This window comes from Salvelinus alpinus, chromosome 2 (genome assembly GCF_045679555.1).
Source record: "Salvelinus alpinus chromosome 2, SLU_Salpinus.1, whole genome shotgun sequence".
NCBI classification, from domain to species: Eukaryota; Metazoa; Chordata; class Actinopteri; order Salmoniformes; family Salmonidae; genus Salvelinus; species Salvelinus alpinus.
The window spans coordinates 38,076,220-38,278,926 of NC_092087.1; the positions used below are offsets into that span (position 1 = coordinate 38,076,220).

Below are 202,707 nucleotides of genomic sequence, written 5' to 3' on the forward strand. Positions count from 1 at the left end.
CTGTGGCTCTACAGTTTCCATGCCCTAATATGAAACAAAACTAAAATTAGTGCAAGGCAATAAGATAACGGTGTCTAAATGCCAGAGGGGATGAGTCATAAAGAGGAGTTACTGTGTGTGACGTGAGGAGAAAACATTTATAAGAAGTGTGTGCCAAAACTGGAAAGTTAGTTGTTTTCATGAACCAGCTCGACTTTTATTATGTCTTAATAAAAGTCTATTTGAACTCCGGCTCCGGTATTTGTGAAATATTATTGACTGAATATTTCCACGACATTATTCATGTCGTCGTTCAGCCACGACTCTGTGAAACACAAGATATTTCAGTTTTTAATGTCCCGTTGGTAGGATATACAGTGGGGAGAACAAGTATTTGATACACTGCCAATTTTGCAGGTTTTCCTACTTACAAAACATGTAGAGGTCTGTAATTTTTATCATAGGTACACTTCAACTGTGAGAGACGGAATCTAAAACAAAAATCCAGAAAATCACATTGTATGATTTTTAAGTAATTAATTTGCATTTTATTGCATGACATAAGTATTTGATCACCTACCAACCAGTAAGAATTCCGGCTCTCACAGACCTGTTAGTTTTTCTTTAAGAAGCCCTCCTGTTCTCCACTCATTACCTGTATTAACTGCACCTGTTTGAACTCGTTACCTGTATAAAAGACACCTGTCCACACACTCAATCAAACAGACTCCAACCTCTCCACAATGGCCAAGACCAGAGAGCTGTGTAAGGACATCAGGGATAAAATTGTAGACCTGCACAAGGCTGGGATGGGCTACAGGACAATAGGCAAGCAGCTTGGTGAGAAGGCAACAACTGTTGGCGCAATTATTAGAAAATGGAAGAAGTTCAAGATGACGGTCAATCACCCTCGGTCTGGGGCTCCATGCAAGATCTCACCTCGTGGGGCATCAATGATCATGAGGAAGGTGAGTTATCAGCCCAGAACTACACGGCAGGACCTGGTCAATGACCTGAAGAGAGCTGGGACCACAGTCTCAAAGAAAACCATTAGTAACACACTACACCGTCATGGATTAAAATCCTGCAGCGCACGCAAGGTCCACCTGCTCAAGCCAGCGCATGTCCAGGCCCGTCTGAAGTTTGCCAATGACCATCTGGATGATCCAGAGGAGGAATGGGAGGAGGTCATGTGGTCTGATGAGACAAAAATAGAGCTTTTTGGTCTAAACTCCACTCGCCGTGTTTGGAGGAAGAAGAAGGATGAGTACAACCCCAAGAACACCATCCCAACCGTGAAGCATGGAGGTGGAAACATCATTCTTTGGGGATGCTTTTCTGCAAAGGGTACAGGATGACTGCACCGTATTGAGGGGAGGATGGATGGGGCCATGTATCGCGAGATCTTGGCCAACAACCTCCTTCCCTCAGTAAGAGCATTGAAGATGGGTCGTGGCTGGGTCTTCCAGCATGACAACGACCCGAAACACACAGCCAGGGCAACTAAGGAGTGGCACCGTAAGAAGCATCTCAAGGTCCTGGAGTGGCCTAGCCAGTCTCCAGACCTGAACCCAATAGAAAATCTTTGGAGGGAGCTGAAAGTCCGTATTGCCCAGCGACAGCCCCGAAACCTGAAGGATCTGGAGAAGATCTGTATGGAGGAGTGGGCCAAAATCCCTGCTGCAGTGTGTGCAAACCTGGTCAAGAACTACAGGAAACGTATGATCTCTGTAATTGCAAACAAAGGTTTCTGTACCAAATATTAAGATCTGCTTTTCTGATGTATCAAATACTTATGTCATGCAATAAAATGCAAATGAATTACTTAAAAATCATACAATGTGATTTTCTGGATTTTTGTTTTAGATTCCGTCTCTCACAGTTGAAGTATACCTATGATAAAAATTACAGACCTCTACATGCTTTGTAAGTAGGAAAACCTGCAAAATCGGCAGTGTATCAAATACTTGTTCTCCCCACTGTACGTGCTTGTAGTTCGTCCACTTTATTATCCAGCGATTGTACATTGGCCAATTCTACCGATGGCAAAGGCAGATTAGCAACTCATCACCAGATCCTTACAAGGCACCCCAATCGCCTTCCGCAATATCGCTGTCTTTTTCTCCTGCGAATGACGGGGATGAGGGCCTCATCGGTTGTCTGGAGTAAATCCCTCTCGTCCGACTCATTAAAGAAATATTATTCGTCCAGTTCAAGGTGAGTAATCACTGTTCTGATATCCAGAAGCTCTTTTCGGTCATAAGAGACGGTAGCAGCAACATTATGTACAAAGTAAGTTACAAACAATGTGAAAAAACGAACAAAATAGCATGATTTGTTAAGAGCCCATAAAACGACAGCCATCCCCTCCTGCGCCATTAAATTCGTTCTGTTTAATTGTTATGCAATCAACGACATGATTACACAGGTGACAGGATCTGCTATTAGAAGCTCTGTCAGTTCATTGTTCAATGTATACATTTTTTTATTCTTCTGTTTTGCTTTGTAGTGTGTTAACCAATAAATTAAATTCATGTTTTTATTTAAGCTGCATTGGCCAAAACATATTGATAATCATCTATTCAGAGAGAAACATAGCAAACCCAATGTAGTGCTCATTGCTATGGCAACCCCCCTCCAGCTGTGCTAACTCACATTACTTCCATGGCTGTGGCCCTTATATAGGCATATGTAATACCAACAGCACTAAGTTCCTCCATTGTGGTGAGGGATAACCTCTGCTGTCATCGGAATCTCACGTTAATGTGTGCAGACATCACACACTGTTATATCACACACACTTGATATTTATTTATTTTTATTTCACCTTTATTTAACCAGGTAGGCCAGTTGAGAACAAGTTCTCTTTTACAACTGCGACCTGGCCAAGATAAAGCAAAGCAGTGCGACAAAAACAACAACACAGTTACACATAAACAAATGTACATTGTGTGCAAATGTAGAAGGTTAGGGAGGTATGGCAATAAATATACCTGTGTACAGGTACAGTGATCGGTAAGCTGCTCTGACAGCTGATGCTTAAAGTTAGAGAGGGAGATATGTCTCCAGCTTCAGTGATTTTTAAAAATCGTTCCAGTCATTGGCAGCAGAGAACTGAAAGGAAAGGCGGCCAAAGAAAGTGTTGGCTTTGGGGATGACAAGTGAAATATACCTGCTGGAGCGCGTGCTATGGGTGGGTGTTTCTATGGTGACCAGTGAGCTGAGATAAGGTGGGGCTTTACCTAGCAAAGACTTATAGATGACCTGGTCAAGGGAAGTCAAGTCTGGGGTGAACTGTTGTTAGTTGTACATTTTTTGAACGGGGCATGCTTATTTAAGATGGTGAGGAAAGCACTTTTAAAGAGCAACCAGGCATCCTCTACTGACAGATGAGGTCTATATCCTTCCAGGATACCCGGGCCAGGTCGATTTAGAAATGCCTGCTATCTGAATTGCGTTAGGGAGCGTTTGACAGTGATGAGAGGTGGTAGTTTGACCGCGGACCCATTACGGACGCAGGCAATGAGGCAGTGATCGCTGACATCCTGGTTGAAGATGGCAGAGGTGTATTTAGAGGGCAAGTTGGTCAGGATGATATCTAAGAGGGTGCCCATGGTTACGGATTTAGGGTTGTACCTGGTAGGTTCCTTGATAATTTGTGTGAGATTGAGGGCATCTAGCTTAGATTGTAGGACGGCCGGGGTGTTAAGCATATCCCAGTTTACGTCACCTAACAGTGTGAACTCTGAAGATAGATGGGGGGCAATCAATTCACATATGGTGTCCAGGGCACAGCTGGGGAGTGGGGGGTCTATAACAAGTGGCAACGGTGAGAGACTTGTTTCTGGAAAGGTGGATTTTTAAAAGTAGAAGCAGACTGTTTGTGCACAGACCTGGATAGTATGACAGAACTCTGCAGGCTATCTCTGCAGTAGATTGCAACTCCGCCCCCTTTGGCAGTTCAAATCAAATTTATTTATATAGCCCTTCTTACATCAGCTGATATCTCAAAGTGCTGTACAGAAACCCAGCCTAAAACCCCAAACAGCAAGCAATGCAGGTGTAGAAGCACGGTGGCTAGGAAAAACTCCCTAGAAAGACCAAAACCTAGGAAGAAACCTAGAGAGGAACCAAGCTATGAGGGGTGGCTAGTCCTCTTCTGGCTGTGCCGGGTGGAGATTATAACAGAACATGGCCAAGATGTTCAAATGTTCATAAATGACCAGCATGGTCAAATAATAATAATCACAGTAGTTGTCGAGGGTGCAACAAGTCAGCACCTCAGGAGTAAATGTCAGTTGGCTTTTCATAGCCGATCATTAAGAGTATCTCTACCGCTCCTGCTGTCTCTAAAGAGTTGAAAACAGCAGGTCTGGGACAGGTAGCACGTCCGGTGAACAGGTCAGGGTTCCATAGCCGCAGGCAGAACAGTTGAAACTGGAGCAGCAGCACGGCCAGGTGGGGAGGTAGGGACAGCAAGGAGTCGTCATGCCAGATAGTCCTGAGGCATGGGCCTAGGGAGAAAGAAAGAGAGAAAGAGATAATTAGAGAGAGCATACTTAAATTCACACAGGACACCGGATAAGACAGGAGAAGTACTCCAGATATAACAGACTGACCCTAGCCCCCCGACACATAAACTACTGCAGCATAAATACTGGAGGCTGAGACAGGAGGGGTCAGGAGACACTGTGGCCCCATCCGATGATACCCCCGGACAGGGCGAAACAGGCAGGATATAACCTCACCCACTTTGCCAAAACACAGCCCCCACACCACTAGAGGGATATCTTCAACCACCAACTTACCATCCTGAGACAAGGCCGAGTATAGCCCACAAAGATCTCAGCCACGGCACAACTCAAGGGGGGCCGCCAACCCAGACAGGAAGATCACGTCAGTGACTCAACCCACTCAAGTGACGCACACCTCCTAGGGACGGCATGGAAGAGCACCAGTAAGCCAGTGACTCAGCCCCTGTAATAGGGTTAGAGGCAGAGAATCCCAGTGGAGAGAGGGGAACCGGCCAGGCAGAGACAGCAAGGGCGGTTCGTTGCTCCAGAGCCTTTCCGTTCACCTTCACACTCCTGGGCCAGACTACACTCAATCATATGACCCACTGAAGAGATGAGTCTTCAGTAAAGACTTAAAGGTTGAGACCGAGTCTGCGTCTCTCACATGGGTAGGCAGACCATTCCATAAAAATGGAGCTCTATAGGAGAAAGCCCTGCCTCCAGCTGTTTGCTTAGAAATTCTAGGGACAATTAGGAGGCCTGCGTCTTGTGACCGTAGCGTACGTGTAGGTATGTACGGCAGGACCAAATCGGGAAAGATAGGTAGGAGCAAGCCCATGTAATGCTTTGTAGGTTAGCAGTAAAACCTTGAAATCAGCCCTTGCCTTAACAGGAAGCCAGTGTAGGGAGGCTAGCACTGGAGTAATATGATCACATTTTTTGGTTCTAGTCAGGATTCTATCAGCCGTATTTAGCACTAACTGAAGTTTATTTAGTGCTTTATCCGGGTAGCCGGAAAGTAGAGCATTGCAGTAGTATAACCTAGAAGTAACAAAAGATTGGATGAATTGTTCTGCATCATTTTTGGACAGAAAGTTTCTGATTTTTGCAATGTTACGTAGATGGAAAAAAGCTGTCCTTAAAACAGTCTTGATATGTTCGTCAAAAGAGAGATCAGGGTCCAGAGTAACGCCGAGGTCCTTCACAGTTTTATTTGAGATGACTGTACAACCATCAAGATTAATTGTCAGATTCAACAGAAGATCTCTTTGTTTCTTGGGACCTAGAACAAGCATCTCTGTTTTGTCCGAGTTTAAAAGTAGAAAGTTTGCAGCCATCCACTTCCTTATGTCTGAAACACAGGCTTCTAGCGAGGGCAATTTTGGGGCTTCACCATGTTTCATTGAAATGTACAGCGGTGTGTCATCCGCATAGCAGTGAAAGTTAACATTATGTTTTTGAATGACATCCCCAAGAGGTAAAATATATAGTGAAAACAATAGTGGTCCTAAAACAGAACCTTGAGGAACACCGAAATTTACAGTTGATTTGTCAGAGGACAAACCATTCACAGAGACAAACTGATATCTTTCCGACAGATAAGATCTAAACCAGGCCAGAACTTGTCCGTGTAGACCAATTTGGGTTTCCAATCTCTCCAGAAGAATGTGGTGATCGATGGTATCAAAAGCAGCACTAAGGTCTAGGAGCACGAGGACAGATGCAGAGCCTCGGTCTGACGCCATTAAAAGGTAATTTACCACCTTCACAAGTGCAGTCTCAGTGCTATGATGGGGTCTAAAACCAGACTGAAGCATTTTGTATACATTGTTTGTCTTCAGGAAGGCAGTGAGTTCCTGCGCAACAGCTTTTTAATTTTTTTTTGAGAGGAATGGAAGATTCGATATAGGCCGATAGTTTTTTATATTTTCTGGGTCAAGGTTCGGCTTTTTCAAGAGAGGCTTTATTACTGCCACTTTTAGTGAGTATGGTAGTGAGTATGGTACACATCCGGTGGATAGAGAGCCGTTTATTATGTTCAACATAGGAGGACCAAGCAGAGGAAGCAGCTCTTTCAGTAGTTTAGTTGGAATAGGGTCCAGTATGCAGCTTGAAGGTTTAGAGGCCATGATTATTTTCATCATTGTGTCAAGAGATATAGTACTAAAACACTTAAGTGTCTGGCTTCCAGTTGAAGCTCGCATCCGCTACAAGACCATGGTGCTTGCCTACGGAGCTGTGAGGGGAACGGCACCTCCGTACCTTCAGGCTCTGATCAGGCCCTACACCCAAACAAGGGCACTGCGTTCATCCACCTCTGGCCTGCTCGCCTCCCTACCTCTGAGGAAGTACAGTTCCCGCTCAGCCCAGTCAAAACTGTTCGCTGCTCTGGCACCCCAATGGTGGAACAAACTCCCTCACGACGCCAGGTCAGCGGAGTCAATCACCACCTTCCGGAGACACCTGAAACCCCACCTCTTTAAGGAATACCTAGGATAGGATAAAGTAATCCTTCTAACCCCCCCCCCCCCCCCTTAAAAGAGTTAGATGCACTATTGTAAAGTGGTTGTTCTACTGGATATCATAAGGTGAATGCACCAATTTGTAAGTCGCTCTGGATAAGAGCGTCTGCTAAATGACTTAAATGTAAAATGTAAATGTAAGTGTCTCTCTTGATTCTAGGTCCTGGCAGAGTTGTGCAGACTCAGGATAACTGAGTTTTGGAGGAATACGCAGATTTAAAGAGGAGTCCGTAATTTGCTTTCTAATGATCATGATCTTTTCCTCAAAGAAGTTCATGAATTTATTACTGATGAAGTGAAAGCCATCCTCTCTTGGGGAATGCTGCTTTTTAGTAAGCTTTGCGACAGTATCAAAAATAAATTTCGGATTGTTCTTATTTTCCTCAATTAAGTTGGAAAAATAGGATGATCGAGCAGCAGTGAGGGCTCTTCGATACTGCACGGTACTGTCTTTCCAAGCTAGTCGGAAGACTTCCAGTTTGGTGTGGCGCCATTTCCGTTCCAATTTTCTGGAAGCTTGCTTCAGAGCTCGGGTATTTTCTGTATACCAGGAAGCTAGTTTCTTATGACAAATGTTTTTAGTTTTTAGGGGTGCAACTGCATCTAGGGTATTGCGCAAGGTTAAATTGAGTTCCTCAGTTAGGTGGTTAACTGATTTTTGTCCTCTGACGTCCTTGGGTAGGCAGATGGAGTCTGGAAGGGCATCAAGGAATCTTTGGGTTGTCTGAGAATTTATAGCACGACTTTTGATGCTCCTTGGTTGGGGTCTGAGCAGATTATTTGTTGCGATTGCAAACATAATAAAATGGTGGTCCGATAGTCCAGGATTATGAGGAAAAACATTCAGATCCACAACATTTATTCCATGGGACAAAACTAGGTCCAGAGTATGACTGTGACAGTGAGTAGGTCCAGAGACATGTTGGACAAAACCCACTGAGTCGATGATGGCTCCGAAAGCCTTTTGGAGTGGGTCTGTGGACTTTTCCATGTGAATATTAAAATCACAAAAAATTTGAATATGATCTGCTATGACTACAAGGTCCGATAGGAATTCAGGGAACTCAGTGAGGAACGCTGTATATGGCCCAGGAGGCCTTTAAACAGTTGCTATAAAAAGTGATTGAGTAGGCTGCATAGATTTCATGACTAGAAGCTCAAAAGATGAAAACGTCATTTTTGGGGGGGTAAATTGACATTTGCATCGTAAATGTTAGCAACACCTCCGCCTTTGCGGGTTGCACAGGGGATATGGTCACTAGTGTAACCAGGGGGTGAGGCCTCATTTAACACAGTAAATTCATCAGGCTTAAGCCATGTTTCAGTCAGGCCAATCACATCAAGATTATGATCAGTGATAAGTTCATTGACTATAACTGCATTTGAAGTGAGGGATCTAACATTAAGTAGCCCTATTTTGAGATGTGAGGTATCACGAGCTCTTTCAATAATGGCAGGAATGGAGGAGGTCTTTATTCTAGTGAGATTGCTAAGGCGAACACCACCATGTTTAGTTTTGCCCAACCTAGGTCGAGGCACAGACACGGTCTCAATGGGGATAGCTGAGCTGACTACACTGACTGTGCTAGTGGCAGACTCCACTAAGCTGGCAGGCTGGCTAACAGTCTGCTGCCTGGCCTGCACCCTATTTCATTGTGGAGCTAGAGGAGTTAGAGCCCTGTCTATGTTGGTAGATAAGATGAGAGCACCCCTCCAGCTAGGATGGAGTCCGTCACTCCTCAGCAGGCCAGGCTTGGTCCTGTTTGTGGGTGAGTCCCAGAAAGAGGGCCAATTATCTACAAATTCTATCTTTTGGGAGGGGCAGAAAACAGTTTTCAACCAGCGATTGAGTTGTGAGACTCTGCTGTAGAGCTCATCACTCCCCCTAACTGGGAGGGGGCCAGAGACAATTACTCGATGCCGACACATCTTTCTAGCTGATTTACATGCTGAAGCTATGTTGCGCTTGGTGACCTCTGACTGTTTCATCCTAACATCGTTGAGGGATCTAATATTAAGTAGCCCTATTTTGAGATGTGAGGTATCACGATCTCTTTCCATAATGGCAGTTCTATCTTGTCGGAAAATGTAGTAATTGGGGATGGAAATTTCTGGATTTTTGGTGGCCTTCCTAAGCCAGGATTCAGACACGGCTAGGACATCTGGGTTGGCGTAGGATAAGGGTACGACTAAAGGCTATAAGAACTGGTTGTCTTGTGCGTTCAGAACAGAACAGAAAGTAAAAGGAGCAGATTTCTGGGCGTGGAAGAATAGATTCAAGGCATAATGTACAGACAATGGTATGGTAGGATGTGAGTACAGTGTAGGTAAACCTAGGCATTGAGTGACGATGAGAGAGGTTTTGTCTCTAGAGTCAGCAGTTAAGCCAGGTGAGGTCACCGCATGTGTGGGGGGTGGGACAAAAGGGCTGTCTAAGGCACAGGTGTCAAACTCATTCCACGGGGGGCCGAGTGTCTGCGGGTTTTTGCTCCTACCTTGTACTTGATTGATGAATTAACATCACTAATTAGTTAGGAACTCCCCACACCTGGTTGTCTAGGGCTTTATTGAAAGGAAAAACCAAAAACCTGCAGACACTAGGCCCTCCGTGGAATGAGTTTGACACCCCTGGTCTAAGGCATATTGTGCAGGGCTGGGGGCCCTACAGTGAAGTACGACAATCACTAACCAAAACAGCAATAGACAAGGCATATTGACATTAGGGAGAGGTATGTGTAGCCGAGTGATCATGGGGTCCAATGAGTAGCAATATGTGAGTCAGGGAGCCGATTCAGTAATCGCTACTACGCTAGGCGAGCTGGAGACACGGTGATTCAGACAGCTAGCGGGCTGGAGCTAGCAGATGGGCCCTCGGCGATGTTGCAAGGGAAGAGCCTGTTGAAACCACCTCGGACGATTACGTCGGCTGACCAGTCGTGATGGATCGGCGGGGCTCTGTGTCGGCAGTAAAGGGTCCAGGCCAATTGGCAAAAGAGGTATTGTACCCAAGAATTAGCTGGTGGACCTCTTTGGCAAGCCGGGAGATGGGCCTAGCTCGAGGCTAGCTCAAGGCTAACTGGTGCTTGCTTCGGGACAGAGACGTTAGCTAGGAGCAGCCACTCGGATTGCAGCGATGATCCGGTGTAAAGGTTCAGAGCTTGCAGTAGAAATCCAGAGATGTGGTAGAGAAAAAGCTGTCCGATATGCTCTGGGACGATATCGCGCTATGCAGTCTGGCAGGTATTGACCGAGCTGAGGCTGGCTGGTGTCATAGTTAACGGTGAAGACCCCTAGCAGTGGCTAACTGACTACTAGCTAGTAGCTAGTTAGCTGGCTAGCTTCTGATGGGGGTTCCGGTTCTAAAGTATAAAGATAGCAGATCCGTACCACATTGGGTGAGGTGGGTTGCAGGAGAGTATATTCCGTCAGTAGATGGAAAGTGAGATTAAAATATATACGAAAAAATTTGGAAAAATATAAATAAAACGATATTTACACGGGACGGGACAAGACAAAACACACGTCCGACTACTACGCCATCTTGGATGCTAATAGGTCCTGTAGTGGGGTGGCAGGGCAGCAGTCATGTATCGGTGGGGGGATGTGAGGAGAAAAGATCTGGGGGTATGTAAGTCTGTGTGGGAAATGTACATGACTGCATGTTGCTTTAATATGCGGCTCTGATCTCTGATATGCAAGTAGAAAGCCAATGTGTGTGTGTAAGGGTACATAGGTGTGCAAGGCCAGTGTAGTGTTGATAGCTATAGGTAGGCTTGTGCTGTTTGTTCCAGGGATAAGTGCCTTGCTCAAGGGCACATCTACAGATTATTCACCTAGTCGGCTTGGGGATTCACATCAGCGACCAGTTGGTTACTGGGGCAACACTCTTAACCGCTAGGCTACCTGCCACCCTACATGAATCCTAGCCCAGTCACTGTGACTGGGATTATACATCAACACCTTCGGCACCTCTTTAATATCATTGAAACTCAATTCCAAGTCTCTGTTGGAAATCATTTTTGTCTTCATGGTACTTCCTGCTTTAAATAAAGATTAATAATTGACTTATTTAGGCCCATCGCCTCATGAACAACATACAGTAGGCCGTCAACGATGCTTCTCCAGCAAACTTGGCTTTGAGCAGTCTTCTCCATCTCATTCCAGGAGTTGACAATCTTTCTGTGCTCTGGTTAGATGTAATAATAAATAAATAAATAAAATAAAGGTTAGATGAAAAGCAATCCTCACATGAAGGATTGCACACAAACACTCACTCAATGTATGTTGGATCTGTAGGTTGTTTTGCTAAATGGAGGCGTCATAGATGCAAGTACTGCAATGTGTTACACATGCAGAAGATGATGATTATAGGCATGGCAGCAAAGATGTGAATGTTTTGCTGGCTGTGCCAATGTTATTGAAACTGAGTCCTAAACATTGTGTTGGCTCTGGAGCTGAGCTGAGTGTGAAAAATGGTCTAGCACACATTAGAAGCAAAGGAATATACTGTAGGATTGATGAAACTCAAAACTCTGATTGGAGACGGCTATAAAGATAAAGTACTATTACGTTATTATAAACAACACAATGAAAAATAGCAGTGCTCCATTCTAAATCATTCACACACATCTGATTCTCACTTTTGGTTCAAGTGTTCAGTCGATTAAACCTATACCACATATGCACTTGATGTTTTACAGTAGTGTCAAAATGTGTCATGTTTGTTTGTTAGGCTGGCTCTTCCTTCCTGTACATCTGTCTGCTATGTTAAATGGGGGATGGCAGTCATGTATGCGCATAACTTGACTCGCCTGACTCGTTATTTTCAGCTCCTAGTGGAGCAAAGGGCCTCAATGGTGCATCTTCAGCGAATTCTGTTCTGGGCGGTTTTCTTGACTTCAATCCAGGTGGTTCCTGCATGCCTTTTTCATCTCAGTCTCCACAGTCCTTAGTTTATTATATATTTTTCTTCTTTTTGTGGATCCATTTGTAAATATCCAAGTATTCTGCTGAACACTGCACATTGCTGTATAAGAAACGCCTGACTTCACCTGAAAGACTTCCTGCCATCTCCCTTGGCCGTGAGACATCTTACTGTCTCACATCTTTATATACATTAGATTTCATGTACAAATTGTTCCAGATATAGACTCTGCAGACCAATGTAAGGAAGAGTAAAACAAAAAAAATGTAATGATTCAAGACCCTCCTCTCTTGACACTTTTAATTGGAAAATAATGTCCATCAAATGCATTAACACCCTACAAGATGAGTCAGAGGTTGTCTTAGCATATGCACAAACTGTTTACGTATCACCCTCCATTAATTCTTGGAAGATAGGTAGATAATGGCTTTTAAATTACCGTGATGGCACTCAAGTGTAAAGCTCATTGTGCCTGAGCCTTGTCAGTGGGAGTGGGTTGCGACATGAGCTCAGCACAGTGCTTCCTCCTATGAAGACATGCTAGTACATAAATTAGATGTGGAGATGAAACAGTCTGTCTGGAGAGTCTAATTTATCTGAGAGAGTGACTCTCTAAGCCCCCAGAACGTAAATTCCCACTTATCTGGGCAAACTCTGAACATGCCCCTCATGCCTCAGGAATAAAGATGCCAAAAATAGGATGTGGTTTCTCCCCCCACCCTGCTTACCAGCCCAGTGCTGTCTGAAGATATTTTCTGGCTGATGAACACCTGCCTAAGGAGAATACACAGCCCGGTAAGTAATAGTAGCTGTATGAGCTGATGCATGAACATCATTGTGACCTTTGACCTTTTACCATAGTGTCTGAATGAAAAATACATGAATGAAAATACAGATATACTTACCTGGCAGGGCAAACACCTTGATCATGAAGGAGGTTCACCCAGGGAGAGGCTCAGCTGCTGCACTCCGGCTGTGCTGACCATTGCAAATTCTCCAAATGTGGCAATCTCCACTGCATCATTTGTGTTAGTCAGAGCACAAAAAGAGATTTCAGGAGTGCGCTTAGCTACTCAAGTTACTGCTAGTGTTGATACGTTTGTATGAAGTGAGGTTGTTCTCTAAAAACAGCTTCTAAACTGAACTAGTCGCTGGTCAGTGAGGAAAAGAGGAGGGGGACACCCATTATTCACCTGTGATGCTGACCAGCTGTGTTGAAGCGCTAAGAGACTTGGATAAGAAGACCCCTAGACCAGAGTGACACCCCGATGGATTCTGCTCCTTTGTTTACTACAAAAGTCTGAGCCTCTCCCCCCTCCCTTCTCCCCCTTATTGCTAGGCATCTCAGGGGGGAGGAAGCCTGGGAAACTATGACTTCACTGTTTTTCAGGCACAAAGATCCATTGTGAAGCACGTTCAGTATTTCATTCTAAAGAGCCAGAGTGGGAGCCACTGCTAGTCTCCACACCAAACTGAGGCACAAGGGAAACAATGTCCACACCCAGGGATTCTGTCTGGGCCTTGTCAGAGAAACATAATTAGAATCATACTGTAAGAGAGAGAAATAATGAATATAATATAACACTTTGGTATTTGAAACCCTACATTGAGGTTAATTTCTGTGGTGCTGTGGTGTTTCTCTGTAGATACTTTCTATAATATGCTACATAATTTGCTTTTCCTACGAAAAACAACTATTAGAATTAACTTTATACAAACTGGATACGAAAAAGTGGTGTCTCTTTACAAATGCAGCAAATTATCTCTGCTTGGGAATATTCCCCCCCAAAATTATAAGTGATATATCCAAATAGTGTAAAATCCAGCAATATTACACCTTGGGATCAGTAGCTAAATGAATAATACATTTCTGACATATTACACCACTGGGAGAAAGGAGAGTAATAATCTGTTGACGTAAAGCAGTAGGAGTGAGAGAGTGTGAATACCCAACTTGACCTTTGACTGCTGGAGGTCAGAAGTCAGGGCTCATCAGAGGTATGAGATTGCAAAGAGGGGGATAAGCTTCCAGGAGAGATCCATCATTTTCCTCTCATCTCTTCTCCTCTCGCTCGCTCACTTAATCCATCCAGGGATGGCTTTGCATTGACATTATAGCCTTTCATATCACCAATAATCCCTGAGAAATGGCTAAGGCGCTGTACACTCCCAGGCTCAGAGGAATCCCTAATGGGAGCTATATACAGTACTTTCTCCAGTGTAGGATTGGTTTCCTCACAGTCCATACTGGGTATGTAAACATTGTTACTCACAATAGACATGTCATACCCGAATGGAAAATAAAATGAGTCATGTCACTTTCTGTCTATTGATTCGATGCGGTGGGTGCCAGCGTTGGGTTGCATTCGCTTCATATTGATTAAGTTTAGATTCTCTCTCAGTTCACCAAAATGACATTTTCTTGAAGGTCTGCCCTTTACAGTGACAAGAAATATGCATGAGATGACTGCTGACATAGCTGATATCTTTGGTGAAAAATGAAAAATCCATGTCAAATAATTACTATAAAATAACAATATTCACTGGAACAGAAGAAAAAAAATGATACCTGAAAGAGATCGACCCTGCTCGCCGTATTTGCTGGTTTGTGACCCGCTAGCATCGCAGGAATAAGGCAACCTCAAAGTTACACACAGGCAGGGGAATTCCATAACAATACTTATTTGTTGGCATTGTTAGTGACCCATTCTATTCCACATTATGAATACACATAAAAGAAACATGTCTTGTTATGGTCCCATTAATTGTCATTACCCAAGACATACGTGCCCCTGTACACTCATTAGAAAACTTCATTATTTCCTGCATCATAAACTGGCCTCAAAGTTTTTATTTTATGGTCCACATCTGGACCTCAGCTGCACTGGGCTCTGTATTGTTCTTTGTCACTGTTAAGTGAATTCAGTTTGAGTCACTGATTTTCATTTGTTCAACTAAGTGAGAGAGGCTCGAGACTCTGGCTAGTGTACTCTAAGGCCTTGACTGAAATCCAAGGGGGAGGAGTGGCGGTCTAATACTATGGTCAATCATTTTCAGGAGTTCTCTGATAATGTTCCTGATGCCAGGTTTCTGCAAATGCTTAGTACAATATAACACAATTAGGGCTGTCAAAGTTAATCAGTTAACTTTTTGTAATTTTAGTGCACCATTCTTCATGATTCTTGTAATGCTTTATATAGAGAAATATTTTTTTTTAAATATTGAATTTGGCCTTTACTACTATAGCCCATAGGGAGCGATGTCTGCATAGGGGTGCAGATTGTAAACATGCACAGAAGCTCTGGCTAGGGCCTTGGGGCCAATACGTAACGCTTAATAAAGAGCAGTGATACTAGCAAGATCAGTGTGCGGGTTTCTTCTTTTTTCTCTACTATAGCCCATAGAAACACATTGAATAACAAATTCATGAATGAAAAAAAGTCAGTTAAAAAGACAGTCAAAAAATAAATAATAAGGTTTTGAAGTGCCTGTCCTATATCTAGGAGATCTAAAGAAAGCTCAGGAAATATTGTAGTTTTTTTGGACACATATTTAACCCCTTATTTTTGTTGCCACAAAACTACCTCCATACTTCCATTAATTTATATGGGTTACCTTCAGATGAGTCCCGTGACACTTGTGGGGGTCGTAGATCAAAACGAAGAACACCATCGTGTTCTGTTTCCACAGAGTGGTCATATTAATTTGCAGACCAAACCATTCGGATGCTACAGACGTGAGAAGACCAATTCTTTTATTTATTTTTTATTTTTTCAGGATGTCTCACGGTCTGACAAACACCACTGTAGTTCGGCCACCTTCCACCGCAGATGGCCGAAGACCAACATAGGCAGATTCGGTGGATTGAGACGCAGAGATCTGTAGCTTAAATTGACAGATTTTGATGGGGATTTTTTTATGTTACTTGGATTATAGACTCTTAATCATGGTTAATCACAGCAAATCCTTCAATTAACTCGATAAAAACAATTATATCGTTTCACAGCCCAGAATAGAGTACATCTTTATTTTCCATGGTACAGTGAATAAAATAAATGTCTTCTGCTCTCATTACTTAACTTCCCCAGATGGCACACAACACACACAAAGTTGTGAGGAGCCCTGTGTATAAAAACGAAGAGCTAGTGCGTTTGTACATGAAGTACAAGTAAATACAGTAATATGACAAAACATCCATTGGGACCCTTTGAATTACCTGATTCATATGCAACTAGAATCCTCAGTATTCCTCCTCTGTATGTATAACAAAGATGTATACCTATTTAAACCATGCAGTGTTTGGTCAATGCTACAAACCAGAAACGAAGTGCATATGTGATCATATTGACTTCAAAGAGCCGGTAGGTATAGAATCTTATTAGCAGAGCTCGTCTAGCAGTCACTTATCCCCTTATGAGTAATACCACATTGAGAGAGACCCTGCGGAACACTCTCACCAAAGACCCTCTAAATCCCTAAGGATTTTTCCTTTATCATATGTGATTGCTTAGAGCTCCATTTCATGCTAGTGAATAAAGTCATGCCGGAGAGCCAGAGCCTGCATTCTCAGCTTCACTCAGTGGGAGATTATAGGCCCAACACTGAGAATAGAGGAGAAGTGTCAGAGGGTACCTCCCAAATGTTACCCTATTCCCTTTATAGTGCACTGCTTTTGACCAGGGCCCATTGGGAATAGGGTGCCATTTAGAACGTACATTGAGTGTGACTTTAGTTATCCAGACAGACACTCCGTGGCCATCTGACACTCAGCAGAAGTGGCAGGAGTGGAAGCTCTAATTGTGCTGATTGGACGGACCCTGGACCAGAGAGGAGGGGCAGACAAAAGGAGAGTGTCACTGTGGCCCCTTATGAGTGACCCCAGGGCTTTGGGATGCTGACAGAGGACTATAATAGGGATGGACAGGACTGTTTGGTACAAACACATAGAGGTACCTCATACTTAACCCTGAGATGAGTTACCAGATCTCACCCTGTGTTCTATTGGGTTTTTATATGCCTCTATCTATCCTCCTCTCATATCATTTATTTGGCTAATAACATTATTTCATATAATACTGATGGATTTTATCTAGAACTTACCTATATGTTTAAAGTTCCTGCAGTTTGAGATTGTTTTTGTATAGAATTCCTGAGAGAAGATTTCTCTGACCCTCTGTCTGCAGCACCATGTAGCCACCTGCTGTGTGGGAGTGTTCTTTCTTTGGCGTCAACAAACACCCACGGTCATCTCAGACTCTACACAGACTAATCTATGTGTAACTTTTAACATGGAGGAGTACAAAACTGTATTAGCTTAATTAGCAAACTCAAATTATGTTTGATTGTTATGGCTTCACATGTACAGTATTAAGAATAGCACAGGATGGTGTGCTTTTTGCAAACTTAGTTACAATTAGAGCCCTGAGTTTTTCCTGACCATGACCAGGAAAAACTCTGAGCCCTTATTATACCTGGCTAGTTGTAACATGTAGTTGCAATACCACTATCTGTTCACCACTTTTCACACAGAAAGAAAGGCTGTTCCCCAATATACAGTATAGCTGGTCTGGTGTTTGATGATAGATGAGTTATCTCAAGCACAGAACTAGACTTCCAGCCGATGACAAGCGCTGCTGCTCGTCTCGTCACACTTTCACAGGGGACAATTAATCAAAGATGGAGATGTGACATACAGGAACAGTTATTCTACTCCCCATTTACTGGATAAGCATGGATAAGTGCTAAGGATGGGTGGTGAAGGGAAAGTGATGATTGATTTTCAAAACCCCAGATGTGTAGGACTGACCAGACTACAACTATGGTCTGAACAAACAAATAAAGGGGTGTATGCAATATATCCTAAGCATGAAAAAGACGAATGCATGATTCTTCAAGAGAGCAGAGGTGACACTGTTTAAACATTATAGGCTTTCATCCCTCCCTCTTGGATATGGCATGTCTTATACAGCATAATAATAAGCCATTTTATCGAACATAAATATTGTTTATATCAGTTAGACCTACTTTTTCATTCCTTTTCTGAAAAACAGTGGATAGACTGAGAGGAAATACAGTTCTCATGGCCACCCTTCCATTGAGAGCTCATTTTTCTGGGCAAGCTGTCAGGTTCCCCTAATAATAAACAGAACGTACGCTATGAAATGTACATTGGCCTGGGAGAGAGATGTCAAACAAATACAGCAGTTTTGATAAGCTACCCACTTTAAAAAAAATATTTTTCTTATTTTTCTTTTGTTCTTGTTATCTCTCATTCTTTCTATATTTTACCCCCTTTCTTTTCTTGTTTGGGGTTGGGGGTGAGAGTGAGAGCGTGTGTGTGTGTGTGTGTGTGTGTGTGTGTGTGTGTGTGTGTGTGTGTGTGTGTGTGTGTGTGTGTGTGTGTGTGTGTGTGTGTGTGTGTGTGTGTGTGTGTGTGTGTAGAATGGCTGACAAAGTGGCGTGTGTGAGGGTAAACAGAGGATCATGTTTGGTGGAGGGATCTTTCAGGTGGGCAGGCAGCTACAGCCCCTCCAGCCCCCTTGCAGCAGGGAGCAACAAACAATCCCATCTGGACGACACAAACCCAGTCCTGTGATACAGGCTGCCATGGTGTTGTTTCTATTCTTTCTCTCTCTTTTCTCTTTTTAGAATTTCAACTCATGTATTCATTTTCACCCTCTCAGTGTTCAGTTAGGGTGATCAAATCCAATCTTATTTCTCACATGCGCCGAATGCAACAGGCGTAGTAGACGCCTTATTTCATCACATTACCAGTGGGTCAGAAGTTTACATACACTCAATTAGTATTTGGTAGCATTGCCTTTAAATGGTTTAACTTGGGTCAAACGTTTCGGGTAGCCTTCCACAAGCTTCCCACCTGGTGTAACTGGGTCAGGTTTGTAGGCCTCCTTGCTCGCACACGCCTTTTCAGATCTGCCCACACATTTTCTATAGGATTGAGGTCAGGGCTTTGTGATGGCCACTCCAATACCTTGACTTTGTTGTCCTTAAGCCATTTTGCCACAACTTTGGAAGTATGCTTGGGATCACTGTCCATTTGGAAGGCCCATTTGCAACCAAGCTTAAGCTTCCTGACTGATGTCTTGAGATGTTGCTTCAAATATATCCATATAATTTTCCTCCCTCATTATGCCATCTATTTTGGGAAGTGCACCAGTCCCTCCTGCAGCAAAGCATCCCCACAACATGATGCTGCTACCCCTGTGCTTCACGGTTGGGATAGTGTTCCCTCGGCTTGCAAGCCTCCCCCTTTTTCCTCCAAACATAAAGATGGTCATTATGGCCAAACAGTTCTATTTTTGTTTTATCAGACCAGAGGACATTTCTCCAAAAAGTACGATCTTTGTCCCCATGTGCAGTTGCAAACCGTAGATGGCTTTTTTTATGGTGGTTTTTGGAGCAGTGGCTTCTTCCTTGCTGGGCGGCCTTTAAGGTTGTAGATATAGGACTCATTTTACTGTGGATATAGAGACTTTTGTACCTGTTTCCTCCAGCATCTTCCCAAGGTCCTTTGCTGTTGTTCTGGGATTGATTTGCACTTTTCGCACCAAAGTACGCGTCTCCTTCCTGAGTGGCATGACGGCTGCGTGGTCCCATGGTGTTTATACTTGCGTACTATTGTTTGTACAGATGGACGTGGTTCCTTCAGGCATTTGGAAATTGCTCTCAAGGATGTACCAGATTTGTGGTCTACAATTGTTTTTCTGAGGTCTTGGCTGATTTCTTATCTGTCTGTAAACAATTGTTGGAAAAATTACTTGTGTCATGTACAATATCTAACTGACTTGCCAAAACTATAGTTTGTTAACAAGACATTTGTGGAGTGGTTGAAAAACGAGTTTTAATTACTCCAACCTAAGTGTATGTAAACTCCCGACTTAAACTGTAGGTCCTGGATTTCAGGAAGCTTGGCCCCAGTGTTGCACTGGGCCTTACACACTACCCTCTGTAGTGCCTTACAGTCAGATGCCGAGCAGTTGCCATACCAGGCGGTGATGCAACCGGTCAGGACGCTCTCGATGGTGCAGCTGTATAACTTTTTGAGGATCTGGGGACCCATGCCAAATCTTTTCAGTCTCCTGAGGGGGAAAGGGAGTTGTCGTGCCCTCTTCACAGCTGTTTTGGTGTGTTTGGACCATGATAGTCTGTTGGTGATGTGGACACCAAGGAACATGAAACTCTCGACCCGCTCCACTTCAGTCCCGTCGATGTTCATGGGGGCCTGTTCAGCCCTCTTTTTCTAGGAAGGCTAGAAAATGTTTATAGTACAAAACTGCTTTTAATGAAGTATAGCAAAATAATTTCCTTAGATTGGGTTTAGCCAATAATCTCTTTGGTGGGCTTGGCAAGGGCCAGGTGTGGTATTCTTAATGTAACTTTAAGTTATTGCTCACATCCAGATAGATTGCAAATAACTTTAGGCCTATAGCATGTAAAGCTATTTGTGGTATAATCCCATTCTTATCACTGTAACATGTGAAATCCTTTGTTGGAGTTTTCTTCAAATCAGACAACCAACAAATCAATATTTTAATTTCCAGTCGACTGTTTATCTGCTTGCCAGTTCTGCAGGCCTATATCTAGGCTATTCACCTGTGGTTCACTACCACCCTCTTCTGGTGATTTATTGTAAACTCATGGCATGCCTCCTATAATCTTTTCCCAGGGTTGTGAAATCCTGGGAAATCTCCAAATGGGAAAAATACCATGGGACTTTTTGTGGGGATTTTTGCACACTGATTTACTCTTTTGTTCTCTTTGTCATCAAATAAGACTTACTCTTCCATACAAATAACAGGATTTATTTAGGTTTTGAACTTCAATTAAGTAGTGCTAGGTTCTGAACAGAGTAAAAACTCAAACGAACAACTAGGAAAAGCTCAAACCAAGTTTATTCACCCACTGGGTCATACAGCTGCAAAGACAACATACAAGTCACACAAGCCCATCTTTATACCTTCCAACTAGGCAGAGTCATCTCCTTGCATGTCTAAGATAGAAAAGTAGTGTATGTTGTTAGGCAGAAACATAGTAGGTTCCTCTTACTGGTATTGTCATGGCCCTGCCTAAGTCTAGGACCCTCATGGGTGTGGAAATATGTGTGCGTGAGATAGGACTGTGTTCAGATGGCCTTCATGGTGGGCCTCTGTGGCCCCCCTCCCAGCAGTGTCTTTTCTCTTCAACTGTTGACCTTATCGCAAGTTGAGTTCCACATCCCTCATGGTCCTGGTTCCGCAGCAACTGGCCTGCCTTATCAGGTACTAAAACTAGACTACTGTTGCCCTTTGCCTCCCTCCTTAGGAACAATAACATATTTGAACAGAATATCAACTTTCTGCACTTCCCCTTTTCTCACTCAGTAACTTTCCATATCACTCAGTAACTTTCCACACACAAAGTTCCTCTGTACCCTTCATTGACCCTAACATATACATTCCTTATACATGTAAAGTAATCAATAAGTTCTGGTATGGTAACATGAATAAGTATATTTCAAGCTAGAATCCAACACTAGCCTAACATTGTACTTGTAGCCTACTTTGTAACATTGCTCAAATTATCCATCTCAAAAACATTATTTTAACAAAACTATAAACTTCAAATTATTTCTCATGTGCACCTAACCCCCCCCCCCCCAAAAAAAGGCATAAAAAAAATATTAAAAAAAAACTGTCCACTTATTAAGCTCGTTGTTCATATTTTGCCCCTTTTTCATCCTTAGTTGTTCACTCAGACTCTGATTTAATGTCCATTTCCTCCTTTGTGTCACTCTGAAGCTGTGTGCTGGACCCTAGTTCTGTTCCTGGCTCAAAAAGGTTAAGGTTCGCCCTAATAGCCACCAATTTCTCCACTCTGTTGTTTGTTAGACTGTTGCCCACCTTTCTTTTGGTTTTCCCAAAGAATGCTCTGAGGCGCAAAGAAGCTGCTGATGTTGGTGGGATCTGAAGGATCACAGAGGCGATGGGTGACAGGGCCTCAGATGCACAGAGACCCTTCCACCAGGTGTAGGGAGAAATGTGCTGGCATGATTGCCATATCCCATCCCCATTCCAAAGGCCTTGCTTGGTAGAAAACTTTGCCAGACTTGCCAGAACCTTGCCCTCATCAAGATTGAGGTGGTGTGAGAGAGTAGAAATCACATAGTATGCGCTGTTGATCTGTTCTCCAGAAAGTATTTGTTTCCCAATATGCTTTGGATCCAGCATGTATGCTGCTGCGTGAATTGGCTTGATACAAAACTCTCCACACAGCTCCAGAAATCGAACAACTGCCGTCTCCTCTGTGTTGAGTAGCAAGGCTGAAGGGAGGGCTGTGCTGATTTTGTCTTTTAAATCAGCAAAAAGCCTGAGAACATCTGACAAGACAGCATCCTCTCCTTCAATCTGATCAATGGCAAATGCGATTGGTGAGAGTAGCGTAAGATTGCGAACCACTCTCTCCCAAAACACATCATCAAGCAGTATTTTCCTGATGGAGATTTCAATTTCCACAGACTGTGATCTTGCCATTTCTTGCAGAGACTCCTTCTCTTTCAGAAGGCTGCTGTACATGGTGACAACCCCAGCCCATCTAATGTTGCAGGTCAGCTTCAGTGTGGAGTTATTTTTCTTTGTATTTTTATTGCTGTATGTTGCTGACACTTCCTCTTTGCTCCTGACATCCTGTACAACTTGCTTGGCTGTCTTGTATAGCGTTTCCATTGTTTGCAAACTCATGATGTCCTTGATGAGTAGGTTAAGCCCATGAACCATGCACCCAATAGGTGTAATGTGAGGGTAGGCCTCCTCCACTTGTGCCCAGGCAGCCTTCATGTTTGCGGCACTATCAGTAACAACAGCAAACACCTTCTGTGGTCCAACGTCATTGATTACAGCCTTCAGCTCATCAGCAATGTGCGTGCTTGTGTGTGTGTTGTCCTTTTTGTCTGTTGTCTTGAGAACCAATGGTAGAGGAGTAGAGACTATGTAGTTTATGATGCCATCACCTTGTACATTTGACCACCCTTCGGATACAACAGCAACACTGTCTGCCTTCTCTATTGTTTCCTTCACCTTTCCTTGCACTCTGTTGAACTCAGCTTCCAGTAAATGAGTAGACAGAGCATCTCTGTTCGGAGGAGAGTATCCAGGGCAAATAACATTGAAACATCTCTTCCAGTACACATTCTCACTGAGCATGAGGGGTGAGCCTGTGGCATATACAGCTCGAGCCAGGCACTCATCAGCATTTTTCTGGCTATGGTCTTCCATTGTATGGCAGAACAATGGTTCTTGTGCGCTTTGATATAATGTTGCATTTTTGCATTTGGTTAAATGCACCTGCAACTTTGTGGCATTCTTTACATACTGCTTTGTACAGTAGTTGCACATGTACATAGTCTTCCCATCGTCGTTAATGGCTGGGGTGAAATGCTTCCACACATCTGATACTAAACGTGGCATTCTTCCCCCTATAGAAATAAAGTGGGAATGTTTAAATTAGCCAACACATAACAGCATGAAACAACATTAAATGTTAAAGGTAGCCTACAGTATGCACTGGGAAATAAATAAAACAATAAGTTGGAAGTATGATTAGCCTATTGGGCTTTAAATGTTTTTATATACATATGTTTTAGCTTGTGTGGAAATAGGTAAGTGTGTAGTTATTTAAAGAACAAGATGATCAATCAAACCCATAATTAACTTACCTTACTCACTAGGGAGGATATCGTTAACAATGGTATCCTGTCTTGATGTAGCAAATATAATATATGTATTGCTGAAGTATAAAGAATGGCTCCTTTCAAAAAGAGGACCGTGTTTCTCCACATTAAAAATACAGAAGTGCTTTTAAAATTCCCAACATTACAAACAGTCCGTTGAAAATTTTCGTGGAAATTTACCGGAAATGTACCTTTTGCCACCAGCTGCTATACAAGCTATTAGATACAGCTATATAATGTTCGTTAAGCAACTTTATCCATGATAATATAATAATAACACGTCAACGAAAATACATTTATACTGACCTATTTGTATTAATCCACAACTAGTGATAAATCAGAAAGGAATATGAAACGCGGAACTTTTTATTTCGTTGCTGTAACCCGGAAGTACTTCTGTTACCCACATGGGTTTCCGTTTGCAGTTGTTTGAGGAAGCATGAGAGTGCAGTGAACAAGCCACGAACTGAGCTTTTAAACAGCAAAACACCGGTAGGTTTCATCAAACAACCATTTGATTAAAAGGAATGCTGATAGATGTTGGCCAAATGTTTTGACACAAGAGTAGCTTCGGCCAAGTAGCTGGCTAGCCATAATAGCAGATATTTGAAATGTGCTTGCTGAGAAAATATTTCAGTCAAGCTGTGAGAATAGAGTTCGCTTTTTTTATTGATTTGGCCTACAGTAACCCCGTGGTGATTTGCACTATTTGTGTACAATGGTGTTTCTATATATCTTCTCCAGGTACATTCCTGCTTCTTGTAGTCACTGGGAACATCAAAGTGCATTATTTATCCAGTGATTGGCAGCCATGTCCTCACAAGACAGTAGTGAGGGGCAGCAGTGCCCCCTGGCGGTGGGTGTGGAAACAAGCAGCCAGTCTGCCAGTGATGGGGAGACAGACTGTGAGGTCATTACGGTCACCATTGGCGCAACAGTCCCCACAGGGTTTGAAAACACTGCTGCAGAGGAAGTCCAGGAGAAGATTGGGGCTGATGCAACAATAAGCAAGGACCGCGGTCGAATATACTTCCAAATAACCACAGATAAGCTCTCACAGGTAAGATGCCATTTGCTTTGCCGACAGATAGGTTTCACACATTCCACTGTAAAATATCCCATGTCATTGGGATATGATGGCATTCCCAGTAAGTCTCTCTGTTAGATTTTATATGGAAACTTAAGCCACTTAACTGAGATTCACAATCACTTTGAAAATATTGGCCAAACTATTCTTTTACCACAAGAGAAGATAATAGGTGTAGATGTAACACAACCATTTCCTACTTGGGTTCCCAAGAAAAGGGGTTTGCCACCCAAACCTCAAGTTAAAGAAATGTCATTATGATTTTAATTAGTCATGGAAGGTATAGAGTACCACAGTATGAGTCATAATACCCATAAAACCCAGCGGTCATACAAGGAAATGGTTCCCATCATTTTTCCCCATTAGGGGTAAGCTTGTGTAAGCTTACCCTGTTGTGACGTGTTGTCACACCAGGGTATGCGTGGTGTCAAAACAACAAAGTCCGAAGCACAACCCAACCAAGCCGCACTGCTTCTTAACACAGCGCGCCTCCAAGCCGGAAGCCAGCCGCACCAATGTGTCGGAGGAAACACCGTGCACCCGCCCCCCTTGGTTAGCGCGCACTGCGCCCGGCCCGCCACAGGATTAGCTGGAGCGCGATGAGACACGGATATCCCTACCGGCCAAACCCTCCCTAACCCGGACGACGCTAGGCCAATTGTGCGTCGCCCCACGGACCTCCCGGTCGCGGCCGGCTGCGACAGAGCCTGGGCGCAAACCCAGAGACTCTGGTGGCGCAGCTAGCACTGCGATGCAGTGCCCTAGACCACTGCGCCACCCGGGAGGCCCAGTAAATACGTTTTAAGGTCAACCCTGTTACGTGAACTTAACTCTCGTTTTAATATGGTGAAACAAAATTTTTTATTTTTAAGAAACATGCAGGTGAGCTGGTTCTGCTCTTTTTGGCCATTTTGTGGAGGAAAACTGAGTGGGTTGAGCATAACACGTCAACCCTGTTACCCATAGATAGATAGGCTAGAAATGTAAAAAATATATATATAAAAAATGTGAAGCATGCATTCAATTGCCCCTCCCTGTTGCACACAACACGCTTCCATTTCCCCTGTCACAGGGGGAGTTATGATAATTTCAATCCTGTTATGTCAAATCTGTTACTTTAATTGGCACTAATTGTAATTTTTCTTAATTTAACCTCTTGAGATGGGAAAACATGTTTTATGTAAAGTTGAACATGTGTACTTTATGACAGAATGTTAAAATTAGGTGAAATAATTAGTTTTCTTTTACTAAATTACACTGCCCGAAAAGCACTCTATCGGTGGAACGACCCAGCCTACATTTCCTATTACTGTAACTGCAGAATTAGTCAATATCCTTTCATTTTGATTTACGAGTACCGTATTGCAAAACCAATTTTTTTTGGCTACTTTAATATGACTATTACACGAGTGTTGTGAATATGATGAAATACAGATGCTATTTAAGCCTAGTTTAAATGCTTGATAAAAAGCCTATTATTCTTTGTGTGGGCATCAAATCAAACTTTATTTTCCACATGCGCCGAATACAACAAGTGTAGACTTTACCGTGAAATGCTTACTTACAAGCCCTTAACCAACAGTGCAGTTCAAGAAGAAAATATTTCCTGTAGTCCACGATCAGCTCCTTTGTCTTGCTCACATTGAGGGAGAGGTTGTTGTACTGGCACCACACTGCCACTTCTCTGACCTCCTCCATATAGGCCATCTCATCGTTGTCGGTGATCAGGCCTACCACTGTTGTCGTCAGCAAAGTTATTGATGGTGTTGGAGTCGTATTTGGCCAAGCAGTCGTGGGTGGACAGGGAATGCAGGAGGGGACTAAGTACACACCCCTGAGGGGCCCCAGTGTTAAGGATCAGCATGGCAGACGTATTGTTGCCTACTCTTACCACCTGGGGGAGGCCCGTCAGGAAGTCTGCGATCCAGTTGCAGAGGGAGGTGTTTAGTCCCAAAGTCCTTAGCTTAGTGATGAGCTTCGTGGGAACTATGGTGTTGAACGCTGAGCTGTAGTCGATGAACAGCATTCTCACATAGGTGTTAATTTTGTCCAGGTGAGAAAGAGCGGTGTGGAGTGCGATTGAGATTGCGTCATCTGTGGATCTGTTGGGGCGGTATGCGAATTGGAGTGGGTCTAGGGTGTCCGGGAGGATGCTGTTGATGTGAGCCATGACCAGCCTTTCAAAGCACTTCATGGCTACTGACGTGAGTGCCACGGGGCGGTAATCATTTAGGCAGGTTACAGTCGCTTCCTTGGGCACAGGGACTATGGTGGTCTGCTTGAAACATGTAGGTATTACAGACTCGGTCAGGGAGAGGTTGAAAATGTAATTGAAGACACTTGACAGTTGGTCCACGCATGCTTTGAGTACACGCCCTGGTAATCCGTCTGACTCAGTGGCTTTGGGAATGTTGACCTGTTTAAAGGTTTTGTTTACATCGGCTACCGAGAGCGTTAGCACACAGTCACCCAGAACAGCTGGTGCTCTCGTGCATGCTTCAGTGTTGCTTGCCTCGAAGCGAGCAATAAAGGCATTTAGTTCATCTGGTAGGCTCGTGTCACTGGGCAGTTCTCGTCTGGGTCTCCCTTTCTAGTCTGTAATAGTTTTCAAGCCCTGCCACATCCGACGAGCGTCAGAGCCGGTGTAGTAGGATTCAATCTTAATCCTGTGTTGTCGCTTTGCTTGTTTGATGGTTCGTCTGAGGGCATAGCAGGATTTCTTATAAGCGTCCGGATTAGTCTCCTGCTCCTTGAAAGCGGCAGCTCTAGCCTTTAGCTCGATGCGGATGTTGCCTGTAATCCATGGTTTCTGTTTGGGATATGTACGTACAGTCACTGTGGGGACGACGTCATCGATGCACTTATTGATGATGCCGATGACTGATGTGGTGTATTAAAAAAAATATATATATTATCAGATAAGAACAAATTCTTATTTACAATGACGGCCTAGGAACAGTGGGTTAACTGCCTTGTTCAGGGGCAGAACAACATATTATTCCTCAATGCCATTGGATGAATCCCGGAACATATTCCAGTCTGTGCTAGCAAAATAGTCCTGTAGTGTAGCATCCGCATCATCTGACCACTTCCGTATTGAGCGAGTCACTGGTACTTCCTGCTTAAGTTTTTGCTTGTAAGCAGGAATCAGGAGGATCGAATTGTGGTCAGATTTGCCAAAATACAATGCATCAAACCTTTGATTAATTTTGCACACATTCATAATGGTTTGTTCACCTGGCTGTTACAGTACCATTGAGTAAATTCAAAATATAACCTAGCTTTTTTAACTGTGCCTCTTTCTAGGTCCATAATCTGAGGTCTGTGGACAACCTGTTTGTTGTGGTTGAAGAGTATGACAACTATCAGTTTAAAGACTCAAAGGTATGTCTCTTTTCATTACAGCACAGCCAACCTGAATTCATACAGCCCCTACACATTCATTTCAATTATAACATTCATGTTGGTAATAAAAGAAGTCCCCTACAATTTATACCATGCTTCTCCCTGTTAGGGTATTTGATAGAAACACTACCAATTCTGTCCAACAGGAGGAGACATTGGAGGACTTGCAGAAGCTGGCCTCCAAGCTGCCATGGACCAACGCACTAAAGGTCTGGAAACTGAACACCTCTCTGAAGAAGAAGAGGGGACCCCATAGACGGCCCCAAGGTCCCAAGGGGAAGGGACGGAGAGGCAGAGATTTCAGAGATAGAGGCAAAGCCAACAAAGACGTTGTGGAGAGGGACACCATGGAGACTGTCACCGCAGAGATAGAGAAGCTGCAGCTGGAGCCTCAGGCACCAACTACAGGCCAAGGGGGTGGGGTGGGGGAGACCGGGTCACCTGACCTGGAGAACAGCCCCCTGGGTGAGCAGCAGGAGGTGGAGGGACAGGAGCCCGGGTCAAAGGTCCTTAAGTTTCGTGTGACGTGCAGCCGAGCAGGAGACAAGCACAGCTTCTCCTCCAACGAGGCCGCCAGGGACTTTGGTGGTGCCGTGCAAGACTTCTTCCAGTGGAAAGCAGACATGACCAAGTTTGATATCGAGGTAAAAATAACATAACATTGCATCCTGTTCCAATGGGACTGGCACCCACTGAATTCCTCTGCCCTAGCCAGGCTTGTCAAGATAAGCCTGCGAGAGACAACTTAATTGATTACATTACAAAGAAAACAAACAGGGTAGGAATAACAGTTCTGAGAGTAAATATTTTCCCTTTAAATAAATAGGTGGGGTCACATAATGTGAAATGAAATAAGTGTTTCCATTATGATTTCACTGTGTGTGTGTTGGCAGGTCCTTCTGAACATACATAACGTTGAGGTGGTGATTGGCATTGCCCTGACAGAGGAGAGTCTCCACAGAAGAAACATCACCCATTTTGGACCCACCACGCTGCGCTCCACCCTGTGCTATGGCATGCTCAGGTCTCCTACTCTCCCTCCATTCACACTCAGTACAGTCAAGCTAAACGGAAAGCTCTCTCTACCTCATGCCTGCACTTTGATAATACATGGGTGCAATACGGATTGTGATAAAAGAACCCCGTTCTGTGATTTCTTGATGCAACCTATTTTGATATACACAACACATACAGCAATTGTAGTGCTTCATGTAAAGTATGCTGCCTCTAATTGATTCAAATTTGTGAAAATCAAATGACAACTGTGATATTTGTGTCTCTTTCATTGGACAGACTCTCTAAGCCTCAGGCATCTGATGTTATACTTGATCCCATGTGTGGAACTGGAGCAATACCTTTAGAGGTAAGAAGGAGAATCTAAATATACTTTTATTAAAAAGAGAAAATATGACTACGGTAACTGACTTTGCCTTCCATGAAGTAGTAATCAGAAAGTATAGCCTACTGAGTAATTGATTGTCTCGATCAGGGAGCCATTGAATGGCAGCAGGCATTCTACCTGGCCGGAGACAACAATGACATGGCAGTGAGCCGCACAGTCAACAACATCTGTCACATTCAGAAGAAGAGACTAGACAAGAGCAGGTGAGACACAACAAATCAAACCATACACAAGTTACTTTATGTGAATTAGTCACCCCTCAAAGTCAGACTTTGAAGAAGAAATGCAAGACAAAGTGATGAGACCCATTTGATCGTTAGTTGTGTTTACACAATTTACTCCCCAACCCTGCAGTACGCCAGGGTTGCCCATAGACACAGTGCAGTGGGACCTGTGCCATCTACCCATGAGAACCAACTCAGTGGACATCATCATCACTGACATGCCCTTTGGGAAGAGGTAGGAACCACAGTACTGTTTCAATTAGGACCTACACTCAACATTGACTAAACCTCCTAGATATTGCTCATTTCTGTATGGAATGTATTGTTTATGTGGCTGAGGTGTACATTCTGTGGTTTTGTTATAGAATGGGCTCCAGGAAGAACAACTGGGACCTGTACCCACCCTGTCTGAGAGAGATGGCCCGGGTGTCCAGACCAGGCTCAGGGAAGGCCGTCATCCTAACCCAGGATAAAAAATGCTTTCAAAAGGTAATGTATCACACATACATACAGTAAGACTGTGTAATCTGTGGTAGAGGGAGTGTCCTAACCTGCCTGTACCTGAAGGCTTGGTCATCAACAGGAAATTCCAGGATAACCAGAGAATGAGTAGAGGACGTTGTGGTGTCTTATTAAATTGGATTCGTCCACACCAATATCTGTGTGAACAAACAAACATCTATTGTTAGTGTTGTTAGTGTATGGTATGGACTGAGTCTACTCTGTTTCCATCGATAAAAGACAGTACTGTGCAGCCGTCTTCATCGACCTGGCCAAGGCTTCGGCGATGTCATTTACAAAATAGCCTCCCACACTCTACTCAGTAAATTGGATGCAGTCTATCACGGTGCCATCCGTTTTGTCACCAAAGTCCCATATACTACCCACCACTGTGACATACAGGTATGCTCCCATTGGCTGGTCCTCGCTACATATTCGTTGCCAAACCCACTGGCTCCAGGTCATCTATAAGTCTTTGCTAGGTAAAGCTCCGCTTTATGTCAGCTCTCTGGTCACCATAGCAACACCCACCCGTAGCACTTGCTCCAGCAGGTATATTTCCACTGGTCATCCCCAAAGCCAACATCGCCTTTGGCCGCCTTTCCTTCCAGTTCTCTGCTGCCAATGACTGGAACGAATTGAAAAAATCACTGAAGTTGGAGACTTATATCTCCCTCACTAACTTTAAGCATCAGCTGTCAGAGCAGCTTACCGATCGCTGCAGCTGTACACAGCCCATCTGTAAATATCCCATCCAACTACTTACCTCATCCCCATATTTGTTTTTGTTTTTCTGCTCTTTTGCACGCCAGTATTTCTACTTGCACATCCTCATCTGCACATCTATCACTCCAGTGTCAATTGCTAAATTGTAATTACTTCGCCACTATGGCCTATTTATTGCCTTACCTCCTTACTTCATTTGCACACGCTGTATACAGATTTTTGTATTGTGTTATTGACTGTACGTTTGTTTATTCCATGTGTAACTCTGTGTTGTTTTTGTAGCACTGCTTTGCTTTATCTTGGCCAGGTCGCAGTTGTAATTAAGAACTTGTTCTCAACTGGCCTACCTGGTTAAATAAAGGTGAAATAAATAAATAGGTGGTCCCTTGGCCAGATGGCGTTTCTTCAAGCAATACTGTGGTGTGTCAAATGTAATGATTTTGTGCCATGAGTGTCTTGTGACCGGGTGCATCTGTCTCCCTCAGGCCATATCGAGGATGGGAGGACTCTGGCGGAAGCACCACACTGTCTGGGTCAACGTAGGGGGCCTACACGCAGGGGTGTTCCTCCTCAAGCGCACAGCAGGGATCTTTGGCCAAACCCCAGAAGATGTCAGGGAACCCCTAGAAGAGCAACCAGGGAAGGAAAAAACAGCAGAGGAAAGGGAAAAGGAGGTTAAGTGACCGAGTTAAGCCCCACCTATACAGAATATACTTTAGAAATGGCATAGAAATGACCTTTTGCCATTATTTATTTGATTAATCTATTTTGCTGTATATTTGTTGAAGGTCCAAAAGTGAGTGTCTCATAGGGAAACCTTTCCTAAGTTTTACTGTGTTGTTATAGACAGACAAGGTTTCGGTTAAGTGAAAAAAAGTTGACTGCCTGCTTATTACAACCAGTTTCCTTTTCATGTTAAACACCCAGCTTTATAAAAAGTTGTCTAGCTACACCTGAGTGCCAGTTATATAAATGCAAGTCATTAATCATCCATGGTTCTTTTAGCTACTGTCGGTAAGCAAGACTATTGATTTATACACCTATTGTGTTGTTGAGGGAATCCATTCAAATGACCACACCTCTCCACTCCATTGCTGACTTGTTGGCAGGTTCTGTAACATGAGACTTTATGGTAAATAAAACTTGTTTCCAAATATGCGTTAAAGGGTGACTGCACTTCCTAATTCTGCCTCGTTTTATATTTGTTTCATTAAGAAATGTTAATGGCCATGACTGAAGTCAAATGTCAGTTGTTTTCACGTTGTGGTTTGCAAGTGGGAAGAGTTAGCCCAAAGAGATTCTTCAAGAATCTATGGGGACATTTATTTAATTCAGAAGTCCTCCTAAAATGGATGAAGCGACTGCAGATTGCCCCTTTAATGTTGATGTAATGGACTTTTTTCATGACACAAGTCTGCACACACTCATGCGTCACCCAGCTGCATAAACAATGACAACAGTGTATCATCCTTACATCAGAGGGGTTAGTCAGCCAATTTGCCTAATATTCTGAAATAACTTTAGATTTTTTTGAAAGATGAGCTTGGAATTGGCATGGTCTAATTGACTCAACAACACAGAATTTTAGCTTTCTTGTTGAATCAGGAAATCAACAGTTATTTCTGGTTGTTTATTGAAGTTAGCTGGCTAACTTATTGATCCTGCATTGTATAGTCGTGGCCAAAAGTTTTGAGAATGACACAAATATAAATTTTCAGTCTGCTGCCTCAGTTTGTATGATGGCAATTTGCATATACTCCAGAATGTTATGAATAGTGATCCGATGAATTGCCATGCAAATAAACTGAATCCTAAAAAAAAAAAAAAAATCCACTGCATTTCAGTCCTGCCACAAAAGGACCAGCTGACATTATGTCAGTGATTCTCTCGTTAACACAGGTATGAGTGTTGACGAGGACAAGGCTGGAGATCATTCTGTCATGCTGATTGAGTTTGAATAACAGACTGGAAGCTTCAAAAGGAGGGTGGTGCTTGGAATCATTGTTCTTCCTCTGTCAATCATGGTTACCTGCAAGGAAATATGTGCCGTCATCATTGCTTTGCACAAAAAGGCTTCACAGGCAAGGATAATGCTGCCAGTAAGATTGCACCTAAATCAACCATTTATCGGATTATCTAGAACTTCAAGGAGAGCGGTTCAATTGTTGTGAAGAAGGCTTCAGGGCGCCCAAGAAAGTCCAACAAGCGCCAGGACCGTCTCCTAAAGTTGATTCAGCTGCAGGATTGGGGCACCACCAGTACAGAGCTTGCTCAGGAATGGCAACAGGCAGGTGTGAGTGCATCTGCATGCACAGTGAGGCGAAGACTTTTGGAGGATGGCCTGGTGTCAAGAAGGGCATCAAAGAAGCCACTTCTCTTCAGGAAAAACATCAGGGACAGACTGATATTCTGCAAAAGGTACAGGGATTGGACTGTTGAGGACTGGGATAAAGTAATTTTCTCTGATGAATCCCCTTTCCGGTTGTTTGGGGCATCCGGAAAAAGCTTGTCCGGAGAAGACAATGTGAGCGCTACCATCAGTCCTGTGCCATGCCAACAGTAAAGCATCCTGAGACCATTCATGTGTGGGGTTGCTTCTCAGCCAAGGGAGTGGGCTCACTCACGATTTTGCCTAAGAACACAGCCGTGAATAAAGAATGGTACCAACACATCCTCCGAGAGCAACTTCTCCCAACCATCCAGGAACAGTTTGGTGACGAACAATGCCTTTTCCAGCATGATGGAGCACCTTGCCATAAGGCAAAGTGATAACTAAGTGGCTCGGGGAACAAAACATAGATATTTTGGGTCCATTGCCAGGAAACTCCCAAGACTTTAATCCCATTGAGAACTTGTGGTCAATCCTCAACAGGTGGGTGGACAAACAAAAATCCACAAATTCTGACAAACCAAGCATTGATTATGCAAAAATGGGCTGCCATCAGTCAGGATGTGCCCCAGAAGTTAATTGACAGCATGACAGCCGGCTGGTGTGAGACCGTGGCAAAGTTGGTTTAACTTTGGATAGCCTATCTCTGAGGATAGTTAGGGACCGTCAATAAATTGCACAATGTAAATTGGAGAAAATATTAGTATCGCATTCAACGCTTTAAATATTTTTGTATATACATTTCTAAAATGTATAGTTGGAGGTTTATAAGTCATTGAAATCTGGAACTATTGACCTTTTAAAATATTGTCCCATGTACATTGTGTAATTGCTGCCATTGACTGGAACGAATTGCAAAAATCGCTGAAGTTGGTGACCTATATCTCCCCACTAACTTTAAGCGTCAGCTATCTGAGCACCTTACCGATCGCTGCAGATGTACACAGCCCATCTGTAAATAGCCCATCCAACTACCTACCTCATCCCCATGTTGTTTTTATTAACTTTTTTTGTTGCTCTTTTGCACACCAGTATTTCTACTTGTACATCATCATCTGCACATCTATCACTCCGGTGTTAATTTGCTAAATTGTAATTACTTTGCTACTATGGCCTATTTATTGCCTTACCTCCTTACTCCATTTGCACACATTATATATAGATTTTTCTATTGTGTTATTGACTGTACTTTTGTTTATCCCACGTGTAACTCTGTGTTGTTGTTTATTGTCGCACTGCAGGTCGCAGTTGTAAATGAGAACTTGTTCAGCTGGCCTACCTGGTTAAATAAAGGTGAAATAAAAAATCCATAACTAGCCCCGTAGGGATATCAAATGTCAAACCAAATTGACGGAGGGCATTACGATTGGGGTCTGTGCAGCTGTTCTCTGAATTTATGATTACTTGGGTGCTGGGGGCATGAGGGCAGGATTAAAATAAATCCAACACATGGAAAACTGTTATGGTACGCATCATTCCATGATATACCATTGTTTCCTATCATCTCGCAAGTCTCAGTTTCGGATGAGACTGAATGACTCAAATGAGCCAAATTACACTTTGTAGTCAATTTTGACACTAGAATAAATGTTTCGGACACATATCAATGCCACATATGACATTTTCAAAACCAGAAGTTGCTTTTTAGAGGCAGTTTCTATTTAAAGCGACAATCATTATTTGAAACAATAATAAAGCATCCTCTCCGTCCCGGTTTCTGGACAAAGCTGAGGGGTAGTGCTGGAGACAGAGCTATAGATGCAAGGACTGACAATCCATGAAATACACATTATAGTTTTAACCATGTTTTTAGGCTATTGTGTTTGTTTACATTTACTCCAAGCTTATATTTTGGCTTCTGATGGGGTACGACAGTTGAACTAAGCTCTTGAGTCATAAGTTATATTCTTCAAGAATCAATGGGGACATTTATTTAATTCAGAAGTCCAAAAATGGATGAAGCGACTGCAGATTTCCCCTTTATTGTTGATATAATGGACTTTTTTCATGACACAGACTGCACACACTTATGTATCACCCAGCTGCATAAACAATGACAAAGGTGTCTCATCTTTACATCAGAGAGGTATACAAAGCAAGATCAAGGCGTTAGTCAGCCAACTTGCCTAAATATTCTGAAATTCTGAAAAGATAAGCTTGAAATTGGCATGGTCTAATTGACTCAATCAAAAACTCATAGAACTTTAGCTGTCTTGTTGAATCAGAAAATCAACAGTTATTTCTGGATGTTTACGAAGTTAGCTGGCTAACTCATTGATCCTGCTTTGTAGTAAACCCCTCTGTTATGTTTGCTGCTGTTGCAAAACAGATACACCATTGATAGTGTGACAAGTCTACCTTATTTTAAGTTTGGGAGTTTCACACATCACCATGATCGTATCATATCCGGAATTGAAATAGAAGTGACTATGTTCTCATGCAAGCTTTATCTAAATATGACTGACTAGGAACATTAATTATTACTTGATTGAAATATCAGTTTAATAATGTTGACTTGAATAACATGTTAGTAAACAGTGTAATTTATTGAGGCTATCCATGATGACACTTCATCAGTGGAATGTAATCATTCTGTATTGATTTTATTAAACCTAATCTGATACAATCAAACGTGGGTTTGTTGGTTGGTTTTGTTTAGGCATAGATGTATCTGAAAATAGATCTAGTCATAGTCCTACTAGTGATGGGAAGTTCCGCTCTTTTTACTGACTCTGATCTTTTCATTCATTTGAGTCAGTAATGCCCAGAGCACGCAGGACCCCCCTACTGGCAAACGATGAACTGAAAACTCAAGAGAGTAATGATTCTATGAGCCTCTCATTCACATGTCGTTCACCATAGGCCAGGGTTCCCCAACTGGTGGCCCGCAGGCCAACGGGGGTGGTTTTATTTGGCCCCCCAAGTTTTCTGAGCAAAAAAACAATGGGTCAAGCATAAATTGGCTTTAAGTCAGGACATTTATATTTATTGTGCTTCGCTGAGCAGAGCTGTTGTGAAGGAAGTTGTCAAGGAAGTGAGTTTGTGTCAATGCAGAGCTATACAGAGTCCTCGCCATTGTACAGAGCTCAATGTGGCCTATGCATGCCTCCGGAGGCTCCGCAATTGCTTCACACCATCCATATGGCGCCTGGCTTTAAAATGAAGGAGTCGTGACTCTCAGTCAGTAAAAAGAGTAATTCAAAAATAACCAAGCTTTAGTGAACTGCACACTAAAAGGCTCTGCATGGTCAATTGTCATCTTCAGTGGCCATACAGCATTTACTGCATGCGGCGTCCGCAGAAGTCAGAGCAAACATACTTTTGGCGCTTTGCAGAGCTATTGTCAAGGAAGTGAGTTTGTGTTTATACAGGACCTCCCGCCCACACCTACTGTCAACCAATAATCTCAATGTGGAGCTATACTGAGCCCTCCACATTGTTACATTTGAGAGGCGCGCAGCAATGCGCTACAGAGCTTGATTTGGCCTCTGCATGCCTCCAGAAACTCTGCAATTGCGTCACACCCTCCGTCCACAATTTCGGATCAAGCATAAATTGGCTTTTAAGGCGTCCTACGTGAGCTCTTGCGGATAGGAAGATGGATGAGGAAACATGCAGGGTGAGGTCGGGGAACACCCTGGAACGCCGTCATCGGATGACATAAAACAGCACTATATCAGGTGGACCCTGTCGTCTTAAATTATTCATACGTTTTCACTGCTGCGCACCAAAGTGCATGTAATTCTGTCAAGACTACGAGCTATGATTTGGACGATACTTTTGATTGTCCAGGGCATCCTGATCTTATTCATACTTGTTTCGAAACGCTCTAGGTGAGTACCCTTTTCTAAAATCACTGTTTTATTCGAGCTAATTTCTACTTTTGCAATGCATACATTGAACATAGCATGCATGCTTTTTGTATAAAACTGTATTGTAGCCTTTTCAAACTTGTTTTCACCTGTGCGCATATTTGCGTAGCCTACTTATTAATATATGTATTGCCTACCTATCATAAACTAACCCACCATAAAGTAGTATTTACCATAAACCTAAAATAATCTAAATAGATCTTGATAATATCATAGTTGTATTGAGCGATATATTTAAATGAGCTGTCGCCTGTCAATCATTTTTGAGAGGCACAATTTAGATAATTCTGAGTTTAACCAAAAACCAAGGGATTTACTATAAGAAGTAAACAACATTACTTAATCTGTTAGTTTAGTGGCCTGTTAAATAACAATTTATCCTCCCACTCAACGCTGTGTTTGGAGTTTGGTTAAACAGCCAGGCTTTGAAACTTCTGTCGATTTAAGGACTATTTCTGCTGGCCAGTTAAATGTAAACTTGCGTGTCTCAAAGATTTTGTATCAAAGGTTCATGAAGGCACATCTGTTTTCATCCCTGTTGCTGTATCCTTGGTTGTGAGGAACTGATGGCCTTGTTCTATTCTAAATGTTACTGGGAGAGTTCTGGTTTTAAAACTTCCTGGAAAAGCTGTATATATTTTACACACAGCTGTGTTACACAATGTACTGATAAGAGCCAGGCATGCAAATATTGATTCAATTGATGTATGGGTACAGTCACTATATTAAAATACAAAATATGTGCAATCAGTAATGTTGATATGAACAAATATAGGTATGAATATTAGCTGTTCAAAATTAATTGTATTCTGTTATTTTCTATACAGGTCAGAGAAAGAGCCACCTTTAGATAAAGGAGTTATTCCATGGTTAGGCCATGCCCTTGAGTTTGGAAGAGATGCTGCCAAGTTCCTAACCCGTATGAAGGTGAAGCATGGCGATATCTTCACGGTAAGAGTGGCGATATCCTCCGGACACCCAGCAATAAATGTTTGTTCTCTAGTGGACATCAATTCCTGTTGTCCCTTTGAGATGACATTCTGGGCTTTTCAATGATATCACATGGTTCCTAAAAAAATGGCTGCTGTCAAAATTAGAACATTTTATAGAAATTTGAAAAGAAGTGTGTAATTATTATTTTTGCGACTTTGATATTCAACTTGTTTTCTAGTAAGTGAATATCTCAGGAATAGTTAAGTGAGTTGTCAGTACTGTGTAATATTTTTTTTCACATTAAATAAGAGCTTATAAAGAAATATCCTCTGTAGTGGACAACCGGATGCCGCAACTATGTTTTTCACCTACTTTACCCATTGACTGTAATGTTAAATGTTTTCATATTTACGTCCTAATGACCGTTACAGATAACAATTTTGCACTTACAATAAAAGATAAATAACAATATTTTACAAAATCTCAATCTTAGTAATGTTTTCTTTTCACCCCAAACACTTTTTTGGGGTCTCAGGAGGATATAAAACACTATCCTCAATATCATCTACGTAAATGTACCTTAACCTGATCATCTGTTCTTGCCTTAATTCTCGAATACATCTACAGTAGATTCAATTCTTCACCATTCAGGGTGAGTGTTTGTTTGTGTCACCCTTATTAATTGTGTGTCTGTGTCTGTGTCTGTGTCTGTGTGTGTAGGTGCGTGTGGCTGGACGTTATGTGACAGTGCTGCTGGACCCCAGCTCTTATGATGCTGTGATAGAGGACTCTGTGTCCCTGGACTTCACACGCTATGCACAGGTTCTCATGGACAGGATCTTTAGCCTGCAGCTCCCCCATCACAACCCTGCTGTAGAGAAGGCCATGATGAAACAGTACGTCCCTATCGTTATCCCTAGCACAGTGTCACTCGCTCTTTTATGTGGGCCAGCCCAAAAACAGCTCCACATGCCTATTGATATGGTCAGAGTTCAAAATGACATGTTTTAAATAAGACAATTGAGGACAGCATTATCCAGCCAATAACTGGATCCTTACACAGGTATAATACACAACTGTGTGTGTGTAAAGTTGCTGCCTGGCTCCACCGTAGTCTAAATCAAAATGTTTCCCTCCCTGAGACAGAGAGGTGTCTGGGACCAGGGAATACTACATCAACCATCACAGATATCACTACCATCAGCATAAGTTGGTAAGCAAGATCGCGACAACAGGCATGGACGCTCTGTTCCTAGCTCCTAGTCAACTTTTCTTGTTGGTTATTACTGCACTGTTGGAGCTAGGAACATAAGCATTTCGTTACACCCGCGATAACATCTGCAACATATGTGTACACCAGATGGAGGCTCCTCAGAGGAAGAAGGGAAGGACCATTCTCCTCAGTGAATTTCATAAAAATAAAATAGTGAAATATTAAAAAAGTTATCCTTTTTTGATAAAACTGTACTAAATATATTCACGTCACCAAATAATTGATTAAAACACACTGTTTTGCAATGAAGGTCTACAGTAGCATCAGCAGCACTCTGTAGGGTAGCACAATGGTGTAGCCTGAGGACAGCTAGCTTTTGTCATTCTCTGGGTCCATTGACTTCAATACAAAACCTAGGAGGCATATGGTTCTCACCCCCTTCCATAGATTTGCACAGTAATTATGACAACTTCCGGAGAACGTCCTCCAACCTACAGTATCAGAGCTCTTGCAGCATGAACTGACATGTTATCCACCCAATCAGAAGATCAGAGAATGAATATAGTACTGAAAGCATAAGCTACAGCTAGCTAGCACTGCAGTGCATAACATGTTGTGAGTAGTTGACTCAAAGAGAGAGAGAAAGACAATAGTTGAACAGTTTTGAACAAATTAATCTCTTGCGAGAGAGATTTGGCTAGCTATATTTGGCCCTATTTTTTTTTAAACTTTCACTTATCTAGCGAATGCAGCTAGCTAGTTTAGCCTACTCAAACACCCGGCTCAAACAGAAAGGGATGCTATGTTAGCTAGCTGGCTTTAAGTTTTATTAATTTATTGCCATCGGGGCCCACCGGTGTAACTGCTTTCTGACTTTACACTGTAGTGCATGATTGTAGTGGGTTTACTAACGCGTTAGTTCTAGTAGCTATGTTGACTATGACGTGACAACGATGTAGGCTGTGTGTAGCAGTTAGCGGTCATGATATGAAGGTTTGGCTTGGAAAGGTTTTTTTGCCTGGTCAGACAGCTGATGTGTTGTGCACTGGAGTCCACAAGCGAAGGGAAAAGTTGAGAGGAGGAGAGCGTGTAGATAGTTGTGAGAAGCAAATATATATATATATATATATATATACAATGAGCAAAGTGATCATGCTGTTTTAATGTGGCTGCTATGAAAGTGAACTCTGTTTGCGTGTGATCAGAGGTGTATTCAATCAGCCAATTCTGTTGTAAAATGTTTCTTAAATGGAAGCAAAGGGAACAAAACGGGGATAAACATACATAAATTCGTCCAATAGAAAATCACATTTGCAACTGTTGGATTAATGATTACACCCTAGATCAGCTAGATGCAGGCAAGAGTGTACAAGGCAGTACTGAATGTGTCACTGTAACGGTTCTCGATGGCTGAAGGAAGAGTGGACCAAGGTGCAGCGTTTAAAGTGTTCATGATTTAATAAAAAAAAACATATCGAACAAAAACAACAAACAGGAGAACGAAAGCGAAACAGTTCTGTCTGGTGCAGACACAAAGTAGAAAACAACTACCCACAAAACACAGGTGGGAAAAGGCTACCTAAGTATGGTTCTCAATCAAAAACAACGATAGACAGCTGCCTCTGATTGAGAACCACACCCGGCCAAACACATAGAAATAGAAAACATAGAACAAAAACATAGAATGCCCACCCCAACTCACGCCCTGACCAAACCAAAATAGAGACCTAAAAAGGATCTCTAAGGTCAGGGCGTGACAGTCACTGTCTGTCACCTTGATTACAAAAAAATATTTTGACCTGTTCACCTACATTGTAAACTCGTTCATAGGCTATGGTTGTAGCAACCTCATGATGGATACATGGAAAATGTAAGTACCTACAGTGGCTTGCAAAACTATTCACCCCCCTTCCTATTTTGTTGCCTTACAACCTGGAATTAAAATGGACTTTTTGGGGGGTTTGTATCATTTAATTTACACAACATGCCTACCACTTTGAAGATGCAACAAACAAGAAATAAGACAAAAAAACTGAACTTGAGTGTGCATAACTATTCACCCCCCCAAAGTCAATACTTTGTAGAGCCACCTTTTGCAGCAAATACAGTTGCAAGTCTCTTGGGGTATGTCTCTATAAGCTTGGCACATCTAGCCACTGGGATTTTTGCAAATTCTCCAAGGCAAAACTGCTCCAGCTCCTTCAAGTTGGATGGGTTCCGCTAGTGTACAACAACCTTTAAGTCATACCACTTTGACTAGGCCATTCCAAGACATTTAAGTGTTTCCCCTTAAACCACTCAATTTTTGCTTTAGCAGTATGCTTAGGGTCATTGTCCTGCCGGAAGGTGAACCTCCGGCCCAGTCTCAAATCTCTGGATGACTGAAACAGGTTTCCCTCAAGAATTTCCCTGTATTTAGCGCCATTCATCATTCCTTCAATTCTGACCAGTTTCCCAAGCCCTGCTGATGAAAAACATCCCCACAGCATGATGCTGCCACCACCATGCTTCACTGTGGGTATGGTGTTGTCGGGGTGATGAGAGGTGCTGGGTTTGCGCCAGACATAGCGTTTTCCTTGATGGCCAAAAAAGCTGAATTTTAGTCTCATCTGACCAGAGTACCTCCTTCCATATGTTTGGGGACTCTCCCACATGCCAAACACCAAATGTGTTTGCTCATTTTTTTCTTTAACTTTTTGATATAGGGGGCAGCATTTTCACTTTTGGATGAATTGCGTGCCCATAGTGAACTGCCTTCTACTCTGTCCCAGATGCTAATATATGCATATTATTATTACTATTGGATAGAAAACACTCTGAAGTTTCTAAAACTGTTTGAATGATGTCTGTGAGTATACTAGTTCCCATGCTTTTAAAATAACGGTTCTGTTCTGGAATAGTATGGATCACTTTCATTCCAGGTTCAGTTTCTGTTCCTTGAAAAATTTCATTATTTTCCAGTTTTCTGTTCTGTTCCCTGAACCAGTTCCAACCCCTGGTGCATACAACAAATGTGCTCACCTCCCACCATGCTGTTGCTGGGCACTGTTTGTCACGCCCTGACCTTAGATATCTCTGTTTTCTATATATTTTGGTTAGGTCAGGGTGAGACTAGGGTGGGTACTCTAGTTTTTTGTATGTCTAGGGTTTTTGTATGTCTAGGGGTTTTGTAGGTCTAGGGGTTTTTGTATGTCTATGTTGGCCTGATATGGCTCCCAATCAGAGACAGCTGTTTATCGTTGTCTGTGATTGGGGATCATATTTAGGCAGCCCTTTTTCCCACTTTCTGGTGTGGGATCTTGTTTTTGTATAGTTGCCTTGTGCACTGCAATACTGCACGTTTGTTCGATTCTTTGTTGTTTTGTTGTAAGTTTCACTATTTAAACCTGTTTGGGATAGGGGGCAGCTTTTTCACTTTTGCATGAAATGTGTGCCCAGAGTAAACTGCCTGCTACTCTGTCCCAGATGCTAATATATGCATATTATTAGTAGTAGTAGTATTGGATAAAAAACACTCTGAAGTTTCTAAAACTGTTTGAATGATGTCTGTGAGTATAACAGAACTCATATGGCAGTCAAAAACCTGAGAAAAATCCAACCAGGAAGTGGGAAATCTGAGGTTTGTAGTTTTTCAAAGCTTGGCCTACCGAATACACAGTGTCTATGGGGTTGCACTTCCTAAGGCTTCCACTAGATGTCAACCGTCTTTAGAAACTTGTTTCAGGCTTCTGCTATAAAGGAGGGGGGAATGGGAGCTGAATGAGTCAGTGGTATGACAGAGTGTCTCAGGCTCGTGACGCGCGCTCCTGACAGAGTTAGCTCTCGTTCCAGTGCTTTGCTACAGACGATGGAATTCTCCGGTTGGAACATTATTGATGATTTATGTTAAGAACATCCTAAAGATTAATTCGATACATCGTTTGATATGTTTCTATGACCTGTAACGGAACTTTTCGAGTTTTTGTCTGGACCTAGTGCTCATGAAGATGGATTACTGGGCTGAACACGCTAACAACTAGTGGCTATTTGGACATAAATGATGGACTTTATGGAACAAATCAGTCATTTATTGTCGAACTGGGATTCCTGGGAGTGCATTCTGATGAAGATCATCAAAGGTAAGTGAATATTTATCATGTTATTTCTAACTTCTGTTGACTCCAACATGGCGGATATTTCTTTGGCTGGATTGGGCTCTGAGCACCGTACTCAGATGATGCTTTTTCCGTAAAGTTTTTTTGAAATCTGACACAGCGGTTACATTAAGGAGAAGTCTATCTTTAATTCTGTGAATAACACTTGTATCTTTTATCAATGTTTATTATGAGTATTTCTGGGATTTCTGTGGCTATCTGCAAGATCACCAGATGTTTTGGAATCAAAACGTTACTGCACGTAACGCGCCAATGTAAACTGAGATTTTTGGATATAAATATGCACATTATCGAGCAAAACATACATGTATTGTGTAACATGATGTCCTATGAGTGTCATCTGATGAAGATCATCAAAGGTTAGTGATCCATTTTATCTATATTTCTGCTTTTTGTGACTCCTATCTTTGGCTGGAAAATGGCTGTGTTTTTTTTTTACTTGGCTCTGAACTAACATAATCATATGTTGTGCTATCGCTGTAAAGCCTTTTTGAAATCAGACACGATGGGTAGATTAACAAGATGTTTATCTTTCATTTGCTGTATTGGACTTGTTAATGTGTGAAAGTTACATATTTCCCAAAAATATTTTTGAATTTCCCGCGCTGCCTTTTCAGCGGAATGTTGTCGAGGGGTTCTTTAAGTTCCTAGCACGCTGCGCCTTGGTCCGATCCTTTCAATGAACGTGACACTGTTGTGGAACTACCTCAGTCTATCTCAGCCATATCGTCATTGTGTTGGTTACAGTGCTATAGTGCTTACTTTCTGGCTATACTGTGCATAGACCACTGGCTCTGTGTAGTGGATTTTGAATCCACAGTATCAGTGTTTTGTACCCTGCCACACAGGTTTACTACACAGACATAGGATAGTGTTTCTTAATGCTAGGACCACAGGTGTTTTATGGTGTTTTTTCACATTATTTAGGTAGGAGTGAATTACAGGTTTAGTCTTGATGATGAACGTTCCTCTCTCTTGACCTTAATTTCTTGACTTAAACCTTTGTGTCCTCAGGCACTTTGAGGGGGAGAGCCTGTCCTGCCTGAGCAGCACTATGCACTGCCATCTCCAGTCCCTGCTGCTGCAAGCCCAGAGGCCCTGTCACAACCAGACTGACTGGAACACGGACGGGCTCTTCAGCTTCTGTTACAGTCTTCTCTTCAGGTATGTTTGGAGGGGTTCAAATTGTCATGGAAATTACCACTAAGGATTTAAAGTTAAATGAACAGGTCTTTAGTATCAAGGCTGGAGAGGTTACAACCAACTTAATACTCTAAGTACAAGTTTGTCAGAAGCTCTGAAGGGATGCTCTCCCTTTAGCACTCTTTATACTCATGCACAAACTAGGCGTCTCTGCTCTCAGGGTACAATAATCTGATAATGACCTTGCACACACAGTTTCTAGGCGTTGGGCCAAAGTAACAATGTGTCCCTTTCTGTTCTTCTATCAGTCCCTTCCCTGAGAGCAGTCACAGAACATCCTAACACAATAATCAGGACTCAATATGCTACATGCATTTGCAGAGACACAGAGGACACTAAAAATGTCCACTACACTCCCTCCTTTTATCACCATATGTGATAACAAAAATGTATTTTACTTCTTAACATACATTCAGTCTATCATCAGGAGTGCATTTAGTAAATACTGATTCTTACATACAATAGACAAAAATCCATCTTCATATTTAATACTTTTCCCATTACCCTTCACATTATAAGGTTGCTGTTGTTTAACAACCTAACTTAAAACCTTCAGGTATTTTATCAAACATGGATACTAACTCATTCTTGTATATTATCATCAATTGTAGGGGGAAAGGGGAGTTCCTGGAGAGACAGCAAGTTATCAGTATTACCTTCTTTAGTAGCATTGAACATGATAGTTGCTGAGATTCTAGTTGCCAGGGAAGTACAAAAGGCCTTACATCAAGAAAGCAAAATGATCAAACACTTCAAACAAAAGATTCCAGCTATTACCCACTGAGCTATCTGGGAGCCCCAAGCTCCAAAGAGGCCTTTCAGCCAACCAGTAAACACCCACTCTGATTTCCCAGAATGAGACTTTGTAACTGTGGCAATGTAGTTAGCAAGATCAGTCACATTTGGTGACACATCTGGGACAAAAGTGCAGTATTCGTCGCCAATCAGTGCACAAGTACCCCCTTGACCAGCCAATAAGTAGTTTTGCAGGGCCACCTTACGGGGTGCTTTTACTTCCTCATTCATTGGCCAATGACAATTTTGAGGACAGTTGAATAGTTACGTTTACCCCTGCAAGGAAACCCCTACATATGGGAGACCCTTACCAACTCCCACAGGACACAACCCACATACCCAACAAGAAGTCTTTTATGAGGTGACATTTGGAACAGATTCCCTCCCTCATCTTGACCTTTTACTTCAGTTTTCCTTTGGCTGACTTCTCCTTCTGGTCCACTACTCTGAGTCTGCGGTGGTCCCTTTGGCTCGGGACTTTCATCTTCACCTGAACGGTCAGTCACTGTAGGGCAATCAATGGTTCCAATCAGCACAATGGTGCAGATCCAGGGAGGCCACACAGCCTAAGGGATGGGACTCCCGCCATCCTCCTCAGGGGCAGGAACTTGTCTGCAGTGCGAGACATGAATCCAGGTGTCCCTCTCAGCTACCATTTTACCGCAGTTCGGGGTGGTCAGCAAAACCTGATATGGTCCTCTCCAACAAGGATCCTTACAGCTCTTTCTTCTGTAGTCTTTCAACACCATGAAGTCGTCAGGGCACTGACAATGCTCAGTTCCTCCTGATAGATTGGGCAGAGAAGCCTTCACCTGTGGGAAGAGTCTTAAGAACATTGTTAAGTGAGACTCAGTATGCTCCCAAGTCTTCTTTCATTCCCTGCAACGGCAACCTCTTTTGAGGAAATGGCGTGTTAGTCATTCTCATGGGTTCCCGTGTCAGCACCTCATGGGGAGAGAGACCAGTCACTGTGTGGGATCTGCCTCTCATGCTCATCGGTGCCAATGGAAGCACCTTCACCCATGTCAGGCTTGTTTCACCAATCAGTTTAATCAATAATTTTTTTAGGGTTTGGTTTTCCGTTCTACCGCATCCCCAGATTGAGGATGATAGGCACAATGGTTTCTCAAATCAATCTGTAAAGCCTATGACAGGGAGTGAACAATCTCATCCACAAAATGTCAACTATTGTCAAAGGAGACTTTTGACGGCAGACCCCACCTTGGTATGTATGATCTCTCTCAGAAGAGCCTTTGCCACAGCTGCTGCTGTAGCTCTCCTGAAAGGAAAAGCTTCAATCAATTTTGAAAATATGTCAACAATCACCAAACAATACTTGTTCCCCTCACAAGGGGTCAACTCAATGAAGTCCATCATCAAGTGCTCAAAGGGGCCCTCTGGCCAGGGATTGGACACGTAGGATACTGAAATGCTGCATCCAACATTATTAGTCATACAGATCACACATTTCTTACAAAATAATTCTCCAAACACCTTTTGACACATGGTCTTGACCATGACAATTTAACAAGGTATTGGAAAGTACAATGGGGCATGGCAGGTCTATTAGAATCATCAAGCCATACACCTGAGGTGTCCTTGTGGCAGTGTTCAGCCCACCGCCTTATCTCAGTCGCATCAGCTGCTGCCTGCAAAACAACAACATTATTAGGAGAGAAGAGGTTAATGGGAACAGGAACTGCTGCCATCTGTAGAAAGGGGAAACAGAATAGGAAGCAGCCAGCTTGGCTGCACAATCAGCTTTAACATACATGCTCTGGTTAAACCAAATAACTCTGCTGCATGAGCAGACAAGTGAGGGGGAAGTCTAGCACTTTCCACAGTTTGAACAGCGGTGACAACCGCATAGCCTACTAAAGGTTCACCCTTGTCGTTCCTGAATTCAAAAGAGGAACGTCTTTGTGCAGCCAAGCTGGCTGCTTCCTATTCTGCTTCCTACAGTCCATCTCAATGGTCAATGGGTTAAGCACAGTACATATTTTCATGCTTAGAGTAGTATCCCACATGCCTAAAGCCAACTCCCTGGTACTGTGTCAACACAGTAGACATAAACCCATGATTCTCAGAGACAAAAATATGGAATGGTTTGGTGTGGTCAGGCAAACCCTAAACAGGGGGTCAATAGTAGAGCCTGCTTTAACTTAATCAAGGCTAATTCAGTCTCAGGGGTCCATTCCACCACTTCAGACATTTACATCTTTCTGCCATGAATGTCTTGGCATGTGACAAATAAAGTTTGATTCGAAATACAATCCTGAGGAGGCTGTACTGTCTCCTCATAGTCTTTCAACCATGGGCGGCAGTATCCAGCCACTCCCAACAGAGACATCATGTGCTGCTTAGTAACAGGTTTAGGCAGGGACTTTAGGCTTGAGGCAATATCTTTAGAGAGGGCGTGACCATCAAAAATAATGTCATGACCCAAATATTTAACAGAACTTCTACATAACTTCATCTTAGAGGGGAAAACGTTGACCATTTTCAGCTAAGAAAATCAACAATTCCTTTAGTATCTTCGTGACATATTTCCTCAGATGGGGAACAGACCAACAGGTCATCAACGTATTCAACCACAGTACTACATCCAGAGGCAATACAACCTTCCAGGTTCCTCGCCATTTCCTGGGCAGAAACGGCAGGTGATTCAATGTAGCCCTGTGGCATCACTGTCCAAGTAATTGTTTCCCCAAGAAACGGAAAAGAGTACCAATACTGTGACCTAGGGTCAACAGGGATGCTGACAAATGCATTAGCCAAAACTATAACCGAAAAACAATAGCTGCCTGGGGGAACTTGGGGAATAATAGTAACTGTGTTCAACACCAAGGGTGCTCTTGCGTGAACAGCATCATTAACTGTTCTAAGATCTTGCACAAAATTATATTCACCAAATGGCTTCCTAACAGGTCGAATAGGGGTGTTACACAGATAATTTGGGCATGAGATCAAAGACCCATTTTCAACCAGGGTCTCATGGATGGGAATAATACCCATTTCTGCTTCTTTGCTGAGATGGTACTGATTTTTATATGGTCTGTGATTATTCTTCGGGACAACTTTCACTGGGGTGGCACCTCTCATCTTCCCAATATCAATCTTGGAGACAGCCCAGAGCTGTTCTGGCACTTCATCCAGCCAAAGTATGTGGGAGTTATCTTGAGACACAACCATCATATTCTCGGTAGGAATAGGTTATTTCTTTGGTATCGTTCGGGTGGTAGCCCAGAAAGGAGAAAAAGGTTGCTGTTGATGGTGACCACTTCCCATCACCTTCCCAGGCCACCCAATCAGTGGCTGTCATCACACTCTTCATCCAAGGGTCAACATCGCTACATTCTCCCCCCCCAATTTTTTTTTAATACTACAGTGTGGGACAGCACCTGTTACTTCATACAGTGCTCTCTGTACATCAGACAGCAAAACTCCGGCACCTGTAAATTCCTCACCGTAGTATATTCCATCAATTGTCACTTCCATTCTGCTTTTCTGCTTTGTCCATCTTTGTTGATATTCAGGGTCTTCTTCACACGAGCGGACCGCTGCTGTGCAGTGAACATGTTCTGGGACCTCCCATGCACAGTGGTGTGGAGAGGTAAGTGATCTCTCGTAGTTCACCTTCCACCTCAGGATCGTTCAAATGCCAGGCATAATAACACTGGGACATGCATGGGTATATCTCATTTGTAGGGGAACGGAGGGACAAGCCTTCAGCAGTGCATGCAGCAGTCAGATTTATCTTGCACATCAGATCTCTTCCCAGGAGGTTGACAGGGCAGTCGGAGGAGTACAGATTTTTTATTTAGAGGGGCAGATAGCAACCCCAGTGTCTACTAGGAATTGAATATTCTGGCCAAGTATTTCAATTTCTATCAGGGGATTTTCAGCAATGTGGTAAGTTTCAACATCTAGCATGTGGTTCTTCATCATCAGAGTGTTCTTCTGTTTCCACCTCATCCTATGTTTGTTCCCACCAAAGGGATTTCCAACCCTTACATCTTCAGGCAGTCCTGGCCATTCCCATTCACCCTGGTCATCTCCATCACCAGGACAGTCCCATTGAGATAATGGTGCTGGAGGGGATGGCTGCCGTTTTACGGTCTCATAACCAAATGTGCTTTTTTTTCACATTGTAACTTATTTTGTACATAATGTTGCTGCTACAGTCTCTTATGACCGAAAAGAGCTTCTGGACATCAGAACAGCAATTGCTCACCTCAAACTGGACAAAGATTTTCTCTTTAATGAGTCCGACGAGAAGGATATACTGCTTCCCCGAGACCAGGCCCAAATCCCTGTCATTTACATGAAGAAAAGACTGAGATACAGGGGGCGGAGATCGTGGTACCTTGTGAGAATTTGTCGGGAGTGGGTTAACTGCCACTACCATCCGTCCTATTGGCCAATGTGCAATCACTGGAAAATAAACTGGATGATCTACAATTAAGACAATCCTACCAATGGGACATTAAAAACTGTAATATCTTATGTTTCACAGTTGTGGATGAACGACAACATGGATAATATAGAGCTGGCTGGGTTTTTCATGCATCGGCAGGACAGAGCAGCTACGTCTGGTCAGACGAGGGGCGGGAGTGTGTGTCTATTTGTCAATAACAGCTGGTGTGCAATGTTTAATTTTAAAGAAGTCTTGAGGTATTGCTCGCCTGAGGTAGAGTACCCCATGATAAGCTGTAGACCACACTATCTACCAAGAGAGTTTTCATCTCTATTATTCGTAGCCATCTATTTACCACCACAAACCGATGCTGGCACTAAGACTGCACTCAACGAGCTGTATAAGGCCCTAAGAAAACAAGAAAATGCTCATCCAGAAGCGGCACTCCCAGTGGCAGGGACTTTAATGGAGGCAAACTTAAATCCGTTTTACATCCTTTCTACCAGCATGTCGCATGTGCAACCAGACGGTAAAAAAAAATATTTGGCAAATCTAACCATAATTATATCCTCCTGATTCTTGCTTACAAGCAAAAACTAAAGCAGGAAGTACCAGTGACTCGCTCAATACAGAACTGGTCAGATGACGCGGATGGTATGCTATAGGACTGTTTTGCTGGCACAGACTGGAATATGTTCCGGGATTCATCTAATGGCATTGAGGAGTATAACATTTCAGTCACCGGCTTCGTCAATAAGTGCATTTACGACGTCGTCCCCACAGTGACCTTACGTACATATCCCAACCAGAAGCCATGTACTACAGACAACATCCGCACCGAGCTAAAGACTCAGAGCATGCGTGGACCAATACTCAAGTGTCTTCATTGACATTTTCAACCTCTCCCTGACTGAGTGTGTAATACCTACATGTTTCAAGCAGACCACCATAGTCCCTGTGCCCAAGAAAGTGAAGGTAAACTGCCTAAATGACTACCACCTCGTAGCAGTCACATCGGTAACCATGAAATGCTTTGAAAGGCTGGTCATGACTCACATCAACGCCATCATCCCAAAAACCTTAGACCCACTCCAATTCGCATACCGCTCCAACAGATTCACAGATGATGCAATCTCAATCGCACTCCACACTGCCCTTTCCCACCTGGACAAAAGGAACACCTATGTGAGAATGCTATTCATTGACTACAGCTCAGCGTTCAACACCATAGTGCCCACAAAGCTCATCACGAAGCTAAGGACCCTGGGACTAAACACCTCCATCTACAACTGGATCGTGGACTTCCTGACGGGCCGCCCCCAGGTGGTAAGGATAGGCAACAACCCATCTTCCACGCTGATCCTCAACACGGGGGCCCCTCAGGGGTGCGTGCTTAGTCCCCTCTTGTACTCCCTGTTCACCTACGACTGCGTGGCCAAGCATGACTCCAACACCATCAATAAGTTTGCTGATGACACAACAGTAGTAGGCCTGATCACCGACAACGATGAGACAGCCTATAGGGAAAAGGTCAGAGACCTGGCAGTGTGGTGCCAGGACAACAACTTCTCCCTCAATATGAGCAAGACAAAGGAGCTGATCGTGGAGTACAGGAAAAGGAGGGCCGAACAGGCCCTCTCGAGTCAAGAGTTTCAAGTTTATTGGTGTCCACATCACCAACAAACTATCATGGTCTAAACACACCAAGACAGTTGTGAAGAGGGCATGACAACACATTTTCCCCCTCAGGAGAGGCATGGGTCTTCAGATCCTCAAAAAGTCCTACAACTGCATCATCGAGAGCATCCAGACCGGTTGAATTACCGCCTGGTATGGCAATTGCCCGGCATCCGAACGTAAGGCGCTACAGAGGGTAGTGCCCCCTTTGTTATTACACTGCTGCTATTCACTGTTTATTATGTACGCATAGTCACTTTACCCCTACCTGTATGTACAAATTACCTTGACTAACCTGTACCCCTGCACATTGACTCAGTACCGGTACACCCTGTATATAGCCTTGTTATTGTTATTTTGTGTTCCTTTTATTTAGTTAATATTTTCTTAACTCTATTTCTTGAACTGCATTGTTGGTTTAGGGCTTGTAAATAAGCATTTCACGGTTGTATACATTTAAATTTTATTTGCTAAATGTCCTGGCTTGCCACAGTTGTAGCAGCTCCAGTCTCTTCCTCCAGAGGCGCCTTGCACTCCTCGCCCTCTTCCCATTCCTCTCTCAGCATCATCCTTGACCTCCAACTCCACGGTATCCTCTTCCTCCAGCGAAAAACATAAACTGTGCAGCGTGTAGTTTAGCTCCAGTCTTGGAGTTCTTTCACTTAATCTGTCTTTCTGCATGGGTGATTTAAGGTTTGACATCAGCTAGGGTCTTTGTCTCCCAGCAAATGCATGTATGGGTCACAGCTGTCTTCAGGTCTTGTCGCAGGCTAGTAACCACGGCATGGCACAGCAGGCTGCCATATCATTCTTGGTCAGGTGTCAGATCAGAGTGGTGGAGGAAGATATTCTCCATTCGTTCCTGATATTCCTCAAAGCTCTCATCGGCCTTCATCATGGTGGAATGTATTTCTGCCAGTCTGTGTGCTTTTGGGTATGTTGTCTTTACATTATCAAACACAGCAATGAGTTGGTCAGCACGGTTGGCTCTGGTTGCATCACTGTTCCAACCTACCTTACACTGGTTCCTCTTGAACTTCAAACACCGACAGGGCATTTCCTCACTTTCACAGGTGGGGGGGTTATACATGGCAATGATTGCTCTCACCTCTTCTTCAAACTTCACAGCATCTTTCGCAGGGTCAGTCCATGCTGTCCAATCTTCTGTCTGACACAGTAGCCCCTTACCAAATTTCTTTGCCATCACTTTACTGGGTCTCTTTGGTGCCCAATCTGGGTCTTTATATATACTTTTACTGTTCCATTTTCCCATTACTACTTTTAATTTTACCTTATCAGTTTACATTACTCTAACAATTTACTCATACCTCAATCATTCTGCGAACTAATTTCCCTTTTTCAGTAAATTAGTCAATCATACAAAAATCATTCCACTCAATCACTTACTATTCTCTAAATCCTTAAATGGAGTTCCCAGAACTTCCATGTAGATCCCAGAACTAAGTAAGTACTAATTAAGCTGATAATGACCTTGCATACACAGTTTCTGGGCATTGGGCCAAAGTAACAATGTGTTCCCTTCTTTCTGTTCTTCTATCAGTCCCTTCCCTGAGAGCAGTCACAGAACATCCTAACACAATAATCAGGACTCAACACGTTACATGTAGTCACGCATTTGCAGAGACACCGAGGACACAAAAAATGTCCAACACTATTCTTCTCTCTTGACTCACTCACTCACTCACCCACACGTCCCCCAGGGCCTACGTCAAACACCTGGGATAAACAGTTTACGCACAAGCCCGTTCCACGAGCCACTTTGTTTGTAAATACACCAAGAAGAATGTTGAGTGGCACGTAAGAGGCATCTAATGAAAGAGCAGTGCCACCCATGCTTATTTGAGCCTCCCTCACACAAACACTATGCTTCTAGGCAGCCCTTCCTGTAGCACTCTCCACGCCTACACACTGTAGAAGGCTTTTTATTTATAGCGATGCCAGAGATGTTTGAGTTGGTCATTTAAACACTCAGCGTCCTAATGCGAAGCAGATAATGTAACCATTACTACTTTTCGCGTGAGAGAAGTTTATACTAGTAAAGGCCCACGCTGTGAACACTAATCAGGTGGGTGAGCAGTGGAACACAGGAAGAGTACCTGTTGACCTTAAGTGGGAGGACATCGATAGGAAATGAATCTTAACCATCACTTAAGGCAACTTCAATCAATGTAATGACTACTCTTTGACATGGTTTCCTATGCGTAATTGCTACCTAAACTAGCAAGCTCTGTTTGTTTGGCATACCACCTAGTCTTGTATATCTGAGACCTCAGGTAACATGCCGGAACATTGTTACATTGTGGGAGGCAACCTGTCTGACTAGGGAGACAACATTCTACCTTACACCCACAAACTCACCTACCCACTCTCTCTCCCTCAGGGCAGGGTACCTCACACATTTCGAAGGGGAGCAGAAAAGTAACAGAACAGACCCCATTGACGTTTACGCGGAGTACCGGACGTTTGACAACCTCCTGACCAAAATGGCGAGGACCACGCTAAAACCAGGTGACTAAATGAAGCATGGTCTCTGAAAGAAACATTATGAACCACAAGGTTTTAAATCTGTGTAAAAGTACAATGGCAGATGGATGTGGGAGTTGATAAAAATAAAGAGTAATTGTGTCCGATCTTAGGGCTCAAATAATTTTGAATGTGGTATTATAGATTTAATGTTTTACCCTAATTTTGAATGTATTATAAAGATTGAATAGAGGGAGAATTCAATCTGTATTATTATCACTTTATATGACTCAGCTTTTTGTATCATTGAGTCGTCTGGCTGTTTGTGATATGTCATTTGTCCATGGACTCACTGTGGTGACCTCATCAGTGAAAGGACTTTAGGTTTGTTTCTTGGTTGCCATGGTGCGATCGCTGCAGTGAATTATTTTATCTGAGCGGGTCATATGTTTGAATCCTATTTCCGATTCACACTGGCATATTACTCATGGTCGCTATGTCGTCTCCTCTCACTCTCACACCTGTTTCATACAGGCTCTATCTGATGTCACCTGACACACCTATGTCTTCTCTCACCATTTCACTGTCACCTGTCCCTTTCATCCGCTTATCTCTTATTTTACTCTTCTCTCACGATACATACTGTATATGTTTTTACCTCCAGACTTACTACCACATATCTCCTGTTTCTGATAGTATCTGCCCCACCCGTGTCACTACTGTCACCTCTTTCCATTCATATGGCATGTGGATATCATTGATGTTTCATGTCACATGACTCACTCATTGCTTCATCTTTATGTCATGCTCATTTACATTAGTAAAATACAGTGCATTCGGAAAGTATTCCGACCCCTTGACTTTTCCCACATTTTTTTAACGTTAGCCTTATTCTAAAATTGATTAAATCGTTTTTTTCCCCCTCATCAATTTACACACACTACCCGATAAAGACAATTAAAAATTTTAGCAAATGTATTAATTAAATACTGAAATATCACAATTACATAAGTATTCATACCCTATACTCAGTACTTTGTTGAAGCACCTTTTAGCAGCGATTACAGCCTCGAGTCTTCTTGGGTATGATGCTACAAGCTTGGCGCACCTGTATTTGGGGAGTTTCTCCCATTTTTTCTCTGCAGATCCTCTCAAGCTCTGCGAGGTTGGATGGGGAGTGTCGCTGCACAGCTATTTTCAGGTCTCTCCAAAGATGTTCGATCAGGATCAAATCTGGGCTCTGCCTGGGCCACTCAAGGACATTCAGAGACTTGTCCCGAAGCCACTCCTGCGTTGTCTTGGCTGTGTGCTTAGGGTCGTTGTCCTGTTGGAAGGTGAACCTTCGCACCAGTCTGAGGCCCTGAGCACTCTGGAGCAGGTTTTCATCAAGGATCTATCTCTGTACTTTGCTCCGTTCATCTTTTCCTCGATTCTGACTAGTCTCCCAGTCCCTGCTGCTGAAAAACATCCCCACAGCATGATGCTGCCACCACCATGCTTCACCGTAGGGATGGTGCCAGGTTTCCTCCTGCATAACTTTATTTATTAAATAAATGTAAAAAGTATCCAAATGTTGTGTTATATGTTCACTCAGGTTCCCTTTATTTAATATTTGGTTTTGGTTGATGATCTGATAACATTCAGTAAAACTATGTAAAAATAGAGAAAATCAGAAAGGGGGCAAATACTTTTTCACGGCACTAATCACATTAACTCTGTTTAACCTGTGTGTGTGTGTGTGTGTGTGTGTGTGTGTGTGTGTGTGTGTGTGTGTGTGTGTGTGTGTGTGTGTGTGTGTGTGTGTGTGTGTGTGTGTGTGTGTGTGTGTGTGTGTGTGTGTGTGTGTGTGTGTGTGTGTGTGTGTGTGTTTACTCTTGACTCACCTGTCTGTGCCTGTGTGTTTTTGTATGGGTGTCTGTCTGTCAGAGGAGAAGAGGACTGCCCAGAGTGTGCGGGTGCGTCTGTGGGAGCTGTTGGCCCCGGCGGGGCTGGGTGAGGGCTCGGGGTCCAGCACCTGGCTGAGATGCTACAGGCACCTCCTGCAGGAGGAGGGAGCTGACGAGGAGACGCAGAGGAGAGCCCTGCTGCTGCAGCTCTGGGCCACACAGGTCAGTCACATTCAATGCCCTAACTCACCTCCCTGTGAGTTCTGTCATTGTTACAAAGCAAGGGCTGCCCAGCTATTTAAAGCTGTTCTGAACAGGTCTCATGAATGATTGGTGAAAATCCCTGTTGTTCCATTACACACATAGATAGAAAAATTCCTTTCTATTCAATAGCTTTTTGGAGGTGGGCCAACAATGACACCAAGTTATTTAGCAGCACACCCTTCTGGCTAGCAGCCATCTTAAACATGACAATGTTCCAATACAAAGACGCTCACATGCCAACGTCAGATGCTAGTCTCGATTGGTTAGGGTTACCCTTTGTCAAATTCAGCTTTCAACACAGTGTGCCTCTCAAATTCTGATTCTACTGTGCCTGTTTGTCTGCCACACCTTTTACGCCTTGTCCAACCATTGTAGAATTGTTTTATAATAAGTGATTATTCTTGAAAGACTAGAAATAATTACGAGCCCGTGCAGTGCTTTAAGATGAATACTAATGCTGTATTCTCAACCACTGGAGTGTATGGAAAACCCCCAGAACAGTTAGACCTTATTTTAGTGTTGTTATCTCAGAGAGGGCAGATATATTATCTCTATGTTAGACTACTGCGAGTCCCAGTGGCCTTCAACTACACATGGCCTCAGTGGGATTGTCTCAAGCTGTGTTTCTCTTCCGTGCTAGAATTGTTGTCACAGGGTGACACTGCAGTCTGCTCCTCCTGCTCTAATAAGTATTTCACAACAGAAAGACAGACATGAGTTTAATACTCATCTTTACCACAAGAGTGCACTGGTAGCCTCTTTATGTAGAGAAAAGTGTATGATGTCAGCGAAATGAACCCTTGGAATCCCAAGATGGAAAAAGTAGGCTGTAAACACAAAGATGTCTTCAAGTACATTCTGAGTACACTCTGCTTAGCAGGGTTGGGGTCAATTCCATGAGCCCAACCCTGCTGCTTAGACATTACTTCACCCATTGAGAACTGATAACTGCCTCTAACATTTCCCACAGACACATGATCTACCATCATCATGTAACTCTTGATTGCCATCTTTCAGTTCCCTTTTTTTCAGTAACCCTAATAATTTAGTAAAGAACAAAAGGTGTTACCAACAATATCCTCACCAAACCCAGTCTCCTCCTTGTGGTATTATATTGCATACAACTCCTAGATTGTATATTGTGCAGTTTATTACATAGGAAACATTGTTTGGTCTGGAGGCAATGTAAATTCAGTGGTCTTTCCAGTCATGTACAAACACAGAGAGATGGCCATGGACAGGCCAGTGTGCCCTCAAACACTCCATATTGAGTATCTGTTTGGTGTCTAATGTATTTCCTTTTGAAGTAAGCCATTACAGCACTTACTTCCTGACAGGAAAGGATTTAACTGTACAGACAAGTGTTGGTTGCCCTTTGTGTGAACTACACGACTATGAGAGAAAATAATAAGAGCTGTCATGTAGTGTGTAATGTTCTCTTCTCCGATTACATAATTGCTACCTGTACAATCTCTCTGTGAACTACCAGAGAGGGAACTCACTGTCATTGCCTTCATATCAATCTTCATTTGTGGCCAGGGTAATGTTGGACCTGCTGCATTCTGGCTCTTGGGTTTCCTGTTGACCAATCCTGAGGCCATGAGGGCGGTGAAGAAGGAGTTCAGCAAGATCTCAGGGCAGGACTCAGTACAGTGTCCCCTACTGGACAGGCTACAGCACACACCTGTGTTTGGTGAGGGTTTCTTGTTTCATGGGTCATCTGCACAAAGACAAGGAGCTTCATCCCTATGGGCACATGTACCCTAATGAACAGGGTATTTCTGTTTAAAATCATGAAAGAGAGAGGGGAGGGGGAAAAAGAGATGGAGAGGTGCTGAGAGGGGGAGAGGAAAATTGAAAAGAGAGACACATACAACACACACACACATACAAACTGTTCCCAGGCGAGTGGCCACACAGTCTTTCCCTGAGACCCTAATGAGCTCAATGACTAAAAGACCAGGGCAGATCCACCTGCTCAGACTATGAAAGATGCTCTCAATTAGCTAATGGCTCCCATGTCACCATCAACAGGTGGTCTAACCTCTAGTGCAAATAATGACACTAACCTGAATATAGTAACCTGACTAGCCCTTTTTAATGTGTAACTCCTCTGCAGGGAGTCATCAAATAAGAATGACCTTGGTGAATCTATTATGAGGACATAACCCCTACAAAACCCCAAGCGTTTCGCTACACCCGCAATAACATCTGCTAAATATGTGTATGTGACCAATACAATTTGATTTGATATGCCTAATGAGTCTGTGTACATTAGTGTTCATCTTCTTCTTTTCTTTGCCCTCCCAATCCCAGACAGTGCCTTAGAGGAGACGCTGAGGCTCAGTGCTGCCCCCTTCATTACCAGAGAGGTAGTGCAGGCAAAGACCCTGCACATGGCCGATGGGCAGGAGTACAAACTCAGGAGTGGGGACAGAGTGTGCCTGTTCCCATTCATTAGCCCTCAGATGGACCCTGAGATCCACCAGGAACCACAGGTATGGATGTCACTTGTCCCTCCCACATTATCAAAGAATAGCTCCCTAATTAATGGACAATAAAGATTAGTTTCAAGTCCATCTGCGCATGTTGTCTATCCTATACAACACTAGTTGTATTAATTGTATAGCACAGGTTGAAGATAAGGTACAGTAATAATCATTGACATTTGTTTACATAAGGAGGAAGCACACCTACACAGTTTCTAAAGTGCCCCTCGATTACTGATGGAGAGGGAGAAAAGGTTAAACCCGTAACACTGGACCACTACAGGATTAGCCTGTATGGCACAGGAACACAAACAAACACGGCTAATAGGCGTGGGAAGGGATTTAGTTACACGGCTGTGTCATTCTGTTGTCCTTCTCCACCCTACAGTACCATCCAATTAGTGGAATATGCAGGGAAATTGAAATAATAGGCTAATATTGCCATGTGATATGATATGGTTGCGTGTTGCAGGAAGCGTGAGGGAACGGTCATGTTTGATCATCATTTGTCAGTATGAGCTGGATTCACTGCTTTACCTCCCTGTGTTTCGTGTCATAGAGATTCAAGTATGACCGCTTCCTCAACCAGGAAGGCTCTGTGAAGAAGGACTTCTTTAAAGGAGGGAGACGGCTCAAGTACTACACCATGCCATGGGGCGCGGGCACCAATGGCTGTGTGGGAAAACGCTTTGCTATCAGCTCAATCAGACAGTGAGTGTCTGAGTGTTCCCTGTGGGTGTTAGGGGAGGGCAGAGGAAGTCGGAGGGGGTCAGAGGTCCCCACCTCACCAGAGTCAGGGACAAACTAAATTCTGGGACAGACAATTGATTTGGGGAGATGGAAGGCTTAGCAGCTGTTTGTGACTACGCAGACTCCTCCAGGTGTCTATGCAAGATTGGGTTCCAGTGAGATGAATTTCACTGCTATGCAAATATCCCATTCCAAAGGAAAATACAAATGGGGTATGCAAAAACTGGTATATGCAAATAGAAAATGTTACAGTTTAGACACGTTTGTAATGTATTATGTCAACAACTTACCTATTGTGTCTCTCTCTGTGTGTTCAGGTTTGTGTACCTGGTGCTGTCTCATCTAGAACTGGAGCTGTGTGATCCAGAGGCTCAGATGCCAGAGGTGAACACCAGTCGCTATGGGTTTGGAATGTTGCAGCCTGAAGGAGACCTGGCCATCAGATATAAACCTAGACGGTCACATTGAAGACAGAGAGGGGTGCGGAGATCTCTCAAACCAGACATCAATTTATGCTCATATCAAAGTGTTTGACATATGTCAATATAAAGTCAATATATGTCAATATAAAGTATGTATTTTTGTAACAACACAAATGTACAGTGTAATGTTATTGTGCTATTTATCTTGAATTATAATTTATATATTTCACTTTAAAGTGTTTGTTTTTGTTCTTCACTATTTTGTTTATACAATATGCTGTATCAATGATTAGCTTGGCTCAATAAAACCAGCCCCAAGTGTTTAAAGTGCTTTCCATATAAACTCTTGCCCCACCTAATTACAATGATATATATTTTTAAATGTTCACAACAATTTGGAGCTTATCCCAGTGATTAAATGGTGTCATAAATCCCCTCCAGTCTCATGACAGTTGTGTCCATTGCATCAGAGAACTATTTGGTAGATGCTTTGAGAGTAATGGGGTGGCTGGCCACTCTCTAAACAGAGCTAACCACACATTCATTACACTGACATTGCCCTGCTGGTCGGGGGCAGAGTGAATGGAAAGTTTAGATTTATATGTCATTTGAAAATAAATTAATAGCCCAGTTGACCAATAAGAGCTGACCTACTTTTTAGTCACTCTACATTACTGAGTCCATATCCCTCTCACAGGTTTCTGGGGATCCCAGCAGCATAACATTGAGTGGTAAGCTTATGCATGTACAAAGAGGTTACAATTGTAAAGCATGTTGTAGCCAATGATGTATATAAACCCTGGCTTGCTGAAGCAATGTATTGCCCATTGAGAGGCTTTGGAAACCACCGGTCGGCCATATTGGCACTCCCTAGTAGGAGCAGTCCTCCATAGGAATTAATGGAATTCTACAGTATTTTAATTAAAAGGACAAAATGACATGTATTTAAGTATTTGTTGTTTGTAGTGGGGACAGTAACATTGGTACTCTCTAAAGAAAATACATTAAGGAAAATGTTTTAACATTTTTTTTCTTTTTTTAAATGTTTAGTTCACATAATATAATTTCAAAGTATGCGTTAAGGCGTCTGTAACAGAATAAAGGTGTCAAAAACGAATGTAGACATTAATAAATGCATTCCTATTGCTTCCTAAATATTTTGTACAATTGAGGAGTACCAAGATAACTGTGAGGTTTCTTCAATGACCCCCAATGACCCCCTGACTGACAGGGGGTCAGTCATCCTAGGTTTGTACTGTACACATCGTTGGTTGTACCAAGTGCAATGAGGGTTCCTCAAATGACAAACTTTGGAGACCCGCAAATGACCCTCATATCCAGATTGTATAACTTTGTTATAATAGCCTAATAGGGTATAAAATACAATAGAAGGCATATCATAGTAATGATGTAACATAGACACCTGCTCTCTCTTGTGCACGATGGTGCTGTTGAACCCCATGATTGCTGCTTGATTTGTTCTCTTATGTTTTTGTGTCATCATGTACATTGGCCATTGATCATGCCTACTGCAGGGGACACCAAAGCAGCTACCTTGCCAAGACTGTAAATCTTGTAAAATACCTTTAGCTTAGATCTTTTCCCACAAAATACTGGTTAATGATGATACTAATATTTAGTCTGGTTTGTGCAAATTATAGTCTAGTAAGCTACTGTACATAAAAGTTGCTTATTGCGCTAAATGGATACATTTCAAAACTTTGTTCTGATTTAAATGGTGTGATTTTTTAAAATATTTCCTAAATAATGTCTTATTTGATTATGAAAGCCTTCGTTGTTTGCTTAAATAGAGCACTTAGTGGTCAATATCATTATTTGCGGTTTCCAGAGTAGACCTGTCATCATTATGTACTAAATGTTGGCCGTTGATCATGCCTACTGCAGGGGACACCAAAGCAACTACCTTGCCAAGATTGTAAATCTTGTAAAATATATATGTATACACTAGTGTGCAAAGCTGTCATCAAGGCAAAGGGTGGCTATTTGAAGAATCTAAAATCTAAAATATATTTAACACTTTTGGTTACTACATGATTCCATGTGTTATTTCATAGTTTTGATGTCTTCACTATTATTCTACAATGTAGAAAATATAAAAAATTATTTGCTACGTCACTCCTCCACCGGGCTGACTCCCTTCCGGTGTGTTCTGGGTTATCAACCGGCCCTGGTTCCGTGGACCCAGGGCCAGACCAGCGCTCCTGCGGTGGATGAATGGTTCAGGTGCGCAGAAGTGTGGAGCGACGCTCACGTGAGACTCCAGCACACCATCCACTGTCAGAAGCAGGCAGACCGCCACCACAGTGAGACTCCAGTGTTCCATCCTGGTGATCGTGTATGGCTCTCTACCAAGAACCTCCCACTCCACCTGCTCTGCAAGAAGCTGAGCCCCCAGTTTGTGGGGCCGTTCAAGGTTCTCTGGAGGGTCAGTGATGTGACGTATAGATTACAGCTCCCCAGTGACTACCGCATCTCACCTTCGTTTCATGTCTCCCTATTCAAGCCGGTGGTTCCTGGTCCCCTGGCTGAGGCTGTCCCCCACGACACCCCTCCACCCCCCGTGGATGTCGAGGGAGGGCCCGCCTATGCCGCTAGATCCCTACTGGACTCCCGACGTCGTGGGGGTCGGCTACAGTACCTGGTGGACTGGGAGGGGTACAGTCCAGAGGAGCGGTTGGGTTCTGGTGGAGGACATCCGTGATTTCCATCTTTGCCACCCGGACCGGCCCGCTCCTCGTCCTTGGAGCCGTCACTCTGGCCGGCATTGTCCTGTGGCTGGAGCTGCGCATTATGGGAGAGTTACAAAGAAAAACCCATATCTCAGACCGGCCAATTAAAATAAAAGATTAAGATGGGCAAAGAACACAGACACTGGACAGAGGAACTCTGTTTCTCAAACTAGACACTCTAATGTACTTGTCCTCTTGCTCAGTTGTGCACCGGGGCCTCCCACTCTTTCTATTCTGGTTAGGGCCAGTTTGCGCTGTCCTGTGAAGGGAGTAATACACAGCGGTGTACGACATCTTCAGTTTCTTGACAATTTTTCGCATGAAATAGCCTTCATTTCTCAGAACAAGAATAGACTGACGAGTTTCAGCAGAAAGGTCTTTGTTTCTGGCCATTTTGAGCCTGTAATCGAACCCACAAATGCTGATGCTCCAGATACTGAACTAGTCTAAAGATGCCCAGTTTTATTGCTTTTTTAATCAGAACAACAGTTTTCAGCTGCGCTAACATAATTGCAAAAGGGTTTTCTTGTAAGAAACGATGCTGCAGAAGAGAAGCAGGTACCGGGAGTTGACATTTAATTAGGAACGGACATGCAACAGGACAGGAACAGCGTCAGAACTGGGAAACACAAAGACAGACGAAAATCAATGCAGCAGCGGGGAACAGAGCTGGGGAACTGACAAATATAGGGGAGTTAATAAACAAGTGATTGAGTCCAGGTCAGTCCAATAAATTGCTGATGCGCGTGACGAGGGAAGGCAGGTGTGCGTAATGATGGTGGCAGGAGTGCGTAATGCGGGGCAGCTTGGAGCCCTCGAGCGCCAGGGGGGAGGAGCGGGAGCAGGCGTGACAGTACCCCTTCCTTTAGGGGCAACAGCCGGCGTCCCACCTGGGCGAGCCTGACGGGACAGCCAAGGCACGGGCGAAGGACAAGCCGGCTAGGCGTAAAATCCCAACAAACTGGCAGAGGCGTAGGAGCCTGGCGAGCCGGCTGAGACATAGGAGCTTGACGATCCCGCTGAGGCGTGGGAGCCCGATGAGCCGGCTGAGGCGTAGCAGCCTGACGAGCCGGCTGGGTGTAAAAACCTGACGATCTAGCTGAGGCCTTACGTGGGATGGGCCCCTTCCGAGCCAACCGGGGCAAGGAAACCTCTCGAGCCGGCTAGGGCATGAAAGCACGACGATCTAGCTAAAGCACCCCTAGTTCCATCGGCGGCAGCGCCGGACCCAACATCACCACCAACAGATCCGCCAGCACTCCCCGATGCTTCATTTGATGGCTGCTGCATTCTGTAAGGGCCGACGTTGGAGTCGAGAAGCAGGTACGGGAAGTCAAACATTTAATAAGGAACAAGACAGGAATAGCGTCAGCCCACGGATAACAAAACGACATGCGAACGTTAATGCGGAAGAGGGAAACAGAGCTGGCGGACAGACAGATATAGGGGAAGTAATTAACAGTTGGTTGAGTCCATGTGAGTCCAGTAAATCGCTGATGCACGTGATGAGGGAAGGCAGGTGTGCATAAGGATGGTGGCAGGAGTGCGTAATGCAAGGCAGTCTGGCACCCTCAAGCACCAGAGGGGAAGAGCGGGAGCAGGCGTGACATGATCAACTAGCCTTTTAAAATGATAAACTTGGATTAGCTAACACAACGTGCCATTGGAACACAGGAGTGATGGTTGCTGATAATGGGCTTCTGTACACCTATGTAGATATTCCATTAAAAAATCTGCCGTTTCCAGCTACAATAGTCATTTACAACATTAACAATGTCTCACTGTATTTTTGATCAATTTTATGTTATTTTAATGGACAAAAAACAAGGACATTTCATTTTTGAACGGTAGTGTGTATGTATATATATATATACACAGAGTACAAGCCAAAAGTTTGGACACCTACTCATTCAAGGGTTTTTCTTTATTTTTACTATTTTCTACATTGTAGAATAAACTATGAACTAACACATATGGAATCATTTAGAAAACAGAAAAGTGTTAAACAAATCAAAATATATTTTAGATTCTTCAAAGTATCCACCCTTTGCCTTGATGACAGCTTTGCACACTCTTGGCATTCTCTCAACCAGCTTCACCTGGAATGCTTTTCCAACAGTCTTAAAGTTGTTCCCACATATGCTGAGCACTTGTTGGCTGCTTGTCCTTCACTGTGTGGTCCAACTCATCCCAAACCATCTCAATTGGGTTGAGGCCGGGTGATTGTGGAGGCCAGATCATCTGATGCAGCACTCCACTCTCCTTCTTGGTCAAATAGCCCTTACACAGCCTGGAGGTGTGTTGGGTCATTGTCCTGAAAAAACATTGTCCTGAAAAACAAATGATAGTCCCACTAAGCGCAAACCAGATGGGAGGGTGTATCGCTGCAGAATGTTGTGGTAGCCATGCTGGCTAAGTGTGCCTTGAATTCTAAATAAATCACAGACAATGTCACCAGCAAAGCACCATCACACCTCCTCCATGCTTCATGGTGGGAACCACACATGCAGAGATCATTCGTTCACCTACTCTGCATCTCACAGAGTGGTTGGAACGGTTGTTGGAACAGAAAATCTCAAATTTGGACTCATCAGACCAAAGGACAGATTTCCACCAGTCTAATGTCCATTGCTTGTCTTTCTTGGCCCAACCAAGTCTCTTCTTCGTATTGGTGTCCTTTAGTAGTGGTATCTTTGCAGCAATTCAACCACGAAGGCCTGATTCACGCAGTGTCCTCCGAACAGTTGAGATGTCTGTTACTTGAACTCTGTGAAGCATTTATTTGGGCTGCAATCTAAGGTGCAGTTAACTCTAATGAATGTATCCTCTGCAGCAGAGGTAACTCTGGGTCTTCCTTTCCTGTGGCAGTCCTCATGAAAGCCAGTTTCATCATAGCGCTTGATGGTTTTTGCGACTGCACTTGAAGAAACTTTCAAAGTTCTAGACATTTTTCGTATTGAGTGACCTTCATGTCTTAAAGTAATGATGGACTGTCATTTCTCTTTACTTATTTGAGTTGTTCTTGCCATAATATGGACTTGGTCTTTTACCAAATATGGCTATCTTCTGTATACCACCCCTATCTTGTCACAACACAACTGATTGGCTCAAACACATTAAGAAGGAAAGAAATTCCACAAATTACCTCTTAACAAGGCACACCTGTTAATTGAAATGCATTCCAGGTGACTACCTCATGAAGCTGGTTGAGAGAATGCCAAGAGTGGCGCACAAAGAGAAAGCAACTGCATAATTTCTCGTCACCCTTTAATGAACCATTGAGCTTTTTTTTACAACTACATGCACTTTTGGGAAGACTATTTCACCGAGTCTGGAGCCTCTTACTTATCGGTGTTAGGCTAAAATCTATTTAGGGTGATCAGTTCAAGAACACCTTCAAATGTCAGGCCGTGGCTGCCTCGCTCTTGTGAAACACTGCTCTTCTGTGTGGTGCTAAAGTTAAATGATTTCAGAGCCGAAGTATAGGGACAGCGCACAGCGGGGAAATGTGATGGTTTTCTATACTGACATATAGGCGTTTTCAGCACTGGACAGCGCTCGCGAGTGTTGTCGAGTTTATCATTGCGCACCCCCCCACCATGCTCACTCATCAACGAGGAAAGCGGCTGTGCGGATTAAATTATCTATTTGGTTCTCTAATGAGTGGATAAACCACCTGACATTGCGTTCTTTATCAGGCCCGTAGGTCATCGGGCTCGATGGCAATTTTATATAGTTACCCCTGATGTTTCTCTTTTCCCCTTTTGTAGCCATTGGAATAGGGGAGAACAGACCCTAATGTAGGACCGTGTCTTCTGGACCTGTCTGGCCATATAGTTTCGGACATTATTCATTCTCAAGTGACTGAACGTCTTGAGTGAGGATGAATAAAGGGGGCTCTCGGTCGACCACCTCGCTTCCACCGGAGCCGGTGGAAATAATCCGGAGCAAGGCGCACTACCGTCGGGTAAGACTTAATGTTGGGGGTCTCCTCCACGAAGTTCTATGGAGAACGCTGGACAGGTTGCCCCGAACAAGGCTGGGCAAACTACGAGACTGTAACACCCACGAGTCTCTCATGGAGATATGCGACGACTACAGTTTGGATGATAATGAGTACTTTTTCGACAGACACCCCGGGGCTTTCACGTCCATTCTGAATTTCTACCGCACGGGAAAACTGCACATGATGGAGGAGATGTGTGCCCTGTCGTTTAGTCAGGAGCTGGACTTCTGGGGTATAGATGAGATCTACCTGGAGTCCTGCTGTCAGGCCAGGTACCACCAGAAGAAGGAACAAATGAACGAGGAGCTCAAAAGAGAGGCCGAAACTATGAGGGGCAGGGAAGGCGAGGATTTTGATACCACATGTTGTTCCGAGAAACAAAAGAAACTGTGGGATCTCCTGGAGAAGCCGAGTTCCTCGTTAGCTGCTAAGGTAAGCAAAGTCAGGTATAGCTCTTCAAGTTTGTCTGAACTTTTCCTTGCATGGTCTTACTGCTCTGTCATGGGATTGCATGTCATCTTGCTTTAAGTGGATCGGCAGTTAATACGCGAATGTAACTTCACCTAGGTCCTCCTAGATAAACATTATTGGTGGCTTACCGCCACGTTGAAAAGTTCAATTTAGTCATTTGCATTATACTCAACAAATAATAAAAAGGTGCCACATTTTGTTTATGACATTTTGTTTATGACACGTCATTTGCTTAAATTGTTCATATTTAAACAATTACATGGCCTGTCCTTGAGGGTGGGAGTTGTTCTAAAGAGGTAAGTCATAACTAAAGATAAGCATAACTTTAAGTTTCTAGACTTGTAAGTGCTATGACTCTCAGTTTGAGTGTGTTTGTGACAAAGTATGTCATTGTAGGTTGACTTCACTAAAGTTGACATAAACCATTGTGTGGCCTCTGATGCCTGGCTGGCTCCCTTCATCTCGGATCCAGTGCTTTTAATCTGTCATGTTCAATGGCTCTGTCGCTCTCTAGTTTCTCCATCTCAGCTCTCTCTCTCTCTCTCTCTCTCTCTCTCTCTCTCTCTCTCTCTCTCTCTCTCTCTCTCTCTCTCTCTCTCTCTCTCTCTCTCTCTCTCTCTCTCTCTCTCTGCCTCATTTCCAGCCTTGCATTTACTCTCATAATAATTTATCTAATTTATAAGCTCATTGATCACGCTGCTTCAATAAGGCCATTTCACTAGGCTGGATCAATGTCATATTCAGTCATGTTAACAGCATTTTAAGTGAAGTGTTTTCACTACTGTTTGACTATGTCAATAATTAATTAGCATGATTAATAACAGCCCAGTAACATGTTCTGAATACAACATCTGTAAATAGATTGAGTAATAATTAGGAGAGTGGGGGTCAATATTACACAGGTATCATTATATAGCTGGCTTGGCAAATGTGAGTGTTGTGTTGTTTTCTTGTTGTTGACCTCTGCTTACTTGTAACCAAGACAGCATTACATTTTTATGAAGACGTTATAGAGTTCATGGATCATGCCCACTCCGATTTCAACCTGCTCTGCCTACTATTATATATTACAGTGATGTCCAACAGTATTTTGGCAGTGGTACATGTTGTGTTGTTTTGGCTCTGTACTCCCTGACTTAATATTTGAAATGATACACTGACTATGATACACACAATGATACACAATTATACACTGTCCTTCCATTTTAGGTAACCCAAAGTATTTGGACAAATTCAGTTATATGTGTGTTAAAGTAGTCAAACCTTTAGTATTTCCCATATTCCTAGCACACAATGACTTCATCAAGCTTGTGACTCTACAAACTTGTTGGATGCATTTGCAGTTTGTTTTGGTTGTGTTTCAGATTATTTTGTGTCCAATAGAAATGGATAGTAAATAATCTATTGTGTCATTTTGGAGTAACTTTTATTGAAAATAAGAATAGAATATGTTTCTGAACATTGAATATTGTGGATGCTACCATGATTATGAATAATCCTAAATGAATCGTGAATAATGATGAGCGAGAAAGTTACAGAGACACCAAAGATCATACGCCCAAGACATGCTGACCTCTCACCATTACCAATAACAGGGGAGGTTAGCTTTTTGGGGTGGTGTGATATTTATACGTATGAAGATAGTAGTACAGAGTTACTATGTTTTTCTTGTCTAGTCAACATTATTCAGATTCATCTCAGTGCATTTGGCTCATGCTGCACAGTAGGATTAGGGCTGTCTGAGGACATGGATATCTCTAAGGGGCTCAGAAACGTCTGAATGGAGGGGTGGGGGCAGAAGGGGGATGCGGAGATGAGGCAGCGGGAGTAATTCGTTCACTTGACAAATAGGGCCCTTGTCCCATGTTTTCCCTCCGTAACGGGGGAGAGGGGGATAAAAGTGTCATGCTGAGGTCTAATGGCAGGTGACGGACGCAGCCTTGTTTTCCCGTGCTTAATTGAAGGGTGGCATCGTTAAAATAAGCTGTTCCTAAACACAGATTCCACGTAATTTATTTTTCAGTGCAGATACATTTTAAATTGCACATTAATTACGCTTGACTTTGTGTCAGGTGATGGGTTAAGGGAAGGTGCGATTCGCAGTATCTATAACTCAAGACGTCACCCTGGCTGTGCCTGGCCCTTTGGCATTATAACCTCCACAAAATACACATATGAACATGGGCTCTGAGACAAGCCATTCCTCATAGTCAGACCTGCAATGAAGGACACTGTGTATGCACGAGTCTCCCCACTGGTCACAGACGTCAATTCAACATCTATTCCATGTTGGTTCAATGTAATTTCATTGAAATGACGTGGGAAAAACATTGATTCAACTACTGTATTTTTGATACGCTCTCATGTGGTTGTAGACTCTCAGAGGTCTCCATGTCGACATATTTTGGGTTTTTCCTTCTGAATAATTCACCCAAAGAATATAGAATCTCTGGGAAACAAAACGTTTGAGATCATTAATTCATCCATTATAGATGAGTCTCCTTTCATACATACAGTATGTCTGCAAAGCGTGTACAGTGTGTATTCACTGAGAGGAAATGGAAAGCAGCTTGTGAATGGAAGACCTGGCTGGTGCTGCACTAAAGCATGTCTTGGCATGTTTCTGCCTCATAGACCACAGTTCACTCTCAGTGCCCTCAGCACCATGGCCATACAATATGACAGGCTCACAGTGCATCAGAGGGTTGTAGCCTGTACACTTCCATCTTACCTTACATTACAACACTGTTTAAAGAGAAGATCACACACAGACAGGATCAGATGACAAAGCTACTATCAATGGTAGTACTAGTTTGATTCAATATTTGATGGATTGTCCTACGGCAACATTATTTTCCCTATACAACGTCAGGACATGTCTGTTGGGTGATAAAACATACCAGGGGCAAGCAGGTTGTTGAGTCACCTGGTCGTGGCTATCGGTTGTGAGTTGATGGTGATATTTCCATATTTCCACTCTGCCCTGTTCCACTGACATCCCTGATTCTCCGTCTCCACATACAATCACAGCGCCCTCCCCAGTCCAACCTCCCCATCCCCTGAAAGTCAAGCAATGGAACCTAAAACTACTGCAGTTTGGACCCAGAATTGGACTTTAGCTAAGCAAAAAGGATGCTAGTATGGTATTAACTAAATGGCTTGGAAAATCAGTCATCAGACATTGTAATAAGAGTATATGCTGTTACAACCATGATTCAGTGGTGCTTGACCGTGATCCAAATGCACCATTCAGCTGTAGTTAAAAAGCCATTTAGTTAATACTATTTCATAACTATACCGAACAAAAATATAAACGCAACATGCAACAATTTCAAAGATTTTGCTGAGTTACAGTTCATATAAGGAAATCAGGTAATTTAAATAAATTCATTAGGCCCTAATCTATAGATTTCACAAGGGTGGGCCCACTTGGGAGCCAGGCCGACCCACTGGGGAGCCAGGCCCAGCCAATCAGAATTTGTTTTTTACCCCACAAAAGGGCTTCATTATGGACAGAAATACTCCTCAGCACCCCCGTCCGCCCTCCCCCATCTGATGATCACACAGGTGAAGAAGCCGGATATGGAGGTCCTGGGCTGGCGTGGTTACATGTTGTCTGCGGTTGTGTGGCTAGTTGGACGTACTGCCAAATTCTCTAGAACAACATTGGAGGTGGTTTATGGTACAGAAATGAACGTTCACTTCTCTGGCAACACTCTGGTGGACATTCCTGCAGTCAGCATGCCAATTGCATCCTCCCTCAAAACTTCAGACATCTGTGGCATTATGTTGTGTAACAAAACTGCACATTTTAGAGTGGCCTTTTATTGCCCCCAGCACAAGGTGCACCTGTGTAATGATCCTGCTGTTTAATCAGCTTCTTGATATGCCAAACCTGTCAGGTGGGTGGATTACCTTGGCAAAGAATAAATGCTGACTAACAGGGATGTAAACAAATGTGTGCACAAAATTTGAGAGAAATAAGCTTTTTGTGCGTATGGAACATTTCTGGGATCTTTTATTTCAGCTCATGAAACATGGGCCAGCGCTTTACATGTTGTGTTTATTTTTTTGTTCAGTATAAATCCTAATGTATAGATTTACTACCACAGTATATTTCTGTTGGACCTTCCTCATACAGGACTGTGATGCCTCTTGAGCATCCCTGAACCCTGACCCTCACAGTAAACTCTTGGCTATACTCCTGAATGGGTTTTTGCTAGTTACAGTCACCCACTGCTATTTACGGTCACCTGCTTTAAGTTCTATCTCCTATTTTCCAGAAACATGTTTTTTACTCAACCCCCGTCTCTGTCTCTGGTTGAGTGATGATGATTAGGCTTACATTATGGCCAGGTTGACAGGTCCTCTGTAAATAATGAATGAGGGACTCCAGCAGCCTACAGTACAGCGGCCCTGTTCACATCTCCTCACGTTTGACCTCTCACTTCTTAAATGTCACCATTGGAAATTATCTGCAGAAGTTGACTTTTCTACCCACACAAGTTTTTCAAGTTTTATTAGTCGTATGTACAGGATACACACGGTATACACCTTCCAAATAAATGCTTACTTGCAGGTTCCTTCTCGACAAAGCAACAACAATAAGAAATAATAAAAGCTAAGAATATGAACATACAGTAAACGGTTCAGTAGAATATAATTTTAGGATAAGTATATTACAGGAATCTCAATTTCTAGTATTTACACGTCTTTTGGGGAACGGGGGATTGGGGGGCAAGTGTTTAAATTATGCAGTATTTAGCAATCATAATAAGAGTCTGTTAGCAGAAGATGTGTGTGTAGTATGAATGTGTGTGTGTGTGTGTGTGTGTGTGTGTGTGTGTGTGTGTGTGTGTGTGTGTGTGTGTGTGTGTGTGTGTGTGTGTGTGTGTGTGTGTGTGTGTGTGTGTGTGTGTGTGTGTGTGTGTGTGTGTGTGTGTGTGTGTGTTTATGTCTGTGTGGGTATGTGCGTAAGTGAGTGCATGTGTGCTAAGGTGTGGAGAATCACAGCAGGCTGTCAGTCCGGTTTAAGTGTTCAGCAGTCTGATGGCTTGTAGATTGTGGCTTGTAGACCTAATGCTCTGATACCATCTGCCCGATGGTAAGGGAGTGAACAGCTCGTGGCTAGGGTGTGTGGTCCTTGATGATGGCGCAGGCCTTCCTTAGGCACTGTTTCGAGTAGATGTCGTGGATGGGTGGGAGGACAGTCCCAGTGATGTACTCGGCTGTCTCCACCACCTGCTGGAGGGCCTTGCGGTCGTGGACAGAACAATTCCCGTACCAGGCTGTGAGGCAACTGGTCAGGATGCTCTCGATGGTGCAGCATTAGTATTTAGAGAGGACCCAGGGTGGCATGCCGAATTTCTTCAGCCACCTTAGGAAGTAGAGACGCTGTTGCGCCCTCTTGACAAGAGTGGTGATGTTGTTGGTCCATGACAAGTCCTCGGTGATGTGGACGCCGAGGAACTTTAAACTGCTGACTCTGTCTACTGCAATCCCTTTGATGTGGATCGGAGCATGTTCCCTCCTCTGCTTTATGAAGTCAACAATCAGCTCCTTTGTTTTGCTGATATTGAGGGAGAGGTTGTTGTCCTGGCACCACAATGCCAGTTCACTTACCTCCTCCCTATAGGCTGACTTGTCGTTGTTGGTTATCAGTCCTACAACCGTGGTGTCATCAGCACACTTGATGATGGAGTTGGGGTCGTGCAAAGTCACACAGTCGTAGGTAAACAGGGAGTACAGCAGAGGGCTGAAGACACGCTCCTGGGGTATACTGGCTGTGTGTGAGTAACGGCTTGGAGCTGCTACATACTGTAATTTATTCAGACTGTCTTAGAACACACTCTCTGCATTATAAGAGGGTTGGTCAGTGTGTGTGTGTGTGTGTTTGTGTAGTAGTGGTAGTAGTGTTACTCTGATACGGTAAGCTTAGTGGCTCCCTCCATTAGGCAATAAGCTTATGTAGATCACCTCTCTGAGTGGATACCCTCCAGTGCCAGTAGTACAGTGTTGCCTAGTTCCGCTCCAAACCAAGTGGGTCAAACTGCTCTTGGTAGACTACTGTGAAAGCACAGAAAGCAGATGTCTCTGCCACGTACCCTATGGTCAAATGAGATTACCTTGTTAATTGGATGTTATTATTTATACCTGTCCAGACCTTACAATATTTAGCAAGCAGAGACTTATTAAGCTATTTTAAACCCATTACTTAATTTAATACATTCAGATGCCTATGGTGTATTACTGTAGCGGTACAGAAATATCCATCCCATTGAGGATGGATCTGTTCCATTTATAGACGATCAATCCAGCCATGATGACAGGTATCTACAGTCAGCCAGTTGTTGTAGGCTAATTCGGATGTCCTCATTAAAATGTGAAAGAAACCTCACATTTGTAAGGGAAGCCTTCTCAGTCAAAATGTTTACAGAACATCAGCCTGTGTCTAGCCTATATCCTGCTGATACAAGGTAAACCCTAGCAGTCAATTAGTCCTTTCCTCTTCGAATCTCAGTTCCATATTAGGAAGGACTTTTGGCTCATTATCAGAAAGTGCATTTAAGAAAGTAATAAACTATATACGTAATTAACTTATAATATGCTGTGATAGTGAGTAGTTATGTTAGCTTTTCCATAGAGATAAGATACATGTTATCATGTTATCCTCTGCATGTTGTTTGTATTGTTCTCTATGTAAATGTTTGTCTGTTTCCACCAAGAACCGCATTATCCTTAGAACCTCTCTAATGCTTTCTCCATATCCTTAGAACCTCTCTAATGCTTTCTCCATATCCTTAGAACCTCTCTAATGCCTTCTCCATATCCTTAGAACCTCTCTAATGCTTTCTCCATATCCTTAGAACCTCTCTAATGCTTTCTCCATATCCTTAGAACCTCTCTAATGCTTTCTCCATATCCTTAGAACCTCTCTAATGCTTTCTCCATATCCTTAGAACCTCTCTAATGCTTTCTCCATATCCTTAGAACCTCTCTAAAGCTTTCTCCATATCCTTATAGAACCTCTCTAATGCTTTCTCCATATCCTTAGAACCTCTCTAATGCTTTCTCCATATCCTTAGAACCTCTCTAATGCTTTCTCCATATCCTTAGAACCTCTCTAATGCTTTCTCCATATCCTTAGAACCTCTCTAAAGCTTTCTCCATATCCTTATAGAACCTCTCTAAAGCTTTCTCCATATCCTTATAGAACCTCTCTAATGCTTTCTCCATATCCTTAGAACCTCTCTAAAGCTTTCTCCATATCCTTATAGAACCTCTCTAATGCTTTCTCCATATCCTTAGAACCTCTCTAAAGCTTTCTCCATATCCTTAGAACCTCTCTAATGCTTTCTCCATATCCTTAGAACCTCTCTAATGCTTTCTCCATATCCTTAGAACCTCTCTAAAGCTTTCTCCATATCCTTATAGAACCTCTCTAAAGCTTTCTCCATATCCTTATAGAACCGCTCTAATGCTTTCTCCATATCCTTAGAACCTCTCTAAAGCTTTCTCCATATCCTTAGAACCTCTCTAAAGCTTTCTCCATATCCTTATAGAACCTCTCTAAAGCTTTCTCCATATCCTTATAGAACCTCTCTAATGCTTTCTCCATATCCTTATAGAACCTCTCTATTGCTTTCTACATATCCTTAGAACCTCTCTAATGCTTTCTCCATATCCTTAGAACCTCTCTAATGCTTTCTCCATATCCTTAGAACCTCTCTAAAGCTTTCTCCATATCCTTATAGAACCTCTCTAAAGCTTTCTCCATATCCTTATAGAACCTCTCTAATGCTTTCTCCATATCCTTATAGAACCTCTCTAAAGCTTTCTCCATATCCTTATAGAACCTCTCTAATGCTTTCTCCATATCCTTATAGAACCTCTCTAAAGCTTGCTCCATATCCTTATAGAACCTCTCTAATGCTTTCTCCATATCCTTAGAACCTCTCTAAAGCTTTCTCCATATCCTTATAGAACCTCTCTAATGCTTTCTCCATATCCTTAGAACCTCTCTAATGCTTTCTCCATATCCTTATAGAACCTCTCTAATGCTTTCTCCAGATGGTGTTGCAAAAATTTAAAGTGAATCTTCTTTGAAATCCGAAGCAAAGACGTTTACATATTTTGTCTGCTATCAGACCTAACCAATATTCTTAGAGGAATGTGCAGCCTTGGTGAAAGTGCTTTGTGGTTCTTGTTGGTTACTCTCTCATTGTGTCAATAATCCCCTATATGCCTCTAAAGCAGGGTACCCCAACTGGTGGCCCGCGGGTGATTTGATTTGGCCACCAATGTTTTCTGAGCAAAAAAAGGAAGTATTTTTTTGTTGTTGTTGCAATTTGTTATTGTTCAACATAAAGATTGTAAAAACACCAGAAACACCTGTCCAGACCTTACAATATTTAGCAAGCAGAGACTTATTAAGCTATTTTAAACCCATTACTTAATTTAATACATTCAGATGCCTATGGTGTATTACTGTAGCGGTACAGAAATATCCATCCCATTGAGGATGGATCTGTTCCATTTATAGACGATCAATCCAGCCATGATGACAGGTATCTACAGTCAGCCAGTTGTTGTAGGCTAATTCGGATGTCCTCATTAAAATGTGAAAGAAACCCCACATTTGTAAGGGAAGCCTTCTCAGTCAAAATGTTTACAGAACATCAGCCTATGTCTAGCCTATATCCTGCTGATACAAGGTAAACCCTAGCAGTCAATTAGTCCTTTCCTCTTCGAATCTCAGTTCCATATTAGGAAGGACTTTTGGCTCATTATCAGAAAGTGCATTTAAGAAAGTAATAAACTATATACGTAATTAACTTATAATATGCTGTGATAGTGAGTAGTTATGTTAGCTTTTCCATAGAGATAAGATACATGTTATCATGTTATCCTCTGCATGTTGTTTGTATTGTTCTCTATGTAAATGTTTGTCTGTTTCCACCAAGAACCGCATTATCCTTAGAACCTCTCTAATGCTTTCTCCATATCCTTAGAACCTCTCTAATGCTTTCTCCATATCCTTAGAACCTCTCTAATGCTTTCTCCATATCCTTAGAACCTCTCTAATGCTTTCTCCATATCCTTAGAACCTCTCTAATGCTTTCTCCATATCCTTAGAACCTCTCTAATGCTTTCTCCATATCCTTAGAACCTCTCTAATGCTTTCTCCATATCCTTAGAACCTCTCTAATGCTTTCTCCATATCCTTAGAACCTCTCTAAAGCTTTCTCCATATCCTTATAGAACCTCTCTAATGCTTTCTCCATATCCTTAGAACCTCTCTAATGCTTTCTCCATATCCTTAGAACCTCTCTAATGCTTTCTCCATATCCTTAGAACTTCTCTAAAGCTTTCTCCATATCCTTATAGAACCTCTCTAAAGCTTTCTCCATATCCTTATAGAACCTCTCTAAAGCTTTCTCCATATCCTTATAGAACCTCTCTAATGCTTTCTCCATATCCTTAGAACCTCTCTAAAGCTTTCTCCATATCCTTATAGAACCTCTCTAATGCTTTCTCCATATCCTTAGAACCTCTCTAATGCTTTCTCCATATCCTTAGAACCTCTCTAAAGCTTTCTCCATATCCTTATAGAACATCTCTAAAGCTTTCTCCATATCCTTATAGAACCTCTCTAAAGCTTTCTCCAAATCCTTATAGAACCTCTCTAATGCTTTCTCCATATCCTTAGAACCTCTCTAAAGCTTTCTCCATATCCTTAGAACCTCTCTAATGCTTTCTCCATATCCTTAGAACCTCTCTAAAGCTTTCTCCATATCCTTATAGAACCTCTCTAAAGCTTCCTCCATATCCTTATAGAACCTCTCTAATGCTTTCTCCATATCCTTATAGAACCTCTCTAATGCTTTCTCCATATCCTTAGAACCTCTCTAATGCTTTCTCCATATCCTTAGAACCTCTCTAATGCTTTCTCCATATCCTTAGAACCTCTCTAAAGCTTTCTCCATATCCTTATAGAACCTCTCTAAAGCTTTCTCCATATCCTTATAGAACCTCTCTAATGCTTTCTCCATATCCTTATAGAACCTCTCTAAAGCTTTCTCCATATCCTTATAGAACCTCTCTAATGCTTTCTCCATATCCTTAGAACCTCTCTAAAGCTTTCTCCATATCCTTATAGAACCTCTCTAATGCTTTCTCCATATCCTTAGAACCTCTCTAATGCTTTCTCCATATCCTTAGAACCTCTCTAATGCTTTCTCCATATCCTTAGAACCTCTCTAAAGCTTTCTCCATATCCTTATAGAACCTCTCTAAAGCTTTCTCCATATCCTTATAGAACCTCTCTAAAGCTTTCTCCATATCCTTATAGAACCTCTCTAATGCTTTCTCCATATCCTTATAGAACCTCTCTAATGTTTTCTCCAGATGGTGTTGCAAAAATTTAAAGTGAATCTTCTTTGAAATCCGAAGCAAAGACGTTTACATATTTTGTCTGCTATCAGACCTAACCAATATTCTTAGAGGAATGTGCAGCCTTGGTGAAAGTGCTTTGTGGTTCTTGTTGGTTACTCTCTCATTGTGTCAATAATCCCCTATATGCCTCTAAAGCAGGGTACCCCAACTGGTGGCCCGCGGGTGATTTGATTTGGCCACCAATGTTTTCTGAGCAAAAAAAGGAAGTATTTTTTTGTTGTTGTTGCAATTTGTTATTGTTCAACATAAAGATTGTAAAAACACCAGAAACACCTGTCCAGACCTTACAATATTTAGCAAGCAGAGACTTATTAAGCTATTTTAAACCCATTACTTAATTTAATACATTCAGATGCCTATGGTGTATTACTGTAGCGGTACAGAAATATCCATCCCATTGAGGATGGATCTGTTCCATTTATAGACGATCAATCCAGCCATGATGACAGGTATCTACAGTCAGCCAGTTGTTGTAGGCTAATTTGGATGTCCTCATTAAAATGTGAAAGAAACCCCACATTTGTAAGGGAAGCCTTCTCAATCAAAATGTTTACAGAACATCAGCCTATGTCTAGCCTATATCCTGCTGATACAAGGTAAACCCTAGCAGTCAATTAGTCCTTTCCTCTTCGAATCTCAGTTCCATATTAGGAAGGACTTTTGGCTCATTATCAGAAAGTGCATTTAAGACAGTAATAAACTATATACGTAATTAACTTATAATATGCTGTGATAGTGAGTAGTTATGTTAGCTTTTCCATAGAGATAAGATACATGTTATCATGTTATCCTCTGCATGTTGTTTGTATTGTTCTCTATGTAAATGTTTGTCTGTTTCCACCAAGAACCGCATTATCCTTAGAACCTCTCTAATGCTTTCTCCATATCCTTAGAACCTCTCTAATGCTTTCTCCATATCCTTAGAACCTCTCTAATGCTTTCTCCATATCCTTAGAACCTCTCTAATGCTTTCTCCATATCCTTAGAACCTCTCTAATGCTTTCTCCATATCCTTAGAACCTCTCTAATGCTTTCTCCATATCCTTAGAACTTCTCTAAAGCTTTCTCCATATCCTTATAGAACCTCTCTAAAGCTTTCTCCATATCCTTATAGAACCTCTCTAAAGCTTTCTCCATATCCTTATAGAACCTCTCTAATGCTTTCTCCATATCCTTAGAACCTCTCTAAAGCTTTCTCCATATCCTTATAGAACCTCTCTAATGCTTTCTCCATATCCTTATAGAACCTCTCTAAAGCTTTCTCCATATCCTTATAGAACCTCTCTAATGCTTTCTCCATATCCTTAGAACCTCTCTAAAGCTTTCTCCATATCCTTATAGAACCTCTCTAATGCTTTCTCCATATCCTTAGAACCTCTCTAATGCTTTCTCCATATCCTTAGAACCTCTCTAATGCTTTCTCCATATCCTTAGAACCTCTCTAAAGCTTTCTCCATATCCTTATAGAACCTCTCTAAAGCTTTCTCCATATCCTTATAGAACCTCTCTAAAGCTTTCTCCATATCCTTATAGAACCTCTCTAATGCTTTCTCCATATCCTTATAGAACCTCTCTAATGTTTTCTCCAGATGGTGTTGCAAAAATTTAAAGTGAATCTTCTTTGAAATCCGAAGCAAAGACGTTTACATATTTTGTCTGCTATCAGACCTAACCAATATTCTTAGAGGAATGTGCAGCCTTGGTGAAAGTGCTTTGTGGTTCTTGTTGGTTACTCTCTCATTGTGTCAATAATCCCCTATATGCCTCTAAAGCAGGGTACCCCAACTGGTGGCCCGCGGGTGATTTGATTTGGCCACCAATGTTTTCTGAGCAAAAAAAGGAAGTATTTTTTTGTTGTTGTTGCAATTTGTTATTGTTCAACATAAAGATTGTAAAAACACCAGAAACACCTGTCCAGACCTTACAATATTTAGCAAGCAGAGACTTATTAAGCTATTTTAAACCCATTACTTAATTTAATACATTCAGATGCCTATGGTGTATTACTGTAGCGGTACAGAAATATCCATCCCATTGAGGATGGATCTGTTCCATTTATAGACGATCAATCCAGCCATGATGACAGGTATCTACAGTCAGCCAGTTGTTGTAGGCTAATTTGGATGTCCTCATTAAAATGTGAAAGAAACCCCACATTTGTAAGGGAAGCCTTCTCAATCAAAATGTTTACAGAACATCAGCCTATGTCTAGCCTATATCCTGCTGATACAAGGTAAACCCTAGCAGTCAATTAGTCCTTTCCTCTTCGAATCTCAGTTCCATATTAGGAAGGACTTTTGGCTCATTATCAGAAAGTGCATTTAAGACAGTAATAAACTATATACGTAATTAACTTATAATATGCTGTGATAGTGAGTAGTTATGTTAGCTTTTCCATAGAGATAAGATACATGTTATCATGTTATCCTCTGCATGTTGTTTGTATTGTTCTCTATGTAAATGTTTGTCTGTTTCCACCAAGAACCGCATTATCCTTAGAACCTCTCTAATGCTTTCTCCATATCCTTAGAACCTCTCTAATGCTTTCTCCATATCCTTAGAACCTCTCTAATGCTTTCTCCATATCCTTAGAACCTCTCTAATGCTTTCTCCATATCCTTAGAACCTCTCTAATGCTTTCTCCATATCCTTAGAACCTCTCTAATGCTTTCTCCATATCCTTAGAACTTCTCTAAAGCTTTCTCCATATCCTTATAGAACCTCTCTAAAGCTTTCTCCATATCCTTATAGAACCTCTCTAAAGCTTTCTCCATATCCTTATAGAACCTCTCTAATGCTTTCTCCATATCCTTAGAACCTCTCTAAAGCTTTCTCCATATCCTTATAGAACCTCTCTAATGCTTTCTCCATATCCTTAGAACCTCTCTAATGCTTTCTCCATATCCTTAGAACCTCTCTAAAGCTTTCTCCATATCCTTATAGAACATCTCTAAAGCTTTCTCCATATCCTTATAGAACCTCTCTAAAGCTTTCTCCAAATCCTTATAGAACCTCTCTAATGCTTTCTCCATATCCTTAGAGCCTCTCTAAAGCTTTCTCCATATCCTTAGAACCTCTCTAATGCTTTCTCCATATCCTTAGAACCTCTCTAAAGCTTTCTCCATATCCTTATAGAACCTCTCTAAAGCTTCCTCCATATCCTTATAGAACCTCTCTAATGCTTTCTCCATATCCTTATAGAACCTCTCTAATGCTTTCTCCATATCCTTAGAACCTCTCTAATGCTTTCTCCATATCCTTATAGAACCTCTCTAATGCTTTCTCCATATCCTTAGAACCTCTCTAATGCTTTCTCCATATCCTTAGAACCTCTCTAAAGCTTTCTCCATATCCTTATAGAACCTCTCTAATGCTTTCTCCATATCCTTAGAACCTCTCTAATGCTTTCTCCATATCCTTATAGAACCTCTCTAATGTTTTCTCCAGATGGTGTTGCAAAAATTTAAAGTGAATCTTCTTTGAAATCCGAAGCAAAGACGTTTACATATTTTGTCTGCTATCAGACCTAACCAATATTCTTAGAGGAATGTGCAGCCTTGGTGAAAGTGCTTTGTGGTTCTTGTTGGTTACTCTCTCATTGTGTCAATAATCCCCTATATGCCTCTAAAGCAGGGTACCCCAACTGGTGGCCCGCGGGTGATTTGATTTGGCCACCAATGTTTTCTGAGCAAAAAAAGGAAGTATTTTTTTGTTGTTGTTGCAATTTGTTATTGTTCAACATAAAGATTGTAAAAACACCAGAAACACCTGTCCAGACCTTACAATATTTAGCAAGCAGAGACTTATTAAGCTATTTTAAACCCATTACTTAATTTAATACATTCAGATGCCTATGGTGTATTACTGTAGCGGTACAGAAATATCCATCCCATTGAGGATGGATCTGTTCCATTTATAGACGATCAATCCAGCCATGATGACAGGTATCTACAGTCAGCCAGTTGTTGTAGGCTAATTCGGATGTCCTCATTAAAATGTGAAAGAAACCCCACATTTGTAAGGGAAGCCTTCTCAGTCAAAATGTTTACAGAACATCAGCCTATGTCTAGCCTATATCCTGCTGATACAAGGTAAACCCTAGCAGTCAATTAGTCCTTTCCTCTTCGAATCTCAGTTCCATATTAGGAAGGACTTTTGGCTCATTATCAGAAAGTGCATTTAAGACAGTAATAAACTATATACGTAATTAACTTATAATATGCTGTGATAGTGAGTAGTTATGTTAGCTTTTCCATAGAGATAAGATACATGTTATCATGTTATCCTCTGCATGTTGTTTGTATTGTTCTCTATGTAAATGTTTGTCTGTTTCCACCAAGAACCGCATTATCCTTAGAACCTCTCTAATGCTTTCTCCATATCCTTAGAACCTCTCTAATGCTTTCTCCATATCCTTAGAACCTCTCTAATGCTTTCTCCATATCCTTAGAACCTCTCTAATGCTTTCTCCATATCCTTAGAACCTCTCTAATGCTTTCTCCATATCCTTAGAACCTCTCTAATGCTTTCTCCATATCATTAGAACCTCTCTAAAGCTTTCTCCATATCCTTATAGAACCTCTCTAATGCTTTCTCCATATCCTTAGAACCTCTCTAATGCTTTCTCCATATCATTAGAACCTCTCTAATGCGTTCTCCATATCCTTAGAACCTCTCTAATGCTTTCTCCATATCCTTAGAACCTCTCTAAAGCTTTCTCCATATCCTTATAGAACCTCTCTAAAGCTTTCTCCATATCCTTAGAACCTCTCTAATGCTTTCTCCATATCCTTAGAACCTCTCTAAAGCTTTCTCCATATCCTTATAGAACCTCTCTAATGCTTTCTCCATATCCTTAGAACCTCTCTAATGCTTTCTCCATATCCTTAGAACCTCTCTAAAGCTTTCTCCATATCCTTATAGAAACTCTCTAAAGCTTTCTCCATATCCTTATAGAACCTCTCTAAAGCTTTCTCCATATCCTTATAGAACCGCTCTAATGCTTTCTCCATATCCTTAGAACCTCTCTAAGGCTTTCTCCATATCCTTATAGAACCTCTCTAATGCTTTCTCCATATCCTTAGAACCTCTCTAATGCTTTCTCCATATCCTTATAGAACCTCTCTAATGCTTTCTCCAGATGGTGTTGCAAAAATTTAAAGTGAATCTTCTTTGAAATCCGAAGCAAAGACGTTTACATATTTTGTCTGCTATCAGACCTAACCAATATTCTTAGAGGAATGTGCAGCCTTGGTGAAAGTGCTTTGTGGTTCTTGTTGGTTACTCTCTCATTTTACATTTTAGTCATTTAGCAGACGCTCTTATCCAGAGCGACTTACAGTAGAGTGCATACATTTTATTACATACTGAGACAAGGATATCCCTACCAGCCAAGAGCAGACGCTCTTATCCAGAGCGACTTACAGTAGAGTGCATACATTTTATTACATTTTTTTTATTTGTATTTTTATTTGTATTTTTTTTTCTTCTACTTACTGAGACAAGGATATCCCTACCGGCCAAACCCTCCCTAACCCAGACGACGCTATGCCAATTGTGCGTCGCCCCACGGATCTCCCGGTTGCGGCCGGCTGCGACAGAGCCTGGGCGCGAACCCAGCCCAGCCTGGGCGCGAACCCAGAGACTCTGGTGGCACAGCTAGCACTGCGATGCAGTGCCCTAGACCACTGCGCCACCCGGGAGACACTCATTGTGTCAATAATCCCCTATATGCCTCTAAAGCAGGGTACCCCAACTGGTGGTCCGCGGGTGATTTGATTTGGCCACCAATGTTTTCTGAGCAAAAAAAGGAAGTATTTTTTTGTTGTTGTTGCAATTTGTTATTGTTCAACATAAAGATTGTAAAAACACCAGAAAATCATCTCCAAGTATTCCCATGCATAATAGAGAAATATTTGTAATTGTATATGAATATTATATCTATTTGGACTTCTTGTGCTCAATTTGCAGTCTACAAATGATTTGTATTTATGTTCCGGCCCCCTGAAAAGAAAATGGCTTGTGGCTGAATCTAGTTGATGATCCCTGCTCTCTAGCTTAACCTTTGAGAAAACAAAGGCATAGCTCAAAGAAATAAACAGACAATTAGACAACTTTTTGATTTTGCCTGTTACTGACATATCTTTAAGCCTTGTCTATTTTTAGTTTAGATTTTAAATCCATGACCACAGGGAGACATCAAGCACACAGCTCCTCTTCACACCTTGCTCACAAACCAACATTTACATTATCGATTTTTCATGTCTTTGATAGCATTTGATCAATGTGTGGCAGGACATGGCTGGAGAAGGAGAGGAGCCTGTAATCGATGGAGAAAATCTCCTCCATCAGTGTGCTGCTGAAAAGAGGATTAAATTGTTTGTGTTGTTGCCAGTGTTTCCCGTATGTGCCATATTTTCTAAGCCTGGTAGATTTTTTAAAGCCTTCAAAGACTGTCTCTCTTTGCAATCACAGTAAACTACTGAGGCAGTAAGAAACATATATTCTGCTGTCAAGCAGACATTCAGATGCATGTAGTATGAGATATTCCCTTATTAACTTGCCTCTGAAAGCAACCTTGTGGCTATTTGGCAGAATGGGGTCCTGGAGAAATGTGTTGTTAATGTGTTGAAATTGAGGTCATACGTTTGGGCTACGGTTTCCTCTCCATAGAGATGATGAGTGGTGAAGAAGGTGGTTCCCTGGGACACTATTCAGGGTATGTGACCTACAAATAACTTCCTCCATTGATGGAGGTCATCTATTACCTGTATGTACAGCAGCTCCTGCCTGGCTCACTATGCTCCTCCGGGGCAGCCTTTGAGTTGACCTGAGCATGTGACCAACCATACAAAGCTGTGTTATTTGTTTTGGGATGTATTTTTTGATTGCTTGATGTTATTTGGGATTTTTTTTTATAAGTCACTGATACTACGGCCCATACACTGTAAAACCAAGTGTTTTCTGTAACACTTTTAAATGCTTCAAGGCATTTAGAATTTAAATGAAAATGCGTCATGGTGTTTAGATTGTAAACACCAGAACATGTTTATTTGCTGTAACACTTTAAACAGATGAACACGTTTATTCAGCACAAGGCGTTTAGGTTTTAAACACTACTGCATGTATTTGCATATTTCCCAGCATGCCTTTCAAGTGAATGTGAGAGATACCCACCAATGACTGTGTTGTTAGTGACAGTGACATGGTTATTGCATTCAGAATCTAGATTTTGAATTTATTATTGCTGAAGCCTTCAACAAGTGACTGTGTAAGTGAATGTGTATCAATTAAAAGTTAACAAGTTCTGGCCACATATAATTCATTTCATAAGACATTTGTTATGGGCTAGTTATCTTTGACCTTATGGTCTGAAACTCTTGGCCCACGAGCCACATTAGACCTGTGAATTACAATACTGTGGTTTGTGAAGTGATTAGTATTCCTATCACAATCCAGTCAGAAGGAGGATATCCAACAATTGAAATATTTGACCACCCCACAACCTGCACTCATAATGATTGCGATGATGAAAGACTTAATAAACAAGACTACCTAAAACATCTAAACTGGAATAACCATCTCAGTAACGGGTCCAATAAATCCAACCCCTTACAGATTGGATTAGTTTAGAAACATGTAAGTTATTTATCTTTGTTTAGTATAAGATCAAGTAATCAATCAATGTGTATGAGGGCGGCAGGTAGTCTAGCGGTTAAGAGCGTTGGGCCAGTAACTGAAAGGTCGCTGGCTTGAATCCCCAAGCCGATTGGGGGGGAAATCTGTCGGTGTGCTCTTGAGTATGGCAGAAGCATTTGCTAAATGACTCAAATGTAAATGTAGGAAACATGGATATTAAAAAAAAATCTACCTGCAGCAAAGCATGCTGGAAAATATTATAATGAGGCCCCTCCCATGTCTTGTTCACTATGAGAGACGATGGGTTATAAATGTGTCAAGTTTCATGGTTTTAGAGTGTAAATCATTAATCAATGCACTTGATACACATACATTGCAATGGTCTCAGGGGCAACCACCACAAAGAAAGGTTAAATGCTAGGGTTGGTCAATATGAAAGCTGCGTCTCTCAGAACATATCTACACAGTATACCCAGGGGCAACAGGCTTGGCTGTGCGTGGGGTGCTGCAGGTGAATTAAACATCTGTACCCCATTTCTGTTCTGTTAGAGCACTGAGAGTGAGCATTAAGAAATTGCATGAATAATTAAATGAAACAACAACATCGAACAGAGTGCAAATTATACCATGACATTCAAGAGGGCCTCTATTGGGTGCACACGCCTAAATCTAAAGACGTCTTTTAACGGTAAAAATGTATTACTTATTAATGTGGCATGAACCTGTCGTGATTGTGTTCATTCCTGCGCAGCAGCAAATGCAAACCTGTAGTGTATTCAATGTTTAAAAAGGCTTCTAAAGTTTATAATTTTCACTTAAAATGTCCATTAATTATAATCCACATAAAAATTCACATTTCCTGTTGCTGCAGGATTATTTTCCTGCTGTGAGAAACTATTCAAATTAAGATAGCATATTTATACCTGCGCAGGTTCATCCACTCCAAAATAATTCTAGCATCCAAACAGCACCCGCCGTTTGATGAATGGAACACCAAAAAGTGCAGTGACATTCAGCTGTTGTCATTAGGCCTTGTCACGTTCCTGACCTGTTTTCCTTTTTCTTGTATTTATTTAGTTGGTCAGGGCGTGAGTTGGGTGGGCTTGTCTATGTGGTATTTTCTATGTTGGGATGTTTGTGTCCGGCCGGGTATGATTCTCAATCAGAGACAGCTGTCAATCGTTGTCCCTGATTGAGAATCATACTTAGGCAGCCTGGGTTTCACTTGTGTTTCGTGGGTGTTTGTGTTCCTGTGTCAGGTTTTGTGCCACACAGGACTGTTTCGGTTTTGTGTTTTGTTGACTTTCAGTAAATAATGAACACTAACCACTCTGCGTTTTGGTCTGACCCTTACTCCTTCTCCTCATCCGAGGAGGAGGAATTAGACAGCCGTTACAGAAACACCCACCACCAAAGGACCAAGCGGAGTGGAGAAGGGCGGCAACAGCAGCGGAAAAGAACCCAAGACTCCTGGACTTGGGAAGAGATTCTGGACGGAAAAGGACCCTGGGCTCAGCCAGGGGAATATCGCCGTCCCAAGGCGGAGTTGGAGGCAGCGAAGGCAGAGAGGCGCTGGTATGAGGAGGCAGCGCGGCGACGCGGTTGGGAGCCCGAGAGTCAGACCCAAAAATGTCTTGGGGGGGACACACGCGGAGTGTGGCAAAGCCGGGTAGGATACCTGAGCCAACTCCCCGTGCTTACCGTGGAGTGAGAGGGCGTCGTACTGGTCAGACACTGTGTTATGCGGTAAAGCGCACGGTGTCCCCAGTACGCGTGCTTAGTCCAGTGCGGGCTATTCCACCTTGCCGCACTGGCCGGGCTAGGTTGGGCATCGAGCCGGGTGTCATGAAGCCGGCCCAACGCATCTGGTCTCCAGTGCGTCTCCTCGGGCCGGCGTACATGGCACCAGCCTTACAGATGGTGTCCCCGGTTCGCCAGCATAGCCCAGTGCGGGCTATTCCACCTCGCCGCACTGGCAGGGCTACGGGGACCATTCAACCTGGTAGGGTTGGGGAGGCTCGGTGCTCAAGAGCGCGTGTCCTCCTTCACGGTCCGGTATACCCGGTGCCACCTCCACGTACCAGTCCTCCGGTGGCAGCCCCCCGCACCAGGCTGTCTCTCCGGGTTCTCTCTCCAGCTGCTCCCACCTGTCCAGCGCTGTCAGAGCCTTCCTCCTCTCCAGCGCAGCCTGAGTCTGAACTGCCTGCCTTCCCAGCGCTGTCTGAACTGTCTGCCTGCCCAGCGCTGTCTGAACTGTCTGCCTGCCCAGCGCTGTCCGTCTGGCCAGAGCCGTCCAGCCAGGACCAGCCAGAGCCGTCCAGCCAGGATCAGCCAGAGCCGTCCAGCCAGGACCCGCCAGAGCCGTCCAGCCAGGACCCGCCAGAGCCGGCCAGCCAGGACCCGCCAGAGCCGGCCAGCCAGGACCCGCCAGGACCCGCCAGAGCCGTCCAGCCAGGATCCGCCAGAGCCGTCCAGCCAGGATCCGCCAGAGCCGTCCAGCCAGGATCCGCCAGAGCCGTCCAGCCAGGATCCGCCCCTCAGTCCGGTGCTGCCCCTCAGTCCGGTGCTGCCCCTCAGTCCGGAGCTGCCCCTCAGTCCGGAGCTGCCCCTCAGTATAGTGGGATTGACATGGAGGGTGGCCATTGGGAGGAGGCCACGGAAGCGGGGTTTGACTATGGTGGGGTGGGGACCACGACCAGCGCCAGAGCCGCCACCGTGGACAGACGCCCACCCAGACCCTCCCCTAGAGTTTATGCTGGTGCGCCCGGAGTTCGCACCTTAAGGGGGGGGTTATGTCACGTTCCTGACCTGTTTTCCTTTTTCTTGTATTTATTTAGTTGGTCAGGGCGTGAGTTGGGTGGGATTGTCTATGTGGTATTTTCTATGTTGGGATGTTTGTGTCCGGCCAGGTATGATTCTCAATCAGAGACAGCTGTCAATCGTTGTCCCTGATTGAGAATCATACTTAGGCAGCCTGGGTTTCACTTGTGTTTTGTGGGTGTTTGTGTTCCTGTGTCAGGTTTTGTGCCACACAGGACTGTTTCGGTTTTGTCACGTTTGTTGGTTGTTTTGTGTTTTGTTGACTTTCAGTAAATAATGAACACTAACCACTCTGCGTTTTGGTCTGATCCTTACTCCTTCTCCTCATCCAAGGAGGAGGAATTAGACAGCCGTTACAGGCCTACTCTCTTGTAGCCTGAATTAATTGATGCGTCTTTATGACAAATGAACCTTTTTTGTTAAAAGAAAAGTCGGGACAACTGAAAAGGGGTTGAAATACGGGATTGTCCCAGGATGACAAGTGCACCCACATGGAATATATTAAAAAAAACATGACAGAGAGGTGGGGGTGTTTGTTAAATTTGCAATATTTTTTTTACCACTGTAGCAGTTCAAAATTGCATTTGAAACAAATTGGAGAATGGTTAAATTAGCAATAAAGTATTTTGAGCCCCACCGTAAATCAAACTAACATCGGAACAAAACAAACAAACTGACTGAGGAAGAAGACTTTCGTAATAGATCCAGTGTTATGGTGATTTTGCATGATTATGCATGTTTGTATATTTACCTCATATCTATGAAATGGTTTGTATAAATTACTGCATTGCATTTCTTGTATTATTTCATCTCAGTTGTAGGTGAAATGTTATATCATTATCTCTGGTAATAAGTGCTAAAATGCTGATTAAGTTATTTTGACCTAAGTAATCAGAGCGGAGAGAATGAGAAACAGGGAAGGAGAGAGAAAGATGAGAATTAATGATGTAGAGTAAGGAGGAGAGAGAGATGAGATGGAGAGATGAGAGAGAGAGAGAGAGAGAGACAGAGAGAGAGAGAGAGAGCTGAGATGGAGAGACGAGAGAGCGTGAGAGAGGGGAAGATAGCATGTGCGTCAGTGCTCTCTGTCTGTCACTTTGCCTAGCGGTGTCAGGCCAGTGGGAGATATATGGCAATTGAATCAGCAAGGCAGCGGAGAGGCTGTGTGCCATGGATTTTATAGGCATTCAGAAAGCACCTCAGCACCACAGCCAGACACTGTCACCCAGCATCGACCCCTCAAAAACATCTCCTTCAACACAGATCATAGGACAGTCTCTCACACATCTTGTCAGCATACTCCACTCCTCACACATATTCACACGATCATTGGCACGCATACACACACACACACACACACATCCATCCCTAGTCTAATCTTATGTCCTAGTAGTCATAAAGCATCTGTGGTGTCAATCATTTATATAACACAAACCCCAGCATGCTACTGTACTGTAATTCTAGAGTGGCCATCCATTGTCAAGTCATGCTGAGCCAGTGGTCTAGCGGTCCATGCACGTTACTTTGCCTTTCAGCCTTTCTCTATCTCTCTGTCTGTCCAGGGTGTGTCCTGACTGTCCTCACCCGACCCAACTTGCCTTTCATCTTAATGCAATTGTCATCGATTTTCTCCGCAGCTTAAAACAATTTGCTTGTCAACCCATACTGGGTGAAAATATATGGGACCTGGCGGGAGCTGTAGAACACTGTTGATGGCTTCACCTTGACAGAGCACATAAAACTGTCAACCTCAGCCCAGACGGATACCCAGTTAATCCTTAAGAGTCTAAGCCAGAGGGGAGGAACTGTTTGGAATTGTTTTAAGATGGTCATATCAAGGATCATTTAGCAATATGATTTGGAATGGAAACACTTTACTTGACTGCCAGTACTATAACACGTTATGACACGGTCATAACCATGTCATAATAAGTCATAATAGCTGACATAACTTGTCATAACCTTTTATAATATGGTCATAACACTGTCATGACACATATACTGTATTTAGACCTATTGTGACATATATTGAGTTATTTTATGGCTGGTTATGACACCTACATAACAGTGTCAAAACCCACAAAACCTACCACACAAGGCAAAACATTCCATTACACCATAGCCTATGTGTTAACAGTATGTTTACGTCATATATACAGAACCAGTCGAAAGTTTGGACACACCTACTCATACAAGCTTTTTTTTTTTTTTTAAACTATTTTCTACATTGTAGAATAATAGTGAAGACATCAAAACTATGAAATAACACATTTAGAAACCAAAAAAGTGTTAAACAAATCAAAATATATTTTATATTTGAGATTCTTCAAAGTAGCCACCCTTTGCCTTGATGACAGCTTTGCACACTCTTGGCATTCTCTCAACCAGCTTCACTTTGAATGCTTTTCCAACAGTCTTAAAGGAATTCTCACATATGCTGAGCACTTGTTGGCTGCTTTTCCTTCACTCTGTGGTCCAACTCATCCCAAACCATCTCAATTGGGTTGAGGTAGGGTGATTGTGGAGGCCAGGTCATCTGATGCAGTACTCCATCACTCTCCTTCTTGGTCAAATAGTCCTTACACAGCTTGGAGGTGTTTTGGGTCATTGTCCTGTTGAAAAACAAATGACAGCGCAAACCAGATGGGATGGCGAATCGCTGCAGAATACTGTGGTAGACATGCTGGTTAATTGTGCCTTAAATACTAAATAAATCACAGACAGTGTCACCAGCAAAGCACCCCCAACCATCACACCTCCTCCTCCATGCTTCACGGTGGGAACCACACATGCGGAGATCATCCATTCACCTATTCTGCATCTCACAAAGACACGGTGGTTGGAACCAAACATCTCCAATTTGGGCTCATCAGACCAAAGGACAGATTTACACCAGTCTAATGTCCATTGCTCATGTTTCTTGGCCCAAGCAAGTCTCTTCTTATTATTGGTGTCCTTTAGTAGTGGTTTCTTTGCAGGAATTTGACCATGAAAGCCTGATTCAAGCAGTCTCCTCTGAACAGTTGATGTTGAGATGTGTCTGTTACTTGAACTCTGTGAAGCATTTATTTGGGCTGCAATTTCTGAGGCTGGTAACTCTAATGAACTTATCCTCTGCAGCAGAGGTAACTCTGGGACTTCCTTTCCTGTGGCAGTTCTCATGAGAGCCAGTTTTATAGCGCTTGATAGTTTTTGCGACTGCACATGAATAAACTTTCTTCAAATGTTCCATATTGACTTACATTCATGCCTTAATGTAATGATGGACTTATTTGAGCTGTTCTTAACATAATATGGACCAAATAGGCTATCTTCTGTATACCACCCGTACCTTGTCACAACACAGCTGATTGGCTCAAAAGCATTAAGAAGGAAAATAATTCCACAAATGAACTTTTAACAATGCACACCTGTTAATTGAAATGCATTCCAGGTGACTACCTCATGACGCTGGTTGAGAGAATGCCAAGACTGTGCAAAGCTGTCATAAAGGCAAAGGGTGGCTACTTTGAAGAATCTCACATATAAAATATATTTTGATTTGTTTAACACTTTTTTGGTTACTACATGATTCCATATGTGTTATTTAATAGTTGTGATGTCTTCACTATTATTCTACAATGTAGAACATAGTAAAAACAAAGAAAACCCTGGAATGACTAGGTGTGTCCAAACCTTTGACTGGTACTGTATATTTTTGAAATTGACCATATTCAATTATCATTGTAATTGCGCACCCTTTGATGTCAGACATGCACATACCTCAATGCTCTGTTGTTGATGACTGGGATGAATGCAGGAGCAGATTTCAGGAGCAGGACAGGACACCATCTTTTTGACTGATGACTGATATAAGGGCATGCACGTGATAGGCCTATCTGGCTTACAGTTTATGATTATGATGATCATAATGCTTCTTGACAGTATCATAAAGTATATTTTCTTAGTCCAAGCAAAGTGACACAGGAGGGTCATAATGCAGTATGCCATTGGAAGGGAGGACAGTAGCAGGTGACCGAACTGTGGTTTTTAGCCAATTCAATTTCAGTATTTGTATTTATTATGGATACCCACTATCTGCTGCCACGGCAGTAGCTACTCTTCCTGGGGTCCAGCAAAATTAAGGCAGTTTATACCATTCAATCTGCTCCTGCATGGTCCCGTGTGGCTCAGTTGGTAGAGCATGGCGCTTGCAACGCCAGGGTTGTGGGTTCATTCCCCACGGGGGGACCAGGATGAATATGTATGAACTTTCCAATTTGTAAGTCGCTCTGGATAAGAGCGTCTGCTAAATGACTTAAATGTAATGTAAATGTAAATTTTTAAACATTACAGTTCATGCACAGATTTCACAACACACTGTGTTCCATCAGGCCTCTACTCCACCACTATCACATATCTACAGTACTAAATCCATGTTTATTTGTGTGTATAGTGTCATTCTGTCATTCTGTTACAGATTTTTGGTTAATTCTGTTACAGATTTTGTAAGAGTGTATTTACAAGTTATTTAAAATATGATTTAAAAAAACATGACTGAAGATTTCATTACAATAACAAACAAAAGATTTAAGAAACAAACTTTCAAACTCTAAGGAAATTCAGACGACCGTCCTACCCATGATAGATTACGGAGACGTAATTTATAGTTTGGCAGGTAAGGGTGCTCTCGACCGGCTAGATGTTCTTTACCATTCGGCCATCAGATTTGCCACCAATGCTCCTTATAGGACACATCACTGCACTCTATACTCCTCTGTAAACTGGTCATCTCTGCATACCCGTCGCAAGACACTCTGGTTGATGCTTATTTATAAAACCCTCTTAGGCCTTACTTCCCCCTATCTGAGATACCGACTGCAGCCCTCATCCTCCACATACAACACTCGTTCTGCCAGTCATATTCTTTTAAAGGTCCCCAAAGCACACACATCCCTGTGTCGCTCTTCTTTTCAGACTGGAACGAGCTGCAAAAAACACTCAAACTGAACAGTTTTATCTCCATCTCTTCATTCAAAGACTCAATCATGGACACTCTTACTGACACTTATGGCTGCTTCACGTGGTGTATTGCCGTCTCTACCTTCTTGCCCTTTGTGCTGTTGTCTGTGCCAATAATGTTTGTAGCATGTTTTGTGCTGCCACCATGCTGTGCTGCTACCTTGTTGTGTTGCTACCGTGTTGATGTCATTTGTTGCTACCATGCTGTGTTGTCATTTGTTGCTACCATGCTGTGTTGTCATGTGTTGCTGCCATGCTTTGTTGTTGTCATAGGTCTCTCTTTATGTTGTGTTGTGGTGTATCTCTTGTTGTGATGTGTTTTGTCAAATATTTGTATTTTTTTATCCCAGCCCCCGTCCCCGCAGGAGGACTGACTTGCCTAGTTAAATAAAGGTGAAATAAAAATATATAAAAATATGACCGTGTAATGTAACTGGGTGTCAAGTAAAGTGTTACCAAAAACAGTCAAAAATAAATCAAAAGGAAGTTTGTTTTAAAGTATCTGTCCTATATCTGTGCCAATTGAACTGATATGTTGCAGTAGTGCTCTAGCAATTGAATGTGTTTAGTGGACAGATTAGAGTGGTTGAAGTCTTAAACCTTTACTGCAACATTTCCCAAACCAGTCCTGAGCACACCAAGGGGTGGACATTTTGTTTTGTGTTTCTTTTATCAACCTTGCACTGACTGTAAGTCACTCTGGACAAGAGAGTCTGTTAAATAACCAAAATGTAAAGGTTAAAATTAACACTTGCAAAGCACACTGCTGGGTATTATTCTAATGAGCTCAGCTCTATTTATATTTTGATTAAATTTGGCCTTGTTTGGGGGCGAAGTCATTAGAATAATACCCAGCAGTGTGCTTTGCAAGTGTTCATTTTCAACATTTACATTTTGTTCATTTAGCAGACACTCTTATCCAGAGCAACTTATAGTCAGTGCATTAAACTAAGGTAGATAAACAAAAACATCACAGTCATAGCAAGTAAAAAGATGGCGTTACCATTAGTGCGAATGTTGTAGTGAAGCAGGCTACTTTCAAGTTTATTTCTGTATAAGAAAATACAAAATATATGTATTTTAATTAAACTGTTACAAAATACATGAATTGTACTTCAGGCCAGTGAAATACAAATTAGGCATTGAAACTAGTGAAATACCCATATTATGAAGAATAACAATATTAATGCAACATGCAACAATTTCAAAGATTTTACTGAGTTACAGTTCATATAAGGAAATCAGTCAATTTAAATAAATTGATTAGGTCTTAATCTGTGGATTTCACATGACTGGGAATACAGATATGCATCTGTTGGTCACAGATAACCTTTTAAAAAGGTAGGGGCGTGGATTAAAAAAACAGTCAGTGACCACCATGTAGCACATGCAGCGTGACACATCTCCTTCGTATAGAGTTGATCAGGTTGTTGATTGTGGCCTGTGGAATGTTGTCCGACTCCTCCTCTTCAATGGCTGTGCGAAGCTGCTGGATATTGGCGGGAACTGGACGCTGGGCCAATTGTGCGCCGCCCCATGGGCCTCCCGGTCACGGCCGGCTGCGACAGAGCCTGGGCTCAAACCCAGAATCTCTGGAATCCTTAGACCACTGGAATCCTTAGACCACTGTGCCACCCGGGAGGCCCAGAGTGGCCTTTTATTGTCCCCAGCACAAGGTTCCCCTGTGTAATGATCATGCTGTTTAATCAGCTTCTTGATATGCCACACCTTTCAGGTGGATGGATTATCTTGGCAAAAGCGAAATGCTCACTAACAGGAATGTATACAAATTTGTGTACAACATTTTAGAGAAATATGCTTTTTGTGCATATGAAACATGGGACCAACACTGTACATGTTGCGTTTATATTTTTGTTCAGTGTAAATGTAACAGAATTACTGCCCATCGTTGGCACTAGCTGCCAGCACTGTAAATCTGCAACAGTTTACTAACCACTGTGCTTCCACTAATGGATGGTACATTCTAGAAAAACAGCATGTTGCTGTAGTCAGGTTTTACAGTAATATGCTGTAAATTTAAGTTTCAGTAAAGGTCTTTCCTGGCTTCTGTGCTGCCAGTATTTTACTGTAAATTGACAGTAACCTACTGTGCTGCCAGTAATTTACTGTAAAAATTACAGGAAGTTTTTTTGACAGTGTACAGTAAGCGAATGGAATTTAACCTAATTGTTAACAGCCTGTGATAGTAGAACAAAGGGATGGCTGAATCATTTGTATTTGCTCACAACAACTACACACAACACCAGACCTGGAATAACCATATTTTTAAATATGTTTTGTGGAAAGTAACAATTTTTTTGTCGGAACAAATAGTTATGTTGGCGGTGACTACAACTATTTAAATACAGATCTCAGAAAGTGACTACTTTTTTACAATCTTTGAATATAGATCTAATAAAGCAACTACTTTAAAAAAAAACATGTGAATACCAATCTCAGGAGGTGATTACTTTTCAGAAACTATTGGATTTCCTGCCTTCAACAAAAAGGCTCTGCATGACCAATCTGCCGTCTACAGTGGCTGTACAGCATTTACAGCGATGCGGCCACCGCAGAAGCCAGAGCATTCATACTTCTTGCGCTTCGCAGAGCACAGCTGTTGTGAAGGAAGTTGTCAAGGAAGTGAGTTGGTGTTTATACAGGACCTCCCGCCCCCACCTACCATCAACCAATCATGTCAATGTGGAGCTTTACGGAGCTATACGGAGCCCTCTGTATTCTTACAAAATTTATGTGGCGAATGGCGATGCGGTACGGAGCTCGATTTGGCCTCTGCAAGCCTCCGGATGATCCGCAATTGCATCCTCCGGAATCGCATTCACAGAGCAAGCATGAATTGGCTTTCTATCTGCATGTTGCAGATAGAAATATGATGAATAGAGCACACACAATGTCCTATAATATTTCAATCTATCTCACAATAGATCATATTCGATTTACATAATTAGGGTGAAACTAGGCCCTCAAAAAAAGACCTTATGAAATATGTAGAGTACATTTGGGAAATGTTTGAATAAGGCTTTACACTAAGCAGTGTGTTAATTTAACCAGTGTCTATATGGGTCCACAGACTGCACACTTTCATTGTTGAGTCAACACTCTCAGTGTTGATTCTTATTAATAATTTTATGCTCGCGTCGTGGCAAGCGTGGACATTTTGTTTGGTGTGCTCAGGACTGGTTTGGGAAAAGACCTTTAAACAGGTCAACATTCACAAAGCCGTGGGGCCAGACGGATTACCAGGACGTGTACTCAAAGTATGTGCGGACCAACTGGCAAGTGTCTTCACTGACATTTTCAACCTCTTCCTGTTCGAGTCTGTAATACCTGCATGTTTCAAAGAGACCACCATAGTCCCTGTGCCCAAGAAAGCGAAGGTAACCTACCTAAATGATTACCGCCCCGTAGCACTCACGTCAGTAGCCATGAAGTGCATTGAAAGGCTGGTCATGGCTTACATCAACACCATCATGCCAGAAACCCTAGACCCACTTCAATTCGCATACAGATCCACAGATTACACAATCTCAATCACACTCCACACTGCCCTTTCCCACCTGGACAAAAGGAACACCTATGTGAGAATGCTATTCATTAACTACAGCTCAGCGTTCAACACCATAGCGCCCACAAAGCTCATCACTAAGCTAAGGACCCTGGGACTAAACAGCTCCCTCTGCAACTGGATCCTGGACTTCCTGACTGGCCACCCCCAGGTGGTAAGGCCAGGCAACAACACATCTGCCACGCTGATCCTCAACACTAGGGGCTCTCAGGGGTGCGTGCTCAGTCCCCTCCTGTACTCCCTGTTCACCCACGACTGCGTTGCCAAGCACAACTCCAATACCATCATTAAGTTTGCTGATGACACAACAGTGGTTGGCCTGATCACTGACAACAATGAGACAACCTATAGGGAGGAGGTCAGAGACCTGGCAGTGTGGTGCCAGGACAACAACCTCTCTCTCTCTCAATGTGAGCAAGACAAAGATGCTGATCGTGGACTATAGGAAAAGGAGGACCGAACAGGCTCCCATTAACATTGACGGGACTAAAGTGGAGCGGGTCCAGAGTTTCAAGTTCCTTGGTGTCAACATCACCAACAAATTCGTGTTTGCGCGCGCAATGAAGAAAGGACCTGCAAAAATCGGTTTTCTATTGAACATACTTCTTTCTGTAAGAAATGTTATAGTTTGATTACATTTTAGGATATCTGGGGAGTAAATAGAAACGTATTTTGACTTGTTGAAACAAAGTTTAGTGGTAGATTTTTGGATTCAACTGATATAAGACACTTGTATGTACCTAAATGTTTAATATCCTTAATTTTTATGATTATTTATTCGAATTGCGTGTCCTCCAGTTTCACCGGAAGTTGTTCCACTAGCGCTTAAGAAATTTGTTAAGGGTTGCAGTCATTTCAGTTGCCGTAGTAGCTGAAGTGTATAGTGTTGAGTCATCCGCATACATAGACACACTGGCTTTACTCAATGCCAGTAGCATGTAGTTGCTATAGATTGAAAAAAGTAAGGAGCCTAGACAGCTGCCCTTGGGAATTCCTGATTCTACCTGGATTATGTTGGAGAGCCTTCCATTAAAGAACACCCTCTGTGTTCTGTTAGACAGGTAATTCTTTATCCACAATATAGCAGGGGGTGTAAAGCCATAACGCATACGTTTTTACAGCAGCAGACTATGATCAATAATGTCAAAAGCCATACTGAAGTCTAACAAAACAGCCCCCACAATATTTTTATCATTAATTTCTCTCAGCCAATCATCAGTCAGTTGTGTAAGTGGTGTGCTTGTTGAATGTCCTTCCCTATAAGTGTGCTGGAAGTCGGTTGTCAATTTGTTTACTGTAAAAAAGCATTGTATCTGGTCAAACACATTTTTGTCCAAAACGTTACTAATGGTTGGTAACAGGCTGATTGGTTGGCTATTTGAGCCAGTAAAGGGGGCTTTACTATTCTTAAGTAGCGGAATGACTTTTGCTTCTCCCCAAGCCTGGGGACCCAAACTTTCCAGTAGGCTTTACTGAGCTGGATAAACTTATCTCTTCCAGGAGAACCCACTGCACTTCACTCATGTTTGTGCAGATCAAGTATGCATATATTTGCGCAGTCTTACAAGAATTGGACAATTGTCTTGCTGGCTGGCACTCACTTTGCCTTCCTTGTTGTTTTCCTTACACATAATAACTTTGGACATGTTCCATATTTTCTGTGTTGATATTTCTACTGTAGGCGCATAAAGTATGTATGGAGCATAATGTATTTACAGTTTTATTCACATGTTTTCAATTCCTGGTGACAAATAATGCATTCTGAGTATTACATATATTGTAATGGACACCTATGATGTGTGTAAAATACTTTTTTGAAGGTTGAACTGATTATAATGAGCTAAGCTATTTGCCGTCTATGTGTGGCGCCATGTTTGTTGACATTATACAGTGCATTCTGGATGTCACGTAATCTGCCAGACCAAAGATGTTATAATGAGGTGAAGGAATGGTTCACAAATTTTCGGAGGTAAATGAAGGGAAGTGAATGATCGTATACGACACACCCCCTTCAACATGCATACTATAAACAGACCAAACTCATCTTGTCTCCTCTTGTTATCTTTGGTTGATGCGAGAAAAAAAACAAGCATGGCGGCGCGCAAAAACAACCCATCGTCGGATTACTTTCAATTTCTACAAAGTGTTTTACTCAATTATTTCGATCAATGGTGAGCTCACCCGTGATGTGATTAATTATAAATAGTAATTGCCATTAGCTAATTCATATTTTAGTTTCTATCGTCCTCAGTAATTTTCCATCCAAGTTAGCAGATCCCGGGTGCTTATCATTGTTGATAGACTGTCACGATCGTCGTAATACCACTCGGACCAAAGCGCAGCGTGAAATCGGTTCGACATATTTTATTTGAAGTGAACCGCACAAAAACAATAAAGAATAAATGACAAGTGACGCTATGGAGTGCTCACAGGCAACTACACATAAACAAGATCCCACAAAAAACAGTGGGGAAATGGCTGCCTAAATATGATCCCCAATCAGAGACAACGCTAAACAGCTGCCTCTGATTGGGAACCATACCAGGCCAACATAGAAATAAAACAACCTAGATTACCCACCCTAGTCACACCCCGACCTAACCAAAATAGAGAATAAAAAGGCTCTCTATGGTCAGAGTGTGACATAGACAACAATCATTGTTTCACCGCTTCCACACTTTACGAAATAAAAAATTACAATTCTTGTCTTTCAAAATTTGGTCAGATATACTTGGATATGTAGCGTCAGCATTTGTTGCTGGCATGTCATGCCTAAATTTGCTCATCTTTCCAATGAAAAATCATTAAAGTAGTTGGCAATATCAGTCAGTTTTGTGATGAATGAGCCATCTGATTCAATGAATGATGTAGCTGAGATTGCTTTTTCCCCAAAATGTCATTGAAGGTGCTCCAAAGCTTTTTACTATCATTCTTTATGTCATTTATCTTTGTTTCATAGTTTAGTTTCTTCTTCTTTTTATTCAGTTTAGTCACATGATTTCTCAATTTGCAATACGTTTGCCAATCGTTTGCCAGCCAGACTTATTTGCCATTCCTTTTGCCTCATTCCTCTCAACCATACAATTTTTCAATTCCTCATCAATCCACGGGGATTTATCAGTTCTACAGTAATTTTCTTAATAGGTGGATGCTTATTAGTAACTGGAATAAGCAATTTCATAATGTGTCAAGTGCAACATCTGTTTGCTCCTCATTACACACCACGGACCAACAAATATTCTTTACATCAACAACAAATGAATCACTACAAAACGTATTGTATCACCTCTTATACACTATATTAGGCCCAGCCTTTGGTTACTATATTGTGATCACTACACAAGCATTCCGCTACACTCGCATTAACATCTGCTAACCATGTGTATGTGACAAATAAAATTTGATTTGATTTACATCCAATGGATCTGGATACTGATTTCAAGCAAATTTCTGCAGCATTAGTAAAGATGTGATCAATACATGTTGATGATTTCATTCCTGTGCAATTGTTTACTACCCTGGTAGGTTGACTGATAACCTGAACCAGGTTGCAGGCACTGGTTACAGTTTGAAGCTTTTTCTTGAGTGGGCAGCTTGATCAAAGCCAGTCAATATTTAAATCACCCAGAAAATATACCTCTGTTGATATCACATACATTATCAAGCATTTCACACGTGTTATCCAGATACTGACTGTTAGCACTTGGTGGTCTATAGCAGCTTCCTAAAAGAATGGGCTTTAGGTGAGGCAGATGAACCTGTAGCCATATTACTTCAACAGTATTTAACATGAGATCCTCTCTAAGCTTTACAGGAATGTGGTTCTGAATATAAACAGCAACACCGCCACCATTGGCATTTCTGTCTTTTCTGTAAATGTTATAACCTTGCATTGCAACCACTGTACAGTACAATCAAATGTATTATCTAAGTGAATTTCAGAGATAGTCAGAATATGAATGTCATCTGTTACTAGAAAATTATTGATTTCATGAACCTTGTTTCTTAAGCTACATATGTTAACGTGGGCTATTTTGAGTACTTTTCTGGGATGCTTATTTGTTTTCATTGCTTTACTGCAAAGCTTAGCAGAAGTAGATATTCTCATGTTATTTATGTTAGTGCTGGGTGAGCTGCACACAGTGGACTTCCTACTAGGGCACACTGCCTCAGTGCTAACAGCATACATCTGGTTCATAGACACGTGATTGCTGCATACAATAGTTGTAGGATCAGCAGAGGCATTCAGGGCAGTTAGAGGTACATAAATTAGGTTACATTGTGTCTACCAACACCCTTCGTATAATGTACATTTGCTGAAGGATTATGACAATTCAGCGTCACAATGGTAGGGATTAACTGAGCTGGGCTTGGGTCATTGATAAGTCATTGTCTCAACGAAGCCTTATAATGCTGTGAAAGGATCCAGGAACCCAAATGAATATGTTATCAAAAAAGTATAATTTTTAATACAATACCATACATATTTCATAAGGCCTTATTTTGACGGCCTAGTTTTACCCTAATAGAGGGGCCTGAAACTTATACCAATCACTTGAACCAAAATCACACCTATCATTATTATATTTCCTAGCAGGCTCTATTGGAGGTAGATGTTTTTAATTGTTTGTTTATCTCTGTTTGTGCATGTACATTTATTGATTGATTAATCTTATGCTACGCAAAGATAAATAACATACATTTTTCTAAACTAATACAATCAGTTAGTTAGATTTTCTTTAAATCCGTTACTTAAATGTTTGTTCCAGTTTACATGGCTTAGGTAGTCTCCTCACAATGTTGTAAACCCTGACACTTGTTCCGAATGCAGGTTAATAAAATTCCAACTGTTGGATAGTCTATCTCTGGCTGGATTCCAATAGGAATTACCCATCACTTTGCAAGCCAGCATAATGTGACTTGCAGATAGGGTTACAAAACTGCAAAAAGAAGCAGAAAATCCAAAATTCTTCAACCAGGATTTTGTGACCATACTTGCAGGCCAGTGAGGCACTTAATACTAAAGGTACAAATGATAACCTTACTGGGTACAACTACAGTGACAAGTGTTTGTACCCCTTTACAAACAAATCTAAAACTTATTTTCTTAGAGTCTAATACAATGTCCTGGAACTCACAAATTATAGGCCACAAAAGGCCTGCAAGTCATATTGTGCTGGCTTGCAAAGTGCTGTCTAATTCCTATTGGAATCCAGCCAGTGTTTTGGAATTTCTAATCACCCGCCACCTGTATTCAGAACGCCTGCCAGGGTTTGGTAGATGAAGCTATGACACTAGCTAAACCATATAACCTGGGACAACCATTTTAGTAACGGTTGCAATAAGTCCAAGTAACATCTTGAATTAGTTTAGAAACTGTTTGTAATTTATATTTGAATAGCATAAGATTAATTCACTAATCAATCAATGTACATGCACAAACATAGATATTGATGGGAAATATGATAACGATGGGCGTGGTGTTGGTTCAAAGTGCTGTGTATGACTTTCAGGTCCCTCCATGGAGTACCACAGTATGAGTCATAATACTCATCAAATCTAGCGGTCAAACAAAGAAATGGTTCTGATTGTTTTCCCACCATTCATTTTTCCCATAGGCGATTTTAGAAACACTTAACATAAGGGCTGTGTTTCGTATAGGCTTACCCTGGCGTGACGTTTTGATAACCATAGAAAAGGTGACTTTTATCAATATATTTGCCTGTATTTACCCCTCAAAAATGAAATGCTCATTAGCTGTTATTGTGGCTATCATAAAGAACTGCAAATGTCAGGATGATCTGGATGAGACTGTCAAATGGAGGCAAAGGTAAAAATCTCTGGATTAACTATCTAATATTAGCTTAATGTAGTAATGAATAAATTGGCTACATTTCTTAAAATTGACAATTATGTGAACTGTCTTATGCAACTTTTAAATACATGTTAGCAAAGGTGTCAGATAGAGATGACCTAGTTTTACATGATGTCTACTTTGATGCTAATTAGCATTTTCGAATCTGAGAATATACTGAACAAAACTATAAATGCAACATGCAACAATTTTAATGATTTTACTGAGTTACAGTTCATATAAGGAAATCAGTCAATTGAAATAAATTCATTAGGCCCTAATATATGGATTTCACATGACTGGGGCAGTGGCGCAGACATTGGTGGGCCTGGTTCCCAAATGGGTGGTCCTATGCCCTCCCAGGCCCACCAATGTCTGCTCCGCTGCAGAATTAGTTTTTCCCCACAGAAGGGCGTTATTAAAGACAGAAATACTCCTCAGTTTCATCAGCTGTCTGGGTGGCGGGTCTCAGACGATCCCGCAGGTGAAGAAGCCGGAAGTGGCTTCTGGCTCCTGGGCTGGCGTCTGCAGTTGTGAGGCTGTAAATTCTCTAAAATAACGTTAGAAGCAGTTTATGGTAGCTTCTGCCATTCAATCCTCTGCCAATAGCTCTAGTGGACATTCCTGCAGTCAGCATGCCAATTGCACGCTTCCTCAAAACTTGAGACATCTGTGTCATTGGACCAAACATTACACTTTAGAGTGACCTTGTATTGTGCCCAGCACACAGTGAACTTTTTTTATTTAAACCTTTATTTAACTAGGCAAGTCAGTTAATAACAAATTCTTATTCAATGACAGCCTAGGAACAGTGGGTTCAGGGGCAGAACGACAGATTTTTACCTTGTCAGCTCGGTGATTTGAACTTGCAACCTTTCGGTTACTAGTCCAACGCTCTAACCACTAGGCTATCTTGCCACCCCACTTGTGTAATGATCATGCTGTTTAACCAGCTTGGATGGATTATCTTGGCAAAGGAGAAATGCTCACTAACAGGGATGTTAACAAATTTGTGCAGATGGACATTTCTGGGATATTTTATTTCAGCTCATGAAACATGGGACAAACACCTTTAGCGTTTATATTTTTGTTCAGTATAAATAGAATCATATATATTTATAAGTCATGTATTGATAAGTCACCTTGTCCGAGAGAGATTTACATGGTTATCAAAACGTCACGCCAGGGTAAGCCTACACAAAACCCAATCCTTATTTTAAGTGTTTCTAAAATCCCCAGTGGGAAAAATAAATTGTGTAAAAACAATTGGAACCATTTCCCTGTCTGACCGCTAGGTTTTATGGGTATTATGATACCTCCACTGTGGGGCTCCATGTGGGATAAACGAGGCCCTCAAAATTAGGCCTTATGAAATATGTGTGGTGTTTTGTTAAATAAATAATAAGGCTTTACACTTAGCAGTGTGTTCATTTAACACTATTTCAGTGTCTATATGGGTCCACAGAATCAAAATTGTCTGTGTTGCTGCAACACTGTCAGTGTTAATTGTTTGTTTTGTTTGTTTTATAGTGTCACAACTTATTTATACTTATCTTTACACAATATCATTGGTTGATTGGTTTGACTTGATTATATACACCTGTTCAGGAGAATGGACATTTACAGAAATGTATTGTGTAGATCAAATATGATCTATTGTCAGATAGATTTAAATATAATAGGACATTGTGTGTGCTCTATTCATCATATTTCTATCTGCAACATGCAGTTCCAGATGCAGCCCTGCAGCATATCCAATAGTTTCTGAAAAGTAGACACTTCCTGAGATCTGTATTAAAATATATTTTTTAAGTAGTTGCTTTCTCAGATTTGTATTAAAATAGTTTTAAAAAGTAGTCACTTTCTGAGATCTGTATTCAAATATATTTTTTAAGTAGTTGCTTTCTCAGACCTGTATACAAATAGTTTGAAAAAGTAGTTACTGGGATCTGTATTGAAATAGTTGTAGTCACCTCTAACGTAAATATTTGTTCTGCCCAAAAAACTGTTACTTTCCACAAAGCATCTAACTATAGTTATCCCAGGTCTGTCACACAGTCAAATCTGACATAATTAATGTAGATTTGGAGAGAAATATTTTCATTGCTTCCAGAAATACATTTCATGGTAATTGGACATATAACGATTCCTTTATCCCCTGCAAAGTGAAAACAGTTAATTAATGACAAGATAAATGGAGCTGTTGATAACTTGTTGCTAGATGCAGGCTTTAGTGGGATAATGGTGGTCTTCATGTTGGTTGTGTGTGAAGGGGAGTGAGGTCAGGGGACCTCCCAGAACTATAGATCAGCTCTGATCTAGAAAAGGCCAGTATGGGTGATAAGGGGATCCAGGGGTGCCTGTGTGTAGGCCTCCATTGATCTACTGACTTTTCATTCTCCTACACGGATGGAGGAAGAACAGTGGTTGCCATAGAGATTGGCCTATGTATCCAAGGCGATGCTCGGCCAGCTGGTGAGAGGGAAACAGTAAGAGGGAGTTCAACTGGATTTCTCAATCAATGTCTCCTCCTTTAACCCCTCTTAAATCCGTCAGGGGAAGGACCTATTCAAACAATGACAGTCAATAACGATGGATAGAAAACCAAATGAAAAATCAGAAAGAGAGAGAGAGAGAGAACAGGAACAAAATCTGCCTGTGTTTGCATGTCTGATGACTTCTGTATTGACAGATCCCATTCCAGATAGTGCACTCAGGAAACTCTGACCTGGAGGACATGGGAAGTATCAGTGTGGTGAAGCTAGTTCCTATTCCCTGGGGGATCTGGCCCAGTACATAATGTGATGTGTGTTTAGGGAGATTTAGAAGGACCATGCCGGAGAGGAGAGCCCTGGTACTGTAAATATTCTACCGTGTGCTTCTCTTTCTAGTTAGACTGGGATTCTGTAAGGAGTATGTGTGTGTCTGTGTAGAGGGCTGCCTCTATCCGAGTGTGTGTGTGTGTGTGTGTGTGTGTGTGTGTGTGTGTGTGTGTGTGTGTGTGTGTGTGTGTGTGTGTGTGTGTGTGTGTGTGTGTGTGTGTGTGTGTGTGTGTGTGTGTGTGTGTGTGTGTGTGTGTGTGTGTGTGTGTGTGTAACACACTCTCTCTCTCTGGGTTTCTATAAATATATAGCCGTAGACAGGAACACACACGTGGAGATCTAGCTAATGTATTCCCCCACATATACACACGTACACAGAAGGTAAGCACACACACAAACAGACACGCAAATCAAAATAAATCAAATGTTATATTCGTTACATGATTCGTAAAACAACAGATGAAGAGTAACAGTGAAATGCTTACTTATAGGCCCTTCCTAACAATGCAAAGAGAAAGAAAATAGAGAAATAAAATTTAAATAATAATACGTAATAATGAAAGTAATAATAAATACACAATGAGTAACATTAAATTGGCTATTTACACAGTGTACCAGTACCGAGTTGATGTGCAGGGGTACGAGGTAATTGAGGTAGATATGTACATATACAGTGCATTCGGAAAGTATTCAGACCCCTTGACTTTTTCCACATTTTGTTACATTATGGCCTTTTTTCCTCATCAATCTACACACAATACCACATAATGACAAAGCAAAAACAGGGATTTAGAAATGTTTGCCAATTTGTTAACAATAAGAAACAGAAATACCTTATTTACATAAGTATTCAGATCCTTTGCTATGAGACTTGAAATTGATCTCAGGTGCGTCCTGTATCCATTGACAATCCATGAGACGTTTCTACAACTTGATTGGAGTCCACCTGTGGTAAATTCAATTGATTGGACATGATTTGGAAAGGCACACACCTGTCTATACAAAGCCCCACAGTTGACAGTGCATGCCAGAGCAAAAACCAAGCCATCAGGTTGAAATGGGGAACGGTACCAAAACATTTCTGCAGCACTGAAGGTCCCCAAGAACACAGTGGCCTCCATCATTCTTAAATGGAAGAAGTTTGGAACCACCAAGACTCTTCCTAGAGCTGCCTGCTGCCTGCCTGGCCAAACTGAGCAATCGGGGGAGAAGGGTCTTAATCAGGGAGGTGACCAAGAACCAGATGTTCACTCTGACAGATCTCCAGAGTTCCTCTGTGGAGATGGGAGAACCTTCCAGAAGGAGAACCATCTCTGCAGCACTCCATCAATCAGGCTTTTATGGTATCGTGGCCAGATGGAAGCCACTCCTCAGTAAAAGACACATGACAGCCACTTGGATTTTGCCAACAGGCACCTAAATGACTCTGAGAATCAAGATTATCTGGTCTGATGAAACTAAAATTGAACTCTTTGGCCTGAATGCCAAGCGTCACATGTGGAGGAAACCTGGCACCATCCCTACGGTGAAGCATGGTGGTGGCAGCATCATGCTCTGGGAATGTTTTTCAGCAGCAGGGACTGTGAGACTAGTCAGGATCGAGGGAAAGATGAACGGAGCAAAGTACAGAGAGATCCTTAATGAAAACTTGCTCCAGAGTGCTCAGGGCCTCAGACTGGGGCGAAGGTTCACCTTCCAACAGGACAACGACCCTAAGCACACAGCCAAGACAATGCAGGAGTGGCTTCGGGACAAGTCTCTGAATGTCCTTGAGTGGCCCAGACAGAGCCAGGACTTGAACCCAATCGAACATCCCTGGAGAGACCTGACCTGAAAATAGCTGTGCAGCAACACTCCCCATCCAACCAGACAGAGCTCAATAAAATCTGCAGAGACAAATGGGAGAAACTCCCCAAATACAGGTGTGCCAAGCTTGTAGCGTCATACCCAAGAAGACTCTGAATACTTATGTAAATGTAATATTTTTTATTTTAAATGTTTTATCATTTTGCAAAAAATTACGAACAACCCATCACTACAGAGTAGGGATATCCAACATCACACTGCACTGGCTGGCACACTTTGGCCAAAATTCTAAGCGTAACACTGACAATTAACAGAAAAACTCCACAGCAGGCATTAGGGTAAAACTAGGCCATCAAAATAAGGCCTTATGAAATACGTATTTTATCGTTTTAAAATATAATTGTATTGATAACATATTCGCTTAGGATCTCACAATGCATGGATCAGAGGATGAAGGATGGAGGGTGTGTGTGTGTTTGTGTCTGTGTGTGGTGTGTGTACCTATGTGTGAGAGAGAGGGGGGAGAGAGAGAATGAGATAGAGACTTTTCTAGGTCAGCACAGGGAAGCGTTGTATCTGGTTCCATTTCTATTTAAAACTGAGCATACTGTATGAGGACACACATTTATTTTGTTTTGAATTGGTTCTGTGGCAGGATGAGTTTGCAATGCAAAAGCCCTCACATTGGTATATTGTAATTCAGAGTAAAATTTGGGTCTTGAGAAAATAAGAACAGAGGTAATTCAGCCAACAGTAAGCTAACATTCCCAAGGAGCAATGTTCATTTAACAGATATAGTATGTGTGTTCTAGAGTTGTGTTTGGTCTGTCAATTTTCTTCACTGTGCTAGAACTGCTTTGGAGCAGATAGAGAAATACCTGGAGAAATACATTACGAAAGTGCCAGGGCCATATGTGAACATGATTTGTGAGGAATGAGGAGCATAGGTTGTGTCCCTGGGGTCATTCTATGCTAATATCTGTGGTACTTCTGACATCCGTGACATTTTGTTTAACAAGGATCCTCTGCCTCTTACAGTACCGGCTACATGTGAGCTAAAGCTAATGGTACTACTGGTGATGACCTGAAATAGTGTCATATCACTTAAGTAGTGTAAGTGGACTGTGTGAGGCTCATTCATCCCCACTCAATTAAAGCTGTTGGAGTCTATTTCATTCTCATGACATTACTAGGGCAATCTCCAGGGAGGAGTATCCTGTAGTTACAATGCAGTAGACTACTACCAACCTGAAGCCCTATGACAACTCTGCACAGGGAATGATTGACATCTGAGGGCGTTTCTCATTAAAGGATGTTCTCTAATTATCTAACTGATTGAGTACTGCTCTTCTAACCAAGCAAAGTGGCTGCCTATTCGAAACAGTGGGAAAGGTGTTGTTGCTGTAGTGTACTGTATGTGAGAGTCAGTGCTGTGTGTTGGTGTGACTCTATTACAGTGTAGTGTGGGTGGACTGACTGTGTGAGACTCAATCACAATCCCATTTCTCTGCAGGCAGGCAGGAGTCCCAGTGGTCCCCTTTCTTCCCGTCCCAGGCAGACGGCTGGGTAGCCTCCATCCCACTCAGGCTCTGCTCTACCCCCCCATCCCCAGCCTCCGCCACCCCCTCTCCCCAAGTCACTATGGAACAGCCGGGACACAGGAATATTTCTGCTTGTTTCCTTGACAGTGTCTAGGAGGAGAGCTAAGTGGGCTGTGCCAGCTCCCGCCACTGTGCTATATACAGCCCAAAAAGGATCAGGAGCTGAGTCGAGATAGACTGCCTCTCCAGAGAAAGAAAGAAAGGATAGACAGTGAAGGGGAAACGGGGAAGGACAATGAAAGACAAAGGGAGGGAGAAAGGAAAGATGAAAGACTAAAAGTGTAGGAAGTCAAAGAAAAAAGAGGAGAGAAAGAGAAGAAAATGTGGTATAAGAGTGGGTGAGAAGAGAGAGAAGGGGCAAGCAGGTGAAGGTTGGGGATGAGGGAAGGAGAATGGGAGCAGAGTGAGAGAGAGGGGGGGGGTGGTTAAAGGAGAGGAGAGGGGAGATGCAACGCAGCAAGTCAGAGACTTTTGACCAACCACAGATCCTGAACTGTGGGCACACTCCTTACACTATCCTCCTCTCCTTCTTTTTTCCTTCACCTCTCTATTTTCTCTCCCTCCTTCCCCTGGTTTTTCATCTCATCCTCATGTGCTCTGTACACTCCTCCTCAATCTCTTTGTTCTCCCAACCATTTCTTGCTGTCTTTGTCCTTTCTCTTATGCTCCTTTTTTATGTTTTTTATGTCTTTCCCCTGTGTCTCCCCTTCTTCTTTCTACCCCCCAGCCTCCCTAATCCTTTTTACATCGCTCTTTCCTCTGCTTTTCCCTCCCAGCCCATCCTAAACCTTGACAGTTATGTAATGAAGATTACACAGCCACATTGCTGACTCAGAACATGCACTGAATATCGTTGCTCTGCAGCTCTCTCCCATGGCATGTGTTTACAGATACTGATTTGGTGTTATTATTATTTGCCCTCATAAATGACCAGAAGTTATCATCTGGCAGTCTTTTGTGGGTGGAGCTTGTGTGTTTTTGTGCTGATCGTAACTTTTTTTGTACATAATGTTTCCACCATTGTTTCCTGTGACCGAAAAGAGCTTCTGGACATCGGAACAGCGATCACTAACCTCGTTTTGAATGAATATTTCTACTTCAACGAGTCGGCGGTGTTACAGCTCAAACCGGACCAGGCCCTAATCCCTGAGACTTGAAAAAGGAAGAGACGAAATAGAGAGAGGCTGATGTGCTAGAACCCTGATGAAACTACGTTGGCGAGTAAATAAACCGTCTCTACCCTTCTTTCTGTTGGCGAACGCACAATCATTGGAGAACAAACTGGATCAGCTCCGTTCAAGGTGCATCCTGTTTCTATTGATCATTGTTGAGATGTTTCCACAACTTGATTGCAGTCCACCTGTAGTAAATTCAATTGATTGGACATGATTTGGAATGGAAACACACCTGTCTAGATAATGTCCCACACCTGACAGCGCATGTCAGAGCAAAAACCAAGCCATGAGGTTGACGGAATTGTCCGTAGAGCTCCGATACAGGATTGTGTCAAGGCACAGATCTGGGGAAGGGTACCAAAACATTTCTGCAGCATTGAAGGTCTCCAAGAATACAGTGGCCCCCATCATTCTTAAATTAAAGAAGTTTGGAACCACCAAGACTCTTCTGGCCACCTGGCCAAACTGAGCAATCAGGGGAGAAGAGCCTTGATTGGGGAGGTGACCAAGATCCCAATGGTCACTCTGACAGAGCTCCAAAGTTCCTCTGTGGAGATGGGAGAACCTTCCAGAAGGAGAACCATCTCTGCAGCACTCCAACATTCAGGCCTTTATAGTAGAGTTGTCACGGTTTTCTAAAGTAGAACCCAGAAGCAGACCAGGACAAGGAGAGTAGGACGAAGGTGAGTATTTATTTACAAGTTTAAACGTAGAGGTAGAAAGATCCAGGTGGCGGAGCGGGCAGCGGAGGTGAGTTGATGGGAGTGAATAGGCAGATCCAAGGGAGTAACAGAAGCCACCGACGACCAGGCAGGGATGGGGTTAGTGTTCCGGGTGAATGACTGTAGACAGAACAAACGGAGGTAAGTTCAAGGCAAGCAAGACGTACAAAACAACAAAACAAACTCTATCAAACTGGAGGCTGATACGCTGGCACAACATACTGTTCATGGCTAACGATCCGGCAGGGAATGGATGTCAGGTCAGAGCTTATGAAGTGGAAGGGTGATGATCAGGACCAGGTGTGCAGATAGCTGATGGGATACAGGTGCGGGTAATCAGAGATCTCCCAACTAGCTACATCGCCCGGCAACCAGACAGGGTGCGTTCCAGGACACCGGAAAAACACTCCAGGACAGAACACAGGCAAAAACAGACTCAGGAAGCGGGATTCGTGACAAGAGTGGCCAGACGGAAGCCACTCCTCAGTAAAAGGCACATGACAGCCAGCTTGGGGGTTGGCAAAAGGCCCCTAAAGGACTCTCAGACCATGAGAAACAAGATTCTCTGGTCTGATGAAACCAAGATTGAACTCTTTGGCCTGAATGCGAAAAGTCACGTTTGGAGGAAACCTGGCACCATCCCTGTAGTGAAGCGTGTTGGCAGCATCATGCTGTGGGGACGTTTTTCAACGGCAGGGACTGGGAGACTAGTCAGGATCGATGGAAAGATGAACAAAGCAAAGTACAGAGAGATCCTTGATGAAAACCTGATCCAGAGGGCTCGGGACCTCAGACTGGGGTGAAGGTTCACCTTCCAACAGGACGACAACCCTAAGCACACAGCCAAGACAACGCAGGAGTGGCTTTGGGACAAGTTTCTGAATGCCCTTGAGTGGCCCAGCCAGAGCCTGGACTTGAATCCGATCATAAAGTACTTAGTAAAGGGTCTGAATACTTATGTAAATGTAATATTTCCGGTTTTTATATTTAAGAAATTTACAAAATTTCTAAAAACCTGTTTTTGCTTTGTCATTGTGGGGTATTGTGTGTAGATTGATGAGGGGGAAAAAAACATTTAATCCATTTTAGAATAATATGTGGAAAAAGTCAAGGGGCGTGAATACTTTCCGAATGCACTGCACATCTAGCTAGTTTTTCTATGCATCGGAAGGATTGAACGGCAGCCTCGGGTAAGCTCAAGGGGGGAAGTGTCTCGAGTTTACGCTTGCCTGAGTTAGAATACCTCATGATCAGCTGTAGACTGTACTATATACCAAGAGAATTTTCATCTATATTTTTCATAGCTGTCTATTTACCACCACAATCCAATGCTGGCACTAAGACCGCACTCAACGAGCTGTATAATGCCATAAGCAAACAAGAAAATGCTTATCCAGGGAAGTACTACTTGTGGCCGGTGATTCTAATGCAGGGAACCGAAATCCGTCTTGGCTAATTCCGACCAACATGTCACTTGTGCAACTAGATGCGACAAAACTCTAGATCATCTTTATTCCACACACAGAAACGAGCACAAAGCACTTCCTCAACCTCCACTTGGAAAATCTGACCTTAACGCTATCCTTCTGATTCCTGCTTACAAGCAAAAACTCAAACAGGAAGTACCAGTGACGCGCCCAATACGGAAGTGGTCCGATGAAGCAGATGCTAAGCTACAGGACTGTTTCGCTAGCACAGAATGGAATATGTTCCGCGATTCATCCGATGGCATTGAGGAGTTTACCGGCTTCATTAATAAGTAAGTCGCTCTGGATAAGAGCGTCTGCTAAATGACTTAAATGTTAAAAATGTTAAAATGTTAAGTGCATCGACGACGTCGTCCCCACAGTGACCGTACGTACATATCCCAACCAAAAGCCATGGATTACAGGCAACTTCAGCACTGAGGTAAAGGCTAGAGCTGCTGCCTTCAAGGAGTGGGACAGGAGTGATGGGGAAACGAAGCTCCCTGAAGCATTGAGTATTTCCAGCCAATTGTGTCGGAAATAGGTTCATTACTCAAGGCTGATCAACACAGTGTACACTAGTGGAACCTGCTGGTCAAAAGAATTTAGAACAGCCAAATTATTATGGATGACATCGCACACGCCGTAGAGCATGCACAGGATAGCCTTTTGTCTTCTACTGAAACCAATACCAAACCAATCAGGTGGTTGTTCGACAAAGCAGACGTCATTGATTATGTGCTTCTGATAAAGTGACACAAGCATCGGCACACTGTTTCGAAGCAAACTGCTTACCGATTTTGATGCATGCCTCAGAGCTCCGGTGACAAACGTAACATCCCTATGGGACACTAATACATACACTTATAATAAGTCCCAGTACGACCTCTGATGAGCCATCAAGCAGGCATCACGCCAATACAGAACTAAGATCAAATGCTACTACGCCGGATCTGACACTCGATGAATGTGGCATGGATTGCAAACTATCACGGATTACAAAAGAAAACCCAGTCGCGAGCTGCCCATTGACATGAACCTACCAGTGGAGCTAAATGCCTTCTATGCTCGCTTCGAGGCAAGTAACAATGAACCATGCATGAGAGCACCAGCTGTTCCAGACAATTGTGTAATCACGTGCTCTGTAGCAAATGTGAGAAAGACCTTTAGCTAGGTTAACATTCACAAAGCCACATGTTTCTAGCAGGCCACCTTTTATTTTATTATTTAACTAGGCAAGTCAGTTAAGAACAAACTCTAATTTACCCTGGCCAAACCCAGACGATGCTGGGCCAATTGTTCACCGCCCTATGGGACTCACGGCCAGTTGTGATTCAACCTGGAATCGAACCAGGGTCTGTAGTGACACCTCTGGCACTGAGATGCAGTGCCTTTTACGGTTGCGCCATTTGGAAGCCCAAAAACCTTATTCCCTCTGCCAAGAATACCAAGGTAACTTGCCTAAATGACTATCGCCCAGTAGCACTCACTCCTGTAGCAATGAAATGCTTTGAAAGGCTGGTCATGACTCACATCAACACCATCATCCCAGACACACTGGACCAACTCCAATTCGCATAGAGCCCCAACAGATCCACAGATGATGCATGCTCTATTGCACTCCACACTGCTCTCTCCGACCTGGACAAGAGGAACACCTATGTGAGAATGATGTTCATTGACTACAGCTCAGCGTTCAACACCATAGTGCCTTCCAAACTAATCACTAAGCTAAAGACCCTGGGACTGAACACCTCCATCTGCAACTGGATCCTGGACTTCCTGATGGGACACCCCCAGGTGGTGAGGGTAGGCAACAGCACATACACTATGCTGACCCTCAACACGGGGGCCCTTCCAGGGTGTGTGCTTAGTCCCCTCCTGTACTCCCTTTCACCGATGACTTTGTGCCCGTGCATGACTCCAACACTATCATTAAGTTTGCTGATAACACATTGGTGATAGGCCTATAGGGAGGAGGTCAGAGACCTGGCAGTGTGGTGCCAGGACAACAACCTCTCCTACAACGTCAACAAGACAAAGGAGCTGACCATGGACTACAGGAAATGGAGGGGCCAAGCACGCCCCCATTCACATCGACGGGGCTGCAGTGGAGCGGGTCTAGAGCTTAAAGTTCCTCGGTGTCCACATCATTAAGTATCTATCATGGTCCACACCACGTGTCAAACTCATTCCACGGAGGGCCGTGTGTCTGGGGGTTTTCACTCCTCCCTTGTATTTGATTGATGAATTAAGATCACTAATTAGTAAGCAACTCCCCACACCTGGTTGTCTAGGGCTTAATTGAAAGGAACAAACTGAAACATGCAGACACTAGGCCCTCTATGGAATGAGTTTGACACCCCTGGTCCACACACAGCAACACAGTCGTAAGGAGGGCACGACAACGCCTCTTCCCCCTCAGGAGGCTGAAAAGATTTGGCGTGGGCCCTCAGGACCTCAGAAAGTTCTACAGCTGCACCATTGAGAGTATCTTGAGTAGCTGCATCACCGATTGATATGGCTTGGCATCTGACCGTAAGGCGCTACAAAGGGCCAAGTATATAACTGAGGCCGAGCTCACTGCCATCCAGGACCTCTATATCAGGCGGTGTCAGGAAGGCCCTAAAAATTGTCCAAGACTCCAGCCACTCAAGTCATAGACTGTTCTCTATGCTACTGCACGGCAAACAATACTGATGCACCAAGTCTGGAACCAACAGGACCCTCAACAGCTTCTACCCCCAAGCCATAAGAGTGCTAAATAGTTTGTTAAATACCCAGACTATCTGCATTGACCCTTTTTGCACAAACTTTTTTGACTCATCACATACGCTGCTGCTACCGTTTATCTATCCTGTTGCCTAGTCACTTTATTCCTAGTTATATGTACTATCACTTTATTCCTAGTTATATGTACTACTATATGTGTTATATATATCTATCTCAATTACCTCGTACCCCTCCACATCGACTTGGTACTGCTACCCCGTGTACATAGCCAAGTTATTGTTACTCATTGTGTATTTATTATTACTTTTCTATTATTTCTCCATTTTCTTTCTTTCTGCATTGTTGGAAAGGGCCCGTAAGTAAGCATTTCACTGTTAGTCTGCACCTGTTGTTTACGAAGCATGTGTCAAATAAAATTGTATTTTATTTTATTTGTATTGTAGCCCAGGAGAATGAGGGCTCAGGGGCGGATGGGCCTTAGCTAAACTGAGCAGTGTGATTTCAATTGAACGGGTTAGTGATCTTTGGGAAACTTGACTCCCTCACCAACCATTACATAAGCACACTTGTGGTCCCTGAGGCAGCCCAGAGAGCAAGCAATCTGGTTAGATGGAGAGATGAGGGACTGCTCAACTACGACAGAATTGACAAATTACATTTCTCAGTATTTGATGATTTATCTGATGATGATTTATCTGTCATTAAATAGTCACATACATACATAAAGATCCCAGAACACAGGTATCTTTTGGTTATCACTACTGCAACAGCCTCCAGGAACAACACAATATTTTGTGAATGCCTGCTCACTGTTTGCTGCTACTTAATGTCTCTGCATATTGGCCCACACTAGCTGTAGCTTTATCAGGACACCACATAGTCCTCCATAGACAGAGCCCATAGTAACCACATGGAGACTGGAGAGGTACCTCTTAATAAAGGCCATGATTGTGAGAGGACATTCCACTGTCACCTTGTCACCCGCAAAAGGACAAAAAAGACCTTCATCAAACTTTCATGTCAATCTCCCTCTTCTTCTCTCTTTCACTCTTCCTCAAGACTGAATAGTCACCTCAAAGTGAAGGTTTACTTGAGACTGAGGACTTTAATTGAGGACATTGCTTGGTAATGTTATTGTGTAATGCTGTGCACTCTGCCCACTGGCACAGAGTTTCCAGTAGGACAGGACAGGGGTCTGAGGAAATGAGGAGGCTGGTGATTAGATAGTGAGTGTTTATCACCCCTCAGCCCAGATCACACTCAGTATTAACAGGGAAATCCCCCGGGTCTATTCCATGGAAACCTTGAGTGCGTGGCCACAGAGTTACAAAATCTCCCCGGATTTGCTTTCTAATCTTAGTCTGATCCTGGATTCTCTGAGTCTAATGGTAAAAAGTGATTAGATAAATGCATGTAATGGCTCCTGTTTCCCCCTTAATAAATCCACCTCCTGAATCCAAGTGTTTGACATTGGGGAGGTGACCAGTACCTTTATGATCAAACTTTAGCAATGCAGAAGCAAAAGTCATTTTTCCTACCTTGGTCATCATAATTTGATCTGGTTTCATCCAAATATCATCCAATTTCATAAAATACATGATTTCAACCATTGAAGGTTTGAGACTTGCTGCCACTCTGATCTGTCCCATATATATTATTTTTCATGGAACCACTACCACATATCACTTAAATTGGTACAGGACTCTCTCTAACAAGAGTAACAAATATAGTCTCATACAAGACACACCTCCAAAATTGTTAATGAATGCAAAACAACAATACTATACAGTTTCAGTGCACAGTTTATAGAATTCCTAAACAATATATTACCATATTCTGTGTACAGCATTCTCACTCACGGGTGCAACAAATATAGCCTCTTACACGGAACGCCTTAAAATATGTTAAAATATGTTTCCATGGCAACAACATTTTCCCACAATGCACCATAGTTAACACCGTAAAACACATTGCAGGTATTTTACTGTGCATTTTAGTGTTTCACTGTTGAAATTACAGAAAGGTCTTAGAGTGTGCTGTAAAGCAATTGTACGGTATTTTACTGTGGATTCTATGGTAATCTACTGTATTCAGTTTATTAAGTATCATACTGTTGTTTAATACTAAAATTACAAAATTACAAAACAACTGCTAACAGTGTACAGAAAGAGACCAACACCAACTGACTGACAGATCCAATACCAAACAGACACAGTTACAGACATATTATCAGACATATTATCAGACATACTATCAGACATACTATCAGACATACTATCAGACATACAGACAGGGTAGGAGTGTGTTGGGAAGTGGTGGGGGAGGAGAGGCGGATAACAGCCACAAATTAAAAGTCTCAGCATGGCTCCATGATTGATTCACTTCATAAAGTGAAGGGTTGTGTTCTCGGCTGCTTGGGGCTGTGATTGCTTCCTCATTAGAGAGAGGCAGTAAAGTACTTTGACTGAAGGGAGGGGGGTGAGAAGGAGAAGGAAGAAGAAGAGGGGGAGGCTGGTGAGGGAGTGTTACAGCTCCATGTATGGCAGGGGCTGTCTGGGCCAGCGTGCCAGAGTGACGGGCTGTTTACTTGCTGCTGGATGGATGTAAGCAGTGTGCTGTGTGTCACCCCCAGTCTGACGTCTGTTTAGCCTTCCCTCTGCCGGAGTGTGTCGAACCCACTTCACTAACCATGCCTGGGAGACTGGAGAGCTACAGCTAGGGCTGGAGAACTGGGAAGATATTTTCTCTATGTTTGGCTTCCTCTCTCTCCTTGCCTTTCTATACCCCTCTGTCTTGTATCCCTATTTTATAGATGCCCATAGTTGTTCAGGGACATGTATCTCTCTCATTTAAACAGAGACTCCCCCCTCTCTCTTTTGCTCTCTCTCTCTTTTTTCTCCTCCTTCCCACCCTCTATCTCAGCAGCTCCAGGATCCTTGGGATGACAACTGCATTACACACATCCTGTTGTGATTTAAGGTTTCATTCCCCTTGCAAATCACCCTGCCTGTCACTCTCTCTTTATACAAGCGGGATGCGCTGGCCGTTCAGACTGGAGACGGGCAGCCAGCCACAGTCTCCGCTGGCCACTTATCACTCTCACAACAATATGACACAGCCAGAATGGGATTGGCAACGGAGAGTAGAAAACTTTGACGTTTATACCTCCATGTGTGTGTTTCTGTGTGTGTGTGTGTGCGTGTGTGTGTGTGTGTGTGTGTGTGTGTGTGTGTGTGTGTGTGTGTGTGTGTGTGTGTGTGTGTGTGTGTGTGTGTGTGTGTGTGTGTGTGTGTGTGTGTGTGTGTGTGTGTGTGTTTCCCTTTCCCTCACAGCAGAAGCTTCAGGTTTTTCCTTATTAATTATTCAACTGAGGACACTACTTGAGGGGAGAAATCCAATCTCTCCCTCATTTTCTTTTATTCTTGGTCTCTGCAGCCTGAGAGATTGAAAGGAGGTTTGGGAGAGGTGATCAAGAAGTCACTCTGACACACAGTCTCTTCAGGGTGTTCTGGGCCACTTATGTCCAACTGATCTTACCGATAGTGATAGACTTACTCACTAGCTCCCATTCATCAGAGCGCTATACTAGCTCCCTGGAGCCAGAGTTCCCAGTAATCACTCCTCCACTAAAAAGAGAGAGTTTCTTTCCACTCCTTTTAGCCCATATTGCTTTTCTGTAGAGATTGAGAGATGTACTCCCACTGCTATATCCCACCTCCCCCCCTCTCTCTCTCTCTCTCTCTCTCTCTCTCTCTCTCTCTCTCTCTCTCCATGTCTCTCTCTGTGTCTCTCTCTGTCTCACAGCCAAGTTGGGATGTCATTCCTCCAGGCCATCCTCCTCTCTCTGTGTTTTGTTTTGTCCTGTTTTTGTGAATGCCTTGTGTCTCTGCTATGCAAAAAAAGCCTTACAACACCATGGAAACTATCACTTTAGTTATAGCCAAGATACAGCAGTCTCTCTCCAAATTGGAGCATGTGGTAAGTGCATGTGCTTGTGTTTAGTTTTCCCATCATTCAAAAAATAGCCATCCATTGTCATGCATTAGCTTAGATCCTACCATTTTATCAATGATCTTCAGAGGGCAAACACCCCACTGGGCACTGACTGTCAATTCAACGTCTATTCCATATTGGTTCAACATAATTCAGTTGAAATGACCTCGAAACAACGTTGATTCAACCACTGTTTGCCCAGTGGAACCACTTGCTTCCACAGTATAGACAACAAACCCATGCCATGATGTCCGCATGCCCGTCCTATGCCCGTCCTATCACGTGGCTGGGCATTGTTTTAGAGATGCCATAAGGACTGTGACAGCCAGCTGGCCATGCTCCCCAGTCCTATTACAGCCCTGTCTAGACTGATCACAGTGTGACCAAGGCCCACTGGACTGGCTGTCCTGCTCTGCTACAGCTGGAGAGTTCCCCTCCACAGTAAAACACACAGACAGACAGAGAGTCAGCAGGGACTTCCATTACACAATGCACACGTCCATTACAGAATGCACAGAATGCACAAACCTTAGCTGGAGAGAGTCTTAATAAGTGAAAAAAGGGTGTGAACTTCAGCAGAAAGGGAGATAATCGGGATGCACCCCTAGAACCTATGGGAGAGGTCCTGTGCAGGTCATAGGAGGGGAAAACATTGTCATCCATTCATCATGTCTTTACTTTATATGTTGAAAACACGTCACCTTGACATTAAACTGGAGCAACACAGTGTAAATATGGTGTATAAGAGCTGAATGTGTATGTTCTGTGTCCCATATGCTTTACTGGCTTAACAGTCACTGCCTGTGTGGAATAAGTACATCTTAAAGTGTTATTTGTAATGAATGGCTACATTTATGTGTCTCAGGAGCTCTCTAAGCCAAGAATGACTGTTCATGTTTAAAGGTTATATCTGTCATGACTTGACTTTAACATTAATCTGATGACTGTTGATTTATCTAATCAACTAACTATGTTTAATTGTTACCCGATTAAATTAATCATGTAACAATTAACTCATTAGGGTCTGGGGCACCACGAGAGCAGTTTTTTAAAGAGTTACCATCTCCCGAATGAAACTCTAAAATGTCTTTACCTATCACATCTATAAACAGTCAACTTATTAATAACCTCGTATCATATCATCATTCTGAACAGTCGTAACCTCCTTGCATATGCAAAAACCTGAGCCTTACTTATGATTAAGTACTACACAAATTTGTTTAATTATTTATTTACTAGCTAATTAAATGGTAACACAGGATAAACATACACATTTAATACGTTAAAAACAGGTTCCTAGCGGAATGACGACAATATAGCTGCTTGTTACAAAAGAGATGGAGAGGGTGAGAGAGGGACATGAGAAATCATTAATGTATTTACATGAAATGCCTAGGGTCGCAGGGTATCTCTCTTGGAATCGGGCCGCCTTGGAAAGGGGGCTGGGCCTTTTCGCGGCACACTTGTAAGGCTCTGATTGTCCAAAAGGGTTCCAACAACTCTTCTACTGTTGTTCTTCTCTGTAGTTGTCTTTTATTTATTTTATTTTTATTTTACCTTTATTTAACCAGGTAGGCCAGTTGAGAACAAGTTCTCATTTACAACTGCGACCTGGCCAAGATAAAGCAAAGCAGTGCGACAAAAACAACAACACAGAGTTACACATAAACAAACGTACAGTCAATAACACAATAGAAAAATCTATGTACAGTGTGTGCAAATGTAGAAGAGTAGGGAGGTAAGGCAATAAATAGTAGGGAGGTAAGGCAATGTCTAGTATCCGGTGACTTGTCATGTTGTCCTGAACAGAACTACAGAGTTCATTTTCCTTCCAATTGCTCTGGAAGATGCTTCTTTGAAGATAGGCTAGCCAGCTGTGTCGATGGTTCCCAGTGGGGTGAGGAGAGTAGCGTAAAACGATGGTTTGAACAGAGTAACAGGATGGTCCTACTTAAAATCGCTTTCGAAGATACTTTCCTTAGGACAGCTAGTCAGCTGTACCAGTGATTGTCCGGGAAGTGAGTTTATCGTCTCTACCTTGTGTTGATATTCAAAGTTCAAACCATTTTAAACGTAAAGCTGCAGCTCTACGTCTCTCTGGGCTGGTATGTTAATTCTTAACCCATAATTTTATACAGTTTGTTCAAAGGGTGTTTTTTTGTTGCCTCCTGCCTGAGGAGAGCTTCCACAGAGGACTACTGGGCTTATGGCTAACATTATCACATGTACAGTACAGTGCATTCGGAAAGTATTCAGACCCCTTGACTTTTTCCACGTTTTGTTACGTTACAGCCTTATTCTAAAATGAATTAAATATTTTTTTCACTCAAAATGACGAAGCGAAAAAATACCTTATTTACATAAATATTCAGACCCCTTTGCTATAAGACTTGAATTTGAGCTCAGGTGCATCCTGCTTCCATTGATCATCATTGAGATGTTTCTACAACTTGATTGGAGTCCACCTGTGGTAAGTTCAATTGATTGGACATGATTTGGAAAGGCACACACCTGCTTACGTAAGGTCCCACAGTTGTGTGCAATTAGGTTGAAGTAATTGTCTGGAAATATAATCAAAATGTTATTTGTCACATACACATGTTTAGCAGATGTTATTGCAGGTGTAGCGAAATGCTTGTGTTTCTATCTCCAACAGTGCAGTAATATCTAACAATACACACAACCTAAAAGTAAAAGAATGGAATTAACGAATATATAAATATTAGGATGAGCAATGTCGGAGTGGCATAGACTAAATACAGTAGAATGAAATACAGTATATACAAATGAGATGAGTAGAGCAAACATATATAAACATTATTAAAGTGACTAGTGTTCCGTTATTAAAGTGGCCAGTGATTTCAAGTCTATGTATATGGGGCAGCAGCCTCTAAGGGTGCAGGGTTACATAACTGGGTGGAAGCCGCCTGGTGATGGCTATTTAACAGTCTGATGGCCTTGAGATAGAAGCTGTTTTTCAATCTCTCGGTCCCAGCTTTGATGCACCTGTACTGACCTTGCCTTCTGGATGATAGAGGGGTTAACAGGCAGTGGCTCGGGTGGTTGTTGTCCTTGATTATCTTTTTGGCATTCCTGTGACATCGGGTGCTGTAGGTGTCCTGGAGGGCATGTAGTTTGGCCCCGATGATGTGTTGGGCACCACCCTCTGGAGAGCCCTGCGGTTGCAAGATGGCGCCGACAGATAGGGCAGTTCTGCTTCTAGCTCCTGTAGAGCTCCGAGACAAGATTGTGTTGAGGCACAGATCTGGGGAAGGGTACCAAAACATTTCTGCATCATTGAAGGTCCCCAATAATCATCTTACATGGAAGAAGTTTGGAACCAACAAGACTCTTTCTTGAGCTGGCTGCCCGGCCAAATTGAACAATCGGGGGAGAAGGGTCTTGATCAGGGAGGTGACCAAGAACCAGATGTTCACTGACAGATCTCCAGAGTTCCTCTGTGGAGATGGGAGAACCTTCCAGAAGGACAACCATCTCTGCAGCACTCTACCAATTAGGCCTTTATGGTAGAGTGGCCAGACGGAAGCCACTACTCAGTAAAAGACACACGACAGCCCGCTTGGAGTTTGCCAAAAGGCACCTAAAGGACTCTGACCATGAGAAACAAGATTATCTGGTCTAAGGAAACCAAGATTGAACTCTTTGGCCGGAATGCCAAGCGTCATGTCTGGAGGAAACCTGGCACCATCCCTACTGTGAAGCATGGTGGTGGCAGCATCATGCTGTGGGGATGTTTTTCAGTGGCAGGGACTGGGAGACTAGTAAGGACCGGGGGAAAGATGAACGGAGCAAAGTACAGAGAGATCCTTGATGAAAACCTGCTCCAGAACGCTCCGGACCTCAGACTGGGGAAGGTTCACCTTCCAACAGGACAACGACCCTAAGCACACAGCCAAGACAACGCAGGAGTGGCTTCGGGACAAGTCTTTGAATATCCTTGAGTGGCCCAGCCAGAGCCCGGACTTGAACCCGATCGAACATTGCTGGAGAGACCTGAAAATAGCTCTGCAGAGACGCTCCCCATCCAACCTGACAGAGCTTGAGAGGATCTTCAGAGAAGAATGGGAGAAACTCCCTAAATACAGGTGTGCCAAGCTTGTAAAATTGAATCAAATCAAATTTTATTTGTCACATACACATGGTTAGCAGGTGTTAATGCGAGGCTAGCAAAATGCTTGTGCTTCTAGTTCCGACAGTGCAGTAATATCTAACAAGTAATCTAACAATTCCCCAACAACTACCTAATACACACACATCTAAAGGGGTGAATGAGAATATGTACATGTAAGTATATGGGTGAGCAATCGCCGATCGTCACAGGCTGTAAGGCGTGCGTACTGGTGGTAGAGAAGTCAGGCGCAGGAGAGCAAAGACTGTGTTACAACGGCGCAGTTTAATGATAAAAATCACTGTGAACAAAAACCATATAAACAATGGGACAAAAACTCCAGACATAACGTGCACAAGCACTTACAATAAACAATACCGGACAAGGACATGTGGGGAACAGAGGGTTAAATACACAACATGTAATTGATGGAATAGAATCCAGGTGTGTGGGAAGACAAGACAAAACAAATGGAAAATGAAAGGTGGATCGGCGATGGCTAGAAGGCCGGTGACGTCGACCGCTGAACGTCGCCCGAAAAAGGAGAGGGCGACGGAGGAAGTTGTGACACAGGCAAGGTGCAATAGATGGTATAAAATACAGTATATACATGTGATATGAGTAATGTAAGATATATAAACATTATTAAAGTGGCATTATTTAGAGTGCATTGTATAAAGTGACTAGTGATCCATTTATTAAAGTGGCCAGTGACTGGGTCTCCATGTGGGCAGCAGCCTCTCTGAGTTAGTGATAGCTGTTTAGCAGTCTGATGGCCTTGAGATAGAATCTGTTTTTCAGTCTCTCGGTCCCGGCTTTGATGCACCTGTACTGACCTTGCCTTCTGGATGGTAGCGGTGTGAACAGGCAGTGGCTCGGGTGGTTGATGTCCTTGATGATCTTTTTGGCCTTCCTGTGACATCGTGTGCTGTAGGTGTCATGGAGGGCAGGTAGTTTGCCCCCGGTGATGCATTGTACATACCGCACCACCTTCTGGAGAGCCTTGCTGTTGAGGGCGGTGCAGTTGCGGTACCAGCCCGACAGAATGCTCTTGATTGTACATCTGTAAAAGTTTGTCAGGGTTTTGGGTGACTTCAGCTGTTTCCTGAAGTCCACGATCATCTCCTTTGTTTTGTTGATGTTGAGTGAGAGGTTGTTTTCCTATTGTCTGCATCTAGCTGATTGATCTAGGGTGTAAATCATTAGTCCAACAGTTAAACACAAGTTTCTATTGGACAAATTCAGGTATGTTTATCCCTGTTTCGTTCTGTTTGCTTACGTTTAAGAAAAGTTTTTCTACAGAATCGGCGCAATGAATACATCCCTGATCACACGCAAACACAGTTCACTTTCATACCAGACACATGCAAACAGCTCGTTGTATATATATATATAGAATTTATTCTCGCATCTATCTTTGCGCTTTCTTCCTCTCACCTTTCCCCTTCGCTTGTGCACAACACATCAGCTGTCTGTGACCAGGCAAAAAAAACTTTCCCAGCCAAACCTTCATATCATGACCGCTAACCGCTACGCACAGCCTACATCGTTGTCTCGCCATAGTCAACATAGCTACTAGAATGAATGCGTTAGGTAACTTCTACTTGGTCACCATCCCGGATCCGGGAGCATCCTCATCAGTAAAAAAGCTGACTAGCATAGCCTAGCATAGCGCCACAAGTAAATACTAGCATATAAATATCATGAAATCACAAGTCCAAGACACCAAATGAAAGATACACATCTTGTGAATCCAGCCATCATTTCCGATTTTTAAAATGTTTTACAGCGAAAACACAATATGTATTTCTATTAGCTAACCACAATAGCAAAAGACTCAACCGCATATTTTCACAATTTTTTAGCATAGGTAGCTATCACAAAACCGACCAAATAGAGATATAATTAGTCACTAACCAAGAAACAACTTCATCAGATGACAGTCTTATAACATGTTATACAATAAATCTATGTTTTGTTCGAAAATGTGCATATTTGAGGTATAAATCATAGTTTTACATTGCAGCTACCATAAAAAAAATATCACCAAAGCAGCCGGAATAATTACAGAGAGCAACGTGAAATACCTAAATACTCATCATAAAACATTTATGAAAAATACATGGTGTACAGCAAATGAAAGATAAACATCTTGTGAATCCAGCCAATATTTCAGATTTTTTAAGTGTTTTACAGCGAAAACACAATATAGCATTATATTAGCTTACCACAATAGCCAACCACACAACCGCATTCATTCACCGCAAAGGTAGCGATCGCAAAAAAACAGCAAAAGATATAAAATTATTCACTAACCTTGACAAACTTCATCAGATGACAGTCCTATAACATCATGTTACACAATACATATATGTTTTGTTCGAAAATGTGCATATTTAGCGGTACAAATCGTGGTTTTACAATGTGAATACGTAGCCAAACTGCACAAAATTATCCGGAGATATCTTGGACAGTCACCTAATCTAATCAAATAACTCATCATAAACTTTACTAAAAAATACATGTTGTACAGCAAATGAAAGATACACTAGTTCTTAATGCAACCGCTGTGTTAGATTTTTAAAAATAACTTTAGTACGACATACAGCTTACGTTATAGCGAGACAGCGCCCAAAATAAGGGCGGAAAATATGACTAAACATTTTCCACAGAAATACGAAATAACATCATAAATGGTTCCTACTTTTGCTGAGCTTCCATCAGAATCTTGTACAAGGAGTCCTTTGTCCAGAATAATCGTTGTTTGGTTTTAGAATGTCCTCTTCTCCTGTCGAATTAGCAACCATAGCTAGCCATGTGGCGCAAACGTGGCCAACTTCACATGACGCAAAGAAAAGAAAATTCCAAAACTCGCAATAAACGTTCAATAAACTGATATAACTCGGTTTTAAAAAACTACTTTATGATGTTTTTAACACATATATCAAATAAAATCAGAGCCGGAGATATCTAACGTGTATACCGAAAGCTTTTCAGAAGGCAATCTGGGGTTCCTTCTCGCGCCTTCCAAGACAATGAAATTTCCAGACACGTCCTTCCAAAAGCTCTTGTTCGGCCTCAGATTAAGCTAGACACCCCATTCCACCTCTCACTGCCTGTTGACATCTAGTGGAAGGCGTATGCAGTGCATGTATATCCATAGATTTCAGGCAAATTAATAGGAAGGCCCTGGAACAGAGCCTCGATTTCAGATTTTTCACTTCCTGTCAGGAAGTTTGCTGCAAAATGAGTTCTGTTTTACTCACAGATATAATTCAAACGGTTTTAGAAACTAGAGAGTGTTTTCTATCCAATAGTAATAATAATATGCATATTGTATGAGCAAGAATAGAGAACGAGGCAGTTTAATTTGGGCACGATTTTTCACAAAGTGAAAACAGCGCCCCCCTATTGAGAAAAGGTTTTAATCCACTATAATCATGCAGTGCAGTGTAGTCAGTAGCAATCAGTTTAGCAGTTACGCCAGCCGGCCCCAGTGGCAATAAATTCATAAAACCAAAAGCTTACCTTGACTTCTCTGTTTGAGCTGGGTGATTGAGTAGGCTAAACTAGCTAGCTGCATTTGACACTAGCTAAGTGAAAGTGAAAGTGAAAAAAGATATACTACGAAATATAGATAGCTTTCTCTCTCTCTCTCTTGCTTCTCCTTCATTTTTGAATAAATTAATTTGTGAAAAACTCTGGCTACACCTTGGTGCTACCCTACAGGGTGCTGTTGAGGCTACTGTCGACCTTCATTGCAAAACAGTGTGTTTTAATCAATTATTTGGTGACGTGGATATATTTAGTATAGTTTTATCTAAAATTATAACTTTTTAAATGTTTCACTATTTTTATTTTTATGAAATTCACTGAGGAGAATGGTCCTCCCCTTCCTCCTCTGAGGAGCCTCCACTGATGTACACATGCACACAGAGACACACACAAATGGCAATGTCCTCACTGCAGTCCTTGTCATTCTTACTAAAGTAAAGTTGATAAAGAGGCTGTAGCCACCAAGTGTGCACTTCTAACTGCAGGATTCTAACTAGATATTAACTAGAGAGTAGCTGAGCTCTTCTCTAGCTGGTAGAACTGAATATGAATGAGGCAGTGGTCTCAGACTGACCTATGAGAGAGAGAGAGACATCCCCTTTCTATTTATGACCATTTGCTAGGACAGGAGGGTTCAGATATAGACCCAGTTATCCTCTCCTCAGTCCTTACCCACTGAATTATTCAACCACAGACTGACTGCTGCAATGAAGAAGTGTGTCCCCTCTCGACAATGTAATATTCAAGTTTTGTGTGTTCTGCTAACTGTGTGTGTGTGTGTGTGTGTGTGTGTGTGTGTGTGTGTGTGTGTGTGTGTGTGTGTGTGTGTGTGTGTGTGTGTGTGTGTGTGTGTGTGTGTGTGTGTGTGTGTGTGTGTGTGTACACCACCGGTAAAAAGTTTTAGAAAACCTACCTATTTAAGAGTTTTTCTTTATTTTTACTATTTTCTACATTGACGAATAATAGTGAAGACATCAAAACTATTAAATAACACATGGAATCATGTAGTAACCAAAAAAGTGTGAAACAAATTAAAATATATTTTAGAATTTAGATTCTTCAGAGTAGCCACCCTTTGCATACTCTTGGCATTATGATTTAAAGAAGGTTGTACCTCATATGTCATGACTCGTGGTACATGAATACCATGGATATGCTGGCAGGTGTGGACAGATCATTTTATATTAATATTCAGTGTGAATAAAAGGGAAAGTGTTAGTATGGCAAAAAGACGTGTGAGACTGGGTGAGAGACAAATGGAATCATTTATCTGCATGTAACAGGAGATTTTAGTCGTATGATAAAATGTGTCTTTAGTTCAGAATTACCGGAGGTAGTGAAGTTTTCTGCTGTCGGATGAATAGATAATACTCCAAGGGAGAAGTTTGTCAGTGCTGTTAGATGTCAGAAACAGACTGCAGGCAATTTGTATGTCTGCTCATTTTTCTTTCACATCACAAATGTTATAAATGGCTGCCAAAGTGACAGTTAGAGGTAAGTGCCATCATGGCTTCAATATCAACCATAACAGGTCATGGTTTTGAAAAGGAACGTTTATCTGAGACAGAACAGACAAAAACATGCGATCAGGATAGGAAGGCGAGAAAAGTGGTGAGAAAAAGAAAGATCGAAAGAGCAGAGTGATTTGTGAAACTGGTAATGGTCCAGTAACTCTCTATAATCACCACCTGGTGAGCTCTGAGTAGGTTGTCATGACCACAATGAGCGATGGGCTGGGTGGCAACAACAGTTTGATTATTTTCTGGTGATGTGCCCACAAGTTACAGACCACTGTGGGAGCTCTACACCTGTGCTTCCCAAAGAGTGGGTCACAGCTGGACCCTAAGGTGACTATAGAGACACTGTCTCTGGTGAATTGACGGGTCAAGAAAACTCTAAAGGCTTTATGTGGGAAAACTTCTACTGTTCTAAATACGCCCTCCACAGGTTACAGCTTGCTGGACAGGAGAGCACTTCTCCACCGCTCATCAGGGCCGTTGTTTGTCAGAGGTCTAGAGGAAAATATAGTGGACCTGCCGACAGCAGGACCTGCTGATCTGAGTGCACAAAGCCTTCTCCTGTTTCAGGAAAAAAAAAACTGTGGGTCCATCCAACCTACATTTTGCTGTGACAACCTGCTGTTGCGTCAAGTGACACCTCTCTTTGTGGAAAACACAAAACAGGACTGAACAGGTCGCTAGGGTCACTGGAGCGGGATATATTAGTGACTGTTAATTAGTGGTCAACTGATCAGCATAGGCATCTTATCGCTTCCTGTTGTACCCAGCTTTCAACAGTGGCTGATATTGAGCTTCAGGTTGTGGTCGATAACATTGGAGATGACCAATCAAACAACAGGGTTTAGCCACAGGAAATCTTGAGATTTACATCGATGCAGAACAGCAAAGATCTAGCTGTCACTAAGCTTCTGTATTGTATCTCATGTGATGTTGAGCACACCAACGTTTCCGGCTCATCTCAGTCTAACTAATGCGAACATGGGTCATGACCCTTGCCCTTAGCCCTGTGTAGTTTAATCTCTGATTTGTACAGTATGTTCTCTCTGATCCTAATCATTGTTTGCAATCAACCTCTTATTGTCCTGTGGCCATCTCTAGCTCAATGGTTGTTTCATAGCCCTCCTGTCACTCCAGATGTTTCAACATGCCTCAGTTACTTTAATCGTGATCAAATCCTCATATTGTCCATCAGCTAATCTCCATGTTACACACTCGGCCCGCCAACTAAGGACAGATGGCCCACACTGGGTGTTGTTTAAATATGTTTACTGGATGGCAATCTCAAATCTCATAGATATCCTAGTCCCCACTTAGTTCACTAGAGAAATCCTGGCAATAGACACCACTGCCAGCCCTGGTATACCGTACGTGTGTCAAAACCATAACAAGACAAGAGAGCTGTACTTTATGTATGAAATCAGAAAAAATAACAGTCTTTAAGTACTTGTCATGTCAGCGGTGTGAGATATCTTTATCAGTAGGAAGAGTGTGAGTGCTGTGAGCCTCCTGGTGTTGTGTGTTCCTGGCCCACTCAGACACATGCCCACCACACGTAGATCAGGGTCACAGCCACATTACTTCTTCCATTAGAGGGAGCCTCACAATCTGTCTGTTTTTCCACTGCCCTGAGGAAAGCCTCACTGACAGTCTACTGAGGGTTCCCACTGCAAACGCAGCCAAACAGTAACTCAGAGAAAACGAGAGGTGCCTCCTCCATACCAAGATACAGCACAAAGAGAGGGAGAAGGAGAGAGAGAGGGGGGAGATAGAAGGTGGTGAGAAATAATGAGAGGGGAGAGGGAGAAAGAAAGAAAGAAAGAAAGAAAGAAAGAAAGAAAGAAAGAAAGAAAGAGGGAAAGAGAAAGAAAGCAAGAGAAAGACACTATTTAACCACTCACCAGTCAAAACATATAGAAAACATCTTCAAAGCTTATAGAAAACCAGAGCATGTGGGCTGAAATAGCTTCTTAATAAACCATGAGTCATATGTAACATGTCTCCTGCCATGACTATCTGTATTTTTCATGATGATGTCATTTGTTGTCTTAGTAGCACATGAATTCATCCCTGTCTTATCCCTGTGTCAAAGTCTTTCATTTGTGACCCCAGACCCTCAGTATAAGTGGGCACCATGGTCAGCTAAGTGCTCGGGGCCATCAATCTACACACTTGCTGACCCCACTCCACAACCTTGACCTGTTCCATTGTAAGAGTACTGCAGTTCTTCATTGGTAGAAGGTGATATAGGAGCATAATATCACACCACATAACATACACATAAAGAAGCCTCTGGAATCGTGACCCACACCGATGAGCTAAACTTGTACAGTGCCTTCAGAAAGTATTCACACCCCATGATTTGTTCCACATTTTTCTGTGTACAAAGTGGGATTAAAATGGATTTAATTTAAAAAAAAACTTGTCAACAATCTACTCAAAATACTCTGTTATGTCAAAGTGGGGAACAATTGTAGACAATTGTAGAAAACATAGGAAAAATAATACACTAATATACTGTATCTTGATTACATAAGTATTCAACCCCCTGAGTCAATACATGTTAGAATCATCTTTGGCAGCGATTACAGCCGTGAGTATTTCTGGGTAAGTCTCTAAGAGCTTTCCACACCTGGATTGTGCAAAATTTGCCCATTTTTCTTTTCAAAACCATTTTCAGGTTTGCCATAGATTTTCAAGCAGGTTTAAGTCAAACCTGTAACTTGGACACTCATAAATATTTACTGTCTTCTTTGGCCTTGTGTTCTAGGTTATTGTCCTCCTGAAAGGTGAATTCATCTCCCAGTGTCTGGTGGAAAGCAGAATGAACCAGGTTTTCCTCTAGGATTTTGTCTGTGCTTAGCTCTATTGCTTTTTTCCCCCTGAAAGCTCCAAAGTTCTTAACGGTTACAAGCATACCCATAACATGATGCAGCCACCACTATGATTGAAAATATGGAGAGTGGTACTCGGTAATGTGTTGTATTACTTTAGTGCCTTGTTGCATAAAGGATTCATGTTTTGTCATTTTTATTCTGTACAGGCTTCCTTTTTTTCACTCTGTCGATTAGGTTAGTATTGTGGAGTAACTACAATGCTGTTGATCCATCCATTTCTCCTATTACAACCATTAAACTCTGTATCTGATTTTAAGTCACCATTTGGCCTCATGGTGAAATTCCTGAGCAGTTTTCTTCCTCTCGAGCAACTGAGTTATAAAGACAGCTGTATCTTTGTACTGAATGGCTGTATTCATACACCATCCAAAGTGTAATTAATAACTTCACCATGCTCAAGGGGTATACTTCTATTTTGACCCTTCTTTGCGAGGCATTGGAAAACCTCCCTTGTCTTTGGTTGAATCTGTGTTTGAAATTCACTGCTCGACTGAGGGACCTTACAGATAATTGCATGTGTGGGGTACAGAGATGAGGTAGTGATTCAAAAATCATGTTAAACACTATTATTGCACACAGAGTAAGTCCATGCAATTTATTATGTGACTTGTTAAGCAAATTTTTACTCCTGAACTTATTTAGGCTTGCCATAACAAAAGGGTTGAATACTTATTGACTCAAGACCTTTCAGCTTTTCATGTTCCAATTCATTTGTACAAATTTTGGGGGAAAAATTCCACTTTGATATTATGGGGTATTGTGTATAGGCCAGAGACAAAAAAATCTACATTTCAACCATTTTAAATTCAGGCTGTAACACAACAAATTGTGTATACTTTCTGGAGGTACTGTAATTCGTCCTCTGGCTGTAAACCATTCTAAAATTCCTTCCCCACATAGCAACCCATGTGTAAGTAAAAGTTGTGACACCCATTAGAGAATGTCCACCCTGCTCCAGTAGATGCTCCAGATGCTTGCAGAAGAGAGAGTATTTCCTGACAGATGTCCTGGGAGAAAGGCCGGTGTTAAACAGCTGTTCTAGTGGAGGCCAGCGACACGCAGGGAGCCATTTCCCCTCTTGTACCCGCCCACCCACAAGGGACCATGCTTATGCATTCACACACAGTCAGACACTCTCTCTCTCCTACCTGTCTAAACCAGCTAATGTGCTTTAGCACAGCTGAGAGGCAGAGGCATAAGCTCAGAGTTACACCCACCCACCTACACCCACCTACACCTACACACACACACCTGTTTCCCGGTGACAGCGCCACCTTCACAGCTTCAGAGGACACAGCCCACTGCTTGGGAGCCCAGCCATCCATCTCTCTGTCTCACACTCTACACGCCATTTATCAGGACAGGCCCAGAGGTGGGAGGGGAAGGTTGGGGAGGGGGGTAACATTTGCTGTCATCTCCCCATGATTGCATATTCACAGTCAGCTCTTCAATGTGACAAAGGAGAGAGGAGGTTTGAAGAGAGGAGAGAGGAGGTTTGAGGAGAGGAGAGAGGAGGTTTGAGGAGAGGAGAGAGGAGGTGTGAAGAGAGGATAGAGGAGGTTTGAAGAGAGGAGAGAGGAGGTTTGAGGAGAGGAGAGAGGAGGTTTGAGGAGAGGAGAGAGGAGGTTTGAGGAGAGGAGAGAGGAGGTGTGAAGAGAGGAGAGAGGAGGTTTGAAGAGAGGAGAGAGGAGGTTTGAGGAGAGGAAACTGTCTCGCTGTACTGTTTGTTTGTCATCCAAGCCTCTCTCTCTCTTACTACTCCATCTCTCCTCTCTATGTGTCCTTCCTCTCTCTATGCCTCTCTTTGTCTCTTTACCGCTCCACTCCACTCCCCACCTGCCTCATATAAGGCTGTTTGTTAGTTGTTCTGGGACGGTGATAAAGGAGTAGGTGAGGAGGGGAGACAAGTTTGGGGGAGTTTGAGGGTAGACTTGCAAACACCTGGATCACTCCCAACATGGAACTTTCCGACCAGTCTGTTCCACATTGGTGTAGGTGTTTTTGTCTACACTGTTCTCTACCCCATACTATTCTCACGTCGGCCTGAGGAAGACTCAGTGTTTACTGGCAGTGGCTGGGTAATTCCATCCATCCTTTCCATTACATTGTCATTAATAGAAACAAAAACAAGTGACAATGAATCCTCCAACCGTGGCCTGTACGACCTAGTAATAAGCGGGGAGTGAAGGAGGTCAAGCATACAGTACATAGATCATAGCACCGCTACACATAACAGGATCAGAAATACCCTATGTGTGCCAATTTCATCCAGACTAAATAGCGTGAGATGATGTGTGTGTTTGTGTGTGTGTGTGTGAGAGAGAGAGAGATAAATAGAGAGAGAGAGAGAGAGAAAGTTCCCTCTACAGACAAGATCAGGTGGTGAACTGGGCGAGCAGAGCCATGATTAAGTGCAGTGGAACTGAATCCATACTCTGTGGCCCAGGAGAGAGGGATATAAAACTTCCCATCCTATAGCAGGCTTTACAGAGCAATACAATCCTATTACATTTATCCTTCTCTGTCCTCTCTGCTCCAGGTGGCAGACATGTTTCTTGTATCCTCTTTTCCATCCCTCCCCCTCTCTCACGTCTTCCCCTGGCCCTGGGCTGGCCTCAGCTCCCATCAGACTGGTGGTAAAACTAGATGTGAAGCCCAGGGTGGTGCAGACAGTACATGATAGCACAGATCTCCATACAAACCCCACAGCAGAGCTCCTACACTACCTGCTCTGGTGGGGAGTGGAGTGGAGCAGCCCTCAGCAAGTTCTCTCTCCCTCTTTCTCTCTCCCTCTTCCTCCCTCTTTTCATTCTTCAACCCCCATAAGGCTTGATGAAGCTGATTGAACTGCTACCTCTTTGCGCACCCCACTAAGCACCCACTCACACATACCCTGTTCAGGACAGGAGGATCGCTCTGCTCGCACTTCAGGACATATTAAATATTCACAATGCCTCCAAGGAGACGAGGGAGGGGCCGCTAGCGCTTTGGTCTAATTACTGAAACAGGAGTATATATGGGCAGGGTGGGGAGGATTGCATGTGTGTGTCTGTGTGCTACTGAATTTATAGACATGTACTGTGTTTGTGGTATGCACACAAGTGTACAGGAGTGAATGTGTCTACATCTCACTTGAATTAATGTTTGTCCTGTCTTGTATGTGAATATCTGCCAGATGTAGCAGTAGTGAACGGCAGTGGATCCGCGGGCTCCTTTACCTCATCATTTACTCCTAATGACGGGCAGTGAGGTCATGGGGACCATCTCGTCCCGTTTCCTGTTTGCGTAAGACTCAGACACCAGAGACACATCCAGCCCTGCTGGTCCTTTCCCCCTTCCCTGCCTTGCCGCCTTAGAGACACATCCAACCCTGCTGGTCCTTCACCCCTTCCCTGCCCGGCCTCCTTACAGACACATCCAACCCTGCTGGTCCTTCACCCATTCCCTGCCCGGCCTCCTTACAGACACATCCAACCCTGCTGGTCCTTCACCCCTTCCCTGCCCAGCCTCCTTACAGACACATCCAACCCTGCTGGTCCTTCACCCCTTCCCTGCCCGGCCTCCTTACAGACACATCCAACCCTGCTGGTCCTTCACCCCTTCCCTGCCTTGCCGCCTTACAGACACATCCAATCCTGCTGGTCCTTCACCCCTGCCCTGCCTTGCCGCCTTACAGACACATCCAACCCTGCTGGTCCTTCACCCCTTCTCTGCCTTACCACCTTACAGACACATCCAACCCTGCTGGTCCTTCACCCCTTCCCTGCCTTGCCGCCTTACAGACACATCCAACCCTGCTGGTCCTTCACCCCTGCCCTGCCTTACCGCCTTACAGACACATCCAACCCTGCTGGTCCTTCACCCCTTCTCTGCCTTACCGCCTTACAGACACATCCAACCCTGCTGGTCCTTCACCCCTGCCCTGCCTTACCGCCTTACAGACACATCCAACCCTGCTGGTCCTTCACCCCTTCCCTGCCTTGCCACCTTACAGACACATCCAACCCTGCTGGTCCTTCACCCCTTCTCTGCCTTACCGCCTTACAGACACATCCAACCCTGCTGGTCCTTCACCCCTTCCCTGCCTTGCCACCTTACAGACACATCCAACCCTGCTGGTCCTTCACCCCTTCTCTGCCTTGCCGCCTTACAGACACATCCAACCCTGCTGGTCCTTCACCCCTTCTCTGCCTTACCGCCTTACAGACACATCCAACCCTGCTGGTCCTTCACCCCTTCTCTGCCTTGCCGCCTTACAGACACATCCAACCCTGCTGGTCCTTCACCCCTTCTCTGCCTTACCGCCTTACAGACACATCCAACTCTGCTGGTCCTTCACCCCTGCCCTGCCTTGCCGCCTTACAGACACATCCAATCCTGCTGGTCCTTCACCCCTTCTCTGCCTTACCGCCTTACAGACACATCCAACCCTGCTGGTCCTTCACCCCTTCTCTGCCTTACCGCCTTACAGACACATCCAACCCTGCTGGTCCTTCACCCCTTCTCTGCCTTACCGCCTTACAGACACATCCAACCCTGCTGGTCCTTCACCCCTTCCCTGCCTTGCCGCCTTACAGACACATCCAACCCTGCTGTTCCTTCACCACTGCACTGCCTGGTCTCCTTAGACACATCCAACCCTGCTGTTCCTTCACCGCTGCCCTGCCTGGCCACCTTACAGACACACACACTATGATTCAGTCCCCTCGAGAATACCTCCCACTCCCACTTACCACAAATCAACCCTACTCCTCTCACATCACTGCTCCGGCCTCTGCCTGGCTCCCACACCCACACGAATCACCATCCTCTGGGACCCTGATGCCATCTCCACACACACACACCTCACACTTCCTCCTCCAGGAAACTCACACGTTTCTGCCACACTGCCTGATTCCCTGCTTCAGTCAGTCACTCTAGTCTAACCCATCCACCTCTGTAGAGTGTTGTCTTTGCTATGAGTGGCCTGGGTATACTTCTCTCTGAGTGAATCCATGTCACTGTGATCTCTTCTCTGCCTGGCTGGCTGGGACTGGCACTGCGCCCAGACTGGAGTGGGAAGGTGTATTATGGGAGAGAGATTGAGGGGGGGGGGGGGTGTCATGCTTCGGCTGCTCTTCTATAGTTAGCACACACACACACCTGGAGTCAGTTTCAAGGCTGCCGTTCGAATTTAGTACGAGTCATTGGGCACGCTGCAGCACTGTCTGCTCGTCAGGCCACATTAGCCATGATCTGATCAGTGTGAGTTCCCCTCAAAGGCCCGTTTTAGAACCAGGGCTCAGGAGCCAAGAGCTCCGTGTTCCCTGGTACGCTACTTTACTCACCCACTCTAGCCAGAGAGATGTGCATGCAGTTCCCATTCACACCACACTGTGCTGCTTGGATTGTAGTTGATATACACTGAACTAAAATATAAATGCAAAATGTAACGTGTTGGTCCCATGTTTCATGAGCTGAAATAAAAGATCCCAGAAAGTTTCCATACGCACAAAATTATTTATCTCAATTTTTGTGCACAAATTTGCTTACATCCATGTTAGCGAGCCATTCTCCTTTGCTAAGATAATACATCTACCTGACAAGTGTGGCATATCAAGAAGGTTGATTAAACAGCAGGATAATTACACAGGTGCACCTTGTGCTGGGGACAATAAAAGGCCACTTTAAAATGTTCAGTTATGTCACACAACACAATGCCACATACATCTCAAGTTGAGGGAGTGTGCAATTGGCATGCTGACTGCAGCAATGTCCACCAGAGCTGTTGCCAGAGAATTTAATGTTAATTTCTCTACCATAAGCCGCATCCAACGTCATTTTAGAGAATTTGGCAGTATGCCCAACCGGCCTCACAACCGCAGACCACGTGTAACCACGCCAGCCCAGGACCTCCACATCCGGCTTCTTCACCAGAAGGATCGTCTGAGACCAGCCACCCGGATAGCTGATGAAACTGTGGGTTTGCACAACTGAAGAATTTCTGCACAAACTGTCAGAAACCATCTCAGTGAAGCTCATCTGCTCGTCATCCTCACTAGGGTCTTGACCTGACTGCAGTTCGGGGTCGTAACCAACTTGAGTGGGCAAATACTCACCTTCGATGGCCACTAGCACGCTGGAGAAGTATGCTCTTCACGGATGAATCCCGGTTTCAACTGTACCGGGCAGTTGGCAGACCGCCTGTATGGAATTGTGTGAGAAAACGGTATGCTGATGTCAACGTTGTGAACAAAGTGCCCCATGGTGGCAGTGGGGTTATGGTATGGGCAGACATAAGCTACCAACAACAAACACAATTGCATACTATCAATGTAAATTTTAAGATGCCGTGATGCCGTGACGAAATCATGAGGCCCATTGTCGTGCTATTTATCCACCGCCATCCCCTCATGTTTCAGCAAGATAATGCGTGGCCCCATGTCGCAAGGATCTGTACACCATTCCTGGAAGCTGAAAATGTCCCAGTTCTTCCATGGCCTGCATACTCACCAGACACGGTCACCAGTGGTGGAAAAAGTACCCAATAGTCATACTTTAGTAAAAGTAAATGACTCAAGTAAAAGTCACCCAGTAAAATCTAAAAGTCTAAAAGTATTTGGTTTTAAATATACTTAAGTATCAAAAGTACATGTAATTGCTAAAATATACTTAAGTATCAAAAGGCAAGGTAAAAGTATAAATAATTTCAAATTCCAAATATTAAGCAAGCCACACGGCACCATTTCATTTTTTTATTTACGGATATCCAGAGGCACGCTCTAACACTCAGACATTATTTACTAACAAAACACGTGTTTAGTGAGTCCGCCAGATCAGCTGCTGTAGGGATGACCAGGGATGTTCTCTTGAAAAGTGTGTGAATTTTCCTGTCCTGCTAAGCATTCAAAATGCAAAGAGTACTTTTGGGTGTCAGGGATGTATGGAGTAAAAAGTACATACTTTTTTAAAGAATGTAGTGAAGTAAAAGTAAAAGTTGTCAAAAATATCAATACAGTGCCTTCGGAAAGTATTCAGACCACTTGACTTTTTCCACACTTTGTTACGTTACAGCCTTATTCTAAAATTGATTGAATTGTTTTTATTCTCATCAATCTACACACAATACCCCATAATAACAGAGCAAAAACAGGTATTTTGAAATGTTTGCTAATTTATTTAAAAAAAACTGAAATATCACATTTACATAAGTATTCAGACCATTTACTCAGTACTTTGTTGAAGCAGCTTTGGCAACAATTACAGCATCAAGTCTTCTTGGGTATGATGCTACAAGCTTCGCACACCTGTATTTGGGGAGTTTCTCCCATTCTTCTCTGCAGATCCTTTCAAGCTCTGTCAGGTTGGATGGGAAGCGTCGCTGCACAGCTATTTTTAAGTCAAGGTGTCTTAATACTTTCAATACAGATACCCCAAAAAACGACTTAAGTAGTACTTTCAAGTATTTTTACTTAAGTACTTTACATCAGTGCATGTCATCCATTGAGCATGTTTGGGATGCTCTGGATCGACGTGTACGATCAGAGTGTTCCAGTTCCCGCCAATATCCAGCAACTTCACACAGCCATTGAAGAGGACAACATTCCACAGGCTACAATCAACAGCCTGGTCAACTCTATGCGAAGGAGATGTATGGGATCAATCTCACGCCATGTGTATTGAATTCAAAATAAAATAAATCGTGAACATGAATTACCTGTTGCACAACGTTCGGCGCAGGTGTTGGTAACTGGTTCGCCATACACCTGCGCCGAACGTTGTGAAACAGGTCATTCATATGTTTACCTAAGTAGTTAGATGGTTTGTCATTAAATGTATTAGATAGACATGCTTCTAATATCCATACATTATTGACACGTGACTGACAATTTTGAAGTACGTTAGCTAAAACCCTAAAACAAGGTGACGTCAGAACGTCTACTCAAGTAGGCAATAGAAAAAAGCCTGTCTATCATGTTCATTGATGGGTTAAGATGAACCGCCACTCGAAAACTAACAGACCAATAGAGACTCATTGTCTACGCCTCCCTCTAAACCCCGCCCTTCATGGGAAAATAATGCCTAAACTCGCAATCGAAAAGACTGGCAGTGAAAGCAAAGAAACAGACATTGAAAGCAAAGATACGAGTAGCGTAACCAAAAGGTAGTACATGCAGGCAAGAGCGTATGCAACATGTATTCAATACGATTGGTTGCTGGGAAAGTTTAACAGAAAATGATTTTTGCATTCGTTTTCAAATATTTTCTTTAATCATTTGTCATAGAGTATTGCTCCCGCTTTAAAATTATTTGCTTACAAGTTTTTGGGTTTTGCTTTTGATGTATTATTTTTGTTTACAATTCTATACATTTTGCTTTCAATTGTTTGGTTTTTGATTTTGACATCCGTTATTTCACCCATTCTCGAAAATATAATGTTTACATTCTCAACTTTATTTTTCATGTTCTCGATTTATTTTATTTTGAATTCAATACACATATGGCATGAAATTGACCCCATAGAGATGTGTCGCGCTGCAGGAGGGGGTCATACCAGATACTGAATGGTTTTCTGATCCACGCCCCTAACTTTTTTAAAAGGTTTCTGTGACCAACAGATGCATATCTGTATTCCCAGTCATGTGAAATCCATAGATTAGGGCCTAATACATTTATTTCAATTGAATGATTTCCTTACATGAACTGTAACTCAGTAAAATCTTTCCAATTGTTGCATGTTGCGTTTATATTTTTGTACAGTGTAATTGACCTGGATTCTCAGTGCGTGGAGCTGGCTCTATGGCTTTACATGGTCCACGTTCTAACACTTAAGCTCTCCCCATCCCGGCGTTGTAACCCAACACTGAGTGTGAGAGTGTGAGAGATGAACATCTACATGTCGATTAGACACAGAGAGCAGGTTAGATGAATCTTTCAGTAGGGAAAGCGGATATCTCTGCTTTATTTAATGCTATAGCATAATACCTTTAAAGGTGTGATAATGTTCACGTGATACAGTGTGTTATGTCTTGAAGTGTGTGGAATGTTGTGGAACGTCTTTTGTGTTTGGTCCACAGGCAGAGTTACAGTATTGCATGTCTGGATGTCAGGCGTAATGTGCACTTAGTCATGCATGAGGTACAGTATACCTAACGACCACATCAGCCAATGTGTGTCAGTTTAAGTGTGTCAGTGAAATAGTCAAGAACCATAAACACTACACAGTATCCTTATAAACACATTTGGAAATATAAGGAGACATACAATGACAATATTCAATGGTCAGATAGACTTCGTCCTTGCCAATAGGTAAAGTGCAGTATACACTTGAAGTGGTGTGAACTTGAGTCAGTAACGGTGATTGGTTGAGAGAATCGTTAATGGGAGCAAATCCCCTTTGGATCTAATGTGTTTGTAGATTTTTATACATCACTTTGGTCCCTCAGGATCCTGACAAGACGAAGGACATGTTAGGTGTGGCTCTGATTGAGTTTGAACTGTCTGGCCTTTAATTCACTCTCTTTTAGCTGGGGCATTGAGCTGATGCTGGAACACTATAGCCCAGACTGCCTCTACCTCTTTGTCTCTTTCTTTCTCTCTTTCTGTCTCGCTCAGCCTCTCCCTAAAGGCCAGGGTGGGTTTGCAGGCACCTCACCTGCCAGGATTAATTAAAGCTAATGAATGCTGAACGGTGCCAGGGAGTAATCCTGCATTCCACTGACCTGGGACAGGGATAGGGACACAACCTCCACTGTGACCTTGTGTCGGAATGACACACACACTAGCTGGGAGAGGACTAATAGGTATGCCACACCCAGCATACATGGCCCTGATCTGAATGCGCTCTGTTAATCCACAACACCTCATCCAGATCCTGATGTACTTAGCATGTAGTACTCATCATCCTGTACCCTGTAACTTCCACACAGGTTCAAATGCTCTTATCATGCAGGGGAGTCACAGGCTGTGCTATGAATCTAGGTCTCTAGTAGTCTGCTAGTAGTACAGACTCACTTTGCAAGGTGCTTTGTAGAAGAACTAGGACAATAAGTCTGAGGGAGTCAGTCTGAAGGAGAGAGGCAGATGGGAGGGACTGAGAGGATAGGCGGAAAGAAGGAGAGGAACAAAGTCACCCATTTGACAGGGATATGACACCACAATTTACAGCTGCACAGCAAATTTGAAATAAAAAACGTAACACCCACAATGTTAAATGTAATAATTTCTTAGTGTGTACTGTATATGTGACCATCAGAAATAGTGTTAAACTAACACTTTTCAACGTGTTGATGAACTAACACCCTAAGAATGTTTGGTCCCTAAAACCATGGGCAACTTCCGACTTAAATTAACACTTTATTAGAGCTGATGCTGTTACACTTTCTCAGTGTTAGGGAATTAACACCTGTGGTGTTACAGTAACTTGCTTTGGGGTGTTGTTTTAACACTGTAGGGCAGGGATGGGAAACTTTGATGGGGTGGAGGCCACAAAAAATATATCTATATGGTTTGCATACCCACATTCAAAGCCTCCACATTGCAAGCAGAGAGAAAACATTTTTGCATGACTCAATAGGCACGCTGCAGTCCTGTTTAGAGTTAATTTTGTGCAATTCTACACATTTTGCAATGGTGTGCAGAGCAAATGTTACAATTTTAAAGCAAGTTTGCTGCATTCTATACATCTTGCCATGGGCTAGAGAGAAGATTTAGCAATTTTATAACACATTTCATGCAATTCTACTCATTTTGCCATGGGGTGTAGAGCAAATGTTACAGTTTTAAAGCAAGTTTCATGATTTCTACACATTTTGCCATGGGGCAGAGAGCAAATGTTACAGTTTTAAAGCACATTTCATGATTTCTACACATTTTGCCATGGGGCGGAGAGTAGATTTTGCAATTTTATAACATGTTTTATGCAGTCCTACTCATTTTGCCATGGGGCGGAGAGAAATGTTTGCAGTTTTTAATATGAGTGAGACTGACTGAAAAAATCATTTGGGGGGGGCAGTTATTTGTTTAGAAAGCTGGCTGCTAACCTAATTTAGCAAAAGAAATCTAAATATTGTTAGCTGACATGGACTAATTCACTGACTATTGGTGACTGACATAACAAGAGGAAAACTGCTGATGCACAACCAAATTTAGAAATTGCATCTTGTGTATACTACTATTCTAACTCGCAACAGTAAGTTGAGACCCCAGCTGAGTTCCAAAATAATAATGGGGAGGTGGAATTGATCCGAGGGCCTTCAAAGCACCCTGGGAAATATTTATTTATTTTTACTATTTTCTACATTGTAGAATAATAGTGAAAACATCAAAACGATGAAATAACACATGGAATCATGTAGTAACCAAAAAAGTGTTAAACAAATCTAAATATATTTTATGTTTTAGATTCTTCAAATAGCCACCCTTTGCCTTGATGAAAGCTTTGCACACTCTTGGCATTCTCTCAACCAGCTTCATGAGGTAGTCACCTGGAATGCATTTCAATAAAAGGTGTGCCTTGTTAAAAGTAAATTTGTTGAATTTCTTTCCTTCTTAATGCATTTGAGCCAATCAGTTGTGTTGTGACAAGGTAGGGGGGTATACAGAAGATATCCCTATTTGGTAAAAGACCAAGTCCATAATAGGTCAAAGGTTTTAGAACACCTTCTCATTCAAGGGTTTTTAGTTAGTTTTACTATTTTCTACATTGTAGAATAATAGTGAAGACATCAAAACTATGAAATAACACATATGGGATCATGTAGTAACCAAAAAAGTGTTAAACAAATCAAAATATATTTTGTATTTGCCTTGATAACAAAATGTATTTCCTTTCTTAATGTGTTTTAGCCAATCAGTTGTGTTGTGATAGTGTAGGGGGGTATACAGAAGATAGCCCTATTTGGTAAAAGACCAAATAGGGCTTTTGATTCAAATAACGCTTCATTGTGCACTTGGCGTCAATTTCAATCCCACCGGGTTTTTTTTTGTAATTGTAAAAAATAAAAAAAGTAACCTTTATTTAACTAGGCAAGTCAGTTAAGAACAAATTGTTATTTACAATGACGGCCTACACCAGCCAAACCCAAACAACACTGGGTCAATTGTGCGCCACCTTATAGGACTCCCAATCACGGCCGGTTATAATACAGCCTGGAATCAAACCAGGGTGTCTGTAGTGACGCCTCTAGCACTGAGATGCAGGGCCTTAGACCGCTGCGCCACTAACCCCACTAGCATCAACACTCAATGATGGTAGGTAGCCTAGAGGTTAAGTAACCAAAAGGTTGCTGGTTGAAATCCCTGAGCCGACTAGGTGAAAAATTGGTCGATGTGCTCTTGAGCAAGGCACTTAAACCTAATTGTTCCTGTAGATCACTCTGGATAACACCAAGAGTTTAACACCCGAAAATTTGCTCTGATAGGGAACGCTGGTAATACACACACACCATCTGTGGATCAATGTGCACCCTCATCTCATGTGTGTTCTGTCAATCACAAGCCACATAAAAGACGAGAAGAGTCCGTTTTTAAGCTAAGACTCCTGTACAAAGGCGGGAGGCAGGGGCGCTCCAGTACAGTAAGTGGCTAGCTAGGATACCGGTAAACAGTGACCGTAGCCCCGCCTTTCGGGCATTGCTTTCCTGCAGTTCTGATAATGACAGTGAGGCCAGGTGCTCAGCAGGCGGGAGCAAAGGACACTGTCTGCTAGTGACCACTGCGGTACACATCAGGTGGGAGGCGGGGACGATACCGGTGTCTAGGTCACCAGTAGACAGTGGCATTTGCCATCGAAAAACTCAGATAATATCAATATTTTAATCGCATATCAGGGAAAATCCAGAACATCAAAAGTGTCACACAAGCATGAGGATGACATGCTCAAGGGGGGGCATTCATGCATGAACAAATGGGGTGCTCGAGGGAGGAGGGGGGGGTCAGACTTGAATGCTCAACCAGGCAATCTAAATCATATTTATATTTATATCGTATCTTTTTTTCTCTTAAAAAGCTGGTAGTCCTGATATGACAGTTGCCTTTTCATAATGTTCAGGAGGAATCAGTCAGAGAGCTAAATGGGTCATGAATTAATCATATTCTTCAGGTGTCAGCCTCACAAAATGACTGTTATTCAGACAAAAAAGCGTTGAAATGCTTTGGCATTAATGTTCTACATGTCAATGCACTGACGTTTGACTGATGCCTGTTGTCTTGGTTGTGTTTCAACAGGTCCTGGCCATCATCTCCATCCTCTTTATCGTGCTGTCAACCATTGCCTTGTCTCTGAACACCCTCCCGGAGCTGCAGGACATAGACGAGTTCGGCCAGGTGACAGACAACCCTCAGCTAGCTCACGTGGAAGCGGTGTGCATCGCCTGGTTCACCATGGAGTACCTGCTCCGCTTCATCTCCTCGCCCAGCAAGTGGAAGTTCTTCAAGGGTCCACTAAACATAATAGACCTGCTGGCCATCCTACCCTACTACGTCACCATTTTCCTGACTGAATCCAATAAGAGCGTTTTACAGTTCCAGAACGTCCGGAGGGTGGTGCAGATCTTCAGGATCATGCGTATCCTCCGTATTCTGAAGCTGGCCAGGCATTCCACAGGGCTTCAATCTCTGGGCTTCACCCTGAGGAGGAGCTACAATGAGCTGGGCCTGCTCATCCTATTCCTGGCCATGGGCATTATGATTTTCTCCAGCCTTGTCTTCTTCGCTGAGAAGGACGAGGAGGACACCAAGTTCAAAAGCATCCCGGCCTCCTTCTGGTGGGCTACCATTACTATGACTACGGTGGGGTATGGGGACATCTACCCAAAGACTTTACTGGGTAAGATTATTGGGGGTCTATGCTGCATAGCTGGAGTGTTGGTGATAGCCTTGCCCATCCCCATCATCGTCAACAACTTCTCAGAGTTCTACAAGGAGCAGAAGAGGCAGGAGAAGGCCATCAAACGGCGGGAGGCCCTGGAGAGGGCCAAGAGGAACGGCAGCATCATCTCCATGAACATGAAGGAGGCGTTTGCACGCAGTGTCGAGCTCATAGACGTAGTGGTAGAAAATAATGGAGAGAACATGGGGAAGGTGCAGGACAACCACCTGTCTCTTAGCCACAGGAAAGAGACTCCCAAGAGGACCACCTCAGAGATGGGCTCCACTCAGTCATTAGAGCCCAGCTCACCAGACAAAGCCCATCCCGCCAGCCCTCAGCAACTCAACACTCAGAAACTGGAGGAGATGTACAACAAGATGGCCAAGACCCAGTCTCAGCCTAACCTTAACAGTAAGGACAAGGGGCATTTGTCTAAAGCGCCCAAGAAGAGAGACGAGATAGAGATGGGTATCATCCCCACAGAGCCTGCCCCAACCACAGACATGAGGAGCATGTCCAGTATTGACAGCTTCATGAGTTGTGCTGCTGACTTCACCGAAAGTGCCCGCTTCTCCCACAGCCCCAGCACCATTGTTCCAGGGAGGGTTAGCACCAACCCAGTGCTCGAGACCACCCTGGAGCACGAGGCCATGGTGTCCTCCCACAGCGCCACCAAGGTCCCTGGAGGACGAGGCTCCAAGCACGGCCTGTTCTCTGACAGCCCCCGGGGCCTACGCTTCAGCAACCCGCTAAAGAACCGCTCCCTCAAGGTCAACTTCAAAGGCGGGGACGCAGACCCTTCCTCCTCCTCCTTAGCACAGGGGCCAGGGTGCGGGGCCCTCTCAGATAGCTCTGCCCTCTCTGCCCACTCCCTCATGAGTCCTGAGGTGTCTGTCTACACCACTGCCAGCAGCAAGACTCCACCCCCTGAGACCCTGATCCCGACAGTCTTCACATTCCATGACGCGTCTATCAGTAAGTTCATTGATGCTGACACGGACGAGGAGGAACACCTCCATGATAGCTCGGGTACAAACGCCTCCCAGAGGCTTCTGGGAAAAGCCAGCCCCAAGCTTAGCTCCTACAGCAGTCACCACCGCGTGGCCAACCACCTGGAGGGCTCCCAGAGAATGCTGGGTAACAGTGTGTTCCCCTTGGAAGCCAGGTCAGGTGGGGGACAGGGGAATCATGTGCTCTCCCGGGGAGAGAGGAGTCGTTCAAACACCCATAATGAGAGCAAGTGAGGTAGGGGGAGGAAATAGATAGTACAGAGAGGACCCAAACAGGAGGACATTGTGCAAATACCAGAGAGAAATAAAATAAAACATGAGCTCTAACCCATAAAAGGGACTGCATTCCTACTTACATGAATAAAAGGAACTAAAACACCTGCAGCGACTGGGTTTTTTGTTTTGTAACAAAGGCCCAATAAGTAGAACGTATGGGACACAGGAAGGAGCTCACTCGTCCTTCCATTTCCTGCTACTTGAGGGCAAAGACTGCCAGCAAAATGACCCAGGGCACTGGGAGATGCTACAGTACTGCTGGATTGAGAAAGAGAGAGAATTTAAAGGGGTGCATTGCTGTGTCCAAGGGGGATATGCATAACTCTGCAAATCTGGGCACACACTGTAGATTTAAGCATTACTGAATCAGCATTGTGCTAAAATAAATTTTGTTGATTTCCTTGTGTTTTCTTCCTCAAAACTGGCCTTAGTTATATGTGACTATGTGTATGCATAGCGTGTACGTGTGTTTGTATGTCTGTAGGTGTATGTGTATGCAGGATGATAGGCAGATAAACATACACACACAGTTATGCAGTATTTTATGTGTATTGTTTTCCTTTTTTTATAATATAAATAGTATATTTTCTTTGGTCTGTTATTTTGTGACGCTATCTGAGAGGTGAACTTTCATCCTTGTTAATCAACAGTTTGGTTAAGCCATTGGAGAGGAAACGACCACTTTGATATCCTGTCTGTTTCCTCATTCCCATCACACCTCTGCTTCCCACCTCCCGCCTCCCGGGTAGCACTAACCGCATTAACCGAATATTTTCAATTCTGTACAGGGTATTCTTTGTTGTTTTGTTTGTTTACTTATTTTTTTGTTTTTGATTGTGTGATTTATCCAGACAGGTTAGGGTCTCCTTTATATTTTAATACTCTCTCAGATGTGTGGTTGTGGTTGATTCTCATACTTCATATCCAATCACCATTGATACTGGGGAGGGGATAAAAGCATCCATTTAGGCTGGATTGAAAGTACTGAAAACACTCAGATTTTCCATTTTAAAGTTCCACATTAGTACAATGGATAATCCTGTAAGAGCATATAACTCAACAAGAACATAAAAAAAGAACAGGCTCATTGTGCAAAAAGTAATCTTTTTTAAATATTTTTTTAGAATGGCATATTAGAAGAATGAATTATGCTAAACTCATAGTTTTGCATTTCAAATACATTGTTTTATTTTAGAGAGAATATTACAAGATAATGAATTTGTATTTTTTGCTAGTAGTTGGGGTAAATGTTTGTCCTTCTATCCTTTGTACAATGTGAATAACTTTGTATAACACTCTGTTAAATCCAGGGCATCTTTAATCATATCATGGACTCACACAATGTTATTAATTAATTATAACAACAATAGTTTCAAAACAGCAGAATGTCTGAAATATTTCATGAAGCCAGGGCAAATTCAAACACAGCAGAGATGAAGGGAGAAGGGAGGAGTGGAATGTTGGAAGGGGGAGATGGTAAGATGGCACACAGGAAGAAAGGACAGGAAGAAAGAATAGGGAACAGCACTTTATTTTACAGAGGGAATCATGATCTCATTGGATGACTTCCACACTATGTATGGTAGAGCTGGGGACCAGCTGCCAGAATTCACAACAAGCATCATATGGCTACATACACAGACACTGACAAACACAGAGCCACTCACATGCTCATACACATGCAGTCAACACATGCTCACAGGCACGTTTTATGTGGGTTCAATCTAAACTTAACCTATCCCAGTACATCTCATAGGTAGTATCTGATACAGACCACATTTCCAGCTCAATATATCCACTACCCTCATACACTTTACAATGTTAAAGATACGATTTTAATTTAGCCTTTAATACACCCGGCTAAACACTCAATATAGAGTGAGAAAAAAGTGTATTGTTGACTTCCATTGTCCTATTTTTCTATTGTCAGACTACATGCAAAGAGATAGGTATTTCTGTGCCTCTGCCAGTAACAAACTTGCTTCCCTCCCCCATCTCCACTCTGGAAAGTCTGTCACTGTAGCCTCAGTTTAATAGAGCTCACATGACAATTCAATAAAGTGTAATGCAAATAAACACAGAGAACTGGTTCGCCATGCTGTCAGGGTGTGATATTAAAGCACACAAACACACAGACACGCAATACACACAACACAAACACACACACTGGTAGCACACAGAGACACACACAGCAATAGTGTGCTGCCCCATAGACTTAAATAAATACACTCATTATTTTGAATAACCAAAGCCAAACACAATCACACATGAGGGCATGGCCTACTAGAGAAATATACTATCAACAATTCAAAGAGAGCCCTGGGGGGAGGAGGGGGGGTGGTAGGCTGGTGTGACCAACCATGTAGTTAGTTACAGTCAGATGATGAGAGAACAGTGGGGCAGAGAGCTGTGTGTCTACTGTTCCTCCTGATGTCTGTAACTATTCCTGTGGACCTCAGGCCCTAGTCCAGCCCCACTCTATATCCATAGCCAGTCCACTATTAGATGATTTTATCCCTAACAATGGAATATTGGGCCATTTAGTCTGTATTGGAATTAATTGAATAAGCATTACAGAGCATTGTAGGACACTTGACCTCTGAACCCACACTCGGTAGAGAGACCATTACCCCCTGACTTACCAGAGCAGCATTACTTCCTATAAGATACATATTAAATATAGATCACTTTATCATCTATGTTCATGCTTTCCTTTTCAAAGGGAAGATGGCTATTAAATCAGTAGGACTACTGTACTGAGTCAAGGAATAATGCCTGTCTGTTTGGTGACTGAGGGATATTTTGAGTGTGTTCCATTCTCCTGTTTAACACAAAACACAAGAGTGTCTGTGATAATTGTTGTGTATTTCCTACTGAAAGGGTTGCACTCTTGAGCATGTTTGTGTATAATGACAATGTGCAAATGATGGTTGGTTTGAGGCAGGTTTTTGGATTTGAATCCATTTCTCTGGTCCCATAAATACCAGTCTGGGCAGGGCAGTGGAAAGATCAGGCCACCAACAAAGTGGTACCTTTAGCAGTTCAAGTCATAGAGGTCTTTGAAAGTAAATTTTTTAAAGAGTAAAGTGTCAGGGAAAGGTGGAATTGGCATTTACAAGAAAACAACAGGCCAGGTAAAGTTGTGAGAGGGTTCCGTTGTGGGAACTGCACATCCATGGATAAGTTGCATTTTAGATACAAGAGGGTAGGCCTACATTGTTCTCTTATTGCAAGGTGTATTATTATTCTCATAAAATGATATTATTATATACCTGCTTTATCTGTCTCAGAATACTTTGTCAACTGTCCCGTTCTCTATAGCTGAAAGTCCTCAAATTACTCGGTGGAATCTAACCTTGAAGTCGGGTTCAGTTCTGAAGCCCCCACAATTCACGTTCAAAACATTCTGTAATTGCTTCAGTGAGTGGGCCCCTAAGTAACTACTGATTATGTGCATAACATCAAGGCCCAATACAAACTTAAGTCCAATACAAACGGAATTTAGACAAATGATTCATTCAAAAATGTAGTTGGATCTTTCCTAGTAGTCTTAGTAGTCTTCTAGGTCTAGGATATTGATGTATAACAATCAATACATTGTAACAAAGTTGGAGATGGGGAAATGGGAGGATATATGTATAGATCATACGAAAGTCAGGGTCTCCTTCCACATAAAATACTACAGCAGAGCTCATTCACACATGGTAAAGTCAAATTTAACAATCAATTAATCAAATGTATTTATAAAGCCCTTTATTTATTTATTTGTCACAAAGTGCTATACAGAAACCCAGCCTAAAACCCCAAACAGCAAGCAATACAGATGTAGAAGCACGGTGGTTAGGAAAAACTCCCTAGAAAGGCAGGAACCTAGGAAGAAACCAAGAGAGGAACCAAGCTCTGAGGGGTGGCCAGTCCTCTTCTGTGCCGGATGGAGATTATAAGAGTACATGGCCATTTAAGGCCAGATTGTTCTTCAAGATGTTCAAACATTCATAGATGACCAGCAAGGTCAAATAATACAGATTTCAAACCACGCATAATGGTGATCAGGATTCCTGTTTCTCTTTTACACTCTGGTGTTGGATGAACTTCTATGATTTTAATGTGGCTTTTATTTGTTTCGTTTTTTTTGTTATAAATAAATGCGCTCTATTGGACCCTGAGCTATCTCTTTGAAACGGGCCTCCTACTTGGCCAAACCAAACACACTGTCTCCAGACAGACTCATTAATAACATTCTTACTACATGGTTGTAAATATGATGTCCCAAAAAGCACAATTTATTATTTATTTGATTCATCATTTTATTTTATCATCACCAACTACCAAACAAACAGATGCAGCCAACTGCCAATGCTCCACAAACTGAACAGAATTATCCCCCTTTTACAGAGAATTGATCCTCCCCCTCCTCTCTCTCACGCAGCCCTCTATGCTGTCCTTTTTAAGTTTCATGCTTTGTTTGTACCAGTTTACTTTCTAGGCTCTTGTCTCTGTGGTGTTCTGTTGTTTGAGGCGTGTAGCGCTACCAAGTTGTGACACAGAATCTGTACATTTCTTGTACATAGCAAAAACAAAATGTCTATGATCTTTTTGAAACAATGTTCTCCCTTTACTGACTGAAAACTAAATACAAGTCCAGAATTAAATATCAGTCTCTGTCTGTTCTTGTAGGTATGTATTTATAAATACATCAACGCATTTCAAACAGTGTCCAGTTCCACTAAAAATGTGAGGAACTGAATGATGTTTGCGTTAGATCTAAAATGTACACAGTATCTGCTATCTAATAGCGCCCTCCAGTGTCCGAGATCTACATTGTCATAGCATACACTCAACGAGTGAAATATTTCTGTCTCTCGGTTGGTCTCTCTCTCGGTATCGCTCTCTCGATCGGTCGGTCTAATCAATAATTCAAAGAGGGAATTCCAGACCTCATTATTTTTTCATCAAAATTTTATGAAGCAAAGCCCTGCCCTGGAATCACTGCATTCCAGCCATGCCACTAACTACGTTTCCATATATAGTTTTTATGCAGTAAAGTCATACCATATTAAAAAAAATCACACAGCTGTGATGGAAACAGGAAGTTTTGGTACAATTTTACAAATGCCGACAGATAATTTGTTCGTTCGACATGGTATGATCTTTTTGTGTGGGTAAACTTAATTACACCTTTATGCGCAAATATTGATATAATAACCATCATATCGAAGTAAACTTGGAGTCACACGATGATATGGTGTGTGGAGCTCCCACTACGAATCGGGAAAACATGCAGTTTATTAGGCTATATATTAAATAAATTATGATGAACTTCACAGGTTGGCGAAAGTGCACGGTATGAACTTGATGCTCCTTTCCAATAAATGTCGAGGGTCTTATTCTGGTGACATGATGATCGATGCTTGACTGCCGTTTGACAAATACAAATATTGTCACTCTTATCCAAGGGTGAAAGTAGATTTAATTTGATCTCCTTTGTGTGCACGCGCGTGGTATAAAAAAAAAAATGCAGCTGAGCAGCCCTGTACGTTCTGCCGCCGTAGGCGAGACAAAACATTGCCACCCCCATTCTATCCCCGGGTAACTATAATAGTGTACAGCAGCCGTCAGCAATAGATTTAGCCTTAGGCCATTTTTTTCTCAGCTAATAGTAGGCGGAACAGAACATAATAGCAGGCCAATTGATATGCCTATGCTCCAAATTAAACAGAATTTTAACACATCTGGTTAATAGGCTATACAATGCCAATAACATATCCTACTATTTTCAATCTGATTACAGTGATAAAATCCCCAATGTCTATATTAAAAAAATGTGAAAACAGTGCAAAACTTACTTTCAAAGATGTTTTTGAAATTTGTAATTTCACCCTTGAGACGTTACTTGCTGTCCATTTGCCATATCGTTTCTGACGGTAGAGCGCACGCGCCATCTATAGGATTTTTGGTTTATTGCACGTCCAATAGGCATATGCCATTTGCAATACGTTTTGGCCGTCCAAATCGGTGGTATTTGCTTTTGTGTATATGGTTTGTCCAATGGCAATAAGTTGCCATTCATTTTTGCCCATAAAGCATATGGTTTCCCATACCATCGCACGGAAAAACAACAAATAAAGCTTGACTTGCACTGGGTCAGTTGTTGGCTCTGGAGTTTGCCAAAGAGGGTGTTGAGCTTGAGCTCTGGGACTGTAACACGGCAGCCAACGAGAAGAATGCCAAGCTTGCCCGGGAACTGGGGGCCCAGGCGCACACCTACACAGTCGAGCTTTCCCGCTGGTTGAATATTAGAGACAGCTGAGCAGGTGCGGCGCGAGGTCGGCGATGTCACCATGTTGGTGAACAACACCAGGGTGGTAGCGGATGAATGCTGCTGGAGTGTCCTGATGAGCTGCTGGAGAGGAAGCTCCTCGTCAACTGCCATGCGCTCTTCTGGGTGAAACTACAGAAATCACCTGCACCACATTCATTTCACATTAAATGCTCAGATAAAATGCCTGTGTTAGAAATAAAATCAGAGAGCATCAAAAAGCATCTCTTTGAATGACATAACTCGACCACTATACTTGTGCATACTGTGTGAAATTGTGCAGACAATGTTTGCGCACTGAAATGTGAAAAGTGGAGTATGTAACGTCAGTTGATGACATGCATGCCTTTTGAATTCAAGGCTTGCATGTCACCTCTGACTTATTCACTTACCCCACTTACCCCTGCAATCCAAAATGGCACACCACCAATTATGATGGAATGTGAATCTTCTTATTTTGACTCTCTTACTGTAACCTTAGTCCCATGCTCAAAAAAACGATAAGCTCCAGAAAAACAAATGCCTAATCATCCTATTACATGTTTCTTTCTTTCATGTGTGACACCCCACCTCAGAATTACATGTATTAAACAGTGGCCTACAGTAACCCAGGGTTACTGCAAGGGTTTGGGGTAACTGGTTTTACCCCTCCATTCAACAGATGGCCTCAGATGAAAGCTAAGAACCATGGCCACATTGGGAAAGGGGGATACATAGTCAGTTGTCCAACTGAATGTATTCAGTCTTCCACATTTACCCCAACACCTCTGAATCAGAGAGGTGGGTGGGCTGCCTTAATCAACATCCATGGCACCCAGGGAACAGTGGGTTAACTGCCTTGCTCAGGGGCAGAATGACAGATTCTTACCTTGTCAGTTCAGGGATTCGATCCAGCAACCTTCTGGGGTTACTGGCCCAATGCTCTAACCACTAGGCTACCTGCTGCCCCAATTGCAAGTGCCCTGGGGCTTTTCAGCACTGCCTGTGTAGAGGTGAGACTGGAGGACTGGACATTACTTGGTTTCCTCTTCATGCTTAAATGTACTTTAAATGTCTGTTGGGTTGTTGTAAACCATATCAGATAAGATGAATGATCACACAATTTGTCATGTAGTCTATTGATGAAAGAAACTCCCTTCTGTTCAGTTGGTGCCTAGCCAAACTTGGCTAGACGAACTGAACGAGTGTGCTCGCTCGCATACATTCAACCTTCGCTTGAAAATACCTTTGCTTGACAAATGAGAAAAAAGTGCCAATAGTACTGTTTGTCCATCTTGAAATACAGTAGCCAGTATACACTTCCTCAAAATATAATTAATCTAAGATAACTCAAGAATTTGTTATTAATTTTGGCCTTTTATTCAGAGGATATCTTAGTTGCACAATTTTAAATCTAACTAGGATGTTTGGTGCAGTATTTCCGAAGTGAAAAATGTGCATGAAAATGAGTTGTCTATCATTAAATGACAACAAACACTTCATCAAAGAATACCTACTGTTGACCAATCACCGACGAAGGGGCGTAGTCCCAAAGTCCAAAATGAACAAAAACGTCACAAATGTCGTCATAATATATTCACAAACTGTTCCGAATGGGAATGTCTTTTAGCGAGATTTGGTTGGGCCCCCCTGGCTAGACTAACTTATCAATCTAAAAATTATTATTTGACATGGCTAATTGAGTGACTGTCAGTGACTGACTGATATAGAATTTTATTATCAATGTTTATAATTTTCAATTATTCTAATGTGTCTGCAACCCAGAATTTGTAAAGTTCTGGTTTAAATGAAACAGACAGAATTCCCAGCTCACAATAGTCAAATCAATGTTTATTCACGAGAGCTCTGCCGTTCATATACAAAGATATTCCTTTTATAACATTCTTCTAACCTACGCACACACATGCACACTAACATTAGGAGAGCTATCTTCTTCTCCAGAATTCTCACCACAGTTTATCACTACCCAGCTGACAGTTCCATTCCCCCCCAGATAAGGTAAACCTGGAGGGGTACTCCCTGTCCTATCGTACTTTCTCAGAGTTATAGCCGGGTCGGTTCAAACATAGTTTAAAGATCCTGTTTTCTTTCGGCACACACATACATTCCTCTCTTCCCCAGTCCAACCTAGTTGGACATATGTTTAATATTTTTAATTACTCCTTATCCATGCTACATAACCTCTAATCCCTAATGGTTAAGTTTCTGGGTACTATTATTTAATCATTTATCTTAAACCTTATAAATTATTTTATCACTGACAAAACAAGAGAAAAACTGCTGATGCACAACCAAACTTGAAACTTGCGCCTTGTGTATTCTACTATTCTAACTCTCAACAGTCCCTCCCAATTTGTAAAAATAATTTGGGGCCAGGGTCCCTAATGTCGCTTATGCCTGGAGCCGACCCTACTCGGCTGCTCCACACCATAGAGGAACAAACAAGAGTTATTTTGCAAACCCTATCAGTAATGTGCTGTTTATAGGCCAACATATGTAGCACTATCTCCTTTTCACCCCTCAAATCAAATCAAATCAAATCAAATTTTATTAGTCACATACACATGGTTAGCAGATGTTAATGCGAGTGTAGCGAAATGCTTGTGCTTCTAGTTCCGACAATGCAGTAATAACCAACAAGTAATCTAACCTAACAATTCCACAACTACTACCTTATACACACACAAGTGTAAAGGGATAAAGAATATGTACATAAAGATATATGAATGAGTGGTGGTACAGAACGGCATAGGCAAGATGCAGTAGATGGTATAGAGTACGGTATATACATATGAGATGAGTACTGTAGGGTATGTAAACATAAAGTGGCATAGTTTAAAGTGGCTAGTGGTACATGTATTACATAAAGATGGCAAGATGCAGTAGATGATATAGAGTACAGTATATACATATGAGATGGGTAATGTAGGGTATGTAAACATTATATTAAGTGGCATTGTTTAAAGTGGCTAGTGGTACATTTTTACATCGTTTCCATCAATTCCCATTTTTAAAGTGGCTGGAGTTGAGTCAGTATGTTGGCAGCGGCCGCTAAATGTTAGTGGTGGCTGTTTAACAGTCTGATGGCCTTGAGATAGAAGCTGTTTTTCAGTCTCTCGGTCCCTGCTTTGATGCACCTGTACTGACCTCGCCTTCTGGATGATAGCGGGGTGAACAGGCAGTGGCTTGGGTGGTTGTTGTCCTTGATGATCTTTATGGCCTTCCTGTGACATCGGGTGGTGTAGGTGTCCTGGAGGGCAGGTAGTTTGCCCCCGGTGATGCGTTCTGCAGACCTCACTACCCTCTGGAGAGCCTTACGGTTGTGGGCGGAGCAGTTGCCGTACCAGGCGGTGATACAGCCCGACAGGATGCTCTCGATTGTGCATCTGTAGAAGTTTGTGAGTGCTTTTGGTGACAAGCCGAATTTCTTCAGCCTCCTGAGGTTGAAGAGGCGCTGCTGCGCCTTCTTCACGACGCTGTCTGTGTGGGTGGACCAATTCAGTTTGTCCGTGATGTGTACACCGAGGAACTTAAAACTTTCCACCTTCTCCACTACTGACCCGTCGATGTGGATAGGGGGGTGCTCCCTCTGCTGTTTCCTGAAGTCCACAATCATCTCCTTTGTTTTGTTGACGTTGAGTGTGAGGTTATTTTCCTGACACCACACTCCGAGGGCCCTCACCTCCTCCCTGTAGGCCGTCTCGTCGTTGTTGGTAATCAAGCCTACCACTGTAGTGTCATCCGCAAACTTGATGATTGAGTTGGAGGCGTGCATGGCCACGCAGTCGTGGGTGAACAGGGAGTACAGGAGAGGGCTCAGAACGCACCCTTGTGGGGCCCCAGTGTTGAGGATCAGCGGGGTGGAGATGTTGTTACCTACCCTCACCACCTGGGGGCGGCCCGTCAGGAAGTCCAGGACCCAGTTGCACAGGGCGGGGTCGAGACCCAGGGTCTCGAGCTTGATGACGAGTTTGGAGGGTACTATGGTGTTAAATGCTGAGCTGTAATCGATGAACAGCATTCTCACATGGGTATTCCTCTTGTCCAGATGGGTTAGGGCAGTGTGCAGTGTGGTTGCGATTGCGTCGTCTGTGGACCTATTGGGTCGGTAAGCAAATTGGAGTGGGTCTAGGGTGTCCGGTAGGGTGGAGGTGATATGGTCCTTGACTAGTCTCTCAAAGCACTTCATGATGACGGAAGTGAGTGCTACGGGGCGGTAGTCGTTTAGCTCAGTTACCTTAGCTTTCTTGGGAACAGGAACAATGGTGGCCCTCTTGAAGCATGTGGGAACAGCAGACTGGGATAAGGATTGATTGAATATGTCCGTAAACACACCAGCCAGCTGGTCTGCGCATGCTCTGAGGACGCGGCTGGGAATGCCGTCTGGGCCTGCAGCCTTGCGAGGGTTAACACGTTTAAATGTTTTACTCACCTCGGCTGCAGTGAAGGAGAGCCCGCAGGTTTTGGTAGGGGGCCGTGTCAGTGGCACTGTATTGTCCTCAAAGCGGGCAAAAAAGTTGTTTAGCCTGTCTGGGAGCAAGACATCCTGGTCCGCGACGGGGCTGGTTTTCTTTTTGTAATCCGTGATTGACTGTAGACCCTGCCACATACCTCTTGTGTCTGAGCTGTTGAATTGCGACTCGATTTTGTCTCTGTACTGGGACTTAGCCTGTTTGATTGCCTTGCGGAGAGAATAGCTACACTGTTTGTATTCGGTCATGCTTCCGGTCACCTTGCCCTGGTTAAAAGCAGTGGTTCGCGCTTTCAGTTTCACGCGAATGCTGCCGTCAATCCACGGTTTCTGGTTTGGGAATGTTTTAATCGTTGCTGTGGGTACGACATCGTCAATGCACTTCCTAATGAACTCGCTCACCGAATCAGCATATTCGTCAATATTGTTGTTGGACGCAATGCGGAACATATTCCAATCCGCGTGATCGAAGCAGTCTTGAAGCGTGGAATCAGATTGGTCGGACCAGCGTTGAACAGACCTGAGCGCGGGAGCTTGTTGTTTTAGTTTCTGTTTGTAGGCTGGAATCAACAAAATGGAGTCGTGGTCAGCTTTTCCGAAAGGGGGGCGGGGGAGGGCCTTATATGCGTCGCGGAAATTAGTATAACAATGATCTAGGGTTTTTCCAGCCCTGGTAGCACAATCGATATGCTGATAGAATTTAGGGAGTTTTGTTTTTAGATTAGCCTTGTTAAAATCCCCAGCTACGATGAATGCAGCCTCAGGGTGTGTGGTTTCCAGTTTACAAAGATAAAGTTCGTTCAGGGCCATCGATGTGTCTGCTTGGGGGGGAATATATACGGCTGTGATTATGATTGAAGAGAATTCCCTTGGTAGATAATGCGGTCGACATTTGATTGTGAGGAGTTCTAGATCAGGTGAACAGAATGACTTGAGTTCCTGTGTGTTGTTATGATGATCACACCACGTCTCGTTAATCATAAGGCATACCCCCCCGCCCCTCTTCTTACCAGAAAGATGTTTGTTTCTGTCGGCGCGATGCATGAAGAAACCAGCTGGCTGCACCGACTCCGTTAGCGTCTCTTGAGTTAGCCATGTTTCCGTGAAGCAGAGCACGTTGCAATCCCTGATGTCTCTCTGGAATGCTACCCGTGCTCGGATTTCATCAACCTTATTGTCAAGAGACTGGACATTGGCGAGTAGTATGCTAGGGAGTGGAGCGCGATGTGCCCGTCTCCGAAGCCTGACCAGGAGACCGCCTCGTTTGCCCCTTTTACGGCGTCGCACAGGGTCGCCGGCTGGGATCAGATCCATTGTATTGGGTGGAAGGCAAAACACTGGATCCGTTTCGGGAAAGTCATATTCCTGGTAGGAACGATGATGAGTTGACGTTAATCGTATATTCAGTAGTTCCTCCCGACTGTATGTAATGAAACCTAAGATTACCTGGGGTACCGATGTAAGAAATAACACATCAAAAAACAAAATACTGCATATTTTCCAAGGAACGCGAAGCGAGGCGGCCATCTCGTGTCGGCGCCGGACTACTGTGCAAGTAAATTTGGGGCGGTGGGGTTTCATTAACCCATAGTTTTCTGGCAGAAGAGGGCCTGGTCGGCATCAAAACCACACTGGTCTGTCTTTATATTGTCGACACCGGCATGTTCGCTGGCTGCGAGATGAGGTAAGAAACAAAGAGATCTTCTGTTAAATCTGACAATTAATCTTGATGGTTGTAAAGTCGTCTCAAATAAAACTGTGAAGGACCTCGGCGTTACTCTTGACCCTGATCTCTCTTTTGACGAACATATCAAGACTGTTTCAAGGACAGCTTTTTTCCATCTACGTAACATTGCAAAAATCAGAAATTTTCTGTCCAAAAATGATGCAGAAAAATTAATCCATGCATTTGTTACTTCTAGGTTAGACTACTGCAATGCTCTACTTTCCGGCTACCCGGATAAAGCACTAAATAAACTTCAGTTAGTGCTAAATACGGCTGCTAGAATCCTGACTAGAACCAAGAAATTTGATCATATTACTCCAGTGCTAGCTTCCCTACACTGGCTTCCTGTTAAGGCAAGGGCTGATTTCAAGGTTTTACTGTTAACCTATAAAGCGTTACATGGGCTTGCTCCTACCTATCTTTCCGAGTTGGTCCTGCCGTACATACCTATACGTACGCTACGGTCACAAGACGCAGGCCTCCTAATTGTCCCTAGAATTTCTAAGCAAACAGCGGGAGGCAGGGCTTTCTCCTATAGATCTCCATTTTTATGGAACGGTCTGCCTACCCATGTGAGAGACGCAGACTCGGTCTCAAACTTTAAGTCTTTACTGAAAACTTATCTCTTCAGTAGGTCATATGATTGAGTGTAGTCTGGCCCAGGAGTGTGAAGGTGAACGGAAAGGCTCTGGAGCAACGAACCGCCCTTGCTGTCTCTGCCTGGCCGGTTCCCCTCTCTCCACTGGGATTCTCTGCCTCTAACCCTATTACAGGGGCTGAGTCACTGGCTTACTGGTGCTCTTTCATGCCGTCCCTAGGAGGGGTGCGTCACTTGAGTGGGTTGAGTTACTGACGTGATCTTCCTGTCTGGGTTGGCGCCCCCCCTTGGTTTGTGCTGTGGTGGAGATCTTTGTGTGCTATACTCGGCCTTGTCTCAGGATTGTAAGTTGGTGGTTGAAGATATCCCTCTAGTGGTGCGGGGGCTGTGCTTTGGCAAAGTGGGTGGGGTTATATCCTTCCTGTTTGGCCCTGTCCGGGGGTATCATCGGATGGGGCCACAGTGTCTCCTGACCCCTCCTGTCTCAGCCTCCAGTATTTAAGCTGCAGTAGTTTATGTGTCGGGGGGCTAGGGTCAGTTGGTTATACCTGGAGTACTTCTCCTGTCTTATCCAGTGTCCTGTGTGAATTTAAGTATGCTCTCTCTAATTCTCTCGTTCTCTCTTTCTTTCTCTCTCTCGGAGAACCTGAGCCCTAGGACCATACGTCACGGCAAACCGGGCATGATGACTCCTTGCTGTCCCCAGTCCACCTGGCCTTGCTGCTGTTCCAGTTTCAACTGTTCTGCCTGCGGTTATGGAACCCCTACCTGTCCCAGACCTGCTGCTTTCAACTCTTAATGATCGGCTATGAAAAGCCAACTGACTTTTATTCCTGATTTATTATTTGACCATGCTTGTCATTTATGAACATTTTGAAAATCTTGGCTCTCTCTAATTCTCTCCTTCTTTCTCTCTCTCGGAGGACCTGAGCCCTAGGACCATACGTCAGGACTACCGGGCATGATGACTCCTTGCTGTCCCCAGTCCACCTGGCCTTGCCGCTATTCCAGTTTCAACTGTTCTGCCTGCGGTTATGGAACCGCCACCTGTCCCAGACCTGCTGTTTTCAACTCTTAATGATCGGCTATGAAAAGCCAACTGAAAATTATTCATGATTATTATTTGACCATGCTTGTCACTTGTGAACATTTTGAACATCTTGGCATAGTTCTGTTATAATCTCCACCCGGCAGCCAGAAGAGGACTGGCCACCCCTCATAGCCTGGTTCCTCTCTAGGTTTCTTCCTAGGTTTTGGCCTTTCTAGGGAGTTTTTCCTAGCCACCGTGCTTCTACACCTGCATTGCTTGCTGTTTGGGGTTTTAGGCTGGTTGTCTGTACAGCACTTCGAGATATTAGCTGATGTACGAAGGGCTATATAAAATAAACTTGATTGATTGAGGTAAGACACCCTTGTTGGCCATCTTGTTCCACAATGATGCCATGACCTGTGCCATTGAACCCACTGCATCTCTTTTTGCTCTCTGGCACACTCTACAGGAAGGAGCTGCTGGGTTTAATTCCTCCCTGGACACATCCTTGGGGACTGTTATGAATAATGACTAAATGATGTATACATTTAACCTAGAACTATAACCAATTGAATTCTACCCTGTTTTTCTGTATTGATAAATAATGTTAGTTCATAAGAAAGAGGTTATGTAGCATGTACATGGGAAGAGAGGAAGGTATGTGTGTGCCTAAAGAAAACAAAGTGGATCATGAAACTATGTTTGAACCGACCTGGCTATAACTCTGGGGAGATAAGATAAGGCATGGAGAGCCCCTCCAGATTTCCCGTATCTGGAGGGGACTGGAACTGGCAGCTGTGTGGTAATAAACTTTGGTGAGACTCCAGGAGAGAAAGAGAGAATCCAAAGTTTAGTGTGTATGTATATGCGTAGGTTAAGAGAATAGTATAAAAATAACGTTTTTGTATATGCACAGCAGAGCTCTCTAAATAAACATTCCTGACAATTGTAGCTGGGCCTCCGCCTGATTCATTCCAACCAGTTTCCTACAAATTCTGGGTATCAGGCGGAGTAATCAATTCAATTGGGTTTATGAACACTGAGAACATAATTCTCGTGACAGGGACAAGCACAATCTTCATACTATGCTTTATGTACATACAGTACCCTGAATTACACAAGCGTAAGTATCTAATTATTCAAGGGGATGGGGACTAAAAAAGAAACTCATGTGATAGGTTTCCTTGACCAAAAAGTAGTTAGTTCAACATCATTTGTCTATAGACTGCTTCCTTGGGAGGCCAACGTTGCGAAGTACCGCTTCATGGGAGGTGACAAGTGCATGCTGCCCTTCAAGACAATGGAGCAGAAGGCTGACACTACCAACGGCCATGCTAAATCATCATAGGACCAATCCTTCCTGCCCAAATGGGCTTTGTCACCAAATACCAACACTATCTGCACACCAAAGGGTCAGCTGAGACAATCTTACTACACCCTGACAGGATATCTGAAGGGTGAGAAAGTGCATTATAGCAGCTGTTATCACTTTTTGATAAACTTTTAAAATCTTCATAACAGGTTGTCAGGGTAACAATCTGCTGGATCAAATGCCATTCATGTGAATAAAATAAATGGAAATGTGTATTAAGTGTGATTTTATTTGAGTGCCACGGCTAATCAAGAGGCTGTACACAATGACTTTCACTGAAAGCACAAAACAGCTCAGGTTTTATACAAGATCCTCTTTACTCACATTTATAGACAGTTTCTGCACTAAGACCAGACATAACAAAGACAATGCTATGTGCAACTACATGCAACAGAGAAACATTTTAAGCACTATATTTTGAGGTAATGACCACCAGTCCTCCATAAGAGTAAAAACAAAGGAAATCCAACTACTGAAAAACAAGGACAAAGAAAAAAACACTTCATTTGATTCTGCAAAGAGCCATGAAGTCCAATTCAGCCAGTTAACTCCAGAGTGCTGTCGATGTTGGTCGGGTTTGTCAATGTATGTTCAATGACAGGTCGTTATGGCAAAATCGACAAACAAGCAGATACATTGGTCATATCAAAGCATAACATTCACAAAGTTGAGTGTTGGTGAAGCCAGCCTTCCACAACTTTCCATAACTGCACAGCATGCCAATAAAGGACAAAGACAACCCCACCCCCCCCACAAAAAACTATTGCTCTTCCATTTCTTTTAACACCATTTAAAAACCCTTAAAAATCCCAATTTGTAGATGAACATGTTGACCCATTGTCCAAGTATCCACCATGAGTAGTCAATTGATCAGTCTTCGTTTTGTCCATTCAATCCCGATGAGTCAGTCCCAGTTATTGTGCAGTGTGATGGTGTCTTATGCGTCAGTGAGGAAGCTTCTGTGTCCATGTTCACACCAGCTGTACAGAGGCAGCCTGGAGGTAACCCTGCAGGTACTGGAGGGCCTCAGCATTCAGGCTGGTGCTCAGCATAGAGGGGACCTGCCATGGGAGGTGAACAGGAGAGATTCACTCAGTTGACATCTACTACTGAAAGCATATATAGTACTCAAAGAAAAATAATTCAGCGAGGCATTAGCAATCTAGGAGCCAAAATGTTGTACACTACTCCCCGCTCTGCTATTCCTGGGGCCTCAAACAGTCTATGCTGTGCTAGAGCACCTTCAACACTCTGTTGGGTGACTGGCTCTCAGTCAGCTGGGGCTTCACTTTTATAAGTAAGCCTTGTCCGAGACAGAATGCACCATAGGACAGGAACCCATCTTCAGTGTCTGTAGTATGCGGCAGCTTGTTGTACAAGTACACCCCTTTGAAAGAACACTAGTCTGTCGCAAGGTCTTACCCCCATCCAACTCATTAATTCTGAGTGCCAAACAGAGACATTAGGAGCCATTTTAAAGTCTTTGGTAGGACTCGACCGGGTATTGAGCCAACCATCCAATCTCAGAACAGACACTAACCACAAAGACACCGAGTTGGTACTTAACTTTTATACCATGTTGTTTTGCTTAAAATGACCGACTAAATCATATGAGAGTAGAAGATTGGAACACAAGGTGGACATGAAAATAAAGAATTGGAGCCTTGCTGTGTAGGTGTTCCTGCTATAAGGAGTGATTTAGTCAAGAGGCCCACTGCCTCTAACATAGCCAAGTATTAGTGCATTTCAATAAATCAACTTACCCGCCCGGGACATGCAGTAGAGAGCTTGTGGAGAGACTGAGCTAGCAGGATCTTGGGGTTGCTGACCACCTCTCCGATGGGGTCATGCTCCTTCTTCCCAGCAAAGGCCAGCTGGGAGAAAGCAGTCTGGTAACCGGGTGTGTCCTCTATGTCAATGAAGTGCTCGTCGTCAGGGATGCTATCATCCTCTGGTAGCTCAAATAGCCCAATCAGGGCCTGAAGCAGGGGGGTCCTAAAGAATAAACAATTTAGCAGGCCATTCATTTAGTAAAAACACTACAAAGTGTAATAATATTCCAGGACAGTTTCTCACCAGAGTTTGGTGTACTCAGTATCTATCATGGCAGGGCACTCGGTGAGGATCTTGATGATGCCCACAGCACAGATCTTCTTCTCCACTGGTCCAGACACTTTCTGCACCTCTGGAATGACTATCTTCTCCAGCACCATGCCAAACATCCTACAAGAGAAATTAGACTCAGCACTGAGAATACCTCTCCACGTGGTTCTTATCTTTTATTACATTCATTAAGGGCTATAATATGGACTATGATAAAACATTCCAAGCTCAGCCTAACATGCCATGCAAGTGTGTGTAATGCAGTACGAGGACATGGTTGGCCTTTAAAAGCCAAAAGAGACAACTGACTGGCTTGCATGCAGATCAATGTAAATGAGTCATCTGCACACTCAGCTCCAAGGCTACACTAATGGACATAAACTGAATCAAACGTGTCAAAGGTCAGTCTCATTTAGTCTGACAAGAGATACTTACTTTGGCTGTATGCTGTCAAAAATCTCCTGCAGAGCAATGGCTCCGTACTTGACACCATACAGATTGATAAACACCATGAAGCCTGTGGAAAATAGGAGGGCTTGTGAAAATGTGCAGCATTGAGAGATCACACAGAGCTCATTCTAAAACTAGGGTAATATAACCCTACACACTCCTGTTGTGCAAGCATAACAAAGAGGATGTGGGTGCAGTTTCAATTGTACTTCTTAAATAAACATGCCAACATTTGTTTTAAGCTATACTCACTCTTGATGAACTTGGTGGTTTTGGAGCTCTGCAGTCTCTGAAAGAGCAGGATGAAGATCTGTTTCCTGTACTGAACAATGGACTCCCTGAGAGGGAGAGCGAGAGAACAACATAACTCATAATACAGCCCCCATGTCAACTACACACAAAGTTCACCGTTAGAAGACAGAGGTGGAGGTTGTTGACTCACGTCGGCATGTGCTCTATGATACTGTTCATCAGGTAGAAACCTTGGTGGTCATTGGCCTTGGAGGCTATGAGCTTCTGGAAGACTCCTAGCAGGCCAGGCTGTATAGGGAGAGCACTTTAACATCAGATTATCACAACTAACTAATTGCATGCATCAACAGGTAAATTAAGACAGGTAGGTTTCAGAAAAGTACAGTAAGACTCCTCTTATTACAGTACCCCCAGCTATAACTCACTATTTTGTCAGCAGCAGAGCTGGCTATGGTGGCTCCCCCCTTCTCCAGATAGGCCTGAAGCAGGCGCACCAGAGGGGGAATGTTGCCAGTGCGTTCCCACAGCACAGGCTGCAGCAGGTGGGGGAAAAGGGCCATGTAGGAGTTGGGGATGGAGCTGGTGTGGATCTCCAGAAGCAGGGACATCACCTGGAACACGTACGGCACAAACTCTGCAACAGGAAGTGGGACAGTTGATGTAAGAAGGGCAATGTATAGTTTGCCAACACTGCATCCATGCAATTCAACCCCTTCATCCACCTACTCAGTTTCCTAGGCATGTTCTAGTCAGACAGGCATCTTATGCTTAACATGAACTTCTATAACCTGCTGCTTTCTAGAGTACAGCCACATACCCTGTACATCATTCTGTAGGATCTCAGTGAAGACTGGGAAGAGGGCCTCCTCGAAGCTGCCCACAGTGGTAGTGTTGGCCTTGCAGGTGATCCGGATGGACAGGCACAGGGACTCAAACAGGTAGTGGTTAAAGTGAGGCTTGCTGGGGTTCTGGAAGAAACATGATACAGGTAAATAATAGGGATGGAAATTGCCATGGACCCCACGATACGATATCACAGCACTTACGTGCCGATACGATATTTATTGCGATTATATACTGATTTTATTGCGATTCAATGTTCCAAACATAATGCTCACCATATGTCTGCTGCAGAGGGACAAGAGAGACAGTCACGGAAATAAGTGCTGAAAACAAATTGGCTCCCTATTTAAAAAGATGGAGAACAAAGCTATGAAGGAAAAATACTGCCGTTTCTGTACTTGGTACATCCAAGTAGCGCAAAAATTGTATGGCGATATTGTCAAAAACGATACTAATAATATCCTGATTTGTAACTATCAATGGTGCCAGATTTCAGATTTCCTCCAGATGTGACGACTCTTGGCATTCAGGCCAGAGTTCAATCTTGGTTTCATCAGACCAGAGAATCTTGTTTCTCATGGTCTGAGTCTTTAGGTGCTTTTTGGCAAACTCCAAGTGGGCTTTCATGTGCCTTTTACTTAGGACTAGCTTCAGTCTGGCCACTCTTTCATAAAGGCCTGATTGGTGGAGTGCTGCAGAGATGGTTGTCCTTCTGGAAGGTTCTCCCATCTCCACAGAGGAACTCTAGAGCTCTGTCAGAGTGACCATCGGGTTCTTGGTCACCTCCGTGATCGAGACCATTCTCCCCCGATTGTTCAATTTGGCCGGGCAGCCAGCTCTAGGAAGAGTCTTGGTGGTTCCAAACCTCTTACATTTAAGAATGATAGAGGTCACTGTGTTCTTGGGAACCTTCAATGCTGCAGAAATGTTTTGGTACCCTTCCCCAGATCTGTGCCTCGACACAATCCTGTCTCGGAGCTCTACGGACAATTCCTTCGACCTCATGGCTTGGTTTTTGCTCTGTGGGGCTTTGTATAGACAGGTGTGTGCCTTTCCAAATCATGTCCAATGAATTTAATTTACCAAAGGTGTACTCCAATCAAGTTGTAGAAACATCTCAAGGACGATCAATGGAAACAGGATGCTCAATTTCAAGTCTTACAGCAAAGGGTCTGAATACTTCTGTAAATAAGGCATGTTTTTTTATTTTTTATAAATGTGCTAAAACTTCTAAAAACCTGTTTTCGCTTTGTCATTATGGGGAATTGTGTGTAGATTGCTGAGGATTTTTATTGATTTAATCCATTTTAGAATAAGGCTTTAACGTAACAAAATGTGGAAAAAGTCAAGGGGTCTGAATACTTTCCGAAGGCACTGTATGTTATGGCGAAATTGTGACTTTTGGTGTTCGGCAATTTATTCACAGCTGTTTTTCTTGAGGCAAGTTTAAGTTCGGTGGTCGAAGTCCACGCCCCTTCATAGAGATTTGTTAATTGAGTGTTTGTCATTCAACGATAGATAACTATTTTTCATGCATTTTTTTCACTTGAGAAATACTGCACTAAACATCTTAGATGTAAAATTGCACGACTAAGACGTCCTCGACAAAAGTGTCAATTTATCTAAGATAAATTTAGAGACGATTTTTAGGAAGTGTGCTGGCTACAGCGTCTCAAGCGGGACAAACCGTAATATTGCCAATTCTTTTCTTGTTTTGAAGTGAAGGTATTTTAAGGGCGTATGCGAGCACAGACATGAATTACGCCTAGCCAAGTTCTGCAAGGAGCAAACCGAACCTATGTATCCGGATGCCTTTAGACACAATGCAAGTCAGCTCATGTGTACATGCATCCACAGCAATGCAGACAAGAGATGAGTGTGTGACCTACCTTGCTGACCAGCAGGAGCTTGTGAGTGAGCTGGCCAATCAGAGTGGGGATGTAAGAAACAATGGCCTCCTGCAGGAGGGAGAAGCTGCGCATGATGGCTGGAATAAAATGAAGGAGAAGTCTGGGTAGAGGACAAGGATCAGTACACACTGAAAAACGTTGTCTGCAACCTTAAAAGGAAGGTGACATTAGGTCCTCCGTGACGACATTAAGCAAAAGGACATAGCTAAAAATACAATGAAAGCCATAGAATTATAAGCAGAGCATTTAACACTCAAACTCAAGTACCTTTCATGATATATTCATTCTCTGAGGAGCCAGGCAGAGCCAGGGCCTTGAACAGGTTGTTTAGCAGCTGTTCTGTGAAGGGGGCCATCTCTGCAGGAGTGATACTGAAACATGATGACAGATGATTAATCACTACTGACATGAGGCACCAAAAGTTACAAACTAAGGTTATTGGTAATGACCAAAGAGTTTTATTAACAAACAAACAAACTACTATGGATGCTGTGTATAGTTGATTATATTTGTGTAGTGTAGGAAAAGACAAAGTCCTTATTTAATTATCTAAGTATAGATGGTTACTACTCACAGAGTGGAGTTGTTGGGGCCCCTCATGGTGAAGAGTCTCTCCAGTGCATGGGCAGCGTAGGTGTGCTCTACCGTGCTCTCTGCCTGCAGGTGGGCCACCAGCAGAGGTACAGCCTGCAGCAGCTGCTCTTTGGGCAGCTGGAAGACAAGAGGGGACCGAGGACTGGTTATTCACGGGCAACTGCAAGCGTTGATTTCAACCCTTAGTAAATGGGCTGAACTCATGACAGTGAATTTTCAGAGGGTAGAGAAAACAAAATCATACCTGACTTCTGAAGATCATGACATATTTGATGGCATCAGCCTTCAACACTGGGAACTCATTGACTATAATAGAACAGAGTAAACATTTTCCATAACAGTGCAGCTATAAAGCAATCACCAGCGGTGATGGTTAATTCATTCATCGTTTGTTTCTAAGTTCAACTTTATATTTACCGTTCTGGGATTTGAGGTCTGTGAGAATGTGGTTCACAAAGAATTCTGTAAGGTTCACCAACTCGTTAGCTTGCGTGATACCATGCTGAAAAATAAACATTTTGTCCATGTAATTAGCTCAATGTCTCTACTGCAAAAACATTTACAGTTGAAGTCAGATGTTCACATATACTTAGATTGGCGTCATTAGAACTCGTTTTTCAACCACTCCAAATTTCTTGTTAACAAACTATAGTTTTTGCAAGTCGGTTAGGACATCTACTTTGTGCATGACACAAGTAATCGTTCCAACAATTGTTTACAGACCGATTATTTCACTGTATCACAATTCCAGTGGGTCAGAAGTTTACATACACTAAGTTGACAGTGCCTTTAAACAGCTTGGAAAATTCCAGAAAATGTCATGGCTTTAGAAGCTTCTGATTGACTCAAATGATGTCACTTAGCCTATTGGAGGTGTACCTGTGGATGTATTTCAAGGCCTACCTTCAAACTCAGTGCCTATTTGCTTGACATCCTAGGAAAATCAAAAGAAATCAGCCAAGACCGCATAAAAAAAATTATAGATCTCCACAAGTCTGGTTCATGCTTGGGAGCAAATTCCAAACACCTGAAGGTACACTGTTCATCTGTACAAACAATAGTACGCAAGTATAAACACCTTGGGACCACGCAGCCATCATACCGCTCTGTCTCCTAGAGATGAACGTACTTGGGTGCGAAAAGTGCAAATCAATCCCACAACAACAGCAAAGGACCTTGTGAAGATGCTGGAGAAAACAGGTACAAAAGTATCTATATCTTCAGTAAAAACGAGTCCTATATCGACATAACCTGAAAGGCCGCTCAGCAAGGAAGAAGCCACTGCTCCAAAACCGCCATAAAAAAGCCAGACTACGGTTTGCAACTGCACACAGGGACAAAGATCGTACTTTTTGGAGAAATGTCCTCTGGTCTGATGAAACAAAAATAGAACTGTTTGGCCATAATGACCATCGTTATGTTTGGAGGATAAAGGTGGAGACTTGCAAGCCGAAGAACACCATCCCAACCGTGTAGCACAGGGGTGGCAGCATCATGTTGTGGGGGTGCTTTGCTGCAGGAATGACTGGTGCTCTTCACAAAATAAATGGCATCATCATGACGGAGGAAAATTATGTGGATATATTGAAGCAACATCTCAAGACATCAGTCAGGGAGTTAAAGCTTGGTCGCAAATGGACAATGAGCCTAAGCATACTTCCAAAGCTGTGGCAAAAAGTCTTAAGGACAACATAGTGAAGGTCTTGGAGTGGCCATCACAAAGCCCTGACCTCAATCCTATAGAAAATTTGTGGGCAGAACTGAAAAAGCTTGTGCAAGCAAGGTGGCCTATCAACCTGACTCAGTTACACCAGCGCGGTCAGGAGGAATGTGCCAAAATTCACCCAACTCATTGTGGGAAGCTTGTGGAAGGATACCCAAAACGTTTGACCCAATTCTGACCCACTAGGAATGGGATGAAAGAAATAAAACCTGAAATAAATAATTCTCTACTATTATTCTGACATTTCACATTCTTAAAATAAAGTGGTGATCCTAACTGACCTAAGACAGGGAATTTTTACTAGGATTAAATGTCAGGAATTGTGAAAAACTGAGTTTAAATGTATTTGGCTAAGGTGTATGTAAACTTCTGACTTCAACTGTATAACCCATCAGATGTCACAAACACTCCCAAATACAATAGGCATAATGACCTAATCATACCTTCGCTGTCTGGGCTTTTGAGGCCAGAGATGTGACCAGGTAGATGGCAGCGTCTTTGTGCTTCCAGTTCACCCCTGGGTTCTTGGCATACTCCCCAAGCATGGAGTTGACATAGCCAGAAAAGATGGCTGTGACCGGGCCCTCAAAGAACTTACACAGGCCTCTCACCAAGTCACAAGCAGCCCTGCGCCGAGTGTCTATGTCTGCAGGAAGGAGACAGAACCGAGGGGTGAATATCAGTGTACCTTGAATACCTATACTTCAACAATCCTCCAGTTCAATTTTGGTCTTGTTGAGTTAAAAAAAATATATACCTGATCCTTCAAGATCTCTTCGGATATATTCCTCAGAGTTATCCTCAAAGGCCTCCTCATCAGCACCTGGAGACAGAAATCTATGTATCAGTATCAGAGACCATTATGCAAATCGCTGCCATTAATGTACAATAGCAAGATCAGAAACAATAGTCATGTAGCCATTTATCCCCAAGATACTGTTTCAGTCTAAACTCACTTCTGAACTCCATGTTAGGCACAATGACCTTCTCACAGATGCTGGTGAGTGTGTTCTGGTCCTCAAACAGATGCTTGTAGTGGGGCCTTTCACACACAGATGCCAGGAACTGAATAGCATTGCTCACAAGCTACGTCACAAACATAAAAGGAGCAAACATATTATTTTACCTTTATTTAACTAGGCAAGTCAGTTAAGAACAAATTCCTATTTTCAATGACGGCCTAGGAACAGTGGGTTAACTGCCTTGTTCAGGGGCAGAACAGATTTTTACCTTGTCAGCTCGGGGATTCGAGCTTGCAACCTTTCAGTTACTAGTCCAATGCTCTAACCACTAGGCTACCTGCCGCCCCAAGCAAACGTATTAGCAGGTGGTCAACATGATCTATTGATAAGCTACATGAATGTATCAGCAGTCTCACCAGATCGTACTTGACCTCCTGGCCAGTGGAGACCAGCAGGTTCCAGATAGCGGTGACAAACCGAGGCAGGTAAGGCTGGAATTCTTCATCGTACTTCTGGGCATACAGAGCAGCGTTGTCACAGATCTGAGACTTGAGCAGCTCCAGAAGACCTGCCTCCTCTTCATCCTGTTGGGAGGAAAAGACAAGACCGTATCACAAGTTTAATCAACTGATTCATTAATAGCCACTTTCACATCTTACAGTGAAAGTGCTGTTAATCACCAGGTCCACTCACATCTGTTTGTAGTAGCTTGTTATCCAAGGTCAACAAGTTATGGAAATTAGACATCCATGTCTCCATGTTGTCCTCAAAGAACTCTGGAAGGTCCTGTGAAGGCAGAGACAAAGACGGAAAAATGAGATAACTCCAGTGAAAAAGCATCACATTTAAATACAGTAAGTTCTTGTGGGCATAAAGCAGGTAAGAGGCAGGGGGGACGCACCTGAAAGTTGAGACTGTAGAAAAGCTTTGAGATCAGAGTAAGGGACGAGAAGAGGATCTTCAAAGCATTGATGTCAGTCGCATGGGTCTGACACAGCTCAATGGTGGCCTGAAAAAAACAATAGACATGAATAGCAGATAATGTCTTCCCATGTCTGAATAATTAAAGTACTATAAAGTAAAAGCAAGGGACGGCAAGCAACAATTTCCAGACGCATGTTGTTTTTACTTAAAATACACTTCAATTGTTCGAGTTGAATAACTCTGAAACCAATCCACCACTAACCTTGAAGAGTTCAGTCAGTGGATTCGCAAACGTGTCCAACACCAGCTTAATCTCCAGCCATAGCTCATTTGACTTAAACTCATGTCGATACCTGGGAAAACAGATGATCAGTGTTAATATCTTTCAAAATTAAAAACAAAGACATGATTTACTATGACACCTATCATTAGAGGGCCACGTGTCATGCTCATGGTGGTTAACCTCTTGAAAAGTGAGTGTGCGGTCCGGAGCACTCCGTTGATTATGTGGAAGTCTCCGCTCTGGAAGCGGGTCACCATCTCTGTCAGGAGGTCCGGCCACTTCAGAGGGAAGTCCTCTCTACCGATGATGCTGATGGCATCACTCAACTGTAGAAGAACAGTAAATACAGAAAAACTGAACCATCTCTACAAATCTCCCTTTTGATTGTATACATGTATTATTCTAAAGGATTGTGAACCCATGGATTCCAAGAACCTCATATGAAACTCAAAACAAGCACCAGCCCGCTGACTTTGATTTAGAGTAGATGAACAGGTAACAGGTCTTGACTCATGTGAAGACATACCTGTTTCTGAATCTGTTCAGGGCTGCTCAGCATCAAATTTACAATGTTGGCCTTGATAGTGGTTCGGTCCGGATCTGAGATTTTGTTGGGTTCATCTTCAATCTGAAAGAGACAGAATACAAAGTAACACTTGTCATGCCAACATTGGGACAACAATACTTGCACAACCCATAACATTTCTTCCAATAATCAGACCACCACTACTAACTTACTATGCGCCAGTTCCTCTTGATGTAATTTTTGAAGGTGACAGCTGCACACACCCGGATCACATTGTCTTGGGATTTCTCCAACAATGTAAGCAGCAATATTGGGTAATTCTGGTTCCCTTCAACTGACTCAAGAAACTTTTCAGCTGGAAGAGGGAAATAAGAACATTCCAGTCAAGCACTGGGAAATTGTACATAAATGCCAATGTATATATCATTGTATATGTTTATTGCAAGCATTCTACTCTGAGCTCCCATACCTGGACGTCTTACGGATGGATCTGGGTCCAGAGTTTTGCGCATAAATTCTGTGAGGGTCTGAAGGTTTCCATCATTTATCTCCATGGTGCCCTGGAAATATTGTCATAATCAATACATTAGGCATAGTAACGTTAACGGTAGTGATGGTCTGAACTGACTAGTACCATTAACTGACTGTCTTCGCTACAAGTTCATGAAAAGTTATATTTTCACCAAAAAAACGCATATGGTATATTCACCCGATCAATATATGATTGAGTAAGTCATACTAGCTAGCTATACATCACTAAAACACCAGTTACTGACAAATACTTTGGCCTAATGCTAGCAAATGTTAGCCCATTTTGCCGTCCGACAAATTTTTCGAAAACATTTTAAAATGACAACCTTTGTGCTCCAATGAAATTCGTTATTCTTCTCTACGTCAGACACTTTACCCACTCACAGTAAATCTAGGGAAGGACTTTGGGGGGTGCCGTTAGCAACTAGCTAGCAAAATTAGCATGGTACTCTGGCATGGTGATGCTGATTCAAAATACTTCAGTTTCACTACTTTATGTCAACTGTAGGGCAGGTTTCTTACATCTCAAATATCCAAAACTTGTTTCGAGGATATAAACTTAGCTACGGAGTAGAGTAAGTAAATCACAGCAAGTTGATTTAATGACTGCGCAAGTTAGCTAGCTAGTTTGGTAGCCAACTAGCCATAACGGTCTGGTAGGCTAACTTTGCACGTCTTCTCACTACTTGTACGTTAGTAGCTAGCGAGCTGATATTGTGTTACACTTGGTTAGGCCAGATAGCCCTTTCTGTAACAATTCATTTTCTGTTTATGGAACATAGCTAGATAACTAAACGTGAATAGCTAGCAAGTATCGCAGTGACAGTGTTCTACTAGTAAATGTTCGCTAGTTTGCTGATGCTAAATTATCCACGATGGGCAAATTAGAAACTACCGCAGTTTTCCTTCTTTCTACAAGCAAGCCAGTAATGTACATTAAACTGTATAATTTGATACAGCGGTGAGATGTTATACCTTCTCTTGCTATGAGTTGTCTCTCAGCCGGTATGTGCTGTTGTACGATTCGCTGCTGCCTGACTAACGTTAGCTTGTTTAAAGAAATCTCAAGCCACTGACTGCGCGGTATGTGTACTGGGCGTGCGCAAAATAAGTTTGGAAAACCACGCTAGACACACCCCTGTGCACTTGCATTGGCAGGTGTTCAGAACAGATGCTATGTTATTGATGAATTTATCACTATTATTGATTGATGAAGTGTGTTCACTGAGTTATAACCCCATATTCATGTCATGGAAGACCAATAGAACAACTTAAAGAGAAGAATCAAAGTGTCTGTTGGTTCCTCTTTTCTTGTCTGGTGCCTTTGAGTCAGGACATGGCTGCCCACTAGAATGTTCCATATTGCAGCACAGATACTAAATTAGCAGTCAAGAACAAGTCCATTCTTCATTTTTTACGAAAACGTTTATCCATCACAGAGAAACATTTAATACAATAATAATGCACTTGTTAGAACAATTAAGATGCAAATACAAAACAGCTTGAACAGAGTAAGCAAGCTCATTTAACAATTCTACAAACGAATGACAACTCTAACATGACAACAACATTAACACTTTTTTAAATGAGCCTAAACCCCCTTTCCTGTCTGACAGTGTAAGGAGCAGTGGCTCAGACATTCTACAGGTTGTACGTCTGGCGGATGTTCATTGTGTCACGCAGCATCAGGTCTCGCAGGCGCCACAGTGCGTCCGCCATGGTGGAATGGGCGCCCTTGCTCTTCAGCCAATGGGACGGCAGCCGGCTCTCCTGCTCTTTGGTCAGCCGCACATCTTTCTTTCGAGCTGCTCAAACATGTCCACATACAGAACACATACACAAGGTCATCACACTCACACACTTCTGCTCTGATCTTAATGCAAACATTCATCATGGGAAATTATACATGCATTCACGATACACTATGCAGGTGAATCGATAAATTACAATACTGTCTGTATATACATTTTTCTGTTATTCAATAAGGTAATTTACTGATAAATCAATCTCTGACATGTTATATAAGTGATTTGTAGATTTGTTGTGGTGTAAATCACTTTCTTTCAGTGAGGAGAACTCACCTGAGAGAGTTTGGTCCCACTTGCTGATGGTGGAGGACTCTGCATTGAGTCCCTCAATGTACTTCAGGTACGCCTCCGAATGGAGCAGGCGCTGGGGCTTGGGTGGCGGGGCTACAAATATGGGTGTTGAGGGCTGCTGGAGGGCAGGCTGGCCCTGTCCTGGATAGGGTGGCGGGGCCTGCTGCCCAAGACCAATCATCTAAAAAAGCATCAAGGGCCTCTTTACTTTTCATACTCAAATACAGATGTGAGTAATGATGCGAGTAATAAAATAACAAACATTTACAGTCTATGTGCTTTTCTTAAATACAATTGTATAGAAGTGTAGATTACCTGGGATCCATAGGCTCCAGGAGCACCCGTGTTGACACCTGTAAGGAAGACATCAACAGTCACAGAGTGCTCCAGACCACAGCTGTCAGCAGCTGGCCATCTTGGATTGTGTTGTGTACTACTGACTTTACTACTGCTCTTTTAAGAGAAAAACCAATTTGGGCCATTACAGCCTCTCAGCAACAATCTGCATTCAAGATAAGGGTACTTCAGAGAATACATGACCCTGTTGATGAATCACTCAGCGACTGAGTATCACTACAGGACCTCAGCCTACGTTACAGGTAGCCCCTCCAGTGAGTTAGAGTGGCATACAGGAAGCATCTGCAGTGGCGTGGCAGGTAGGGTGGCTGTGAAAGTGCTCTTACCCGGGTATGGCATGCCAGGGAACCCAGGGATGCCTGGCATTAGGTGATGATGGGGCAAGAGAGGCAACCTCATGTGATGTGGTGGCATGCCAGTCATACTAAACATGCCGTCAACTAGGTCCTGCAGCATCATGTGTGGCATATATGTACCCATCATGCCTTTGGGGAGGAGGGTATAGCAACAGATGCATGCATCAGTGCGACATGCAACTGCAACTAGCTAGCAGAGATCATGCACTAGCTAAATTACATCAATCTAGATTTAGGATATTTGATATTCCATAATCAGACATTCATACACATGTAATTCATTCACAAATCACAAGCACTACTTGAATCAGACTGATGGTAGAATGATGCAGTGAAACTGGCAAGCTTCTAAATAAATGTTGAAGCAGTGTATCATTGGAAAGAGGGGAAAGTACAGTACTAGAATAAAGATTAGTAATGAAGAAATGAAAAAGGTACAGCTTCTTATTGCATCTCCAAGTGTCCCCAGGGGGGTGCATCCCCCTCTGTTATGGGATACCTGACACATGTCATGCTGGGATAAAGCAACACCATGGGGGTCGGGGGAGGAACCACCCCCATCAGAGCCCTACTGGGGTACCTGCTCTAGGGAAAGCCAGCTGCTGGGCTGCCCTCTCCCGCTCCTGCTGCTCGGCCACTTTAGCTGCTCGCTCTGCAAACACACACACATACTATTACAACTTTTTGCAAGGGAATTTGCAGAGATACTACTGCAAGGGGCATTGAACAAACTACCACAGTCTAAGTACATTTGTAAGAACTTTTACCCTCATACTCAGCTTTCTTGGGAGACTCCAGGTTCCTCCACTCGGTGCCCACCAGACGGCTGAGTTCCCCGAAGGAGAAGTCTGGGTGCTGCGCCTTGATGACCGCTCGCATCTCACTGCTGAACAGGATGTAGCCACTCATGTTAATCTTCCTCTTGGAGCCCTCCTTCTTGGACATCCCCTTCATGGACTTGGGAGTGGACTGCAGTCAAGTAAGGGAGAGTGTGTCATGTCATCTCTCTACTGTCATTGCTATACACACCTCCAACTGGATGGCTAAGAGGCCTTTTTCTTGAATCTCACCTTGAACATGCAAATAATTTGACACATGTTTTCTTTCAATCAGGATGCATGCGATTCAGTTGACACATCTTTATCAGGGTGCGACGATCTTACCAATAACTTTTGAGACAAATGTAAAAGAGCTTTACCTTCACAACATGACCACACATTTGCCCAGTGTATGTTGCTGCTCTGACCTGTGGAGGGGTGTAAGGCATGTCCATGTCGCTGCCTGCCATGGGACTCTGGAGCTGAGGTATGGAGGTGTCTCCCAGCTCCCCATCATCCTCCCCCAGGTCCTCCAACTCCTCATCTGTCATGTCGGCAAACTTGGCCTCCAGCACTGCGATCTTCCTGTCCAGCAGAGGGGATGGCTCCTTCTGGGGCACGATCAGCTTCCTGTACGGGACACGTGGAGTAGACTGCAATTACACCTGGGTGTTGAGTTCTGTTCTACCTTAACTAAAAGGAGTGTTTTTGACTGACTCCGAACTCACACTTTCAGGGTCACTCAATTCTGCTTTACTACGTTGTGGAATGGTTTCTAACTATTGCTGATTATGCGACAGTATCTTGAGGCACGTAAAAAGTCAAGCCACTCACCTGAAGTAATAGATCTCGTCCTCCACCACCTTCCCAGAGAGGGAGAAGCGCTTCAGGCCCTTGAACTTCTTCATCTGTTTGTCACTCTCGATGTAGCGACTCTCACAAAGCAGAACGTCCTCCTCAGGCACTTCAGTGGGCCGGCACGAAAGGTACTCCTTGAAGGAGGACACCGCACACTTCCCTGTGGAACAAGTCAACAGAGAGGGATATAAGCATGGCATATGCCCAGTGAAATACAATCAACCCATGCACTTAAACTTGCTTCTCTTCTCAACATTTGAAAATAACATTGCATATCATCAACCCAATAATAGGGTCTGTCAAAAGGTGAAACTATGTCAGGGCAGAGAGAATACCTATGATACAGGTCATGGGGCAAGACTCCTCCAGGTTGCTAAGGAACACTTCCTTCTTGTAGAACATCCTGGTGGGCTCGTGTTCTGTCTCCTCTGGGTGGATGAAAATGGGCCCAAAGAAGTAGGCCGCTCCGTCACGCATCCACATCTTCTCAATCCTGGCAGATAAAAATAAAACCCACTTTATTCAACTAAATAAATAATCACTATATATCAAGCAACATCCCATTTTGGATATTGTGTCTGTAGAGTTGTATTTACCCTACCTGCCTACTCGGTGGCGCACTAGTCCATGTGAGCGAATATAGATGCAGTCTCCCACTTTCAGCCAGCTGTCATTGTAGCAGAGCTGCTCATAGTACTGGCAGCCTGGCTCCCCATTGGTCATGTCCAGGATTACATCCTCCCTCTCCTACACATACACACGCAGTATGGTTGTCTTTGTTTGCACTCTGTTGGATCACATATTAATCCAATTTAATCTCATTCCAATTGCACAAGATTTTCTAACCACTCACCTTATCCATAGTGTCCAAGGCTTTGCCCTCTTCTTGTATCTCTGCAGGCTTCTCTTCTTCTTGCTTAGGGGCAAACATGGATGCAACCCGGACTACAGGCAACGGTACGCCCCGAGGGACAAACCTAACGGAGCTCAGGGGCATGGTCCACATCTTGATCTTCTTGAAGGACTTGGTCTTGGCTGAGTAGCGAGACTCACAGACATACACATCGTCTGCCCTGAAGCCCTCTGGGTGAAGCTTAAAGTAGTCCTGGGATCAGTTACAAAACAAAAGCCAAGGCCAATGATTCACTTGAAACGTTTTATGCTTCAACCATATTAGAAAGAGCTGGAACATGAAAATGGAAATAGAAAATAGCTTAGTACCTTAACAAACATGACAACACATTTGCCCAGTATCTTGCTGACAGGAATCTTGTTGAAGTAGTCGCTCTTGAAGACCTCCTTCTCCAGGAACTTGCGTGTAGCAAGATGGAAGGTTTCATTCGGCCTGTAGAACCAGCAGCCATACAGCCACTTCTCACCTGGAATGGGGAGGGAAGTACACAGAGCAATACTATTACAAAAGGACAGCACAATTGATTCATCATGTGTGCATGCTTTTTGAAGCAGTCAAACTGAACACATATACAGCAAAAGGAATGATTGAATGTGACAAGTCGGACCATTTCCACAACAAAATGTCAATAGAATACAGAATCACTACTAATGCTTTTCAGTAGTGGCTGTGCAAAGCCACCAACCTGCATCATCCTGCCACAGGCGCTCAATGCAGACGATATGCGGCTGCAGGTTGGGCTCAGCAGGCTCCACGTACACATAGTCTCCCACGTGGTACATGCTGTCTTTGAAGCTGCAGTCCTGGCTGTAGGTACGCTGGAGACCAGACTGCCACGCCCCTCCAGCAGGGTCCTCACTCTTCTCAGCTTCTGTGGGTTCACGACTCAACTCAGTTAATCAGTCAGTCAATAAATACTATTTCATAGGGGCATAATGATGACTAAAGCCCTATAACTGATGCCACTGGGTAACTGTTGTTGACACTGCTTTGATTGGTGGGATAGGTATATCTATCTGCCTTGCTACAAGTTGCTAGGTTCAGAGTGTCAGTGAGAGCATACCTTTTTTCTCCTCCTCCCTCTTGAGCTTGTCCTCCTCTATCTCCTTGGGCAGCTTCTCCTTCTTCTCCTTCTCCACGTCGCTGTGCAGGTGTTTGGAGGTGTAGCTGAGGGCGGGGGTGAGCAGGATCTCTCCATTCTTACACAGCTCATCTCGGATCCGGATGAAGAACTGCTGCAGCTCCACCGCATCCTCAAAGATCTCAGAGTCCGTCCTGGAGTGACAATCACATATTTCTCCCAGGATAATTTCATAGGATGTTCTAACTGTTAAATGCACAGAAATCAGCTCTATGGTTGATATTACTCAAATATTGCAGAGAGAAAATAAAAGAGAAAATGGCAAACATTGTTTCCTAATTGTGCCCCACCTGTGCATGCGCCTGGCCTTCTCCAACACCTCAAACATGTGATCCTGAAACACGTCCAGTCTCTTGTAGCGTCCCCGGTCCACGTTAGCTCTGATGATCTCAAAGTTGAGCGGCGGTCTGTCGGGGCTGCTGGGGTCAGTAGCGGGGATCTCAGCCAGCGAGTCGCTGTAGCAACGCCCCTCGTCGTCCTGGTGACCAAGCACGGAGACGAAGAGGCTGCGGATGAGCTCCTGGATGAGGCGGGCCACGTCGGGCACGTGGGCGTCCTCGCCTCCCTCCAGGTCCCGGCGGGTCTCCAGCAGAACACGGTGCAGCACAAGAGCGTCGCGGTAGATCAGAGACTCTGGCTCGTTGTAGGTGCAGGCATTGTTGAACATCAGCACCAGGTCCTCCACTAGCGCGTCCACATCCTGGTACTTGTTGGCCAGCATGTGGCTCCTGACCTTTTCCATGTCCACGGGCTTCTTGATGGCGATGTAGTAGTTGGGCAGTTCGGCGCGCGACGGAAGCCGCAGGAAGATGGTGCTGAGGCGGCGGCCACGCTTGTCTGTGAAGTTCTTCACCGCCTCGTACAGCTCGTTCAGCTTCTGCTGCAGGGGGGTCAGGTACTTGGACTTCTTAGGCGTGATGCCACTCTTCCCTGGAATTACAGAGAGTGTGTGTGTATTGTTATTTTGGGGATGAAGTGATAATACGAAATGACTAGACTAAAATGACATCCATGTACTGTATCTGAATTATTTAAGCCAAAATGTCAGCAACGTACTTATTTTCAACTTTGGTGACATGTCATCATCGTCAGGCGTTGGGCCAAGATCCCTCCGTTTGTCTTTTATGACTTTCTCCAGGACGTTGGCATCGTTATAGACCTAGAACAACGCCAAGTGTTCAGTGGCAAAATTGAGGGGCATTTAGAGCCAAAGACATAGTTGCTGCACTGCATACCGCTGACATTATGGAAATGTAGTGTCTATCTTAGGAATCATGGTTCATGATTAAAGGTAACACACTAGTACGTTACTGCTAAATAATCTAGTATGCACACTTCGTTGCCCTGAGTCTGACCCCTGTTGACCCATCACCTGTGAGCCCTCCTCGTTGTAGTGGCGTGCGTTGCGGAACATGAGCTTCATGTCCTCCAGCAGAGCTTCCTCTGTCATGTACTTCTCAGAGCGGATGTTGTGGTCAATGATCCTCAGGTCCACGGGCTCCAGGATGATCTTGTAGTAGTCCGGGTAGTCCTTCTTGGAAGGCTTGATCATGAAGAGCTCACAGAGCCTCCGGCCTGTGCCCATCTCCCGGGCCTCCGTCACTGCGGAGTACAGGGCTTTCATCCGGTTCTTCTTGGTGTTCTTCTTATGGCTGGTGGTCACAGGGGTGTGGGTTAGTTAAAAGAAGGAAACATTGCCTTGAAGGATCAATAAAAAACAATGCAATGATATTGTGGCCAAAACAATCATTTTATAAACCAAAAGTACAGGGACTTTTTTGCAGAAGTAGCCTGGCATGTACTATTACCTCTGCTGAGAAGGTTAAATAAGAAGTGCGTACCTCTTCCTCTTAGTGCTGCCAGTATCAGACATGGTAGAAGAGAGCATGCTGTCCCCATCCATGCTGTCGTCCTCCCTCCTCAATAGCTCTGTTCTCTTTAGCTAGGAAAACCACACACACACACACACACAATATCAACCAGCTGCTCTTCCTCCCACACGTTCATGAATATAAACTACCACCTCTAACTCTCCCCATCTCTCTCTTTAACATATCTCCACTTACACAAAAGTAGTGCACTCAGACATAAAAGCCATCATGGTTTGGCAGGTCCACTATTTCATCTTCTATCTTTTGATAGGTACAACATGCAACTATCCACCAAATAAATGATTGCAACCAAGTACAGTACATAGAGAACACTGCCCAAGACACTATTGCATAGTAACACAGGTGTGAGTCAGACCTAATCAATGTTTAAAGGTCCCGTACAGACAGAGACAGTGAGTCAGACGTAATCAATGTTTAAAGGTCCCATACAGTCATCCTATTTCCCAAGTAAAAATAGCCTTTGAATGACCAAAACATCATCCATAATATTTTTACACTATTAAAATGCTCAGATTTGAAGAAATTGTACCTTCTCTCAACTATCAGGAAGCCTGAAAGAACAGGCTGTGTGGGCGGGGAGCTTATATTCATGAGCTCGCCTTGACTGACAGTTCTTTGAAACAACCTTGTGGTCATTGCCAGGTAACAAGGTAAATAATGGGCCATGTCATTGATGACAAGATAAACAATTGGTAACATGTCATTCCGAGCCTAAATAGTATCCCACTGGGCACACACTGGTTGAATCAACGTTGTTTCCACGTCATTTCAATGAAATGACGTTGAACCAACGTGGAATATTCGTTGAATTGACATCGGTGCCCAGTGGGATACCTTAACCCATTTTCTCTGCAAAATGCTCTCATGGTCAACAGAGCTGATCATGGACTGTTGGATATCAGACAAACAGCAGCAATACACAATTGCATTTCTATTGTTTTGTAAATAATTACAGAATAAAGTTCACTGATACACTTCTTCACAATAATTAGTAATTACATGAAAACAGCATACAATAAGTGTACTGGACAATTTATTGGTGCCTCTGCATTATAAATGACAATATGTTCAGAATTGTACGCATTGATCAGACATTTATTTATTTACAATAGGCCAGCATTGCCTAAATATTGATCAACATGAACACTCATGAGAAATAAAGGCGAGAAATAATGGTGAGACATCATTTGACATAACAAAAAGTATTAGAGCCATAAGCCTAATTTAGTCACCCGGCCGCCCTAGGACCCAGTGATTCGTGCAATTTGTAACACTCCCGACCAAATGCTTGAACAAAAACATATGTACAAGTGAATTACTTAGGCTTTAGGAAATACAACCAACTACAGAGATTGATAGGAAGCGTGAGAGGAGGGGGACCCATGTACCCGCTTCAATTAAGCAGGCTTAAGTCACCCACAAGATTGAAGCGGGAGACAAATTCAGCCATGGCCTCCTTGTCGGGCCTCTCACACTGGGCAGACAGGGGTCCTGGGATGGACAGCTCACACAGCTTCCCCACATACGGCGCTGATTCAAGAATGACCTCGTTGAAGAGGAGATCCAGGAGCCTGTCTACGTAGCCTGTATTGTTTTTGAAAAGGGAAATGTTTGTTAAATGGGTAGTGAATTTAATTTCCTTTTATTTACTGTTCTGAGTTATAATGCTATAAATTCATTGATGAAGTGATCTACTCATTCTACAATGTGTTCTTTGGTGTTTTTGAAGTACTGAATTTGATATATGCAATATTTGGTCGTGCACCTTTTTTGAAACTTTTCTATGCCTGAAATGCTCAATTGATTTTAAATGAATAACTATGACTTACAGTATGTTGGGTCTGTCTTCACAGGCTTCACAGCATACCCCCCTTCTTTGCCTTGGGAAAGCTGATTTTGTATTACAGCATTCCTGATGCAGTGGTTGCCTGGGAAGCTGTGCAGAAGGAGTGGATGTTGAATTTTCTAAAATGTCTATCATGACAGCTTGATGATAGTGGAAAGACAAATGGTGAGGGAATTAGCCTGTAAGACAACAACCCACACAATGGAATGGCAAAATGTGATTTTCAGGGTTAAATTACAAATACTATACACACCGTAACTCCTTAGTGGACAACCTTCCTTCGTGCCAGCTGTGCACTGGCAGTTCTAAGACTCAATGTTGGGGGCTTAGGGATGGAAAAACCAAAACCATATAGTGACTATCAGGTGTGTTATGGAAAATATATAATTCACAAGTCAAAGCAGCCACAGCCGCATTATCTAACGTTAGACCCTCGATCCCCCCCAAAATGTTGGCTACCGTGTCAGACTCATCAAACTCTAATACTTACATCATGGTCAGCGCTTGCAAGATCCACTGTCAATGATGGTACAGAATCCGTCTTCAGGATTAGCTTCCTGGCAAGACCTATCGAATGTTCTCCCCAATTGATAAAGTAACTTCACACTAAATGTGCACTGCACACGCGTGACATGATCATAATTTTCGGTGCAGCCTGTCCACCCGAAATGAAAAGCAGCCATTGCTGTCAGATGTCTTCATAAAATAGTGAAAGTTTAATTTTACACTATGGAATCCAATCACAACACAGTGTGCTTTTGACGGCATGCTGGTAAGTAGATTGCTAGCTAACAGTCACACCACAGATTAAAGGTTACCAGTATCTTTGGTTGTATGTTCTGCGTAGGCGCACATGTGATGCCGGTTTTAAGGCGGTACATATTTAAATGAGTTAAGACGATAAGACGCTACCTTTATATGACGTTGCATAAAGCCGGAAGTAAATCCTTGGTAATTCCTGAATCCAAGTGTTTGACACATAGGGAGGGAACCAGTAACTTTATGATCAAACTTGATCAATGTACCAGCTACAGTCAGTTTTCATACTACTTTGAACTGGTTCCATTCAAATATCATCCAATTTGATGAAAAACAAGATTTTCAATGTCTGGGACCTATAACACTAGAGAGGCCTGAGAGACCAGATTGCCTAAACAGCAGTACCATCTCATTGTTAGTTAATACTCCAGCAATGTTACACCCAATAATCACCAAAGGATACTTTACAGCCCACTAAAAACCATACAGATATTGATACACAACTACAGCAGAGCTTGGGTTTGAACTTGAGTTTCAGCATTGGCAGCTCATACACCCACTGACCTGCTGAATGTGCTGGAGTTTCAGCACACGCTTATAGATAGAGGAATGAGGCACATTGTAGCGCTTGGCGTTCTCAAACATCAGAGTGAGGTCGGCGTCTAGCTGATCAACACTCTCATACTCGTTGTTCTTCATCTTGTTCCTGGGTGTGGGGAATTAAGGGCTCTCACATTTGGAAAAGGATAGGGTAGAAATACACTGTACAGCTCATGCCATGTCATGCTACACAAAACATAGAGCAACTGATTTGAGAAAATTATGAAGCCTGAATAAAATGTTCAAGACATACACTACTGGTCAAAGGTTTTAGAACACCTACTCATTCAAGGGTTTTTCTTTATTTTTTACTATTTTCTACATTTTAGAATGATAGTGAAGACATCAAAACTATAAAATAACACATATGGAATCATGTAGTAACCAAAAAACAGTTAAACAAATCAACATTTCTTTTTTATATTTGAGATTCTTAAAATAGCCACCCTTTCCCTTTGCACACTCTTGGTATTCTGTCAACCAGCTTCATGAGGTAGCAACCTGGAATGCATTTCAATTAACAGGTGTGCCCTTAAGTAAAAAATAAATAAAATAAAAAATAAAAAATAAAAAACAGGTGTGCCTTGTTAAAAGTTAACTTGTGGAATTTCTTTCCTTTTTAATGCGTTTGAACCAATCACTTGTGTTGTGACAAGAAGATATCCCTATTTGGTGAAAGACCAAGTCCAAATTATGGCTAGAACAGCTCAAATAAGCAAAGAGAAATGACAGTCCATCATTACTTTAAGACATGAATGTCAGTCAATACGGAACATTTCAAGAACTTTGACAATTTCTTCAAGTGAAGTCGCAAAAATCATCAACCGCAATGATAAAACTGGCTTTCATGAGGACCACCACAGGAATGGAAGACCCAGAGTTACCTCTGCTGCAGAGGATAAGTTCATTAGAGTTACCAGCCTCAGAAATTGCAGCCCAAATAAATGCTTCACAGAGTTCAAGTAACAGACACATCTCAACATCAACTGTTCAGAGGAGACTGGGTGAATCAGGCCTTCGGGGTCAACTTTCTACAAAGTCAAAGAAACCACTACTAATGGACACCAATAAAAAGAAGAGACTTGCTTGGGCCAAGAAACACAAGCAATGGACATTAGACCGGTGGAAATGTGTCCTTTGGTCTGGAGTCCAAATTGGAGATTTTTGGTTCCAACCGCCGTGTCCTTGTGAGACACGGTGCCGTGTCCTTGTGAGACACGGTGTGGGTGAACGGATGATCTCCGCATGTGTATTTCCCACCGTAAAGCATGGAGGAGGAGGTGTTATGGTGTGGGGGTGCTTTGCTGGTGACAGTGTCTGTGATTTATTTAGAATTCAAGGCACACTTAACCAGCATGACTACCACAGCATTCTGCAGCGATACGCCATCCAATCTGGTTTGGGCTTAGTAGGACTATCACCTCCAGGCTGTGTAAGGGCTATTTTACCAAGGAGAGTGATGGAGTGCTGCATCAGATGACCTGACCTCCACAATCCCCTGACCTCAACCAAATTGAGATGGTTTGGAATGAGTCGGACCACAAAGTGAAGAAAAAGCAGCCAACAAGTGCTCAGCATATGTGGGAACTCCTTCAAGACTGTTGGAAAAGCATTCCAGGTGAAGCTGGTTGAGAGAATACCAAGAGTGTGCAAAGCTGTCATCAAGGCAAAGGGTGGCAACTTTGAAGAATCTCAAATATAAAATATATTTTGATTTGTTTAACACTTTTTTGGTTACTACATGATTCCATACATGTTATTTCATAGTTTTGATGTCTTCACTACTATTATACAATGTAGAACATAGTAAAATAAAGAAAAACCCTTGAATTAGTAGGTGTTCTAAAACTTTTGACCGGTAGTGTACATCTTGAAGACCAGATTACGTAAATCACACTTGCATGAATTTGTTTCAAATAACCTATTATGTGGAACAGCACAATCTGCCATTTATTTAGCAGAAGTCCTTCCAATGGCTGGCCTACCTAATCTGGTGCAGGGAGATGGGCTGGCTGATCTGCTGGAAGTAGTCTGGGTAGTCTTTCCTGGAGGGCAGCTGGAGGAAGGGCTCGGAGATGAGCTGGCCCTGGCTGTTCCTGCCGCCACGCACAGCCTCGTACAGCTGGAAGATGGGGTTACTCATGTCCATGCTGTGGTGCATGCTCTCTGCCTCTGACTCCCCCTCGTCATAGTGGACAGACCCTGGGCAATGAGAGAGACAACTGATTCAGACAGATGAAGTCTGAAGTATTCTGACAAACCCTCATACACCAGTTTACTTTGCACTGCAATGACCCCTCTGTTCTTATATGTTCCTCCAAAACAGCTAAACTAGTGAAGTGAAGACCAATGAGACGTACCAGCCAGAATGCCATCGTCATCACTATCATACTGAAGAGCCATGGTAATAGCCGAGAGCCGGTCTCCCTGGGCTGACCTTCTGTTCCTGACACACACACAGCTGTTTAACTCATGGAAAAATGCTTCTAAATGTTGCATGTTGTTTGTTTGACTCGTAAATTCTACTTTCTACCATGTCTATGGTGTTACTTGCCTGATGCGAATACTGGACTTGATTGGTTCAGCATGCTCAATTTCTGTCTTTCTCTGTGCAAAGACCTTTTTGATGGTGTTGGCATCCTTAAATGAATAAGAATGAGAGAGTTATAACAAACAAAACTGACATAGAATTATGACTCAATTCTGAATGTGAAGACAGCATACCTTAAAAACTTGTGACCCAGGCTCATTGTACATTTTGGCATTCTTAGCCAGAAGATCTATGTCTTTTGCCATGGCACCAACACTTCTGTAGTGGCTCATCTAAAAAATAAATAGACCAGTGATTTACTGTACGCACACTGTAGTGTTACTTTAACCCCTTACAGTACATTCAGTCAGATGGTTGGGTAGCATACCTGTATCTTCTGGGCAATGATTTTCAGATCTATTGGGTCCTTTATTATGGCATAATAGTCTGGGTATTGCTGAGGGGAAATAAATCAAACTGTATAATATATAAATATTAAGTCACAAAAACATGCAAAGGCCACAGTTTCGGAGATAATTGTTCTATTACCACTTTTGAGGGCAGTTTCTGGAATAGATCACTGACTAGATGCCCTGAGGGCTCGGAGAATGTCACCACAGCATCCAGCAGCTGCTCAAGGACCTCCTTCAGGCAATTGGGTGCATTCTGTCATTCAAAGTAAAAAACAGTCATAAGAAACACTTACAGTTCAACAGAGTGAACAGATATCTTCCATTCATTTGCCATTTTGTGCTATGTTTTGAGGGTTTACATGTACTACATGTGTGACAGGTTAGTCATCATGTAATAAAATAATTTTCATGCTACATCAGAAGTACTGGTGTTACCTCATCCTCATTTGACCCTCCAGGATTATTTTGTGCATCATCCCCGTCCTCATCATCGTCATCATAATCCCCCCGCTGAACAAACTCATTCTTGGTACGCAGGTAGAGGTCCCACAGCTTGCAGGCTGCTCTGTACTCTGGAGAATCCGACTACAGACATGCAACACATTCCCTTTCATTTGGTTAATTCCAGGTTTTAGGCCCGAGACAGGACATTTATTATGAAAACTCCTTCATACAAAACATGCCTTGTAAACATGATTTGTCTCGCCTAAAGAATCCAGTAAATGTGTTTATTATTACAGGGAGAGATACCTTACCTTGTAGTACGCCTTTGCATTGTTGAATAAGAGCTGAAAGTCAGCCGTTATCTGCTCCACATCATCGTACTCCTCCATCTTCAGCTTCTGCTGGATCTTCATCATGTCAATGGGCTGAGTCACAACGTCATAGTAATCCGATTGATTCCTTCAACACAGAAAACACAATAGATAAGTTAATTTAATGAGGCTTATGTTCGTAGTAATGGAAACTCTTTTTTTTTTACCCATTCTATGTTAACCATCCTCTTTACCGTCTCTTGGGTGCTCTTATGAACAGCTCACATAACATTCTTCCCTGGTCATCCTTATAATCTCTGATTGTGTTGTACAATTCATGGCATACTGCAATCTGGAGGCAAAACATAGTAGATGAACACAAAATACAGGAAACAACAATGTTTATGAACACTCAAAAACTACACATGGGTTTGACTTGTGACTGTGGATTTAGAGTTCACAAAATTCAATAATTCATTTTTGGGGGAAGACATTATCCGAAAGCCATTACCAGAGAAGTCGAGTACACACAATATATTTGAATCGGAATGCAACGTTTCCACACACAAAAAAAAGCTGTTAACTGAACTTACTGGATCAACAGTGGGAATGTTTGAGGTTCTTCTCCTTTTCCGACCTACCGAAGATGCTGAGGATGAAGGCTGTCCATCGTCAAAGTCCCCCCCACTGACACTACTAGAGGGGGACGTAGCCCTTCTCCTTTTTGAGCCCATGAGTCTAATACCTGGAAAGAAGTAAAAGGAAAAATAACTACAGCATTTTAAGTCAATTTACCTAAAATGTGACAAATATTGTGGTAATATTGTATTAACATTATCATCGAAAGGGCGCTAACCCTGCTTCAACGCCATTACCTAGAATGTAATAAAGGCCCTGATCAGTGTTTAGTGGTCCTCATTCGACGACTCTTCACTGTCAGATGAGGAGAGCAGTTGGGTGCTGATTTGACAGATGTCTGGGATAAAGCAGCTGTAGCCTAATGTGGTAATTTTATTCCAAATTTGCTGTGTCACCATTAACACTACTGGCAGATGAAAACATTCTTGTTTCTCTTTTGCTGCGAGATGACAGAGCCGTTGTGGCATTAATGACTTTACAGACACCGATGGTAAATCTTGCTTGCTAGCTGGCTAACAGTAATGTTACCTGGCTGGCCTCCTCAGCATCAATTACGGCAAGCTAGCTAACGTTAGCTAGCTAACGCTACCCATCATCTCCAGACACACAAAGACGATGCTGTGAATAAGTAACTAAATACTTTACCACACTGATCGGTGAATAGTCATCGTTCAAAACTGCAAGATATTACATTTAGTCTCGTACAAACCTTAATATGTAGAAGAGAATGCAAACCATTCGCGAAAGCTGACAATTTTGAGAGAAAAAATTAGTGTGAACCTAGCAGCAGTGAAGACACAGGCGATCACTTCCATTATAAACTTCAAAATAAAATCACTGATTGACTCCAATTTTACTTTAATGATTTGATCTTTTCTAATCATTTTAGGCTGCGTTTACACAGTAAGCCAAACGTTGATATTTTGCACAATTAGATCTGAAAAAGATCTGATATGAAACGACCTGATGTGATTGGTCAAATGACCAATTAGTGGGAAAAAATATCAGAATTGGGCTGCCTGTGTAAACACAGCCAAAGACCACAATCTGCCTAGCTTTTATTTTGACTATTGTAGTAATTTTAGACCAAATCAAAGTTTATTGGTTGCGTACACACATTTCCCAATGTTATTGCAGTTGCAGCGAAATGCTTGTGTTTCTAGCAACAGTAATACTTAGCAATAAAAAAAAAATACATTATCCAGGATCATTTTCTAAAATAAGGTATATAGGATGAGCCATGACTAGAATACAGTATATACATATAAAGTGGGTGAAACAGTATGTAAACATTATTAAAGTGACCAGTGTTCAATGACTCTATGTCCATGTACGTAGGGCAACAGTCTCTAAGGTGCAAGGTAAAGTACAGTGTGGTAGCCGGGTACAACAGTGACTAAGGTTCAGGGCAGGGTACTGAGACCACAATCTGCCTAGCTTTTATTTGGACTATTTTAACCCTTATAGACCACAGTGGATAAAATGACATTGACAAGGGAACCTGATACAGTCATAATTAGATCAGCACTCCGACTCTGAGAAGCATCCCATGTGCTCAAAACAGGGACACTCAAATCAAGAGGTTTTTTGGGGGGCTTTTATTTTGACAGTGGATTCCAAAAGTCACTTTTTAATTGTTGTTAGCTATTGCTTATTGTTGCCAGTATACAATACAACAGCCACAATTACATATTGCATAAATGAAAATTTTCTATAAAGAAAATAAAAGGTTTTCTTTCATCAGTGCAATCTAATGGGAATGGAAACTAGAGTGCAAAAGCAGACTTAATCAGACTTTTTTTTGTATTTGTATGGTCCAAAATCACTTACTGGAAAATGCATGAGAGGAAACTATGTTTTAGGCCCCAAACATTCCATTCTCCCATCAGTGATCCTCTGCTACTATACTGCTTTTTGTATATAGAGGATTCCCAACACCTTTGTCTCCTACCTCGGGTCTTCAGATGTTTGAAGAACGTCACAGAGAATATGATACCTGTTTGGCTGTTCAACATCTAGACAGCAGTGTAGTATTGTTGTTATAAAACCATATGCACAGATTTATTTTGTTTATGTCACTCCTAAACCTCAGGTTTGGAAGCCTTTGCTCTAGGTCACAAATGCTGTATATTTTATCTTCAACCTTTGCCTTGCCTCGAGCAACCGCTAGCACGCGCTGTTGTTGTTCCGAAAAATTCAGCCCTGTTTACATTAATGGAGTGGCTACTGATAGAGTTTCTGTATCCTAATTAGCACATCCTGAAACTATGGATATTTGTGTTTGTGCAGGATTTTTCTTTACATAGCTGAGTGCCCACTCTGCTGCCTATGTAGGTGTTGTGCTGAGTGCTCTGTTGCCACTACACTCCCCCCTCCTAGATCGGCTTTGTCTGTTCATTAGTGTAGCCTAAAAACTTCATGTTGTACACAAAACTGTTCGAACTACTGCCTTCCATGCCTCAGTAAGCATAAGTGTGATTTCATTTCCTTTTTTTCAGGAGGGGAGTAGGCTACATGCCAGTGGAGGCTGGTGGGAGGAGCTATAGGAGGACAGGCTCATTAATGGCTGGAATGGAATAAATAGAGCAAAGTCAAACATGTGGTTTTCATACGGTATGTTGGATGTGTTTGATACCATTCCATTAATTCCATTCCAGCCATTACAATGAGCCCGTTCCCCTATAGCTCCTCCCACCAGCCTCCACTGCTACATGCAGCTATTTAAGGGAAAAGAAAGGGAAAGACTAAATCAGTTGTACATCTGAATGCCATCAACTGAAATGTGTCTTCTGCATTTAACCCAACCCCTCTGAATGAGAGAGGTGCGGGGGGCTGCCTTAATCGACATCCACATCTTCGGCACCGTTTACGTGTTTTACACAAAATACCTTCTTGGCATGTTCGTACAAACTTTGTTGTTGCGAGATCAGCAGCAGGGGGAGTATGCAGGTCGGCAGGCTAGCCAGCAATCTGAAGCTACGGGAGCTGCAGGCCGCAAGCAATGGTGGGAGAAGAAGAATATTGGGACAGGGACACAGGTGAATTTCTGAGGAGGAATGGAGGGAAAAAAATAGGAAGAAGTGGTTGAAGAGAATGAGGAAAGCAGAGGTTGGATTTGAATTTGAGGCAGATGGCGATAAAAATGGAGATGGGGTGTCGAAGAAGATTGGTGTCTAGCACAAGCGGGGTGAGCCGTGCGCCAGAACAAGTTCTTTGGGTGAAATGGAAGTGAATGAGGGCAAGTTAAGGGAGGTGGAAGGTGTGGTGAAGAGCTTGGAGCGCAAGCCAGTAATCGATGGACATGATAAAGAAGAATCTGGTCCAGTTGGAGGGACATTTTTGGAGAAAATCCTCACCCAGTAGTGAGAGTGGTGAAACAGATGAGTCATTGTCAGTCCTTTTGAATTTTAGTCTGAGTTTTTACCTGACAAAGTTATGCTAGGATATAACAGTTACCCTGTTAGAGTTTTTGTGCCGAATTCATTGTGATGTTTCAGGTGCAACATTTATGCTCATGTCACAGCAGTGTGTATGTAGGAGGGAGATTCCAAGATGTGGGAAGTGTGCAGGAGGGCATTGGACAGAGGACTGTGTAGTTTCCGTGGATAAAGTTGTTTGTGTCTACTATATGGGTGCCAATGTTGCTGTGATTCGGAAGTGTCCGGTGTCAGAGTGTCAGGTGGAGGTGGCCAGAGTCAGAGTAGTGCATAAGTTGTCGTAGGCTGAGGCAGTGCAGTAAGTAGGGGAGCATGGGTCAAGGGTGAGGGCCAGAGAGTATATTTGTGAGTAGTGGACCTGTGCCAGCACGGAGGGATAAGCCAACAAGTGATATATGCTTCAGCAACTGTACCTCAGAAATGGAATGTAAATCACAATGAACTTGCCCATTGTCAGAACCTGCCCCTTGTCAGACTCTTTTTACCGGTCCGGATACATGCTTGGCTGCCTAAAACATTCAACTGCCCAGAGGTGGAACGCAGCAAGACACAGGGTGCGTTTGAGTGGTAAGGCAAAAGCAACAGATTGTAGATGAAAGTCGGGGGAGGTGCATCTGTGACAGTGCATCTGTGACAGCTGACAGTCAGACACTAATGAGGTTTTCCAGCAGCAAGGCTCAAATCAACATGGCAGTGTTGCCATTGTTTATAAAAGTTTTTCTTTATAATGTCGAAATAAACATGGTTCCAACCCCCATATCAGTATAACACACTCACAAACTGAAGTCATATGTTTAGGCCTACATTATACAATCAGTTAGTGTCAGAGAGACTCAAATATTACATTCATATCCACTGTATACATGCGTTGTGACAAAGTTGGTTCCTGTTTGTCATGTCTTTGGTCACTTTCGCGTAGTCAAACAAAAACAGCCTAATGATGGGTTAACAATAGATTCTCCCACATGCAGGTGATGGCTGCAGAATGAAGTTGGTAAAGAGCAAGGTCACAAACTTGCAGTCAAAACTTAATGACCTTTGTTTGATCACATGATTTTTGTAAAGTTCATGCAGTCGACATTTAGACCAAAGACACTACAGTATGAAGATAGGCAGAAACTGCTTCTCCAATAGAAATCCCCGATAACGCTTGTAGGCGATGTCATGGCGATGTTGGCTAGTTAAGCTCATGCACAGAAACACGCAATCGGGTCTAACAGTCATCTCATGCTGAACTGCGCATGTGCAGGCCGTCAAATCAAAAGGCACTCCTGCGATATAAATTAAAACATGTCAGTTGGTCACTTTCACGAGGTTGGAGTAATAACATGTTCAACTACTTAAGACATTGGCTTGAATCTAGGTTGTGCCTTTAGATTTAAGAAAAATTACAACTAAGGAAGAATTTTTCACTTCTCTCATTGACTTCTCAAACCACAAACCTCAGCCTGCTTGGTCTGTTTCACATATATTCCCGGAAGTCTCACGATGTTGTGCCTTTGGGTTTAGAAACTCTGTGTGTAGGTGCAAGTTGGACAAATTTTAAACCCATAACACAACAATGGTCACCGACTTGACAAAAGTGATCCACTCGAACGCCCCCACACAGGCAGTTTAATTAGCAACTGAATGTTATTTTTTCATCATTGTAAACATTGGCTAAACTGTGCAGGAAGCAGACAGGGAGTCAAATAGTGTTCTTTTTTCAGGAACTACGATATGGCAGAAACTATAAAGATTAGGCTACGTCATCACACAAAATGTGTTCAAAGTGTAGGGACTGTGCCCTGCTTGTGCAACTGCAATATCCGTTACAACAGACAGACAGGAGAAGCCTGTAGCCTTCATAATATGTTTTGGAATGTTCCTTCAAATCTCAGCAGGGTTTTTATTTCAGCTGTTCAGATATATGAGGCGGAGACACTGGGCAAGTTTGAGTGGTAAGGTGAAAATAGCCGACTGAAGACAGAAGTCGACTTTGGGGAGGTTCATATGCACCGACAGCAAGTCGGACAACTTCTGCTGTTTCTATGAAAAGAGACAATGAAAGATATGGCATTCGCCTTTGTTATTGCTGATGAAGCTGATATGGAAAAAATATATATTGACATATATTTTAACAACATGTATGTAAATGTATTTACGTACATGTAAATTACAGATATCTAAATGTATGTGTAAGCCTTATACAGTGAACAAAAATATAAACGCAACATGCAACAATTACATTTGTTTTACTGAGTTACAGTTCATATAAGGAAATCAGTCAATTGAAATAAATAAATTAGGCCCTAATCTATGGATTTCATATGACTGGGAATACAGATATGCATCTGTTGTTTGCACATACCTTAAAAAAGTTATGGGCGTGGATCAGAAAATCAGTCAGTATCTTGAGTGACCACCATTTGCCTCATGCAGCGCGACACATCACCTTCGAATAGAGTACATCCGGCTGTTGATTGTGGCCTGTGGAATGTTGTCCCCCTCCTCTTCAATGGCTGTGCGTATTTGCTGGATATTGGCGGGAACTGGAAGATGCTGTCGTACACATCGATCCAGAGCATTACAAACATGCTCAATGAGTGACTTGTCTATTGAGTATGTGTAACCGATGTGAAATGGCTAGCTAGGTAGCGGTAGTGCGCGCTAGCAGCCTTTCAGTCGGTGACATCACTTGCTCTGAGACTTGAAGTAGTGGTTCCCCGTGGCTTTTGTGGAGCGATGGGCAACGACGCTTCGTGGGTGTCAGTTGTTGATGTGTGCAGAGGGTCCCTGGTTCGCGCCCGTGTCGGGGCGAGGGGACGGTCTAAAGTTATGCTGTTACATTGATGCTGTTGACCCGGATCGCTGGTTGCTGCGGAAAAGGAGGAGGTCGAAAGGGGGGTGAATGTAACCGATGTGAAATGGCTAGCTAGGTAGCGGTAGTGCGCGCTAGCAGCCTTTCAGTCGGTGACGTCACTTGCTCTGAGACTTGAAGTAGTGGTTCCCTGGTGGGGAACCAGAGGGTCCCACGAACCAGAGGGTCCCTGGTTCGTGCCCGTGTCGGGGCGAGGGGACGGTCTAAAATTATACTGTTACATATGCAGGCCATGGAAGAACTGGAATATATCCCAGCTTCCAGGAATTATATACAGATCCTAGTGACATGGGGCCGTGCCTTATCATGCTCACACAAGAGGTGATGGCGGCAGATGAATAGCACAACAATGGCCTCAGGATCTCATAACGGTATCTCTGTGCATTCAAATTGCCATTGATAAAATGAAATTGTGTTCAATGTCCATAGTTTATGCCTGCCCATAGCATAACCCCATCACCGTGGGGCACTCCGTTCACAACGTTGACATCAGCAAACTGCTAGCCCACACGATGCCATAAACGCTGTCTGTCATCTGCACGGTACAGTTGAAACTGGGATTAATCCATGAACAGCACACTTCTCCAGTGTGCCAGTGGCCATCGAAGGTGAGCATTTGCCCACTGAAGTCGGTTAAAACGCCGAACTGCAGTCAGGTCAAGACCCTGGTGAGGACGACGAGCATGCAGATGAGCTTCCCTGAGACGTTCTAACAGTTTGTGCAGAAATTAATTGGTTGTGAAAACCCACAGTTTTATCAGCAGTCCAGGTGGCTTCGTCTCAGACGATCCTGCAGGTGAAGAAGCCGGATGTTGAGATCCTGGAGTCAGCATGCCAATTGCACACTCCCTCAAAACTTGAGACATCTGTGGCATTGTGTTGTGTGACAAAACTGCACATTTTAGAGTGGCCTTTCACAAGGTGCACCTGTGTAATGATCATGCTGTTTAATCAGCGCCTTGATATGCCACACTTGTCAGGTGGATGGATTATCTTGGCAAATGAGAAATGCTCACGAATAAGAATGTAAACAAATGTGTGCACAAAATGAGAGAAATAAGGTTCTTGTGGTGTATGGAAAATTTCTGGGATCTTTTATTTCAGCTCATGAAACATGGGACCAACAATTTACATGTTGTGTTTATTTTTTCGTTCAGTATATGTACATACACTGAGTGTAAAAAACATTAAGGACACCTTCCTAATATTGAGTTGTACCACCCCAGCCCATCTTTTTTGCCCTCAGAAGAGCCTCAATTCTTGGACTCTAAAAGGTGTCGAAAGCGTTCCACAGGAATGATGACCCATGTTGACTCCAATGCTTTCCACAGTTGTGTCAAGTTCGCTGGATGTCCTTTGGGTGGTGAACCATTGTTGAAACGCACAGGAAACTGTTGAGCAAGAAAAACCCAGCAGTGTTACAATTCTTGACACAATCTGGTGTGCCTGGCACCTACTACCATTCGCCGTTCAAAGGCACTAAAATATTTTGCCCTGCCCATTCACCCTCTGAATGGCACTCATAGACAGTTCATGTCTCAATAGGCTTAAAAATCCATCTTTAAACCTGTGTCCTCCCCTTCATCTACACTGATTGAATTGGATTTAACAAGTGACATCCATAGAGCTCTACAGTGGTGGTGTCGTAATACCAATAAAACTTGGCTCCTGAGTGGCGCAGCAGTCTAAGGCACTGCATCTCAGTGCAAGAGGCGTCACTACAGTCCTTAGTTCAAATCCAGGCTGTATCACATCTGGACGTGATTGGGAGTCCCATAGCGTGGCGCACAATTGGCCCAGCGTCATCTGGGGTAGGCCGTCAATGTAAATAAGAGTTTGTTCTTAACTGACTTGCCTGGTTAAAAAAAATGTTTTTTTAATAGCTGTCAAACAGGGAAATGGTTCCAATAGTTTTTCCACCATTCATTTTTCTCATAGGAGATTTTAGAAACATTTAAAATAAGGGCTGTGTTTCGTGTAGGCTTACCCTGGTGTGACGTTTTGATAACCATTTAAATCTCTCTCGGACAAGGTGACTTTCATCAATATATTCAGCTCTATTTCCAGATTCAGAGTCTGAGATTCAGTCTGTCCCACGGTTGGGTTAACAAGCAACTTCATAGTCAACAAAGCACGTAGTAGTCGTGAGGCAAATAGCATAAAGCTCATTGTGGGAAATACGCAGAACATCTTATAGCAGACATACCTCTCCCCATCTTTGTCAATATGACTTGACCATGATCACTGGCCATCCAATATTCTGCCTAGGAGTTCATCTTCTTCAACTTGTTCAATGGTCACCCTTTATGCACAACTCCAGTGGAGATTTAGGTCTAAAAGAATACTTTGAACCAAATACAATCATTTTTTAAGTCCAGTTTATTATTAATTACCCATTCTGACACTGACTGTAACTCCTTGCTAAGAGTCTCAGTGAGCTCACAGGCTGTAGGTGCTGATGTGTAGTGTGCAATCATCTGCATTCGTAGTAATTTTGGCTTCTTGTAAAACAAGTGGCAAATCATTTGTAAAAATAGAGAAGAATAGCTAGCTAACATTGAACCCTGGTTGGTGAGCTACCTGCAGATTCATGCAGGATAGTAACGTTATGAGTTGGGATTATGGTTCATTGTTTAGCTAGCTAGCTACATTGCTAAACAAAAGACTCCACTATGCAAATAACCATTTCACTAAATCTTCTGTATCCACTAAATCTTCTGCATGTGACAGATAAACTTAGATTTTATTTGATATAGTATGTGTTTACCAGAGATGTGTTAGTTTAATGTGAAGAACATGACCTGCACCAAAGTCAAATTAAGATATAACGTCACACTCATTCCACAAATTCACTTTTAACAAGGCACACCTGTTCATTGAAATGCATTCCAGGTGACTACCTCATGAAGCTGGTTGACAGAAGGCCAAGAGTGGACAAAGCTGTCATCAAGGCAAAAGGTGGCTACCTTGAAGAATCTCAAATATAAAATATATTTGGATTTGTTTAACACTTTTTTGGTTACTACATGATTCCATATGTGTTATTTTATAGTTTTGATGTCTTCACTGTTATTACACACTGTAGAAAATAGTAAAAATAAAGAAAAACCCTTGAATGAGTAGGTGTGTCTATTTGACTGGTACTGTACATGTGTGTATTTTTACCAGATAAAAAAAAATCTGATTCTACTACTTGCATCAGTTACCTGATGTGGAATAGAGTTCCATGTAGTCATGGCTCTATGTAGTACTGTGCGCCTCCCATAGTCTGTTCTGGACTGGTGGCATGTCTTGTGGGATATGCATGGGTGTCCGAGCTGTGTACTAGTTAGTTTAAACAGACAGCTCGACACATTCAGCTTGTCAACACTTCTTATAAAAACAAGTAGTGATGAAGTTAATCTCTCTTCCACTTTGAGCCATGAAAGATTGACACGCATATCATTAATGTTAGCTCCCCGTATACTTTTAAGGGCCAGCCATGCTGCCCTGTTCTGAGCCAATTGTAATTTTCCTAAGTCCCTCTTTGTGGCACCTGACCACACTACTGAACAATAGTCCAGGTGTGACAAAACTAGGGTCTCTAGAACCTGCCTTGTTAATAGTGTGGTTTAGAAGGCAGAGCAGCGATTTATTATGGATAGACTTCTCCCCATCTAAGCTACTGTTGTATCAATATGTTATGACCATGACAGTTTGCAATCCAGGGTTACTCCAAGCAGTTTAGTCACCTCAACTTGCTCAATTTCCATATTTTCATTACAATATTTAGTTGAGGTTTAGTGAATGATTTGTCCCAAATATAATGTTTTTCGTTTTTGAAATATTTAGGACTAACATATATCTTGCTACATATTCTGAAACTAACTGCAGCTCTTTGTTAGGTGCTGCAGTCATTTCAGTTGATGTAGTAGCTGACGTGTACAGTGTTGAGTCATCCGCATACATAGACACATTGACTTTACTCAAAACCAGTGGCATGTCGTTAGTAAAGATTGAAAAAGTAATAGGCCTAAACAGCTACCCTGGGGAATTCCTGATTCTACCTGGATTAAGTTGGAGAGGCTTTCATTAAAGAATACCCTCTGTGTTCTGTTAGACAGTGTCACCCCCTGACCTTAGAGAGCCTTTTTATGTCTCAATTTGGTTTGGTCAGGGTGTGATTTGGGGTGGGCATTCTATGCTTTGTTTTCTATGTTTCTTTATTTCTATGTTTTGGCCGGGTATGGTTCTCAATCAGGGACAGCTGTCTATCGTTGTCTCTGATTTGGAATCATACTTAGGTAGCCCTTTTTCCCTCCTTTTAGTGTGGGTAGTTAACTTTGTTTGTGGCACTAATGCCCTGTAAGCTTCACGGTTGTGTCTTTCGTTTGTTGTTTTGTTGGCGGCATTTTAAATAAAAAGAGAAATGTACACTCACCACGGTGGCTTGTCATTGTTGATAGACAAAATCATTTTTTCACCTCTGCCACACTCACGTTATGGATTTCAAAAGTACAATGCTTGTCTTTCATAATTTCGTCAGATAATCTTGGATGTGTAGTGTCAGTGTTTGTTGCTGGAATGTCATGCCTAAGTTTGCTAGTCTTGCCAATGAAAAAAATATTAAAATGGTTGGCAATATCAGTGGGTTTTGATGAATGAGCTCGCACACGCTTTTTCAGTTCTGCCCAGAAATGTTCTATAGGATTGAGGTCAGGGCTTTGTGATGGCCATTCCAATACCTTGACTTTGTTGTCCTTAAGCCATTTTGCCACAACTTTTGAAGTATGCTTGGGGTCATTGTCCATTTGGAAGACCCGTTTGCGACCAAGCTTTAACTTCCTGACTGATGTCTTGAGATGTTGCTTCAATATATCCACATAACTTTCCCTCCTCATGATGCAATCTATTTTGTGAAGTGCACCAGTCCCTCCTGCAGCAAAGCACCCCCACAACATGATGCTGCCACCCCCATGCTTCACGATTGGGATTGTGTTCTTCGGCTTGCAAGCCTCCCCCTTTTTCCTCCAAACATAACGATGGTCATTATGGCCAAACAGTTGTGTTTTTGTTTCATCAGACCAGAGGACATTTTTCCAAAAAGTATGATCTTTGTCCCCATGTGCAGTTGCAAACCGTAGTCTGTTTTTTTTATGGCGGTTTTGGAACAGTGGCTTCTTCCTTGCTGAGCAACCTTTCAGGTTATGTCGATATTGACTCGTTTTATCGAAGATACTTTTGTACCCGTTTCCTCCAGCATCTTCACAAGGTCCTTTGCTGTTGTTCTGGGATTGATTTGCACTTTTCGTACAAAAGTACGTTCATCTCTAGGAGACAGAGTGGTATGACGGTTGCGTGGTCCCATGGTGTTTATACTTGCGTACTATTGTTTGTACAGATAACAAACTATAGTTTGTTAACAAGAAATTTGTGGAGTGGTTGAAAAACGAGTTTTAATGACTCCAACCTAAGTGTATGTAAACTTCCGACTTTAACTGTACTTCCTGTTTGAGTTTCTGCTTGTAAACAGGAAGCAGGAGTACGGAGTCATAATCTGATTTGCCGAATGTCGGACGAGGGAGGGCCTTGTATGCTTGCTTGTGGGTAGAGTAACAGTGGTCTAGGACTTAATCACCCCTAGTGGCATTGGAGACGTGTTGATGGAAGTTGGGCATCTTGTGTCTTAGTGACGCAGAATTAAAATCGCTGTCAACCAGAAAAGCTTGGTTGTAGGTTTTCTTGCTTGTTTATAGATTTCTACAGTTCATTAAGTGCCATCTTGTTATTTTTTTTGTCCTGAGGTGGAATGTATATAACAGTCACGATAACAGTTGAAAACTCCCTCGGGAGGTAGAAGGGTCGGCATTTGACCATCAGGCATTCCAAGACGGGTGAACAGTGGGTCAACACTTCCACCGCGCTGGATTTAGCACACCAGTTGATGTAGAGGCAAACCCCTCCCCCCCTCGGTTTCCCGACTCCACTGTCCTGTCTTCCCGGTGAATAGAGAATCCATCGGTGAATAGAGAATCCATGGTATGGACTCTCGGTATCTTGTCCGAGAGTCATGTTTCAGAACAGCAAAGAAAATTTCAGTTTCAAAAGTGCCATTGGTAACAAATCCGCGATCGGAGGTCATCCATCTTATTATCAAGTGACTGTAGAATGGAGGGAAGAGGTGGCCGGTTTTGGGGTCACCACAACCCGCTTGGATGCATTTAAGATGTATTAGTTTGTATCCATGAAGCTTCCCATGTTGGCCCAGTTGATCAAGAAGGAATAATGCTATTTCAAGGAAGTCAGATAGTTTTTTCGGTCTGATGTAGAGCCGTAGAGAACTCAGATTTCTCCAAAATGTAGGTAAACTAATGACAACACCATCTATATGGCTCAATGACACTAATATCTCCCAATTCCTCAAACTGAGGAGAAAATAAGCAAACCGGACACAATGCCAACCTGTGCATAAGAAGAAGCCAAAACGTTTCAGCATAATAAAGGATATTTCTCATAATAACGTGCAAATGGATTATTTCGTAATACCGACATAACGTTATAAAAAATAAAACTATAATGATAATGGATAATTTTATTATAACGAGTTATTTAATTATTTTGTAATAACGTGATCTTATCTCATAATAATGATATATTTTAAAAATTCATCTGAATGGTAGCAACACACCAACATCCAGGGTAACATAACCAAAGAATTGCATGCGCAAAGCATTTCATCGCAATCGAGCCATCATCGAAAAGGTTGTACTGAAAACTATTTTTTTTTATCAATTTATTATTAATTTGTTCTTGCCTTTGAAAATGATTTCCTTGCAATATTATTTATTTTGTTCTCAATACTTTTGGTTTAATGTTTTGTGTTGTGTGCAATACTAAGAACTTTGTTCTCAAATTCAAAATGTTTGCTTGATATTAAAGGCACAAAAGTAATTCCATACTATGTTAGCTAATGGTGCCACCGGCAACACCTTGATACAGCAGGCCAGTGCACTTGTCACTATGTTAGCTAACCGCGCCTTAGCCTATGGAGGATCAAACCTTCCATAATTAATAAATAAATAAATAAATGCACACATAAATGGATAAAGAAATCCAGACATTATTAAATACATGAGCAAGGAAATACAAAAACACTGACAAATGCATTCTTTTCTCTTCATATCTGTATATATTCAATTATTTATATGTATTATTTCAACTTTAATTAATTGTATTCACTTATATATTTATTCATTCATTAATTTCTGTAATTCTTCCGACAATATGATAATGAGGGGGTGTCAATAAAACATCTGTGGGTGGTATCTAACGCAACATTGCTTGATCAATGTCATGGTGCCCTGCTCAATTGCTTTTGCCTGCTTTTGCACCACCTATGTGAAGCTAGCCACAATAACGATTAGCCACAATAGTGGACTTTGTGGTTCTCCTTCAAAATAAAAGTCCTGCATTAGAACTGATGCAAACAGATACAAAGAGTGGAATCATGCCCAATTTGGAGTAGATGATGCTTAACAAGTTTGGAATGTTGCTATATAAATTCAACAAAAGACAATAATTAGTTAATTTGACACAATAAAAATCTGTTTTAATCGCACTGTGGATGTATTAGACTTCATGATTGCATTGGGGGCATACTGTATGCACTGTACAGTGGCGGTTCTAGCTTGTATGGCTCCCTGGGCGAACCCCCCCTTCAGGCCACCCCACCCAAAAAATAACAAAGCA

General features: G+C 42.8%; 6 protein-coding genes, 1 long non-coding RNA gene and 1 other non-coding gene across 10 annotated transcripts; 5 read left to right on the forward strand and 3 right to left on the reverse strand.

Annotated features, from left to right (window-relative positions):
* The first annotated feature begins 12,836 nt into the window (after positions 1-12,836).
* On the forward strand, positions 12,837-12,997 carry LOC139568928 (U1 spliceosomal RNA). The gene has a single exon (XR_011673770.1). It is a non-coding gene; the product is annotated as a U1 spliceosomal RNA (small nuclear RNA).
* An 8,577-nt stretch (positions 12,998-21,574) lies between these two features.
* Positions 21,575-24,061, reverse strand: LOC139542874 (uncharacterized). Of its 2 annotated transcripts, none has more exons than XM_071348818.1 (2): positions 23,971-24,061; positions 21,575-23,409 (listed from the first exon to the last, which is right to left on the reverse strand). In XM_071348818.1, the coding sequence occupies exon 2, from the start codon at positions 23,399-23,401 to the stop codon at positions 21,686-21,688; it is 1,716 nt and encodes a 571-aa protein (XP_071204919.1). In that variant the 5' UTR covers positions 23,402-23,409; positions 23,971-24,061; the 3' UTR covers positions 21,575-21,685. The 2 variants fall into 2 exon arrangements, with proteins under 2 accessions (XP_071204919.1, XP_071204911.1); XM_071348810.1 differs by lacking the exon at positions 23,971-24,061 and adding an exon at positions 23,650-23,774.
* thumpd3 (THUMP domain containing 3) lies at positions 24,048-32,167 on the forward strand. The gene is made up of 10 exons (XM_071348833.1): positions 24,048-24,156; positions 24,409-24,724; positions 28,058-28,135; positions 28,303-28,800; positions 29,050-29,180; positions 29,450-29,519; positions 29,646-29,761; positions 29,913-30,017; positions 30,148-30,271; positions 31,495-32,167. Exons 2-10 carry the CDS (start codon positions 24,476-24,478, stop codon positions 31,690-31,692), a joined length of 1,569 nt encoding a protein of 522 aa, XP_071204934.1. The 5' UTR covers positions 24,048-24,156; positions 24,409-24,475; the 3' UTR covers positions 31,693-32,167.
* A 4,794-nt stretch (positions 32,168-36,961) lies between these two features.
* On the forward strand, positions 36,962-60,393 carry LOC139560184 (prostacyclin synthase-like). 2 transcript variants are annotated; one of them, XM_071376736.1, is made up of 10 exons: positions 36,973-37,231; positions 38,098-38,221; positions 38,924-39,099; positions 44,585-44,734; positions 54,064-54,191; positions 56,073-56,254; positions 57,836-57,989; positions 58,613-58,794; positions 59,345-59,496; positions 59,853-60,393. In XM_071376736.1, the coding sequence occupies exons 1-10, from the start codon at positions 37,161-37,163 to the stop codon at positions 60,001-60,003; spliced, it is 1,470 nt and encodes a 489-aa protein (XP_071232837.1). In that variant the 5' UTR covers positions 36,973-37,160; the 3' UTR covers positions 60,004-60,393. The 2 variants fall into 2 exon arrangements, with proteins under 2 accessions (XP_071232847.1, XP_071232837.1); XM_071376746.1 differs by lacking the exon at positions 59,345-59,496 and having other exon boundaries at positions 36,962-37,231.
* A 5,921-nt stretch (positions 60,394-66,314) lies between these two features.
* On the forward strand, positions 66,315-150,804 carry LOC139542890 (potassium voltage-gated channel subfamily B member 1-like). Its single transcript, XM_071348845.1, has 2 exons — positions 66,315-67,145; positions 144,161-150,804. The coding sequence occupies exons 1-2, from the start codon at positions 66,591-66,593 to the stop codon at positions 146,045-146,047; spliced, it is 2,442 nt and encodes an 813-aa protein (XP_071204946.1). The 5' UTR covers positions 66,315-66,590; the 3' UTR covers positions 146,048-150,804.
* Positions 150,805-161,814: 11,010 nt separating this feature from the next.
* On the reverse strand, positions 161,815-173,820 carry LOC139560203 (exportin-2). The gene is made up of 25 exons (XM_071376767.1): positions 173,682-173,820; positions 172,645-172,735; positions 172,388-172,530; positions 172,176-172,277; positions 171,830-171,975; positions 171,629-171,719; positions 171,344-171,451; positions 171,136-171,228; positions 170,859-171,026; positions 170,437-170,566; positions 170,238-170,303; positions 169,924-170,126; positions 168,175-168,259; positions 168,002-168,063; positions 167,738-167,874; positions 167,431-167,534; positions 167,143-167,240; positions 165,228-165,378; positions 164,836-165,044; positions 164,601-164,698; positions 164,411-164,496; positions 164,144-164,225; positions 163,682-163,828; positions 163,369-163,600; positions 161,815-162,666 (listed from the first exon to the last, which is right to left on the reverse strand). The coding sequence occupies exons 2-25, from the start codon at positions 172,727-172,729 to the stop codon at positions 162,577-162,579; spliced, it is 2,916 nt and encodes a 971-aa protein (XP_071232868.1). The 5' UTR covers positions 172,730-172,735; positions 173,682-173,820; the 3' UTR covers positions 161,815-162,576.
* A 289-nt stretch (positions 173,821-174,109) lies between these two features.
* LOC139560193 (protein polybromo-1-like) lies at positions 174,110-189,495 on the reverse strand. Its single transcript, XM_071376758.1, is given in 30 exon segments — positions 174,110-174,511; positions 174,788-174,986; positions 175,121-175,158; positions 175,489-175,647; positions 176,099-176,170; positions 176,286-176,487; positions 176,765-176,966; positions 177,171-177,354; positions 177,530-177,687; positions 177,796-177,941; positions 178,048-178,299; positions 178,416-178,573; positions 178,793-178,978; positions 179,171-179,382; positions 179,539-180,178; positions 180,305-180,407; positions 180,621-180,900; positions 181,090-181,190; positions 184,310-184,451; positions 186,331-186,547; positions 186,706-186,791; positions 186,900-186,985; positions 187,070-187,168; positions 187,264-187,332; positions 187,425-187,541; positions 187,724-187,873; positions 188,044-188,191; positions 188,298-188,395; positions 188,637-188,788; positions 189,392-189,495. Coding segments are annotated over 29 exon segments (4,818 nt in total). The 5' UTR covers positions 188,778-188,788; positions 189,392-189,495; the 3' UTR covers positions 174,110-174,338.
* Positions 189,496-191,407: 1,912 nt separating this feature from the next.
* LOC139560211 (uncharacterized) lies at positions 191,408-199,398 on the forward strand. Its single transcript, XR_011671888.1, has 2 exons — positions 191,408-192,686; positions 197,872-199,398. It is a non-coding gene; the product is annotated as an uncharacterized lncRNA (long non-coding RNA).
* Positions 199,399-202,707: the final 3,309 nt, after the last annotated feature.

Coding starts and splice junctions, on each gene's coding strand:
- LOC139542874 (XM_071348818.1), bottom strand. CDS start 23,401: ATGCCACGTTTAGTATCAGATGTGTGGAAGCATTTCACCCCAGCCATT.
- thumpd3 (XM_071348833.1), top strand. CDS start 24,476: ATGTCCTCACAAGACAGTAGTGAGGGGCAGCAGTGCCCCCTGGCGGTG. Junction 28,136..28,302: donor ATCAGTTTAAAGACTCAAAG/GTATGTCTCTTT, acceptor TCTGTCCAACAG/GAGGAGACATTGGAGGACTT. Junction 29,520..29,645: donor CTGGAGCAATACCTTTAGAG/GTAAGAAGGAGA, acceptor TGTCTCGATCAG/GGAGCCATTGAATGGCAGCA.
- LOC139560184 (XM_071376736.1), top strand. CDS start 37,161: ATGATTTGGACGATACTTTTGATTGTCCAGGGCATCCTGATCTTATTC. Junction 57,990..58,612: donor ACAGCACACACCTGTGTTTG/GTGAGGGTTTCT, acceptor TCCCAATCCCAG/ACAGTGCCTTAGAGGAGACG. Junction 58,795..59,344: donor AGATCCACCAGGAACCACAG/GTATGGATGTCA, acceptor TTCGTGTCATAG/AGATTCAAGTATGACCGCTT.
- LOC139542890 (XM_071348845.1), top strand. CDS start 66,591: ATGAATAAAGGGGGCTCTCGGTCGACCACCTCGCTTCCACCGGAGCCG. Junction 67,146..144,160: donor GTTCCTCGTTAGCTGCTAAG/GTAAGCAAAGTC, acceptor GTGTTTCAACAG/GTCCTGGCCATCATCTCCAT.
- LOC139560203 (XM_071376767.1), bottom strand. CDS start 172,729: ATGGAGATAAATGATGGAAACCTTCAGACCCTCACAGAATTTATGCGC. Junction 170,304..170,436: donor GCCTAACATGGAGTTCAGAA/GTGAGTTTAGAC, acceptor TTCTGTCTCCAG/GTGCTGATGAGGAGGCCTTT. Junction 168,064..168,174: donor AGACCTCAAATCCCAGAACG/GTAAATATAAAG, acceptor GTTCTATTATAG/TCAATGAGTTCCCAGTGTTG.